We start from the raw sequence: 288,358 nt of genomic DNA, 5'->3' as shown, positions 1-288,358 counted from the left end.
GTTAGTGCACCACGGCTAGCCTGGAGGGAGTCCGGAGAAAAGTCTGGACCTGCCAAAGAGGCAAGAGACATTTTCTTCCCTCTTTGTTTCCTGGTGCGCGAGAAGAGGGGATTAAGAGCGCTGCTTGAAGGAGCTCCAGAGATGGGCACGAGCCGTGGCTGAAATCACGGACCCCAGAGACAGGCATAAGACTCTAAGGCTGTTGCTGCCACCACCAAGAAGCCTCTGCGCGAGCACAGGTCACTATCCACACCCCCTTCCGGGGAACCTGTGAAGCCCGCCACTGCCAGGGTCCCGGGATCCAAGGACTACTCCCCTGGGAGAATGCACGGCACGCCTTAGGCTGCTGCAATGTCACGCTGGCCTCTGCCGCCACAGGCTCACCCCGCCCTCCGTGCCCCTCCCTCCCCGGGCCTGAGTGAGCCAGAGCCCCCGAATCAGTGGCTCCTTTAACCCCATCCTGTCTGAGCAAAGAACAGATGCCCTCCTGCGACCTACAAGCAGAGGCAGGGCCAAATCCAAAGGTGAGCCCCTGGGAGCTGTGCGAACAAAGAAGAAAAAGGGAAATCTCTCCCAGCAGCCACAGAAGCAGCGGATTAAAGCTCCACAGTCAACTTGATGTACCCTGCATCTGTGGAATACATGAATAGACAACAAATCATCCCAAATTGAGGAGGTGGACTTTGAGAGCAAGATTTATGATTTTTCCCCCTTTTCCTCTTTTAGTGAGTGTGTATGTGTATGCTTCTGTGTGAGATTTTGTCTGTATATCTTTGCTTCCACCATTTGTCCTACAGTTCTATCCTTCCTTTTTTGTTGTTGTTGTTGTGTTTTTAAACTTTTTTCTTAATAATTATTTTTTGTTTTAATAATCGTATTTTATTTTACTTTATCTTCTTTCTTTCTTTTTTTCTTCCTTCCCTCCTTCCTTCCTTTCTCACTCCCTCACTCCTTTCTTTCTTTCTTTCTTTCTTTCTACTACTATTAATTCTTTCTTTCTACTTTTTCTGCCTTTTATTCTGAGCCGTGTGGATGAAAGGCTCTTAGTGCTGCAGTCAGGAGTCAGTCCTATGCCTCTGAGGTGGGACAGCCAATGTCAGAACACTGGTCCACAAGAGACCTCTCAGCTCCACATAATATCAAATGGTGAAAATCTCCCAGAGATCTCCATCTCAACACCAGCACCCAGCTTCACTCAACGACCAGCAAGCTACAGTGCTGGACATCCTATACCAAACAACTAGCAAGATAGGAACACAACCACACCCATTAACAGAGAGGTTGCCAAATCATAATAAGGCCACAGACACCCCAAAACACACCACCAGACGTAGACCTGCCCACCAGAAAGACAAGATCCAGCCTCATCCACCAGAACACAGGCACTAGTCCCCTCCACCAGGAAGCATACACAAACCACTGAACCAACCTTAGCCACTTGGGACAGACACCAAAAACAACGGGAAGTACGAACCTGCAGCCTGCCAAAAGGAGACCCCAAACACAGTAAGATAACATATGAGAAGACAGAAAAACACACAGTAGATGAAGCAGCAAGATAAAAACCCACCAGACCTAACAAATGAAGAGGAAATAGGCAGTCTACCTGAAAAAGAATTCAGAATAATGATAGTAAATATGATCCAAAATCTTGGAAATAGAATGGACAAAATGCAAGAAACATTTAACAAGGACCTAGAAGAACTAAAGATGAAGAAATCAACAATGAACAACAAAATAAATGAAATTAAAAATACTCTAGAAGGGATCAATAGCAGAATAACTGAGGCAGAAGAACGGATAAGTGACCTGGAAGATAAAATAGTGGAAATAACTACTGCAGAGCAGAATAAAGAAAAAAGAATGAAAAGAACTGAAGACAGTCTCAGAGACCTCTGGGACAACATTAAATGCACTAACATTTGAATTATAGGGGTCTCAGAAGAAGAAGAGAAAAAGAAAGGGACTGAGAAAATATTTGAAGAGATTATACTTGAAAACTTCCCTAATATGGGAAAGGAAATAGTAAACCCAGTCCAGGAAACACAGAGAGTCCCATAGAGGATAAATCCAAGGAGAAATATGCCAAGACACATATTAATCAAACTATCAAAAATTAAATACAAAGAAAACATATTAAAAGCAGCAAGGGAAAAACAACAAATAACATACAAGGGAATCCCCATAAGGTTAACAGCTGACCTTTCAGCAGAAACTGCAAGCCAGACGGGACTGGCAGGACACACTTAAGTGATGAAGGAGTAAAACCTGCAACCAATATTACTCTACCCAGCAAAGACCTCATTCAGATTTGATGGAGAAATTAAACCTTTACAGACAAGCAAAAGCTGAGAGAGTTCAGCACCACCAAACCAGCTTTACAACAACTGATAAGGGAACTTCTCTAGGCAAGAAACACAAGAGAAGGAAAAGATCTACAACAGCGAACCCAAAACAACTAAGAAAATGGTAATAGGAACATACATATCAATAATTACCTTAAATGTAAATGGACTAAATGCTCCCACCAAAAGACACAGATTGGCTGAATGGATACAAAAACAAGACCTATATATTTGCTGGCTACAAGAAAGCCACTTCAGACCTAGAGACACATACAGACCGAAAGTAAGGGGATGGAAAAAGATATTTCATGCAAATGGAAACCAAAAGAAAGCTGGAATAACAATTCTCATATCAGACAAAATTGACTTTAAAATAAAGACTATAAGAAGACACAAAGAAAGACACCACATAATGATCAAGGGATCGACCCAAGAAGAAGATATAACAATTGTAAATATTTATGCACCCAACACAGGAGCACCTCAATACATAAGGTAATTGCTAACACCCATAAAAGGGGAAATCGACAGTAACACATTCATAGTAGGGGACTTTAACACCCCACTTTCACCAATGGACAGATCATCCAAAATGAAAATAAATAAGGAAACACAAGCTTTAAAGGATACATTAAACAAGATCGACTTAATTGATATTTATAGGACATTCCATCCAAAAACAACAGAATACACATTTTTCTCAAGTGCTCATGGAACATTCTCCAGGACAGATCATATCTTGGGTCACAAATCAAGCCTTCGTAAATTTAAGAAAATTGAAATCGTATCAAGTATCTTTTCCAACCACAATGCTATGAGACTACATATCAATTACAGGAAAAGATCTGTAAAAAATACAAACACATGGAGGCTAAATAATACAGTACTTAATAACCAAGTGATCACTGAAGAAATCAAAGAGGAAATCAAAAAATACCTAGAAATAAATGACAATGGAGACACAACAACCCAAAACCTATGGGATGCAGCAAAAACAGTTCTAAGAGGGAAGTTTATAGCAATACAGTCCTACCTTGAGAAACAGGAAATGTCTAGAATAAACAACCTAACCTTGCACCTAAAGAAATTAGAGAAAGAAGAACTAAAAAACCCCAAAGTTAGCAGAAGGAAAGAAATCATAAAGATCAGATCAGAAATAAAGGAAAAAGAAATGAAGGAAACGATAGCAAAGATCAAGAAAACTAAAAGCTGGTTCTTTGAGAAGATAAACAAAATTGATAAACCATTAGCCAGACTCATCAAGAAAAAAAGGGAGAAGACTCAAATCAATAGAATTAGAAATGAAAAAGGAGAAGTAACAACTGACACTTCAGAAATACAAAAGATCATGAGAGATTAATACAAGCAATGATATGCCAATAAAATGGACAATCTGGAAGAAATGGACAAATTCTTAGAAATGCACAACCCACCAAGAGTGAATCAGGAAGAAATAGAAAATATGAACAGATCAATCACAAGCACTGAAATTGAAACTGTGATTAAAAATATTTCAATAAACAAAAGCCCAGGACAGAAGGCTTCACAGGCAAATTCTATCAAACATTTAGAGAAGAGCTAACACCTATCCTTCTCAAACTCTTCCAATATATAGCAGAGGGAGGAACACTCCCAAACTCATTCTACAAGGCCACCATCACCTTGATACCAAAACCAGACAAAGATCTCACAAAAAAAGGAAAGTACAGGTAAATATCACTGATGAATATAGATGCAAAAATCCTCAACAAAATACTAGCAAACAGAATCCAACAGCACATTAAAAGCATCATACACCATGATCAAGTGGGGTTTATTCCAGTAATGCAAGGATTCTTCAATATATGCAAAACAATGTGATAAACCGTGTTAACAAATTGAAGGATAAAAACCATACGATCATCTCAATAGATGCAGAGAAAGCATTGGACAAAATTCAATACCCATTTATGATTAAAAAAAAACCCTGCAGAAAGTAGGCATAGATGGAACTTTCCTCAACATAATAAAGGCCATATATGACAAACCCACAGCCAACATCATCCTCAATGGTGAAAAACTGAAAGCATTTCCACTAAGATCAGGAACAAGACAAGGTTGCCCACTCTCACCACTCTTATTCAACATTGTTTTGGAAGTTTTAGCCACCGCAATTAGAGAAGAAAAGGAAATAAAAGGAATCCAAATTGGAAAAGAAGAAGTAAAACTGTCACTGTTTGAAGATGACATGATACTATACATAGAGAATTCTAAAGATGCTACCAGAAAACTACTAGATCTAATCAATGAATTTGGTAAAGTAGCAGGATACAAAATTAATGAACAGAAATCTCTGGCATTCCTATACACAAATGATGAAAAATCTGAAAGTGAAATCAAGAAAACATTCTCATTTACCACTGCAACAAAAAGAATAAAATATCTATGAATAAACCTACCTATGGAGACAAAAGACCTGTATGCAGAAAATTATAAGACACTGGTGAAAGAAATTAAAGATGATATAAATATATGGAGAGATATACCATGTTCTTGGATCGGAAGAATCAACATTGGGAAAATGACTCTACTACCCAAAGCAATCTACAGATTCAATGCAATCCCTATCAAACTACCACTGGCATTTTTCACAGAACTAGAACAAAAAACTTCACAATTTGTATGGAAACACAAAAGACCCTGAATAGCCAAAGCAATCTTGAGAATGAAAAACGGAGCTGGAAGAATCGGGCTCCCTGACTTCAGACTATACTACAAAGCTATAGTAATCAAGGCAGTATGGTACTGGCACAAAAACAGAAATATAGATCAATGGAACAGGATAGAAAGCCCAGAGATAAGCCCACGCACATATGGTCACCTTATCTTTGATAAAGGAGGCAGGAATATACAGTGGAAAAGCACAGCCTCTTCAATAAGTGGTGCTGGGAAAACTGGACTGCTACATGTAAAAGTATGAGATTAGATCACTCCCTAACACCATACACAAAATAAGCTCAAAATGTCTTAAAGACCTAAATGTAAAGCCAGACACTATCAAGCTCTTAGAGGAAAACATAGGCAGAACACTCTATGACATAAACCACAGCAAGATCCTTTTTGAGCCACTTCCTAGAGAAATGGAAATAAAAACAAAAATAAACAAATGGAAACTAATGAAACTTCAAAGCTTTTGCACAGCTAAGGAAACTATAAACAAGACCAAAAGGCAACCCTCAGAATAGGAGAAAATATTTGCAAATGAAGCAACTGACAAAGAATTAATCTCCAAAATTTACAAGCAGCTCATGCAGCTCAATATCAAAAAAACAAAAAACCCAATCCAAAAATGGGCAGAAGACGTAAATAGACATTTCTCCAAAGAAGATATACAGACTGCCAACAAACACATGAAAGAATGCTCAACTTCATTAATCATTAGAGAAATGCAAATCAAAACTACAATGAGATATCATCTCACACCAGTCAGAATGGCCATCATCAAAAAATCTAGAAACAGTAAATGCTGGAGAGGGTGTGGAGGAAAGGGAACCCTCTTGCACTGTTAGTGAGAATGTAAATTGATACAGCCACTGTGGAGAACAGTATGGAGTTTCCTTAAAAAACTACAAATAGAACTACCATATGATCCAGCAATCCCACTACTGGGCATATACCCTGAGAAAACCAAAATTCAAAAAGAGTCATGTACCAAAATATTCATTGCAGCTCTACTTACAATAGCCCAGAGATGGAAACAACCTAAGTGTCCATCATCAGATGAATGGATAAAGAAGATGTAGCACATATATACAATGGAATATTACTCAGCCATAAAGAGAAACTAAACTGAGCTATTTGTAATGAGGTGGATAGACCTAGAGTCTTTCATACAGAGTGAGGTAAGTCAGAAAGAGAAAGACAAATACCATATGCTAACACATATATATGGAATTTAAGAAAAAAAATGTCATATGAAGAACCTAGGAGTAAGACAGGAATAAAGACACAGACCTACTAGAGAATGGACTTGAGGATATGGGGAGGGGGAAGGGCAAGCTGTGACAAAGCGAGAGAGAGGCATGGACATATATACACTACCAAACGTAAGGCAGATTGCTAGTGGGAAGCATCCGCATAGCACAGGGAGATCAGCTCGGTGCTTTGTGACCTCCTGGAGGGGTGGGATAGGGAGGGTGGGAGGGAGGGAGACGCAAGAGGGACGAGATATGGGAACATATGTATATGTATAGCTGATTCACTTTGTTATAAAGCAGAAACTGACACACCATTGGAAAACAATTATACTCCAATATAGATGTAAAAAAAATAAATAAAATAACTGATTGAACAGAATAGAAGAATGCATAAATGAATCTGAAGACAAAATAAGGCACAGAGAGAAAAACAAATTAGGAAAAAATTGAATATTGAACTCTCATTCATTGCTGGTGGAAATGCAAAATGGTACAGTTACTTTGGAATACAGTTTGGCAATTACTTACAAAACTAAATGTACTCTTGCAATATAATTCAGCAGTTGTGCTCCTTAGTATTTAAAGACCTGAAAACGTATGTCTACACAAAAATGTGCACACAGATGTTTAAAGCAGCGTTAATTATAACAGCCGAAACTTAGAGGCAACCAAGATGTCCTTCAGTAACTGAATGCATAAATAAACTGTGATATATCCAGACAATTGAATATTTTTGAAGAAACACACACACACACACACACAAAGGGCTATCATATCATGAAAAGACACAAAGGAATCTTAAATGCATATTGCTAAATAAAAGAAGCCAGTCTGAAATGGCTATATACTGTATGAGTCCACCTATATGACATTTTGGAAAAGATAAAACTGTAGAGATAGTAAAAGATCATGGTTGCCAGGTAATGGAGAGGAGGGAGAGATGAATATGCAGAACACAGAGGATGTTTAGGGCAGTGAAAATACTGTGTCTGTTTTCATAATGATGGACACATGTCATAACTTGTCCAAGTCATAGAATGTATGGATTTTGTGTGAATATAATCTGTCAATGGAGGTCCATCAATTTAAATAACAGTACCACTTTGATAGGGGATGTTGATAATGGGGAAGTCTGTGCATCTGTGGGGGCAGGAGTTATTTGGAAAACCTCTGTACCTTCCCTCAATTTTGCTATGAATCTTAAACTACTCTAAAAGTCTTAATTCTTTTATTTATTTATTTATTTTCCGTACGCGGGTCTCTCACTGTCGTGGCCTCTCCCGTTGCGGAGCATAGGCTCCGGACGCGCAGGCTCAGTGGCCATGGCTCACGGGCCCAGCCGCTCCACGGCATGTGGGATCTTCCCAGACCGGGGCACAAAGCCGTGTCCCCTGCATCAGCAGGCGGACTCTCAACCACTGCACCACCAGGGAAACCCATAAAAGTCTTAATTCTTAAAAAAAATCTATAAAAGTTTTTATAGAAATTGACAAGCTGATTTTTAAAATTTATATGCAAATGACTAGAATAGTCAAAATAGCCTTGAAAAAGTAGAATAAAGTTGGAGGACTTATACTTAAAGCTACAATATCAAATAAGTATGGTGTTGAGATAAGAATCCATAATGAAACATACTTAAGGGACAAATATGTAAGAATACATAATGGAACAGAATACAAAGTCCAGAAATAGGCTCACCCTTATGTTGTAAATTTGTTTTTACAAATGTATCAAAACAACACACTGGGCAAACACAGGAAAGTCTTCTCTACAAATGGTGCTGAAACAACTGGATATCTGATGGAAAAAAAAATTGAACCTTGATTCCTACCTCAAACTATACATACAAATTAATTTGAGATAAATCATTGACCCAACATGAAAGATAAAACTGTAACACTTCTGAAAGGAAATTGTAATATATCTTCACAAATTTTGGTAGACATAAATTTTTACACAAGATTCAGAAACTATAAACCATAAAATTAAAAAACTGATAAATTAGACATCATCAGAACTCAAACTTGTTCACCAAGAAAACACTACTAGTAATATGAAGAGGTCACCCACAGACTGGGTAAAAGCATTCACAATATATATATCTGTAAAGGATCATATCCAGAATATTTAAAGAACTTCTATACCTCAATGATAAAATGGACAACCAAATAAAGAGTAGGAAAAAGACACTTCATGTAAAAAATATTAAAATGACCAATGTGCATCAAAAGTGCTCAAAATATTCACTCAGGAAAATGCAAATTAAAACTATAATAAGATGTTACCACCCACATGCTAAAATGGCTAAAAGTAAAAAAGAGTTCATCTACCAAGTGTTGGTGATGTTGTGGAACACCCGATACTCTCACATGTTGCAGGTGAGTATGAAATGATACAGCCACTTTGCAAAACTCTTTACTAGTTACTTGTAAAGTTAAACATGTACAACCGTATGACCCAGCAATATCACTTCTAGGTATTTACCCAAAAGAAATGAAAACTTATTTCTACAAAAGGTTGTAGAAGAATGTTCACAGCAACTTTATTTACAATAGCCCCAAACTAGAAACAACCCAAATGTCCATCAGCAAGTGAATGGTTAAACAAATTGATATACTCATGCAATGGAAAATCACCTGGCAAAAAAAAGAAACAAGTCACTAGTACATGCAATGCAGATGAATCTCAAAATCATGTTGAAAGAAAAAAGTCAAACACAAAGCATAATTCCATTTATCTAAAGTTTGAGAAGAGGTAAAACTAAAATCTGGTGATAGAATTCAGAATAATGTTTGTATGGGTTGGTTGGAAAGGAGGATGGAGAGTGATGGGAAAAGTCATGAGGGAACTTACTGGGGTGATGGAAAAGTTCTAAATCATAATAGGTTGGTTGCTTTATGGGTATGCATTTCTCAAACTCTTTAAACTCTATAATTAGTATCTGTACATTTTATTGTACATAAGTTGTACCTCACAGAAATAATAAAAACCTAACATCTCTTTAAGTGACTACAAACTGGATCGTTCTAGCCATGTTTACAATAAGATCTGGTAACTATGGCTAAATCTATCAAATTTACCAAAAATATCTAAAATTTACTGAACTTATACAGGGCTTTCCCAACAGTTTCAACAGAGAAAATTAATAGATGATAGAATATAGATTGCAACCAAATACAAGCAGCAAAACTCAAAAACAAGATCATCATGAGAAAGTACCTCCAAGAAATAACTTCAGTAGAACTAAATATACTCAGGATAAAAAGAAAATACTGAGACAATGATATCAATTAAACAATGACATTTCTAATCAGCCTATCAATTCTGTTATCATTTTTTATAATATCTCATGCTTTCTGTATTAATACTGTAAGAATTAAAACAAAATGATATAACTAGATGGTTTAAATTTCTAAAAGAGCAGTTTACTGATGAACTCTAGATGATTTGGCCAAGAGATCACTCTGCCTGTAGTTATATCTGGCCAATCCAAAGAACCAATTACACTGCATATTCTTTTTTATTAATTTTTGAATTTTATTTTATTTATTTTTTTATACAGCAGGTTCTTATTAGTCATCAATTTTATACACATCAGTGTATACATGTCAATCCCAATCACCCAATTCATCACACACCACCCCCACCCCCCACTGCTTTCCCCCCTTGGTGTCCATACGTTTGTTCTCTACATCTGTGTCTCAATTTCTGCCCTGTAAACCGGTTCATCTGTACCCTTTTTCTAGGTTCCACATATATGCGTTAATATACGATATTTGGTTTTCTCTTTCTGACTTACTTCGCTCTGTATGACAGTCTCTAGATCCATCCACGTCTCAACAAATGACCCAATTTCGTTCCTTTTTATGGCTGAGTAATATTCCATTGTATATACGTACCACATCTTTATCCATTCATCTGTCAATTGGCATTTAGGTTGCTTCCATTACCTGACATTTGTAAATAGTGCTGCAATGAACATTGGGGTGCATGTGTCTTTTTGAATTGTGGTTTTCTCTGGGTATATTCCCAGTAGTGGGATTGCTGGATCATATGGTAGTTCTATGTTTAGTTTTTTAAGGAACCTCCATACTGTTCTCCATAGTGGCTGTATCAGTTTACATTCCCACCAACAGTGCAAGAGGGTTCCCTTTTCTCCACACCCTCTGCAGCATTTGTTGTTTGTAGATTTTCTGATGAAGCCCATTCTTACTGGTGTGAGGTGATACCTCATTGTAGTTTTGATTTGCATTTCTCGAATAATTCGTGATGTTGAGCAGCTTTTCACCTGCTACTTGGCCATCTGTATGTCTTCTTTGGATAAATGTCTATTTAGGTCTTCTGCCCATTTTTGGATTGGGTTGTTTGTTTTTTTTATATTGAGCTGCATGAGCTGTTTATATATTTTGGAGATTAATCCTTTGTCTGTTGATTCATTTGCAAATATTTTCTCCCATTCTGAGGGTTGCCTTTTTGTCTTGTTTATGGTTTCCTTTGCTGTGCAAAAGCTTTTAAGTTTCATTAGGTCTCATTTGTTTATTTTTGTTTTTATTACCATTACTCTAGGAGGTGGATCAAAAAAGATCTTGCTGTGATTTATGTCAAAGAGAGTTCTTCCTATGTTTTCCTCTAAGAGTTTTGAAGTGTCCGGTCTTACATTTACATCTCAAATCCATTTTGAGTTTATTTTTGTGTATGGTGTTAGGGAGTGTTCTAATTTCATTCTTTTACATGTAGCTGTCCAGTTGTCCCAGAACTACTTGTTCAAGAGACTGTCTTTTCTCCATTGTTTATCCTTGCCTCCTTGGTCACAGATTAGTTGACCATAGGTGTGTGGGTTTACCTCTGGGCTTTCTATCTTGTTCCATTGATCTATGTTTCTATTTTTGTGTCAGTACCATATTTTCTTGATGACTGTAGCTTTGTAGTATAGTCTGAAGTCAGGGAGTCTGATTCCTCCAGCTACGTTTTCTTCCTTCAAGACTGCTTTGGCTATTCGGGGTCTGTTGTGTCTCCATACAAATTTTAAGATATATTGTTCTAGTTCCATAAAAAATGCCATTGGTAATTTGATAGGGATTGCACTGAATCTGCAGATTGCTTTGGGTAGTATAGTGATTTTAACAATATTGATTCTATCAATCCAAGAACATGGTATATCTCTCCATCTGTTGGTATCATCTTTAATTTTTTTCATCAGTGTCTTATAGTTTTCTGCATACAAGTCTTTTGTCTCCCTAGGAAGGTTTATTTCTAGGTATTTTATTCTTTTTGTTGCAATGGTAAATGGGGGTGTTTCCTTAATTTCTCTTTCAGCTCTTTCATCATTAGTGTATAGGAATACAAGAGATTTCTGTGCATTAATTTTGCATCTTGCAACTTTACCAAATTCATTGATTAGCTCTAGTAGTTTTCTGGTGGCATCTTTAGGATTCTTTACATATAGTATCATGTCATTTGCAAACAGTGACAGTTTTACTTCTTCTTTTCCAAGTTGTATTCCTTTTATTTCTTTTTCTTCTCTGATTGCTATGGCTAGGACTTCCAAACGATGTTGAATAATAGTGGTGAAGTGGACATCCTTGTCTTGTTCCTGATCTTAGAGGAAACAGTTTCAGCTTTTCACCATTGGGAATGATGTTTGCTGTGGGTTTGTCGTATATGGCCTTTATTATGTTGAAGTATGTTCCCTCTATGCCCAACTTTTTGGAGAGTTTTTATCATAAATAGGTGTTGAATTTTGTCAAAAGCTTTTTCTGCATCTATTGAAATGATCATATGGTTTTTATTCTTCAATTTTTTAATATGGAGTATCACATTGATTTTCGTATATTGAAGAATCTTTGCATCCCTGGGATAAATCCCACTTGATCATGGTGTATGATCCTTTTAATGTGTCATTGGATTCTGTTTGATAGTATTTTGTTGAGGATTTTTGCATCTATATTCATCAGTGATATTGGCCTGTAATTTTCTTTTTTGTAGTATCTTTGTCTGGTTTTGGTATCAGGGTGATGGTGGCGACATAGAATGAGTTTGGGAGTGTTCTTTCCTCTGCAATTTTTTGGAGGAGTTTGAGAAGGATGGGTGTTAGCTCTTCTCTAAATGTTTGATAGAATTCACCAGTGAAGCCATCTGGTCCTGGACTTTTGCTTGATGGAAGGCTTTTAATCACAGTTTCAATTTCATTACTTGTGATTGGTCAGTTCATATTTTCTATTTCTTCCTGGTTCAGTCTTGAAAGGTTATACCTTTCTAAGAATTTGTCCATTTCTTCCAGGTTGTCCATTTTATTGGCATATAGTTGCTTGTAGTAGTCTCTTAGGATCCCTTGTATTTCTGCGGTGTCTGTTGTAACTTCTCCTTTTTCATTTCTAATTCTATTGATTTGAGTCCTCTCCCTGTTTTTCGTGATGAGTCTGGCTAGTGGTTTATCAATTTTGCTTATCTTCTCAAAGAACCAGCTTTTACTTTTATTGATCTTTGCTATTGTTTTCTTTGTTTCTATTTCATTTATTTCTGCTCTGAACGTTATGATTTCTTTCCTTCTTCTAACTTTGGGTTTTGTTTGTTCTTTTTTAGTTCCTTTAGGTGTAAGGTTAGATTGTTTATTTGAGATTTTTCTTCTTTCTTGAGGTAGGCTTTTATAGCTGTAAACTTCCCTCTTAGAACTGCTTTTGCTGCATCCCATAGGTTTAGGATGACCGTGTTTTCACTCTCATTTGTCTCTAGGTATTTTTTGATTTCCTCTTTGATTTCTTCAGTGATCTCAGGTTATTTAGTAACGTTATGTTTAGCCTCCATGTGTTTGTGTTTTTTACGTTTCTTCCCCTGTAATTCATTTTTTTGTTTGTTTTTTTTCTTTGCAGTACACGGACCTCTCACTGTTGTGGCCTCTCCCATTGCAGAGCACAGGCTCTGGACGTGCAGGCTCAGCAGCCATGGCTCACAGGCCTAGCCACCCCGCGGCATGTGGGATCTTCCCAGACCGGGGCACGAACCCGTGTCCCCTGCATCGGCAGGCAGACTCCCAACAACTGTGCCACAAGGGAAGCCTTGTAATTTATTTTTAATCTCATAGCATTGTGGTCAGAAGAGATGCTTGGTATGCTTTCAATTTTCTTAAATTTACTGAGGCTTGATTTGTGACCAAAGATGTGATCTATCCTGGAGAATATTCCATGTGCACTTGAGAAGAAAGTGTAATCTGCTGTTTTAGGGTGGCATGTCCTATAAATATCAATTAAATCTATGTGGTCTACTGTGTCATTTAAAGCTTGTGTTTCCTTATTAATTATCTGTTTGGATGATCTGTCCATTGGTGTAAGTGAGGTGTTAAAGTCCCCCACTATTATGGTGTTACTGTCAATTTCCTCTTTTAGAGCTGTTAGTAGTTTCCTTATGTATTGGGGTGCTCCTATGTTGGGTGCATATATATTTATAATTGTTATATCTTCTTCTTGGATTGATCCCTTGATCATTATGTAGTGTCCTTTCTTGTCTCCTGTAAATTTTTTTTTTTTTTTTTTTTTTTTTTGTGGTACTCAGGCCTCTCACTGTTGTGGCCTCTCCCATTGCAGAGCACAGGCTCCAAACGTGCAGGCTCAGTGACCATGGCTCACGGGGCTAGCCGCTCTGCGGCATGTGGGATATTCCCAGACCAGGGCATGAACCCATGTCCCCTGCATCTGCAGGTGGACTCTCAACCACTGCACCACAAGGGAAGCCCTGTAACATTCTTTTTTTAAAGTCTATTTTATCTGATATGAGTATTGATACTCCAGCTTTCTTTTGATTTCCATTTGCATGGAACATCTTTTTCCATCCCCTCACTTTCAGTCTGTATGTGTCCATAGGTCTGAAGTGGGTCTTTTGTAGACAGCATATATATGGGTCTTGTTTTTGTATCCATTCAAGCCATGCTGTGTCTTTTGGTTGGAGCATTTAATCTATTCATGTTTAAGGTAATTGTCGATATATATATTCCTATGATCATTTTCTTAATTGTTTTCCATTTGTTTTTGTAGGTCCTTTTCTTCTCTTGTGTTTCCCACTTACAGAATTTCCTTTATCAGTTGTTGTAGAGCTGGTTTGGTGGTGATGAATTCTCTTAGCTTTTGCTTGTCTGTAAAGCTTTTGATTTCTCCATAGAATCTGAATGAGATCCTTGCCAGGTAGAGTAATCTTGGCTGTAGGTTCTTCCCTTTCATCACTTTAAGTATATCATGCCACTCCCTTCTGGCTTGTAGAGTTTCCGCTGAGAAATCAGGTGTTAACCTTATGGGAGTTAGCTTGTATGTTATTTGTCATTTTTCCCTTGCTGCTTTCAATAATTTTTCTTTGGCTTTAGTTTTTGCCAATTTGATTACTATGTATCTCGATGTGTTTCTCCTTGGGTTTATTCTGTCTGGGACTCTCTGCACTTCCTGGACTTGGGTGGCTATTTCCTTTCCCATGTTAGGGAAATTTTCGACTCTAATCTCTGCAAGTATTTTCTCTAGTCCTTTCTCTCTCTCTTCTTCTTCTTCTGGGACCCGTATAATACGAATGTTGTTGCATTTAATGTTGTCTCAGAGGTCTTTTAGGCTGTCTTCATTTCTTTTCATTCTTTTTTTCTTTATTCTGTTCTGCAGCAGTGAATTCCACCATTCTGTCTTTCAGGTCACTTATCCGTTCTTCTGCCTAAGTTATTCTGCTATTGATTCTTTCTGGTGTAGTTTCCATTTCAGTTATTGTATTGTTCATCTCTGTTTGTTCTTTCATTCTTCTAGGTCTTTGTTAAACATTTCTTGCATCTTCTCGATCTTTGCCTCCATTCTTTTTCTGAGGTACTGGATCATCTTCACTATCATTATTCTGAATTCTTTTTCTGTAAGTTTGCCTATCTCCATTTCATTTAGTTGTTTTTCTGGGGTTTTATCTTGTTCCTTCATCTGGTACATAGCCCTCTGCCTTTTCATCTTGTCTATCTTTCTGTGAATGTGGTTTTTGTTCCACAGGCCATGGGATTGTAGTTGTTCTTGCTTCTGTTGTCTGCCCTCTGGGGGATGAGGCTATTTAAGAGACTTATGCAAGTTTCCTGATGGGAGGGATGGGTGGTGGGTAGAGATGGCTGTTGCTCTGGTGGGCAGAGCTCAGTAAAACTTTAGTCTGCTTGACTGTTGATGGGTAGGCCTGGGTTCCCTCCCTGTTGGTTGTTTGGCTTGAGGCAACCCAACACTGGAGCCTTCCTGGGCTCTTTGGTGGGGCTAATCGTGGACTCTGGGAGGGCTCATGCCAAGGATTACTTCCCAGAACTTCTACTGCCAGTGTCCTTGTCCCCATGGTGAGCCACAGCCACCCCCTGCCTCTGCAGGAGACCCTCCAACACTAGCAGGTAGGTCTGGTCCAATCTCCCCTGGGGTCACTGCTCCTTCCCCTGGGTCCCACTGCACACACTACTTTGTGTGTGCCCTCCAAGAGTGGAGTCTCTGTTTGTCCCTGTCCTGTTGAAGTCCTGCAGTCAAATCCCAGTAGGCTTCAAAGTCTTATTCTCTAGGAATTCCTCCTCCCGTTGCCAGACCCCCGGTTGGGAAGCCTGACATGGGGCTCAGAACCTTCACTCCAGTGGGTGGACTTCTGTGGTATAAGTGTTCTCCAGTCTTTGAGTCACCCACCCAGAGTTATGGGATTAGATTTTGATGTGATTGCACCCCTCCTACCATCTCATTGTGGCTTCTCCTTTGTCTTTGGATGTGGGGTATATTTTTTGGTGATTTCCAGTGTCTTCCTGTCAATGACTGTCCAGCAGCTACTTGTGATTCTAGTGTTCTCACAAGAGGGAGTGAGAGCACGTCCTTCTACTCCGCCATCTTGGTTCAGGCCCTTCTGACCTACACCATATATTCTTGCGTTTGCATAAAGCTGGGTTTATTTGCAACTCTCCTCCCCTCCTTCTGGGAGATAAAGGCCAGGAAATGAAAGGTTATTTTCTGCTTGGAAGATCTTGTAAGAAGAACTTGATAGTTTCACACAGAGGTGCTCCATTCATAATCACAACACTTAGCAGTGAACTGGCTGTTCAGAGCTGCTTTAAATTCAAATGGGAAGACTAACAAACATCTCCAAAATATTCCTAACCCCAAATCTCTTTTAAAAATCAATTGTTTTCAAAACCCCTCTTTATGTTTCTATAGCAAACAGCTGCACAAATAAACAAAGTAAAATATCATGCTATGTAGATGCTCTGGGTAGAGCCTGAAGGAAGCTACAAAACTGAAGAATTCTTTCACAGTTTCTAACACATAATGTAGGACAAGAGGAGATTATACCGTGCGTTGTATCACATGGTCTCCTAGCTGCACGAATCATTAGAATTTGACCGATTTCAAGGTCTTCCAGATCTTGTGATACAGGCATTCTACCATATTACACAAACTATCCTTGTAGTATACATATTTTACACCATGTCCTCTTTGACAACTGATGTAAGGTATACCATAATAAATTGGAGGAATTTAATTGCCATTGAACATAACTGATACACAATTTCCTAATAAACTCAAATGAAGAGATAATTTCTTGATATATTCTTTCTTTTTAAATCAGCAGTAAGAGAAGTATATTCCTAATATATTGTAAATGGGGCATGTTATTACAGCTGAATTATTATGAAAGGCTTCTTTTCATGTACTCCTACTGGCTTGAAACAGCAAGGAATCTGTGGCTCACTAATAAACGCATGGTAATCACATGTTTTCTTATTTTCTAGATGACTTCATGGATTATTTAATTTTAAATGTCCTCTACACTTAAAGGTGATTAAAAGCCAAATACTGCAACAACCATGGAACAATGCATTCTATGGTTAATGTGCTGTGGTTATTTATAGTGGGATGTTTTGAAATATCTGAGAAATCTAGAAAACAGGAAACCTTATTGAAACTACAACTTCTTTAGTCTTGAAATAATCAAACCATAAAACCCAGTGTTATTTGAGGTAGGACTCATAGGCTTAAATTCCCTTTCCCATCTGTAGTCATATAAGGCCTACTTTTCTTTCTCTTGTTGCTACTTTTAATTTTTCATCTCCTACTTATTTTCTTTGGATTTTTAATTCATTTTTTTTCTTCTTTTACATGCCTGCCAGAGAATTCTTAAGTATTACCTTCTCCCTTGTGACTACATCTCAGCTAGGGAAGATAGTGAATTCCAAATATTTTGATGCTCTGCATCTTGAACCATTAATTAATTATTTGATTCAGCCTCTGTGGCAAAATCCCACCATGACCCAGCACTCACGTAAAATGTAACTATTATCAAGTAAATAAATGACCTCAGTAATTTTACACAACGGGCTGTCTAGAAGGTCCAAAGCTCTAGCTGCTTGTAGAAGGTCATCTTCTCCTCATGTCTTCACATGGTCTTCCCTCTGCGCATCTTTAAGACAGGTTACATGTGTGATTCAATTGTGCATTCCCCATATATTTAACATGGTGCCTAGTGGACAGTTGTAGCAAACAAATTCATGTTAAATAAAATAGATTTACATTTGTCCTGTTTGCTTTTATTATCACAAACTAGTGAAGCCTACTAATTATTTTATATTCCTCTTTAAACTGTTCTTTTAATAAAAAATCTTCAATTTGACCACATTATAATTAGTAGTTTGACCTCCTTCTTTTATATCCTATATTGACAAATTAGTATCCATATCTTGCAAAATCTGACAATATTTTTAAAACCTTTTCTCCTTTCTTTGTATACAAGTCAGATCTTTGGGTTTTTTGTTTTCTGTTTCTGCAGTACGCTGGCCTCTCACTGTTGTGGCCTCTCCCGTTGCAGAGCACAGGCTCCGGATGCGCAGGCTCAGCGGCCATGGCTCAAGGGCCCAGCCACTCCGCGGCATGTGGGATCTTCCCGGACCAGGGCACGAACCCGTGTCCCCTGCATTGGCAGGCGGACTCTCAACCACTGTGCCATCAGGAAAGCCCCTTTGGGGGTTTTTAATTGGTGCTTTTCTGTTGTTTTGATTTAATGGCGACTCTTGTTTTAATTTTCACCATATATGTGTATCTGAATATATATTTATGTATATACATGTATATTTGAAGATCAGAAGCATATGTAAATCCTTCTTTTCAGCATATATTGTAAATATTTGGCAGACAATATTCCAATCAAAATTCTTACATGAATTCAATAGCCATTGACCATTATAAATCCAGGAAAATCATATTGTTATGTGGCAGGTTGTTAGAAAAAACCTAAGAGAGCTTTAACTAAGGGGCCAGGGACATTACTATGCATTTGTCTATTTAACCTTGATTCAAGCAATAAGAACATTGTGAGCATTTCTATGGAAGCTCAACCACCCAACATAAAGCCTAGTAAGATAATAATAAAAATCCTCATCCACCTCTACAAGCCTCTTAACACCTGCCACCCAGCGAACATTCTTGTAGAACCCAACTCCCAACTCCCTCCTCACATGCTTATTGTTACTTGTGACAAGGTCCATGAACCATTCTAAAGATACTGTCCACCCTTTAATATCGTGCACTGCCCTAAATTATGCACAGCTGAGCCATCAGCAGCTAAGGAAAAGTTTCACAGAAGAGCTATTCATGATATAGCCCAAGATGCAACACGAAGACCAAAGGGCATATAAAGAATGAAGACTCAAAGAACAGAAAGTTGGAGCGAGACAGAGAGGCTCTTAAGAGAAAAGGAAACTTTGAGACGGCACTTATACATGGGATTGAGACAAGTGACCCCGTTTATCTACACAGAACATGGATTCCTTTCCTGTTTGTATTCACTCAGATGCAGGTGAAGTGTATGTAGTTCATATTTTACCACATCTAGTCTGTTTCTATATTGAATTCCATGTATTTCTGAGGGATACAAAGTAGTTTAATGATAATAGTACTTGAATTACACTCTTCCTTCAAAAAACGTATACGCCAAGACAAAAACCGAATGTAAGTCAAACACAGCCCTAAATTTTTATGACTTGACATGCAGCCCACAGAACAAATAACTAACAATTCCAGTGACAATAATAGGAATCCCTTTAATTTTTATCACATTATACAATTTAAAAAGCACTTTTACTAGAAGGTGAGTTTCATTTAAGCAATAATATTTAAAGCAGTTTCATAAAATTGTATAATGATTACCTCTATTGATAAAAAGACATTTATTGTAAAACAGAACAGGGAAAAATGTAAATAAGATAATGAAAAGCACTTTAATACCCCCTGCCCCCCCCCCACACACACAAACTGACAATAAAATGTTGATAAATTTCTTTTCAGGTGTATCTTTTTTTTCCCCTTTTATTTTATCTATTTATTTATTTATTTTAACATCTTTATTGGAGTATAATTGCTTTACAATGGTGTGTTATTTTCTGCTGTACAACAAAGTGAATAAACTATACCGATACATATATCCCCATATCACCTCCCTCTTGTGTCTCCCTCCCACCCTCCCTATCCCACCTCTCTAGGTGGACACAAAGCACTGAGCTGATCTCCCTGTGCTATGCGGCTACTTCCCACTAGCTGTCTATTTCACATTTAGTAGTATATATATGTCCCTGCCACTCTCTCACTTCATCCAAGTTTACCCTCCTGCATTGCCATATCCTCAAGTCCATTCACTACATCTGCATCTTTATTCCTGTCCTGCCCCTAGGTTCTTCAGAACTTTTTTTTTCTAGATTCCATATATATGTGTTAGCATACAGTATTTGTTTTTCTCTTTCTAATTTACTTCACTCTCTATGACAGTCTCTAGGTCTATCCACCTCACTACAAATAACTCAATTTTATTTCTTTTTATGGCTGAGTAATATTCCATGGTAAATATGTGCCATATCTTCTTTATCCATTCATCTGTCGATGGACACTTAGGTTGCTTCCATGTCCTGGCTATTGTAAATAGTGCTAAAATGAACATTGTGGTACATGACTCTTTATCAAAAATAAGGTGACCATAAGTGCATGGGCTTATCTCTGGGCTTTATATCCTGTTCCCTTGATCTATATGTCTGCTTTTGTGCCAGTACCATACTGGCTTGATTACTGTAGCTTTGTAGTATAGTCTGAAGTCAGGGAGCCAGATTCCCCCAGTTCTGTTTTTCTTTCTCAAGATTACTTTGGCTATTCAGGGTCTTCTGTGTTTCCATACAAATTCTGAAAATTTTGTTCTAGTTCTGTGAAAAATGCCATTGGTAGTTTGATAGGAATTGCATTGAATCTGTAGATTGCTTTGGGTAGAACAGTCCTTTCCACAATTTTGATTCTTCCAATGCAAGAACATGGTATACCTCTCCATATGTTTGTAACATCCTTAATTTCTTTCATCAGTGTCTTATAGTTTTCTGCATGCAAGTCTTTTGTCTCCTTAGGTAGGTTTATTCCTAGGTATTTTATTCTTTTTGTTTCAGTGGTAAATGGAAGTGTTCCCTTAATTTCTATTTCAATTTTTCATCATTAGTGTATAGGAATGCAAGAGATTTCTGTGTATTAATTTTGTATCCTGCTACTTTACCAAATTCATTAATTACCTCTAGTAGTTTTCTGGTAGCATCTTTAGGATTCTCTATGTATTGTATCATGTCATCTGTAAACAGTGACAGTTTTAGTTCTTCTTTCCAATTTGGATTCCGTTTATTTCTTTTTCTTCTCCAACTGCCATGGCCAAAATTTCCAAAACTATGTTGAATAGTAGTGGTGAGAGTGGGCAAACTTGTCTTGCTCCTGATCTTAGTGGAAATGGTTTCAGTTTCTCCCCATTGAGAAAGATGTTGCCTGTGGATTTGTCATATGTGGCCTTTATTATGTTAAGGTAAGTTCCCTCTATGCCTACTTTCTAGAGGGTTTTTATCATAAATAGGTGTTGAATTTTCTCAAAAGCTTTTTCTGCATCTATTAAGATGATCATATGGTTTTTATCCTTCACTTTGCTAATATGATTTATCACATTGATTGATTTGCATATATTGAAGAATCCTTGAATTCCTGGGATAAAACCCACTTGATCATGGTGTATAGTCCTTTTCATGTGCTGTGGAATTCTGTTTGCTGTTATTTTGTTGAGTATTTTTGCATGTATGTTCATCAGTGATTTTGGCCTGTAGTTTCCTTTTTGTGTGACATCTTTGTCTGGTTTTGGTATCAGGGTGAAGGCAGCCTTATAGAATGAGTTTGGGAGTGTTTCTCTCTCTGCTATATTTTGGAAGACTTTGAGAAGGATAGGTGTTAGCTCTTTGCTAAATGTTTGATAGAATTCACCTGTGAAGCCATCTGGTCCTGGGCTTTTGTTTGTTGGAAGATTTTTAATCCCAGTTTCAATTTCAGTGCTTGTGATTGGTCTGTTCATATTTTCTATTTCTTCCTGGTTCAGTCTCGGCAGTTTTGCATTTCTAAGAATTTGTCCATTTCTTCCAGGTTGTCCATTTTATTGGCATAGAGTTACTTGTAGTAATCTGTCATGATCCTTTGTATTTCTGCAGTGTCAGTTGTTACTTCTCCTTTTTCATTTCTAATTCTATTGATTTGAGTCTTCTCCCTTTTTTTCTTGATACGTCTGGCTTCTGGTTTATCAATTTTGTTTTTCTTCTCAAAGAACCAGCTTTTAGTTTTATTGATCTTTGCTATCATTTCCTTCATTTCTTTTTCATTTATTTCTGATCTGATCTTTATGATTTCTTTCCTTCTGCTAACTATGGGGTTTTTTTTGTTCTTCTTTCTCTAATTGCTTTAGGTGTAAGGTTAGGTTTTCAATTTCAGATGGTTGTTTCTTGAGGTAGGATTGTATTGCTATAAAGTTCCCTCTTAGAACTGCTTTTGCTGCATCCCATAGGTTTTGGGTCATTGTGTTTTCATTGTCATTTGCTTCTAGGTATTTTTTGATTTCCTCTGATTTCTTCAGTGATCACTTGGTTATTAAGTAGCATATTGTTTAGCCTCAATGTGTTTGTATTTATTCTCAGATTTTTTGCTGTAATTGATATCTAGTCTCACAGTGTGGTGGTCGGAAAAGATACTTGACATGATTCCAATTTTCTTAAATTTACCAAGCCTTGATTTGTGACCCAAGATATGATCTATCCTGGAGAATGTTCCATGAGCACTTGAGAAGAAAATGTATTCTGTTGTTTTTGGATGGAATGTCCTATAAATATCAATTAAGTCCATCTTGTTTAACGTGTCATTTAAAGCTTGTGTTTCCTTATTTATTTTCATTTTGGGTGATCTGTTCTTTGGTGAAAGTAGGGTGTTAAACTTCCCTACAATTATTGTGTTACTGTTGATTTCCCCTTTTATGGCTGTTAGCCTTTGTCCTATGAGGTGCTCCTATGTTGGGTGCATAAATATTTACAGTTGTTACATCTTCTTCTTGGATTGATCCCTTGATCATTATGTAGTGTCCTTCTTTGTCTCTTGTAATAGTCTTTATTTTAAAGTCTATTTTGTCTGATATGAGAATTGTTAATCCAGCTTTCTTTCGCTTTCCATGTGCATGTAATATTTTTTTCCATCCCTCACTGTCAGTCTATATGTGTCCCTAGGTCTGAAGTTGGTCCCTTGTAGACAGCATATATATGAGTCTTGTTTTTGTATCCATTCAGCCAGTCTATGCCTTTTTGTTGGAGCATTCTGCCCATTTACATTTAAGGTAGTTATTGATATGTATGTTTCTATTACCTTTTTCTTAATTGTTTTTGGTTTGTTATTGTAGGTCTTTTCCTTCTCTTGTGTTTCCTGCCTAGAGAAGTTCCTTTAGCATTTGTTGTAAAGCTGGTTTGGTGGTGCTGAATTCTCTTAGCTTTTGCTTGTCTGTAAAGGTTTTCATTTCTCCATCGAATCTGAATGAGACCCTTGCTGGCTAGAGTAATCTTTGTTGTAGATTTTTCCCTTTCATCACTTTAAATATGTCCTGCCACTCCCTTCTGGCTTGCAGAGTTTCTGCTGAAAGATCAGCTGTTAACCTTATGGGGATTCCCTTGTATGTTATTTTTTGCTTTTCCCTTGTTGCTTTTAATATTTTTTCTTTGTATTTAATTTTTGATAGCAGATTAATATTGCCTTGGTGTGTTTCTCCTTGGATTTATCCTGTATGGGACTCTCTGCAGTCCCTGGACTTGATTGACTTTTTTTTTCCCATGTTAGGGAAGTTTTCAACTATAATCTCTTCAAATACTTTCTCAGTCCCTTTCTTTTTCTCTTCTTCTTCTGGGACACCTATAATTCAAATGTTGGTGTGTTTAATGTTGTCCCAGAAGTCTCTGAGACTGTCCTCAATTCTCTTCAGTCTTTTTTCTTTATTCTGCTCTGCAGTAGTTATTTCCACTATTTTATCTTCCAGGTACTTATCAATTCTTCTGCCTCAGTTATTCTGCTCTTGATTCCTTCTAGAGAATTTTTAATTTCATTTACTGTGTTGTTCATCATTGTGTGTTTGCTCTTTATTTCTTCTATGTCCTTGTTAAATATTTATTTTCTCCATTCTATTTCCATGATTTTGGATCAGTTTACTATCATTACTCTGCATTATTTTTCAGGTAGACTACCTATTTCTTCTTCATTTATTAGGTCTGGTGGGTTTTTACCTTGCTCCTTCATCTGCTGTGTGTTTTTCTGTCTTCTCATTTTGCTTAACTTACTGTCTTTGGGGTCTCCTTTTCACAGGCTGTAGGTTCGTAGTTCCCATCGTTTTTGGTGTCTGCCCCCAGTGAGTAATGTTGGTTCAGTGCGTTGTGCAGGCTTCCTGGTGGAGGGGACTAGTGCCTGTGTTCTGGTGGATGAGGCTGGATCTTGTCTTTCTGGTGGTCAGGATCACGTTCTGGGGTGTGTTTTTGGGTGTCTGTGATCTTATTTTGGTTTTCGGCAGCGACTCTGCTAATGGGTGGGGTTGTGTTCCTGTCTTGCTGGTTTTTTGGCATGGGGTGTCCAGCACTGGAGCTTGCTGGTCACTGAGTGGAGGTGGGTCTTAGCATGAGATGGAGATCTCTGGGAGAGCTTTTGCTGTTTGATATTACATGGGGCTGGGAGTTCTCTTTTGGACCAATGTCCTGAACTCAGCTCTCCCACTTCAGAGGCTCATGCCTGACACCCAACCAGAGTACCAAGACGCTGTCAGCCACTCGTCAGACATCTCAACAACCACAAAGGGAGCAAACAAGCATTTTTTTGTTTTTGTTTTTGTTTTGCAGTACGTGGGCCTCTCACTGTTGCAGCTTCTCCCGTTGCAGATCACAGACTCCGGATGCGCAGGCTCAGCGGCCATTGCTCACAGGCCCAGCTGCTCCTCGGCATGTGGGATCTTCCCGGACCGGGGCACGAACCCTTGTCTCCTGCATCGGCAGGTGGACTCTCAACCACTGCGCCACCAGGGAAGTCCCCAAGCAAGCATTTTAATAGCATTTTGAAAGTGCAGGAGCCAGTTGTATCTTATATAATAAATATTTAATTTAAAATATATATATTATAAAATAAAACTTACAATATATACCTTGATTACTTAATAATCCATCAAACTGAGCATTTAGACTGTTTCTAATTATTTGTTATTTAAACAATACTGTGATAAACATATACTACATATATAACTATACCTATTTCTGATTATTTCTTTAGTAATAATTTCTAGAAGTGGAAATGGTGAACGTAAAGGTATGAATATGTTTAAGTCTCTCCCCACATATTGCTGAAATACTTGCCTAGAAATAATAGTACCAATGTATGCTTTCATCAATAGGCTATGAGACTATTCAACCTAATAGCTTCCTGAATCTTATCAGTTTTTAAAATTTCTGCCAAAACAAACAGCCAGAAAAAAAAAAGGCCACAGAAAACCACAACCTATCTGTTAAAAGTTTTACAGATGTAAAAATTAAATTATATTTATAATTAATTTATGATGAGATTTTTGATTTGTTTTGTCTCTTTTGTCTGTGTGCCCCTGTAGATTATCAGTTTTATGAGGGCAAGTCTCCATGCTTGTTTGAGCCTAGCACAGGGCCTGGTATATAATTTGTGGTCAAAATTTTTATTGGGTGCATAAATTATTGTTTCTTTATTTACATCCACTTTTGTATATCTGCATTTTTGCTTGACTTGAAATGACAAAGTTTCTCTCTTTGACCAGACCCTAGTCAGGCTCCCCTGAGCCCTCTTCCTGACTAGGCCTCAACCTTGAGAACTGACAGACTCTCAACACAAATTATTTCATACATCCCCCTCTCCTAACGTTAAATGACTTAAACACTAAAATAGTTTCTAACAGTTCAAGGCTACACCCCTAGAATGATCGCAACCCCCTCAAAGTACCTGCCTGAGAAAGCTCAAAGCTGCCAGTATGATTTACTGTTTTTTCTAGCCAATGCCTGATAGTAGGCCACTCACCAGTTTTTCTTAGAACATTTACTAACAAGGGGCTTACCATTGTTACTACTTCCTCTATCCCTTGGAGATGTATACATTTCTCCTATAACTTCAGGAGTGTCTTTCTCAAGGACCTGAAAGCCATTCCTTTAAAATGTAATCTTCAGGAAGGATAGAGCCTGTGTATCTCAGCCTCTGTGGGAGGATAGAATCCTATCTTCAACAATTGTCAGCTAACACACAGCTGGCCCAATTAGCGTCTACACTGACCAACCCTTTGTAATTTTTCACTTCCTCTACCCTGCAGAGCTCCCACTCAGGCCCCTCCCTACTCCCTCATTCTCTCTTTAAAACAGTCACCTCTGTACAAACTGAGTTCAGCTCACTCTGGACCCTCTTCCCTATTGCCATAGTATGTTACTGATTAAAATCTGTTCTTACCATTTTAACTAGTGTCTAGCTTCACTTATCTTTGACAGAAGCTTATCCTCGTCTTCTCTACCATTTTAGCTAATATTAGTGAACCAAATATTCTAACAAAATTAGTTGTAACGTGCTTCTGCAGGGAGTTTTATGACAATGGTGTCAATCAACTGGCATTTTCTGTGTGGTTTGATACTTTTTTGCTTACATCCCACCAGAAATATTGGGCTTATATATGGTTATAATTTGAATAACATTAGACAACTATTTCCAAGCATAAAATCCCATAGGCCATTAAAAGCTACAGAATCTTTTAGCATGTGCCTAAAACTTTACTATCAGTCTCTTGGTTTGTGCCAAAAAGTACATTATCTACTCCAATTGAAAAAGTACCAAATCTCATGACCACCTTTTTAAAGGTTTTCCATATTTTAACCCTTCATTGTTTTCTGCATCTGCCTCTGTATTTTAGCAGTTCACGAGTAAAGAGTAATAATGGGTACCATCAGTGGGTGCTGACAGTATCAGGCTCTGTTCATGACACTCCATGGGCTTCCCTTCAAAACCTACCAACAACACAATAAGATCGATATTCTTAAAGATGAGGAAACTGAGATTCAAAGAGGTTCAACAAATTGCCAAAGATCACAGAGCCTGTACATAATGGAGCCATGCTTTGAATCATAGACTGTTTGACTTCAAAGTCTGTGTTCTTTCTATTACACTTTACAACCTAAGCATATATAGTCATACATTGACGTGGGGCTTCTTCATATTTCTCGTTTTTAATAACTAACACGTAGTCAAAACAAAAGTGAATGTGAGGGAAAATTATACTCAGAATAAATTTTATAATTATAAAGAAAGGAAAAAGGAAATGAAGAAAACAGGCTGTGGCAAAGCAAACACCAAAGCAATCAAGAGGCTTCTAAAAGTCTACTTTTCTTCAAAGGAGCTATATTCATTTCTCTGAAAACTGTAGCTTTGGAATTGAAGGTGGCATACTGTGGGGAGACCAAGGAAATTAAACTTTTTTAATCTTATTGATTCCTATTTCTTTCATTCCATCTGTTTCCTTGGCATGGTGAAGGGGGTGACGATCAACGCAGAGTAAGTTGGCTCTGTCAGTCAGAAGATAGGAACTGACAAACCAGACACAGGCTTGGGAAGGCCTTCCATGAGGGAAAGAATCTGTGCCAGATGACAGGACTCACGGAGAGTCTGACAAAATGTTGCAGACAATCAGGAAGTGTCTGATCCAGATTTCTTAGATAATAAGCAGGCTCTTTTCCGTGTGCATGCGCATAGATTTGAATATTTCTGGTCAAGTGCCTCATTTTTGCATAGAACAGGAAGTACATCACAGTGAAAAATAAAAAGAAAGGAGGCAAGAAGGAGGGTCAAACATAAAGGAAAAGCAAACAACTAAGTTAGTAGTACAGAAACCCTAAGAATTTTGAGTCCATAGAGTATAATATAATGATGTGAGGAGGAAGATGCTTCAGAAGTTAATATTTCTAATATCATTCTTAGAGTACAAATACACTGGAATTTTAGGATTTTCTATAGGTTAGAACCTTCTTTAAAATTGTACAGCATTCAGTTTTTCTACCGTAAAGAGCCTATTCTGCAATTTCTATGAGGTTGTCTCCAACATAAACTCTCAAATAGCCATAAAAAAAGATAATTTTTTCACATGAAAGAATCTGAAGCAGATTACTAGACAGTCTTGTGATTAAATTCTATTAGGAGATATAAATTCTATATGTCCTTATTAAGAGCTTTGTGCAGAAGGGGTTTCTACTTTGGCAGAGAAAAGACTAAAATGGAAAAGCAGTTCATCAAAGTAAGCTCATTTTGTTGGGAGCCAAGAGACCCATATATGGCAAGGCTGGAAAAGGAACCAATTTTACCATCTCGTTGCTCTCCCCATCCCAGCCCCCACCACCATTAAGCTACTCTCATTCAGCAAAAGGCAAAAAGTTCTCCCTTTGCCTGCTTTCTCTTGGGTTTGAAGGTGCTCAACAAAACAGACGAGAAATGCCAAAAAATTGTAATCCTCTGAAAACACGAGATTGATTTAGAAAATCCACACGTGAAAAATTTGATTGTAAAACCCTCTTAATTCAACCCTTGTAATTCAACTTTTATGGGTGACTCAGCATGTATCCTTATTTGGAGATAGGGTTTTTATAGAGGTAATCAAGTTAAAATGAGGTCCTTAGGGTGGGTCCTAATCCAATATGACTGGTGTCCTTATAAAAAGGGGAAATTTGGACAGAAAGAGGTATCGTATAGAGAGATGCCATATGAAGAGACAGAGAGAATGAGGTTACGTATCAGCCAAGGAGAGAGGCTTGAAAGAGCTCTTTCCCTCACAGCCCTAAAAGAATCAACACTGCCAGCACCTCGACTTCAGATTTCTAAACTTCAGAGCCATGAGACAACAAATTTCTATTGTTTAAGCCACCCAGCTGTGGTACTTTGTTATGGCAGCCCTAACAAATTAATATAGATTTTGGTATTGGGAAGTGGAGTGCTGCTATAACAAATACCTTGACATGTGGAAGTGCTTTGGAATAGGGTATGCATGGAAGCAGAAAGAGTTCTGAGGTACATGATAGAAAAAGCCTAAAATGCCTTGAATAGAATGTTGCTAGAAATGTGAAAGTTAAAAGTGCTTTTGGTGAAGTCTCAGGCGGAAATGAGGAACACGTTATTGGAAACTGGAGACAAGATGGTCCTTGTTATAAAGCGGTAGAAGACTTGGCTGAATTGTATTCTGTGCAATGGAAAGTAGAACTTATAGCCAATGAACTTGAATATTTAGTTGAAGAGATTGCTAAGCAAAGTGCTGAAGGTCCACCCTGATTTCTCCTTGCTGCTTAAAGTAAAATGCAAGAGGAGAGAGATAAGTTGAAGAGGCAGAAGGAACCCCAACTTTTAGATTTGGAAAATACTCGGCCTATCCATGTCGTGAAAAAATGGAAGCACACTCTGGAGAGAGCTCCAAGGGTGTGGCTGGACAACCATTTGCTAAAGAGATTAGGCACGTGACTTGCGGATTCCAGGCAACCATCTCAGCAGAAACACTGCCAATCTGGACTGAAGGGGTCAGAGCCAGGACAAAATGAAGGAAGGCTATCAGACTTCCGGGATTCTACAGGCAGGAAATGAGCTTATACAACTATTTGGCTGCAAACATGTGATAGTGTTCGAGAAAAAGGATGACCTCGAATGTTGTTCAGAGGCTAGTGGTCCTGGTCCTGTTGATTCTTTCACTCTTCCCAATCATTACTGTGGCAAATGTACATTTTTCTATTTTTAGTACTAAAAACCCTTCTTAACTAGTTTTATGACAGTGTACTAAGAACTTTATGTGATTTTTGCTTTATAATACTTACAAAAGTGCAATGAGATGGCGTGCTATTTATATTCATCTTACAGGTCAGGAAATTAAGGCTCAGAGAGGTACCAAATGACTATAGTTGCCCAAGTTCACATAGTGATGAAGTGTCAAAGCATGGACTGGAACCAGATTTCCTGAGCCCTAAACCACAGTCTTCACTGACACACTCCCTCCTTTAAAACATCTCTCATTTTTGTCTCTTCCTTTCCATTCCCACTGTTACCAACCTAAGTTTCCTAATCCCTCACCCTTTTATTACTGCAAAAATCTTGCATTTCTCCCCAACTCCTGTCTCTCCTTTCAACCTGTAATTTTCATCTCATCTTAAAAAAAAAAAGTCTAAAAGTCACTCAGCTCAAAAACTTTGTGACTTCTCATTGCCTGTAGGATAAAGACAAAATATCATAAAATGGCATTTCACAATATCTTTACTCATCATGCCACCTGTTAAAACCTTGCCCATCCTACATGGCCCATCTCTTTGTGAAAACCTGTCTGTTAAACTTTGATCTGAGCGTTTCACTTAAAAAAATGTTCTCCCTGGCTTCCCTGGTGGCACAGTGGTTGAGAGTCTGCCTGCCGATGCAGGGGACACGGGTTCGTGCCCCAGTCTGGGAAGATCCCATATGCCACGGAGCGACTAGGCCCGTGAGCCATGGCCGCTGAGCCTGTGCGTCTGGAGCCTGTGCTCCGCAATGGGAGAGGCCACAACAGGGAGAGGCCCGTACCGCAAACAAAACAAAACAAAACAAACAAACAAAACTGTTCTCCCTCCTTAAAATTCTATCTGTGATATTCATCTAAACTGATCCCAGGATTGGTATGTCCGCTACTGAGATTGAAATCATCATCTTGCCTCAAAACCATCTCTCCCAGAGTTCTCCATCCACCTGCCAACCCCTCACCATTCACTTAAAATCGTGATGTTGCCTTTGACTCCCTTTCCTTTTCACATTATCTGCTGCTAAATCCTATTGTTCGTTCTGCCGCTGAAAGTCTCTCAATCTATCCCTTCCTCTCTATTGTCACTATTTCGGTTCTCATTTTCTCATTCATGCACCTTGGACTTGAGAACTATCACTAGATTAAGTTTCCAACCTCAAACGAGCAAAGATGGACAGGACGGAGGTGCCAGAGGAGGGAAGATTAGGACAGTCTACATGGAAAGACCTAGCCCTGTTTCTTTTCTAATCCTACTCGTCTCAAAGTGGAATATTCACCTGTCTTACCTTCTCACTAGAATGTACACAGCCATAAAGGACTAAGGTTTGCTTATCTTGATACATCTAACCAATTACCTTACACGAAGTAGATACTCCATACATATTTACCTAAGCGAGTGACATTCCCAATGGCCTTCCTTATTTTTGCGCTATTAAGCATTGAGGTGAGCTGTCCACAAGGTTTTGCATGGAAAAGCTTCTCATGGAAAATCTTAGCCTCTTTGTTATAGACGAAGCATCAGTTAAAAGGCACAAAGTGACGCAGTCTGAACCTAGAATATATCCTGGGGCCCAGACCAAAGAAAGAGACAAATTTAAAGTTGTACAAACCAACAGTGGGAGGACCGTCTATACTTAGTGACGAGTCTGTCAGAGTGAAAAACCTCAAGTGGGTTGTAAATATAGGGTTGATTCTTGGGAGATTTTTCTTCTATTTGCTGATTCAGCTCCTACAATCAAGAGATTTTGTTGTTGTTCAATTTTACTTAAGGCAGACTAAATCAACTGATTTTATGTTTATTCCTGATTTTTGTTTTTCTTACCTTGGCTAAACTCTGTGTTTTACAAGTCCCTTTCAGTTTCAGTGATCAGAAATATACTTTTACCCTTTTTATTTTTTTTGAGACATTTACTTCTTTGCTTATGTCTTCTATGGAAAGCCAACTAATTTGTTACAAAATGTGATTTTTTTTCATTTGTAGGAATCCATAGAACCCTTGACATCTAACGTTCTGGTTGATGATAATTGATGGATTTTCTGCCTAATTTTCATTAGGGCCCATTGTAGTTTCATGTCTGCACAACTTGTGGGTGGAGATGGCTCACTTGTTGGTACAAAATGGTTGTTTAATATTTTGTATTCCCAAATATACTCGTGTAACTCCTTGCATGACTCTCATTCGCTAGAAATAGAAGATAGTATTGAAGGCATATCTTTCAAGGGACTGCTCATTTCAGGAAATCTAGGCAACCCAGTGTTTACTTACGTATGATGACTTAAATGGGAAAATTAGCAAAACAACAATGATTAAAGTTTCCCAAGCATTGGTTGGGCAGAGGTTTTAAAAGGCTTTTCTCCTAGAGCTACATGATATGGTCATTAGGCATTTAGGGGAAAACTAGAAGATTAGACAAAGCAGACCAGCACTCCTCCATCAGCCCCCCTACTTCTCACCAAAGTTCTAGGCCAAAAAAGAAAGGAAGAGACCTTTTGGGCCCACCGTGTACTAATTTCCAGCAACCTATGTTCTTCTTGAACAATTGCCGACTTCCTCACCTTTCACGCATCTCTCCAAACAGTGACCTTCCAAAAGTAAGGCTCTGGTTTTTGACAATTCATCCCCATTGCAGGCACTCACATATGTGCACACATTCACACACACACATACACACACACACACACAGAGTTTTTCTTTCATATTTGGATTTGCAGAAGGGTCAGAGGGAAAAGGGAGGAAAGACTTAAAAAAAAAAAAAGAAAAAGAAAACCTCCAGTAAGTTTGATCTAAACAAAATGGTTATTCAAATGGGTCCCCTACTAATTTCACAAAGATGCGTGATAATATCCAACATATGGCTTTAACTACGTTTTTTAATATTAGAAATTGAATGCACATTTTAAGACACAAGTTTTTCTGATAAGCTGTTGATAATACAGGAGAACTATTTTCCATTTGTTTCTAATTATCTTAAAGACAGCCTGGGGATCATTTACCCATGGTTTAAGAGCACTCAGATAAGTCCACAGATGCGACAGGCGGGCATGTGTGTCAGCTACTGCAGTGGGGCTACGTGAGGGTAGCCCAGCCAAGACTATCCTCTTATGTCTGAAACCACTAGATACGGTTCCTAAGGTCAACCAGTGCTGAAAAATAAAAGCCTTCCTTTGTCAACATTCTTAGGGTGTGGGCTCTGGAGCCAGACTGCCTGGCTCCACCGTTTCACTAGCTGGGTGACGTTGGGCAAGTTAGTTATCCTCTCCTTTCCTCATCTGAAAAATGGGAATGTATGTTGTCATATGGCCATCATGGAGATGAAAACACTCAGAATTGTGCCCAAACCTTCGAAAGTGCTTTCTAATCGATCTGGCCCTAGCTTAGCTCTCTGCTTCCTCTCTCTCTACCTCCTCACCCCCAAATCTTCTCCCTGAATCTTACCAGAAAGATTTCTCCCAAGTCTTCCAAAATGAGTTCCCTTACCTCTCTGGGAACATTTTCTCCTCTTCTGGCTAACTCATGCACTCCCTCCAGTCTGAGTTCCGTAGTCATCACCTATGTGAGCTCCCTGGGTTGCCTATTATAGTGTATAACACACCATTTTAATACTTATGAACTACTCCCACTAGACTCTAACCTCTGAAGTAAGGATTGAATCTGTCTTGGTCATTGTTGCAACCCCACCTTGTAAAAAAGTACTTTGCAGTGGACTTAACTGTATATTTTTCTTTGCAAAGCAGAAAAAAAATCTTCCTCCTTCAATGTACCCATCTAAAATAGATAATAATGCAGAGGAGGTAGGGGAGAATTATGTGCTTACTAGAGAGCATTTTTAAATTTTAATCCATCTTGAGATTTGATGAGCCCTTTCAATCTGAAAATTCAAGTGTTCCTGCAGCTCAGGGATTTATTCATACACATACACACATGCATGGTACCGCACATGCATACATACCATTATTGCTTCATTTCTATTTCTTCCTTTTTCTCCTTCAGTAACTGTTATAAGTTGTTTATTAGATCTCCTGGATTTGTCTTCCTTGTCTCTTATGCTATTTTTTCACTCCTGATTTTCATTTCTTTGCTATGTGTTTAAAAGCGTCCCTCTATTTGAAGTTACAGATCACTAATTTTGTTTTTAGTGGTATGAATTCTCTTTATCCCTTCCACTAAGGAATTGTTCATTTGAAAATTATGGTTTTACTGTTCTCATCATTTCCTAAAGTACTGCTAAAGCATTCTCAATTTTTTTTTTAATAATTTTTTTATTTTTGGCTGCATTGGGTCTTTGTTGCTGCGCAGTCTTTCTCTAGTTGTGGTGAGCGGGGGCTACTCTTCATTGTGGTGCACAGGCTTCTCATTGCAGTGGCATCTCTTGTTGCGGAGCACGAGCTCCAGGCGTACGGGCTTTAGTAGTTGTGGCTCACGGGCTTTGTTGCTCTGCAGCATGTGGGATCTTCCTGGACCAGGGCTTGAACCCGTGTCCCCTGCGTTGGCAGGTGGAGTCTTAACCACTGCACCACCAGGGAAGCTCCCTCAATTCTTTTGTTTGTTTTTCTTTCTTTGTTTTGTTTTTCAAGTTCTCTTCCTCTTCTTTCTTTAACTCTTCCTCTATACATGGCAACTGCATCCTCTTCAAGTAACTGAGCTCCCCTTGCTTGCTCCTGTCAGCTCATGTCATGAAGCGGGTCCGTGAGTACCATGCAGCTCAAGCATCTGTAGTCTAGGGCAGTGCTGTCTGGCTGGCTGGCTGTGAGGGAGAAGGTGGAAGTTTCTTCCCTCAGAGACTGGTCATGAAGGGCCAGCAGCCAGCTAGGGCCTCTGCACCGAGAGCGCAGGCCTTGTCCAGCAGCTGCAGGATCTGCTCTCTCCTCCCCAGGCTCCAACAGCAAGGTTTCCCCTGACCACACACGCACGCACACACAGCAATGGTACTGGAAACATCGGTGCTCTGCACCTGCAACCCCTTGCCCCTCAGGTCCTGACCTTCTTAAGGATCCCAGATCTGGGGAGATTTTCTTTCAACCCAAGTATATCCTGCAGGGTTCCCAGAGGTAGATGGCAGTCATGGGCATGTTTCAGGGCTACCATTTCCCATTTTTTGTTTTAAAATTATCTGAGGGGATGAGGGTAGGAGAGGACTTTGACAAAGTCTTTTATATTAAAGAAAAAATTTTACACTCAAAAAAGTTGACATGCTCAAAGTTAAAACAACCAGCTAGCAGCAATTTCCAATTTTTAAGAGAAAACTACAAAATTAAAACTTCTCTGAAGTTTAGTAAGATATCCTGTAAGACACCCAAGTTCATATGGGAAAAATTAGCCTCAAAGCTTGATGTACTCTTTGAAATATAGCATGGCTGCCCTGAAACACTGAAGAGAATGGCAGCATGGTGATTAAGAACATAAACTCAGGGCTCATCACTTATCCTCATTGCCTCAGTTTCATCATCTGTAAGAGGGAGTTAATAATAGTAATTGCCTCATATAGTCATGTGAAGTCAATATTTGAAAAGTGCTTAAAATAGTACTGGCATATAATAAATGCTATAAAAGTGTTTGCTAAATAAAGTAACATAAAATATAATAAGTCCAAGATTAGTATTTAAACCTGTGAACATTATAGAAAATGTTTGATACCTGGGACATCATTAAATTTTTTTTAACTTTTAAAAATATCTTTGCCACCAAAATGGGTTCACCATTGCCTATTCAAAAATGATTCTCTGATAGATGCTACCAGGACTATAGCACAGACAGTCCTGGAACGCCAAGAGTATCCAGTGAGAGGAAAGAAGAGGAGATTTTTATTTCACAATGTTTCCTCAAGGCATATGTTTTTATGTAGCCCATTTTCAACCTTGTGGCAGAATACCAGTAACTATTGCTTAGATAATATTGGAAATGGCCTTAAGTTTCACATGTTTTAGAGATCTGTGTGCTCTGGAGACACAGCAGAGGTGCATCTCCCAGGACGCCCATTTGGAAGCACCCCTACACATTCATACAGTTGCTCCATTAGATCCTAACAGACGTGTACACACAAATGAACCACCTCCCTGTACCGTTCCTACCTCTCCAGCCACAAAGATGAGAGGAAAATAACAGTATCTGAACAGAAGTGCCAAACGTCCCAGTGATAAATCATTGTCTAATACTAAAGAATAAAAGCTAACATTCTTTGAGGCATCTTTTTAAAAAATATTTATTTATTTGGCTGCATCAGGTCTTAGTTGTGGCATGTGGGATCTCTCCTTGTGGTGTGCAGGTTTCTCTTTAGTTGTGTCGCGCGGGCCCTAGAGCACGCAGGCTCAGTAGCTGTGGCGCGTGGGCTTAGTTGCCCCACGGCATGTGGGATCCTAGTTCCTCCACCAGGGATCGAGCCCGTGTCCCCTGCCCTGGAAGGTGGATTCTTAACCACTGGACCACCAGGGAAGTCCATTGTCTAATAATAAAAACTAAAAGCTAACATTTATTGAGGCATCTTGATAAGCATGTTACATGCATTATTACATTAGATTTTCTAATAAGTAGTGTTTAATATTTTACTTCGCTGATTACCGCTTAGCTGTTTATGGCCTCTCAGGGTAGGAGAGGAAGGGCCTTTCCTAAAGGCCAGGAAACAAAACAACTAAGTCCATTTAATTGAGTCTTCATAATTTTGATGAGCTATATGACAAGGTTTGGGGTAAAAATGTGGTTTTGATCTGTGCAGAGGAGGGATGTTAAGTGGCTCAGCATAAATGATCGACTATGAACCACTGAACAAGCTTCCATCAGCTGTATAATTCACACAAAACATTCAACCTGATCCAGACAACCAGGGACAACGTGGGATCTATCCTACCTCATCCAGAGTGCAAGCGCTGACTCATTACATTCATTGTCAGCCTTCTACGTTACTTAATGTCATATTGAATCCAGTTCAAAGATAATCTTTTGGTAATATTTTAAGAGCAGCCGAGGCTCAGACATTCGAGAGAAAACAAATGTATGTGACGCGCAGAGCCAGGGAGGAGGGCGAGTCAACCGCAAATTTGAATTTTCAAATCTACACCATTGCCCAGGTCTTGACCCTAACCTTCTGTCTCCCACCGGCAAAGAGAAACAAAGTGTTCTGCCTCCCATAACATGAGAAGCCACTCTTCGGTGTGAAAGCCCACATCAATTTTGCAGAGGTTTTTCTGCCACTCTCATAGTCCAGGTAGGCAGTTGTCACGAAGAATTAGAGCTGAAAGAGGCTGACAGCATAACTGCGGGCGAGCTCGGGGCTCAGCCTGGTCCAGCACCTGCTGCCTGCTCAGGCAGGGGTGGCCTCTGTCAAGACACTGCCTGGGAAGAGACTCAGGAATCACTTTGTATCAGTGCCCTTCATTGACAGCACACTGGAGGGCAGCCTGTCTAGCAAAAGCAGGACAGAAACCTTTGCCAGCCACCTGCCTGCCCCCATATGGTGGCCATTTAAAAACCCGTCACTTTTATAAAGAAGCTCTTGAATTATTCGTTCATCAGGTACAGTTTTGACTGGCCCAACTGCCTCACTGTATGACCACTTAATTCTGTGACTTGAAGAACTTTGTTCTCATGGGTGTTACTAAGGAAGAGATTGTTTAAATACACCTGGATGAGCAAGTCTATTCTGCATTCCTGGCTCCCTGTGCTTCGAGAAGGGCATTCCTGGGGAGCGAGTGCACTTTCACACCCGTGGATTCTGCAGACAGCCCAGGAGCCGCCCTCATTGCTCATGCAGGGAGGGTCTGAGCAGTCATACAATGTGGTACCTGGTTTCCTCTCTCTCCAGGATCCAGAGGCAGACAATTAACAGGAGAGGAGATGGGGGGAGTCTATTCAGAAACCATAACAACAAAAAACAGAAAGTTACCTGAGTGTTCATCCTATAGATCAACAGATTTCAGAAAATTTAACAATGGAAATACACTATAAAGGCGCCCAGAAATCTGTTGGTACTTGCATGCATGTCAAAATTCTACCAATAATTTTTTCTTTTAAATTACATTCATGAGATAATGTAAGTATATGGCAATGTTTCAATGGACATGCTAAAGTTTTCTTCCTTATTTATTTCTATGTTTTCTGAGTATCACCCTTCACTATCATGTAAACTCCATGAGATTAGGGGGCCTTTGTGTCTTATACACCACTAGGACTCCAGGGCCTAAACAGCACTTGACACATAGGAGATGCTCAATAAATATTTAGTGGAAAATTGGGCAAATAAATGCAAAAAGAATGAATGAATGAATGAATGACATTTGGAGAAAGCACCAGATGTCTTATGACACAGCTTCTCAACTTTTGCAGGGGTTGTGATAGAAGAGATTGAGTGAAGTTGAGTGATGAGAGTAATTAAGATTTTTTAATTTTTTAATTAGTCTTGATACATTTTGTTTGAAGATTTTAATATATATATATATTTTTTTTGTGGTACACGGGCCTCTCACTGTTGTGGCCTCTCCCGTTGCGGAGCACAGGCTCCGGACATGCAGGCTCAGCGGCCATGGCTCACGGGCCCAGCCGCTCCGCGGCATGTGGGATCTTCCCAGACCGGGGCACGAACCCGCGTCCCCTGCATCGGCAGGCGGACTCTCAACCACTGCGCCACCAGGGAAACCCTGAAGATTTAAATTTTTAAAAAATGCAATAATAAAAATGAATGAACTAGGCACCTGAAGGTTAGATGAAATTCTCTGCTGTTTGAACATGAGGTTCATTATACATGCCCTACCCCAAAAAAAGAGTGGTTTAAAGAAGGCAGGTAGGTGAGAATTTACATCCTTTCTTCTAAAACCAGCTGCTAATCACCAGGTTCTTTTTCCTCACTCACTTTCTGCCAATCTCATCATCTACTCCTCTTTCTTCAACAGACACCTGTACTCAGAGGCTATCCACTCTGGGCCTCTCTTGTGAGACTGGGCTCTTCTATCTGACTGCTTCTTAGACCTCTAGCTCCACCTGGGGGTCCCACAGACCCTCAAATGCAACAGTCCCAGACTGAGCTCCTGACCACCCACCCACACAAGCTTTTTCTCCCGTCTTCCATCCCAGTGAACAAGGCACCAACATCCGCCAATCCAGAAATCTGGAGATATCCAGCATCCCTCTCAGACTTCCTCCCACACCACATCCAGTCAGTCACCAAGCCCAATGAATTCTAATTCCTTACCCTCTCTCTTCCATCCTCTTCTCTCCTTTACTATAACCACTTACTTAGTTCAGTCTTTCATTATCTTCACTGGGATTATTGCAACAATCTCTCACTGGTTTCCCTGCCTCCAGTTTTGCCTGAGTGATCTTTATAAAATGAAAATGTGCATGTTACCTCACCTCTCCACACAGCTTGACTTAAAACCTCCCCACTGTCTCATGGGATACGACTGAGCTTTCATGATCTAGACACCGTCCTACCTCTCAACAAGACTCTTCCTTTGTTTCCTCTCCTTCAACCATTTGAGCTACACAGAGCTTCTCAGTGGGTAAAATTGTTTCAGACACAAGGCCTTGGGGCTCACTGATGCATCTCGCCATAATCCAACATGCCACTTCTGCCCCCAGCGCCAAAGGAGTTAGGCCTTGAAAAGGGAAGGTGGCACTCAAGAACTAAATCATCTCCTCCTCCAAAGTGTTGGAATGGGAGAGGTACTAAAAGAGAGAAACTTGTCTAATACTGGGACTGCTTACTAAGAAATCCCACCTGGTACACTAACTCACTGAAGGTCTGAGTTATTCTAAAATTTTGCTGTGAGAAAGTATCGGTCAGACCCACATGATTTCTTGCTTGGACCAGCAAAATGCCTTCTTGTACTGTCTTGCCTTCAGCCCTTCTCCTAATCCATTCTCCATACTGCTGTCAACATCTTTCCAAACCTCAAATAGATTCACATCACACCCCTACTTAAAGTCTTTAGTAGCTCCCAATCTTCTACCTGGTTCCTGAGAATGTCTTCCACATATCCTCCAAGTGTAATGCATGGCACACTCCACAACTTCCTGTTGGATATAAGTGTATTAGTAAATTGCAGATTCGTCCAACTACATGTTTAATGTTTACGTGAGAATAGACAGGTTTAAAAAACAACAACAGCAAACATCAGCCTGGGACTTCCCTGGTGGCGCAGTGGTTAAGAATCCGACTGCCAATGCAGGGGACACGGGTTCAAGCCCTGGTCCGGGAAGATCCCACATGCTGTGGAGCAACTAAGCCTGTGCACCACAACTACTGAGCCTACGCTCTAGAGCGCACAAGCCACAACTACTGAAGCTCACGCACCTAGAGCCCATGATCCGCAACAAGAGAAGCCACCGCAGTGAGCAGCCAGCGCACCACAATGAAGAGTAGCCCCTGCTCGCCAGAACTAGAGAAAGCCTGCGCACAGCAACGAAGACCCAGCGCAGCCAAAAATAAAATAAATAAATACATTAAAAAGAACCAGTCTGTCAGAGGCCACCACTCTTGTGACAGGAATTTGGGGCCTGTGGTTCAGGTTGCAAGCCTTGCCTCTTTGCCTCTCCCAAATTTAAGCAGCAGGAAGTGGCTGGAAAACTACTGGCTTTGGACGGCACGGGCCGTGGTTCAAATCCTGGCCCCACCTATGTATGATCATGTACAAATGCCTTACTCTGTGAGCCTTGGTTCCTTACCTATAGGTAGAGATAATAATTCCTATATCATAGTAATTGTGAGGATAAGTGGTAGGTATGCCTTTTTCAGAAGAGACGTAACTCATCTTCTCTTAGTAATACAATATGCCTACCCATGCTATTGATAATTACTTACCTCAAATTTAAAAGGAATTATAAAAACTATTGTTAAAATGAAACAAATAAGCAACAAAAATGCTTAGCCCACAGCTGGAGGGAAGTTTTGGAGTCTCTGTAGGATAAGCTGGTTTTTTATTTGTTTGAGTTTCCTTCTCTTGCACAGATGTTGGGATGTGAGAGACTGGCTGAAATGGATGCTGTCAGGAGATCATGTGACAAAAGGAGTGGACTCTAAGGGAAGGAAACCCTGCTTTTAATTCTTTTAAATCCTTAAGGTCAGCTTCAAATAGGGAGTTGGGATAACCTAACCAAATTGGCAGTGACTAGGAAGTGACCCAAGCCAGGTAGCAAATTACTAGCTAATAGAACAAAGTCACCTTTATCGCGACCCCCAGCTGAGCTCCAGGTTTGTCTGCCTGCCACTGACACACGCACGGTGGAGAGTGTGTCCTCAGAGAGACCACCTCCCACAGAGGCCGGTTCCAGTTTAAAGTCTGGATGGAAGGTATTTAGATAAACTAACAATTGCACAGGGATGTGGGTTGCTCTGGAGAAGTCAAGACTGTGTTTAAATGTCTGAAATTACTGGTGTCGCTAATAATTGTAACCTCTGCTTCAATAAAACACAAAAGTAATGTTACTGAAACATTTCCAATCACGTGGTATTATTTTTGGTCTAAAACAGATGCAGCCCTCAGTACTTAAAAGGAGGGTGTGTGGTGGCTTTACCTCTGCTTGAAGGGAAACAAAACTCCTGGAACTTTGGCCAAGGCCCTAAATCTGAGAAACATCTATTAGAACAGTGGCAGGTTAGCAGCATGACGATGGTACCCTTCCCAGCACAACAGGTAAGGACCGTACTGGGAGACCCACTTAAGGTGCTGGATGGAATATAAGCCAGTAGCTCGAAGGGAAATCAGCTACCATTTTTGAACATTTAATAATTGTCAGGCTGGGCATTAATATAGATGATCTCATTCAATCATCACAGCAATCTCATTTTACAGATGAGGACATGGAATTCCAGAAAGGTTAAATAATGGACTCAAAGACACCCACCTATTAAGTGTAGAATTGGAATTTGAACCCAGGGCTGTCTATTCATAAGACCCAAGACTTTGCATTCTATCATATAGCCTACTTAGGGAATTATAAAGAGCTAACTGCAAACAAAGGGGTACACAGGGTCAAACTGTCAGGCTTCAGATATCTGCTCCATCATTTGCTATTCATGACCAAGAAGGAGAAGGCATTTAATCTTATTTTCTCAGAATAAAATGGGAGCAAATGCTAGTACCTACCTAGCAGTGCTGTTAGGCAAATGAAAGAGGGCATACTATACAAGGCTCAGGGCTATGCCTTTATCCTTGTACCCAGTCCAGACACTCAGACGTCAAGCCATCAGGCAAGCAAACTGTCTTCTCTATTCAGCCCAGCCTGTCAGGCAGGACTTCTGGATTAGCCCAGACACCACTTTCCCGAGCCTAACAGAGGACCCAACCCTCCACTAAATACCCTGCAGATGCTTCATCCTCCCCAGGGTAATAAAGTCACCTCCCACATTTTACACTGAGTTGTCCACCTAAGCATGCCCTGAAGAACGCTCCTCAGATGCTGCAAACTCTTAGCCCAGTCATAGTAACTCACATTTCTTTAGTATTTCACGTCACGCTGGAGTACACCCATAAATATTTGCTGGGCACATGTGGAAAACATTAGTTATTATGTGGATTCAGGCACAAGGTAGTTAGTATCCAAATCAGATTGATGCTTTATCTAACCACCATTAAAGCAAAGCCTGAATGCAACATTTTCTGACTGCAGACAAGACTTAATATAAAAAACCAACCACCCCAACTGGAAAGAACTAAAGTCTTTAGGTAGGGTAGTGCTTTCTCCTTTGCCAAAAATAAATGTACACTAGTGTTATAGAAGTTAATATCTTGCATGGGATATATTACACAAAGATAAGGTACACAGCAATTGTATGGAATCATGAAAAATTAGGCAGTGAGGTAAAAGAAATTCTTCTTTTTTTCAATTTAATCATTAACAGTTCTCCAGGAAACAAACAACTGAGACTATTGTCTTATTTTCAAAGGTTGCCCAGGGGTGAGCAAAAAAGCTAATGTTATTAGATACAATATATAATCCAAGGACGGTCATACAATCATTGCATGCATATGTGCCTGACCATAAAAATACCTCAAGGACTAGGAAGTTTCAAAGTAAATGTAAACATAGGATACAGGAGGATATTTTCACACAGTGCTTAAACATGTATATGTTTCAATAAAATGCACAAATAGTGTATTCATTTCTTAAATACAGCCAACTGGCCAATGTTCAATGCATGTCAGGTGTCAGGAGGGCAGAAACTGACTTCCTTTTCAATGCTGTGTTTGGATTCTTAAAACAAGAAGTAGAGAAACTTTGGAAACAATACATCATACAAAGTAATCGAGTAAAGCAGCACAAGGGGGGAAAATCAGAATAAGTAAACAAGAATTTAAAAAGATCTCTCCATGTTTATTCTCAAAGTTACACAGTCAATAACGCTATGAGTTAAATATTTTTCACTGCTAAATGTTATTAAATTTCATTAAATTTAACAACTATCAGTATGGGGCTTTGTAATATAAGGAGACCCCCTAGTATAGTGCCTGGCTTATATATGAACCTGTGATTATTGTTAACTATTATTCTCTTTTCCTGAAATTGATCTTAATAATGGAATATGTCACAGATTTTCCTGGTCTGAATGTTTCTTCGCTGGAAAGCAAATATTAAAGGAAGATAGTTGCCACCTTGGGATAAATCTTTGAAAAAGAGATTCAAGTCATGTTAAGTCATGAAGACACACTTGACTCGTGCTCAGAGACCTTAGCTATTTTTATTTGTTGAGGCTCCCAATGAAAGAGAAATGCCACAAGAAGATTACAAAACTTACAGTGAATTCTAAATGTTTACCCTTTGCAAATTTACATTTTTAACACAAAAAAATACAATGGAGTGTATTCACAACATAATGACAAGATTTACTTTTAAGAAATTGAAAATGTAAGGCCCTGTAGTTGGAGACATTTAAATTTGTCTGATGTCTTCTGTCCTCCCTCAACTGCCATAACTATATGTAGAGCCTCAGAGATCCACCCAGTCTAAGTATGAGGATTCCTGGTGTTATGGGGTAAACTATGTCCCATAACATTTAAAAATCATTTTTAAAAAGATATGTTGAGGACCTACCCCTCAATACCTCAGAACGTGAACTTATTTAGAAATAGGATCTTTACAGAAGTAAGCAGGTTAAAATGAAGTCTAATTTGTGGACCCTAATCCATTATGACTGGTGTCCTTATAACCGGGGGAAATTTGGACATATAGACACACACAGAGGGAAGTCTATGAAAAGACACAGGGAGAACATTAATGTGAAGACAGAGGATTGGATGACGCATCTACTAGTCAAGGAACACCAAAGATCGCTGGCAAACCACCAGAAGCTAGGAAGAGGCAAGGGAGGCTTCCCTATCAGTTTCAGAGGGAGTATGGCCCTGCTGACCCCTTGGTTTCAGAGTTCTGTTGTCTTAAGCCACTCAGTTTGTGATATTTGTTAGGTAGCTCTTAAAAACTAATACAACTTGGAATGGGAGGTGTTCCTGGAAGCTGTCGTGGCCTCTTGCCCCAGCTTCGTTACTGACCTCAGGGCCCCTCCCCTTAGACCGGTGAGCTAGCATGTAAGAATTCCAGCCAATAGCCAACCCGACTTCAGCAACTAGACTGGAATTTGTCTGCAGTGTTATCATGGTTTCTTTAGATGTGCTATGCACATGAGGAGAAATAGACATCTCATGAAAATATTTTTATACATTACAAAATAACTTTCCAAAAGGAAAGCAAGGAAAGGGGGCAACAATCTCCTATTACATGTTCATTTTAGTTGCATTAGTAATTAGCTATTACAGAGTTATCAGAGATCACTTAGGTAGGTCTTTGATCTTTCTGTGATGGTAAAACTTAACATAATTTTCTACGCTGATGGTAGTTCTTGGTTTAAAAAAAAATGACAAAACGGTGAGTGTGGTCAAATACAAAGACACACGTCCACATCACAACCTATGTCAAATTACTATGCCAAGCTGGTTGGAGTATATTTTAGTATATGTTCAGCTCAGTTTTCTTCTTTTTGAGTAATTTTTACATTTCCTTTTCCCTAAACCTCCTCTGCTCCGGAAAGAGTCCCTGGATCTAATAATAATAATGATTATGATTGTAACAACAATGATAAGAGCTAACATATACCATATGCCACCCACCGTACCAAAACTTTTATGTGCTTTATTTCATTTAAGCCTCACATTGGTCTGTTGAAGTCGGTACTATTCTTTTTGGAGATGAATAGACAAAATCAGAAGATATAAGTCAGTTGCTCAAGATAAGACGTTGAGTAAGAGGAACAGAGCTTGCGCCCTGGTTTGTAGAATCCAAAGCCCCATATTCTTCAACACTGCCCAATTCCCCCTCTGCTAGATGTTTCCACCTCTTGTGTAATAGGGGATAAGCCTAAATGCTGTGACAAAGATGCTTGGATACTTTCTGATTAGATTGGCAGCTCTCATTCTCAACCAGGCAGACTTGGGCTCTGTGGCGTGACTGGTCAGCACACACATGTATAAATACTGACAAAACTCCTGATTGTCATTTGGTGGTGTTTATACTCTCTCCATTGATTTGAAGTACTTCATTTTTAAACTCTTAGCGAGCCAGTCAGAGGTTATTTTCAACATCACTTGATAATTTATACTTAAAAGCACCCAGAGAGTTGATTTTGACTTCAGGTCAACTATGGTTATTAGTCAAACTACCATTCTCTTTATGATAAAGGGCGCAAAAAGAAACTTACAACAAATGCACAGTTGCACAACAAATATCTTACAGTTCCAGGTCTCTGGTGATTCAATACATCAGGTCAAATCTGGGTCTATTTAACTCTGTCACACAGAAATTCTACATCTATTGGCAGTACAACTTGATGAAAGATTATTTAAATAGGAACAAATAATCCAACAAAACAACAGGAACATCTGGCATTGGTTGAGTGTCTACTTAATCAACGTGCCAGACCCAATACTGAGCACGCTTATGTCCAAAACTATCATAAGTTCCTCATTTAACAGATGAAGAAACTGATGTTCAGGTGATGTCAGAACTTGCTGGTGGCCTCACAGCCAGTAAAAGGAAGCACTAGGATTCCAACAGAAAACAGTCTAAGTCTTAACAATTTCACTGCCCTAACTCTCTAGGTACATTATCAGGGTGTTGACCTGGAAGACAGATAAGAAGGTAGACAGTGACTTGGGCAGAGTCTGGAGTCCTGCCTCTGACTCCATTTATATCACTTTTGCTATCTGGAGACACTTTTTTTTCTGGAGACAAAATGAAGGGTTACCATCGGTTATGACTATTCTGATTAAATAATCCTGCCTCTGGAGAATCTGTGAGTTTTAAATCCAGATTATCCAAAAAGATCAGGAAATCACTTCTCATTCATCGTCTGCTCTAAGCATAAAATAGAAATTCACTGAGGGAGCCAGTGGTACTCATCTCTTAGATGGGGTATCAGAAGTAATGCTTTGATGAGTCAAAAACACACTTACTCCAAAGTGGTCCTTGGTGCTATAACCACGTAATGAGTGCTCATATTATTTTGTGGACGCCACTGAGCTCAAAGTCAGGCTCAGTTATTCTTCTATCAGCTGTTGCCCTGAAAAAGGCCCCAAGTATCTCTTTACCCAGTTTACCAATTGGGGATATGGTGAAAACCATATCTGCATGTCAGGAATATCAAGTACTACACAATTTGATACACTAATGCTACCAGCATTTCAGTTTCCTTTTATTAGCATTAATAAGAACATGCTCTGGACTTCCCTGGTGGCACAGTGGTTAAGAATCCGCCTGCCAATGCAGGGGACACGGGTTCGATTCCTGGTCCGGAAGATCCCACATGCTGTGGAGCAACGAAGCCCGTGCACCACAACTACTGAGCCTGCGCTCTAGAGCCCGCGAGCCACAACTACTGAGCCCACGTGCCACAACTACTGAAGCCCGCACGCCTAGAGCCTCTGCTCCGCAACAAGAGAAGGCAGCGCAATGAGAAGCCCGCGCACCACAACAAAAATTAGCCCCCGCTCGCTGCAACTAGAGAAAGCCCACGCACAGCAACGAAGACCTAGCGCAGCCAAAAATAAATAAAAATTTTTTTAAAAAATAATAAATAAATAAATAATATGCCCCCTCATAGTCCACCACCAAATACTAGGAAAGTTATATTTATGCAAATTCTGTCACTTACTTCCATGAATACCTCAATTAGAAAATCTCAGGAATAGTTGTTTTTTTTTTTTTCCTGGATCTTCACCCTCAACTTGTCAGCAGCAGGCCCAGGGCCACCCATTAGCAACGTACTACTCCTCCCTCGTTCCCCACTCCACCTTGTCCACCTGGTAAAAATTTGTACCTGCAGTGGATAAAAGATACGTTCAAACACTGTCATTCTTGGCTTGATAAATAATACTATCGGCCTAAATTTTAATTCGTCTTCACAGCCTCCTAATTTCTTCCATTTAGTCTGACTGACATACATTCTTACTGAGAAGAAAAACCAATTGGCTCACTTTCGGCTCAATATTTATTAAGTACATTAAAATTTGTTTCTTTTTCCTCGATAGTATCAAATCTCTCTTGAGCCTTCTTTTACTTTTTTTTTTTTCCTCTCTCTCAGAGGGGAAAGTAAGAAAAGCTAGATCAATTACATTCTTTCGCTCGTCCTTCTCTGACACAGAACAATTATTTTGGTATTGGCAAATAGCTGCCTAGCACAAGGCTTATTAACCAGTTACTTAGAGCACCAGCTCTCAGACTTGGCTGCCCATCGGCATCATTTGGAGAGCTTTAAAAATGCTAATGCCCAGATCCCATCCTCAGAAATCCTGATATAATTCATCTGGAGTGTGGCCTGAACACTGGGAATTTTTAAAGCTCCCTATGGGGTTCTAAATGCAGTCAAGTTTGAAAGCTACTGATTTAGAGCTTAAAGACTAGTTTGAGTAGATTTAGCAAGTCAGGGGGAGAAAATTATAATAATAGGGATAAAGATATCTTGATTTCTCTTTGGTAAAGCAGCCTTACGACTGGCAATTCCTGATATACTCCAGTACATACTGGTACAAAGTTCTAGGGTTTGACTACCTCTACAATTTCCCTGGGAGCCTCCTTTCTTATGGAGTTTACTCCTTAGTTTTCTTTGATTTTTATTTACAGGGGAGGTATTTTTAAGACGGTATTGAAATCAGTTATGATCTTTCTTTTGCAATGCCTCAATTTTTAATAAAGAGGGTCAACTTTCAGGCAAAATTGAAACAAACAAACCCTTCTGTTTGAAGTTGCTTAGTCAAAATTCTAAATACCAATCCCAGCAAAGAAAACAGGATAACCTGAGGGAGTGGAGATCATTTCTCCGTGAGCAGTGACTACGTTGCTGAGTGTCAAAATGAAAAGCCAAGAAAACACCAAGTGAAGAAAGAATCCTGGTAACACTCACATCAGTGTGGCTGAAAAGGCAGTGTGGTCCTGAATATCTGGCCTTAATTTGGAATTTCCTTGTTTTGGTGAATTTAAATCCTTCGCCTAATGTCATGCAGTTATTTTTGTATGGTTTATTTTCTTTTCCTTTTTTGTCATTTAATATTCAAAACGATGTGAAATGTACATTCTTCATCACATGGAGAATGAATTCAGCAACAACTCAAGCACGTAATTCTTCTCTGCATGGAAGATGCTGGACATCTGCTCACCCCAGATCTACAGAACAATGTGGTACATTTACACAGAGTAACTGAGGGAGGAACTCTCCTGTGAGGCTCTCTCACATACACTTCAGGAGAGATGCAAAAATACAAGCTTTATGAGAGGCAAGGAACCTAGAAATACCATCATTAAGAAAAGAAAATCCGTTTTATTATTTGCCTGCCTGTCCCCTTGAGAATGAAGGTTCTGTGAGACCAGTACAGCCTGTTCAAGCTGTATCCCTGAGCCTAAATAATGCCTGGCATAGAGTAGATACTCAATAAATACATGTTAAGTGAATGAAAGATTCCTCCTTCAAATACCAAGTCATGAAGATGAAGAAAAGTACAATGTATTTCCTTAGTCTCAATGCAAAGAAATGGGATTAAACTGAGTGTTTTTCTCCTAAACTCCATAGACAAGTTTTCGCGCCTGGAAGGGGACACCTTCTATCCTAACACCTTCTGCAGGCATCCTCTGCAGCCCGAGCAAGCTCAGCCACTCCAGGTGACATGCAGGAAGGGTCTCCTGGAGCAGACAGGCATCTACATGGAGCTCCATCTTGTTCCTCATGCCGTCAAGCCAAGCTTGGTTCTGTGCCTGCCTGATTCCTGACTCCCCATCAGTAGCCCAGGACAGTCGTTCAAGTCTTAGTGCATATCAGGATCACATGGAGCGCTTGTTAAAATAGCTTCTGGGACCCCACATTCACGTCACAACAGAATATACCTGTTTAATAAAAGAGCTTCTGCTTAGGGCTTAAAGAAACTGAGTTTCTTTAGCTGAGCACTTAGATTAGGAAAACTGGCTCCTAGTTTTGAGCTTCTGCTCCTGAGTTATTCTCTGGATTACCTACTTCCATGGTAATTGCTTGAGTGGCTTTATCAAGCTACTTAATTTCTCTGTGTCCTGAGCCTCAGATTTCTCATCTATGAAATGGACACATTTCTTGAAAAAATAATAATACTTTTTTCAAGCAGTTTTATATTTACAGAAAAATTGAGCAGATATGTTCCTATATAGTGTCTCTCCATACAGTTTCCCCACACTTTGCATTAGGGTGGTACATTTGTTAAAATTAAGGAATAAATATTGATACATTATTAGGAACTAAAGTTCATAATTTACATTAAGTTTCACTCTTTGCATTGTACACTTTTGTGGGGTTTGACAAATGTCTAATGTCCTAACCCACCATTACAGTGTCATACAGAATGATGACACATTTTTAGTTTTACTGTGCTAAAAATGTCCACCTATTCCTTCTTCCTACCTTCCTTCTTTTGAACCCTTGGCAACCACTGACCTTTTCGCTATCTTCATAGTTTTGTCTTTTGCGAATGTCATATAGTTGGAACCTTACAGGAGCTAGCCCATTAAAGCTGATTTCTTTCACTTAGCAGTATGCATTTAGATTTCCTACATGTCTTTTCATGATTTGTGCTCATTTCTCTATCACTGAATAAGATTTCATTGTATGGATGTACCAGTTTGTTTATCCATTCACCTATTATTAGAGGACATTTGGTTGCTTCCAAGTTTGGGCAATTATGTATAAAGCTGGTATAAACTCTTTTGTGCAGGTTTTTGTGTGGACATGTTTTCAGCTCAATTGGGTAAATACCCAGGATTAGGCATACGGTAAGATTATGTTTACCTTTATGAGAAGTTGTCAAACTCTCTTCCAAAGTTGTTGTACCGTTTTGTAGTTCCATCAGCAATGAATGAGAACTCTTGTTGCTACACACCCTTGCCAACATTTGGTCAGTGTTTTGAATTTTTACTATTCTAATATATGTGTAGTGGTATCTTATTGTTGTATTAATTAGCATTTCCCTAATGACATATGATATGAAGCATATTTTCACGTGCTTGTCATCTGTATATCTTCCTTGATGAGATGTTTGTTCAACCCTTTTGCCTATTTTCTATTTGGGTTGTTTGTTTTCCTATTATTGACCCTTAAGAAATTTTTATATTTTGGATACAAGTCTTTATCAATATTTGTTCAGCAAATATCTTCCCCCAGCCTGTGGTTTGTCTTTTCATTCTCTTAATAGTGTCTTTCACAGAGCAGGAGCTTTTCACTTTAATAAAGTTCAACTTAGCAATTTTTCTTTCATGGATCATGATTTGGGTGTTGTATCTAAAAACTGATCACCAAACCCAAAGTCCCCTAGATTTTCTCCTATGTCATCTTCTGGAAGTTTTGTAGTTTTATGTTTATATTTAGGTTTATCATCTGTTTTGAGTTAAGTTTTGTGAAAGGTGTAAGGTCTGTGTCTCAGGTTTTTTTTTTTTTTTTTTTTTTTTGCACAAGGATGTCCAGTTTGTTGAAAACACTGTCCTTTCTCCATCAACTTGACTCTGCTCCTTTGTCAAAGATCAGTTGACTGTATTTGTGTGAATCTATTTCTGGGATCTGTATTCTGTTCCATTGATCTATTCATCTATTCTTTCATGACTATCACACTGTCTTAATTACTGTAGGTTTATAGTAAATCTTGAATTCAAGTAGTGTCAGTCCTCCAACTTTGTTCTCCTCCTTCGATGTTGTGTTGGCTATTCTGGGTCTTTTGTCTTTCCTTATAAACGTTAGAATCAGTTTGTCAATATCTACAAAATAACTTTCTAGAATTTTGACTGGGATTGTGTTGAATCTATAGATCAATTTAGGAAGAACTGACGTCTTGACAATATTGAATCTTCCTAGTCATGAACATGGAATATCTTTCCATTTTTTGAGATCTTTTGTCTTTTTAAAAACACTTTATGTACAGCAAAGGAAACCACAAATGAGATGAAAAGACAACCCTCAGAATGGGAGAAAATATTTGCAAATGAAACAACAGACAAAGGATTAATCTCCAAAATATACAAACAGCTCATGGATCTCAATATCAAAAAAACAAACAACCCAATTAAAAAATGGGAAGAAGACCTAAATAGACACTTCACCAAAGAAGACATACAGATGGCCAAGAAGCACATGAAAAGATGCTCAACGTCACTAATTATTAGAGAAATGCAAATCAAAACTACAATGAGGTTATCACCTCACACTGGTCAGAATGGCCATCATCAAAACATCTACAAACAATAAATGCTGGAGAGGGTGTGGAGAAAAGGGAACCCTCTTGCACTGTTGGTGGGAATGTAAATTGATACAGCCACTGTGGAGAACAGTATGGAGGTTCCTTAAAAAGCTAAAAATAGAACTACCATTTGACGCAGCAATCCCAGTACTGGGCATATATCCAGAGAAAACCATAATTCAAAAAGAGACATGCACCCCAATGTTCACTGCAGCACTATTTACAATAGCCAGGACATGGAAGCAATTTAAATGTCCATCGACGGATGAATGGATAAAGAAGATGTGGCACATATATACAATGGAATATTACTCAGCCATAAAAAGAAACGAAATTGAGTTATTTGTAGTGAGGTGGATGGACCTAGAGTCTGTCATACAGAGTGAAGTAAGTTAGAAAAAGGAAAATAAATACTGTATGCTAACGCATATATATGGAATCTAAAAAAATGGTACTGATGAATCTAGTAGTAGGGCAGGAATAAAGATGCAGACATAGAGAATGGACTTGTGGACACAGCAGGGAGGGGAAGCTGGGACGAAGTGAGAGTAGCATTGACATATATACACTACCAAATGTAAACTAGCTAGTGGGAAGCAGCCACATAGCACAGGGAGATCAGCTCGGTGCTTTGTGACCACCTAGAGGGGTGGGATAGGGAGGGTGGGAGGGAGGCTCAAGAGGGAAGGGATATGGGGATATATGTATACATATAACTGATTCACTTTGTTGTACAATAGAAACTAACAACATTGTAAAGCAATTATATTCCAATAAATATGTAAAAAAGAAAAAACTTTAGGCATGACTGACATCCAGAAAACTGTACATATTTAACGTGTACAACTTGGTGAGTTTAGAGATACATCCGTGAAACCAAGTATACACCCATGAAGCTGTCGTCACAATCGATGCCAAAAATCTAACCACCTTCAAAAGTGTTCTCCCTCTAATTATTTGTAATAAGAACACTTAACATGGGCTTCCCTGGTGGCGCAGTGGTTGAGAGTCCGCCTGCCGATGCAGGGGACATGGGTTCGTGCCCCGGTCCGGGAAGATCCCACATGCCGCGGAGCGGCTGGGCCCGTGAGCCATGGCCGCTGAGCCTGCGCGTCCGGAGCCTGTGCTCCGCAACGGGAGAGGCCACAACAGTGAGAGGCCCGTGTACCACAAAAAAAAAAAAAAAAGAACACTTAACATAAGATCAACCCTCTTAGCATATGTTAGATATACAATACAGTACTGTTAACTATAGGCACTATGCTGTACTGTAGGTGACCAGGACTTTTTCATCTTGTATAATTGAAATTTTGTACCCTTTGGCTAATACCTCCTTGTTCCCCTCCCCCCCACCCCTGGCAACAACCATTCCACTCTCTGCTTATATGCATTTAACTACTTTTGAGTCATCATATAAATTTTTATAGCATTTGTCCTTCTATGTCTGGTTTATTTCACTTAGTATAAGGTCCTCCAGTCATTCGTGTTGCTGCAATGGCAGGATTTCCTTCAATTTTAAGGCTCACTAATACTCTATTGTATGTATATACCATATTCTTTATCCATTCATTCATTTATGGACATTTAGGTTGTTTCCATGTCTTGGTAACTAAATAATGCTGCAATGAACATAGAAGTACAGATATCTTTGAGAATTATTTCAATTCTTTCATATATATATTCCCAGAAGCGGGATTGCCAGATCATATGGTAGTTCTATTTTTTAAGAAAACTTCATACTGTTCTCCATAGTGGCTGCACCAATTTACTTTCCCACCAACAGTGTACATGGACTCCCTTTTCTCCACATCCTTGCTAATATCCGTTATCTTTTTTTTTTTATAATAGCCATCCCAACAAGTGTGATGTGATATCTCATTGTGGTTTTAATTTGCATTTCCCTGATGATCAGTAATGTCAGGACCATTTTTTTCCCCTGTTGGCCATGTATGTCAGCCTTGGAGGAATGTCTATTTAATTCCTTTGCCCATTTTTTAAAAAATATTTATTTATTTGGCTGCGCTGGTCTTAGTTGCCACGTGTGGGATATTTTTAGTTGAGTCATGCAGGATCCAGTTCCCTGATCAAGGATTGAACCCGGGCCCCCTACATTGGCAGCACAGAGTCTTAACCACTGGACCACCGGGGAAGTCCCTCCTTTGCCCATTTTAAAAACTGAGTTATTTGTCTTTTTGCTATTGAATAGGAGTTTTATATTTTTTGAATATTAACCCTTTATCAGGTATGATTTACAAAAATTTCCTCCCATCCTGTAGGTTGCCTTTTCATTTTGTTGATATGTTCCCTTGCTGTGCAAATGCTGTTTAGTTTGATGTTATCCCACTTGTACATTTTTTGCTTTTGCTGCCTGTGCTTTTGGTGCCATACCCAAGAAATCATTGCCAAGGCCAATGTCGAGAAGTTTTCCTATTTTTCTTCTAGGAGTTTTATGGTTTCAGGTTTTATGTTTAAGTCTTTAATCCATTTTAAGTTGATTTTGTGTACAGTGTAAGAAAAGGGTCCTGATTTTGTGTACAGTGTAAGAAAAGGGTCCAATTTCTTTCTTTTGCTTGTAGATATTCTTTCCCAATACTACTTATTGAAGAGACTATCTTTTCCCCATTGTGTACTGTTGGCAGCCTTGTTGAAAATCGATCACTTTCAGAAGTACTTTACATATATTAATTAATTCTCACAACAATGCTATAACGTAGGCAAAATTATTATTCCCATTTTATACTGGTGGAAACTGAGGTGCATAGAGCTTTTAAACTTCATTGAGGACTCAAACCTGCATAGACTGGCATAATCAACGTCCCCACCCAATCCAGCCCCACCTTCACCAGACCCTGCTTTTTTCTGACCTCTTATCCCAGGGGCTGGACTCGGGCCTCTGTACCCATCTCACGGCTGAAGTCCTGCTACTGCAGCCAGATATCCTTGACTCTGTGCAGCTGGATGGCTTTGGAGCCGCTCGATTATTTTAATTCACTAGACTTTCTAGAACTGCCTGCCAGGTACATCTGTCCCCTAGTCTGTCTCACACCCCTGACTGATGCTTTAGAGTTCCCATCCTGACCTCACTCAAGTTACAGACAGAAAATTTGAAGAAAAACATTTAAAAGATGAGTTGTGAACTAACAACAACAAAAATGTTTGTTTGTGGATTAACAACAACACACACTCACTTAACAAAGTCTGTGAATGGGTCTGAGATCCTGTCCTAACAAGGAGGATGATCAGAGATTTGAATACACTGTTCAATCAGTTTCCTGGGGCCAGCAATGATAAAATCTGAATAAAAACAAACAAGACAATTAATTTGACATAGCGTTAAATTAAGGGTCTCGGTGTTCCTGGCTAGTTAAAGCCGGATCTCCTTTCCACAGTGAAAGGGAAGACACTCTTGTCCCAGGAGAGGCCCCAGGTGAGGGTGAGAAACAAGTCCTCCCCCAAGACCAGCTGCTCAGGCCCACAGACCTAGTGGCTTCAGCCATTTTCTTGATTCTCTCCTAGTGGATGGTACATGATTTCTGAGAATTATTCTTCCATGGGAACTACAGGGAGTGAATGGTGTCAAGGGACTCGGTGGTCACTCCAAACCTTCCTTGTCACCTCTCTGGTGCGTGCTGTCTTTAGGAAGAGCCCTGGAAAAACCGCACCCGCCCCCAAAACAAGAAAACCAAAAAAACCTTGACTTCCCAATTAGTACCTCACCCATTGATCTAAACAGCCCTCTATAAGGGATCAATTTACATCAGGAGATCCGTAGAATACTGATTGCTATTGCTACCATTGCTATTCATTAGAATTCACTAACAGCTAAAATCAATTTCCCATTCTGTGCATTTTACTGCCCTGAAATCAACTATTCAGCCTAGGTTTTTTAACAAGTTTGGTTCAATTTAATACCTACTATCCCACTTTTGCACTAAAAAAAAAGGATCAGTGTCTAACCAATGGTGTACTGGTAGGTGTTTAACAAGCACCTCTCCCAAAAAAAGAGAGGGTGCTGATTTGTAGCATTTGCCAATTCATAGGCTACAAATACTGCCACCACAGCCAGTTTTGAACTACCAACACGACATCACCAAGCGTTGAGCTGGGAAGAGATTCAGAGTAGCACATCATTCTACAGAGTTTCCATCATATACAGGTGCAAATAACCTCAAGAGCACAAACGATAGCAACTGGTTGGAAAATAACTATGTTGTGATAAGTTTTGAGTATTTATAATCTTCACTTTAATATAATTCATTTATTCTAAGTTTATATCATTTAATTTTTAAGAATTAGCTCACAACATTCCCAAATCTGTAACGATCACCAAGCCGGTTTGAGGGCACTCCAGCACGCTCTGGAAAGGCAGCATGGTGGAGGAATGGAGCAATCATTGCAGTAAGAAAACGGGCCCTGGATTTTGGTTTAGAGACTGTAGACAACCTGCTGAACTCTTCTGGCTTTAGTGGTCAGAGCAGGTGATCTCTTAAGACACATCCTACTCACGTTGTAGGGCTCTGATGTATTGTTATTTCCGTTGCCACCTCAAAGAACTCTATTCTGTTGCCCTTTGCATTTGACACTCAGATTCCTTTCTACCCAAACACAAGTGAAATAAATGAATAATTTTTCAATAGTTAACATTTGAGCATATACCACATGCCAGGGATATATTAATTTATTAAATTCCCACATGCCAGGAATATGTTAACTTATTAAATTCCCATCACCTCAATGAGACTGATACTGTAACTATAACCATTTCAAAGATGGGTAAAATGAATGCACTGAGAGGTTAAATAAGTTACTGAAGGTCTCATACCTGGCCCCCTTGCATTTAATCATTCCACTCTAAATAAGTGAACCATAGCATTTCTATTATGGAGGGGATTGAGGACTCTTTGGAATTATGATTTTTAAAGGAAAACCTGATAAAACGAGAAGCGTGTCTCTGGAAGCAAACATGCGAAAGGAATGTCCTATTTTTCCAGGGTAAATTTTTTTTCAGGGTAAATTCCTTTTAATAGGGCTTAAATTTTGAAAAGTTTATTACCATGACGCATGGCCCCTTCCTTTTTTAATCTAATATCTATAATAGTTCCTGACAAAGGAAACAGTTCTTCATTAATTTTTAAAAATATTCCCTTACTATACAATGAGAAAGATAGCAGCATTCAGTAACATAAACTTCCATAAGCAAATTAGATATTCCCTCACCCCTCCCAATAAAATCTTATAAGAAACCACCAATTACTATGAGAATTATCTTCATTTTAACCATCTGGTTCTTCTGAATAGAGAGAGTGTGTGCACATGAGCCTGAGATCAAGATAGAGGACTGTTATCTTGATATATTGCAACACGTGAAAATAATTGCTTTTAGTGTGGTTAATACTCATATCACACACAATACAACTTTAGGGCAAAATTCTTGTCTGTGTTCCATATAAATAATTTGACTCCCACATTCAACAAAGTTGACTAGACATTCTAAGACTGACTTAATTTTGCATAAAATTTCCCTAACTAACTCAGCGATGAAAACTCATACACAAGAAGAATAGTAGCCCTTTTCCAAAATGTTCATGAACATGTGATCTGAGTTTTAAAGAAAGATAGTGTGTACTCAGTGTGCTGGTTATTCTCTATTCGGCTGTCAAATCCACCCCACACCCTCCATTCTCCGCTCTGTGTCCCGGAGGCTGATCTCTGTTGCCTCACCACCCAGGACCATTTGCCCTCTGGATTCAGGTTGTTCTGGAAATGGAAGGAACTGACAGGAGATTGGAACGTGGAGAGAAGCGATGGTTTATGCCCTTACCTTGCTGTGGCTCTGAAGGACTTCAATATTCTGAGACCAGAGATCCTGTCATGCAGCCCCTCTTACCTTTCCACATCCTGCCTCCTTCAGACCGACTTGCGGTAACAGCTTCCGCGGTTGCTACTCCCAGGGTTGCCCAACATCCCTTCCTGGTTCCTTTAACAATAGCCACACCTTTATAGACGGGCCCTTCATTTAACCTCATTTTGGTTAAATACTTTGCATCTGCTATCTGTTCCCTGCACAGGCATTCATAGAAACACAACACTTCAAAGAAATTAAATATGGATATCAAAGATGTTTTAAATGACGGGGTTATTTGTTCTATATGATAACTTGTCATATCTATCTATCTATCATCTATCTATCTATCACCTGTCTACATATCTACTCCCTTAATATTCCTTTAAACAGAGAGTAAGTCCTGAATTATTTGATTCAGGTAAAACTGACTTAAAGCAACTTTTCAGGAGACACACCTGTTTGCATAAATTGAGGGATCCTGGAAATTGTAGTTTGATGAGGAAGAACTGTTTAAAGATGCACCTTGGTCTCTAGCCATGGTTTTAGCTACTAAACAGTGAAAGCCGACAGAGCCCAGAAGAAAATAAGTCCCATTCTATTCCAAGTTGTAGGGCTTTGATTTCAGTTTCTTTTTTTTTAATCACCTCAAAGAACTTGACTTTGCTGCCTTTTACACTTTATAGCTATGGATTCCTTTCTAGTCAAACACAAACAAATGAATCAATAATAATTTTCAATAACAATAATAATAGCTAACATTTATTGAGCCAAATGATGCATGGGGCGTATGTATATTAAAAATTGTCTTGTTTATCTGAAATTCAAATTAACTAGGTGCCCTGCTTCTTTAAATTTGGAGGCTTTGTTTTGCTTTGTTTTTGCTCAGTCTGGCAACTCTACACATGTGTGAGGGGCTATTAGTCAACAAAGATGTAGAACGTTTCCATCATTGCAGAAAATTCTATTGGAGAGCTTTGTTCTAGATTGTTATGAGCTCAGTTTACATTACGTGTTTATTAGTAATAAAAACCAACAGTAATGCTACTCATCACAATCTTGCTGTCTAAAGGGCAACACACGTGGATGAAAACAGGCATTGGTGTAGTTGATAGTCTGAGCGATTACATTTATTTTATTTGTTTTTAAGGGGAAATAGAGACGGAGCTTCCTGACACCAGCTTTCAAGTTAACATTTTAGGGAGCTGGATAGTCATTTTTCCCAACAACATACCTTTTGAGATGGTCTTCCTTTCAATATCACACAAGGCATTCTTTTAAAAAAAACTTATTGCAAAATGCAATCTCCATAGAGAAATGTTTAATACATATTTGTATTAATATTAAGTCAACATTCTTTTGACATGTGTGTTAGAAGCTGGTTACTTTCAAGGGATCATTTTGATTTCTTCTCTTATAATTTTCTAAATTTAGCCAGAAATATTTTTTTATGTTGTACACTCCTCTTCAGTCAGCACCTGGTAAATCTGTAGTTATAATCCTCAATAAATTACTTAGAAAATAAAGGAATAGATTGTATTAAAGGAAGGTATTAAGAAAATCGACCTCTGTTTCTCTAATAAAAGTGGGAGAGAGGATCCTTACAGCTCAATCAATGCCATTAATTGGTTATTGGAGCAAACGAATGATTCTCTTTACCTGTTCTCCTCTAGGTTTAAGAGGAACTGATCTGGTCAATTAACCTTTGGCATCATGGATTCGAAGCAATTTGGAAGAAGGCTATTTTTCGTTTCTCTGGGCTATCCTTTTGTCTCATGCACTTTAAGAGAAAACCAAGACATTCCAACAAATCCAGAAGGAAAAAATCCTGATTCCCCTGATGCTTGAGAAGTGAGAATCACAAGCAGGCCGCGGGCCTTTATTTCTGGAGGGAGACAGCTGGAGCTCTCTCTCTGAGGGGCTAAGAGCATCTTGCTCTTTATTCGGCTTCTCTGATCAGGCCTTGCGTTGGGCATCAGTTTACCCACTGGTAAGTGGAGTTGAATAATATATACTTACCACTCCATAGTAAATGAATATTGAAGATCTTTGGCTAAAGAGGGCTATGAATATGCAAAAGCACTATGAATACAAATCAAGAATTCATGACTTAGTAAAAGCTCAATATGTTGATAAATCTTGAATTTTTGCAAATGCTGAGATGTTTCGCTTTTATTCAGAATATATAATAGTCAGGGATTGAGGTTTAGCCAGAGAGGTTTTATGCAAAGGACACATATGTAACTACATACAGTAAGAAGCTGTACATCTGGCATATGTTGCGGGAAACTGGAGGCACCAATCAGTCAAAAGTTCTGACTAACAATTTTTCACTGCTTTTGGTAGCTCTCTTGTTTCTTGTCTTGGCCTGTCTACTAAAGCCTAGATGGGAAAAAAGAAAAAAAGAAAAAAAAAAAAAAGAAGGTTGGCGATCTCACTCAGTCAAAGCTCTGTCGTTTGTCCAAAGGCCACTGAAGCAGAGATGTGGCTCCGCCCCACAGAGTGCAAAGCCCAAGACAGCCTAGGAGAGCTTCCCTGTTCACAGATCATGAGATCTTCACGTGAGGCATTCTGACCTCGGAGGAGCAAATGCTGGAATGCGCTACATATCCGCAAATGGATTGTGCACGAGTCCAGGCAGAGGCACTCCTGGCCCATTCTGTGCCTTGGTGTTAATTAGAGAGAAGGGCCCCTTTCTCTGGTCAGAAGCACACCCCACACCAGAGCACAGGATTTGGTGAGCCTCCACTTGACCCTTTTCCTGCACACCTGTGCTGTGAAGAACGGCACATTCATATGAGGTGGCCCCGAGTATGAACTTGGGGGAGCTCTCTGGTTTCTTTAGAAGAATGGATTTGCCTGTATGAAGAAATTTTGTTAGGTTAAATTTTTAATGACTTGCTACTAAAACCCCTGTACTCTCTGAACTCAGCTTTCTGGGTAATTCGAGGTGTCACCTCCTTCCCATTTAGAAGTCAGGGTAATTCAGCAGCTATGAGTACACATTCGAGTTAACACTGAGCTTCCTAGTGGCTAGGGCAAAACAAGGCAACTCAAGAAGTTCAGTTGTTCTCATTAACAGAAAAAGTAAAGAGCATATCCGTTCTACTGGAGAGACAAAGATCTTTTTTACTTTCAACTGGAAAAGAAATTTCTCACGTGGAATTTCACTTGGGAGCCACTGAGAGACATTACAGGCAAGAGTGGCATCAAAAATGTAACAGCAAGTGCAATAGCAAGGTCCGTATAAGTGGTTTCTTGTAACAAACCTTGATACCAGCAAAGCACAGCTGAGTCAATTCTGAGAAGGCTGAGCTCATTTTGGCTTCACTGTGGATCTCTTGGTGCCTGATTCAATCAAAAGATAAGAGTTTCTGGGGAAGTACACATCCAGCCTAATACTCAGAACAGTGGTTCTCAAATGTCCATCTGCAGTTAACTTCTGGGTGGTGACAAAGTTTTCACTGCTCCGCAGAAAAAGGAGAAAAAGAAGAGCAAGACAAACATTTCATTGCAAATTGGCTAACTTCCCTCACTTGTTTAGGACCTACTTCATTGTAAGAGTATGTGTCCCAAATTTGGGAGTGATTAAAGGTCCTTTCTCTGATGTAATGATGGTAGAGCAGACGGTAGTTTTATCAATTTTATTGTTCGTTGAATGTCTTTATTTGCCAATATGAATTTGACAAAACTATTGGCCACCACGTCTGAGGGGGTGGCTATTACTGCTCCCTAAAATCCCAGTGTTTGGCAGTGATAACCATGGACTATCTTCCCAACACAGGATTTCCCAAAATAGCAAATATTTGAGAGCCATACTTGCTGACAAGGGGCTGGGCATAAGCGCATCTTCTTACGCTGATGCTGGAGATTGCAAAGTGTCCCCACTATTCCCAGGGCTGGGCCTCCTCACGGCCACCAGACCTGGGCCTCAAGAAGAAAGCAATGTTGGACACGTGCAAACATCTTGACACACAATTTGTTGAAACCCCATTGTTCCACAATTTTTTTTTTTCCCCACACCTTGTGGCTTGTGGGACCTTAGTTCCCTGACCAGGGATTGAACCCGGACCCGGCAGTGAAAGCACCAAGTCCTAACCACTGGACCGCCAGGGAATTCCCTCCATGATTTGAGCCTGGAGGCTTTCAAAGCTGTGTCATCTGTGACCTGTCTTTGATATAGAAAAAATTCTCCTATGTTTTGACCATCCTTCTGCTATTAAGCACCCCAACCTGATGCTTGCCCACCGTGGAATTAGTTATAAAACATGTTCCCAGATAATCTAATGAGTTGGCCTGTCATCAGGAAATATTTAGTAGATTGAATTGAATACAGAAGAAAGAAGAAGGATGATTCATGGAGATAATTTTACCTTTGACCAAGTGCATACCGAGTCACACTTACAGGAGTGAGATAGCAGGACTGAGTATGGTGTGAGGCCACTCCTAGTTTCTGCTAATAGAGCAGTCATCAGTACCTTGGATGACACTAACCTTCCCATCCACAGTGGATCTAAGTTGTTCCATCTTGGGCTTTAGTATTTTGGGGTTTACATGTTACCTACCCACTGAAATATTTTTCTTGAAGACAAACACCATGACTTCTACAAACATTCCCACATTTAAAAAAAACTGAACACTGTGTACCAGGCTCCATCCTTGGTAATGGCGATACAAAGAGGTTAAGGGAAAACTTTCATTCATAGGCAGGCACTGTGCTTTCAAAGCTTTAACCATGCTTCTCAAACACAAAAACACTGCAAGGTAGCTATTATTTTCCTCTTTTAACAGATGTGGAAATTGAGATCCAGGTTAAACAGTAGCCCAAAGTCACAAAGAGCTAAGAGGCGGAGTAGTCAGGATTCATACCAGATCTTTCTGATTTCAGACCAAGCACCATGTTGTCTGAATAAGACACAGTATCTTTCCTCCAAGAGCTCACAGTCTAGGAATCTCATTGCTGTTGGCATTTGGCATGCTTTGGGTCCTGAGTACCTCTGACTATTTCTCCTATGTTTAGAGAATTTCCCACCTATGAATCTGTATTTCCCCAAGACGGAGGACAGAAATTCACTTTCCCAACCTTCCTTTCATATGACTTACACTATTTCATTCATTCGCATCTGCATGAGACATTAACTTGGAAGGGAGTGGAATGAAGAAAAATGTGCCACGTGGATTCCATTCTGTAAAGGGCAGTAGCAGAGCCCCTTCCTTCAGAGGCAGCAAGGGTAGAGGTTCTACAGGTGGCATCCATGCCCCGGATCAGGGGGCCAGGTTCTGATGCCTGCACCTCATGGGACGGCAGTGTAGTCTCCACTGGAGTAGTCTTAGACCTTGACCATCACCTCTGAACTTGATTTTCTGACCCTCCCAGAAATTCTCTGAGCGCTCTCATGTCTTTTAGTAAATTCCTTTTTCTGCTTAACTAGCTAGAGTTAGTTCTGTTGTTGTCAACTAAAGATCCTAACTTTGTTTCTCCCACAGTGATTTCAATCCAATAGACATTTCATAAATTTGGCTTGTTGGTCGATGAATAAGAAAATGATTGAATCGAATAAATTAATAGAAAATAAGCTCTCAAGGTCCTTTGCCATCCTGATCACCCTGTGTCTTCTGAATATACCTCAATGTACTGATACATTTCCAAAATGTCATCAGAATTGGAAATAATGCCGTAATGTGGCCTGATAGGTTTGAAGAGGATTAGGGTGATCACTCCCCTGACCTAAGCGGTGTATCTCTATTCATGCAGTCTGAATGACATAAGCTCTCTTTGTGGCTACATCACGTGGTTAATAAAAGAAACCTAAGAACTTAAAGGATTTAGTGGTCATAAATCCAATGTGAGTTCAAATATGTGAGGCGGTTACTGGAAGAGCCCGGGGGTCTTAGACGGCATCCGTAAGAGTTCAGGGACAGCAGAGCTGACCCAAGGTGGGCTGGGCTGAGTTCCAAAGTCATAAGCTCCTAGTTCTGGAGCGACAAAGACTGCCTGGCCTCCAGCCAAAGACGCCTCCAACCTGAAAAGGGATTTCTGCTTTGAATAGAGGATGCGCTAGACAACAGAATCCGTGGTTCAGTGATTCTATCTTCCAAGACAGCATAGAATCACAGGCCATAAATTATCCAAATGTGGGCTTGCAAATGTCAGTCTTGGAAGTTCCTGAGGTCTCAGGTACCTTGGTTATGCACTAAAGAAATATTCAGATGAAGTTCATCTCTAGAAAGTAATTTAAATCCTTAATCCAGGCTGAAGTTGGGAAAATTGAAAAATCCAACTAGGTGAAAACTGTTATGAAATGTAGTCCACTTAAATACTGACTGGTTTTAAAAAAAACACGCTTTGTGCCCTCCTGGTGTTTTCACTGGGGTTAAGGAACTGACAAGTAGACAAAAACATGAAAAATAAGTAAATTATACATTATGTTAGAAGCTATGAAAAAAAAATAAGGTAGGGTAGGATAAAAGGGATCCAGAAGGTGGGCGTGGGGTCTGTTGCAATTTTTTTAAAAAATAAATTTATTTATTTATTTGTTTATTTTTTGCTGCGTTGGGTCTTTGTTGCTGCGTGAGGGCTTTCTCTAGTTGTGGCGAGTGGGAGCTGCTCTTCGTTGCGGTGCGCGGGCTTCCCATTGTTGTGGCTTCTCTTGTTGCAGAGCACGGGGGCTCTAGGTGCGTGGGCTTCAGTAGCTGTGGCACGTGGGCTCAGTAGTTGTGGCTCACGGGCTCTAGAGCGCAGGCTCAGGAGTTGTGGCGCACAGGCTTAGTTGCTCCGCGGCATGTGGGATCATCCCGGACCAGGGCTCGAACCCGTGTCTCCTGCATTGGCAGGCGGATTCTCAACCACTGCGCCCCCAGGGAAGCTCTGTTGCAATTTTAAATAAGGTGGTCAGAGTAGTTGTCATTGAGGAGGTGACGTCTGAGCAGACTAAGGAGGACTGAGGCGTGAGCGTGCAGCTGTCCGGGGGAAAAGCTCTCCTGGCAGAGTGAAGAGGGAGAAGAGTAAAGGCTCTAAGGCCAGAGTGAGCCCTTTATTCCAGGGACAGCCAGGAGGCCGATGTGGCTGGAGCCCAGGAAGCGCGAGGAAAGCGGAAGGGAAGGAGGTTAGAGAGGGTCAGATCAGGTGAGAGAGCATGGTGCCTCTGACCGAGCTGGGAGCGGTATTGAAGGTGAGAGACTGTCAGACCGTGAATGTGTTTTGAAGGTAGAGCCAAAAGAACTTTGCTGACAGAAAAATAATAAAGGATAAAGCCAAGGTTTTAGGTCCAAGCAACTGGAAGTTTGGAGTTGCCATCAGCTGGGTGGACCACATTTGGGGAGGAAGATAAGGTCACCTGGGGACATGTTCAGTGGAAGTGTGAGCAGGCAGTACAACTGGACAGTTTGGAGACCCGGAAAAGGTCTAGGCTGCAGGTAGAAAGTGGAGGTCGTCGGCACACGGGGACACTTAGCGTCCCGACAGCGGATGAGGAAGGAGTGTGGATCTGGGAAGAGGAGGCTCAAAGAAGGCACCCGCAGCACCTGAGCATTCATGGAGGGAAAAGAAGGAATCCGCAAAACACAGCAGAAACGAGCAGGAGCGAAGCAGGAGGAAAACAAGAGAGTGGGTGCCATTCGTGTTGAAACATCTAATTTTGAAGACTTCGGAAGGCTACTAAACTGTCTCTTTCATTTTCTTACTCATTTGGAAAGAAAACCATATTATAGCTCTTGACAGGAAGAAGGAAAGAGGAAGAGAGGGAGGGAACGAAAGAGATTGTAATAAGAGACAGTGGAAGAAAGAGAGGGACAAAAGAGGGATGTAAACGGCGCACACAGTAGCCCTTCAGGCACAAATGCTTTCAATAGTGTGAAACAACTTCTAAAAACATTAGACTTAATCCTACTCTAAAAGTCATCTGAAGTATTTTAAGTCATTTATAGCATCTTCCTATATCCTGCTTCTCTTTCTCTCTTGGAAGGAAGAAAGAAAGGAAGGATTTGTTCTAAATGCTTCCACCTAGTTATTTTCTTTAATCATAACAACAGTTCTGAGATCGATGAATCATCAGCCCCATTTTATGGATGAAGAAACTGAGGATCTGAAAAACAGCAAGCTGCAAAGCTGGTAAGAAATAGAACCTCGGATAGCTCACTGCCTTCTCACAATCAACTTGAGAGTAAATCTAGAAAGAATTTTCTCCTTACCTTTTCCTTAAGGTGGGCAAGGGTTCCTAGGACTGCACAGTCCAAAGTTGTTACAGAGACTACCAGGACTCCCTTAGTCTGTGCTGTTTTGCGTTAAAACGGGATTATGGCTGTTAATGGATAGTGAATAAATTATAGTTCTCTCTTTAATTAATCATTGCTCTGCACTATTCATTACAGTGCTAATGGAACAGTTTTGTAATTATTTCTCCATATGTGAAGGTAACGCTTTAAATCTCTTAAAATGTCTCCTAAGAAGCTACTTCTAGATTTTCTCTGGGACAGTTGTACAAGCAGAGCATGGTGTTTTTTAAAATAGGTTTTTCCTTTAGAACAAAACTCCATCAGAAATGTCATACTCAGACAAGATGATGAAAAAGTGTGTGAAGAGAAGTCAAAAGGTCATTTCATACAAAACATGTTGGCCAATAAATTGATGTTCAGTTCATACAGCCTTTCTAGGACACACTAGGACATAAAGAGAGGTGGTGTGATACTGGGGGTGGAGATGTAAGCTTGGGAGACATGCAGGCTTGGTTTTAGGTCCTAGCTCTACCGTCTCCCTGAAATATTGTGCTGGCAGAGTTCTAAATCACCTGGCCCTCGCTGCACTTTTCATTCTTCATTTCTGTCTCCAACTCAATGTGCCAGTCCTAGACACGCTCATCCAGAGGAAACACTGTCACACCTATTTCCCCAGGGCTCATGTCACCTCCACCAGCCCACTCTCGTTCTCTGCATGGATGAATGCAAAGAAAAACTTCACACTTTCCCACTGAGCAAATACAGCAACCACAATATGCCACAAGAACTGGGACAGTCCTGTCAATGTGGAATACTCTGAATGTTATGTGAGCACAGGAGGATTTGTAACCACATTGGCAGGGCAGATCAGAAAGGCTTCCTGGAAGAAGTGGTGCTTGGACTGATTCTTAAAGTTAGCAAGGAAAAGAACTCAGGGTGGGAAGGAGGAAGAGGTACAAGGTACCAGAAGTAGCAGCAGGATAAATGTGCCTGTTCGCTATCTTCTTCTTATCTACTATTATCTTCAACATCCTTCTGGATACCTTCTCTGGCAGAGGCTGTGAGTTGCCTACCAAATATCCACTCTACCCTTCTCTCTGGAATTAACGGAACAGCTAGAAACATTTACCAGTCTCCCTTGCATTTAGGTGGGGGACTTGAAGAAGTCCCATAAAAGAAAGGGAGTATGCCATTCTTTACTCCTTCTTCCACCCTGGTGTCTGAAAGGTGGATGTGATGGCGAGGCTCTAGCAATCATCCTGGACTAAGAGGAAGATGGAACACAGGAACATAGGGAAAAATGGAGCTGGGAGCTGGAAGGAGTTTGAGTACCTGACAACTTTGTGAAGCCAGAATACCTCAGCAATTTCTTTTATGTAAGAAATAGGTAAACCCTTCTCTTATGATTACTTTGTATTTTTTAAAATTACATGCAGCCAATCCGAAGTAACGCACCTTTCAAGACCATTCTAGCTCACAAATAATGATAATTTCTTTCTCTACCTTATAGCACATATTTGTATCACTCACTAAACAAATAAACATCTGTCTGGAGACAACCGTTGAATGATAATATCACTTTTCCTGGATGTATATCATACATTTCCAATAAGATATAAGCTCCTTGAGGGGAGAGCGTTAAATCATACAGTTTCCCTTGTCACCTCAGTTCTTAGCAAATTATCTGGTATAGAGTACATGTTTAAGTAAGTGTTTACTGTCTAATTATGCCATGATTGCTCTTTAGAAAAAATGTGGGGACTTTTAAATCTTTGTTTAAAACTTTGCAGAAAGCGAAATAACAGAGTAAAGGAAAGTATCTCTTCTAAGGAAAAAAAAAAAAAAGAAAGAAAAGACAAAAACTCAACCCGTAAAGTGATGGCTCTGAGATGACATGACTTAACATATAGTCAAGAAGTCTCTGACTTTGTTTTCTTGGAAATAAAAGTTGTTAGCACAGAGACCACCTTCTAGGCCAAAGCCAATCCATCCATGGGCAGAGCCACCCGGTTTTGAGTTTGTCACCTCCAGTGAATTATGACACCCCCCCCCAAGAACACAACCTCAGGCAGGTGGAAAGCATTTGTGTTAAAAGGCAGACTATCTCACACATGCTTTACTTCTATGTCTTTATCCCAAATGCAGAATTCATGTGAATTTGCATAAGCAACTTGTTCCACCCTCTACTGAATCTCTAATTTTTCTTTAAAAACCTTTAGCACCGTGCTGTGGGGCTGTCCGCCTTTCTGCAAACACCCAGTTTTCACAAACTGTCCTTAAAACTTATCTACACAGTCCACGGGCTGTCAACTATCATGCGAAAAAAGGCAAGTGAAACTGGGGAAGAAAGGAAAGAAAAATTACATCTGTATGCCAACCAAATGAAAAAAAAAAGGAAAAAGAAAAAAAAAAACCCGGGAAAAACAATTTACCATATCAAAAGAAAAAGAAAACACTTTTTAATTGACGTTCTCTTTGTCAGTTCTGAAGCTAAGCACTTGCTCCTTCCTTATTAACTTTAGTCTTTAGAGCAATTTTTTCCGTTGTGAGCACTTTCTAAAAAATCATTTTCACACATTTCTCAGATCCATCAATCCTTCCGGCATTCCTCTATGCTCGCATTATGGCAGCCGGCTCTAAATATAAAAGACTTTTATTATGTCCATTAACCATGGACATATGTGCTCCAAAAGTTTCCTGACACGCAGTCATTTGTGGGTTTTTAATTATAAACAGAAAATATTCACTAGAAAAATAAAGAAGCAAGCCCATCAATCTATCTTCATAAATTGAGTTTTGTTTGTATACAACGAAACATCTGGGCAAATGACTCCCCCAGTTGCCAGTTCCAGGATGTGAGCATGCACACGTTTATAAACACACAGAGGTGCACATACATTCACATGTGCAATTAAATTCTTGCATTGGACAGGACTCAAACATCTGTAATTGCAGGTACAAGCTGTCTTGTAAATAAAGGAATGGATTTTCCTTACACTCACCAGGTCTCATTCCACACAAAAACCAAGTAGGAAAGAGGGCAATGCCCAGTAAAATACTTGACAAAGTCGTATTTTTTGAATGCATTTTATTTTAACAACCAAAAAATTCTAACAGCCTAACAATGCACATAAGTTAAAAATTAATTATCACTTAGTGATAACAAAGATAGTTGATTTACATGGAAAAAAGAACATTTACAATATGTTAATCCTTATTCACATTGTTGATATCGCAATAAAACACAATTTGTTTTTTCATTTCACAAAAAAAAAAAAAAAGGCGGGAAATTGTGCTTTGTCAAGAGGCACTACAAGAGAAAGTTTCTTCTTCCAAATAGATATTATATGACAGATATTGAATAAATAGACATATATGCATTGTAATTCGCAAAGATCTGGCAAGACCACAGGCTAAAATGCCCACAGATTCACTTAGAACCACTGCAAACTTGGCAGTGAAATTAAAAAATAAAAGGCAAGACTTAGCATTGAAAAATACCTAATAAATTTTTGGTTGAAGTGTAAAAGATACCAAATGCGGATGCCATCGATAGATGAACCACCTTGTAAGAGCTTGGCAAAATCAGTTTCCATTACGTGTACAGAGTGACCTTCAGCAACAGTGTAAGAAGACAATTTGGAAAAGAGTAACTCGGATATTATGAAGCAGCAACCACGGACTTTCTGATTAAAGCTGCAGCACTACAGAAATAGGAAGGATGGGCCCGGGGCTTGACTGCAAACAACCATCCTTTTGCAAAGGTATATGACGCTCATGTCAAGATAACTTTTTAAACATCATTATTTGAAAAAGTACAGGAAAATGTCCCTTTAAAAACTCCAGAGGTTACTGAGCAGCTAGAATTAGCTTGTATTGCAACATGTCTTCTCCCTGTATATTGTTAGGTTCTGAGTTAATATCTACACATAGAGGTTTGTTTTTTTTTTTAACTCCGACCTTTTATACCTTTCAAATATATAAATAGTATTAACAGTTATATTACAATGTTTGTGTAGTAAACAGAAAATAACTTTCAAAGTGATATTGCATGAGGTCTTTGAAAAGGCTGCATGAGAGCACAACTCTAAAAAAAATCCAACCGTGTGGGACTGTTTGACGGCCACCTTGAAGCATGAGATTAGTTTCACTTGGCCAGTCCTGAAGGTGAGGTCTCCTCTTGCAATGACTAGAAGTAGAAGTGGGAAGTAATGGTTTCTGATGGGAAGCTAGAGGCGGGGGAGGACTATAGTAGATTGCAGCTTTAATGCTCATTCCACTAAATAGCCAGTCGGCATTAGTTCTGCTTTATGTAAGGTAACTGCTATGTAGGTAACTGGGAAAATGTTTCCATTTATGAGGAGTAGGTGATTCCACTGAAATTGCTTTGCTTACTCTATTGCCTGGAGCTGCACAATGATTCAAAAACAGGTTCTTGCTAGGGCTGCCCCCATAGTAGGGAAGGGATGAGGTGCGTGAGAGCAAGGACTAAAAACATCTGGTTAGGTGCATGGAATACGTACAAAGAGGAAGCCCAAAGTGAAACAGAAATGAGAAACGTCTTTCGGGAGATGAAGGCATGGAGATTTATTTGAGAGGGAGCCCCTTTAACTGGGCAGCAACTTCTTTTCTAACTTAATATTACACTGAACTATTTTCTATTTTAAAAAAAAAGAAAAAGAAAACAGCAACAATAAACAAGTTTTAAATGAGCAGGCTTACTAATTTTAAGATCTGAAGCCACAAGCAGGTAAATAAATTTCACAATAAAATGTGGCTCATACTGTGAATTCCATTTGTCTGACATCAGTATGTCATTTTATCGAGACTGCACTAATGGACAAGTTTTCTCTGTACTGAATTTCAGCTTTACTCATTTGGAAGTCCACAGAAACGCATCTGTTCACTACAGTAACGACAAGTTGAATAACGGAATGCGAGTCATTTTAAGTGTGCATTGTGTCTTTAAGATTAATTTGACTGGTATCATTTTAAGGTGCCCTGATTTTTTTTTCACTTTACTTTCTTCTTCTTTCTTTCTTCCTTTCTTTTTTTTTTTTTTTTTTTTTTGGCAGTGTTGATTTGTTTTGTTAAATACATACCTCAAAAATTACCCATCAAGCTGCCAGATAGGAAGCCATAGAATTAAAAAAAAAAAAAAATCAGGGACAAACACAGAAAATAAATAGGAATTCAAAAATAGTCACCCCACCCTGAGAGCAGGCCGCAGTTTATCAAAAAGCCAAAGCGACTCACTGTGAAGTGGTTTTTTTTAATACATAAACAAGTCTCTTCTTTAAGAACTCATTTCACAGTCTATTCTTTCGGATTGTAAAGTTCTCTGTCCCATGCAATTTAATATATATATGTAAATATATAGATATATACATATACATATACACACACACTTGTAGCTTCCTTCATTTATTTCATAGGTCTTTTCATCCTGGAACTTGCCTGGTGTCTCTTCCATAAGTGCAAGGATAATGAAGGCAGAGTCTCCTGTGATTATAATGACTACGATCCAGTCCATTGTAAAGCGTAACACTTTAGTGTCTTTGCCAAGGCAATGTCTGATTCAGAAATACTGAACTTATTCAGTCTACAGGTGTATCCTGTGCAACAGAGAAATGTCAAAAAAAGGTAAGGAAAACAAAACAGACCAAAAAAAAGACAAAAATAAAATAAAGCAACAACAAAAAAAGTTTTTAAAGAAACTAAAACAGAAAATCCTTGGACCGACGTATTGCTTTGCCTGGTGGCAGTTCACATTATCTCTGGTCAATTTCAGCAGGCACCGCCTTGCTTTTCTCCGCACTCTCCTCCTCCGCCTCCACTTTGTACATCTCCTCCGAGCCTTCCTCGCTGTCATTCTCCTCCGACTCTGTCAGCAGCTCCTCGTCCTTATACTCGGCCACGTCCACCACCGAGCCCAGGTGTTCCTTGAGTTTCCCATGATGCTTCACGTGGTACCGCTGGTTCTGGAAGAACTTGATGATGGTGTGTTTGGGGAGATCCAGCTGAGCAGAAAGAGTGTGGATGGCTTCCTGGTCAGGGTACAGGCCCACGTCATGGATGAAGCTCTGGAGGATGCCTAGGGCTTCCAAAGAGATCTTTGTGCGAGACCGAGGCTTTTTGGTGCAACTGTCTTCAGTCGGAGGAGGCGGGGGAGGTGCTTCTTCTCTGGGAGGGGAGCTCTCCTTGGCTGGCTGAGACTGCTGTCTGTGCAGGACCTGAAAATTAAAATTTAAACAAAATTAACATGTGATTCACAATCTCACCTTTCAAAAGCCATCAGCCCAGTGAAATAGGTGTTGTCTAGCTAGCACTGTAGTGATGCTGTAGTCATGGTAAGTTCAGGTCTTCTGAAAACTTAAAAGAATTTCTGGAGATTCAGAATCTCCTCTACAAAGCAAGAGGTTAATAATAGTAATGTTTCCATTCTGAGGCACAAAGAAGTTAAGTCATTTGTTGCCAAAGGTCATTCGAATTCAAAGGATCTGGCTCCAGGGCCTTGCTGTTAACTAGCGTGGTGTGCTACCTCTCTGAAGCCCAATGACAAAGAAACCGGACCCAGACGAAAAGTGCAGGCTCTACAAATGAGATCACATGGGCTCACGTCCAGACTCTTCCCCTTAGCTGGGTGTCCTTGTGCAAGACACTAAACATCTTTAAGCCTCAATTTCATCATCTATGAAAGAAAGATAAGACACTGACTTCCTAGGGATGTCGGAAGGATTAAATGACATAATGCATGTAAAGAACAGTGCTTGCCTTAAACCAGAGGTTGACAAACTTTTTCAGCAAAGGGCCAAATAGGAAATATTTTAGCCTTAGCAGGGCCATACCGTCTCTGTTGTGATGCCTCATCTCTATAGTGTGAGCATAAACAAATGAGCATGGCTATGTTCCAATAAACTTTATTTATAAAAACAGGTAGCAGGGACTTCCCTGGTGGTCCAGTGGTAAAGAATCTGCCTTCCAATGCAGGGGACTCGGGTTCAATCCCTGGTCTGGGAACTAAGATCCCACATGCTGCAAGGCAACTAAGCCCAAGTGCCACAACTAGCGAGAGAAAAATCCACACGCCACAACTAGAGAGAAGCCCATGCGCCGCAATGAAAGATCCTGCGTGCCACAACTAAGACCCAATGTGCCAAATAAATAAATTAATTAATTTTAAAAAAACAAAACAGGTGGCAGACTGGATTTGGTCCATGGGCCAGAGTTTGTTCACCTCTGGCTTAGGGCAAACATCCTATAAATGATAGTCATTATTATATCAGCCTCATAATTACTCTTAGAGTATAACAGTGGAATAAGTATTTGAGTCAGAAAATCAATTCTCCATAAAATTAAGAACAACTTTTGTTTATTTTCTTTTAGCCCTGATCTTAATCCTTAAACAAGAATGTTTTTTAAAAATATAAAAACTTCCAAATTAATTAAAAGACATAATTTTTTATTAAATTATGCCCTTTAAATGACTAGATTACACTCATATAAATGGACCTCCTCAGTATTACTGATGTCAAGGAGACAGCAGTGAGTGGTGGCTTGAAGCAAGATTTTGGTTCCCTGCCCAGGAATTGAACCTGGGTAGCCTGGGTGAAAACCAGGAATCCCAGCCACCAGTCCAGCAGAGGCTAGAGAACAAACTATTCATCCTTTGTTCTGCAATCCACTTCCTTTTTTTTTTTGTTATCCTTCATGTCAAGGTTTTCTAGTTGTAATTAATTTAAATTTCTCTTTCATTTCTACCTATTCCCCACTCATTAGAAAACAAAACAAAACCGAAACAAAAACCTCTAGTATTTAAATACTAGATCCAAGTTGGAGCCACTCCTGCCTGGGGTGACACATCAGCAGATTGAACTTTCATGTTGCTATAAATGCTCTGCTTGACCAGAAACACAGTATCCTGTCAGCAAATCCCCAAATGCAACGCCAGCTCTGGGCTCCATACTCACTTCTTCGCTCTCTGATCTTTCTAAATAAGGTCAGATATGCAACCCCAGACAATCATGCCCTGTTTTCTGTGTCGCCACTTCTAATGCTCTATAAAACTGGCCCAAAATCCCTCTGGAAGAGTGTTCCACTGCTTGTGAGGAACTGTACCCCCTACAACCCATGGATTGTTCCCCTTGAATAAAGGACATCACACTGATTACTACATTGGTTTAGTTTTGTCATTTGACACTAGTTAGGCAAGCTTATTCTTGATCCTCATAACTGCTTCTTCAGCGTCATCTCTGCATGGAAAAGTTTCCCATTTTAATATTTATGAACTTTTTCAATCTGACTAAAGAAAGAGAAAGCAATACAGAGGAGATTGTCCAAACAACTCGCCCCTGTCCCCCTCAGAGGCCTATGTGAGAAGGACTTCCTGGAGAGGGCGCTTGGGACCCTGAAGAGGAATTCAGCTGCTGCGCACACCTTGCAACATCAGCGGCAGTGCTAAAACAGCGAAAGGCTACCCGGAAGGTTCCCATTAGAAAGTATTATGTCAACTCCAGAGGCAAAGACCGAATTTCCTCCGCTCAGATCAGTGTCTAACATCCTGGAAGTTCCCAAGACCTTTAAGAATAGTGAGTTCACTTTTTAAAAAAAACACATGTTTCTCTTATACCATTCTCTCCTATTTTAGGTGGTGTTTTCCATGTTAGAGTAACAAATTAAACATTTTCCAAAGTTCAGGGGGAACTCAGTCCAGTCAATGAAGAAGAAAACGTGTCTAGTTACACGAGAGAAACATTGGTACCACCACTACCAGCACCACCACACACTACCCAGATGACAAATTTTTTTTAAACTACAAAACATCAACATCAAAGCAAGCATTTAAGAAAACAATCTCTGCCATTTATCCTAGTCTCAGAGACTACCTGATGAAAAACTAATTTCTTACCGATGTGAAAATGTCAGTCTTTTCTGTAGAATTTAATAGATATTAGGGCAGATGACATTGTTACTTAGGTAACAGAAGAGGATTAAACTTTTAAAATAATAATTCATAACAAGTAACAATCAAAATAACAATAAAAGGATAATCAAATGCAAATAAGAATACCCATTATAATAAGCTGATGGCTGGTGGCAGAAAGAAATCTAAAACAGAAGACCATAAACAGTGGCACTGAAGGTCCATATAGTGTCGACCAATTAAAATGAATGTTCTTGACATTTCTTTACCCCTTTCAACTAAGAGTAAACGCATGTGGTCTGCTGTGGTAAGCAGGCATCAGCAAAAAAGTGAGAGCTCCATTACTTCAACATCCTAATTATAGCTGGCAGGGAGAGGAGATCTGCATGGTGGACCCACACTGCTCATGGCAGCTTTGATGGCAGGAAGGTATTTGCTCTGAGGTTGTAAGATTGTAATCTGGGCAGCTTGAGCACTGTAATAAATGAACCTCTATATCAACAGGTGAAGATTATTTTGGGGGGGGTCAGTAAGAAGGAGAGAGACTGAAATTACATAGGAATATGTACCCACACAACATGTATACGCAAGCACAAGGACCCCCTTTTAGAGCAATTGCGATAATTGGAAAACAAAAGAGAATTAAAATGCCCCATTTTTAAAATTATGCTTGCCTTCTGTAGTAAAAGTCAGCATAACGGTTCCACTTAATTAAATAATTAGATTGGTTCTTTAGGGGTTTTCCATTGTGCATTGGTTAGATTTAAAGAGATTTTCCAAAACTATACTTTGAAGTTACTATAATCTTTCTGCACGATAGGGTTCGTTCTTCTCCTGAGGTCCCACCAATTGGCCTATTTCACCCCCCTTTTAACTTTGAACCTAGCACTAGTAACACACAGATACAGAGAAGCCACACATGAAATGGAGAAACAATAATCAGAGTAGCCACCACTTACTAAATGCTTACTCTGTGCCAGACAGTTTTAAGAACTTTACATCGATTAACTCATTTAGTCCTCACAGTTCCTTGTGAAGGTGCTACTTGGATCCAGAACAACCTAGAAACATGGAGCATCTCAGGAACACCCTCAAAATTGGAAATTTTAAACACAGAGCGCTGTCAGTCTAAGATAGTAGGTTTCCACAGAACAATGACAATGTGGCTGCCATCAGAGGAGAGGAAGATGTTTCTCAGAGAGCTAGCAGCAATGGAAATGATCTACAAAGTGAGATATCCTGTGTCAGGTCAGATGATGCTCTATATTGGGAGCCATGACAATATTTGCATGAAGAAGGTTAAATAATATTTCTGGTATCTTCAAGCAGATAGGAAGGAGTGCAATATTCATAACATCTGAGGTGAAAAGAGTCCCCAAGTTACTCTGTCCCAACTATCTTCATTCCCCTGAAATGTTCTGATTACTCCAGGCAGAGAGTTATTTATTGTCTTCTATAATTTTTAGCAAAAAGAACTGCCTACAGGGCTTCCCTGGTGGTGCAGTGGTTGAAAGTCCGCCTGCCGATGCAGGGGACACGGGTTCGTGCCCCGGTCCGGGAAGATCCCACATGCCGCGGAGCGGCTGGGCCCGTGAGCCATGGCCGCTGAGCCTGCGCGTCCAGAGCCTGCGCTCCGCAATGGGAGGAGCCGCAACAGTGAGAGGCCTGCGTACCGCAAAAAAAAAAAAAAAAAGAACTGCATACATTTCCTCACTAGCCACCTGCAGTAGCTTATTATTATGACAAACAATCAGGAAATTCTTCTTACTGTCGTGTAGTGCTTCTTCCAGTGGTGTGAATACTCTGAACAAAAACAGAGCAGAGCCTACTGCTTACGATGTGGTATTCCCCAGGTGGGGAAATCAGTCCAAATGCTCTCCCCAAACCCTCCATCTAAACAGCGGGATCAAGTCACCTTTTCTGCACTTTCCCACATCTTGACTAACTAATGCCAACTCTTTTAGTCTCGTCTTCATAGGCCAGGTTTCTGAACACCCACTTAAGTGAATTTTAGTTTTTCTGTCTGAACTTCTCAGAGATGTTTGAAACTCGTTGTTTGTTAACTAGAATGACTCAAGTTTGGTCCCTGTCCCCAGCCAGTACCCTGAGTAACTCTGGCCTGAGATCATGTCATTGATTCCCACTGGATGGACTACACGCCATCCTGTTCCTCAGCTCATCTGACAGTTCACGCATACATTTCTGGCTGATTGACTCTTTGAAACCACAAAATTTACAATTACTGCAACCAAGACAGAGGATGCCCTGTCATCTGAACAGAGATAGGCTCTTTCCTAACAAGTTCTTCCCAAGCCCAGATTATTGTTTTCTGGTATTTTTTTAAAAAAAGGTAAGTATAACGGAGCAGCTACCCAGATATTTATGTAAATCTGCCCAAGTCTGCACACTTTCCAGACTCATCCTTTTTCCCCTTTTTCAAAAGGGGCCTAGCAGTTGACCTTTCTATTCCTAAAGTCTCTCATCTCTCTTCACATGACTTTCCCAAATAACAGAATATATCATTCTGTAAAGATAGCTATCCATCCCTTTCCTCTTGACCTTTGCAAACTGAAGCCTGACAATTCATCCTATCTCATTTTGGTTTGGATTTTTCTCCATCACAACTGAACTTAAATTAATCTGGTCGGCAATTCATTTCTGATATTGATAATTTCTACAAAGAGAGTTTTAAAAGGTTTATTTAAAAGCCTCTTTCTTTTTTTGTAGCTTCTATTGTTAGTTTCTTAGGGTTCGCAGCAGTGAAATATCAAGGTGGCTTCAATAATAATGATAATACTATTAATATTAATAATAGGTGCTGGCATTCATGTAAAGTTTATTATGAGCCTAACACTGGCCTAACTGCTAAAAATATATTTTCTTTTCACAGTAATACTGGAATAAGCATTTTTACTCCATTTATGATGAGAAAATTGTGGTTCAGAGAGTATAGGTAATTTGTGTGAGGCCTCATAGCTTCTAATTAGCAGGATTGGATATCTAAAACATATCTGATTTTAAATCCCGTGCCCTTAAACATTATGTTCTCCTGTCTTCTGTGCACAAGATCACATAAGAAAATTGAACAGAGGCTCTAGAGTAGAGGAAACAGACCATAAATAAGATATCAGGTAGTAATAAATACTATAAGCAAAAATAGAGCCAAGCATAAGGAGGAGAACTGGGGGCAGAGGAAGTTATTTTAGATTCGGTGGTTCAAGGAAGGCTCCCTAAGGAGGTAGGAGTTGAGCAGAGGCCTGAAGGAAGTGAGGACCAAACCATGAAAAAGAGCAAAGCAGACCAAGGGAAACAGCAAGTGAAAAGGCAGGGAGGCAGGAGTACACTTGGTATATTTGAAGAACTGCAAGGAAGGCAGCATGTTAGAGCCGTGCCACCCAGTACAACAGATACTAGCCACATACGGCTACTGACATCTAAATTCATTAAAACTAAAAAAAAGAAAAAACTGAGTTCCCTCAGTCACACGAGCCACATTTCCAGTGCTAGATAACCACCCTGTGCAATACCATACTAGACAGCACAGATACAGCACATTGCCACCAGCACTGCCATCACAGGAATAGCTCGGACAGCCCTCCGCTAGAGAGAAATGACAACTGAGGGGCTGCCAGGGCCGGAGCCAGAGCAGCAGGGCCTTGGCATTCTACTGTCAGTAAGGTCTACCCTTACTGTGACCTGCAGTCATGTCCTCTGATCTAGCCCCAAACACAGTAGGACTTGAAACAACCACTAACACTAGAGAGAAGAGAAATATTCATGTATCCACACACTAAGTAAGAAATACTCAGCTCATAATATCAATATATTACTGGACTTTCAACATAGTATCACAAATAGCAACACTATCATAAAAACAACCAGAAGGATGCATCGGCACTTCTATCCTCAAGAGAACGGGGACTTCCCCGGTGGCTCAGTGGTTAAGAATCCGCTTGCCAATGCAGGGGACATAGGTTCAAGCCCTGGTCCGGGAAGATCCCACATGCCACGGAGCAACTAAGCCCGTGCACCACAACTATTGAGCCTGCGCTCTAGAGCCGGTGAGCCACAACTACTGAGCCCGCGTGCCACAACTACTGAAGCCCTCTTGCCTAGAACCCGTGCCCCGCAACAAGAGAAGCCACCGCAATGAGAAGCCCACGCACTGCAACGAAGAGTAGCTCCCACTCGCCACAAGTAGAGAAAGCCTGCTCGCAGCAACAAAGACCCGGTGTAGCCAAAATAAATAAATAAATTGGGAAAAAAAAGAGAGAATGGTAAACTTACATTTAACTGATGGCTGCCTTCTTCATCAGAAGTGCTTATCATGTCTAAAAGAAATTATGTTTAAAACCATCGACCTCGGGTTGAGTAAAAAAAAAAATTCCATTTATCAAATATTTATGGAAAGTCTATAGTAACTGGACCTATTAATTTACAAAGCTTTCTAGTAAGGAGTCCTGTCTCCAACAGTTGGGTGTTGATGAACAAGTTATGGGTAAGACATAATCAAATAGAAACTTAAAAGTTTAATAAGTCTTGCCTTCCTATTTATTCACTAAAATCTCATCAGGCTGAAATATGACATACATGTGTATAAATGAACATGGAGATGGCGATGAAGAAAGAAAGGTTGTAAATATATTCAAAAGAGATATCAACTTCTAAATAAAACCCAACACCTTCTTGCCCAGTGACAAAACACAATCGTAATAAGGATATATGTTGTTTTTCTGCCTTTGAAACTGAAAAGTTTAAAAACACAAGGACAAAACGGTACTGTGACAAAAGCTGACTAAGAAAGATAAAGCAGCTCTTCTTAAACCACTCAGTGTTCAAATAGATTTTGAAGGCCTCAATGAAAACCAGCTGGAAGCCATGTGTAAAAAATAATGGCTTTTGCCTGCAGGGAAGGAAGTGAGATCCTAAATGATTAAGTTTAGGAAAGTATATAATTCACTGTATCATTATGGGGTGAACTGGATTACTTATAATATGCCGAGACTTTGTGGTCTTTTTTATATAGAGAAAATGAGAAATTATTAAGGAGGTGACTGTATAGGGTGGCTGATCCAGTGCGGTAATAGGTAATAGGTTAAAATTGGCTCCCAGGTGGCCACATCCCCCTCTCTCCGACAAGCCTCACCCACAGGAGTGAGCCTCACCAGAGCTTCAGGTCCTACGTGGTGATGTGCATCAACAGGAGATGACTTCTAACTGCATTTGAGTTAATATCAGAATTATTTTTACTTGTTTAATTTTACCTCATCTAAAATAACAGAATGTAATATAGTTGACCCGAAGAAGGAAAGCATTCTTCCACTAAAAATCCTGAGAAAATATATTTACCAGGCAATGAGAACAATTGGTTAGCACAACTGGAAAGCCCTCATGCATAACTCAATTAGAATTTGTTAAATGAATAAGTGCTGCTATTTTTAAAATATACTATATGTAAAATACCATATAACTGAGATATTTGTCTTAAGTTTCAGCAACCTAGCTCTACCCCCTAGTTTTCCCTTTTTTTCAAAATCAGCACTTAAGACTGTTAATTTTAGCTCAAAACCTCAGTGGGGAGAATTTAGCATTAGTAATTAATAATTAATAGAACTATTATACATCTATCTCATTATTGGACTATAAGCTACATATTGGCACACATAAGTGCTCAGTACATCTTTGTTCTGCTGCACTGGATTAATTCCATATTCTCTCTTTCTTTAATTGCAGACCAGTTACTATTTTTGTTCTGTACAACGTATTGTTTTTTCTTTCTATTATTCGTTTGTAGCAAAACTATGTTTTAAAAGTAAAGAAACTGTCACTCATTATAGGAACTTACATCTAGCAGGTATCTGAGAGCAAATATATATATATGTATATATATTTTTTAACCATTTTTTTGTGTGTTAAAAACAATTCCAGGGCATCACATAATCCTTAAGATTGCTTTTACATAAACCTTGTTAGCAGGAGTTGTGAGGTCACAAAGTTCTCGTTTTGAATCCAATCTTTATCCCCCAAAGCACATATGCTTACTAGCCTTGCAGCTGTGAGCAAGTTTCTTTCTCAGAGCCACAGCGTTTGTTAATCTGTAAAATCTTCCTTGTAGTTTTATGAGGATTAAGTGAGATAATGCATGCTAAGTACTTAGCAGAGTTCTTGTCATAAGTAAGGTTTCCGGAAGTAGTTTCTGTCATTAAAAAATGAGAGGACGTTTTAAGAATCAGCAGTATAATGCCTCACGTAGTTTTCTGTAACTACACTTGTTATGAAAATTAGCAACAAATTCAGAGATCTGTGTGTCTTTTCACTCCAAAAATCTACAGATCTACAAAGGAGAAAGTCCACCAATAAGCTGTCTTATTTCTTTCATTCACATGCTGCACACATCTTAGTTCTTCCACATGGCACCTAGCACGTGGAAGTTGCCGCTAAAGCATCTGTCACATGGAATTACACCTCATAATCATAATTCCTTTCAGGGTGACACCTTCTATATGCACAACCTGGGATCCTCTTAAGATGACCTCCTTTATCGGTTCTAGAAATGTGATCCACGGTCCCCTGGGGGAATCCCGATATCCCCACAGAGAGGTCCATGAATCAAAACTATTTTCATAGCAAAACTGAGACATTAGTTGCCTCTTTGACGGTGCTAAAACTTGTACTGATGGTACAAAAGCAATGGTGGGGAAACTGCTGGCCTGTTAGCATAAGTCAAGTCAGTGGCACCAAACTTCACCAGTAGTTGTGTTCTTCACTGCCACATACACACAGTAAACATGCAACTTTCATTTAAGAATATCCTGATGAAGCAGTAATGTGGTATTAATTATGTTAAATCTCAACTCTTGAGTATACTTCATTTTAATAGTCTGTGTGAGGAACTGGGAAATACACATCATGCACTTCTGTGCTTCTCATGAGAAAGAGCATTTGTGAGATGGTAGGAGCTGACAGCTGAACTAGCACCTTTGTCTTGGAATAAATATCATTTTTACTTGAAGGAACCAACAGGCAAACTATGATTATTCAGACTTGGGTATGTGGCAGATATTTTCTTAAAAATAAAGTAAACCTATCAATTAAAAAAAAAAAAAAACCAAAAACCTGGTAGTATTTGTTGCCAATGATTAAATTTTACCTTTCAAGCAAAAATCAGAATTTTGGAAAACTTGTAGCTTCCCTAAAAGCTTAGCAGTTCCCTAATACGTAAAGTCTTCCCTGATGATACTGGCGGTGATTTAAGAAATTTTAAAAAATATGTCATACAATGAAATGTGTCAACATTTAGAAGATCTGAATAACTCCATATATCAATATTTTCTAAATGAGCACTGCATGATACTATAAAATTATGAATAGGTAAAAGATCCATTCAAAGTGCAAGGCAGACCAATGAATTATAATGTGAAAAAGTATGAAAGTTCACTGATAGGATTTTAGATTCTACTCTGCAGCCAACCTTTAAGAAACTACCACTTGTAGAGTTTTGTATAGAAGAAGAATGATCATAATTTCCTGGGAAGGCTATTAAAATATCCCTTCCTTTTCTAATTGCATGTCTGTGTGACGGTTGATTTTCTTCATTTACTTCAACCAAAACTACACTTTGTATCAGAATGAATGAGAAGCAATTATGAGAATCCAGTTGTCTTCCATTAAGTCAGACATTAAAAGTATTTGCAAATATATATGTAAAACAATGGGACTCTACTTATTTTTTTTTTGTTTTGGAGATAGTTATCTTCATAAAAATATATCATTTACATGTAAATATTATTTATAATTATTTTCAGACAAACATTTAAAAGATTTCTCAGAACTAATTTCTAATATGGTAAATATTGATAGATATGCACATTTTTGGAGTCCTTAATAGTAAGAGTGAAAGGGGACCCTGACACCAAAAAGTTTGAAAACTCTGTACCACATGAATCACTTTGAATATATAGCCTTGTCTTTCCCCTAATGAAAACCAAGCACTTTACTATAAAATACAAAATGGACCTTACAGTTAATAACATCCTTACTTGATCTCAGTCGCCTAGGAAAGTCTGAAAGAATGAGTGTAGGAGAAAGTACACATGCATTACGATTTGCCTCTTGACTTTATCTCTGAGACATTTTCACAGGCAAAACATATCAGCCTAGGTACACAACTCAGCACTATTTCTAACTTCAAATGACGTTACTTGAGTTGGCTCTTATGGTTCTAATTTCACATCCTAACGTTATAAGACTTATTAAAAACCGTGGTTTAGTTTTGTTGCTTTTTTTTGGATTATACAGTATCCTAAGGTCAAAACTCAGGAAATCTGTTATTAAAAAAAAAAGTATCCATGAAGTGATGACAAATTGCGGACTACAGGTGTTAGATTACATTTTGACTCCAGGCAGGTTTAATATAAGTTGGTCTCCTTTTACAATTGCTCTTAGCACATACAGCTATGGGAAGGGGGTTGGGGGTTGGGGGTCGGGGGAGAGAATAAGAACCAAAAAAAAAAAAAAAAAAAAAAAGAGTAGAGTTCAATAAAAGAAGACCATGTCGAGAGAAATCAATACAAACAAGCAAAACGGTAGGAAGTCTAACATGGAAATATGTGTTCAATTTCATCCAGCCTTAGTCTGAGTTTCCTCTAATATTGTAACCAAGATGGTATTGGAACATCGTGTATGTTTTTAATGCAGTTTAATAATTGTTTCTCAAAATAAACACTTTGGCCAAAGATAAAAGCATAAAAACACTGTGACACAATAATCTGTTAAAATAAACTTGGGGGTTTAGAGGAAGCTTCTTAAAACAGCCTTTGGCTTATATCATTTCCTCTTTGGTAACAAATTGAGAACAACTATACCAACGACTTCGATATGGCTTGGGTTAAAAAATGTGTCATAGTCATCAATCTGACTTTGGGGAGTGGCCAGAATCTGTAAACCCTGAAGAGGTAGCTAGCTGGGTGAGCTGCTTTTCCAATATAAGGAGATGAGCTGATAGCAAATTAAGCAGGGTCAAGATGAGTAGCCATATTTCAATCAAATAGACTCCATGACACATAAAAAACAATTCTCTCTCCTATTAGAATGTAAGAGAGATAAAACATAGACATATATTGAACCTAATGGCAATTATAACTTTCCCTTCATCAGCGTCATAGGATATATAGGTTTATTTGCCCATTTAGGACCTAACGTGACCAAAATCATTCCACAAACATAACAGAATTCATGGGAGAATTCAGGAAGAGCAGACTCTTCAGGAAAGTCCAGGCCACAACCATGTGTCCTTCTTCCTGGGAGAAACCATCTCCCAGCCCACCTACCCCAATCCCATTTGCCTGACACCCATGAGCATCCATTTCCTCCTGTTTCCATACACCTCCACCACCTTTCACAATGTCGTCCCAAAACACAAAACTTTGCCTCAAAATGAATAGAGAAGGCCTATCTTTTGAAGATCAGATTCAAGGTACAGCTAATATTAAAGTGTCTTTAAAGACCTTATATTTGAGATAAAATGAGTAAAGAGTAACATGACCAGAGCTGACAGTTACCTCTGGGATTCAGATTTCTAAATGACTGCATGACTTGTTTCATTGGTATAGTTGAGAAAAGAGTGGCTTTTGCACCAGCATGGATGAAAGAAGAGCTCCTACATCAAGTTAAAGTTAAGTTAAAGATAATGAAGAGTGTAAAACGTTAGGATGATATACGTACCTGGAATTCATAATGGTATTAAAAGAACCAACGTGGAAATTCATGACACTTCATCAATGGCAAAAGGGCAAGAGAGAAAGATGTGCAAAGGTTCAGGATAAGAATGATCCATTAGAATTCTTAAACAGTTAATCTAGTTGGCTAAATAATTCTCAAGTGAAGTAAAAATGTAAACCAAATGAAAACAACTTCATCAAATGCCAGTGATACATGCATGACCCAGTAAGCTCTGAAATTTGACTTTTTAAAACAGATTCAAGGTAAGCTTAAAAGAATAGAATACATTATTGAGCTTTGCTTTATTGTACTTCTCAGATATTGCGTTTTTTACAGATTGAATGTTTGTGGCAACCCCACATTGTCAGATGATGGGTAGCATTTTTTTAGCAGTAAAGTATTTTTAAATTAAGGTATATACATTGTTTTTTTTCTTTTTAAGACAAAATGCTCCCACACAACTAATAGACTACAGTATAGTGTAAACATCATTTTCATATACACTGGCTTGCTTTATTGTGATATTCGCTTTATTGTGGTGGTCTGAAACTGAACTGGCAATATCTCTGAGTTATGCTTGTACAGAAACTGCTTCAGATAAATAAATTGCATCCAACAAGTTTAACTAGAGCAGAGTTTCAATTCCTTTTAAGTGAAAACATGTTAAGTTAAAGGAGGTAGAGAATATATATATTCTACAAGAACAGACATCATGTAGGCAGCCAAGAACTGCATCAACGAAGACTTAAAATAATGATTCCTGAGGTAAAGCACTAGAGTCAAAATTCAAACCACTTAGAAATCTCTTACTATTTAGAAATCCAATGACAAAAATAACTTGAAAACACCTATTTGGTAAAGAATGACTTAGAAACAAAGATGATATGGGGGAAAGAATGTGTACACTTTAAGTCATAGGATCTCAATAAATTATATAAGCTTCATTGAACTAAAACATCATTCTTCCTGATTTACATACAGATTATATGATGTGAGTTGGGGGTTGTATGTTAAATTTAATCATTCAAATCCTATAATTAGTATGTATTCCAAGTGGTTCGCCATCCTTTGGCCTTCTTGTTTCTTAAAAACAATAACAAACTAATCTCACAATGGCGATAGGTCCTGTTGTATTTATTCTTCGGATGAGAAAATGCATACACAAAATTGAACTCTGATCCACAAATCACAAACCCCTGAGTCTAACATATAACAAACATGCCCTTACTGCTGTTTAGGTGGAAAATTGGGAAAAATACAAAAATTATTCTGTTTAAAAGTTTTGAACAAAAATTCATTTTAGTGTGAATAAACATCTTCCAATTAAAATATAAAAATAACACTAAAAATGACAGAGGAAACTATTCAATGTTTCAAGTGTATGGTTAAAAGTGAAGACAAACAAGTTAAGAAAAATTATAATACATTATGGAGAAGTTCCTCTCCCAAATGTTAATTTTGAGTGGGTAATAAAGGAATTTTTACTTTTTCTATCTTTGGATACCATTTAAAAATATATATATACCCAATTTTGTCAAAATTTGCCAGAACAAAAAAGAGAGATTTTGCCTGACACAACTCAGCCAAGACTCAGTATAAGATGAAAAATCCCCATAATTGTAATGGCACTAGTGACACTGCAGTTATGTTGCGTTCCAGCTTCTTAAAGAAGAGTGTTTAAATTATTTAAGGAGAAAGGGTGTTTGGATTAGATTTTTTACCAGGGGGGTGGGGGGAAGAAAGAAGGTAATCCATGTGTTTGAGGTCTCACATGGGGCTGTTTAGAATCCCTTGATAGGCCACATTTTCTGTATAATTTTTACAGTTGGGGCACTCAGAAGTCAGAACAATCTGACAGTTATGGTTAGTGAAAATATTAGATGTTCGCCAACAAAATACTACCTCAGCATATTTTTTGCTTTCTGGATGTAACCACTTAATAACAGGACTTGAGAAAACTGCACTGTGTGAATCAAACACATAAAAGTACAAATATTCCTTTTATAGAAAGCAAATCTTAAGCAGTGCATTATAATCAACCACTCTGGTAAAAGATAAAGTATCTAGAAATACCACACCACGGACATATTACGGTTTATTATTCCCTAACGTCCAAACTGGGTAAACAAAGTCAAATGATCAAGGAAGGGTTTTCCCCTCAGACTGTGAGGTAAGGGCCACTGATCTCTAGGAAGTGTCAACAGAGATTCCTTGTGACTTAGCAGTGAAAAGGTGTCAAATGAGAGCTTATCAAACACACCCTTTAGTTTTCAATTTCATTTAATTTCATCAGAGACTGGCTTCCTTGGTTTTCTTTTCTTTCAAGGAAAAAAGAATATGGAAAAATTAAATCATGTGAGGTGAAACTTCCGAAAGGTTAATTCTAGAGTATTCTTTTAAATTTGAAACCACGTTTAATTCATTACGAGGATACTGGTTTTACATTGTCCACATCGATCATCTTACTAATCAGGTATAGAGAAACTTTTGCTTCTAAACTTTGTGGTAAATACACCAGGTGCGAGAGGAAAAGCAGACAGGGCCAGGCACTCTTACTCAGACCGTGGTTTACTCAGGAAAATAAGTCTTTTGCTCCCAGGGTACCAAGGATGGTCACTGGGAAGAGAAATCCCAGTTCCTAATTCCCCGGGGCAAAGTAACTGGATTGGCAATTCCTCTTCCCACAAGAAAGATTCTAGTCTCCAAGCTGCCGATGAACCATTATATTCCCATACGGCCGGTCATGCAGCATCCTTATCTACTCAGATTCACCAAGCAAGTCCAATTTTGTCTCTGTGCCACGTTGCCTTGGCTTTTCTAAGCATATTTGCTTATCCTGTGTAGGTCGTCCTCAGAAACTAGAACTGTCAAGTCATTACACTTCCAAATGTGAATCTGCTTAGGGGTGGATTTAATTTAATAGCTGAAAACTCAGTACAAAACAAACACACTTACAACTGACATTATCAGGGAATTAATCATTACTGCTCTCGACTGGTGTTCCAAGACCCCACATTGCCCCAGCTAGGATCTGAGAGTTCTCGCTGACTCCTTCCCCCTCCTCTGAGCCTCCACATCTAGCCAATCCCACGTGCTGCTGGTTAATTTTCCCCTTTCCATTCTTCTCTCACTGCTGTTATTTAGACTTTAAAATCTCTTGCCTGAATTAGTAACCATTACTTCGCAAAAGGCCTCCCGGCCACAGCCAACACAGCATCTTGCGAAAGGCCTTCAGTGGTCTCAGGATGGGTCAAGGCCTCTCGCACATCCAAGAAAGCTCCATGACCTGAGTGCAGCAGGTGACCCTGCTCCGTCCTTGCTCCTGAACTCTGCCTTTCAGGCTGTGCTCCAATGGTTCTAAAAGCTATAGTTCCCACCCTCGTGCTGTTTTGCCCCTCTAATCTCAGTGCCTTTGCCTCCTCTGTCCCCTCTACCTGGAAAGCTCCTCCAGTGAGGAATTCTGTAAGGAACCCTAGCATCACTATTTCCTAGAAGCCTTCTGGGTCCTCCGGCCCACTCGGTTTTGGGCATATGTGCCCATCTTTTGTGCTTTTCTTTCTCTGTACTTACTTACATGCTGTACTACAGTCATCTGTCCACACACCTGTCTCTCCATGAATCTGTGAGCTCCTTAGGGATAGATTCTGTGTTACATTCTCCTCCACACACTCAGCACTTAGCACAGGGTCAGGCACTGTGTTTTGAGATAATAGTGGAAACTTAAAATTTATCCTAAAACTTCCAGAATACTTCTGTATTGGTAATAGCCATATTATATAGACCAAAAGTCTTCTTAAAAATTAGAAAACGTCTAATAGCTGTAAGGGAGGAAAAAGTGGCCAGTTCACACCGACACTCATTTAAAAATACACTTAGTACTGAAAAGGGCTAAATCACACTAGTTCGTAATGACTTACTAGACTCACAGACACACACACTTGGCACAAGCCACCAGTACCATACAGCGGCTCAAGCAGTTCTTTAATTCTGCCCCTGTCCCCCCCCCCCCCGCCCCAATTATCTGCCTGAAAATTACTGACATTCAGAGACATGCGTTCTGGGTGTCACTGTTGTCAGGGATAAAAACTGACATATTCATCAGCTTGCTTCACTCTCCCCCTCCCCAATCTCCAGAAATATTTCTACTATCAAGAGAATTCAAAAGGTCTCCAGCAGACAGTTTCTATGACAAAAAAAAAAAAAAGCTGCTGGAGGCAAAACAACAAGTAACAATGAGAGAAAATTATAAAAACTAGACGTATTTGCTTAAAAATGGATCACAGGTAGCACAATAAAGCCTGAGACAGTAATGGCCCTCAATGGAATGAAATGCGAAGGAACGCTGACTATCTACATAATGCTATGGAAAGCACTGTAGGTCTTTTCCAAAACAAATATTAAATGCCTATCCTTAGAGGAGAAACAGTGACGTTAACTCGCGTGGGAAGAACCAAAAAGAAAGGAAAGTAACAAAATTATTTTCAAAGTATGTATTTCTGCCGCCACTTTGAGTCAACCACTGTGGTTCCAACACCACACAGTCCAAAGCGAGTAAGGCCAATGGTTTAAAGTTAGGGCCAGAAATGGCCTTTGCTGCTTCCTGGCCACCTTTGTAGTTTATTTAGATTTTATTAAAATTTGTTTTTAGAAACATTCAACTAAAACTAAATAAACCATGGGGGAAAAAATCCATGAAGAAAGAATCTAGAAACTAAATATAAGCCATCTCATTTATACTTACAGAGACCAGAAAAGCATTTTGGCATTAAAGAACATTTTTGTTTTCAGGTGCAGTGCCTTTAAGGGATTATATAATTACCCTTATTGAGAGCATACTTTTTAGCTTTGTCAGATTCTCCGTTGGAATTATAATTCCAGACTGAGCAAAGAATTCTATCAAAACTCTATTATCGGGCTTCCCTGGTGGCGCAGTGGTTGAGAGTCCGCCTGCCGATGCGGGGGACACGGGTTCGTGCCCCGGTCCGGGAATATCCCACGTGCCGCTGAGCGGCTGGGCCTGTGAGCCACGGCCGCCGAGCCTGCGCGTCCGGAGCCTGTGCTCCGCAACGGGTGAGGCCACAGCAGTGAGAGGCCCGCGTACCGCAGAAAAAGAAAAAAAAAAAAAACTCTATTATCATATTAAAACACTTGATCATGTGTTCCCTCAAGATTCCCAACTTTCTATTTCTGAGAAGAGAACAGATTTAATGAGATATTTTCAAAGTAGAACTGGTAAAGGGAATATTTGTGAAAAGCACTGCCAAAAAGACAATTCATGTGGTAGACACAGAAAAGGCAAATTTTACCACATATACTGGAGCAATGGATATTAAATAATCATCTCTGAATAAACTCTACAAATAAATACAGTCCTTTTGGTCTAAACTGAAGACAGCATTGCCTAAAGGAAATCTCTAAGGTCAACCAGCAATTAACTGAAAGGTTTTGATTGAATGCTATTGACTGCTTTCATATCAGACAGCTTCCTGGTTATTACACTTCATGGGCTAAGTAGGTGCCAAGACGTTAAACTGTCAATAATCTATTAATACTGGACTGTTCAGCTCACTCTCCCTGAATCTGCAGGAAAAGGCATTCAGGCCAAGACCTGCTGAGAACTAATGCAAATTCGCCAACTCTGATATGGAAATCGGATCTTTATTACCTCCCAGCTTAAGTGCCTAGGAGTGTTGACACAGTATAAGAAGACTATGCAGATAATAAATGCTTATTCAGATGAGTTAAACTAATTTTTTTTTTTAAGAAATTGCTGAAGGGATGAACATGTCCTGAAATCTGACTTTCTTTCTAAGTCATACTTAACAGTTTCTAAACTGTATGTAATAAACATTTTCAGAGAGAAATGAGAAGTTATTTAAAGTGAGCCTCACAGGTCCCTGCCACTCAGCATCTGGAAAGCAGTTATACACATTGTGGGGTTGGGGGAGAACTTTTAATGAATTTAATAGAGAAAAGCACTTTAATTAAATGCTGTCAAAGTGGATTGTATTAATGACTATACACAGAGGAATTTAAAGCAGCTAAGTTTATTTAGCAAATAGAAACTGGGCTTTCGAAGCCTGCAAGTATTTATGTTTCTGCAGTTGCAGTACATCTAGAAGACGATGATGGTGCCAAATGAAACCATTGAGTTATTAGATATGATTTTATTTATTGGGTATTATTAAAGTTTCAAAGGCCTCAGGGGAATTAATTTCATTTTCAAAATGAAATACCACATCTGATCAGAAAGGGTTAAGAAAGTGAATATTGTCCCCCAGTTTTTTCTGGGCCCTGGAATTTTGAAGCAGGTAAGTGGCTAATGGGGACAGCCTTCTTCAGGTTCACCTGGTCGGAATTCACATCATCTCATGGTAGTGCAAAGTCAATGACACTATTTCTTCTATGACTTCTTCTTCTGTTGTTTTTTTCCCCCAGTGATTGGTCACTAAACACAATTCATTCTGTTTCACATAGCAATAAGCTGAAAAATGACCAAAACTCCTAAAAATCTCCATGAAAATTCGGTTGCCATAACTTTTTAAATGAAAAACACGAGTAACACAAACTTCTACAAAGGAAAAGGTATCGAATGTTTGACTTAGGACAAATAGGGGAAAAAGGGTCTTCCTCAGTATCTTCTACTCAGAGGTTGACCGCAGAACAAACCTATTATTAATGATAATATTTTAAAAATAAACAAAGAAAATATGAGCCTTAATGCATGAAAGCTGTAAAAGATTGAAAAGCTGGTCTGGCTAGAAAATACTACGTGTGTGTCAAAATGATTTTCTCTACCGTTTGTAAAAATGTAATTATCCATGATATGCTATTATCCATGATAGGCTACAAGGGTGAAGGATTTCAAGTAAATCCACTGGAAGCTAAGGATTCGCCTTTGGTCTTCAGCCCCTGACACCACCATGTCTGTGAGATCACAAACTTCTGCCATGATTTACCACATCCTTTTTGCAGTTATATATACTCTTTCAGTCTGTCTTTAGGTTTTAATTCAAAACATGAGGAAGGGGGAGGAGGGAAACGTGAGGATTGGAGCAAAAAAACAAAACACAAAATCCAGCACCTATTTCCTTTCAAGAACAGAGTAATGATCACAAATGGAGAGTTTCAACTTTCTAAATAAATAACCTAATTTTTAATCCTTCCCCTCCCCCCATCCAAGCTATTTATTAATATCATATGTTTGATCTGTGTCTTTGTAGTTCTGGAACTTATAAGCAACTCTGCTTTCCCCATCTGTGCCAAGATGTTTCAGACTAGTCTTTGAAATGCTGCAAATGCAGATGAATGTGACATAAAATAGGAACTGATTACATACACATTCTATACGTGAGTAATGGTGACACAGAACACAGAGGACATTACATGTTCATAGAGTGCACTGGACAACTGTGCTTCACATATGCAAACATGAAGAGATCATCAAAGTACAGCATGCCATCTCTAGCAATATCTATTCTAGGAGCTCAAAATAAATTGGTTGATTTCTTGCAAATAAAGTGACAAGAAAACTTCTCCTCTGGTACCTCAGTAGTTCTAAAATGAAGATATATCAAAGACTCATCAACTGATAGAACATACTGATGCATTTGATCCAGATTATGTTTTACAAGCAAAAGAATCCGTCAATTTGCTTCTCTCCTTTCATTACTAAGGAAATGACTGTATTAACTTACTACACACACTGTTTGACTATTTTAGCTTTATCTCTTTGGGAGGCTTTCATTTCACATGAAGCACAAACTCAAATAAGGATTTCTCTCAAACGTATACTCCTAAATTATACCTACATGGAAATATTTGACATGTGTCAACCACAATTCCCTTTCTGCTCTTCTAGTACCACAGTTTTGAGTACACTGTTGACATGAATTGTCAAAAAACTGAAATGAGAAAAACTATATTTAAGAAACCATTTGCATGTATACATTGCACTTAAACAGTATATGCTCACTTTGGCACATTCTGTTCATTTAGATCATAATAGAAATAAAAAGACCTTTCCATATCCACATATGTTTAAGCATTCACATCATAGATTTTAGCTCCCTAAGTTTAGAGTACTTTGAAAAAATAATCGACTCCTCATTTTGAAGTGCACTGTCAGGGTTCACTTTATCATATCTAACAAAGTAACTCTGTTAAAATAACTGCCCCTGTGTTCTACCCAAATCTGTTGGGTGTTTGGCACTAGGGAATCCCAACGTAATGGACTCGTTACGTTACATGGCTCTGATTCTGCAAAATGAATCTAACCAGGTACTTCAGTTAGCCTTGTATACCACACACAGAAAGAAATGCAAAGACAAATGCCATGAACATGGAGCAGTAAATGTAAACTAAAGGAGAGCATGAAGAGGAAAGAGTAGAAACGACGGTTGTTTAAATATATAACTATTTCTGATACCTGAGTGATCAAGTTAGCTGTAATACCAATCAGCCATTCAGCTATGGAAACACCTAAACCTTTCTTTCATAAAGTGGCTTTTGGCATGTCTCACTTATGAAAAATAAATACATGGATATCCACAGAGCTTTTTAAAAAAAAAAGCTAATTGGAGTCTATTCAGTGCTGTGCTGGTAAATGTTTAACAACAGACTCTCTACAGAAAAAAAGCTCCAATTGAATCATTTGCCAGTTCTTACAGTGTGAATAATTCAACCACGGCCAGTTCCATTCTACTAATGGTGTAAAAACCAGCTTCCAAAATTCCTGAAAACTTAACCATCAGTTCCTGCTAACTGGTGTAAGCTTACTCCAGCACACCCTGATCTGCTACCGAAAGTGATACCCGTCCCTCCTGTGCTTTCCAGACTTGGTCACTGGAATTCCTTCACCTGGCCCAACTTGCTTGTCATTTTCCCAGCCCCAAAGGGATTAGGATGAACTTGATGTGATATACAATTCCCTAAAAGATTCCATATCAAAAGGTGAAGGGCTATATGATTTGCAGCGAATTAGATCTAGAAACAACTTGTGAAGAAACTGAACTTGTGACCTCGGAACTGTCAAATCTATCTAGTTTGCTTGATCTCCCATTTCTAGGGTTAAACCGAGTAATAATAAAATAAATGAATTTCAGGACTTTGGCAGTTTTCCTTTAATTGAAAGTATGCTTGTCTATCATTACAAGGGGAAGTTCTAGACTTCAACTTAATAAAAATCAGCAGTAGTTTTCAGCTACATTAGATTTCCACACTAAACAGAAACAGCTGAAAAGCCACAGTAGGTAGGTTTGGCTACGATAGTTTAAAACTCAGTGGCTGGCTTTCTCTTGTAATTGTCGTAACTATCAATCATAAGAAAATCAACTGGATCTCTCTGAGCCCCTATAAGGTGTTCATAATTTGTTATGTTGATGCTAATTTGTTTTTCCAAAATGCATTTAAACCTCCCAGGGGCCATGTGTTTTTGTGTTATTTTTTGTTTTTTACATTTGCATGAAAATACTCAAATGGGGATCAGAAATAGATGAACCAACTCACAGAATGAGTGTTTCAGATAGGAATAGTCTCTGAGATCACCTAATCCAGGTTATAACTGTTTACAAAACAGTAAAAGGAAATTCTAAGGGACAAAACCCCTTGTCCAAGGTCACAACCCTGTGACTGGAGTCAATGTCACTTACAGGCCCTTTTCTTTACCTTATCATCTTTTTTCCCGTTTGGTCAAAGGTTCATTGGAAATAGAAAGTAGTTTCTTTCTTTACAAGATGCTCTAGTTCCTGAAACACTGAATAGAAAGCCTTAGGGGTTAATGAACATATACAGAAAATTTTTTTGTATTTAAGAACTTTTCAACTACACTCAGATTTAAGCAAATCCCAGTCATCTACTTTATATGTGCTTTTAAAAATCATAATCAGAAGGTGCTGACTTCAAAAGAAGCATTTACGTTTGTTTCTACCATTATGTGAGCAAGGCATCATGATTTTTCAAAATTAAAATCAAATGGTTATACTTATCATCAGGTTCTTAACCCTGTGTCGTTCAATCATGGAGTACATGACACATTTGTCATGAACTACACTTTAAATAATTCATTACCATCAATAGTAAAATTTGCAAATGTTTTACTTTTTTACCTTTGTTTTGTTTTTGGTAAATTAGAACTGATTTCTATTCTTCTACAATGACACTATTCATACATACTTCCTCTTCTGTTTACTTGCTTATCTAGGAGGGAAAGAGGTAGAATTCCAGGTCGTGATGCCAGGAATTGAAGTAACACGAAAACCACCCATTATTATTTTCAGTATGTGGGACCCATTAAAGACTGTCTTAAGATCTTAGCAAATTCTGTATCTCTGCTCAGCCTACGAATACATAGCCTGTTCTGCAAAAGTCTGTATTCATTTCCCTGGTAGCCTCCAAGCGACTCAAGACCAGAGAAAATTTCATTCTCCTTAAGTCTGTCAGAGCCTGTACAGAGCTGCTGATAGTAAATGCTTATTTAATACTGGACCAAAGAGACTAAAACATCATTACCGCATCTTCACAACTTTGTGGATTCTAATGTGTTACAGAAGTGATTAACATAGTTTTACAAAGAACTGCATATGTAGATTAGTGACCCAAGTAGCATTTTTAAAGACAGTTTTGATGAAAAACAGATGGATAATAAGCATGTCTACTCCACCCCTAATTTCACCCCGACCACACAGACAGACACTTCTTATTTTGTCCTGGTCATGTTCTCTCTCTTCACTCAGGATGATTTCTCCAAGTGGCAACCTTATTATTTGGCACTGGGGTATGGGCTAATTCACTGTTTTGAACCAACCACCTGGCTCATTGGTGTTGATAAAGCTGGGGCCTCTGGAGGGTCAGGTGTGTGAACTAGTCTTTCTTAATAATGAGCTCGTTGTGGCAGAAAATGTGTTGTTCAAGGACTACGGGAGCTGCTTCTCACTACCTCCTTAAAATTTCTACTGGAATGCTTCTCGTTCATAGTTAATTGTTGATATGAAAGGTATTCGTTGTCTTTGCAGAAGCAACAGAAATGTACATCTGCAGAGAAGGGCTTCTCCACATGGATGAAGTTCTTTGGACTCTAGAGAATAGACTCAGAAGATCTGTTAGCTTTGGTATCTTCAAACATTTTTTTTAAGGTAATGTCATCTCTGAGAGGCTCTATGTGTTTTAAAGATATTACCCAGTACGTTCGGGAAACAGCTGGAAAAACTGAGGCACAGAGATGGCACCCAAGATCGGGATCGGAGAAAGGAATACAATCTATGGATTCCACTAAATCGTAGTCCGAATTCTAGGTTAAGGCAAGGCAGCCAGAGGGAAAATGAAGTCTGTTTAAAAATGCAATCTACGTGAGTAAAGGGGAGAGCTGCTCAATAGATGTGTGAAATGTGAAACTCTGTTTCATGTACTGTTATATACGTGGTGCCTAGAACGCCACCTGGCACACTGAAGGAACCCAACCAATATTTGCTGAACCAATGAATAAAAATGGCAACCTCTCAATTGTGTCTGCAGCTTGGGTCTGAAAACAGTTTTATCAGTCAATTTTAATCAGCCTTGCCAAAAGCCAGATTTTGCTAGATATCTATAAAAGTATAAAGGAGGTATTTTCCTTCTCACAGATGAAATGTGGCAAGGCCCTTCATGAGAACAATGACACATCAATGTCCACAAGTGCCTTAAGTTTATTGTTGGTTTTTTTTGTGGGTGGAGAAGGCAGGATGCATGTGAACGCACTGACTTGGTCTATTTTGCCTCTCTTTCTCAATTTGCTCCACATTGCTCGCATTGAATCAGTTTGCCCCATCACAAAATTTACTAGTCATTGCCCTAAGCTCTCTCAGCTTAAAAAAAAAAAGTGTTTCAGACGTTTCAGATTATGGAAAGAAAGGAGAGTGAAAGGAAGGAAGGAAGTAGGGAGGGAGGGAGAAAATAGCTACACTGAGTTGGCCAACAGAACAATAGCAAGAACATTCTCTAACTATTCCATAGCAATATATATTTTTCAAAAGACAACTAAGCTTTATGTTCAAAAGTATTATGTTTAGTCTCATTTTCTATCAGAACATCAAGAAAAGGCCAAGGTGCTAAAGGTTTTATAATATTCTTACTTTAATTTTACCAGAAGGAAAAGAATATGACAATATATATGAGGAGTACCTTGCTGTCCCAAAACCTTTAAAAACAGACATAAATAAATGTAATTTATATTAGTGATCTTAGTGGTTTCTGAGCACTGAGCAGTGCAGAAACTCGTATCAGTGAGGAGTATTTGTCCTGATGTAAGTGACACAGCTAATCCTGCTTCTTCCCTTCACCTATAGAGTGGCATTGGGCAAAGTGCCTTCTACTCAGTTTTAGGATCTGAGAAACAAGGAGTATATCAGTAACCCACAGCATGAGCTGAAGGGATTGCGCTGCCTCTCAAAAATGCAATTAGACTATTATTTAAAGAACACAGCAATTATGGAAGAGCAAGCTACTCAGGAAACCAAGGTTCTCTATGCTGCCACAGGACAGGAAAAGACTGGGAGAAGTGGAACCCAGCTGCTTGACATTTCACTTCCAACCAATAGCTAACCCTGGATGTTTAATTTGGAAGGTGGTGTGTTGTGAAGATTTAGTCACTAATAGGGCAAGCTCTGCTTGGCAAAAACACTGGAACAACCCCATGAAGAATGAGAAATAGAAAGCTAACTCCAATTACTAAAATGATAAGCCTGGTAAAACGTTGAACCTGCTTTAAAACAGTAAATAGGCAGAGCCAGAACAGAGTATGATAAAATTTTAAGTTTAATTCCTATCAGGATCTATAGCACAGTGCCTGAAAGCATGGATGTACATGATAAATGTTAGAAAAACTGCAATGAAATATAAAGGCATAATACTTTGGATACACACAAACTTAAAATCACTCTTAGGCATTAGTTCCTTACTGCTTACATGTCCAGAGCACTCTACATTTAAAAAGTCATATAAATCTCCCTTGATACGAGAATTTTTTTTTTTTTTGCGCTACGTGGGCCTCTCACTGTTGTGGCCTCTCCCATTGCGGAGCACAGGCTCCAGACGCGCAGGCTCAGTGGACACGGCTCACGGGCCCAGCCGCTCCGCGGCATGTGGGATCTTCCCGGACCGGGGCACGAACCCGTGTCCCCCGCATCGGCAGGCGGACTCTCAACCACTGTGCCACCAGGGAAGCCCCACGAGAATTTTATATTAGACTTGTTAATCATACCTGCTACCATCTATCCTGACAAATGCAGGGCTCCTAAAGGGCCTTAACTTCCCAGCACAAGGACATGGCATTCACAGGTTACCTGTAGGTGGTCTGCAGCCAGCTAGCTTTCCACTTCCCATGCTCCTTGAGGTCATTCTAACCTTGTGCCCAACAAAGCCCTTTCTCTAAAATGCAGTGACTTCCAAATTAAGCATCACATTACTGGTTGGAAATTAAGTGTCAAGAAAGTTTGCCTTCATGGGGATAAGGTGGACCAGCCAATTTCTCTCTTGTAAGTATTTAAAGTAATAAATAAGAGCGGGTAACAGAAGCTGGATTACATAAAGGCATACAAAAAAGTCATGAGGTAGAGCAGAGGTCGTGGGCAGGTCAAGGTTTTGAGAAGGTAGAATTATAATTCAGAGAAACTATGCATAGTAAGCAGAAGTCATATGGTAGACAACTATAGAGTAAATGGTAAATCAGATGAGAGCAGAAAGAAAGAGACTGATAGCAGGAAGAAGCTGATATGGGGAGGGGGTATGTTATATCCAGGATTGCAAAGGAGGGGGTGAATCCACGAACTCCAGCTGCTGAATTACAAGTCCCAGGTTCAGAGAATTCACATATTCACAGTCCTACACCTGGATTTTCATGAAGTTCTTTCACCCTCAATTTCTTTGAATATGTCTCCAATAATTAAGCTGGAATTTCTATGTCTTGCAAAAGAAAAAAAAATTACTTTAAGAAACTTTAAATTTAAAAAGTAGACAAGCAACTTGCTTAAATCTGTAGAGAAAACAAAGCCATAGCTAATGTCCAATCTATCAGCTAGCAACTCTAAGGAGGTTATTCAACTTTTTCACATCACCACCAAGAGAAACCTGTTCACTACACTTGGGAAGAAGCTGAACCCAAGATAGAAATGTCCATGTTCTAGAATAAAAAGAGTTAGTTGTAAATAACCTCCAAATCTTTCTATATTCCTGGTGACAAATTTAAAAGTTTGGATGTGCTGAAAGGCTAACTGGTCACAAAGAAATGAGGAACGCTCTCCAAGTTGAATAAATGCATGAAGGATAGCATAACGTTAATAAGAAAAAGGCTAGCGTGGCTCCTGACTGATGGTCAGGGACTCCCAAAGTTTTCCCGACTGAGGACCTACGTATACCCAACTGCTATAATACTTCATCTAAAATGGCAGGTGTCTATCTGCACATTTCCTCACAACTAGGGTAGAGTTTCAAACCTCTAGAGCCACATTCAGATAGCAGGCTTTGAATAGGAGCTTGGAATGAATCCAAAATGGGAGAATTTCTAGTAACCTGGTTAAAGAATTTGCAAACATCCTTAATTGATTAATTAATTAGCTTATTTATATTCTTAGACACTGTCCTTTTGAAAGCAAATTCACAAATCAAAATATACCTACAGCTGAAGCAGAAAGCCATGATCAAATTCTCAGGGCTTAATCATAGATTTCAAATACCCTTAAACACTAGCAATGAGAGTCACATTCCAAAGCTACCTCAAAAATGCCGAAAAAGCTGAAGAGAAAGTGAAAATTTCAGTCACATCAGTTCTTTGACATCACACCAATGAGCTACAGGTTTCACAGCACTGAATATCCTGTAAAAAAGAAGCTAACAAAACTAGATCTCTTCAGTAGAATGATTAAAAATTAAATGATGTACGTAAACAGCTTTGCCTAATACCAGACAGCTATAACAGCAAGTATTCAGGGAAGGCTGGCTGCTGCATGTTTAGCCGTTCTTTCTAGCACAGAGAAAAAAGTCAGACGCTGAATGTAGACTAATGTGGATTTAAGGTCCCACTTTGAGCAGGTTACTAAACTTCTCTAAGCTTCAGTTTCTCACATGTGCAAGTAGATGCTGCCCCCCACAACCTTGGTGGGGTTTCTACACAGGTTTCTCAGCCCCAGCACTACTGACACTGTGGAACAGATAAGTCTTTGGTGGGGAGGCTGTCATGTGCATTATGGGACATTTGACAGCATCCCTGGCCTCCACCCAGTAGATATCAGTAGAATCCCCAAGTTATAGTAATCAAAAATGTCTCCAGACACTGCCAAATAGCCCATGGGGGCAAAGTCACCGCTGGTTGAGAACCACGGGTTGACATCAGCACAGGGATTCGGTAGCTTAGAAAATGCTGAGAATACCCTGAGTGGGTGGCAATGCAGACAAGCTGAAGTATAAAGCTGGTGTCAGCTGTCACACACCAGGTCTCTCACATTCTTCCTCAGTGTACGGCATGGAATTTTAAAACAAGTACTTGTCAGGAAACCACACAGCAGCAAGCTCAGAATTCCTGGACTTACAAAATAACCCATGGAAACACTGTGGTGGAAATATAATAAAGCAATAAAGCACAAACTGCACAGACAGGAACAGTTTGGCAAATGCTTCCCAATCAACCCCACTCAGTGACCTAGTCATAGCATGAGCGATGTCCTTTCTTCTCTACTGCACTGAGAGTGAAATCAGAGGAAAGACTGAATGCCAAAAACGCCTGTGTTTTCATTCAGCTGGCGATCCTGGCTTCAGGCAAGGCTCTTCATCTCTGCTCCAGTTTTTCCAATTGTAAAATGGAGTTGGTAATAATGAATACCCTGACTTAACTAGTTTTTGATTCTAAGTTTGAGGCCCCTCACGATAGGGCCTCAGGTCATAATAACCACTAGGGGTAAAATCACTACAACCACAAGAAATCATTTTGTCTCCGACCGTTTGAGGTAAACAATGGAATGTATTTCACCTTTTTCGTGGAATGTTTTAGTTTGTCATACCATTTCATCTCACCTATGTTGGTCTTCTTTGCGCTATCCATACATGAACCAGAAATATTACGTATATTAGCATTTTGCAACATTTATTTTTCATTATTATTCCCCAAAGGAGCCTTTGTAGGCATTTTTTCCTAATCATTTTCCCTGCATCATGAAATTTTAATACCAGATATACAGAATATCTCTTTATGTACTATGTCCCTTTGGAGGGCAATAAACAACTGTAAACAAGATTTTTATGCCCCCAAGAATCAATGTTTACTCCCTGGGGCAATACTGCCCCCACTGAGGGTCCATAGTGTAGGTGAATCTAGTTTGCAAGGTGTGTTCAGAGCCTGGAAAATCATGTTTTAGACAGTAGGAACTTAAATGGGGGTTCAAAAGAGACTTAGAATATCAGAAAGAAAACTGGAGAAACGGGATAATTCCATATGACATCAAACCTGGAGAGAACTGAATTCCCAAGGAAAAAACATCTCATTCCTCCAGGACCCCCAAGTCCCTAGGGCCGACTATACCCCTTAGCGGACCCAAGCCCAACCATAACCTAGCTTCATCCCTGAAGGGAAATTCCATCAAATATGCATTTCAAGGATTGTTAGGTGTTAAAATTATAAAAATAAATGACACACAATGGTTACCATGGAAGAAATCAGAAGCACACGGCAAAGGTGTGTGTGGCTTTAGTGTGGCAGCTTCGGATGTAGGACTCGTGGGGCAAGCTGGTCTCAATGGGACAGAGTGACGGGACAGGAGCAGCCTAGGTGAACAAAGTGGATGGGACATATGTGCATGGAAATAGCATGTGGGCAGTGGGGATCCTGCAGCAGGATGGCAAGGATGTGTCCTGAATAGAGTATGTCAGCTCCAGCCATGTGGCCCAGTGGTTCAGATCTTCTGAATTTCTGGATTGCTATGTGAAATCCAGATTTTAAATGAAATATCCTAATTTCTAAACGTGGGCTTGAATTTTTCAAACCTTTCATGGGCTTAAAAAAAAAAGAAACACATCTGCATGCAATATAAGACTACCAATTAGTAAACTATTTGCAAACAAAGGGCAAGAAAATTTTCCTTCCTTCTGTGAGGAAAGAGGCTCTGACTCTTAACGGACTTCTCGACATCACAGAAAGCACTGAATGGGGAGGGGGTGATTCCAAGCTCTTTCTTTTATCCAGTACATCTGTGGATCTCTAATTTAACAGACTATATCTGGTGAGTAATTATGCACAAAGGTCACCATTTCATATCTTTATAATTAAAAAAAAATTGGGAAATAGTGTACCCTAACTGCTTAAAGAAACTTAAATGGCACCTTTCCGTGACAAGTGGAGTGGACTTCTGTGTGTATTTTAATATGCTGCATCATCAGAGCCTCTTAATAATCACTGATTTCACCCATATTTAACAATTTAAAAACCAAAGGAGACAAAAGACCTGTATGCAGAAAACTATAAGACACTGATGAAAGAAATTAAAGATGACACAAACAGATGGAGGGATATACCATGTTTTTGGACTGGAAGAATCAACATTATGAAAATGACTATACTACCCAAAGCAATCTACAGATTCAATTCAATCCCTATCAAACTACCAATGACATTTTTCACAGAACTAGAACAAAAAATTTCACAATTTGTATGGAAACACAAAAGCTCCAAATAGCCAAAGTAATCTTGAGAAAGAAAAACGGAGCTGGAGGAATCAGGCTCCCTGACTTCAGACTATACTACAAAGCTACAGTAATCAAGACAGTATGGTACTGGCACAAAAACAGAAATATAGATCAATGGAACAGGACAGAAAGCCCAGAGATAAACCCATGCACCTATGGCCACCTTATTTTTGATAAAGGAGGCAAGAATATACAATGGAGAAAAGACAGCCTCTTCAATAAGTGGTGCTGGGAAAACTGGACAGCTACATGTAAAAGAATGAAATTGTGTATGGTGTTAGAACACTCTCTAACACCATACACAAAAATAAACTCAAAATGGATTAAGGACCTAAATGTAAGGCCAGACACCATCAAACTCTTAGAGGAAAACATAGGCAGAACACCCTACGACATAAATCACAGCAAGATCCTTTTTGACCCACCTCCTAGAGAAATGGAAATAAAAACAAAAATAAACAAACGGGACCTAATGAAACTTCAAAGCTTTTGCACAGCAAAGGAAACCATAAACAAGACGAAAAGACAACCCTCAGAAGGGGAGAAAATATTTGCAAATGAAGCAACTAACAAAGGATTAATCTCCAAAATATACACGCAGCTCATGCAGTTCAATATCAGAAAAACAAACAACCCAATCCAAAAATGGGCAGAAGACCTAAATAGACATTTCTCCAAAGAAGATATACAAATTGCCAATAAACACATGAAAGGATGCTCAACATCACTAATCATTAGAGAAGTGCAAATCAAAACTACAATGAGGTATCATCTTACACCGGTCAGAATGGCCATCATTGAAAAATCTACAAACAATAAATACTGGAGAGGGTGTGGAGAAAAGGGAACCCTCTTGCACTGTTGGTGGGAATGTAAATTGATACAGCCACTATGGAGAACATACGGAGGTTCCTTAAAAAACTAAAAATAGAACTACCATACGACCCAGCCATCCCACTACTGGGCATATACCCTGAGAAAACCATAATTCAAAAAGAGTCATGTGCCACAATGTTCATTGCAGCTCTATTTACAATAGCCAGGACATGGAAGCAACCTAAGTGTCCATCGACAGATGAATGGATAAAGAAGATGTGGCACATATATACAACGGAATATTACTCAGCCATAAAAAGAAACGAAATTGAGTTATTTGTAGTGAGGTGGATGGACCTAGAGTCTGTCATACAGAGTGAAGTCAGAAAAAGAAAAATAAATACTGTATGCTAACACATGTATATGGAACCTAAAAAAGAAAAAAAATGGTTCTGAAAAACCTAGGGGCTGGACAGGAATAAAGACTCAGATGTAGAGAATGGACTTGAAGACACAGGGAGGGGGAAGGGTAAGCTGGGATGAAGTGAGAGAGTGGCATGGACATATATACACTACCAAATGTAAAATAGATACCTAGTGGGAAGCAGCCACATAGCACAGGGAGACTAGCTCAGTGCTTTGGGACCACCTAGAGGGGTGGGATAGGGAAGGTGGGAGGAAGGGAGACACAAGAGAGAGGAGATATGGGCATATATGTACATGTATAGCTGATTCAGTTTGTTATAAAACAGAAACTAACACACCGTTGTAAAGCAATTATACTCCAATAAAGAGGTTAAAAATTTTAAAATGGTGTGTTTTCTGCCTAATTAGACAAAATGTAACGTCACCAAACTAGTACTACCAACATATGAATTTTTAAATTCCTAAAACATGTAAGCAATTATATCTTCCTAAAATTTTAATTGATACAAAGGCACAAGTGAATCCCAACCCTGAGTCCAACAGCTTAACTTCTGGACAATTACAGACATTTTTAAGTAGTCTGGGACCTTTTTGAATACAGTCCTTCCCAAATCACAGAGGCTGTGCTAACTCTATTCTCCAGTCTCAAGAGTTTTGCTGGTTAGTTCAAGTTCTCTTCATTTTTCATATCACGGAAGAGAAATACAGTATTCAAAGCAGTGTCATCTGGACAGGCATGACGTAAAAAAAAAAATAAGTGATGTATTGGAGACTTTCACAGTTGTTCTGGGATCAAGGTCAATGGCTAAGACAAAGTCAGTGTAGAGAAAATTACCTTATTTGTAAACTCTTTAGCTAAGAGCTGAGTGATAGGAATAATCTTTTATAAAATAAGTGAATTCTCTTAGTGATATCAGAAGTTAATGTTAATAGCCACAGACTGCTTAAAACTGAAAAGGAAAATTACAGACTGACTCTTAGCCATTATTGTCAGCACACTTTAGTCCTGACACACTAACATAAAAGGTAATAAAACTCATAAATCAATTGGCTGCCTGCTTCTAAGATTTACTTTACTTAGAATGGTCAGTTAAAAGACAAAATACGATGTTGAATGTCATTTTAGCTACCTAAACACAGGGACCTCACAGAGATGAGAATTTCTGGACAAAGAATGGAGACAGGAATATACAAGAGCCATCATCCAAATGAAGGGAGGTCCTCATTTTAATGGAAAACAAGTATTAGTATCCTTATCTCAAACTTCTCTAAATTTTCAACTTTGTCATCATCCTATGATAAAAAAGAAATGCAACTAATGTCTACAATAAATCAATTTTTTTCACTCCTGTTCTGTTTCTATCTTGCTTGGATTGACTAAGATGGACCCTGAATGAAAAGTCCACACAAAGTCAGTAGTTTCCTGAAGCTAGTCATTGGCCCTGTGTTGGTTCAACACAGATGTTTGGATCAATTCACATCAAAATGAGAAAAACAAGGGTGATGGTGAGTTTTTCATATGACTGAATTTATACATTTGTAAGATCTTTTGCCTAAGGCTATCCTTTTCATTAATTTGTTTGTTATTTTATTGTATGAAATATATGAATAACAAACGTGAATGTCCATTGAATTTTTTTTACTTAGACAATTTTACTGATTTTTATTTGTAAATATATTTTATAACAACTAATTTTAATGGTCTTTCTAATTCAGCCAAAATAATATTTTTAAAGTACATTCCATTTCAGTATTTGCTCTTACTTCCACCACCTTGAATTTTTTGAATAAATTTATTTTCTAAAATAAAAGGTTGGTGAACCTACAATGTGCCCCTGTTTAATTTTAATTTCTACTAAAACTCAAAATCTAAAAACCACCGCTCCATGTGACTCAGCACATTGGTCTAATTATCTATAAGGAGGTGCCCTGGTGTTTGGATGAGGCCCCAGCTAGGAAAGGACAAGAGAGGGAAGGCTGGTCCTGAAGGGTAAGACTTGGGACTCATCTCCAGGGAATGAGTCACCCAAGCACTAATCCAGAGCCTGGACAGCGGGCTCTCCCACTTATTAACCAAGTACCCCTTTTTACCTCCCCTCTGAGTTCACTGTGGATATTATAAGAGGCTCCTGTATGTGTATAGCTCTATGAACTCATGAGTCTAACGATCTGGGCGATTCACTCCATGACTTTGGAAAGTGACCAATGAGAGCATGAGAGCACTGACTGAGATGTCAATATTTGGATGAAAAGTGATATAATGGCCCCACTGGCTTCTGGCTTCTCCCCAGGGGATGTGAGGGTGGAGTAAGGGGAAAGGTGACAGGAAACCTCAGGCAGAGCATTTCACTGTGTCCTTTACCGTCTCTCCTATGCTCTCTGATCAAGACCCCATGCCCCACACTTCTTTCATCCTCATCTTCCATTCTTCACACACATGTGCACACGTGCATGCACTCCTGCCTCAATGGCCCTCTTCTTGCTACACACAAGGAGATTCCGACAGGCCTTAGAGGATCCTCTTTGGTGGCAGTTGGAATTGGTGGTATTGGACAGGAGGATAAGTCTCACAGTCTGACAAAACAATTTGTGGCACAACTCAAAGAGGTGTAACTGTAGAAACCCTCATTAATATTTCTTCCCGAAAGTAATGACTTTAGACTACAGCAAGCGTCGGTAGTTAAGATCAATGACTCTCAGAAATAAATATTATTTCTCTCAGTGAGAGCAAAAATCTAAGCAAACAAAACATGCAACCCAAATGAAGGTAGATTTCTAAAAGACAGGAAACCAAACACAGCAGGAACTCAGCTAAAAAATACTAAGGTCTGTCACAATTTCTCTCAAAGGTTCAACTGAGTTCAGTGGTATTCCCTAGCTCATGCGGAAATTTCTTTTCCTCAGCCTAATGAAATATTCCTTGAGGAATTTTGGATCAATTCATTGGCTATTTCAGAGTTTTTTCTTTAGAAAATGAACTGATGGAAACAACGAACTATGGCTTCCAATTGGGAGATTTAATTCTCCATGAGTTCTCTGGCTTCACAATCCCACAAGTAAAATGCTCTCAGGAAAGCAGCTGCCTTTGGATTAGACTTCTCAGTCATTTGTGTGTGTGTGTGTGTGTGTGTGTGTGAGAGAGAGAGAGAGAGAGAGAGAGAGAGAGAGAGAGGTGTGCACATGCACACACACACACACACTGTGCCCACTGTGAAAACAGGGCCCTCTGTTTTTGGGGACATGGCATGAGACACCTTCCGAGGGGAGGTGATGTGGTGTGCCCCTATGATCCTTCACAGCTACTGGCACCAACAGCTTTGCTCTGGTTTGTGGGAGAAGGGGACGCCCACCTGCACTGGCTCAGGGGGAAGCTGGACCACGTGCTGCATGCGCTCGCTGTGATGGTGCCTTGATTCCTCTTCATAAATCACATCCCTCTCGTGTTGGGGAAGGTTCAGGAAGCGACGGATGGTACAGAGGTTCTCCCAGAGGGTGCGGTTTTCTGGGCTGGGGTTCTCCTTCCAGCGGAGCAGTTCACACAGCCAGCCCTAGAAACAGAGAAGGTCACTTGAATTAACCTGAAGAGTGCAGAGCAGCAGAGGCGGGTTTGAGTGCAGTCAAGTACCATACCGGTTTATCATATTTTTACATCAAACTTGTTCCCACCAAACTGGGAAAATAGTGATACAGCCTGACAACTCTGAAAACCAACCAATGACCACGCATATAGTTACACCAATACCTGAGAATCTTTGGTCTTTATTAATTATCTTATCACCCTTCCTATTGAATATATTCTCAATTAATTTACAGTTCCTTTGAAAAAGATACTCAAGGAAGACTGTAGCTATCCAATTCTCAGCAAGAGTAATTCATGTTCGTCAGCAACAATTTTTAAAAATTACCCAATTGGATAGTACTCCATTCCAAGAAAAAAGTGAAGATGAACAAACATGTATTGCAAAATGGCAAATTCTAAAGAAGAAAAAATACCTAAGTATAAATAGGGAGGAAATGGCCTCACAATTATCAATAACTCCTCCATAACAACCTTAGCTAGAATGAAAAACTGTACTCCTGCTCAATCTCTGAATGCCATGGGCTCCAGGCCCTTTTAACCATCACCTTCCTGCCTCAGCCACACCTGCAGGAAGGTAGGCAGTCGGACGGGTCACACCTGCAAATGTCTACCTCCCAACTCTGGCATCCGGATGTTCTCTTGCAACTGCACAAGAAAGAAAATGTAATGCAAATAATGATGGATTATATGAAAATAATACAGAGGATGCTGTCAACATCGCTCACTGACTCATGTCAAAATATTTTACGCAGTAGCTTTCTAACCCATCATTTCCAAGCTACATTGCTAATTTTAAAAACAAGAACTGTCCCACATCACGCCTCCTGCAAGAGTAAGAATTTTTCTAAAAAGGTGCATAAGTAAACACAAACGACTTTGTAAAAAATAAATCCCGAACCTCAACAAATTCTATATCATAACTTGTAAGCCAATGAAAGTTCCTGACACGTATTATAAAAACCCCTTATAATATCATAAGCTGTTGTTTGTCTAACTCTCCACTGTGTCTTCTGCCTTTACCCAAAAAAAGGCAAGATTTGATTATGTCCGCTGCATCAGCCAAGACAGCAACACCAGCTGTTCTCATTGTGCAGCCTCTTCCTCGCGGCCTCCATGTTAATAACCTGATCATTCCATTTTCTCCTTCAACTGCCGGCTGCAGCACCGCAAAGAGACAAAAACCCAGGCCCATCTGCAGCAGCTGTAGGCACTGAACTGTGAAGCCACTGGGGATTTATAAACTAATCTGTAACACAACACTGCCTTGTTTTTACAAGTGAGAGGCCACATTTGTGCAGACCTGATCTTTTCTTGCAATAAACTGGGAGCTGGGGAGAGTTAGAGGGTTAGGAAGAATGAAAACAAGATATCTAATCATTTGCTTGGAAATGTTTTCCCAAGTATTTTCATAGATTTCTTTTTTTCCAACTCAACTGAGAGACAGGTAATGGTTGATTTTCAAGGTGCAACATATATGAAAATTGAAGACGATTCAATTTTTATCCCTATCAGGAAATAAATTATATTTTAAAAAATCTCCTAGTCCCAAAGTGTTTCCTCAAGGGTTTCTTTGTACAAAGCAAAGAATTCTTGAAATGGAAAACAAACCATCTGTGGAAAAAGTAAGCTCCATTCCTCTGTCTTTTCACAGATCTGAATAAGTCTCCAACTGAACTCTTTCAAATGTTTCCAACAGGTATGTTTAACATCTCCCAGGGGAGGCTACAGCATGGAGACCAATTGTTTAACAGAAAATAAAAACAAAAACCTGCATCTGTTAAAAGATGAAGTTCTGAGATACCCAGACCTTAAGGAGGACAGCACCTGCTGTTCCGCATGAGGAGTGAATTGCATTGTGGGAAGCCACAGCTTGAAATGAGACAGGTGACAGCTGAGTGGTATCTCCACTTATGATACTCGGAATGTCTCGCACAACATTCATTGCTGCATTTGATTTATATGCGCTGTTATAATCTGCACTCATTACAACCACTTAGAACAAACTACAGACCTCGTTATGGACTGTGTGCTGTCTGCCATCAGTCTTTAAGAAGTGTAGTGCTCAATTTGCCCACTGACATGCAAGGTCCTGACCTTGAAGCTATTAGGGAGCGGATTAGACACAAGTGTGATCATGTGTGCAGACATAAGCAAACCAAATTAATTTCTGGCACAGGGAGGTAGGCGACAAGACCCTGTTCTTAGGGCACCAGAGAACTTCCTCAAATCCCTGATGGAGCTGAGCTAATAGCATGTTTAAGGGAACCCAGTTTTGAAGACGAAGCACATTCATGGTATTTAGAGGGTTATTAATCTAGTTTCCCCACAAAGTGTTTGCTTGGCTGATCAGATTAAGGGATGGAGCCTTCAACAGCGCACCCTCACCACAGCAGGCCCCAAGAAATCTGTGATACTTCACAGCCTTGGACATATTGCACCATGTGTACCCAGCTGCTTCAATAATTAGCTTATGAATGTATCAGCTGGTTCTGTGATTTTTATAAATAATAACTAACCTACGGAGCAGAAACATTGTCAAGAGCCTTACGGTGGCACAAAACTGCAAGGTGCTCCTAAGCCTAACTTGCTCTTCTACTAAATGCCGATATTCCCTGCTGGTGGAGCTCCTCTGATGCCGTCTATAAATATTTATTCTGCATCGGAAATGGCAGTGTATTTTTGTCAGTTTTCTTCATGGCAGCCATGATTCGCTTTCCCCTCACTCTGACTCACTTGCTCACTCCACGGATCTGTACGCTTATCTCCCGGAAATCTATTCTTCCACCTCACTTCCCATCTCACCCTCCATCTTTTTATTCACATGATCCTTCCACCGGCCCACTTGGGATGCTTATCTCTGTTTTCTCAATAGTGTCTCTTATTAGCTTGTTTGGTGGCTTAATGAATGTGCCAGAAAGTGCCACACTATTGCCTGAACACACACATATGTAACCGAGTGAACCCATTACAGAAGAGATAAAGAGTCCCCACACTGGGATTTTTTTCATTTATATAATTTTTGCATGCCATCCAAGAAAGTTTTGCAGTATCAGGCAAAAAAAAAAAAAAAAAAAGTGTAAATGTCAAATAAAACAGTGACAGATGACAGTATTCTCTATTGAATAGCACTGTTTCTGTCGTGCATGTTCAATGGGAACTCATGAATTATTAATAAACAAATCTCCTTTTTCTGTTAAAATCTCAAGTAGGTTTTTTGTTGTTGCTCCCTATGTGTTATGTGGAGCATTCCAGGAGAATTATTTTCATTTCGGAGATGCTGATACAGAAGTTCATCTGATTCCAGCCTTGGCCAGCCTTGTAAGCGGGCACCAGGAGCTGTTGGTGTATATACCTAGCTGTGATTTCTCTTTCAGTCTGGTTGTAAGCTTTGACCAAAGGTTGGCTGAATATTCAGAGTCAGTTTCGCATTTTTAGTATGGGAAAACTGAGGCTAAGTAAGTTACATGTGCCAGAGCACAGCTAAGAAGCACGGAATATTCAATTTGGAGACCAAACTGCTAAGTTCCTGCTCTGACATTAAATTATTGGGTGACCTTTGGAGAAGTGGTTACCCTCTTGGATCTTCTGGAAGCTTAACTATAAAAGAAGGGGTTTACAAAAGATGATCTCTAAGTTCCCTTCCAGGTCCACATTCCATGATCTATTACCTTGTTATCTGTCAGAAACAACAGATAATGATTAGCCATCAGGGTCAAAGTACAAAGAATAAAACCACCTTGGTCAAGTGATCAAGGTCAACATCACCAGTGATGACATATTCACAACCATGAACTCTGTGATATGACTCACTGCAAAGGACACAACACAGTACCTGAGGTCTTGCCCAAAATGCATAACCTCAGTCCAATCATGGCAAACCCTAACTGAGAGATTTTCAACAAAATAACCAATCAAGTACTCTTTAAAAGTGGCAAGATCATTTAAAAAAAAAAAAAAAAAGGAAAGACTGAAGAATGGTCACAGACTGCAGAAAACTAAGGATAAATAACTAAACACAATATGGTTCCTGACTGAGATCCTGGCACAAAAAATGGACATTAGTGTTAATACTATTAATATTTAGTATAATGTTAATTAAAAATATTAGTGAAATTAGAATAAAGTTTTCAGTTCAGTTAATGTATTAAAACAATGCTAACTTCCTGGTTTTGAGCACTGTACTATGGTGATGTAGCTGTTACAGTAGGGAAGCTAGGTGAGAAATATATGGAAACTGTACTATTTTCCAAAATCTGTGAGTCTAAAATGTGTTCAAAATAAAAAGTTAAAAAAAATACAGAGACTACCTGGAACTTACATAGGAAAAGGTACCTGGAACCTAAGTATAATAATGCTAAGGAATTTATGATTAAAACACCTTTACCTTCAAAATCTGAACCCAGAGAAAGAACGTAAATTCAAAGGCTACATCCCTGTGATCAATGGATAAAGCGTTCCCAGCATTCAGGGCATAAGCAAATAATACCTATTAACATCTCATTTTAGTCATCTCATCAGTCTCTTAAACAAATATATTTCCCTCAGTAGAAAAAACAACTCTGACCACCTCTGCCCAACTATGCAGGTGAGGTGACACTCACACCAGTCAAGATATATTTTGTTTACAATCCACATGTTCCTACAAAGTTGTACATCAATCTAAATTTACAAAGCAAATAATGTTGTAAATGTATTAGGAATCCTTACTACTTGAAGAAAGGTATCATTATTTCTTTTTGAAAGATGAATAATAACCCCATAGTTTATCTTTTAGTAAACTGATAGTTTTATTGAGGATTTACTTAAATGAGACACCTCTAGTTCACAATTCAAGAGCATTAGAAGAGGCAACAATAAGGACCACAATTTGCTCCTGTTTTTCCTTCATGGTCTCATCTCCCCTCAATTTCCCCATGGACCTTGTCCTCCGGCCACTGTGAATTACTCGCAGTCCCTGAATAGGCTTGGTATATTCCCATCTTCATGCTTTTGCTTATGTTACTCCCTTTCCTGGAAAATCTCACTCAACCCTCTACCCCCGCTATGAGAAGTTGTACTTCAAGGTTCAGCTGACATGGTCTCACCTGATCTCTTGTAAGAATTGCTTACTCACCCCTGCATAATTTGAAAGCATGTTGCTTATACCTTTTCACAATTTGATGATTATTTTGTTACTGCTGGGCATGACTGCACCCCTATCAGAACAGTCAGCTTCTTAATGGGGGTGGAGGGAAATTGTTTCTTACCCACGTTAGCATTTTCAGACCAGGGTATAGTTTCTTGCACATAATAGATGTTCAATAAATGCTCAATAGATTGAATTGAAATTATTAGAGTGCATAGAAATTAGCCCAGACGAATGTTTCATGGCCTCAAATTAAAAGAGTTAGTGTTGGGGGAGAGCACTAGTTTTCAAAAGCAACCCTCTCAACATTCTGAGGGCTCTTTTTCCCCCATCTCTAATGCAAGAATAAGATAAAGAAAAGAGGGTGATCCAATTTACCACGGTATATAAATGCAAACAGTGACAGAGGTCTCTCAGAACATTAGTTTATAAGCTTGTACTGATCACCCATCTACTGTGGGCCATGCTTTTTACTTAAAAGGTTAGCTGAGATCACCAAAGGGTAATTAGGTAATTCTGACCATGAAGTTCAGGGAATATGTGATCACAGAGAACAGGACTCATAAGGTGGGCCTTGAAAGATAAAGATGAATTTCACCAGGTGGGGAGAGGAAGCGATTGCAATCACATTCCAAGCAGAGATAACATTATCAGCAAATGCAGGGGCTTATAAAATTATCACATTCAAGGAATCAGAAACAACTTTGCGTGGCTAAAGCACAGTCTAGAAATGGAGGTGGGGGTCAGGTCATAAAGAATACCATGCAAAGAAATTTCATGTTAGTCCTAGGGGCCATGGGAGTCATTGAAGGCTTTTAAACTGACATGACAAAGAATTCTTTTCTTTCTTCTTTCCTTTCCCTTCCTACTTTCCTTCCTTCCTTCTTTTTTAACAAGAAGTTCTTGGAGAAGGGACTATGATAAAGTCAAGAACACCACTTACCCTAGCCTAGATATCTTTTTTTTTATAGTGAAATCATGTTGTTGGGTATCAATGAAGGCCCACAGCGGCCTGCTAGTGGTAAATTACATACTTGGTAAGCTTCATCTTCCAGAAGTTTTCATTCTTAAAAAAATGACATATTCATAAGTACCAAACTATATCAATCATTTAAAAAACTCTATTCTCATCATTTTAACCATTTTCGTGTATGTGTGTGTGCATGTGTATGCTGCTGTTGTTCAAATGAGAATTTGTAAAGCTCTCTCACATTGAAAATGAATGAGGAAGGACAATATCTACTACACTTATAAAAATATTGAAAGGTTTAAAAACTCAAGTAGATAATAAATGAGTGACATATTCTCCAAACTACATACCAAATGCTGAGACTATTCAAATGAACAAGGAGGTCTTTCAGAAAACAATAATACAGCCCAGGGTATGCATTTGGAGCCCATCAGATGTGGGTTTGAATCCTAGCTCCAAGCCTTAGGTTTAAGTGATGGGGGAGGGGAAGGAGATGGAAAGAGTGGGGTTCCTGTCCGTGGTACTGAAATTTCATTGTGTACTAAGTTGCTTGTTTTCCTACCCCAGGACACAGGTAATAACTCCAACATGTCCCTGTTCCCATATTTTTTCCTTTAAAAACAAAATTAAGTTCTGTGTTAGTGACAAATTTCCTAGTTGTTATAATATTTCAAAACGAATACAAACCAGGACTTGCTAAGAAACAAATGCAAGTTCACAGTCTGCTCTGATCTCCAAAAAGAGATGTAGTAAATATGTTTGTTCCTGTTAAGTAAGGTTGTACTGGCCTTGAAGGGAAGGCCTTGTCACAGTCGTTACTGTGCCCCCTGATGTACCTATCACAGAGCTGATGAGTGAACTCAATCTACAAATAGTAAGAATCCCCTTCCCCCTTTGCCCATCTAGGAACCCCAATGAATAAGCCGGCAAATGAACAGTTCTTCAGGAGAATGACACAAGGCTTCTTGCAACAGAAAGTAAAAGGCCATTTACTCACCCACATCTTCAATACAGAAAATGTCAGCATATGTAACCAAAAGGGAATGTTTTCTGAGCAACTCAAAAGAAAATTCATATTATTAACTACAGGCAGTTCACTTTCTAAACGGAAGCACACAAAGTCCCCAAACAAACTTTGGTAACTGTGAAAGAGTTTCTCTTCAGCTGGTTGAGACTCTTCTGAAGTGTGAAATGAGCCAGATAATATTCAGCTCTTGTTTCTTAGTCACCGAATTCTCCTTTCATGAATCCAATAAGTGTCTATTAAAATAAATAAACCCCCTAATGATTCAAGATAACCTAATCAAGAAAACTGAAATGGATAAAAGGCTAAACTGCAAGGGAGACTTGTCAAGGGCTTCAATGAATCCCTGACAAGGAGGTCATCTAAACCTGAAAAAAGATTTGTGCTGAGCATTTGGTTACAGTTCAAGGTTAATTATTTTATACCTTGAATGTAATAAGTAAAAATGATCTGCTTCTCTTTTTATTTCTCAAAATTGTACACTAAGTTCTAAACTGTATTTTCATGGGGACTAATTTTCAGCTGTCTCTGGGCATGTGTCTCACATTTCTATGGATGTGTTTGCAAAGAGTGAATCTGTAATTGAGAGTAATGAAAATTTTATTTCTGAACAACTCCTTAACCTCTGTTATAAAGGGCCCAAGTCAAGAGGGGATTTCATAAAATCTTGTTGCCTTCCTTACCGTAGAAATATGGGATATACATAGCTATAGAACAGGACAGAGATTTAGTATGACTTTATATAAGTATGTACACACATACATATACACATAGATGGGAACATGTACCTGAAAAAAAAATCCTTATCTGTCAAAAAGAATGAATCTGGAGTCTTCTCCACTTAAATACTAGAAAGATATTAACAGCAAAATGTACTAGACTAAAATATCAAGGAGAAAACAACCAACACATTTCTAGTCCCTGACTTCAGGTCCAAATTCTAGCATACCTATGATACAAAACTACATATTATGAGGGCTTCCCTGGTGGCGCAGTGGTTAGGAGTCTCCCTGCCGATGCAGGGGACACGGGTTCGTGCCCCGGTCTGGGAAGATCCCACATGCCGCAGAGCAGCTGGGCCCATGAGCCACGGCCAATGAGCCTGCACGTCCGGAGGCTGTGCTCTGCAACGGGAGAGGCCACAACAGTGAGAGGCCCGCGTACTGCAAAAAAAAAAAAAAAAAAAAAAAAAAAAAAAAAACCTACATATTATGCACACTGCCTCAAAAACTCATAAGTGCAGGGGGGAAAGAAAGCAGACACAGCAGAAAACCAGGCATAAGACTTGTTTGAAAGATCAGGGCTGGGACTAGAGTGAGGCAAGCAAGCGACTAATGTGCAAAATTTAAGGAACGTGACTCTGAAAGTGTGAGCCTCCTTGAATTTTGCACCCGAGACCTAGCAAGCCTACATGCCTAATCCTAGTCTTGGCCCTGTGAAAGCAAGATGATCTTTTTTTTTTTTTTTTTTTTTTCCGGTATGCGGGCCTCTCACTGTTGTGGCCTCTCCCGTTGCAGAGCACAGGCTCCGGACGCACAGGCTCAGTGGCCATGGCTCACGGGCCCAGCCGCTCCGCGGCATGTGGGATCTTCCCAGACCAGGGCACGAACCCGTGTCCCCTGCATCAGCAGGCGGACTCTCAACCACTGCGCCACCAGGGAAGCCCAAGATGATCTTTTTTTGTTTTGGCTGCATTGGGTCTTTGTTGCTGCACGCGGGCTTTCTCTAGTTGCAGCGAACCGGGGCTACTCTTGGTTGCGGTGCGCAGGCTTCTCATTGCAGTGGCTTCTCTTGTTGCGGGGCACGGGCCCTAGGCACGCAGGCTTCAGTAGTTTCAGCACACAGGCTCAGTAGTTGTGGCTCATGGGCTCTAGAGCACAAGCCCAGTAGTTGTGGCACACGGGCTTATTTGCTCTGCGGCATGTGGGATCTTCCGGGACCGGGATCAAACCCGCATCCCCTGAATTGGCAGGCAGATTCTTAACCACTGCGCCACCAGGGAAGTCCCAAGCAAGATGATTAAACAGTCTCTACAGCAAAACAGGAGGAACCACTCACAGGCACCAACATTCTCCAACTGTAAGAACCATGGTTTAACTCAATGTCATCTTTGAAAGAGGGCTGGAGAGTTCAGAAAGATGGCTTTTAATATGTCAACCTGATTTGCTTCAAAGTCAAATGCAAGTTCCTAAAGGTGCCATGTCATGAACAGGCAAAATAATGCAACTCAAGGGTTTCTGCAGTACACAAAAATGTGCTTAAAACCAGTACAGAAACTTTAGCAATGGATAAAGGTATATGACATTTTATGAGCTGCATACAAACTGTAATTAACCTTCATTGATATCTAATTATGGGTTCCCATAAAGGCTAGTTTTAGGGCATGAAACGTTAACATAATTAATTGCAGGAGTGGTAAAAAGAACCCAATTCCTCATTATAAGACTGATGTAAAAACTGAGATCTTGCAGGAATTTCTGCTGATCACTTCTCAAAAGAATCTAATCCTTTGAATTATGCTGAGGGATAAAGGAAGAAAGTGAAGGGTTCAACTTGACGCTTGGGCATCACTGTGTTGACTGCCCACTTAGTTTGGCATTTAAGAATATTGAGAAGCCTAATTTCTTCACTACTTGGTAAAACAGTTTTTTAAAAATGGTAACTGTAGGGTTTCCCTGGTGGCGTAGTGGTTGAGAGTCCACCTGCCGATGCAGGGGACATGGGTTCGTGCCCTGGTCCAGGAAGATCCCACATGCCGCGGAGCGGCTAGGCCTGTGAGCCACGGCTGCTGAGCCTGCGCGTCCGGAGCCTGTGCTCCGCGACGGGAGAGGCCACAACAGTGAGAGGCCTGCGTACCACAAAAAAAAAAAAAAAAAAAGATAAGTGTAGTGTAAATATATTAATTTTTTTTCATTTGAATTTGGTGGACAGACCTGACATTGTAGTATACATGCCCCAGTTGACAAGAGTAGAAACTGCTTTTTGATAGGTTGTCAAAATGTGTTCCAAAGAAACCTGCCCAGCAGCAGGGGGCAGCTACTCAGTCAAGGCCACATGCCTCATTTTAGTCTGCCTTACACACTGAAGACAAGACGACAAAAGCAAAAGCATTGCGAGCGAGACTTAGACCACCAGCTCATCACCAACGGGCATCATACGGCCAGTTTTTCCTGTCACTTTTTATACCAGAGATTGGGGTAATCAAACATTTACTTCCAATAGTCTGAGTAATCCCAGCCCCAATAAAGCCATCTCCATAAAGAGAGCTTAATAAATAAGGTAACTGTCAAACCATATTTTGTGCAAAGTGGCAAAACCGATCCTTGGGCAATAGTTTCTAAAGGCTAAGAAACAAAATAATGAAACAAGATATTTTATAATTCATAAATTTACTCTCCCACATGAAAAGTTGACCTTAAGAAAATTATAGTTTTAACTTGTCTTATTACGGTGTGATCCCAACTAGGATATAAACACACATGTGCAAACCCACACTTACACATTAGAAGACTCTAAGAGGTTAATGGCAACTATCTCTGGATGGTGGAATTATGGGTGATTCATGTTTTTGCCTTTACGCTTTTCTTCATTTTCTACATTTTTAAAAATGAAGCTGGGGCATGCAGGTGACAGTTCAGGGGTGCGCGGTCTCTTCCTGTCACCTGCCGCCCCACAAATGGCAGGCGGCACTCAGCGTGATGGGCCTCTGCAGCGCTTGCATGGGCCCACAGGCCCCAGAGGGGAGGTGGGCCCCGGGAGGAGCGCAGTAGGGCGGTGTGCGGCTCCATCCCCAGATGCCGCTGCACGTGCAGGGGAGCCAGACCAGACCACTAGCTCGGGACCTGCCTGCGGGAGCCCTAGCTTCACTTTCAGGGGCCCAACTCATGGGAGAAGGAGAGGCGGGAGGTTCCAGTTGTTCAGGGTTTTGTTTTGTTTCGTTTTTGTTTATTGTAAATGTTTTATATTTGCCAAAACTGTAGTCAGCTGAGTCATTTAAAATGTCTTAGGTGAGGGTATAGGGGCTGGGACCCTTGGGCATTGCTGGCAAGGAGGTCAATTGGAATGTAAACACCATCATTTTTAATATGGAAGGATTGGAAACAATTTACATATCCATCAAAGGAAGAGAGTCAAATAAATCATGGTGCATCCATTCCATTGAATACTATACAGCAGCTTAAAAGAAGAAGGGGCTCTGTGTGCTGATGTGGCAAGATCTTTGAGATTTATAAGAAAAAAATCAAGCAGAATCACATGTAAAGTATGCTAGTCATTTGTGCATAGGGACAAAAAAAGTATATACATTTGTGTTTCCAAAGATAGAGGAGAAATGTTAGCAGTGGCTGCCTCTAAGGATGGCTAAGGGGGTGAGGGATGGAGGAAAACTATTCACTGTATACGCTTCTGTTTCTTTTTGAAGCTTGTACAATGAACATATGCTACCTATTCAAAATAAATAACATTAAAGAAGAAAAGAAATGCCTTTGAGAATTAAAAATAAAAAATACAAAATAAAACGAGGATGTTTTACTTAAGTAATCATAAAATAGAAGCTATTTCTTTAAAAAGGAACTATGTACAACTAACTTGTGCTTGGGATATTTTTAAGAAGAGACACAAAAGCAAAGATTAATATAGTAACCCATGATTGAATGAAAAAAATATGTTAGCACATATACTGAATGTGATATAAACTCCAATAGCAAAGAGCGATAAAAGGAAGGAAAGAAACCAAATAATATACCAATTATTTTTCTTTATGTACAGCTGTCTGTCTTTATTTTTGCTTATAAAAGGATCTGCCATGAAGACCTGTATATATTTTTTTCTAGTTTATTTATTTATTTATTTAACATCTTCACTGGAGTGTCATTGCTTTACAATGGTGTGTTAGTTTCTGCTTTATAACAAAATGAATCAGCTATACACATACATATATCCCCAAATCTCCTCCCTCTTGCGTCTCCCTCCCACCCTCCCTATCCCACCCCTCTAGGTGGTCACAAAGCACCGAGCTGATCTCCCTGTGCTATGCGGCTGCTTCCCACTAGCTATCTATTTTACATTTGGTAGTGTATATATGTCCATGCCACTCTCTCACTTCATCCCAGCTTCCCCTTCCCGCTCCCCATGTCCTGAAGTCCATTCTCTATGTCTGAAAGACCTGTATATTTTAAATCATTTAGCCTGTTAAGCAAAGTAGATCATCTGTAAGGAGATATTTTACAATAAAGAAGAATGTCCATAAAATCTGAGTTTGTAATCTACATCTAAAGCTTAAGAAACCTTCTACTTAGGATTATAACTTGTTAAGTCAGTAGGTGAGAACACAGAATTTTTTTTTTTTTTTTTTTTTTTGGTGAGACAGTGATAAGGAATAAAGGCCAGTCAGTACACAAAATCTATTTAATCCTAACGTACATAAAGCCTAGAACACATTGAAATCCAGTCACCATGAAGAACACAGCTTCTATGGAGGAAATGATTTCAGAATTGTATACTGAAGGCCAGAAACTCCTTCTGCCCAGATGCAGTGGGATCACAATTGTGCCTCCCTCCCTCTTCTGTAGTAGGAGTGAGGACCGCCCCCCATTCCTGGTCCCAGTGGTAGCTCCTGCAACCTGTGGGCCTGGGAAGGTGTGCGTGGCAGGGAGCAGAATTAGAGGATTGGCAGGGGTCTTTAAATCTTGGTGGAGATGAGGGCATCTCCAATGTCATCTCATCAGAGACCCCTTTGGGTCCATTTATTCCCAGATCACTCCCTTTCTTCTATCCCAGAAGACTCTGGGGTTGGCCCTTTCATTACCACCAACTGAGCTTTACACCAGGTTGTCTATTTCTCCTTTTTGCAATGTCTCAGATTCTCTCTACCTTCCTAATATAGAAAGCAAGACTCCACACCCGCCAAAAAAAAAAAAAAAAAAGGAAGAAAGAAAAGAAAAAAGAAAGCAAACCCAGTGCCCTTCTAACATTTTTGTTCGTTTTATTTATTTTTTTAATGGGGGCAGGGTAGAATAGGGATTAAAATAAGCCCCTTCCCATTCCTCTACCTACTCTGTTTTCACCCAAACCTAGTAGGAAAAGACAGTCATATATGTAGAGTTGGGTCTTTGGGTATACAAATAACAAAGGAAGTTTCACTCTCTTTCCAAAAGAAAACCAGCCTCTGGGTGATCCTCAGCATTCCATGAGCTGAATACTGTGAACTATATAAAAAAGAGAAGAGGGCAGGAGAGAAACCGTGAATTAATGTCTGGGGAAGGGGGGCAACTGATGGCCGGCCCTGGAGGGCTGCAGTGAGGGTGCCCACGGTCACTGTGTTTGCTCCCTACTGGATTTCCACTGCCCAGATCACATTTGATAAGCTGCAGTTGGGGAGGAAAGGGGAAAGTAACCCTACAGAATTTGAGTAAGAGGGACAGGGAGATGACAAGAAGCTATCAAGGGACAAGGAGTCCCCACAGCCACTTCAATTGCATGCTGGGGCACTCATTCCCTGGAGGCCCTCTGTATGTAAGGGCCATACTGAAGGTGTGTAGAAAATGCCATATGCCTTTGCACCATGGCTCCTACTGAGGACTCCCACTCCTAGTTCACAGAGATCAGCCATGGACCAGAGTACATCCTATCCCATGAAGACCAATAATCTGAACATTCTGCAGAAAGAAAAGGAAAACAGTCTTCAGAACACACACACACACACACACACACACACCCCACCTAAAATTGATCCTAAATTGAAAATGAAGCAAAAGTAAAAGGTGAAACGTGCATAAGCATACTTTTCCCTCTTATTTTTACCCCTGCTTTACGTTTTTGACTTCTCTCCCACGAAGAAAGGGGCAAGGGTCAGATAGGAGGCACTCAGTGGAATCAGATGATGGACTGGCCTGGCCATGACAAAGGAGCTGAAGCCCAATTAAAGGAACAGGTGGTCTACGACCCTACAAATGCGCCCTGATGTAACCCACCCACTAAGAAAACACACACTTTCCAGTAATACTATTTTCCCCAACAGGACCACAGGCAAAACTGCAAACGTTTGTCCCTCTTTCAGTTCCTTTTCTGAACCCCTCCTCCAACTGTGCCTGTTCCCTAAACACTTACAGCCCTCAAGGACCATCTTGGCCCACCACCCTTAATCTCTAAAAATGTCCTCCCTTTTTCCTACTCTTCATTCAAAGCGTGCCTAACACACAGGCAGTGTTAGGTATTATTCTTAATATGGTGACAGTAATTCACACCATGCAGTGAATGAGATTTTATGAGGGTTTCCTTTCTATTTTAAAAGACATTTAAAATGGAAGGGGAGGGGTTACTATATATGTTTGAACTGGGCCTCCCAGGCTCCAAACCCACTACAGTTCACAAGAGTTCCTGTTAAAGGTTCTCCTAATTTCACCTCCAAGAGAATGGAGCGCCCTTACTCTTCGTCTGCCTTCTCAGCCACTCCATACACACACACACACACACACACACACACACACACACACACACACACACACACACACACACATCTTATGGATACACACCAAATACATGTGCAAAGTACCACATCAATTGATTTCACTAAGTATGCTTTTTATCAAGCAAATGCTGGTAGTGCTTACAAAGTAGAGTGAATAACTTATGTTAAATTGCCTTTGAAACTGTCAGTTAAGTTCATTTTGCTTGGCAATGCCATTTTTAAAAAACTTAATGCCTGATTTGCAAATCTAGTCAGCTACTTACAAATAAAGTTCCCTATTCATAAATGAGAATGAAATCATTGTCCCAAAGGAAAAAAGAAAAACAAAGCATCTTATCCCCATTTAGGCTCAATCTCATCCTTTAGCATATTAATTCCTAGTACTATGTTTTCCTCCAGATTCGGCAAAAACAGGGCTACTGAGTTCTTCAGGAGGCAACAAAAATTTGGAGAGCTAAGTTTGTCCAACTGGCAAGCACACTTTTCAATCAGCCACCTGAATTACTTGGGGAGGCCGGAGGCATCACTATTTCCAGAAGCAATAGTGCCAAGTCAACAGGAAGATTACAAGCATTCTGAGTCAAGTTCTCAGACTGTGGCCTTCAGATTTTCTTGAAAGCTGCTTATAAAAGGAGGACTGAGTGAAGCTTTGATATTTATGTCAAGTCACAACTAAGGGGCAGGTTTGCAGAATCAATTGTGTAGCTTTATACTTACTGCACATTTACCACATATGTCCTTTATTACACAGTGGAAAACCATTAAATGCACAGTAGTTTTGCCAAGTGGCATTATGCATTTAACAGCTTTATTCGTTTAACAGCTCCAACTCTCATTATATTTTGCCATGTGGTACACGGGATTTTATGCATTTAACAGTTTAAGAAAGCTCTATGGTATTTTCTTTTCATGTATTTCATACTATGGTTGGACATTATATCTTAGCAAACTGTATTTCAATGACTTCATTGTGAGAGAAAGAATAATCTGGAAAGATTACTACATCGAAATTGAAATGGGAAACCAAGATTTCAATCCTCTTCGAAAGTGCTGGATATTCTACTGCTCTCCCTTCATTAACATCTGAAAAATAACTTAAGTCAGGTTACTGCAAAACCACAGGAAAAAAAGGCTATTCCCAAAACCATATAATTAGTATAAATATAGCATCTGACTATCATCTTAAAAACTTAATTTTCATTAAAAACCACCTTGCTTAATACAATATTCAGTAACTTCCTTCCTTTATAGCACACAACAGAAGATTTGTTAGGGAGACGGTGGACCATTTTACCATTTACATATGTAGGGACGAAAACATTTGTCATGCAAGGCCACAGAGGAAATCAAGCTCAGAATCAAAGGACTCTCAAAATTAAGCTTTAACTAACTTTTGTTTCCTCTACCCTGCATTTGGGTAATTGTTCAACCCAGGGATAAATAAGTAGGCGCCTCAACCTAACCCATTCTAGGATAGGGCGGTAGTTGTCCCTTTAAATGAATTGAAACAGAGTAGATCCCATCAACTGTTTCTGCTTTCAGAAATAAAAAACCTAAGCATCTGTCTACCCTTTTCCCTGGAGCATTCCATTCCCCACAATCCCAGCACTCTGAAAAATTGTACTGGATAAGCGTCTATGTTTTTCTGTTAAAGATTTTAGCACTCACTCTGCACTCCCCGATGTGTGTTTTCTCCTGGAAAAACAACTGTATTCTATACAGAAAAGAAACACCTGACATTGCAAAGTGTCTCTGGGGCTGAGGAAAAGCGGTTATTATAACAAAGTCATCCATTTCCCTGGTGGGAATAAGAGAGGTGATGAGACCTGGCTAAAACTTGGTCTCAGGAAGATGCTGTTTTGAACACACTAAGTTTTGCTCAAATACCAGAAAGAAAGAAAGAAAGAAAGGATGCATAGCAATATTCAGAATTAGGAGGGAAATCATTCAAGGCTGATTCCTTTTGGAAAAGCAATTCTTTAAAAGAAAAAAAAACTGGGTTTTGACTTAGTCTCTATTTTGAACCCTGAGGAACAAAAACAAACCACAGAGCAAAATGCAGAACACGACAGGCTCTCTAGGGATTATTATTATTGTTGTTATTATTATTATAGGAACAGATGTATTTTTATTGGTGGGAGGAGGAGAACAGCCCTCACTTTTGCTCTTTTAAAAACCACTCACCTGACTTTTATTTGCAGCCACTTTGGCAAACAGGGCTTGAGACACCTTGGCCCTTTTCATCTCCTGTTGGATCTCGTCATAAATGGCAGCTGTGATGTTGACGTTGGCGCCGTCCACCTTAATGGGGAGGTCTGTTGTCGGTGTCGAGGTTTTGGCCTACCAAGAGACCATGAAAATAATAATTTAAAAAGTGCTGCATTCAGCCCAGCCATCTGTGCAGAAATTATCAAAGGATTTCAGTCAGCTGATGCCAAACTGCATTAGCTACAGAGGGACACTTCCTGTCCATTATTCTAATCAGGTTAATTGTGATTGGAAATAATTGCAGTGCATTCCTATAGGACATGCAGAGTCCTGTCAACCTTGTTCTTTCCCTCACAGTAGCTGAGACAGTTCACAGGTACGATGGCTACTCTGGGCACCAAACTCAAGAGATCAGCTTCCTGCAACACAAGCATGCAGAACACACACACAGTTACCTTTTTCTTTCTGAAAATAGTACACCTTGGAGGAAGAGCCAATTCTTCCAGAAAAAATGAGTAAATGGGTAGAGGTCTCTAAATAATAAATTATTACTCAATTTAATGCACTCCCCTGAGTCTCTCTCATTCTTTATTAAAGCTTTACGTATGTCATTCGAGTATGTATGGCTTCCCACCATTATCATCATTATGCTACCCAGACAGTCACCTAATTTCACCTAGGAAATCAGTGGAAATGAAACAAAATTTCATTTCATAAAACGAGGCTTCAGAATGCCTCTGAAGTGCCGTCTTCATTTTCTTAAACTCATATTGTGGTTTTATGTAGTCTGCCGTGCTCGTTTTAATTGAATGATTTCCCATCCGTTTCAGAGACAAATGAAGGACAATATAGAAGGTGTCTGTACTTCTTGGGGTTAGGATAACCCTAAAACGCTTGAATCTACTTGATCCAAAAGACTGCAGAGCATTTGCTCTGGTGTTCTCAGAACCCAGGGCAACAGGACAAAGGGAAAAGTCTGCCCCAACCGTTGCATTCCTGAGCATGGCCAGCTGATTTGGTCTAAAGTGGATTGTTTTCTCTTTTCATCCCCACCCGCCCTAGAATCCTAAACCACTATGTTCCCTTTGTGGATGTCCTGAGCTGTTGTTCCCCTGCTGGATTGACAGTATGCAGGTTTGGAGAAAGACATGGCATGCAGGGTGGACACCATGGGGTCATTCTCAACAGTGTCTTGAAGCCGGAGTTATGTCCTAAGTTTCCAGGAAGGCTCTGATTCCTAAGAGCGCTCAGTGACCTTTGCCATTCTCCTTTGAATTCCCTGTCTCATACTATTTTCTAATTACTGCAAAGTAATAATAAGAATAATTGATGTAGTACTTTTTACGTGCCAGGCACTCCAAAAAGTGCTTTTTGGTTGTTGTTATCACATCTTATTCTTTTAAGAACACAGTGAGTTAGACATTATTATTTTCACTTTACAGATGAAGATAACTGAAAATAAAAGAGGATACTTCACTTGCTGGCAGCAAGTGAAACAGCAGCAAGTGAAATAACCATGATCTGAACTCAAGTCTCTCAGGCTCCACAGCACAGGCTCAGCACAGGCTCAGGAATCACTGTGCTACTCTGCCTCCAAAACCTCCAATTCGTACTAGTGCTGTTTTTACATGTTTCTTCTTGCCCTCAAGTTTGAGCTATTCCCTCAATAGTCCAATCCTCTCTCATCTTTTTCAAGAAAACTCCCTTTTCTTCTTAAAACTTCTAATTAACGTTCAGTGCTTTTCCTGTTAAGTGCATATTTTAGCATACCATTTCTGCCTTTCTCAAGGCAGGTTTCTTATTAGACTCACTGACTAATCTCACCTGACTGGTCAAATCTTCTCTAGAACACTGAGGGCTAAAGTCAAAGCACTGAAATAGATGGTTAGGCGCCCAGCCTTGGAATCAGAATAACCAGAGTTCAAATTCTAGCTCTATCACTCAGCCGTGTGACCTTACACAAGGTATTTAACCCATCTAAACCTCAGTTTCCTCATCTAAAATGTAAACCTCATGTAAAATGAGAACAACGGTGCAAAATGGTGAGGATCCGATTCATGCAAAATGTTTGCAATATCTGATACAATAAGTGCTCAATAAATGATTATTCTTATACTTGTACTGTTGTTTTGTTATTTTTAAGTACATTGAGGAATACTGGCCAATTGAAGGTTATGAGAAGAGGCTCTTGAGGTTGAATTTGAAACTTGCAAAGTCTTCAATTTGTTTTAAACTGATAACAAAGTACTGACGGGATCTGGAAACTAATCTCCATGGACCTATGCAAGGTTGTGTGTGTGTGTGCCCGGCATTGCTGGCTCCAACTCAAAGGCTGAATCAGTGGGTACCCCTCTGACATTTATTTGCACAATGAAAGACTTACAGTACTATGGATCTTTGCTACTGAGATAGTTCTGTAAAGAATTTTGGATAAGTAGGTAATCATGAAATATTTTAAAAGTCTTCAGTAACTTTCTCAATGTTTAACCAACAGAAAAAGAAGAATGTTCCAGACAATGTAAAAATGTCAGTGCCATGACTGTATTCTCAAAACTATTTCGAGAGAAACATTTTACATTTATTTTCAGAAATCTCAAAACTGTGAAATTAAACGTTCAATTTCCCTGGTATACTTGTCCCTAAAGGGCACTTTGATCTAGGAATTTTCTAGACAGGATTTTTTGCTGTTTAAAAAAGCTAAGTCAGGGTCCTGAGTCAGGGTCCTGACCTTAACTGTGTGGTGTTGTAAGTTGGTCTGGCTCTGAAAGCTACCAGGTCTTTGAAAAGATGCCTAAGATATAATCTTGTTGGAAAAATATTACGAAGGAGTGGAAAACAAAACACACAGACCTGTGTGATTTTCTAACAAGGAGGAGTGATTTTCTGAGAAAACTTGCCCAATTAAATGGCCATGAAGCATGGCTGGATTCTCCTGTAATGATTCAATGGGCTTCAAAAGTGGCAAAAATGTTGGTGAATTTAATAGAAGTAAATATTAGTGCAAATTAACAACTTGTCCAACTCAATAGCTCAACATGTATGCCCCAAAATTTTTAAAAAATAAAAATAAAGATAAAAAAGCTTGGTTACAGTGGTCCAAAGTAAGCAATCAAGAGACTTATTTTTGGTTTAACAGTAACTAAAATTCATAATTCACTAAACACTAAAGTCTAAGTATCACAGTTTGGCAGTGCATGATAGAAAATTATCTTCAGTTAAAAAATCTATTGCAGAGTGCAAAATATAAAAAGAGTTAAGATGTGTGAAAAAATGGATATACTTGAAAAAGCTCAAATATTTCTATTAGAAGATTCTGCTTAATCAGTTCCTTAGAACTTAACAGAAAACAAACTCCTAAACCCAAAACTATAGTATCTAAGCAAAAAAAAAAAACCCTTTATTTTCAAAGTACCCATTTTTCTGATTTGTACAAATGTGTACCTGTTAAATATTTTTTTGAAAACTATCACTCAAGAAGGAACCTGCAACCATGCTAGCAACAGTAAATGGGGTGGCTTTACCATAAATCCGTTGATTAGTAAAAGTTGAGGGGAAGTAGGGAGTAGGCTAAAAATAAGTGGGCTCAGATCTGAATTGGAAATGACGCTTGGCTGACTTGAGACCTTGACCCTTCAGTTAAAATCTTTAAATCACACATTACTAGACGTATGCATCTGCAGGAGGACCTGAGAACAGAATGCTTTTAAAGTACGAAGAAAGGAGGGATGGAAAGCTGAGTCAGGGTCCTGTGGACATCACTGTAGGAAGGAAAATAATTAAGGCCTACATTTCCACTACCATTTTCTAAGGGATCACTGAATGAGCTCCCAGTCATTCGGATCTAGCCGCTGCATTGGCATGCTTCCATCACACACAGGTTCCTCCCTGACTTTGTCTCTTTCAGATTGCATCAAGCAGAACTTGGACTACGCTAGCTGTCCCCTGCCCCCATCCAAATAAATACACAATTGAAGGAAAAGCAATGCTTCGCAAACTCAGCTTCAATACAAATTCGCTAGCCCCTTCTTTGATAACCAAACAGCTGTATGTAGACATCTAGTGCTTACCCTTCCACCCACTGCTGCCCTCCTGCCACATGTGGAAGAATGGGACTTTCTTAAAGGGACAGAAATGGCATGGATGATATAGAAAAAGATAACCACTAGCATATGGTCAGAGGTTCATGTCTTCTGACCCACATGTTCAGTGGATTAAAAAGTCTTGGAATTATGTCTCTTAGTTTTTGAGGGAAAACACAGTAGCAGTGAAGGCAAGATATCTCCAAGGCTAAGAGTGAAAAGTCAGTGGAGCGAATATCTCACCTGAGGGGTTCGGGAGGAGCTGGGACTGCTGGAGGCCGATGAGACCATGCTCACATTGGGGTTCATGCTCCGCTCTCTCTCATCCTGGTATATGCGGTCCCGCTCCACTTCCGGCAGATTGAGGAAATTCTGCATAGCCCTCAGGTTTACTAAAAGAGACTGAGATGCTGTCCGAGGGTCTTCTTCCTTACGCAGAATCTCAGACAACAGTCCCTGATTAAATGGAAAAAAAAAAGTAGGCCAAGTTATATCTGCAGGTATGCATGTGTGGTTTCCATATTGCGCCCCTCTTCCCCTTTATCTGTTTGGTGTAACCAGCTGGCTGTGATGTCAAGAACCTCAGTCTAATTCCAGCGGGTTCTCCAGCAGGAAGATTTGGTGGGAACGTGCTTGCTCTCTGGGGGCTGTGCCTTATTTTGGAACATTCTATTCTGACACTTTATCATCACTGTAATAATCATCAGTGTACAGAGATGCCAGCTAGCAAGGTAGGCGCTCAGAAGAATTGTGAAACTGCAATTACCACCAGGTGCCTCCTACAAGTATTTCAGGAACTGTTAGAACTCTCTCTGCTTGAAACTGGGAACACTTGGCAGTCCTGCTCAGCTTTACAAATCTGCCAAGTTTGGTAAATTTAGTTCCGACATTTAAACAGCATGGGAGATTTACATCGACTTAAAAAAAAAAGTTTGGCTGAATTTCTGTGTGACCGGACACTGTTTTCAATATAGATGTTTCTTATGGCAAGAAGAAAAAAAAAAGACACAAAGCAAATGGCTATAACTTGGCCTCTATTAACTTCCCAATCCACACACATAATAGGTTTCCTTGCATATGTCCCAGAGGGCACCCAAACCTTTTTATGAGACGCCCTCATGGGGACGCTCCAAGCCCACCATTAAAGCAACGGAAGTAGAGTCACATCCGGTAACAGGCCACAGCGCACCTCAGAGAATGCCATGATAGGCTCAGATACTTTCTGACTGTGTGACCCATCCAAATAGAATGATTTACATTAAAAAACTGGTGTTTTCATGTGCTGCTCTGCTGACAGAGAATTCACAAAGAAAAGAAAAATGTTGACAAGTCTAAAGAAAAGTAGTACAGATGCAAAAAAAAGGCTAGAGACCTGAGTTAGAACACGGCAGTACTTGGGGCAGAAGCAGATCCATTTCCATTCTGCGCACTTGTTGGATTATCACACAGAGGCATCACTTTACATTCCCAGCTAACATCCCTTCTCAGGGCAGTATGAGATCAGGGCCTAGGATTATCTCCCAGAAAAAGCTAAGATGTTAACCTCTGTATCTTACAACAGATGGGGATAACCCCAAATCGTAAAAGTAGATGCCACAGGCATTTCCACTTAGGGGATATTAATGCAAAGAAACACTATCAGATTTGTAATAGATGGCTAAATAGGCCGTCTTTGGCCAACAGGCCAATAGGCATTGGAGACCAAAGAAATATACCATCTCTAGTTGGCCAAAAATCCTCAGGGTAAGGTAGGCAGTTTTAAAAAATAATGCATTATAATATAGTGAAGCAAATGTCACTTACAGGAATGTGTATCACACTGTTATCAGCTTCCGGGAGTAATCACCACTCAAAACATCATGTAAGACAATTTTACTATAAGGAACCTACAAGAGGCATGCCATCTGATACCTCTTGCCCGTTTGGTTGTCATTACTTTGATTAGAGAAGTCTTTCCAAATGAGACTATAATATGCCATACAGTGAGGCTAGAAAAAAATGTTAACAAGTGTGTGTCTGTGTGCGTGAGTGCCCAAGGAAAGGTCAAGGTAGGGCATGTATATAAAACTACCCTACTGCTGAAATGATTCTAAGAAAATCTTGATTTCTTGTCATGCTTTCAGAAAGAAGCAACTAGTGAGACACTTGTCTTCCAGAAAATGTTATACAATCTAAGTATTAATTTTCTTTCTGAAATTAAAAGTCAGCTCTGCCTTAAGTTATCCTACTTTCCACTTGGACTAAGCAACCTGAAATATTAATAACAAATTTGTTTCTAAGACAAAATTCTCCAAATTAATGTGTGCAGAAGCAAGAGGGATGTGAATTTAAAATCAATACCAATTTCCTATATATACGATGGAATACTACACAGCCATAAAAAAGAATGAAATAATGCCATTTGCAGCAACATGGATAGACCGAGAGATTGTCATACTAAGTGAAGTAAGTCTGACAGAGAAAGACAAATACCATATGATATCACTTATATGTAGAATCTAAAATATGATACAAATGAACTTATTCACAAAACAGAAACAGACTCACAGACATAGAAAACAAACTTACGGTTATCAAAGGGGAAAGGGCAGGGGAGGAAGTTTGGGGTTAGCAGATACAAACTACTATATATAAAACAGATAAACAACAAGGTCCTACTGTGCAGCACAGGGAACTATATTCAATAGCTTGTAATAAACCATAATGGAAAAGAATATGAAAAAGAATATATATATATATATATATATATATATCTCTGAATCATTTTGCTGTATACCAGAAACTAACATGACATTGTAAATCAACTATACTTCAATAAAATTTAAAAATTAAAATTAAATAAAAAATTAAAGCATAAAAGATGATCAATACCAATTTCCATTACTAATAAGATACTAAGATTGATATTTTCTGAGCTTTCTTTAACAATGAACTTTGCACATGAAGGACAAGTTGGTACCCACTCTCCTTCTCTCTGTCTTTTTCTCTCTCTCATAAGTAACTTTAGCATTTTACTAAATGTCAGACTACCAAATTTGGAAAAGTTTTAGGATCTACATGGATATATTCTTTATGCTGGTTATATGATTATACTTAAGATCTCTCAAAGGCAAAGTTTGTAAACTCTTTCTTCCGTGAAATTATTTACACAAATTGTGGAGGACACTATGGCAAAAATCTTCCATACAAAATACTGAAAAAACAAAAAATATTGTTCTAATGGACAAACTTCAAAATTGTAAGTCTGTTTATTCCTAATCAATAGAAAACAAAATCACTCCTAAGGATAGAGTTCTTTTATTTATTTTTTGTTCAGCTTGGTTTACCTTTTTTTCCCCACATTGAAATTGTGGAGTTCCTTCCCCTGCATTTTTTACATGTTGGACAAACTTACAGGGAAATGAATCCATCTCTAAGAAAAATCAAGACAAAGCATCCTTGTAAATGACTGCTCATCAGCATCACTTCTGAAGTGAATGAGACACAATATTTGTATTTTAAGGGGTTGGTGGACTATACTGTTGCCTCTGTTTTATTCGCCTAATTGAAGATAAAGTCTCAAACCAACAAGGTGGCCACTGCTGCCCTGGAGAATGAGAACACTGTTCTAAAGTATTTACTTAAAGTCTCATCTGTGTAACCCTGGTCCCAAAGCAGATTCTTTTTACCTCAGACATTTTCAATAACAAGTGGCTAACTGGTGGGCACAAGAAGAGTTTTAGTTGTTTTGTTGAGCCTTCTTCATTTTGGTTATGTGCTTTTAACGACTTAAGCAGGGATTTTTAAAAACATAGTCAAAATTCTGTGGGCACATAAATGTAAAGCACATTTTATTTAGTTAGTTTAAAATCATCATAGGGGAAACAGATCGGAAGAAAATGTACGGCATAACTTAAGTATACCACAAATCACCCCATCTAATTACCAAGATAAGTAAATGTTTATCATATTGAAACTGTCTTGAATAGAACATAAATTAATAATTTATCTTGCATAAATATTTCTAAAGCCCTTGCTACTATGTTGTCTGGCATTTAATTATCAACCAGCCAGGCAGGAGGTGTCACTTGGACATTCCCATTATGCAGCCTGAGATATAGAGAACCTGGCATGGCACCCGGGCACTGAAAAAAAGATGTACTTTTATGAAGAGAAAGGTCATGAATATTGAGAATGTGAAATTTGAGGGAAATTAATAAATTAACCAGGATATCGCTTATTAAAATTTCGTATCAGTAATCTTATTAAAACACATTGCAAGTATTCAGTAAAGTGGTCATTAAGTGTTTTCCTCATCATAGGCAACAGAGCCTTCTCAAGGGAGAGATTATAAACAATTCTCTCCATGGTGTTAGCTGAGGTTGTGTAAGACCAGGAAACATGTTGACTGAAAAGGAGTAGAACAAACCTCTGCGCAGGGTAGAAAGGCACCTTCTACCAGAGCTCTTGGGTTACAGGTCACTGAAAAAAGAAGGGAGTTGGGCAAAAAGAGCCTCAAATTGGCCTTCTCCCTCGTCTTTTAATGGAGGATTTTGTAAGCTCCATATTATTTCCAGCACCAGCAAAGAATACATGAGGTTGGCAGAAAACTTCAATAAAAGCAAAATAATTCAAAGCACAAAACAAGAGATAATATAATGCCATCTAGCTTCATTGCTAATACAGGCTCTCTCTACAGACAAAACAAAGAACTGGGGCTGGGAATTCCCTGGTGGTCCAGGGGCAAGGACTTGACTCTTTCACTGCTGAGGGTGCAGGTTCAAGCCCTGATGGGGGAACTAAGATCCCACAAGCCACGTGATGTGGCCAAAAAAAGAAGAAGTAGGGCTAATTTTTTAAATAAAAAATTGCTATGCTTATTATTACTAGTATTTTAATAATATTTGTGACGTCTTAAATGACCTTAGAGTTTCTGAATCTGCAATTTCTGTTGAAGAGCTTTCTTATTTGAAGAGCTTTTCTTTTTATTATGATTTTCATATTCCTTCAACAATTTATATAGTTTGCTCCAAATCGTTAGTGTGCAAAATACATGCTGATACTCAGAAATATTTGGGAAACATTACCATGACTGGCTCTATAAAATTTACTTCCAAGTTTCTGTACTAGCCCTTGAGGCTTCATCCGGGACGGGTGAGAAACTGCCTTTGATGGGCCCTTAAATCCTCTTAAATCCTTTAAGAGAACAAGAAGAGAACCCAAGCCTGGGCCAGGTTTTAGGAATCTGAGCCTGAGCCCATCAGACCTCCCAGGTCACTCCAGGAGAGGTCACTGAAGATCATTACTGACTAGATTTTAACAGATATCTCTTCTTCATACTTCCTAGACATTTGTAATTCTCTACGATTAGGTTATATCTCCCATTGATTATCCAGAGAACCCCCAAATTCAATATGCCTATTGCCAAAAAATGACAGATCAGTCTAGTGATTCACTCCCTGTTTACAACTTGGTTCAAAGCTCATAAAAGAATGGAAAGATTAATAAGACATAGATTCTGCTGCCAAGGAGTTTACTATACAATGGTTTACAGAAGCACAATGTGAAAGATAAGTGTCATAAATTTCAGACAGAACTAGTACCATCTCAGTTCAAAAGAGGGTGAAAGTATTGCCTTCGCAAGACTCAGGGAAAACGTTTTGCAAGAGGTGGTATTTAACTTGGCGGGGATTCAAAATGTACATTATGCATAGACATAGAGATGGTGATGAGACCAGGCAAAGGGAGAGGGCAAATGAGGGATTGCATAGTATTAGAACACTTGAAGAAAAAGAAAGAGCATGACTAATCCAGAATACCAAGAGAAGTTTCTGTTTCCTTAAAAGCTTAAAAAAAAAAAAAAAAAGTGCAAAAACTGATAAAGTGGTAGAAGACTTTTTGAAGTGAAAATAATATAGTCCACATTAATATAATTCAGAACTACTGGAGTATACACAAACTAACCAGCAAACACTACCCCCAAAATGAAGTGATATTAATCTGTTCAGCCTTTTTGTCACCTGCAACAAATTAGGCTTTCAATATGCAAAACATCTTCCTTCCAGGAAAACAAATGATCATGATTCCATTTAATTGTAATTTAATGAGGCATAATTTACTTTTTAAAGTGATATACACCAGGTGTGTATTGAAAAAACTGGCCCAGCCAAACCCCAGTGCTATGCTTTGGAAAAAGCTTCAAACTAGCCGGAGACTATTTTCATTTCTGTAAATTATATTTCTGTTCACATATTTATTCTAACATAAACTTTTGAAGTTAACCTCCGAAATACTCATATATCATATAACATACATAGCATATCATAGTTTGAAAGTGTTAGGTTACAACCCAAACAAAGATAGATATTAGAATGTCATATAAATCCCAAAGAAAGCTTATATGTACTACTGATTGCAATGCCAAAGGGAAAAATATATGCTTGCCACTTCTACAGAATCATTTGGACTGGTTATTTTAGAGAAAATTAGCTCTATTCCTTTATAATGTATTTTAATTATTAATTGTTGGATGTATCAATAATAAAGTATATAAGCTTTTAAAATGAAAGTCCTTTTCAGAAATCAAGTTACATCTCTTTAAGGGTGTATGGGTTGAAACATATTTACTTTGTAGTAGTGAGTCTGAAAATATATTTTAGTTCATTATTTGCTTAAAACAAATGATGTCCTAACCAATCAAGTTTCAAAGGCACATATACCTCCATTTTACAGATTAAAATTACAGAGGGTCAGAGGTGGAAGAGGCCCTGGCACCCATATGGGCTAACCCCACATCCTGCGACTGAGCATGACCTGTCTATCACATAGTTCCCTCTGAAGGTACTCTTCACGTTTCACCACCCCTTTTCCATGCTTATTGGTTAGCCTTAACTTCATACAATTCTGAAATGTCTGGTTCCAGCTGACGTGAGAGCCAAAAAGTGGTATCCTCTGATGAAAACCAGGTGATACCAAATTCTTAGCCTAATTGTACAAAGTGAACTCTTCAGTTTCGGTGGTTAATGCACAGTTAGTTGAAGCTGTGAACTGAGCTCTTGGCTGGACAGAGTATTGACATCCTACCACCTGAAAGCTGACCTAACGAAATCAGTTCTCTCCTAACCTCCAGTCTCATTTCCTTCTAGACGTTCCTGAGAGGCATGTTCTCCTCTGCTCACAAATATAAACAGGTTTCCCTGGGTCCCATATTCATAATCTACAACCCCACTACAAAGCCGACTACTGAAATTCATTTGTGTTATGCTAAAAAATGCTCACCTCCCCCATCACCCCCTGGAGTACTGCTCAGCCATGAAGCCAGAGTACTTAGTCTGATTTGAATAAAAGGTATACAGGGCACAACAATGACAATTTGATTTTTATTATTAAAAATGATGTGTTAAATCCTCAAAGAAAATGTTGTTATTGCATTAGTTTAATAAAAAACCTCTCTTTTACTATAATATTTCTTTATCAGAAAAGACAGCCTATGCATATAGCACTTTTGTACCATGGGGGTAGATAGAATTGAGCATCTAAAGGGAATTAATGTACTCTGCAAATATAAATGCATATACAAAAGTAACATTTGCAGACAAATGTTGCTGTAGAGATGTATTCTATAATGCACTAAAAGACTATGTATATATCTGTATACGTATATACACTGCAGTTGGCAATACTTTCTCCCTCCTTTGAAGGGAGATGGCACTAGTTCTATTTCACATTTATGACACTTACCATCTTTACATTGTGTAACTATAAAACCTCTTTCTCCCATCATACAGTAAACACCTTGGGAGAAGAATCTGTACATTTTGTGCTTCGTGGTTAGTTGGGGATATACAGGAATATAGAGCCCTAAGAAAGCATCAAATGCATATTTCTCATTTTTCTGGAAGTGGGAGTCCCATCTTTGCTAAACAGTCAGCAGCAGGCCCTGATGGACCACATGTTAAAAGCCTAACTCACAATAACTCAAGATCTTCTCATACAACCTATTGAAAACGATAAGATAATAAATACCGAAATTTTGTGCCATGCAAACTCCACTTTAGAACAAATATTCCATGCACCCCAAACCTACAGTTTATTAAATGAAACACTTCCCTCACAGACAGGTTTCTTTCTAGTATATATAATAAAACTTCGCTTGTGCCATCTGACACATCAGAATACTGTAAGCATGCAAAACAAAGTTAGTAGGTGCAACAGAGCATTCTTGAAAACAAAGCAGTCTGTGCTTTCTTAACTGCAATCCCCTTGTCCAAGCCACACTTGAGCATGTACCGTGGGGAAACTTAGCCAAAACCAGATTCCTGGCAACTTTACTACTTTTTACCTACCTAATCTATACAACGATAGATGCAATTAAATAAAGAGTCCTGTCTCATTTTCTTCCTTCCCTCCTTATCTCTAGGAAGTCTTAGGTACTGGAATGGGGGATGGTGCACAATCTAAGTCAAAATTTTCTAAACACATTAGCACCAAAAGGCAAAAGCAAATACAGAACTGAACAGGTTCCTTTTGGAAACATTTACCAGTGGTGTTCTCAGCTCTGGGCACATACATGGTTTCTACTAACACCTCAAGTACCTGGCACCATGACTATTGAATTCACGAAGTGCTGGGCCCTGGTTATTCCTAGTTTCCATGAGTATTCTGCGAAACAACTGTTGGCAAACTTCCAAAAAATTTACTAGCTTTGGCTACTTTGTCAAAACATTGGCAAAAATAGTACTTTCAAAAACAAAACAAAACAAAAACATACATTTAGTGCATATTTATATCTCAAATGTTTCAAATGCATTCAGATATAAGAAGAAAAGCAGTCTATTAACATATGAGTTGACTCTGTCCTGAAATAATTATAAAACATTATTTTTTCTTGCTGAACATTTTCTGCCTTAGCTTCAATCACCTCCAGGGTCAAAAGCATCTGTTCTTACACAGTACATGCAACATATTACATATTATCATACCACAGTGGGATTAGTGGTTTAAAAGTCTGTTTATTCCTCATACCTCCTTGAAGGAGGAACTGTGTCTTTCTGCTCTATGATAACAGAAATGATTGAGAAAAAAGGAGATATGAGTATGAGTTCTGAAGTTAGAATTGCTGGGTTCAAAACTGGGCTTCAACTGGACAAGGATTAATTAATCTCCTTATGGCACAGTTTCCTCACCTGTAAAAATGAGATAATAATTGCACTTCCCTCATAGGATTCCCTAGAGAGCTTACAACTGTACCCTATATGTGTTAAATGTTCAATAACCTTAGCCCTCATTATAACCCCAGCATAGTCTCTGAATGCTTAATAATTATTTGTCAAATGAATGGATAAAGACAGAACTAACATCAAAGTACATTTCTTATTTTAAATTTGCAACTTCAAATATTCAAGGCCCTCCACTTATATTTTGCTAGATGTCTTCCCATACAGAACACAGAAAATATTTAAAAGAAAATTTTTTAGGAAGTAGAATAATTAAAATTATTTGGGATAGAGGAGAATGTAAAAAAAAATTTAATAAATTATCTAAAGTGAAATGAGCATACGGACATTCAGGACAGCACTAAACTAAGATATTCATTTATACTTCAAGGAAGTAAAACCACTTTCCTTCCTTAAGTAACTTTTAAAATCAGCCTTAATCTGCATCATTGTTGAAGCATGGGTCACAATTATCAGTGGATGATAAAATTAATTTAGCATACCATAACTAGTTTTTATAACAAAATGCAATTAAATAGATTAAACATTACCACAGTGCTTCATACATGCATTGTTTCATGAAGGCTTTTTTTTTCTTTCATGAATAAATATACAGATAGATAAAGATATAGTTGGAAATGAGATAGAACTCAAAACAGACAGACATACATATGTGCACAAATGTGTGAGTGTGTCTTTGTGTACTAGTTCATGATGTAAAAATTATTTCTTACTGGGTGTTGTAGTCAGAGAAATTTGAAAGTAAATACTGTTGTCTACAGGAATAATTTTAGGCACAAAACTGGCAGATAGAATTTAAACAACCTTGTAATTTCCAATTGACTTCAAAGTGATTCAGTTATATTTTTCTCACAGAATTTTTGGCCTTTAAACTTAATTCACTTTATTTGAACAAACATGCACTTAACCCCAGGCCAAATGGTCATCATTTCAATCAATGGCAAAAAAAGGAACCATTTATGTATTTTTTAAAGTTACTTTGAATAAGCAAAGGTGAAAAGCATATAAATAATGGAATCTAAAGCTAGTGTTTCCTTATATTTCTTCTATAAAAATTCTACTTTAATTATAAACATCACCCAGGACTTGGAGAAACTAGATAAATAATAAAACTAGGCTTTCCACTAAAAGTGCAGGCGTCTACTGAGACACACTCACTAGAAGTGAAATACCTTATTTAGGACAGAGACCCCCTCATCTGTGTGAAACGAGTCAATCACTCCTTGTTAGAGAATAGTGACAAAAACTTATAAAACCATCATCAAAAGGCAGTCTTTTTGAGTAAAGTAGAAAAACCTGAATTTTCTATAATAGTTCAGCAACTAATTTTTTTTTTTTTTTTTTGGCTGGTATGCGGGCCTCTCGCTGTTGTGGCCTCTGCCGTTGCGGAGCACAGGCTCCAGACGCACAGGCTCAGCGGCCGTGGCTCACGGGCCCAGCCGCTCCGCGGCATGTGGGATCTTCCCGGTTCGGGGCACGAACCCATGTCCCCTGCATCGGCAGGCGGACTCTCAACCACTGCACCACCAGGGAAGCCCAGCAGCAACTAATTTTTAAGGACTTTGCACACTGATCAGGGATGAAAGGAATAGGTAGAAGAGAGTGCTGTCATATTTCTTTCCTCTGATTCTTTGGTACAAGTTTTGTGAAGGACGGGGAAAAAGGAGTCTTCATATTTTCTTTTACATAAAATGCTCTATTTCAATTAGATTTAGGAATGGGAATAGGGGTGGTATACGTTTGACAGCTACTGAATCAACATTCTCTTTACCCAGAGCACAAACAGAGACAGCATCTCCCCCACGCTTTTGGGCTGAAATTGCCTAAAAAGTGCTAATTAATGATAGTCTTTATATGTAAGGAGGACTAAATTGAGACCACTATCTAGAGGGCCATCCTTAAGTCACTGAATAACTTTGAGACACTGCTATCCTAGGAGATATTAATATTACTACAATCTTTAAATCTATGAATTCAAGCCAGTGATTCTGAAATGAAGGAGTACCTATTTTATGAAGCTTGCAGGGCCATCTTTTCCTACTTTATTAATTTAACGCTGAAATCAAAAGAGAGTATGTTATTTGCTTCAAAACCCAATAACATGTTCATGCCTGATCTGCAGCATTTCATATTTACAGCTCATCTTTCAGTTGGAGGACTTCCTTTTTCTCACAGGTTTCCTTGTCATTTTATAACCAGCTTACTGGACCATGGAGTCAAGACCCCTGGATTTACATTGTATTCTATTCCTGTATGACTTGCTGAGTGCCTATATCTCTACTGGATATTGAGAAGTAATGACTTGAGACCAGAGGTCAGCTGAGAAAGAATTCTAAATATCCTGGAGGTCAAGTTTTCTACAAATATAAACTGTACATGTAATTAAATCATGCCTACCTTTGGCTAACAATGTATAAATCAAACACAAAGTTAAAAGAGAAGATCCCCCCAACCCCGAAAAAACTAACTGGTGACACACTAAAAGCTCAGACTTCCAAATATTTTGGTTGCTAAAATTTTCATTTTGTTGCTACACATCTCTTCCTAACTGTGCCACTTCGAAATATGTTTAGTAAGCCCTTAGACATTTTTAACCTTAATGATACGGGTGGGCAAATACTATAAAAACAGTGCCAATAAAGCATAAAAGCAAAGTCCATGTCACTTCACACAAAGACATTTTACATTTCTAGCTGTTGACCTTACTGCCAATTTTTCTGATACATAATTCAATTTAATTTTCCAATCTGTTGAAAACATTCTCTGGTTGCTGAGTGACTTCATGAGCTGTATTTATGACCCTGGCCTTAAGTTTTTTCAAATGATGTGGCTTTGATATGTAAACAGCAGATTCTTTGCAAAGTCTCATAAAAAATAAAAAGTAGGCAAATAAGGACAGGTCAACCAAATGAGTTCCCAAAGGATTTAAAAAATCCTCTTCTCTATCAGATAAAACCAAGATGAACAGCTTTCTCAAAAAAGGCCTTTGACAAAAGGTTGTAAACTGTGTAACTTTGTGACTTTTTCATCAAACTAAAGAAGGAGCAAGACACCAAATTAGAGGCCTTTCTGTTGCAGAAGAATAACACATTTTGCAAAACACACAGGGGCTTCTACTGAAAACATGTTTCTAAGAATTGGCTCAGGAGAGCTACCTGAGACACAGAATGAACCCGAACTTTCTGAGTTATGGCATAATCTGCTAGAGGAAAAAGAAAAATAACTACACTGTGTAAATAACGAATGTGACAAGTCTCGTTTTCAAACAATACAAACCTCTTAATGCCAATTCTTTGTGTATGGATATTTCCTGACTCCCACCTTCAAGGCAAGGGGCTAGTGGTGCAGACAGGGGCAGAGAATCACACCTCATTTCCCTTTGCTGGCACTCTAATGCTCCCATTCACACGTGGCAGGGCATTCGTTCCGATGGATTTAGCCTAGTTTCGATCAAAGCTTCCTCTACTTCATTTAACAGATTTGCTCAGATGGAAGGTCTCAAAGGAGAAATAATGTTAGTAAATGGGGGATTTCTGAACATATGAATATGTAGGTCATTGGATTTTTAAATAAATTAGAGAATAGTTTATCTATTAAGGAAGATTTATTGTACATATTTCATGAAACCATTCTTATTATAGGTCAGTGGACATCCCCTAACCATTCCTGGGCAATATTAAGCCTTGTAAAATAGTCACAAACCTTTTCATATAGTCATAAGCCTCTGATTGATTTTTTTTTAAGTCCATAAAGTGACAGGGGCAAAAGAATGCTTTAGGTTAGGATTCATAATTAAACTGTCAAAATGCCAAGATGTAAACACAGTAAATAGCCAAGCAACTTATTTCATGTCCATAGGACTGATAAGTGAAAGTGTGCCAACACTAAAATAAATCTGGGATAGAAGCAAGGAAAAATGAATGTGCAAAAAAATAAAACCTGACAGAGCACTGGTCCTATTACTTCTTGAAATTATCAGCCTAACAGACCCATTTGCATCAGTGACAGAGCACTGGCGATTCGGCAGGGCTGAGAAGCAAAGCTACTCTGAAACTCACATAAATCACATAATTCATCTTTGAGACTCAGTAAGGATGGCTTTAAGTCAAGTTTGAAAGATCTCATAGGGCCTCATAGCCAATGTCTGTTTCTGTCTTATTCCTTCTCTCTCTCTCCCCCATTCTTCTAACCAAACCCCCCCCACATTCAATATCCACAAGTAAATCTGGCTAATATCAATATCATCCCACTGAATTCAGGGGACTCAGTTTAAAATAACAATAGTGATAATATTTTCAAGAGAAAGTAGTACAGTAAAAAATTCTATACAATTCTATATTATTTTCTTAACATCTTGCTCATGACTTATGAATACTGATAATATTTTCAAAACAAAGTAGTACAATAAAAACCTCTATACTATTCCCATAACATCATCTTGCCTTAGATTTGTGAAGGTAGTAGGTATAAAATTGAAGATAACTTTTATTCAAACTACTATCCCATGGCATATCCAAAGGCCAATTAGACTAGCAATGACCCTGATCTATAATCTGGGATAAAAAGCACATCCTAAGATAAAGATTTCTGTGCAAGTGATTTATTCAGGAAGTGCTTCTGAGGGAAACTGGTGAAGGAGTGGGAGAAACAGGTCAGAGAAGGGAGGAGATCCAAACAAAGTCCCAGCCTCAGCCTGATCCTGCAGAGAGCTCTGGAGGGGAAGTCACACTTCAGTGCTGTCCCTACGATGGAGGCAAGGAGCTGGGTTTTCACCCTCCTGCACCTATCAGACATTGGTTAAGCATTTCCAGCTCTCTGAAGAACCTAGGGGGCAGGACAGGAATAAAGACACAGACGTAGAGAATGGTCTTGAGGACACGGGAAGGGGGAAGGGTAAGCTGGGACGAAGTGAGAGAGTGGCATGGACTTATATATACTACCAAATGTAAACTAGATAGCTAGTGGGAAGCAGCCGCATAGCACAGGGAGATCAGCTCGGTGCTCTGCGACCACCTAGAGGGGTGGGAGAGGGAGGGTGGGAGGGAGACGCAAGAGGGAGGAGATATGGCAACATATGTATATGTATAGCTGATTCACTCTGTTATACTGCTGAAACTAACACACCATTGTAAAGAAACCATACTCTAATAAAGATATTAAATATATATATATATATGGAAATTGAAAAAAAAATAATAATACAGGATACAAGAATATCTGAGATTCATGAAAGAACCTGATAAAATTGATTAAATCCAGTTTATTCTGAAAAAAAAAAAAGACAAATGCACCCCAATGTTCATTGCAGCACTATTTACAATAGCCAGGTCATGGAAGCAACCTAAATGCCCATGGACAGACAAATGGATAAAGAAGATGTGGTACAGCAATCAGAGAAGAAAAAGAAATAAAAGGAATCCAAATCGGAAACGAAGAAGTAAAGCTGTCACTGTTTGCAGATGACATGATACTATACATAGAGAATCCAAAAGATGCTACCAGAAAACTACTAGAGCTAATCAATGAATTTCGTAAAGTAGCAGGATACAAAATTAATGCACAGAAATCTCTTGCATTCCTATACACTAATGATGAAAAATCTGAAAGTGAAATTAAGAAAACACTCCCATTTACCATTGCAACAAAAAGAATAAAATCTCTAGGAATAAACCTACCTAAGGATACAAAAGACCTGTATGCAGAAAATTATAAGACACTGATGAAAAGAATTAAAGATGATACAAATAGATGGAGAGACACACCATGTCCTTGGATTGGACGAATCAACATTGTGAAAATAACTCTACTACACAAAGCAATCTACAGATTCAATGCAATCCCTATCAAACTACCACTGGAATTTTTCACAGAACTAGAACAAAAAAATTCACAATTTGTATGGAAACACAGAAGACTCCGAATAACCAAAGCAATCTTGAGAAAGAAAAACGGAGCTGGAGGAATCAGGCTCCCTCACTTCAGACTATACTACAAAGCTAAAGTAATCAAGACAGTATGGTACTGGCACAAAAACAGAAATATAGATCAATAGAACAGGATAGAAAGCCCAGAGATAAACCCACACACATATGGTCACCTTATCTTTGATAAAGGAGGCAAGAATATACAATGGAGAAAAGACACCCTCTTCAATAAGTGGTGCTGGGAAAACTGGACAGCTACGTGTAAAAGAATGAAATTAGAACACTCCCTAACACCATACACAAAAAGAAACTCACAGTGGATTAAAGATCTAAACGTAAGGCCAGACATCATCAAACTCTTAGAGGAAAACATAGGCAGAACACTCTATGATGTAAATCACAGCAAGATCCTTTTTGACCCACCTCCTAGAGAAATGGAAATAAAAACAAAAATAAACAAATGGGACCTAATGAAACTTCAAAGCTTTTGCACAGCAAAGGAAACCATAAACAAGACGAAAAGACAACCCTCAGAATGGGAGAAAATATTTGCAAATGAAGCAACTGACAAAGGATTAATCTCCAAAACATACAAGCAACTCATGCAGCTCAGTATCAGAAAAACAAACAACCCAATCCATAAATGGGCAGAAGACCTAAATAGACATTCCTCCAAAGAAGATATGCAGATTGCCAACAAACACATGAAAGAATGCTCAACATCATTAATCATTAGAGAAATGCAAATCAAAACTACAATGAGATATCATCTCACATCGGTCAGAATGGCCATCATCAAAAAATCTACAAACAATAAATGCTGGAGAGGATGTGGAGAAAAGGGGACCCTCTTGCAATGTTGGTGGGAATGTAAATTGATACAGCCATTATGGAGGTTCCTTAAAAAACTACAAATAGAACTACCATACGACCCAGCAATCCCACTACTGGGCATATACCCTGAGAAAACCATAATTCAAAGAGTCATGTACCAAAATGTTCATTGCAGCTCTATTTACAATAGCCAGGACATGGAAGCAACCTAAGTGTCCATCAACAGATGAATGGATAAAGAAGATGTGGCACATATATACAATGGAATATTACTCAGCCATAAAAAGGAACAAAATGGGGTCATTTGTAGAGTCTCTAGGATGGACCTAGAGACTGTCATACAGAGTGAAGTAGAAAGAGAAAAACAAGTATCGTATATTAACGTATATATGTGGTATCTAGAAAAATGGTACAAATGATCTGGTTTGCAAGGCAGAAATAGAGACGCAGATGTAGAGAACAAACGTATGGACACCGAGGGGGGAAAGCAGTTCGGTGGGGGGGGTTGAATTGGGAGATTGGGATTGACATGTATACACTAATATGTATAAAATAGATAACTAATAAGAACCTGCTGTATAAAAAATTAAATTAAATTAAATTTGTAAAAAAGAAGTAAATCATGGGGTGGGACAGTGGGGGGGTGCTGGGGGAGGCGTGAAGCATGGAAAAAAGGGCTGGCTTGTTATCTGCCTCAGCCTCCTCTGGTGTATCACATTACTTTGTGACCACAGGTAACAGAAATGCTTAGAAATGTGTCATAGGATTGCCTGAATATTAATGATCAGGTCAGAAAACATCACGTTTATCTTACTCTTCTCATAGGGTCCCATTTGTCATAAAAGTCTTTAGAGCCATGAAAAGTAGGGCTAACATTTTCTTTCAAAAGTCTAGCAAAGAAGTAAGCGATGGTGCTCCGAGTATATTTTATATAAGGTCAAAAGGAAAAAATAGGCTTCTACCATGCTGATGGCTCAGATAGGATGTGATGCTCTGCTACTCCCTGCATCTAGAATTACATTAGTCTCATGCCCAAGCTGAAGAATCAACATCTTGGCATTACATGATCTCAAACGTGCTGTTTCCCTTGCCTAGAACATGTGACTTAATTTACGTTCTTAGTTTCGACAGTATTAAGAAACCAATATAGAAATGTAAAAAATAATAATAAATAATAAAATCAGATTGGCAAAAGGTTGTCTATCTCTGACTCTGGCAGAAGTCATGACCTTGCCATGAAGTATGGGTAGGGGATCATTTAATCAAACAAATATATTTTATGTTTTTAAAAGACACACGGATTAAGATTAAAATGTATTAAAAAGCAAGTTCTTGGAAATATAGCTCCATTCCCTTAATTATGTTACTTTACAACACCAAATGATATAGTGGCAATAGATCAGACACACAAAGTAATTAATAGTTTTTCTTTGAAGAACTGTTATTCTCAAATGCTATTTATTATGAATTTGAGCTTTTCATCTGGAAGTCTTAAACATGAAAAACTAGACTATTTTTTTTTACAATTCTAGATTCATTTATGAATATCGTGCATGTGATTTTTGTTCTACACACACGCGCGCGCACACACACACACACACACACACACACACACAGAGGAACTAATTGCTAGATTTGTTCTTGGTCTAATCATCAAAAACAAATCCAGGAGCACAAACTATAGGGTGACAAATCAAATTGCTTTTTATTGAATTTGATAATAAATGAATAATAGTTATCACGAACTATTTCTGAAAAATATTCAGTAAACTGAGGATATGCTACATATCAGTAAAACAACTGAGTACAAGACTAATATTGGCCTTAGGTGTCCATCTAAAATCTGATTTTGTTTGCTTTAAGAAAAAAATGTTGAGATTCTTTTCTATCCAAAGATTAACAAGTTATGTTATTATCTATAAAGTTAATTCTTATTTGTTTATTACAGCTGACAAATCATTTTACCACTCATGTGATAAAAAAAAAAAGCCTACCATTTGGAAAATCCACAGTTGGTTTCATGGGGCATCGTACACCACATTTTCCATTTAACAATGCTGCTGGTGAAACCCAGCTGTCCAACCTTGCTGTTAGTGACTACAGTATATACAGCAGAAACAATCTGTCTGTTGACCTCCAGCTTAAGTTCAAACTATGTCATTCTGTCAATACCATCTACCTTGATTAGGTTGGGCTTTATACACAACAGGTTATGATCCCAGAGGGATGAAAAGCTTTCCCAAATTAAAAGCAGAAATTTAAAAGGAAACACTCATACATTCCTATGCAGTTTCCATTTGATATCCTCAAGACTTGCCCATGAACTCAAGCTCACGTTGATTGAATGTGAATGTTTCTTTCTGGGTGTAGCCATCTTACAAATTTAATGGCAGGAGGAAAATAATAAAATGCGTTCCATGCTTCAATTAGACCTTTTATAACTTGGCACTTGAAAGATGGCAATGCCGAAGAAAAATCATTAATCCCCAAAAATAGGCAAGAAGAGTTGGGCAGGAGAAGACAGAGCTCCAGGAGTCTAGGGCCTTGGCACAGCATTTCCTCACACCAACACAGCCCGCCTTTTGTCTAGCCTCATCGTGAGCCTTCTTCTCTCATGCTTCATGCTATTTGGATGAAATGTATACTGTATTTGATTCTAAAATCCAAAGCAATACGACCATGCTCTCAATTTTATCCTTATCCAAAGGAGCGGTATAAATAACCAGCAATAAAATGTTGGCTAGCCTTGAAATGCCTATTTATGCACATGAATGATAGATGAAAGAACACACACATACACACACACTCACAGAACTGCAAGATACAGACTAAAAGACGCATCCTTCTACTTTGTGTTTTATAATAGTATGCAACAGACTTGCCCCAAAGGATCAGAGTTCTTCATAACCCCAGTTCAGATAACTGTGGACACACAAATGCAGCCCTAGTACTTTGAGTCACAAGAGAATAGTGGTAGAGTGATGTTTGGAACATGTGCAGCCCTCTGTGAACCTCCGAACTCATTTTCAAATGATGTATTGACTCTGTGAATAACAGAATGTATAAGTTAGCTAGGAGTCAAGGGAGCTAGAGATTTCACCCCTCTTGGTCTCCTGCCATACCTAAGCTGTCAGCACCAAACCTCAAACAATCCCACTGCGTTTCTCCCCTGCTCCGACTCCTGCAGTTCCAGCATGGCTGAAGACTGTTACCAAACCACAGTGGTTGGTTCCATCACTAGTTCATGCTGTTTGACTTCAGCTGAGGCCCCAAACTACCTCACAAATTCTTCTATCTCAAATTGACTCCCTCTCACATCCAAACTGTCAACCCATTTCTGGTCTCCCTTTCAACACCAAATTTTGGAAAGAGTAATTTGCAGCCACTGCTTCTGTATCCTCAAGAGTTAATCCATCCTGAACTCCTAAATTCTCTCTCCTGCCTTCACCACTCAAATGAAATTATATTCTAAAGTTTGCCAAAGATCTCTCCCAACCAATCGCCAAATCTCATGGCACCGTTTCAAGCTTCCCCTTCCCAGACTTAGTTTTCCAGACACAGACAAGTCTCCTTCTGGAAACTCTTTACCCAGGTCCTCTATACTTTTATCAGCATCTCCCTTTTCTTCCACCTCCACCTGCCCCCACCTCTCTGGGCATTTCTCTGTCTCTTTTTCTAGTGTTAGTAGTGCCGGTGGCCTCTCCCCTCCTTCCCCTGTCTCTTTAAATCCCAGGCTCTGTGAATAAACTTCTGTGAATAAACTTTCTCTAACCCTGACAACTCTTCTTAGCACTAAACTGTTATTTTCAATGACTGCTGCACATCTTCACTTAAGAAGTCTGCTAGCACTTCAAAGTCAAAATAGCCCAATCCAAAATAATCACTTTAACCTTACTCCAACCATCTCTTTCAATGCCCTCCTTGATTCTCTACATAATTTCACTATATTCTTAGTCACCAGGCTCAAACCTTGGTGTTACCTTCACTCCAGGCAGTTGCACTGTCAACTTTACTCTCACAATGCTTTTTGACTGTACCGTCTACTCCATCGCCGTCAGTCTTGTTCAAAACTTCTACACATTTCAGCTGGACGCTTAAGGCGGCTTCCTAAATGATATTCCTAACCCTCTTGCGATCACTAAGGGGAAGAAAGTCTTCCTAAGATCCAATTCTGATCACTGGATTATAGCATATTCCTACATAAAACCTTCAGTGTTTCCAGTGCTTATTAAATAGAGTTCAAAGTTCTTAGCATGGCCCCAAGACCTTTTCAGATCTGTTCCCTCCACCTTTAGTTTTATTATCTAGCTTTGCTATCAACTACCAACTAATCCCGCCTTTTGCTGAATCAACACTTTTCTTGTGCATTTTTTTTTTTAGCCTAAAATACCCTTCTTCTCCGTGTTTTCCTGTTAAATTTTATTTACCCTTCAAGGTCTAACTGCCCAGCAACCTCATACTCAAATCAGTTGTTCACATGTGTGCTCACCCGTGGTCTTTTTCACCTTTGCGTCTGCACAGAGCCTGGCTTCCTGCCTTGCATTTAGTAGGGTGGCTAACTTAAACCGACCATCCTCCTGAAGACTTACCACACTCGCTCTACTGACAGTTAATGACTCCTCATGAACAGCCCCTGTAATCGCTGCGCACATTATCCTGCATTATTCACCTCACTTCACATATTACTCGAATTATCTGGGTACATTTTTTTTTTTTCACTACCAGGTTGGTTAGCTCCTTAAGATTAGGCACTTTTCCTTTTCTGTTACTCATACAGTTGGTCCTCTGTATCTGCGGATGTGAAACCCACAGATACGAAGGACCAGCTGTACTGCACCATTTTATATAAGGGACTTGAGCACCTGTGGAGTTTGGTATTCGTGGGGGGTTCCTGGAACCAATCCCGTGCAGATACCAGAGGGACAACAGTATAAGAGCTAGATTACTAGTTCTCAAAGTGGGACCCAGACCAGCAGTATCAGCATCACCTGGGACCTTGTTAGACATGCAAACTTCTGGGTCCCACCCTAGACCTGGTGAATCAGAAACTCTGGGAAGAGGCCCAGCAATCTGTGTTTTAACTGCCTTAAAACAGTGTGATTCTGATGCACACTCACGTTTAGCACTGGTGGGAACGAACTTAATTATAAGCAGCCCTCTATAAAATAAGATATAAATAAATAAACTGTTTACTGTCTTATCATTTAATATTATTTTGGCATATAATTCCCTCAAAACATTAAAAATATGAGTAATCTATCCATTTTTACTTCATCAATATCTTAAATCTAACTTGTACATTTTGAAGGGTTTATTAAAAAATTATAGAAATGATGACATATAGTGATATTCTTTCTATAAAGTTCAAAGACAAGGTAAATAATAGATTGTTTGGGCATGAACAGTTCTAGAACTAGTTTTTTTAAAAAACAAGGAATGATAAGCACAAAATTCAAGATCGGGTTACGTCTGGGGAAAAGCAAATGAAAAAAAGGGAGGAGAGGAGGAACACACAAAGAGACCCAGGTCATTGGTAACATTTCAGGTCCTGAGTTGGGTGGTGGGTTCACAGACATTCGTTACATTACTGAAATTGATTAATTAATATGGCCAAGTATGGATCAATGGTGATAGTATTTCATGAACTAAGGATTATTAATTAATCTAATTCTACATGCTCTGAGATCCATAAAAAAAATTTTAAAGAGATAAGAAAGAACTAATACTTGCCACAATCTGTCCTTAGTATTATTCTGAATCACCAATTATGACGTTCATTGCTAACGGTACCTGTGTGCGATTGAATGCCACTCTTGCAAAGACAGCTTGGGACACACTGGCCCTCTTCAGCTCATCTCTGACTTGCTGGTAGATATCTGGAGATACTTCCACAGAAGAGTTGGTTGGCTCCGGCTTAACTGCTCTGGGAATGGGTGGATGGTTCAGAAACTGCTGGTTGATGGCTTGAGGATGCTGGTGAGCCAGGAGCCGGCTAACGGCAATCTGTTGGTTTATCAGATGGGCCATGGCGATTTGTTGCCTGACAAGTTGTGGACTGAGCTGGGGAGAAAGAAGACCAGGGCTCATGATGGGCTGTAACGCGGGCACTTGGTTTCGGATTGGAGTACTGTGGTGGATTTGGCTATGTGGAGACTGTTCGCTGGTTTTCCCCAGGGATGCCAGCTGGTTCATATTTGGTAAATGCATTGGACGCTGGCCCAGAACACAATAGTCTGAAAGGTTTTCTCGTTCCACTCTTTCCACTGTTAAAAGATAAAAATGATAATTCATCATTATCGACATTGGCATAATTTGTTTCTGATACACGTAGTATTAAATTATATTTCTGGTATATTAATGACGTAGACGTTTTTCATACAAAGCTGGAAGCCCCAGAGTAAAAGTGAGTTATCCTTTCCTGGAAAATGTTACAATAATAGATTTTTCCATAGGTTATGGTATGAAAGTAAAAATATTTGCCACTTCAATTTTCTTTAATTCCTAAAACTAGGCATTTTATTAAATAGCCAAGACAGAAACCACTAACCATTACAAATTCTAAATCCTCTCATATTCCCAAGTTGTATCATCTCCCTCTGTGACAAAAGCACCAGCTGTTTTCATCTTCTGTAGTTTGTGGTTAATGGTGTAGTTCATGGTTATCAGGAAATGACAAGGACAACGTCTCCTGTCAAAGTAACTGCTACCTCCCAATAAAAATCTCACATAAATACTATTTTACAGCTATGGAAATATTTATACAAAATGTCTGTCACATAGTATATCCTTTCATCTCCTCACCTGCTATCTTTTTTATAGGAATATTTCTTTAAGAAATGGATATTTTAATGACTGTGATCTGCACTAGGATAAGAAAAAAGTCTCACAAAATTAATAACATCGCCTTGATTTGCCATTAAATAAAATTCTCCCTTTCTCCAGGTTATCTATCTTTTATGTTTTGTTGAACTTTAGTAAAGATTTAAGGAATAACCTTGAAAGGGAGAAAAAAAGAAAGTATCATATATGTTCATACATGAGGCAGATTCTTTTCTTCCCTCAAGAATATGCCTCAGGAAAGAGTCACATCAGAGTCAAATCCTTACCTAAAACTTTGTATTACATTATTATGTAAAGCAAAGGTTTGTTTGGGGAAAACACATTAGGCTGAAACAACCTCTATCCTTACTAGCTTTAAATGCTTATGGATGTAATCTAACAAAATCTGTGTTTTAAAGTAAAAATTCCTCATAGATTTAGTAATTTTTTCCTACAGCTGAAAGTGTTTGATATGATAATGCAAAAGCGTATTAATATAATGTTAAAGAACACTACTTGGAGTGGTTACATGCTGGAGAGCAGAAAAGTATTCACCTATAAGACACATTTTTAAAATAACTGCCCCCCTTATATGCAAATAGCGCTTGTAAATTGGTATATGGTTTACAGCGACAGAATCATATTTGATCAAAAAAGTGCTGAGTCTCAAAAAATTTAGGAAATTATGTGTGCTGGAAAACTAGTTGAGATGACTCAAAGTGATGACAAAGTCACTAGAACCAAACCACATGCAAAAAATTTGAATAAAATCAACCAATGAACTATAAAGCCAAGGAAAGTGATATTTCTAAATTAATATTTTATGTAATATGTGATTTTCAAGTACATATGTGGAAGTAAATTAATACATTAACCATATGTAAATAGATATCTGATCATTTTATCTATATTTCTAAAGGTTTTATATATTTAAAACTTCTCATTGGTAATATAGATAAACATCCACATCTTGGGAGCACCTTATATTCAGACATATACAGTATTTCTTCCTGCTTTTTAAAAAAACTGAGTGATTGCTTAACTTTCCTATGAACCCCTAAATAAGTCAAAAGTTTACCTCAAACTTCTTTAGGAGTTCAATTTCCAACCTAATCCTTTCAATGTAATTCATATAGTTTGTATTCAACTTTCCTTCATAAGGTTTAAGGTGAACAAATTATTTTAATCTTATTCTCTAAAGGCAAACGTTTTTCATTCATTGTATTAATTAAACCTTAAGGTATACAATCTGGAAAACCAAACCAAGCAAATGGTTAAGAGCCTTCAAACAAGGTAATCGAACACAGTTTTCATAGAACAGAAGTTACTATTGTAAGTTCCTTATTGAAAGAAGTAAAGAGACCACGGACTGCTTCCAGAGTAAAGTCATACTTTATAGGCAGAAATATTTGCCCTCAGGTAGACATTTGATTTGCTTTTGTTTGTTTGTTTGCTTTTTAATTCAGCCAAAATAAAGGCAAATTCAAGTAGCAAAAATTATGTTTTCGGGTACTTAAGAAGCAGACGGTTTATCCATTTCTTTTTCTACTTAAAAAGCATAGAAACACCCTCTTAATGCATACATTCTTTGATCAAAAGCCAATTTTCCAAAATGTCAGTATTTTCATCTTTCAATGACTTAATTACATTTGAGTTACTTTCTTAAGATACATCTAAATCCCATCATTAATAAAAAAACAAATGTCAGAGCTCCATGAAACCTCTATGAAATTGGTGCCGTAAGAATCAGAATAACGTCAGTCCACAGTCCTTTAAGATTATACATAATAATTCTCCTTTTCCTTATGAGTTCCCAGAGCATTAGAGTCTCATATAGTTAAGAACAGTAACTATGGAAGCATCCTTAGAGACATGTGGTAACACCATGAAGTATTAACTGATTAGTAAGCCATAATGAAGGCATTGCAAATGCAAATGTCTACACATGCAGGTAGAGCACAACAGCCAGAGAAGCCGGCAGCAGAGATGCTAGGAGGAGAGAGAGAAACCCTGCCCACTCCAAACAAAGCAGTCACTAACTTGATTCAGCCAGTTGTCTTTCTCATATTGTCATTTCTTTTTTTTTTTTTACATCTTTATTGGAGTATAATTGCTTTACCATGGTGTGTTAGTTTCTGCTTTATAACAAAGTGAATCAGCTATACATATACATATGTTCCCATATCTCTTCCCTCTTGCGTCTCCCTCCCTCCCACCCTCCCTATCCCACCCCTCCAGGCTGTCACAAAGCACTGAGGTGATATTCCTGTGCTATGCGGCTGCTTCCCACTAGCTATCTACCTTACGTTTGGTAGTGTATATATGTCCATGCCACGCTCTCACTTTGTCACAGCTTACCCTTCCCGCTCCCCATATCCTCAAGTCCATTCTCTAGTAGGTCTGTGTTTTTATTCCTGTCTTACCCCTTGGCTCTTCATGACATTTTTTTTTCTTAAATTCTGTATATATGTGTTAGCATACGGTATTTGTCTTTCTCTTTCTGACTTACTTCACTCTGTATGACAGACTCTAGGTCTATCCACCTCATTACAAATAGCTCAATTTCCTTTCTTTTTATGGCTGAGTAATATTCCATTGCATATATGTACCACATCTTCTTCAGGTTTTTTTTCAAAAAAATGAAAAATCTGGATTTTTACATGATAGCTCCTAAATTTAGGTATTGGCAAATAATTCTATTTTCAAAACACAATAAAAGCCAAACAAAACATTTCTGAAAACTAGATCCTGCCCATCCATGGGCTACCAGTGTCAAAATTTTGTCTACGAGACTAAAGACACCCGCTATGTTGTTAAAGAAAAAAATATTCAACAACACTTGTTAAAGATGTTAAGGCAGACCTTATCCAGGACCATCGCAATAGGTACAGGGACCACAGCAATGGGATTTTACAGTGGGGAGAGAGATTGGGCGCAACTCCAAATACAGTATGGGCAAGTGGGAATTTATAGCCAAGGAGCAGGGTGGAGGTCAGGGGATGGAAAATTACTAAAAGGAAACATCAGGAGTAAGTGGGATTCTGGCTAAACCAACCTAACAGGATTCTTTGCGAAAGACAGGCTAGGGTGATCAGACATCACCTGGGGGATGGTGGAGGATGAGGAACCTGATGAGAATGAGATATCCAGGGTGATCAGATACAAGGCTGGGGGTTTCTGGTTAAACTGACTTAGCAGGGTTCTTGTAAAACTGGATTTTACAAGGAAGTGCACAGATGGGCCTAGGAGAAGGTTCAGGAGCCTGTCTAAAGTTTGGTCAAGCAAAGAATCTTTGTCAATGTTCTCCAGTCCCTGACAGCTCTATCAATAAAAGTCAAGTTCTTTACTTCCAAGAATAAAGAAAAAACAAACAAACAAACCAATCATCCCAACTTTAAGAATGCCTAAACATCAAATGGTCACCAACAGGCTGCATCTCTTCTGACCAAGGTTCATGGTTTCAGGAACAGTTTGCACAGATTTTGCCAAATCTGAAAAACTTTTTTCTTTTTTTTCTGCTGCCACTCTTATACAGATAATATCAGAATAATATTTTAACCTCTTATGTCACAGCAGATGAAATACAAATGCTTACAAAAAAGTCAGAGGAGCATCAACAATGCACCAGACTCAGTCTGAAAGCTGAGCCTGGGCCTTCAGTATTTCTTTTCCCTTTTCTTTCTGGCCTTCCTTCCTCCCTTCCTTCCTTCCTTCCTTCCTTCCCTCCCTCCCTCCTTCCCTCTCTTCCTCCCTTTTTCTTTCTTTCTTGTTAAATTTGTTGAAAGTAACCACAATGACTAAAATGTAGACCTAACAGCAGTGCCTGATTTTGTGTTTTGCTTTTTCATTCTGATAGAAAACATCATGTTAAGTCTACTTTAAACTAAACCAAGACCAAAGGTAACTCCCTGGCTCTGCGGGCCCATCTTATCTCTGCAATACTCAGCCATGGATCAGAAATCCTTAAAAACCTGAAGGATAAAAGGCAGCACTGCCTCTCATGACGAGCACAATGTTCACATTCACAACAGAAAATATTCTCAATAAAGCCAAAATGCTTACTTATTAAAGAGACATTAAAAACACAACTGCTTCCAGGACTTTACATCAGAGCTGCAATTTAATTCACAGTGAATTTGATTCTACGGTTGGCAAAGTCCTAAAGGGCAATCTGTGAGGTGGGAAGTGCCTGGGAAGGAATGATTACCCCAGCTTCAAGTACAAGTCCCCAAACAGAGTGTGGCTTGAGGCTGTTGAGGCAAGTGGGGCTGAAATATTTCTACACTGGGTAGCTGAGCAGCTCTCTGCAGCTATTTTAACCTCTGGAGGAGGGTCCCAGTCCCGGGGCCTTGCCGGTGCATAACTAGGATCTGGAGTCTGCTCAGGTTTCTGAGAAACTCACAGTTCCAGTAGGACCTTGCCAATTCCTTTGAGCTTTCTGGGATTGAGTGAAAATTGCACAGACTAGGAAACAATTATGTAACCACCCTCTGAGCTTCTGGAGTTCTATATAACTCCAAAGTAGGAGAGGCCTTTGTAGCCCTGTATCAGAATCCCATGGGCTCCTGAAGCCTTCCCAAGCTCAGAGAGTTGATGTTCTAACCAAGAGCACCCTATGAACATTAGCTATTCAATGTCCAAGACCGCTGGCTATGGCAGGTTGCTCATAGACAAGAAAGTAACACTCCTCCCCAGGGATTTATCCACATTACAAGGAAAAGATATTTGGTTTAAAAATCTCATTTTATTTCATGCAATTTTAAGTACATTTTGAAGTCAAGTACTTATTTTAATAATCACAAATCCCTGATATATACATATGTATCTTAGGTGGTTGCAAGAACATTCTAAATACTCAAGAAAATATATGTCTATATATAAATCTTGTCTTATATTCCTCTCTGGCTCTTAATTTTTTATTATAATTTCTTTATGGCAATTTTGGGTAAATATGTTTTCAGCTGTTGGGAAAGATGTATGTTATAATAGTTAAAAGCAGAGATTTCTAAGCCAGACTGCCAGGGTTTAAATCTCAGCTCTACCATTTGGTAGATGTGTGACCTCAGGTAGGTTACTTAACTTCCCTGTGCCTTAGTTTCCTTGTATATTTAATGTGGGTTAAAACTTATGCCTACCATGAAGGATTACTGTGTGATTAAATGAGAATATATATCAACACTTAGAACAGTATCTGGCACTATGCAGTTTACCATTACTATTACATTCACCTTGCCTGTGTGTGTCTGTGTCTGTGTCTGTGTGTGTACTGGCATAGACGGATGGACATAAATTGTACATTTCAGTTTTGCGCTAGGTCAGAGATATTCAAAATATAGTCCCTTGAACCATCAACATCCATATTACCTGGAAGACTCTTAGAAATACAAATTCAGGATCTCTTAGAGTTCTTATGTATACCAAATTTCCAATGATTCTTATGTACATTAAAGTTTGAGAATCAATGTCTATATCATTTTTGCTTTTACTTATTGTCTTTTGAGATTATATAAAATACAGCTGCCAGGCGATTTTTATGTATGCTAAAGTTTGAGAATCGCTGTTCTATACTGTCTTTGCTTTTATGTTGTTGTTGTCTTTTGAGATTATACCAGACATTTATAACTGTCATATTCCATTTTTTTCTCTAAAACCTAATGACATTAAGGATTCAATCTGACTGAACGTTCACTATCCTATAAATGTATCTAAACATTTTAAATTTTCTTCTCTATGATGTATTTTTAGTTTTCGTTGATGATTAGTTTAGTTTTTGTTATACTGAAGAAGCATTGACTGGACCTGATACTAGAAAACTGCATTCAAATCTACATTCTAACTCTTACTAGCTGTGGGGTCTCTTTGAGCAAATTGGAGATTCTCTGGATCTCAGTTTTGCCATAGGGAAAATATTATTATCTTAGAATTGTAAGAGTAAATTTTAGATGATCAGTGTCTATGTGAAAGATCTTTATTAAAGGGCTACTGTAAATTTCACAAAATATCTATATAATTATGATTAACAGATTAGGCTTGACATTTCAAAATTTCCTGATTAGGACATTCTGACCAATGTCTGCTGTTTCCCAAAGGTCATCTAAAGAATTGCAACCTTTCCTTTGGTTTAAGTAACTATGCCATGTTACATCATGTTACTTTTTAAAACAAATCCCTACAGTTTAGAAGAATTCGTTGTCAATTTAGAATCACATGCTTCATGGCATATGCAGGAATATGTTGGATTCAGCTTCTCCAAATGAGGCTTAATAGTTCACATCCTGACCTTCAAATTAGGAGACAGCAGAATAGATGGGAAATAAAATGACAATCTCACAACTCTTGAAATTAAATTTACAGGAATGCTACATAAATATGGCTTTAAGTTTCAAAATTTATTATAAATAAAAAATGGAAAGAAAACTTAAGGAATAAAACATGCTTCAAATGTATACGTGTTACATTTACATTAACCAAAAGAAAGAAGGAGAGTGTCCTACAGTTTTTTTAATTGAAGCATAGTTGATTTACAATATTGTGTCGGTTTCATGTGTATAGCAAAGTGATTCAGTTATACATATATATGTATATATCTATATTTTTTTGGACTCTTTTCCATTATAGTTTATTACAACAGTATTTTAAAAAAGCAAATGTTTAATGGATTGCTTTTATTTTCCAGGTAATGAGTAGGTATCAAAAAGGTCCTAACTAAAAGAAATACACACACACACACACACACACACACACACACACACACACACACTAGTTTTTCTTCTTCAGTTTAGTGTTTCTCTGTTAGATTTCATTATTTTTATTACATCTATATTTGCTATACATGCTATATAAAGTAAACCCAGTAAAATTTCAATACTCCAAATATACTCCAATGACTTTATGCCCCGAAGTATACTTTCTGAAGAGGATTTATGAGCAAAAGGTAAAGCATCTGATATGTAGAGATGTCTGTCAATCAAAGCAAGACAGCATAGGATAGGTGGAAAGAAGAGCAAACTGGGATTTTTAAACCTGAGTTCTAACTAGCTGGGTGGTCTTGGGATTACCTGTAAAATGAGAAAGATTACCTGTAAACTGGTTTTAAAGCAACCTTCCAGCATCTTGATAGCATCTTAACGAGTACTGCTGCTAGGATTTTCAAAACAATTCCCTTTCTCAGAATAATTGCTTCTGTTTTTTGACTTTTCGGCAAAAATTCAAGACTTTCCCAAGATATCTCTCTTTGTGAAACTCCCCAATGCAACAGGAATAATAGTGGATTACAGTGGCAATAGCAGCAGTTGTAGTACTGCTCTTGCAAGGTTATCTATCAATACTGCTTAAAAGACTGATAATTTTTTCCAGAACTATGAACCTAGTGCTTCAATGCAAACCTTAACACAATTGCCTTTGAGAAATAAGCCCTGGGGTTTTGTCCATAGTTAGAATGAGTGGAAAGAAATGAATTGGGTAAAAGGCTTTGCACTGAGAAATTTCTGGAATTTCTGGCCTATGGATTTTTCCTTAAACCATTAAGATGCTTATACAAATGTAAACAGATTAGCAAGAATGAGTGCTAATGGATTCCTTAATAAGCTAACACTGCAGTATTCCCCAGAACAAATCCTGGAAACCCTGGATAGAAGAATATAAGCCAAATAAAAAAGGATAGTGCATTTCTCTGTGACTCCTTCAGCCTCAAAAAGTACTCTGGAAGTGATTCTACAAGGTAAGACACAGGCTGGCCATTTGGCACTCTTGGTGGGGAAGCTGCCAATCAAATCGACAATTCTGAATGGGCACCCAAACCTTGAGCACAGGGAAAAGATATTCTTGAGCATATCATTGCCTTGGACTTCCAAACCTCCACCCCAAGTTCCCTGCTCCCGTGACACTACACCCCAACATTGGGCCCCAATTTTAAGGATAATGATCCTGTCTAATACCAGAGAAGTCAGGTAACTTGTTCAGGGACAAATAGCAGTCCAAATGTAGACAAATAGTTAGGAAAAATTAAAATGATTAGGACTACTGGCTCTAGCCTCATAAGCATAATAAATCACAAGACCAGTGAAAACTAGTGGGTTTTTTTTCTCTTTTTCTGCATAACTCAAAGTGAAGTTCTCGGGGCCTAAATGTTTCACAAGTACTTTTGTTGTATTCCCTTTAGAGAAAAATGTTTTTATTATAAGTGACTGCAGGTAACATCTAGCCTTCTACCACTTACATAGTAGCTAAGGCACTGAGCTAAACCCTTTACACATCACTGTCATTTAATTCTCACATAACAATTGTATGACATAGATATTATTATGCCCACATTATTGAAGAAGAGGTTGAAGCTCAGGAAAAAACAATGTCACTAACCTATTAAAGCAAGTAGCAGAAATCAAACCAATGTCTTTAGGACCTTTAAAGTCTTTGCTTACGCTAACCTGCCCAACTTGGAACATGTGGTTGTTATTAATTTTAGGGTTCAAGTCAGGACTCATCAACTTTCCGACAGACAAGCCCTGCTTTCTGTTTGTATGTGTGTGTGCATGTGCACATGCGGCATGAAAATGCATAGGTGACATGATGAGTGGGTGAGTTATCTGAATGGTGAGGGCTCATCCTGAAGCCTCCACTCTATGCCCTGTAAACCTTCCTGATGTGACAGACTGCAGAAACCAGTCAGTTCTAAACAGTGAGGAAATTACGGATTGTTCCCAACTGAATGAGCTAATCACTAAAATAGGATTATTCGCGTTTGCTTGTTTATTGTTTTAATTCATATGATAGACATTTATTAATCAACTACTATGTACCAGAATGATGACAGCCCCTACAGATACAGTACTGAATAATACTAGCATGAAAGAACTCCATCTATAGATTTGCTTCAGACAATTTAACTGAGTATAGATGGGCCTGTAACAACTGCCTATGATATAAAATGCATTTCTATTTGATGATAAAACATAGCTCCTTTTAATCCCTATTTTGTTGTTTATTTAGCAGCTCATGCTAGTCATCTGTAATACAATTTCACACTCACTATGTTTATTTTCATGAATCCTTCCATTCTTTTATTTTTCTTGCAGCCAAAAGGCTTTGTCCCCAAATGAGTGTCATCAGCACGGAGTCCCACCTGACTGATGAAAGACATGAATCACACAACTGAGAGCTTTTGCAAGTACTCTTTATAAACTCTGTAAATATGAAGTGTTTGTTTGAAACAAGTAACCAACAAAAAATAAAATGGGGTAGGCACACTCATGTAACATGGTAATAACCTGAGAATCTCAGGCAATCACAATAAATTCATATATGATTGAACTACTATATGAACTTGGTGACATATAATTTTGACCTACGAAAATGGCATTTACATATGATTCAACCTGATATTTATTTAGACTCCTCTCTCCGAACTAGGCTACACATTAACGTTAAAAAGCCCTACTGTCCACCCAAAGTCTTTCACTGAGTTAAAACTCTTTTTAGAATGTAAACATAACACTAATTTTCCTGACAAACCAGAACAGCATCCTGTCTGCCAACACTGAACATGCCCAATCACTGAAAATACTCCTGACTTATTCTCTCCTAGTCAATAACTGTAGGTACAAAGTCAATTTGTTATATAAAAACTGCTTTTCTGTTAACACAAACATAGACAGACATGATCTCAAGAGCTAAAGCCAATATTCCATATATACCAGATACAAATCCCACGCTATTGGAAATTAAAAACAAAACTATAACCAGAAGAGTTCACTATATATAATTAAAGAAAATATTAGGAGTCTGAAAGGGCTGAAGGGCAAAGAAAAAAAATAAGTCTTTTAGGACTATGAAACCGAAAGGTTTTTTTTTCCTCTAAATTTGTTAAAGAGAATCTGTCTCCGGGTTGAGAACTTGCTTGCAAAGTCTCTGCCTAGAGCAAGATATTCAGAGCCAACTTTTTAACTCCTAATAAAACAAGACTTGGAAGGAAAATGCTTCCAGCCCCAAAAGCGAAGTGTACCAGCCGGCATTGTGATAATACCATATGACTGGTTTTCTTAGGTATATTTTCCCCTTATTATCAACTTCCTTTTCCCATCATATTAAGATCCACAAAAACATATATTATCTACCATAGAGCAACTTGTAGCTGAACACCTTTGTTTTTTGACAATAAAAGTTCATAGGACCGATTATGTTCCATGGAAAAAGTAAGCATTGTCCACCTTTACTGTGTCTGAATGCTATCGTCCCTTTTGGTTTCAAACAATGCTTCATGGGCTTCCCTGGTGGCGCAGTGGTTGAGAGTCCGCCTGCCGATGCAGGGGACACGGGTTTGTGCCCCGGTCCGGGAAGATCCCACGTGCCGTGGAGCAGCTGGGCCCCGTGAGCCATGGCCGCCGAGCCTGCGCGTCCGGAGCCTGTGCTCCGCAACGGAAAAGGCCACAGCAGTGAGAGTCCCGCGTACCGCAAAAAAAACCCCACAAAAAACAATGCTTCATAATACTTTGATAACACTGATCATTTCAAATATTCCTACAGCTTTCTGTACAGGTTAAAGCTACTTATCTAATAATATCTTGATTTTTACTCTTTGCTTTAATTTAAAACTATAATTTCAGAGGTGAATTCACACATGACAGGAAAAAAATGACATTTCAGAAACTTAACATTATCATTCAGGAGCATTCTATGTGGATTAATTCTTTAATTCAACCTAATAAGGAAAAGTGAATCAAAGAAATAATCAACCCATAATTCATTATTTTCCATTGGCCATTCTCTCTGATTTCACAGGACTTAAATGTTTGGGGCCATTATTTTAAGTAAAATACTCAATAAACTAGCTGGAAACACCTCAAAGGGATGTTTTTCTTAGGCTACATAAATGGTCCCGAATTTTTACTTAACAAAGGTGTTACTGTCTCTTTCAGTGGAATTGATTAACAATTGCTAAATCTTTAGCTCAATAACTAATTAACAGAAAAAAAAATGATTTTAACCGATAACTAATTTGCTAAGGACATTTGTAATATGAATTAAACAAGCAAAGGTTTTCTCTTTTTTTAATATATATTTTTTCCAGACCTTCTGAGTTTATTATGAACATGTATATGTGATTATAACATGTTACAACTTTCATCAGACTTGATGTATTTATGACATCTTTCACTTCTGCCCCAACCTCCAAACCTGACACAAGTCCCCACAGAATATTCCTTTTTACCCACTGACTTCCTACTGCAAGTCCTTATCACTCCTAACATAAGTCTCTTCTAACCTTTGGGAGATGAGGGCTCCACCAGAAAGTAGGCATAGAGGGAACTTACCTCAACATAATAAAGGCCATATATGACAAACCCACAGCCAACATCGTTCTCAATGGTGAAAAACTGAAAGCATTTCCACTAAGATCAGGAATAAGACAAAGGTTTTCTTTCTTCTCTCAATTGAGACGTCCGATAGCAAATAAGATTTAGTAACAATATAATATGTCCAAAAATAAAACTGTTCTAGTGCATATGTTCAAATAAATTCATCTATATTAAATTCAATTCTATTAATATTTACTAAGCATCTACAATATACAAAGTCCTATGTTCACAGGGCTTGGAGGATGGCACAAAATGGATGAGTCCCCCAGATGTTCTTTCAAGGGATTTTTGGTCTAGCAGGGAGATTATTCAAGAATCAAAATTACTACAGAACATGGAACTTGGAAGGTGACAGCTTGAAAGGTCAAATGTTAGAACTCATAGCCTGGCTTGTACCCCAGATGATTCTAGATTTATGTCCATCCCCTTGAGAGTTCAGAAGTCCAAGGTCAGATAATCTCAAATTCTTACATAGGGTAAGAATCGTATCACCAGTCAGACAAAGAGCACATTAAACAACTATCTACCGTAGACAATTGTCATGGTAGTCCTAGCATCTTACATAGCACTTATATTTAAGAGCTTCAAGCACCTTGCAAACATAAGTGCTTTTCAGCTTTTAACTCTGTAAATCATCTGAGGAAACACAAGTAATAATTTTTATTTAGTCGATCAAGAGACCAAGAGAATTGGTCTCAAAATCCTCAAAATAAGAGGATGTCACCACAATCATACCAGATTTTAAATAAGCTGGATATTTCCTGGTCTACACACAAAAGCTCTCATTTCACAACTCTGTAGATTCTTCATCAAGCACCACCAGATCTTTGTTTTTGAGTTTTTAATTTTGTTTCTCAGCGAGACAAAAGGAAATCTGAAACTATGAGAAATCTAAAGCTCACTATAAGAAAATGCTAAGAACTAAAGAGCCCTGGACCACAACCCTTAACTAGGTCATCTCAGTTCAACTCCCTGCTTCTCTCTCATTGTTTCCCAAACATAGTTGGTCCAGAACCTGTTTCAGGGCTCGCCACCAAGCCCCCATACCAACCATTCTCTCCTTCACTGCTAGATAATCATAACAGCCCACCCCCACCCCTACCACATGGCATGAGCTGCCTCATTCTCTACCACTCACTCCATCTCCAAAAACTTGTCTCCTTATCCATCTTCCTTCCTTTCCTCCAGGTTCTGAAGCAAAGCTATTTCTCTTTCTTTCAAAGGCAAAGCATCCTCTGTGCCCCATCCCTTCCTAGTTTGTGAACTGTTGCTTACCACCCCTCTTCCCCTTCAGAGCCCTTGGCCTCCTGTGGCTCCATCGTCTTTCTCCTGAGTATTGGGGTGGGGTGGAAGTATGGGTACACTTAACCCTAATGCTGCAGTTAGCTGCTCTTATATCCTTTCCTCATTCACGCAGTATCTGCTATCCTCATTTCCTTGCCACCTTCCATCTCAGATGCATATAGTTTCTCTTTGTTCTCACACGACAGGGAAATAGCTCCCTTCAATGTCATTATGGCCCCTTTTTTGCCAAAGTTAAGAGCCTCCAATCACCTCTTCTCCTTCTCCTCCTCCTGTCACCCTTGATAACATTTCTCCACTGGTAACCCATCTTCCCTTGGCTTCCATGAAGTCTCACTTTCTTCCTAATCATGTCTTCTTAACCCATGGCCCTTTTACCTCTCAAAGCTTCCAACCCCTCCTGTCCTCACTCTCCCCTTCAGAGAATCCTCTTTTGGTATCATTTTAACTATTACATCTAAAAAATTAGCTCCAGAATCTATTCTCTAGGCCTGTCTTTTGGTCAGGTGGCTCCACACCTTGAACAGCCCAGGGGATATTTCTACCTAGTTCACCAACTCTCACTGAAGCATCAGCAACCTCCTCGCAGTTTATATCATCCCATTTCTGTCAAAACCATCAAGAGTCACTTAAGCTCAAAACCTTGGACTCTACTTTGATTTCCCTTTCTCTTCCCACACACATATTGCATTGGTCACTTCTCTCTTTCTCATTCCTGCCACCAGAGCCAAAGCTCTACCTCCCTCACCATCTTACTGCAATAGATTCTATTTTGTCTGCATCCTCCAGGGTGTGCACACCACCCTTCTCCCTCCCATTTGCCTCCCCTCCTGCCATAAACATATTCATATCCATACATGGTTTTAGATGGCTTCTAGAGGATGTGTTTGGTTTTTTTTTTTTAAACCACCATTTTCATTATTGCTTCATTGCTGAAAAACCTTCAATGATTCTCAGTCTATCTCAACTGGGCTTTCAGAGTTCCCTAAGATGTGTTTACTACCTTCCCAACTTTATTTTTCATCACTATAACACGAACACTCCCCACAGCCAGGTCCCAAACATTTCTGCTCTTTCACCAATGTTTGGTGTCACCATCAGTCCCACACCCTGCCATGCTGTTATCTTTTCCTTTTCACCAATCAAAAATCTTAGCCATTCTGGGCATGTTATATTACAGCATCATGATAAATGCACTGCCATTCTAGACGCACTGGACAACCACCCATAATTTCCAAAATATATCATGCTCTTCTGCATCCCTGCATCTATACTCAAGAACTTGCATTTGCCTGAAATGTTCTTCCTTCTCCTTGTCCTCTCTGCAAAACTCTATCTGTACTTAAGGTATAACTCACGTGCTACTTCTTCTCGAATTATCCCCTGACACCCAGCAGGTATAATTTATGGACCCTTCTCTGTGTTACCACTATACTAGTTTATACCGCTGTTATATATTTGCCAGATATACTTATACGGCCACCCCCTGCTAGGTTGAGGGTGACACAGCTAGAGGTAGGAACCATATCTTAAGTGTTTCTGAATGTCTCTCACTGCTTCTAGCACTGAATATGGGCTATAGTAGAGATACTCACTAAACATTTTATTAAAATTAATTATCTAATTGTGACTGTAACTTTCTTGCAAGGAAGGACTAGGTAATGATCCCCACTTAAAATCCTGCCAGGTATATATAGTAGATGCTCAAATTTCTTTTTGAATGATAGTAAAATATGTTATATTGTTAATTATTTCATAGAGAATGTAGGCTTTTTGAAACCAGGAATTGTGTCTTATAATTCTTTCAGATAGTAAGTATAGATGATGGATGGATGGATGGATGCAGAAAGGAAGGGGTTAGAAAAGCAGATCCTTTTTCCCTTTCCATTCTTTTTTAAATGGCTTATAAATATGAGAAGATAGCAAGTTTGTTTCTTTCCATCTACGAACCACACTGTGGACAAATGATTGTTTTTACTTCTTTAAACATTTATGAATAAACACATTCAGGCTAAAGAAGCAGCTACCAGTACAGCTACAATAAGCTTCTTAAGATTCAAGCAAGAAATGAGTCCACATCTGAGCTTAGGGTCCAAGGCATTCCCCACGTACCATTCTTCCACTTGGTGACACTACCAATGAGCTCCTAATTGGAAGGTTAGGAAGGGTAAGGTGATCAATGAAGGCACATCAGTGTTTACCAGTGTAAAGGCACAAGGCTCTTTCAATTTCTGGAAAACCAGTAAGAAGGAAAGTGATTGTTTGCGGAAGTGATGTTTCTGTTTCAATTAATCTAATACATATATAAAATTCAAGGATTTGATATTGTCATTACTTTACACAAGGTGCAATATAGGCAGAGGGCAGACAAACTTCCTTGCCAAGCACCTTAATTTAGATCCAAAACGGAAAGCAAATTTCTTTCATGACCCAGAAGAATTAGGTAGACAAAAGTTAAGTTACTGGTAGGAGGGAGATGCAAGAGGGAGGCGATATGGGGATATACATATGTATAGCTGATTCACTTTGTTATAAAGCAGAAACTGACACACCATTGTAAAGCAATTATAGTCCAATAAAGATGTTAAAAAACAAAAGAAGTTAAGTTACTTTTACCTCATCAGAGCTAAACAACAGCAGAGGCAGAAGTACCAGCAGCTGATTAAAGGCATTGTCCTGACCACCATGGCTAAGCAAGGGCTGCCTTATGGAACCAGGTCAGGGGACACTGATTTCTCTATCCAACTTCGAGGCACCACTTTGTAAATGACACAATCATTTTTGGGTACAAGAGGTGCTTTAAATGTGGTAACATTATATCATTTCAGCTATAATGATCATAATTACTTATTTCTTTTAATCACAACCCACTTAACCACTTTAGTACAGAGAACTAGTTCAAGGAGTTTAATTTTCATTCAACATCTAATCTTTGTGTTTACTGAAACCCTTCACAGGCTTTGTTTACTGTCTGCTTGCTGGCCTGGACGTTTGATCTTGCAAGACTAGATCAGACAGGGTCAGATAAAATACTGATTACTAGGATAAACCAGGCTTGAGGAAGTAACACTGGTTTTTAAAAATCCTCATTTCTCCCAGCTTTTTAATATTTTGCAAAATAAGCTCAAATAAACAAACAAAATTAAGACAACTAGCAATCAGGGGCTTCTTGAGCAATGACTGAGAAAAGGAAAGTGATGGGGATCATTTTGCTTTCTGGCCACAGTATAGGGTTTGGTTAGGTCCATTCATTCTAGTGGTATTATTTTATGACACAAATAATTTGGAGATATCCACTAGAATTGTGTGAACTTTCAATGACCCCTTAATTCTTGTGACATATTAAAGACTTGAAACTGACCTGACTGAAGACGGCAGTTCATTTTGCTTTTGGTGCCAGATGAAAAACACTTTAAATATAAAATTATTCTCTTTTAAATTATTAATTTTTAATTAGGAAACATTTAAAACATATGAGTGCTTCTTTGTTAAGGTACTTTCTTATTCTTATAAGATCCCTTGCAGAATTAGATTGCCATAATAGTATAATTAATAATAGTACTGCACATAATTGCCACTTAGTTTCATAAAACTGATGGGGCAAGTGTATGTCTAAATAGACTTAATCCAAAAGAAGAGTGAGGTTAAAAATATTGTTTTAATAAAATGCATAGAACCTATGAAAGAAAAATTGATAGGTAAATCCCACATAACCCTCAAAATTCTTGAAAATAATTAATAGCATGAATGTTTCTAGGTCCCGGGGGATTATCCTTGGGTCCAACACTAAGACTCCTACACATTAAACAACCGTTAATATCGGTCTTTTTGTTTTGTTTTGTTTTTCCACAAAATGTATGTATTTTTCTGAATCCTGGGAGCTTATGAGCGCTACATTGTAAAATCTAGGCCAGAAGCAATTACAGTATGAGATGAACAGCAATTAAAAGAATGCCATCTGAACCAACCAACTACCACATTCAACCACTTCATTTTCTTCAGTATCAAAAACTCCTGGGAAGCAGGTTCATGGTTCTGAACTTTAAAACCAGAGTACACAAACTGTCTCCCCATCTATCCTGAATTAACACTAATGTTAACTCAAATATGTCTGTGTCAACTATGATTGCCTTTGAAATTAAAGGAAAAAGGTAAACAGAATGTGCTTTGCTGTGATCACTGGGGAAAATAACGTTAACATGCTAAGCCAAACCAACTTAGGACTTTTTAAAGAATAAGTGTAAATAGTTTAGCTATAATAACAACAAATTCAAAAAATGCACATTAAAATGTTTACTTCAAAATTTAGACAATTCCATTTGTATATAGTCTTTACATCTGTTTTTAATGATATCAAATTATTGATTATTCATTTTTCTCATATTTATTTAAGCATTAACTATAGAATTTGCAATCTGATCTTTTTTTCCTAAAACCTTTCAGTAGACTTTTATTTTTGCCAGGTTTTAGTCATGTTTACTTTGATCTTTCAGAGTATATAATTATTTTACTGTTTATTTCTATGAGAAAAGAAAAAAAATTTGACCTAGGAGATCTATATGTGGCAATTTGTAACAGAATCACATAGCTTATGTTTGGGAAATCATGGTTTTGATTAAGAAGCAACCATTTAGTTCCCACTGTTTTATTAAAACAGACATTAGCAGATAATAGGAAACATATTTAACAATGTAGCCTGCATTTAGTTTGAGACATCAGTAAGCTAGCTTGAGATTTTCTTCTATACTGAACATCAGCAATGATTCATGTAAACTGGTAACTATGGAATGGAAACAAGGTGGGGGAGGGGAGACAAGGAAAGACAGAGAACTCTGACTTCTGCGCTCTCGGGAAGAGCCCTAAGGTAGAATTCTGGTTTTGCTACTTTATTTCCAGATTTGAAATTCACTACTTTTTTTGAAAATGGATAGACACAAATAGAAATCTTACAAACAAAATCATTGCTTTCTCATGAGAAATGGATTCTACTAGATAGGAACTCCCACAGTGACATCTATTCACAGCATAAAGCTTGTAAGGACTGAAATGTTCCTGAATAGGTCCAACACTTCCTTTTCTCTGAAGGTGGAAAGTTAATAAAATGCACTTCTCTGGGGTGTTTATTTTCTCTACACCATTATACCTGTCATGAATTCTTTGTTTTTCCTCCCACTCCCTTGGTTGATGAATCAACACCACTTGAACTGTTTTATGGCAGCTTGTGTTTACTTCACACATACCTTAACCTTCCCTTTTCTCCTCCTAGTGACACACACACATGCACACACACACTTTTTAACAGCAATGACTAGCTCCATCTCTTTGAATAGCATGTGTACACAGCAGCTGGCCGCCTCTTCAGGTGTGGATCCTTGACCTCCTGATTGAAATCAAGGTCTCAGTCTGCTTTTATGGCACTTAAAGATTTAACTGTGCATTTACTATCTTGAAGAAAAAAATAGAGCTTGAAGAATTGACTTGCTAAGAAAGAAAGGAGAAAAGTAGAAGACATAAGTGTTAATGTGTGTGTGAACAGATATATACACACACAGACCACACACACACACACACACACACACACACAGAGATTCTGTAGTGGCGATTCTGAAAACACTAGAGTGAAGAGTTTCCAGTCTTTTTGAATCTGGAATTATACTCCAGACTATTAAAAGAGAACGCTCTCTTCCTTTCTCTTATAATAGCAAGTAAATTGGATCTAACAAATGACCTTGAAGCTGCGTGATTCTTTTGATTTTTAGGCAAAGAGGATATTGTTCAAGCACTTTAACAATCTGATTTTAAAGGGAAAACTTGGAGACAACACTTACAGAAAAGGAACACTTCCGAACCACACAATCGTGTCTTATAATGAGAAGGAGTTATTCATCTTATCCTGTACAGGAGTTAATATTAATAACGTTGTAAAGCAAGTACCCAAGCCAGAAACTAGAGGGTCCTAAGAATTTTAGAATATATTGAAAAGGAATGGATCTTAATTCAATTTTTAGTGAACTTAATTTCTCCTGGGTAGTTCAACAACTTGACTTTCCTTATAAATTGTATATTTAGCATAAAATGCTCTCATTCCTTTGTAATCAGAAATGTGCCACCAATACAAATAAAGCTCATTTTCTCAAAAGGTAACCTTGTAAGCAAACTCCCAAATACTCAACAGCCAAGAGGCATTAGTTCCATACTGTCTCCCTAGAGGAAAACTACAGGTAGTAAAAACAAATAAATTAATCCTTTACTTTTACCTGCCTACCATAAATTGTCATTTAACCCTCTCAACAGGGGCAGTGAACCATCAGCAAGTCTCTGAATACCTATAATAAAGCATGATGAATGATGTCATAATCATGCAAAATATGAACTAGAAGAACCCTCAAACATCAACCTGTTCTGTTACCAAGCTATCCCCCAATCCCCTCAGGGGTTGGTAGCATTTGAATTGAATAGCATTTGAAGTGGGGTGAGAACAACAGAATTTTTCCAGCATCGAAAAATTTGCAAAGGCAAAATATCACATATATTTAAAGGGCTGGATGGCCTAAATAGCATGCCATTTATTATATGAGAATGGTGTATTCAGGACCAGATATAATTCTATATATAATATATTGCTGCTAGTAGAATTACTACCATTAATTATTGTTACAATATTATAGCTATTGTTTATTAAGAGATTACTTTGCGCCAGTATTAACATATTTAGTCCTCACAGCTAGCCAGTGACTTACTTTTATTACTTCCAATTTTCAGATAAGGAGATTGAGTCTTGGTGAAGTTAAATAATTTGTTCAGGCTCACACAGCTAGTAAACAGAAGACAAAGATTTGAATACAAGTCCTCCTGACTGCAGAGTCCCTTTGCTTAAACCACTGTTCTGGAATTGTCTCCAAATAAACACAACATCAAAACTCCATTTCTGACCAAAGATTTCCTGATACCACACAGTCATTTCAATTTGATAATTGGTACTTAAACTATAAGTGCTGATTTAACCTAGAATGACTGCTTTTTTCATTAATAAATTAATGAAAATGATTTATTGATTGAGCTTTTTAAATAGACATGCCTCTCTGAAGTATACAACTTCAAAATGTTTTTAAAGATCTCAGCCTTCACAAGCATCTCTTGTGAAAACTACACACTTCATATATTATGCTAAGAATTTTACTTTAGTTCTAACACCATCTTAATTTTAAGGGAGCCAATCTGGATCTCTTGATGAAAATATTAAGAATCTTATCTTGCACCCCAATGTTCATAGCAGCACTATTTACAACAGTCAAGACATGGAAGCAACTTAAGTGTCCATCAACGGATGAATAGATAAAGATGTGGTATATACATACAACAGAATATTACTCAGCCACAGAAAAACAATGAAATATTGCCATTTGCAGCAACATGGATGGACCTAGAGATCATCATACTGACTGAAGTCAGACAGAGAAAGACAAATATTATATGATATCACTTATATGTGGAATCTTGAAAAAATAATGCAAGTGAACTTATTTACAAAACAGAAACAGAATCACAGACATAGAAAACAAACCTGTGGTTGCCAAAGGAGAAGGGGGCAGATAAATTAGGAGTATGGAATTAACAGATAAATACCACTATATATAAAATAGATAAATAACAAGGCTTTCCTGTACAGCACAGGGAACTATATTCAATATCTTATAATAACCTAAAATGGAAAAGAATCTGAATAAAATATACATATATATATATATATACACATATATATACATGTATAACTGAATCACTTTGCTATATACCTGAAACTAACACAATATTGTAAACCAACTATACTTCAATTAAAAAAAAGAATCCTACCTTTATAAAAAAGTATATAAAATTTTATTAAAAATTGTATCTAAATTAGCATAAATTCCCAAGAATCAACAACTCCTTGACCTAAGAAACTGAAAATAGGCTTCAAAAATAAAAGTCAGTTTACCTTTAATCTTCTTGTACTTCTTATACCATCTCCCAAACTCCTGGCACTTGGTTGCTGACACGTTGGCATAATATGTGCTATTTACAATGGATGAAATCATACTCTGTAAAGAAAAAAAAAATAGTTATTTTTCCATAAATATGAGTATTCCTTTTCAGGGACAAGAAAGGGCACATTATAGTCCATACCAATCTCCTCTGTCTTTTAAATTTGAAGCAGTCACCCTCCTGCAAACTAAACTATTAAATATGATTAACGAAACTTACTATCCCTTTAACTTGTACAATGACAGTGCATTCTCCATAAAACCAACCCTGGAGCAATGTCAAAGATGGAGGGGGCAGGACACACAGATTGAATGCAAAGGGAAAGAACACGTGTGATTTAGGAACCCGAGCAAAAGGTGAGATCAGATGCTCCTGCATCTGTAATCCAAATAATGCCTCTCAGATGTTTCTGTTCCGCTTCCAACTGCAACAAGCTTACACAGCCAAGAGTCTGAGAACATCCGTGCTACACGCTACAGAACAACATTTAGGGAGATAAGTTAAATTAATATAATTTATAGAAACGTGTCATTAGCACTTGTGTGAAAATCACCAAATGAAAAAATTAACAGTGCTATTTTAGAGCAGGGGAAACTAAACATAACACTTGTTCTGTGTTTCAAGCAAAAATGCATCAAAGCTAAAACTTTGAGTGTTTTAAGTACCTGATTCCTTCTTGCTCTTCATATTCCTCTCTCTCCTCAGCTCAACCCTTTAGCTGATTTGTTTGAAATTGCAGTTAACAGGAAAGAGAAAGGGAGCATAACCTAACTTACCACTGAAAAATTAAAAATTATAACTGCACACCTTGAATTCAATTTCATACAGAGATATGTTTTCAGTCAATATGGCATGTTTGGACCAACATTCGTGGCAGATGTTAACTTATACCTGAATGACTGTGACAGTACATGTGTATGTTTTATACATAGATTTTATTTCTGCAAATTCTGTCTAAAAACAAATGGACATAAACGAGTCAAGAGATCCAAATGACCTACGTAAGGCTTTATATCCTGCCTTGAAATCTCATCTTTCTTAAAAGTTTTCCCCAGATACGGAACAGTTGAGGGAAATCTTGGAACTTCTAATGTCATTTCGACAAACTAGTCAAGATAAAAAGGAAAACAATAAATCAAGGCATTGACAAGTTATTTAGGTTCAAATGCCAGTAGACAGTCCTGCACAGACTCCCATTTAAGACAGTTTCCTCTGTAAGCCCACAGACTCCCTCTTTTTTAATCACTATGCAGTACTGATGGGGGAGGGAGGTCCTAATTCAATTCACAGAAACCTCTGGTTCTTTCTATATAGCAGATGGCTATCCTCCCTGCAGTTGCTGATCTCTAAATGACAACTCGGTTCTCTAAGGGGAGATAGTAAAGAGAACTCTTTTAATCTGAGGATCTGAACACAGCCCTAGAACACAAAGAGCCAGTATCACCTGAGTGTATCACAGAACTTGGAGCCTTGCCTGCTGCCTTAGAGGCTCAATGGAATCCTAATCTTCCTGAGGCAGGGTTCTGCTTTTGTATGTTATTAACAGAGGAGTAAAGAAGACTCTTGGCTAGCTGGGCTAGTTCCTTCCCTCTCTGGGCTGAGCTTTTCTCTCTGTCCCAGTTTGTGAGATCCTCGAGGACCGTGTCTGTTTCTTTTTTTTTCTCTCCCTTGTGTCTAACACAGTTCTGATGTGGGATATCTGAGTCACTGAAATATAACAGATGAAAAGGGACAAAGATGAAATTTAAAAATGCCAAACTGAAATGTCAAAATAATGAAAAATTTAACATGAAAGCAGCCTAATAACAGATGCACCAGCTACTCTGGTTTATGTGAATAACTGCAAATGTACTTGTCATCTTTCTACGTTGTTTGTATGAATGTTACCCTCTGGAAAGGCATAAGATACATAGCCATGGCAGAAGCCAGAGCTAAACCTTCTATCACAAAGTGATCTAGAAAGCAGATTAAAATGGGAAGTGTTTTTAGTACTGCCTGGAGCTGCCCCTCAACTCTTCCTGGCCCATAAGACCAGGACACAAATCCATATTACTCTGGTCTCAGATAATCCACATTTCCCCCAGTCCCTGGACTTCCTACTTTGTCTTTGCTCCAGATGCATCTTCATTAACACTCTTGTGTTAGTGGCGAGTGTCAATCTATGTGGCAAGAAAATGAGTATCTGGGCTTCTGCTGGTTTCATCACCAGATGGTCTTACACTAGAGTCGGTTCACACTCATTTAAAAAGGAGTTGGTAACCACTCTTATTCAACATAGTTTTGGAAGTTTTAGCCACAGCAATCAGAAAAGAAAAAGAAATAAAAGGAATCCAAATCGGAAAAGAAGAAGTAAAGCTGTCACTGTTTGCAGATGACATGATACTATACACAGATATACCTAAAGATGCTACCAGAAAACTACTAGAGCTAATCAATGAATTTGGTAAAGTAGCAGGATACAAAATTAATGCACAGAAATCTCTGGCATTCTTATACACGAGTGATGAAAAATCTGAAAGTGAAATTAAGAAAACACTCCCATTTACCATTGCAACAAAAAGAATAAAACCTCTAGGAATAAACCTACCTAAGGATACAAAAGACCAGTATGCAGAAAACTATAAGACACTGATGAAAGAAATTAAAGATGATACAAATAGATGGAGAGATATACCATGTTCTTGGATTGGAAGAATCAACATTGTGAAAATGACTCTACTACCCAAAGCAATCTACAGATTCAATGCAATCTCTATCAAACTACCACTGGCATTTTTCACAGAACTAGAACAAAAAAATTCACAATTTGTATGGAAACACAGAAGACCCCAAATTACCAAAGCAATCTTGAGAAAGAAAAACGGAGCTGGAGGAATCAGGCTCCCTGGCTTCAGACTACACTACAAAGCTACAGTAATCAAGACAATATGGTACTGGCACAAAAACAGAAATATAGATCAACAGAACAGGATAGAAAGCCCAGAGATAAACCCACACACATATGGTCACCTTATCTTTGATAAAGGAGGCAAGAATATACAGTGGAGAAAAGACACCCTCTTCAATAAGAGGTGCTGGGAAAAGTGGACAGCTACGTGTAAAAGAATGAAATTAGAACACTCCCTAACACCATACACAAACATAAACTCAAAATGGATTAAGGACCTAAATGTAAGGCCAGACACTATCAAACTCTTAGAGGAAAACATAGGCAGAACACTCTATGACATAAATCACAGCAAGATCCTTTTTGACCCACCTCCTAGAGAAATGGAAATAAAAACAAAAATAAACAAATGGGACCTAATGAAACTTCAAAGCTTTTGCACAGCAAAGGAAACCATAAATAAGACCAAAAGACAACCCTCAGAATGGGAGAAAATATTTGCAAATGAAGCAACTGACAAAGAATTAATCTCCAAAATTTACAAGCAGCTCATGCAGCTCAATAACAAAAAAACAAACAACCCAATCCAAAAATGGGCAGAAGACCTAAATAGACATTTCTCCAAAGAAGATATACAGATTGCCAACAGACACATGAAAGAATTCTCAACATAATTAATCATTAGAGAAATGCAAATCAAAAGTACAATGAGATATCATCTCACACCGGTCAGAATGGCCATCATCAAAAAATCTACAAACAATAAATGCTGGAGAGGGTGTGGAGAAAAGGGGACCCTCTTGCAATGTTGGTGGGAATGTAAATTGATACAGCCATTATGGAGAACAGTATGGAGGTTCCTTAAAAAAGTAAACACAGAACTACCATATGACCCAGCCATCCCACTACTGGGCATATACCCTGAGAAAACCATAATTCAAAAAGAGTCATGTACCAAAATGTTCATTGCAGCTCTATTTACAATAGCCAGGACATGGAAGCAACCTAAGTGTCCATCAACAGATGAATGGATAAAGAAGATGTGGCACATATATACAATGGAATATTACTCAGCCATAAAAAGAAACGAAATTGAGTTATTTGTAGTGAGGTGGATGGACCTAGAGTCTGACATACGGAGTGAAGTAAGTCAGAAAGAGAAAAACAAATACTGTCTGCTAACACATATATATGGAATCTAAGAAAAAAAAAAGAAAAGGTCATGAAGAACCTAGGGGTAAGACAGGAATAAAGACACAGACCTACTAGAGCATGGACTTGAGGATATGGGGAGGGGGAAGGGTAAGCTGTGACAAAGTGAGAGAGTGGCATGGACACATATACACTACCAAACGTAAAATAGATAGCTAGTGGGAAGTAGCCGCATAGCACAGGGAGATCAGCTAGGTGGTTGTGACCACCTAGAGGGGTTGGATAGGGAGGGTGGGAGGGAGGGAGATGCAAGAGGGAAGAGATATGGGGACATATGTATATGTATAACTGATTCACTTTGTTATAAAGCAGAAACTAACACACCATTGTAAAGCAATTATACTCCAATAAAGATGTTAAAAAAATAAAAATAAAAAAATAATGATAAATAAAATGGAGTTGGCATATGTGGTATATATACACCGAGGAATACTACTCAGCCATAAAAAAGAATGAAATCCTGACATTTGCAACAACATGGATGGACCTTGAAGGCATTATGCTAAGTGAAATAAATCAGAGAAACACAAATGCTGTATGATTTCACTCATGTGGTATCTTAAAAAAAATAAAATGAAAACAAACTAATAGATACAGAGACCATATTAGTGGTTACCAGAGGGGAGGAGGGTTTTGGGGTAGCTGAAATTGGTGAAGGGGCTCAACTGTATGGTGTTGGATGGTAACTATACCTGTGGTGGTGATCACTTTGTAGTATACACAGATGTCAAACAGTAAATGCTGTACATCTGAAACTTATATAATAAAATAATAATAATAATTTAAAGGTAATTGGAAAATAAAGGAGTTGGCTACCCAAAGACTCAGTCAGGTTTGCTCTCTTCCCCATATTTTCTCAGTGAGTTTCTAACTCTGCTGACAACAGAACAAAAAATAAATAGGTTTAAGCTATGAACTGAGCAAAGGATCTGGGTAGCAAATAAAGACAGTTTCCTATAACATGAGAAACTTTAGTCACCAGAAATGCCTCTTCAAATTTGTGGCACCTTTTATTCATATTAACTCCCTGCAGGTCTTTACAGTTAGTTGACACTTAAAGTAGCTCTACGGATACAAATTTTTATAATTCAACCTGAGAGAGCTTTAAAAACAGAAGAGGTACATCTTGGGGATATTTAAGATGAAAGGTCATGTTATGTCTTACCATTACAGTTTCAATTATGAACATTTTCTAACCCTAAATTAGACTGCTGTATTCTCAAAGCCTGAGTCTGAACCACTAGGCCTCGCTAGAATACTCTGGACGCACACTGCAAGGTCATCTTAATGTTATGTCAATTTACTTTCAAAACATCAAAACTTAATTCATTATAAACAAAATTGAAAGGGACTAACACAGACCCCGCACATGCTGACTTTTACTCTACAAGTAATAGTGTTCTCCAGAGGTCCTGGAGCACAGAGAATCTGTATCTACCACATTGCATCCATTCTACAGCCACGTTTTAAAAATACAGTCATCCCTCCGTATCCGTATCCCTGGATGGTTCCTCATCCAGGGATTCAAACAACTGTGGATTGAAAATATTTGGGAAAAAAAATTCCAGAAAGTTCCAAAAAGCAAAACTTGAATTTTCTACACACACCCCAGCAACTATTATCATAGCATTTAATCTAGAGATGACTTAGAGTATATGGGAGGATGTGCGTAGGTTATATGCAGGTGCTATGCCATTTTATACAAGGGACTTGGGAATCTGAGGATTTTGGTATCCGCATGGAGGTCCTGAAACCAATCTCCTGGGATACCAAGGGATGACTGTACTTTAATATCACTGAAATTGGGATGCATCTTACAATCAGTAGCATCTTAGACCTGATGAGATACAGTTGCTGCAAAATGGGATGAGTAATAATTAAAATCTCTCCCACCCACCATCCTGCCAAAAAATATCTAATTTCCATTCACTGCTTTTTAAAATATGTGTATAATTTTGTAGTCTACATTGCTCTTTTATGTTTTCCAATCATTCAAGAGCAACCATACAATTGGCCTTTTAGAATACCTCCATCTTTTTGATAAATGAACATGATATGAGTCACTTTTTCAATCCAGAATACAGCCACCTCCTCAGTATCCATGTTAATATAAAGTAATATGGATTCAAATAACCCAGAAGATATGTGTGCTGTTATTTTTAACACTTAAACAAAGGGACTATGTTTTATTAAATATTAATATTTATATTATAATTAAATAGGCTAATATTAAATGACTAATAATATTAAAATGACTTTGCATTTGGGAAGCACGCTTCACTTCTCATGGTGGTGGGATGTGAGAAAGAAAGGAGGATGATGTGTGCGATGGGCAATCGAGGCAGCCCCTCTCATACTTAGTCACAGCCATAAACAGCACACAGACAGTGACTGTAGACAAAGCTATTTTATGAAAAATAGTACGTATTAAAATAAATAGGAAGGTTTAACATGTCTTCTTAACTACAGAAAAATTTTTGAAAGTTTCAGGCTTCTTTGTAATCAATCATGAAATTCTAAATATGAAGAATGTAGATGGGGGATAAAAATCTAAGTTTCCTCATTTGCAGTCACTCTGACACATCTGCCACTTATATTTAAAAGTTATTTTTTAATAAAATAAGGTTTTGAGGAATCAAAATATATCAGAATTAGTTACTGCAAAGCTTATTAGCTCATTTGAATTTGCTCTAAGCCAACTGCAAGAGAATATTATAGTATTGTTACTAATACTTATTACAGCTAAGTAGAAATTATAGCTAAGAAAAATAAATTTTCTGTTAGCTTCCTGAGACAAATTTTAAACTCACTTGTTTGTTTCTGACTAGCCCAGAGAAGAGATGTCACCTGTGATTATAAGTATGGTTGCATTTTTCAAACCAAGGGCTCAGAAACTCAGAATGAAGAAGCGTCTTGCCCAAAGTCAAATAGCATCAGGAAGCACCACAAAGAGACGCTACCACCAGGCCACACTGTTTCATGGGAAATGTTCATCACCATCTCCATCAGCTAGCACAAGCTCCAAGTGGATTCTGCAACCAATGCTTTAGACAAAGCAAGAAACAAGGTGACAAAAAATAAAACAAAAAGTTTCAGCCCCTTATATGAGTTAAGAAGTATAGAATCAGAGAAAGCTAAGGAACCTAAAGGCAATTTAAAACTTAATAGAAAAAGCAAAACAATAAACACAGGTTAAGATGATTTGTACAATATACTTGGAAAGACAGAGATCTGAGCATCCCCTTTTCCTCCCCCCAAAAAAAGAAAGATAAAATAATTGTGTATCTCTCACCACTTTTCCTTTGGCTTAGTGAGATTTGTTTGAACAGCAAAATTATACTAAGAGTAGCTAAACTTCAGATGCATAATACACTCACTGTAAAAAAGAACATTTTAAAACCAAAGTGAATAGTTACATGGTCCATAGGTGAGAATGCCCTGTCTGAGCAAGAAGAAGGGGGAGAAGCTGGCATCTCACGGCCCCCCTTCCCACCTGAACACAGAGGACAGAGCATGATGCAGGCAATGAATGATATATGCATTCTTTGCTTGTTTTCAGCCTTGTCATTCTGCTTGGTAATACGTTAAATAACATATTAAACATGAGATCATAATGATACTCCAATTAAGGTTATAGGAAAGGGAAAAAAATAATTTGGAGGAATTACTTTATCATGAGAAATTAATGGTACTTGGCCACTTTCTACTGTCCCTTTCCATCCCCATTTCTGAGTTATACTATCAGAATGGAAAGCTTTTGCCATTCTGGTTGAAAGAAACACTTCCTCTGGGCTGATTCGAGAGCTCCTCCCCTAGGGGACTGACGAATGGTTTGCTTGTCTGACAGGGGCACCCTCGTCTGTGAAAGGGGAATACTGATACCTGCCTCAGAGGCTGTAAGGATTCAGAGTTGGTGTGCATAGAAGGCCTAGCACAGAAGAGGTGGAGCCAGTGGACACCAGCTCTCTCCTCTCCAGGCAATCATTTCAGATGGTCGTCTCAATCACCCACTGGAAATTATTTAGAAGTTGTCACCTGTGAGCCCTCTTTGACGAGAGTTCATGAGGTTGGGCCATGATCTAAAACAACCTTGCATGAAAATAACTGAAATGGACAGCTGGCACCTCGTTCACACGGGACAGGATGCATCCCCACTACATCCGTGAATTTAAGATTAAACGAAATGAACAGTTGGCAACTGGTTAAGACAATACTGGTCCAGGCAGTCGATCAGCCACTTGTCTGTAGATGAGCGCATGATCAATTTGTTCTTTTCTATTGACCCAAGTGGCTGCTTGATTTCACTGCCTCATTATTTTGGCATATTGTACATTTAAGTTGTTCCTTTAATGATCCCCAAATGGGCAAGACTTGCCTAGGATGACAGAAATCATTATCTTACAATCTCTGTCTTTAAAAGACTATATAAACACTACATCACCATCATACTGGAAATCTAGTAACCTTTTCACAGTTCAAAAACTCCCATCAGTCATCTTGCTCCTCAAATATATGGCAATAAAACCTCAACTAGGGGCATGGGACAGAGCTGTTTTAGAAACGTATCTGTATGCTAAGTGAAATGAGCCAGCACAAAAGGACAAATATTCTATGATTCTACTTCTATGAGACATCTAGAATAAGCAAATTCATAGAGACGCAACACAGAATAGAGGTTACCAGGGGCTGTTGGGGGAGAGAAGAATGGGTAATTATTGCTGAATGGTTACAGACCTTTTGTCTGGGGCGATGAAAAGTTTTGGAAATAGATCGGGGTGGGGGCAGGGGGGGTGATGGTCGTACAACATGTAAATGTAATTAATACCACTGAATTGTAAACTTAAAAACTGTAAACTTAAAACTTGTTAAAATGATAAATTTCATGTTATGTATTTTTACCACAAAAAAAATTTTTAAAAGCATGTCTAGTGTCGCAGAGATAAAGTTAGGAGGGGAGGCAGGGGGACGCTGGAAGGTGCGCCTACATTTGCAAATTGCCATTCTATTGGATCATCCTAATAACCTATGAGGTGATCAAGGCTGGCACTGTTAGCTCTTCTTAGTTTAATGGATTGAAACCCTGAGGACCTGGGGTTTTGTCTTTTAACTCTTCCTTCAGTAAAAAAAATTAGTGAGCCACAGAAAGATGTGTTCATAATGTTTTCAAATTGGAACAGTTAGAGACCATTTTAATAAGGGAGACCTGGGTCTAAAGTATAGGAAATTAGGATGCTTGGGACAGACTATAGGCTGGAAGTGGTGACTCAGGGGGACATCAGAGGAAAAGGAAGAGGCTGTCAGCACTTAAACACATTTTGAAAGGTGAAATCAAAAATAAATACACAGACACACAAACACAACCTATACTTTCCAAGCACCTGGCCAGACAGAATACAGCTAAATCATGACTTCCCTCCCTTTAAATATATATGCCTCAGCCTACAATTGTTGCCCTTTTATGGACTTTTCCACTCTTTCCTTCTGTCTTCAAGGCTGCTCTTTTGAAATGTAGACCACTGGGATGTTCAAGAAAATATATACTAGCCACTGAATCATTCTTTTATGCAATTGCCCAACTTAAGTGAGGAAATACCTAATATGGTTTGGCTTGGGGGTAGTAAGGGAGAATTATGTTAAAAGCAGGCATCTTTTACTCATGAACTGAGAATATTTTAGATAGCCCAATAATCTACCATTCTGCTTTAAAGTAAGTAGTATTTGGTGCTCCACTTTCTTCTTCCTATACTGAAAGCTTCATCTCTCTCATCCTCACCACTGTACCCCCAGCCCATTGTAAAGTACCTGACTCCTAACTGGGACCCCACTAAAGCTGGTAAAATACATTTTTAAATTACTGTTTCACTGTCTCAGAACAAAAATTCATTCTTTTTCACACTGCACAGATTGAACAAAAATGTACGCACCTATTCTATGACAACCACCAACAAAATGAGTGAGCTTATCTCCACACCAAAATGCAATCCAGCTATGCAATTTAAGTGAATAATCCGGAACGTTTCAGGGTAACAGCCATAGGATTAATTCAGGTGCCCACATTACATGCCCACGCTGGCTGAGAAGGACTCCCCCAGTGAGATGTTCCGTAATCACACAGCATACCGGAAGCCTCAATCAAATCTCCTCCATATCTAAGCAACAGAACTGAGCCCCCGTTTGATTGAAAATGTACTGGGCATCAACCACCAAAGTACTGTATTCACTGTTTCTCGTTCAAAACATTTTAGAGCTGCCAAGAACACTGGAAATAATAAAACTTTACATTTTATAAAACTTTCTAAAACATTTTAATATTGAATTTATTAAATTAATACATTAGAGAGCAGTGGCTCTCAACCAAGAGTGATTTTCCTCCCATCCAAGGACCCTTGGCAATGTCTGGAGACATTTTGGTTGTCACAGGGCGGGGGGTTTGGGTAGGGGGGATGCTACTGGCGTCTAGTGGATAGAGATCAGGGATGCTGCTAAACATCCCACAATACACAGGACCACAGGACATTCCCCCACCACTAAGAATATCCAGCCCCAAAGCTCAACTGGGCCAAAGTTAGAGTAACAACAACATGGAAGATATACATTGTGCTGAATGCTGAGAACACAGAGATAAGAGATGGCTTCTGCTATCTGGGCAGTTCAGTAAGGGACAAGAACTGGCAGATAACACTGACAACAGGCTGTGATAAGTGCTGTGACAGGGGTGTGTCCAAAAGGCTACTAAAAGCAGAAGAAGCAACTACTTTAATCAGAAGGTCAGGGTTCTTCACCAGCAGTGACTTTCCAGCTGGAATTTGAAAGATTTCCTAAAGCAGAAGAGAGTAGCGCAGGCTAGCCGAGAGAAATCGCATAGCAAAAGCAAGGTAGTGTCACACTGCAGGACTCTGAGGTCACCATCATTGTGTGCAGGGGCCAGCAAAGCCCCAGATTAACATGGCACACCTCCCTTGAGGACTACTCTCATGTGCACAGGGGAGGTTAATAATTTCACAGGTAAAGCGATTTTTATGGCATTTTTAAAAAGAGCAGAAACACAGGTATATGGAGTAAACTGTGTATTACTTTTCATGAATTGTAAAAGTAACATAAGAAGTTGCTTTGTCAGACTTGAAGTGCTGATGGTACTAATTAGGTTGCTCCCACCCTTGGGAATATTTTGGTGAAGTTTGAGCAATGTTTAATGTTTCAGAACAATTAGTTGCATGGTTTGGAGCACAGAGTGGATGTAGGTAGAGGGAGGAAGGCGACTGGTGGGAAATCAGGTTAGTGGCATCTTGACGGTATACATGAGCTATGCTATGCAGTCTGTTCTTCCTACAGGCTGAGCAGGGGGAGTCTCTGGAGGCTTGTAGATGAGGAAATGGCACAATGTTAGCTTTGGAGAAGCAGGTGGCAGGAGAAAGATTATGATGCGGGATGACTGAAAATATTTCACATGAGAGGTGACAAAAGTCTAAACAAGGCAATGGCACAAAGGAGGAAGATTTTAGATACAGCGGTGATAGAATCCATTATATCTAATATGACAGTAACAGCAACTAGCTGCTTGGGCAACTAGGTGGGCAAGCAATGAGAACAGAAAATGGGGGAGAAAAGAGGATTTTTACAGCAGGGGTAAAGATGTTCTCATTTGAATCTCAAGACAACCCTGCAAATTATGTGACATATGTGGATACAATCATGCCCAGTTTACAGACGAGTTTAATGAGGCTCTGAGAGTGGAGGGGCTTGCCCAAGATCACATATTCAACATAAAAGAACTGAGATTCGGGAATTCCCTGGAGGTACACTGGTTAGGACAGCGCTTTCATTGCCGGGGCCCGGGTTCAATCCCACAAGCCACGTGGTATGGCCAAAAAAACAAACAAAAAAATTACTGAGATGAGAGCTCAGGGTGCTCAGCCCCTAATGTGGGTTCTTTCCACTCAGGCTGTCCCTCTAGCCACATTTTATAGTTATAACCAAACCTAATAATCACAATAGATCAATTCTGACCAAATTCCCATAGGCCTCAAAAGCCCTGGATAAAATTCTGAATTGGTGATATTGTTAGGAGCTTGTCCACTTCTAGGCAAAGCCCAATTTGACTTTCAAGTAAATCCAAGAGAAAATTAATTGTGACTAATCGTAAAATTTAGGAGAAATGATTGAAATTTTTTTTCCCTAAATTGTTCTTTATCCAGTCCCTGTATATGATCAGAATAATTCAAAATATTTATTTTTAGAACTTCATAAGCAATCACATTGGAATAAATCAAAATTCTAGCAACAAGCTTTAGCACCTATGGACATACCTACAGGTAGGTATTGAAATGGCCTATGTGAAAGCTGTAAGCACAAAAGTAGGGATGTAACTGATGGTGTCCCCTTCAATCTACCACTCAGGTACATGCCGTCCTGAATTTCTGGAAGCAAAAATATTAATAGCAGGCTTTGTCTCCGAGGATCTAAATTCTAAAACACCCTCCAAGACGCATATAAAAATTATTCCGTTCACACCAATAATATCATGTCTCAGGAATAACAGCTGGTACTATTTATGGAGTATCACTGTATGCGATGTACCAGGCCAAGAATTTATGTGATTTATCTCATTACTCCTCATTATATGACTTAGAACTATTACTCTCCTGGTTTTACATACAAAGAAACAGGCTTATAAAGATGAGGTCACAAAAGCTTGTAAGCCAGGACACGAATCCAGATCTGACTGATTCCACAATGCAAGCTCTTAACCACTAGGCTTCTTGCTTCCCCCAAAGACTATTATCCTGGAACATAGCTCAGGACACATCAAGTTTCTATGGTTCTTGTCATCTTCCCTTGAATTTGACAGACATGTAGTCAGTCTACTGTCTTAAATCAAGTGTAGCAACTCACACCAGAAAATGGATTTCCATTCATGGCTTTAGATAATGTTAACCTGAGTTCATTTCACAGCAGTTCTAAGCCACTCCCCATAGCCACCAAAATATTATCTTATTAGAAAAAGTGGGGCCTTCACCCATGAACACAAATGGAACCGTGAGCCCTTTCTTCTGCTGTTCCTCCCTTTGATCCTCTCAATCTCTTATTTTTGTGGCTTGTTTTAGTTTATGATCAGTTCAGTAAAAACAGAGTATCACTTTTTCTCGTGGTGCATTTTCATGTGGTGAACTCACTCCCAAATCTCTACAAGCGTGTATGATGCAAAGATCATCTCTCTCTGCTAGACCTAGAAAAGGCTCAATAAACAAATAAAAACAAATTAAGACGGGTCTGGCATGGCTGACCCATTTCATTGACCAAGTAACACAGTGATTTGAAGCCTGAGCTTTGGCAAGGGAGGTCTCAGCTGGGGTTGCAACCTGCCACTTAACCAGCTCAGTAAGCTTAGGCAGGTAAAGTGCTTCTCTGAGCCTTGTTTTCTTGATCTATAAAATGGAGACACTGATATCTACCTCCTACGACATGTGTAAGAAGACTGTGAGTGTAAAATGTTTTAATGTGACTCCCACTATATCAGAGCTCTCAATAAGTGATAAGTTCTCCTCTACAAAAAAAAGCACCACAACCTCCATATTTTTTTCCACCTAAGATGTAGTGTGAATATAAAATAAAAGACAGCTGTCTGAGCAGGTGTGCCCCTCCTGCCAGACAGCCCACCCTTGGCTTCTTCATTTCTCCTGAAGACACTGACCTGGGAGAGAGGGCATTCTTTGGCTAATGTGCTCTGGTTCATCTCTTTGAGCAGTTCCTTTAAGGCATTGCGGACCGTGGCGTGGTTCCACTGCTCCGCAGGCAAGTCTTCCAACTTCGAACAACTGGAAAACACAGCAAGAATGAGTGACATGCAAACCCTTAAATGCAGAGTACAGCAGTCACCCCTGGGTCCTGTGAAGCATTAGGAGAACCACCAAAGAACAGGGTTGAATGTGGGCCCAAAATGAGGGAAAGGGAGCAAAACTGCTTCTCTAGGACCTTGACAGAGCCCATCACGGTCTCTTTCAGTTGGTTCTCACACTAGCCTGAGAAAACTGGTCACTTCGGATATGAAGAGATGCCAATTTTTTAAAATAGGATTTCTCCAGTCTACTGATAGAAATGGCATGACAGTGTGATTATAAACTTCCACAATTTAAACTTAATTATTGGACATTCCTAAGGTTAAATGTAAACAAACGCTTCATCAAATTTGAAGGTCTACCCTTCACCCTCATAGAACAATCCAGAGATGTCACTTCGCTAACAAAAAACTGAAGAAAAGACATTAAAGCATTCCTAGACAAGGACAGGAATGGTGGGTCCCTATTAAAGTGTAAATTCTCCAAAAGGGGTAGATTCAAAACCTTTACAGTAAAGGACAATATTCCTTAAATCACATGAGCTGCTGGCACTTTACAATACAAGACTCTGCAGAGAAACTCTAGATTCTTTAGAGCATAATTTGTTCTGCATGCTGTATCTGAAAAAAAGAAATCATCCCCAGAACTTCTGCAGGCCACCAGAGAGGAAAGCAAGAGGCGTCCAGTACCAGCAGCTTCTTGGTAAGCAGGCTACAAGGGCACCAAACTCACCCCTCAAACACAAGCCTGAAACAGCAGAGGTGTTTATTCTTCAAATATTATGTGCTAAGCATTTAACCAGAGGACTCATTAAATTAGGGGCTGTGGAAAGTTCCCCTTTAAAGGCTGCAGATTTTTAATGATTTATCAAGCTTCCCCTAGGTTACCACTTCACTGCTTCTGAAAACAAAACATAAAACAGTTGGAATGTGGACTATAAAGATGCCTGGTGACGCCCCCCCCCTTCTTTTTTTTTTTCATTTCATCCCATGTCTAGAAATTAACAAAGACAGGATGAGCTGATCTCTGTAGCGACTCTATGATCAACGGAGCAGCTCTGAGAGTTAGGAAGGGCAGATGTTCAGAGACACCCACCTTTGTAATTGGATTTTCAACGTCACAACGTGATAGACATCTTGCAGCATGTCGGCCACTGTCGCATCGGGTGCATCTGTCACATAACTGAGGGGGAGAGGGTTCCACCTCCCAAGCTTGATTATTCCTGCACAGGGAAGAAAAACATAATAAACACATATCTGCTATTTATTAAACCCTCCCATTGTTTGTTCAATGTTAGGAAGGTCATCCAATAGTCAACATTCAAGGCCCACTCAGAGATATTTTACAACCCAGTGCAATAGACTCTTTCTGGCTGACAATTGAGTTAACTATACAGGAAGATGAGAATGAAAGGATGAGGTTTAATCATGGACAATCAGTTTTTTTATGTTTTCCTCTTTCTTAAATTACTTAGAAAACCATACGGTTACTTCCTTCCCCCAAAGTCTTGTTTCACAGTCTAACTTAAGACTGATGCTAAATATACCGAACTGCTGATTTCATAGACAAAAAAAAAAAAGCAAGGCTTAAGTAAATATAAGATTCGGTTTTGAATTGTACAAGAAAATTCCTGTGTGTGGGCTTAGCACACACACAGTCACATCCTGGTTGTGGTGTGAACCCCAGTGCGAATAGCATCTGGAGCTGAAGAAGCAGTGAGAGTTCACTTCCAGATTCACATTTCACGAGGCACAGGGCTTGTTTTCCATAGCACAATGATTGACCACAGATCAGAAATAGCAGAGATGCTTTCAACTTCCTTTTTTTTTCTTTTTTAATTCCTCAGTTCTTTTTACAGTGACAGTGGTACCCTGTCCCTGCGGGTTTCCTGCTACATATGGTAAACACTCGTGACAATGGAGAGAGAATAAAAATCCTGGTCAAACTTGGGCAGACTCATGGGACAGCTTCAGCAACACGTGGTGAAAATGCTAAGTTATTCACAAGATGGACCCATCTAATCTGGTGCACAGGGCGCATATAACATAGATGAAGAAAAATAAAGAGAAGCCCATTTCACAAACAACACAGTAACAAACATTTTATTTGTATGCTGTGAAAAATTCAATGGTCCCCAGGGTATCAAAAATTGTCCCATATCCAAAACAGCTATGTTTTAGTGATAGGAGAGAAACAGCATTTTTATTTTTATTTTTGACAACGCAGGTGAGTCCAACTACACTGTTCTTTCAAAAAATATATTTTATCACCAAAGAGACAGAACACCTGTATACGCAAGTGAACTTTTAAAAGCTTCACAAAATGCTGCTTTACAGCTATGGGCCAAAATTTCAATAATAGGAAATGAACTTTCTGGTCAGGGCACACGTCCTGTCCAAGATGAAATCAATGAATGCGCAATGCTTGACATAATGCTTGAAAACAGGGAATAAACAGAACAAAAATATTAAAATGATGCACTGTTTCAGTATTAAGATTTAACAATCTGGTGCTGAATATGCTGCAGTATAAATAGTGCCTGGACTCAGATCCAGTAAAGTAACACAGCTCTCATTCATAGTACCGTATGTCTCCAGTTCTGGCTCCTTAAGTCATATTTCACTTGCCAAGAAAAGCTGTTTTCTTGTGGGGATAGTTTTCCTAACATTCTCTCTCATGACAATGAAAAGTGCACAGCACACAGCATGTAGTAGTCATGAAAATGAACATCCAGGGCCCACTGGACAGCCATCCAGGAGAGGCTGGGTCTGCTTCATTGCTTCCTTTACTCCTTCTGACATGTGAAAGTACTAAAAAGATACCATGTAACATGTCTAACATAGTTCCTTCTTTTAAAAAATCACTCCACAATTTTAATCCCCTTAAAACATCATTATCGTGATAGCCCATAAGTTGAGTATAAACTGACCATCTTCTAAAGATGATATTTTATTATAAGAGATTAGATGGAGAAAAAAATGAAGTCAGCAATTGCACACTATCATAGGCAAGTAGAAGAAGCCAATTTTGTGGGTCATTTTGGTTACTAAGAATATGAAGGTAGCATGAAGCAAATGAATCCTGTAAACTTTGACGCATAACTCTAGAGGCGATTCATCCATGCTGTTGTGTGTGTCATTGTTCAATCCTTTTTACTGTTGAGGAGTGTTTCGCTGTAAGTTTATACCACAATGCAGCCAGAGACAACAGAATATCTCTGAATGATTTCACTTATATAAAATTCAAGAACAGGCAAGACTCATCTATGAGAAGTCAGAATGCGGCTACCTCCAGACAGCAGGGGCATGACTGGAAAGGGACATAAAGGGGATTTTCTAGTTTTGGCTGGTGGTTGCACGGGTATGAAAATTGTCAAAATCCATGTAACCGAACACTTAATATGCATATGTTTTATTGTATGTAAATTATACCTCAATTTAAAAAAAAGGTGGAGGGGGAAGAATCTCTACAGGAAATGACAGACAAGTCACTCTATTGAAAATAGTAATCTCCATTTAGATAAATTCTCTCCCCACCTTGATGAGCTGGAAGGAGACTTGTTTGGGCTGGAATTAGACACATACAGGTGTCTTCACAACACTTAATGCCTCCACAGGGAGCAGCTGCTACAGGGTGGTTTCTACATGTTGGAAGAGAGCTGCTGACACGTGCTATTTTCAGGCAATGGGAAGTGCGTGTGCTTTTTCTTTTTCGCACCATATTGACTAACCTGCACCTAGAAGTCATGCTCTTTGCTCAACTACCTACCAGAGTCTGCAGGAACCAGATCTGGTAGGACAGTGATGTCCAGAGGCTGCTCTCCTCCAGCCTGGCAGGGACTTGGAGTAACTCTTTTTAATAAACCTTTCCTCCAAATAAGGTCTCTGTCTAAAGTATTAATAACCCTCTTTGGAAATACAGTCCTCCTTCCCTGATATAAAATAGACAAAAATATTTCTTGGGCTGGTGTCAAGTGTTAATTGAGGAAATCAAAACGGGAAGCAGTAGACCATAGTGACAAAGAATTCCGGCTTCCAAGTCAAATTGCCTCTGTTCATATTCTGCCTCCTCCACCTACTAACCATGTAACTGTAGCAAGTTACTGAATTTCTCTATGCCTCAGTCCTCTCATGTGTAAAATGGAACAATAAAAGTACTGACCTCATAGGAATATTGTGCAGATTGAATGCAGAGCCCTTAGTACAGAGCCTGGATATCATTAATCCCAACAATTAATCATTTACAGTAATTATTTAGACATCTTTTAATGCTCCCTAAAAGAAAGATACAGTCAATTTATTTCAAAAATATTTACTCAGGGATGACTTCAATATCATTTAATCTTTAATTTAGTCAAGTGCCTATAAAAGGCCCTCATTATTTTAAATCACAAAGGAAGACTGTACATCAATCACTCGCTCTTCTTAGTAGCCTGTAAAGTCATACTGGTTCAAGTGTGAGGCACTTCAGAAGCAAAGACTGGAAAAGATCTTGGTTCCAAGTCTGGAAGGCCTCAGATGCCCAACTCAGTAACGCACCGTATGGGTCAGAGGTCAGGAGCAAGGCCTGGAGTCAGAGGTGAGTCCATGCCCAGCCTCCTCTGCTTGTCAGCTGCAAGATTTGGGGCAAGTTATTTAGTTGGTCTCTCTAAGGCTTGGTTTCCATTACCTGTAAGATGGGAATAATAACAGTGCCTACTCTTTAGGGTTGCCATGAGGCTTAAAATGAGAATCAGAATGTAGCAGTGGGATGGCACACAATAAGTGCTCAGTAAAAGTTAGGGGAAAATAGATCTTTGAAAGTTATTGGGTGTAGATGTAACACCATCAAAGCTTTAGGATGATTAACCTATACTGGAATTCAGGTGGATTAAAAAAGGGAAGCATTCTCAGGGGAGAAAAAAAAGAGCTGAAATAATCCAAACAGGTATATCTAACAACTATGACAGCCTCTTCCTGGCTCCCTCTAAGGAGGGATACAGACCCCAAGAAATGCTTTAGTACAGTGAAGGCGAACAAAGAAGGAAGAGAGGTTATGTTCCCACTGGGGATATCTGACTTGCAGTGCTGGAGAAATCTCAATAAAAGCAGCATAACTATAGGTATACAGAATTATTTCTAATGCTTACACTCCATGAGTAGGTTTTATAGCCCCAATCAAAATATGAGGAAAACTAATGATGATTACACAGTACTTTACACACACCCACACACACACACACACACACACACCCACACACACACTCAAGCCCAGCCAGGCACACAGTACATGCTCAATAAATGGCAATTCCCAATTCTTCTCTGAATATATATCACACTCTCACTCTGTCTGGAGTACTGATCCCATGCATTCACTTCTAGAAATCGTACACATTCTTCAAATTCTGCACCACGAATAATTCCAACTCTCATCAACCCAGCCTGAAGTAATTCCTTTCTCTATACAGCTGCACAGTAAATACTCTTGGTTAGTTTGTGTATCTTAGAAGGAGCTTACTTTATCACAATATCCCTTTATGTTACTTTACAGTTTACAAAGCGTTTTTTTCCAAACTATTAGTTCATCTTCACAAGGAGAGAAGGCGGTCAGTATTACACCTGAAAGTGAGGTGAAGATCAGAGAAGAGTGAGTTTTCAAGGACATCTGTGGGTGACAGCCAGAACCAGGCCCCAGGGCTTCAGCTGACAAGTTTTCTAACTACTGGGCCAATATCCTTTCTACTCAGCTCTGCCCATGTGCCAGTGCCCAATCACACAGTCACACATGGGGCAGGGACTTGACATTTAATGTTAAACAAAGGAACATATGAGACCAATAAGCAAACGGTGGCAGGGCCTGAAGAGACAGCTTCTCTGGAAAAAAAATCTTCTCCCTCAACAGTGCCATTTCAGACATAAACATTGTTTCCCACGTCATCCTTCCTATTTCCAAAGAATTTATCATCTGTGAACATTTACAAAATGCCTGGCGCTGAGGATTATTAAAGATGCAATGTCAAGGTCTTGAGTCCCAAATTATGGGCCTTTATTTGGGGGTTGAAATTCATACAAATGTTAACATGATTGAATTGAGCATAATATAAATAAAATTGCTTATATCTAGACAAATCTGTTCACTAAAATACAGAGGACCAATCCACTCTTCATGTTATGCTTTTAGACCAAATAAAAAAATGCAATTGTAGGTAAATTTCCCATTAGTGACATAAAATTAGGTTGGGAATGGAGGCAAGTTTTGTCTAAAATTAAAAAGATGCAATAATGGAAACCAGTTTTTCACTCTTTCAATGCAGTATTCTGCCAGACTGGATGTATCACAAAGAGAAATATCAATAGTTGTTTGTGTTATATGTATTTGTTATTTTTGTCAGTTTATAGCCTCTCTCAAAGAAACCAAATACTCTTCTCAGTAGATGCCTAATTCACATGCATCATTCATATCATTTGTACCTCTAACTATGTGAAAACAAGAGTGGTGATAATACACGTTACAGTTCATCAATATTTGATTCAAGTTTTTTAGAAAGTCGATCACTTCTGAGTGATAAATAAAATGTGCCGATAATACAATATAAGCAATAAAACATCACAAGGTTTGTATTAAGCATTAATCATCATTCATTTAACAAATTTTTCTTTTGTGTCTCCAGCATAAGTCACTAAGATGCAAAGATAACCCAGTACACACTATCCCTGTAATTATGGAGCTCACAACTGAGTAGAGAAGCTTATTATTGCTAAACACATAGCTAAGTGAAACCATTCTTAAAATAAACCAAAATGATAGTTTTATCCCCTGTACCTCAAATACAAGAAATACTTATTTCATGAAGGCCTGCAACAGATCACCTATAAAGTACAAGAGAACAGCTCTCACGGTTTGTGGTAGCATACAGATAGATGCTGATAAAATAGGTATATGTTGGGTATATTGTAGGATAAAGCCCACAAATTATCTGTGAGACAGATATAGGAAACCAGCAAGATATCAGCAGTATTCCTGTAGAACAGCTCAATGAATAATTTTCTTTTATTCCAGGTGCATTTTAACATTAACTTTCAAAGCAAAATGAAAACTCAGCCTGGGAAAAAAATGAGACATTAGCTTTAATATCTAAAGGCTTGGGTTTATACATTTCATTAACTCCCTGAAAAGATCTCAGCAAAAGAGTATCAATAAAAAAAAATCCCAGTCTCAGAGTAACTAAGCCTTGGGGCTTCTGGTTAGCGGTATTATTTCCACAATACGCCAACTGCTGATGAGGCCCCTTTTAAAAATAGGAGAACTCATGACATTGATCGCATCTGTTTATCCTCCTCAGAGTGGTCGTGTCCCTATGCTATAGCGTGTAATTTTCTGTTGTTCAGCTATGCTTTGTTAAAGAAATTAAAAACTGTCCTATATAATAAGAACATAGAATTATTTATCCATAAATCAGTTCACAGGAAATCACTACCCAGCAGTATATAATAACTCAGCCTGTGTTTCTAACCTGTGGCCTGACTGTGGTATATCGTCAAACTGTAGCAGCATAAGGACGTAAATTGTAGTTATTATTGTGAAACCTGTGGTAGGAATGACTTTTCAATGAGGAAAGAGAAAAAAGGCAAAACAAAAATGGTTTTTGAAGTGTACATATTTTCCTTTTTTAATCCACAGCTTAGCAGTACCCCAGTACAATTTACTGAAACTCCTACATATTCAGCTTTTATTTTAAAGACTATCTATATTTCAAATGTCTTGTATTGAGGGAAAAGTAAATGGTAAATGAAATAGCATTCTTCCAGCATTTTACATTATTCAAGTACCATTATAACTTACACAAATTAATGAAACTTCAAAACATACTTGTCTGGGAACCTACAATACACTTAATCCTGTATTTATAATAATACAAAAGAAAACACCGGACCAAAACAGAAGATTTGACAATTCAGAATAAATACTGAGGCTGTACTGGTTAAATGAATTTATCTAAAAATACGCACACACACACACACACACACACACACACAAACACACAGAGAAAGCTCTACCTGCAGCAATTTGGGTATTAGTGACAAACACAAATAAGGTAGGTTTCTACTCTTTAGGACATTAACTTTAATCTTAGATCATATCTGTATCAGGAGAATTGATCATAAGGAATATTATTGGCCTTGAAAAACTGAAATATGAATTTTAGAGCACTTTCAGAATAAACTATAGTGATACACAGCTGTCTGCCAATCTTTTCTTGAGCTGACTACCCCCTTATGCTACAAAAATGTTCTACTTAAAAAAATACATACAGTACCATTTGATGCCTTGTAACTCTATACGTGGTTTTTACATTTTGCAGCATAAAGATTTTTGTCTCATGTAATAGATGCTGCTTCACATTTGGGAAACGTTATGTTATAACCCTTACTTTTATTAGATTATTTAATATAAGCACTAAGTAACTAGACTAAATTAATAAAGACCCTATTGAAAAAAAAAGAGAACAAAATTATTCCACAAATTAAATAAAACTTTCTGAAGTTGGTATTTTAGAAACCTTTATTTAATTTTCAGAATTCCGATTCTTCTGAAAAACAGCCAAAATATTGTTCAGGATATGAAAAAAATATGGTTGGTGTTTAGTTATTTATTTCATAAGAGCACCATTTAAAACTATTACATGGGGGAATAGGACAAATGAGAAAGAAAAGCGTTATGAGAAATTATTTGTGATCAGTTCTAAGCTTCTGCCACTGCTTAAAAACTATTTCATCTGGTATATATTTTCTTATTATTGTTCTCAGTTTAATCATTATCTGAAAGAGTTTAGAATTAAATGATTAATTTTGGCAGGTAACACAAACAAACTTCTCCTCCTTTCAACTCAGAAATACATTTGCATAAAGAGATTTTCCTCTAGCATTTGTCCCCCTAAAGTATCTTCAATAATCAAAGACACAGGGGAAAATGTATACTCTTTTAAACATGCTTTGCTATATTCTAGCAGATGCTATTCATAACTTAGGTTTAGCCACTGTTTCTGCATCCTCTGGGGTAAGAAGTATGCACTGAAGATCTAAAAATACAGTTATGCATGAATATTTCCCATCTTAATTAATTACATGTATTTTTTTCAGATGGAAGCTCAAATGTGGCAACAAATTTTCCGTAAGGACCCAGCTTTCCAGGTACCTTGTCACTGGGCTCAACACCCTTGGAAATTCTATCAACTGCATGCTCCCAATTATATATTGCAGAATTGTCCTTCAGGCATATTCTGTTTCCTATAATTTAAGGTTATATAATATCTGATCTTAAGGGCAATATTATGAGGGCATGTCGATTATCAAAGAAAATGCTGCCATATAATATGAAGGCAGAAGTATACTCATTTATGTTGTACATTTATTCATGTTCCAACTAACCTAATTTCACAGTAATTTGTTAAGAAACTACAAAACATGGGAGCAAATACAGCTATAATGATTACAAAATGGCAACTGCTATTAATTTGGAGGGGTTTTGTTTTGTTTAAATTCTTGGGAGTTTCCTTTAAGAACATTTTAATAATTTTTACTTTCAGTACATCTTCACATATACTCTACTATTAAATCTAAAAATGTACATGGTTTGCAGGTTTCAGATATTTTACATTCAAAGAAGTTTTGATAGTTCCTTGATTTCCATTTTCTTGGAAATGTATTTAGAAGCAGCAAACCAAACTTTTAACTATAGCACCACCATTTTAATGGCTACACTAAAGAAGCGAAAGGCCCAATACATATGAGGTATGCTCTCATTAGATAAATGTTTCTTGAAGTGAATAAAAGGTAGATCTATAGTCACAACATACATAGTGATGAATGATGACAGTGGTCTATTTGAGCCCCCTAAAATATTCAGCCATGTCAGAAAAATGCCATATAAATCAATGGGTAACCGAACTGTAGTACAAACTTAACAATTATCCCTGACAGGATGTCTAGTTATCGCATGGTAGATGGGCTGAACAGTTTCAGATGATCTGGAGGGTAGGGGAAGGTCAGAAATGGATTTTTTTTTCCTCCCCATTCCCAGGAATTTGCAGTTTAGTAAAGACTAAACTGTCCTGTTGAGGGTGGTCATATTAAGTGAATGGCTAAAGCATTCAAGATCGAGTTTATCCCTAGAGCAGTTGTGGGCCCCACCCGGACTTGTGGAACAGCAGCTCCAGAGTAGATCTTTGGAGATGCTGAGGATGAGCCAGGTTTGGGAAGCACTGCCCAAGCGTCTAGTAAAAATGAGAACCTGAGCAAGGAGCAGATCAATCCACTGATTCGAAGGGCAGGAAACCAAGAGATTCCCAGATTCCGTTTTTCCAACTCACCAGCAAATACCCTCACTACTGTCAAGGAGGATAAGCAAAGAGAAAGGAGAAAGTTCTGGCACGTGAGAAGGCAAATAGAGTTAGGAGTGCACTGTAACACAGTTACAGACCTCCTTAAGTTTGTGGGATATGGCATGGGGAGAATAGGTGATAGCAGAAGAAAAGGGTTTCCTGTATAGGCATAAACTCCAGGAACTCTTTACCTTATTTAGATTATATGCTGCCAGAAGGCAAGGGCCGTGTCAGTTTAACTGTTCATACAACCCTAGCTACAGGCCCATAAGCATGAGGATGCCTAAAATACTGTGTGTGCATGACCGTCATGAAACAAGAAAGCCACTCTGTCTGAAAGAGCAGCAGACTGGGAATCAGGATACCCAGGTCTGGTGCTGGATCTGAACCTCGTTGGCTGTAGCTCTGCACCTATGGGGAACTCACTTAACCTCTCTGGGCACCTATTTTCTCTTCTATAAAATGGGGATTTAAAAGCAAAACCAGAATAAAACCACCACCAACAAAAATTCCCCTTCCTGACTCACAAAATGGTAATTATAATAAAATAACATGAGCTAAATGGCACTGAAAATTATAAAGTGCTGCATAAACATACGCTGGCATTCATGAATTGTAAGTTAACATAAAAGAGGTAAGCATTACATTTTTTACAATGTTTTTACTTAAGCAAAAACGTGAATCTTCTAAAATGTCACTGGCCAACATGGCAAGTCACCTGACGTAGTCAAAAGAGCCTGGGCTTGGAAATTGTTCTCTCAGTGACTGGGGCAAGTCACTTAATTTCTTTGAGCAGGAAATCTTACCATCTTTAGGAGTGGCTGCAATCTGAGAGGGATGTCAGGAACTGCATCTCACCCCTGCCCTCTGATGCAAAGCATCCCAGAGATCCTCTGTACTTGTAAATACTTATTGTCTCGATTCCTCACTAGACTGTAAGCACAGTTCCTGGCAGACGGTGGAGGCACAAAGATATGAGAGGGACGCAGGAAGGAAGGGAGGGAGAAAGGGAGGAAAGAGGGAAGAAAGAGGGAGGAAGGGAGGAAGGAGGGAAGGAAGGGAGGGAGGGAAGGAGAGAGGGGAAGGGAGGGAGGAAGGGAGGAGGAGGGAGGGAGGAGGGAGGGGGGCCGGCCACTCTGCCAATGGCCAATGGGCAGCACTAGTTCACCTGGCAGGTTCAACTGATGTTTCCTACCCGGACTCCATCCCTAGCATCCTGTTAACCCTCAACAGGTAGAAAATTGAGTCCTCACACTCTTGGCACCCTGGACATCCAGGAAGACCAGATATTCTAGACAGCTGTTGAAGCCACGGAGAAAGGCCTGAGGGATTGAAACCCTCAAACCAAATCTTCTCAAGGAATCCACCCCACCCACAGAGACTTACTGATGATCTCCCCCTCACAGCTCTGACACTCTAAGTCAAAACACTGCCCGAATACTTTGGGGACCAATAATGGTGGCTTTGATTACTAGCATTTAAAAAACACATTAAGCCTTCAAAACTGTGAAAATAAACTCAACATTGAACTGGTAGATTGATTTTTCTTTCATTAAAATTTTACTTTTCTATAAAAAAATTTAAAAATGGCAAGCACCCAGCTCTTTGTTTCTCAAGGAGGGCTCATTTTTAAACTTTCAAAGTATAGTAAACAACTTCTAAATTCAGGATAATTGAAGGTCTGCCAGTTGGTGAGCAAAACAACAATGGCTTTCATATCAACCAAAAAAGGGAACGTGGCTCAATCAGGATTGTTTTTAACTGAATATCATTCTGCCAACTGCACTTCTAACTAAAATAACAAAGCTGCTGCTTACAGACTACTAATGGACTGCTACCTGAATAAATATAATTGTGCTCATCACTTCTTTACATTAAAATTATTAGCTAAGAGTGGCTTTCCCCAGGGATTATTTTATGTGAATGAAAGACAATAACACAATTATTAGAAAAGTAAGTTACACTCAGATCAATTTTGCATTTCCATAGCACAAAATAGAAGAAATATAGTGTTTTATACCTCTACAAATAAGTAATTTCCTCTCCTTAAAGATATATTTGTATATGAACTAAGCCCCTAGCATAACCCACATAAGTAAATAAATCTAATTCATTCAGGAAGTATTCTGAAAATTAAGAGCAAGGTACTGAAATTTCAAAATTATCTAATTATAAATACTAAGAAATTCCCTAGGAATCATTGATACACAAGATCCTCAAAATGTAAACAGACTTATTTTTATTCAGGGCATTAAAAAATAAAAACTGGTAAGGAAGACAAGGAGAAGACAGGGATTATATGAGACCTAATACTGTAAATTTCTGTTGTGTTCCATTAGAAAAAAGGCTGGAAAGAAGCCCACAGGGGCTGTGATATCAAGCGGACTTTTAATTCAATTATTCTTGAAACATCTTGAGTGGTGTTTTGTTTTGATTCTGTCAAGCCACCATCACCTTCCCACCTCTAACAGGAAGGAAAAATCACAAATCTTAAAAACATAGTCAGGTCACTAAGTCAAATGTAAAAAAAAAAAAATCAGTTTATTTCATTTTTTGTTATTTTATTTTGTTGTTTTAACATATATATTCTACAATATATGGGAGGAGTACAGAAAATATTCACTACAAGAAGACTGATTTTCTTCACGTCTACTCTTTCATATACTGATGAGCAGCATGTACCTTCAGGGGCCCAAATTTTCCTTTTATGCTCACTTTAGCTGTTCAACAGTATATTATATTCACTTTATAATGATCCAGCAATAAACCGGGTGTTTATTTTATGCTTATCGTGGTATTGCTATGTTGCTATACTAGAAGAAAGCAGTTAACCAAGTTATCCAATATCACAGTAAAATTATTTCACACCAGAAACAAAGAATAAGTTACTAAAATTTAACTTCTGATAAAATACTTTTCCATATCATTCACAGTTCATTAAATGTACTTAAGTTAAATGGCCATGGACATTTATTTATCAATTTGTGGTTTTTACACACTTGGAAACATCTCAAAACTAGTTTTAATCAATCAGAGACTATCTCATTCATCTGAGTGCCCTCACCTGATGACTGGCACTTAGTAGAGGCTCAAAAAAACGCTGGCATGGTAATACTGAAACGTGATTATGTTCTAAGAACTATGAGTTCAAAACTGATTGCAAATTTCTTCCCCAATCACATCTATATGACTATTAATTTTAGCATTCAATTTGCATTTTACCAAGTAAAATAAAGAAATTAGAAACAAGAGCTTTGTAATTCTTGTCCCTGCTACTGAATTACCTGATGGTAATTAATTAATTATGCAAAATGTTGGGGTGGGGTGGTGCATGTAATAATGCTTATAATAAACCAGAATAAGAGCCCTAAAAACCAAATTTTTTTATTCATCCATTAACCATTCCATGTGAAGCAAATCCACATAAAGAACTTACTACAGTATTTGGGGCACAGTTACTTCTCTCTCTGGTCTAGTCATGATGATGTAGACTAAGTCAACTATTTAATATGTTGCTTGCTCCTCCACTGGCAAAAAAATAATTTGAGTTACAAAATGACTCCATAGGAGATACTGCTCACATTAAATATGCAGCAATTTTCAAAATGGGCTTGATTTAGATGACTGACAAAGTTGACTCTATTTTCTATAACTCTTTTGCACCCAAATCTGGAGATAGGGCCCCAGTTTTTTTCTTCCTGAACTTCCAGCCCCTGCTTGGTCATGCAAACCTTTTATTCTTCTTTTCCTACAAAATGCAATCATTGCTATCAAAATATTTTCTTAAAATCTGCCCTAATAGAGTCATAAGAGATGCTTGAGATTTCCATATTTGCTGTCTCAATTATCTTTTTGGAAAATAATTAATGCTTCACCCTGAGGCACTGAAAATAACTGTTGCAATAATCCAAAAATTCAATTGCCCAGAGTGGGTATCCTTAAACAAACATTCATTCTGGCCAAGTTAAGGTATTTGCTTTTGCAAATGTAAAGCCTACCGACGTGTTTTACCAAAAAAAAAAAAAAAAAAACCGACAATAACACTTTGCATTTGGAATGCAGAGGAAAATGACCTTTCAAAGTCATCATAGCACAAAGGGAAGTCACAGTCCCACTGGACTCTGGAAACCCCAAAGTCCTCAGGGAGTAGAAGCCAAATGAGAGTGAAGGAAATCATAAATGCCCAGGTTAGTCTGCTTCATCGACACTGAGAAACTGTCCAAGTAAAACACGGTTATACCCACGGTTATTAGTGAAAATATCACCTCTGTTGTTAACTTATTCCCAGCAAATGTATTTCTATTTCAATGGAAAAGGAGATCTGGGTTGACACTAATCAGACCCAACTGGAAGGCCATATTAGCAATTTGGCAGGTGCCGGAGGGCCATACCTAATCTGCATAAAATGGAGCAGATTGCAACCGCCCTCATCTTTTTTATTTTTAAACTGGTTTTTGAAGCCGAGCATACATAAAATCTCAGAGGGAGAGACAAGGAGATGGTAGTGCATACATTTTCTTTCATGCCTTTATTTTCATTCTTTTTGTGCAAAACCATCTTCCTGAATGGCTATTTACTAAAACAAAGATAACAAAATAAAAGGTGCTAGGCAAAGGAGTGGGCAGGGATCACAAATGCTTAAAAAAAAAAAAAAAGTCATATCTTGTAATAGATCTTCACATCCTCTACAGTATAATTTTTAATCAATCTGAATTTGAATTTAGTGTTTTTATATTTTGTAAAGACGTGCTAAATGGAAATATACCCTGAATGTGGGAAACAAGCTGCAGCTAGCAGAGATTCCAAGACTAATCATTATTTATAAACCTATGATCTGTCTAACAGAGAAAAACATTATATTAAGTATCACCATTATCATCTCAACACTGGCTTCTTCTGCTCGTAGAATAATTTAAAATGACAGTGCTCGTTATAGCCCAAGAACTTATAATCTAAGTCATTCAGTTCAAGCCTGGGTGACTCTGAAAAATAACTCAGCAATAATGAATGATGAGTAATGTAAGCCACACAAGATCTAGAAAAGAAGAATAAACTCACAAAGGTAAGTATATCAAATAATTTTTTTTAAATGGAGTTAATATAGACATGGGTGTCCCAAGAGAGAGCCATCATGGAAGAATTTGGTTTCTGCTGTTTTAGAAAGACATGTAGAAGGTGCTTAGCAGGGTGCTGAGGAGCCCAAGGATGTTACAAGAAAAATGGCTCCACTTCAAAGAAGCCACATCTTAAGTACACTCCATACCTCAACAAGATGGTGGAATTAAGGTCAAGAAATGAAGAATCAGGGGCTTCCCTGGTGGCACAGTGGTTAAGAATCCGCCTGCCAATGCAAGGGACACGGCTTTGAGCCTTCGTCCAAGAAGATACCACATGCCACATAACAACTAAGCCCATGAGCCCCAACTACTGAGCCTGCACTCTAGAGCCCACGAGCCACAACTACTGAAGCCCGCACACCTAGAGCCCGTGCTCCGCAACAAGAGAAGCCTGCACACCGCAACGAAGAGCAGCCCCTGCTCACTGCAACTAGAGAAAGCCCATGCACAGCAACGAAGACCCAAAGCAGCCAAAAATAAATAAATAAAAATTTAATTAAAAAAGGAATGAAGAATCACTGGTGGTTTTGAGGGGGAATGTAAAAGGATCCTGAAGTTGCTTCACGGGGCAGTGAGAAGCCACTGGAGAGCACCAAGAAATGATGGAGAAATACCAATCTATCAAAATCAACAAAAGGCAGGTACAAGCTTTCCTAGAGCTACAGAATCTAGGTCATAGGAGACTGCTGCATAACCCGGGCCATACAGAACTAAACAAGACGGCTGCAGTCTAAAAGAAAAAGGAGGATGAATGCTGGCAACCTTGGAAGGAATGATGGGATCTGAAGACAGGCAAAAGAGACAGGCAGGTGTGCTATCAAGTTAGAAGTACTGGATTAGAATCAGAAGACCAAGTCATTTACCCCTCTGTACCTCTCCATCTCCTCCCCTGTAAACAAGATCATAATGGCCTCCATCTCAAGAGTTGTTGAGAGCATTCAATGAAGCAATATGAATTCAGGTTCTCTGTAAATTCTAAACTGCTAACCAAATGTAAGCTGCCATTGTTGTTGACATTATCAAGAGTAAGCAGGATGACAAAGAGTTTAAAATGACTGATTTCTGGGCTTCCCTGGGGGTGCAGTGGTTGAGAGTACGCCTGCCGATGCAGGGGACGTGGGTTCGTGCCCCGGTCCAGGAAGATCCCACATGCCGCGGAGCGGCTGGGCCCGTGAGCCAGCGCGTCCAGAGCCTGTGCTCTGCAACGGGAGAGGCCACAACAGTGAGAGGCCCGCGTACCGCAAAAAAAAAAAAAAAAAAAAAAGACGGATTTCTTGTTTAGAATCCCAGAGGAAGGAGGGCAGTATTTTCTCTGACCATGAGTGACAGTGAAACTCCTAAAGAGCCAAGTAAAGTTCTAACAAATTGAATTTGAAGTGGTGAATAGTCAATCTTTGAACTTTTAAAAACAAAGATCTAAAAAAGATTTAACCAAGTGAAAAAAATTCATGTTTGACCAGATCAAGACAGTATAACTATGGACCCATGGGAGTGGAGGTCATTTTGTAATTTCCTGTGATAGAGGACAAAATTCCAGGTGGTTGCAAAGAACCCACATATATAAATCCTTACTATGAGCTGAACACTTTCTCACTGTATTAACTTTCACAAAAATCCTATGACATAGATATGAGAGGCTCCATTTTAGATGAAGCTAAATAACTTGCCTAACATCACAAAGATGTTAAGTGGCAGAGACTGGAAGCCAGGTGTGCCTGATGCCATGGCCGATATTTTTTCCCCATATCATGGCACCTCTTACGCTTTGAAGAACTCCTGCTTAGCCTTTGAAATCCAACTCCAACACTACCTCCAGATGGAACAGCCCTTTTCCTATTCCCCCCCAAGATAATCTCACTATGCTGGTATTTATTCATGAGGTAAATTACTAAACAGTTCATGTAAAATCCCCTTTCCCCATTAAACTGTAGGCCACTCCATGGAGTTTCATCCTGGCCATCCTTGCAGCTGTAGCACTGAGCCAAGCACCTGGCATAAAACAGACACCCCATAAATATGTACTGAATGAATCAATGGAATTTAAAGACTCCAAATTCCCACTAAGTAACTTGATCTCAAGTCCTTTTTTATCAATCACCCTTATTCGTTGATTGAGGGTCAACTATGAGTCAGGGAGAATTGCTCTAGATGCCCTACATCAATACACTCATACATTGTATCATTTAATCCTCAAATTATTCCCATAAAGTAAGAATTATCCCCATTTTACAGATTAAGAAATAGTAGCAGGAAAAGATTAAGCAGCTTGCTATAGGCACATAGCTTCTAATAATAATATCATGAATTAAGTGCCTATTTTGTGGGAAGCACAGTGCTAGGATTTATTACCTCCTTTGATCTTCTCAACAAACCGATAAGGTAGATGTTATCATCACATTTTGCAGATGAGAACACCAGAGGACAAAAAGGTTACGTAGTTTCCAAAGATTATACAGCTAACAAACAGCATAACTACTATTTAAACTCAAGTTTTTATGACTCCAAAGCCCACATTCTTTCCATTATATCAAGATCCTTTCTACTATATTATGTTACCTAAATCTTTCTATTTTAAATACTTATGATAAGCACTTGAGAGAAAATAAATCCCTAATGGAGTATTGAAACCTAAATTGCTCACATTTAATAAATGGGTCGGTTAGACTTAAAAATAATATATTTATGCAGCAAAAGGTGGTACAGGGATGTAGGCCTAATTCAATGAACTGAATCAGCTGTATTTTGTTGGACCAAAATAACATATATCATTTTTGAACATAAAAAGCTTTGTAATATTAATATTCTCTTCCAAATTCAGCATTAAATTTTTTCATTCAATTGTTTTAACATTTCTGGAGTGTTTACCCAGGTATTAGAGGTACACGGTAGTGAACAAGATAGGCATGGTGCCTACACTCATGAAACTTAAGAGTCTACTAGGTCTAACCAATAAACAAAGGCAAAATGAAAAATTCACCAAGTGCTAAGCACAAAATAATAGGATGCTATGAGAAAGAATAATCAGATAGGGAAAACGGCTCAAGGAATGAAAAGGAAAGTTTTCACTAAAATGTGGTGAAAACAGGGTAGTGAGCAAAAGTGGGCGAAAGAATGTATACACGGTCATGAAGCAGGAAAGATGTGGCCTAGGCTTACTTAAAGAAGGCCCGTGTGGCTGAGAGCAGAAATGGGGAGAGTAAGTGCTTAAGGATGGAGGCCAAGACAGCCAGAGCTTTGCAGGTCACAGCCAAGTATTTGAATTTTAGTCTAAATCAAACAGAAAACCAGGAAGGGTTTTGGGCAGATGAATGGCATTATTCAGTTTTTGTATTCAAGCTATGACTCTGGCAGGCTGGGGTGGAGGGAGTGTTGTGTTGAGGTCCTAAACTAAAGTGGCTCAGGAGTGAAAGGCAGAGAAGCCAGTTTGGAGGCTGTTGCAACATGCTAGGTGAGAAGGGATGGTCAACTGGATGAGGTGGAAGCAGTGGAACTGAAGATGATTAAACATTTACAAAACTTCTTACCCAGTATCACTGAGCTCCTTGACATTGAAAACAAACACAAACGCAGATGACAAAAAACATCAATCATACTGAGAACATGAAGAAGTTTCATAGGTACTGGTAATATTCTATTTCCTAAGCAGAGTGGTGAATACAAGGGTACTTGTCTTACTATTTACTCTTTAGTGTTAAGCATGTACATGACATATTCTTGTGTGAGTGTGCCGTATTTCATAATAAAACATTTAAATATTATGAATGCCATGCATTTTAAATGACTGCTATACCTTAGAATACTCAGATATAGCTGTCTTGTAATTGCAGGCATGCTTTATAAATTCTTCAGTTTGACCCTTAAATCAGGACAATAAAGCCCTTCACCAGCCCGAATTCTACTTATTTTCTAACTCCAGGTTAACTATAATGACGAGAAACTCATTAAGTTTTAAGTTAAATTTAAAGCCTGAAGTCTGACAATTTAACATCTTAAATATCACTGAAAATTAATCATGAATTTGTCACCTGGGAATATAGTCGAGAATTTTTAAAAGTATTGAACATTACTCCAATTAGTCATAAACATAGAAGGACATCAAATACAAAGATATTTATTAAAGAGTTATCTGCAAAAACGAAAAACTCTAAACAACCTAAATGCCTAAAACAAACGGGATGGTTAAGTAAATTATGGTATAACCCACACCATCAACCATTAGGAAATCATTAAAAATTAATGCCACGGAAAATGTTTGCTATATTAAGTATATACAGATATAGTCCTGTGCCTATGAGGAGGGAAAGGAAAAACTAAAAGGGATGTAGAAATCTTTACCTTTATCAGCAAAATTTTTAAGATAAGAAATATCTTGGACCACAGGTGATATCAAAGGGCAATTTTACTTTATCTTTCCCACTGTTTTGTATTTTTCAAACTTCCTACAATGGATGAATTTATTACTGTTAAAATTCTGTGCTTTCCTTGCAAATCATTAAGCAAAACAACCTACACACGAAAGGAAGCTATCTGCATTCAGAAATCTCTGTTCTTTTATAAATTCTAGACTATTTTCAGATGAGAAATCGTCCAATTTAGAAACCTTTAGATAGAAACATGAACAGTTCCGATGTTGCCTAAAAGGATATTAAGGAAGAAAGCCTGATATTCAAAGTGGCTGCATAGGAACACCAACAAATTAAATGAATCTGGTCAGTTAGCAGAAATTAACTCCTCTCCTATTCTTCATCCTCTATGCAGCAACATCTACACGGTGCCTCCTGGGATGGCAGGACACCAAACCACAGGGGACACAGAAGTCAGAAAACAATGTCTGTCAACAAGGGGCTTCTTATCACCTGGCTGGAGAAACAATAGGTAAGGCAAGGACACCAGGGACAAATCAGCAAGTAAATGATCCCTGGACAGATGCCCAGTGAGGGAAAGAAGGGCCCCTAAGCGCTGGATGAGTAAGACTTCCCCGTTGGAAATACTAAAGAGGATTACCAAACAGGACAAGCAGCCAATGCCTATTCAGTGAAAGCAATGGTAACACCATGACAAGGAAGGAGATAAGAACTTCTCAAAGGCTAGCACTCCCAACTCCTGACATGGACCTGCTCGCTCTGACTTAGCTCACTTCCCTTTGTGGGCGGCTTAAAGAATGATTATTATGTTAACAGATAGAAGATAAAATATAAGTGGCAGCTCTAATTGACATAACCCATAACTCTCAGTTAATGGTTACTTACCTTAATTAAAATAGTGCACATTATTTAGAAGAAAGTTTTAAAATACCATGGTAAAGAGCAATACAGGGTATAAAATGGCTCAGTATAATTTTGGGTAAAACCACAAAAGAAATCTATGCCAGTTAAGCCAGAGATTATTCATTTACCATGTATACTTAGCATAAAGAAAGTATACTCATTTAAGAAAATACAAACACTGTGAATAGTGCTTTAATGATATGTGGGTCTTTTTAGGCCCCCAGAATTTTAAATAACATTTATAAAAACATTGCGTTAAATTAAAAGACATTTCAAATAAAATCATGCAAATCCCAAACAAGTAATTTTTTTTTTTTGCGGTACGCGGGCCTCTCACTGCTGTGGCCTCTCCCGTTGCGGAGCACAGGCTCCGGACGCGCAGGCTCAGCAGCCATGGCTCACGGGCCTAGACGCTCTGCAGCATGTGGGATCTTCCCGGACCGGGGCACGAACCCGTGTCCCCTGCATCGGCAGGCGGACTCTCAACCACTGCGCCACCAGGGAAGCCCCCAAACAAGTAATTTTTTAAAAGGCAATTTGGCATTCTTTCAATTTTTGCCTTCAAAGTATTTACATTACTTTGATTAGAATACCGGACTACCCATTTTTTCCCCTTTTTGGTATGCCCTTAAAATAACTGTGATGCTCCCATAGCTAAGAGTTTTAAACTTGTAAATAACCCCTCCCAGAAGCCTAAATCTCCATATCTTAATATCATGAAAGCTGGAACTGTAAAATAAAATCTGTTAGCAGCTGAAATCTTAATGAGGTTCTACAAAGAAGCGGCTTTTCTGCAATGACTCAATGCATGGAAACAGTTGAGTAATTATAAATGCATGGGCTGAATATGAGTTGGCAAATATAATACCACAGAATGTACCCAGAACTAGGGTTGTCCCAGTTCAAATGAGACTATATTCCTTTACCAGTGCAGGCACACGACTAACCTGAAATGTCTTTGGCTGAGAGATAGGTGTGAGCCCATAAAATTATGTCCCTTGACACCCCATTTACATGGTGACAATCTGTTCTGGCCCACCAGCAGCCTGTTCTTCAACAACAAAGCACTTCGGAAGGAACACTGCATAATGTTGGTTTCATCTGACATTATTGAAGCCAGCGACAATTGGACTGGAGAGGTGGTTCTCAAAACCTGGGGACATGAGACCCGCCCACCAAAAAAAGAATTTACGAAAATGAAGATTCTGGGGTCTGCCACCACGGGACTGGATGCACTAGGTCAGGATAAGCCCAAGAATCTGCACTTACAGAAGTACCCCACAGCAAAGCAGGCCTCTCAGGGAGATACGAGAATAGAGAGTATCTCCCCAGGGGAAGTATAGGAAGGCCAGAGGGAACAGGAAAGTGATGGGTGAGAGACGGAAGCTACATTTTTTTTAAGTACTCCACCACCATCATTTTTTCAGGGAAAACGAAAGGAGTTTCCTCAAAAGTATTCTCTGAACCTTCGCACATAGAGCTGCAAACTTAGAACATGTCCTAGAAATATTTTAGTACAATTATTCATGGTAAAGAAATCAAACTCCACATGCTTATTTCTATATATAAATATATATTCTTAAAAAGGAAAAAAGAAGAAAAAAGCTCTCAGGGCCAGACACTTTCAAATTCATTCTTACTTAGGAATTCCAAAAATTTAGGAATGCTTAATTATATGAATATTGCATGGTCCGTGGTAAGTACTATTATTTATTCTCTGTATACTACAGATAAAAAGCAGGCAGTCTTTACAATTAACACACCTAACAAGGTAAGAAGTTAAAATGTAAACACGGTGAAACCCTATATTTTCATAATTATGTTTCCACAATTCTTACTTATTTTCCCCTAAGCCCATTAAATTCCCAGCCCTATTTCCTAATAATACGTTTAGCTTTCACCATGTATAGTCTTTTGTGAGAAAATCCAGGGAAATACCAACATTTTCAGCTGACAGTCTATCCCCTTGAAGAGCAGAGGTTTCCACAGAGCCTTCTGAGAGCTTAGTTATCTTAAGAGCCATAAACCACCCCCAGAAGTCATCTGGCTCATGGTACTCACTATGGAAAGCATATGGAACACCTTTATGAAGCTAAACTATGCTGGGCTTAAATCAAAAGAATAAACTTGAAATACATGGAGCCATAGGAGTCTCAGAGGTACAAAAGCCCGCTTCTCCTGAAACTTACAGTAAATTAAGCAATGACATTGTTAGAAAGAGGCATGTAGTCTATGGCTTAGGAAAGCAGACATCAAAAAGCTGAAAGTATGGGTGTGATTCTGTGGATAGTGCTGTTTTGAGGGAGATGGTTTAAAAGAGATGTGAGGCTGTAAAAATGCCTGTACAGTCACAAAAATGGGAAAGAATATGAACGAGCATCGTCATGAAAAATAATAGTAATAAGAATAACATTCATTGAATATGATGCCACTCTTTGGTCATTAAAATAATCTCACTTAATCTTTAAAACTGTCCTAAAGTAAGGTGGGCTCTGAACCCATTCTAGAGATGAAGTGTAGAGAATTTCAGGTACTCTCCTAAGGTCAGCTCCCCTAGTAAGAAATGAGGTCAGGATCTGAACACTGCACTAGAAAGCCTTCTGTGTGGCTGCCTAGGAAGTTCTCCTATGAGCTTAAAACTTGAAAATTACATAAAAAGTGTAGAAAGTAGAGTGGAGAAATAAGCAGGAATCTCTAAAAGAATCTTAACGAAGAGGTCACAGCCCCAAAACACCTGAGACAAGCGAAACCTGCTAACATTCACAAAGGTGTTTGGTAAAATCAGGGACCAAATGATGATCTACGAAAAGACAGGACAACTGCTTAAGGGAGATGATATCATGTAAAAAGATGAAAAGACTGGAGGCAAAACTACCCAATTACCCATCTATCCCCATTTTTCTTCTGCTAAAGCAAAAGAAGCTTCAAACTAGAAATGCTAGAACAATAGCTTGAGAAGGCCCTGAAAGCTAATACAGGAAATAAAGCCATGAAAGAACATCGGACCGCTGTAAACGAGTGTAAGCCTCCTGGCCCAGAAAACTCACATCCCAGGGTATTGGAGGAAGCTGTAGATGTGATATCCGATAGTAAAAAATAAGTAAATGCATACATACATAAAATCATGAAGAAACAGATGAATTCTAGAACAAGTCAAACTGTTATCTCCAAGTTCAAAATGTAAGAAGTAAAAAAAGTTCAGTCCACAAAGAAAGTATAAAGCCAAATTAAAATCATGTCCTTTGACGAGGGGTATAAGAATGGCAGAAGTATTTGAGAAGAGCTTTCATGATACCTTAGTGGACCAGACAGACAGTACAGTTAGGTCGTTTGTGCCTTGCTCAATAATAACTAGTCTCCAAGTAAACAGTCAGCCTCCAAGGTGGTCTTCAGGGTTATGACCCAGCATTCTGTGTTTGGCCCTGCCCATTCAACATTTTGCTAATGATCTGGATGAAGATGCTTATAAAATGTGTAGAGTCCACAAAGCCAATATAGTTGATAATATAATTTAGATTAAAAATTATCTCAGGACTTCCCAGGTGCCGCAGTGGTTAAGAATATACCTGCCAATGCAGGGGACACACCTTCGAGCACTTGTCCAGGAAGATCCCACATGCCGCAGAGCAACTAAGCCTATGCACCACAACTACTGGGCCTGCGCTCTAGAGCCTGCAAGCCACAACTACTGAACCCACGTGCCTAGAGCCCGTGCTCCACAACAAGAGAAGCCACCACAATGAGAAGCCTGCGCACCGCAACAAAGAGTAGCCCCCGCTCGCCACAACTAGAGAAGGCCTGCGCACAGCAATGAAGACCCAACGCAGCCAAAAAATTAATTAATTAAAAAATTATCTCAGTGGGCCATTAACATTTGAATAGATAAGGCAAAATGAAATTTACCAAGAATTAATATATTAGTGTCATGTATACTGATATATATACAATATATATGACACACACACACACACACATATATATATATATATATATATATATATAAATTTTGACCTTCCCTAAATTCTTGCGAAAAAAACAAAAGAGCGAAAATCTTGATTACATTAAGGTTATTCAACATGAGCCACTACTGTGAACATCTGCCAAAAACAATTAATGCATTTCTAGAAAGTCAAGATCACATGTGAGGTAATGAGATGAGTTAGTTTCAAAGGGCCATGGACACCTGGAGAGCAACCAAAGACAAGGGTGATACAGAGCATGAAAGGATAGAAAAGGGACCAAATATACACGCAGACATCTGTGGTTGTTTAGCCTACAGAAAGGAAGTCTTAGAGAGGGCATGATCGTTACTTTCCAAATATCTGAACTGTCCTACAAAGGAAGCAGTATTGGTACACTCTGTCTGAAGACTATTTCCTTTTTTCTTTTACAATCCTCAGGAAATGATAAAACTAGAGCAACGTGACAGACATCTATAGCCTCGAAAAGGAGTGAGTTCCCCATCCCTAGAAGCACAGGCTAGTAACACTCCACCAGAGAAACTGGAGGAGATTCCGGAATATGGTGGGAGGTGGGAAGAGATGATCTCTAATTATGTTTTAGGGCTCAACCCCAATCCTAATAGTCCATTCCAGTTTTTCCCTTTTCACAGGCAGCCCTACACACTACTCAGCTGTGATCTACACTGCACTGGAGGGGGAGGGAATTTATAGTAGATTTATTGATGTACAAAAGGCATTGAATAAAATAATAGGTAGAAAGCTGAATTCAGATCATGTGTAAATCTCCAACATTTTACAGAGCAATATTCAGGTATAAGATATTGCATAGTTAATACCATTTCCCTGAGGAATAGCTTTTTCCATGGACAAGATGGTGAATTAACACATTTATCATGGCTAAATTAATCTGTGCCCTACAGCTCTGCTTACTTTATATCTTCAATACCTTACTTAAAAAATCAAAACTAGATTTTTCTATACCATGGTGTTATAACACCACCTGCAACAAATGTCAAGTTTTTATAAAGGAGGAATCTTTGCTTAAAATATGCATGCTGTCTAGCATTGGTTTGTTTTTAAAGATTGGTCACAGTGCAAATGCCCTTTCTACTGCAGGGGGTAATGTGAAGAAATTCAACTTCAAAAGAGTCTGTAGCTCATCTTCCCAATGTAATGATACCGCTGCTAAGTCTGGATTTAATCACAGGAGTGCAAAGTATGAAGCGGAGAGGAAGTGCGTCAGCACGGCTCCCTCTCTCTCCATCAATGCCATCCCCCACCCCACTGACTTTTCTTTTTGGTTTGTACACACTCTATAGGCCAGAGTCATTAATAACCTGTGTAAACAGACTAGTTTTGAGACTATGAACTGCCTTTCTCTGTGTTATTTTAGCAGTTAAGGGTATTTGAGGGATTGTTAAAACTCTATAGAACAAAATCTTTGTTGAAAATATATCAAGAGCAGGTTGTCTTCCCTGCTCCCTGAAACTTTTACCAGGACTCCTTGAACTCTGACCTGAAAAGGACACTTGGTCAGCCAAACTTAATCCCAGGCTCTGAGATTAGTTTAATGATATTTGAGGCAGTTAGGATCAACCATGCTGAATTTTGTGGCCACACTGTAAAACGAGCCACTGTTCCTCGGGCAGAATACTCTCATCTCAACTGGCATGTGAGTTAAACTGCTATTACAGATCACCCACTCATTCCTCAATGCAAATAACTTGACAGTCAGAATAGGACCTATTAATGCCTCATTTATCAGAACTCAGTATTTTCCAGTATCATCTTCCCAAAGAATTGGACAAAGAATGCTGGGGATTGTCATCTTTACCAATTTCCAATCTTGAAGGGAGATGACAACTCTGAAAAACTGACCTCCCAGCGCATGTTGTTATAACTTTAACTATGGGATATTTTAACTGACTTCTCAGGGTGGTCACTTTTTTTTAATGCAATGTACTACACAAGAATGACATCATAAGGCTATCATAAAAGCAAGTGTTAAAACCTATGATGAATTTTCCTACTATAAGCAGTTAATAAGTGCAAAGGTAGATCAAAACATACACTTAAGGCCTGGTAAAACATTTACAGTCACCTTTGTAAATACAAAAATAAAACGTTTTCTAAAAAGTCATAAAAGTCCTTTGTGCCTCTTACTTCTAAAGCTCTATTAGTGATCTTAGATGCCTAGCAGCTTTTTTCTAATTAAAGAAGCCCAAATAGTAACTGCTAATAAATGGCATTTACTGATCTTGTGTAGTTTCTTTCTTCTTATGATAAAGATCTCATCTTTATTGAGTAGAGTTTGCCACCCAGAAGCTCACCAAGCATATTTATGCACGACAACACCCTTAATTTTCATTGCTTATATTTACATTCAAACAAAAAGTGAAAGAGGCCGTAGACAGTGTTACCACCAAACGAGTATTGTTCTATTTATTAACAGATTTTTTAACAAATATTCTATTAACATGAATACCTACCATGTGCTAGTCACTATGCTAAGAACATTACTTGTATGTCATCTTATCCTCACAACACTATGAGGGTAGGTACTATTCTTCTTTACAGATAAACCGAGGTTCATGGAAGTTTGCACACTTTTTCAATGTCACAAAGCAAGCAAGTGGTAGTCAACATATGCACTCCGGCAGTGTGACTCTAAAGCCAGTATTTTAGCAATGAGAGTGGTTATAATGTATCAATAGTACGGACTATATGGCAAGCAGTGGGTGTGGATAGTACATGGTCTCTAGACTAGAATAACTCACAGACCAGGGGAGAAAAGATAGGTAAACAGATAAACTATAATCTATTGTGCTAACTGCTGTTACAAAGATAAGTGCTCTAGGAGCATAGAGAAGAAAGCACTAATTAATGCTCTTTGGTGAATGGACAGTGGATGATCCTCCTAGGATAACTACAATTGTAATTGGTTCTTAAGTGTTCCACGCAACCTGGAGAGAGAGCAAACATTTCAGAAAATGCATAAAGACGAAGATTCATGAAAGAATATGGTGCATCTGAGGAACAAGGAGAAATTCAACTCTGAATGAGGGCAGAAAACGCAAGCCGTTCCATGATTGGAAGGAGATGAAAAGAAGACAAGCTGGATCATGGGGCCCCTGAATTTGGTGACTAGAAAAGCACTGTGAAAAGTGATTTGAGATGGATGGAAGCTAGATTAGAAGAATGGAGTGATGCAAACTCTGAATACATTTAACAAGGAAAAGATAGACTATGGTGGTGGCCTGAGTCAGGGAATAAATACCGAGAATCTCTGTTTCAGTTCGGGGCGGTCTTGATGGAGCGTTTCTGTAGACCAAACAGAAAGAGGCGACAGAAAGGGAGAAATCAAAGCTACAAGAACTCTCAGGACAAATGATGAAGAAAAGCCCCCCAACAAGGTGAGAGAGTAAGCAAGTGAGTGAGCCAGGAAAGGACCCCTCATATGGCTGCTCGCCCCACTAACACACACCCACCCCCCAACACACAGAGACGACAACGCCTACTCCGGCCTCCAGCACTTCGTTAGTTGTTAGTTCGTCTTTTGTACTGTTCTGAATTCTATGTGTCTTTGTCTTCTCTTCCCAAGTAAGTAATAAGTCCCTCAGGGGCAGTGGCCAGGTTTCCTATTTCTTTGAATCTCCCTCCTTACGTAAAACAATGTGGACACATCTGAGCTAGGCATGTGTACCTTGTCATGGTGGGTCTGGGAGGAAATCAGGGATGGATCAAAAGAGACAACACCTCCCCTAACGGGAACAAGTCACAGATGAAAAATAGAAACTGTGCAAGTTTGCTTTGCGTGGTACGAGCTGTCCCAGATGGAACTGTAAAATACATGGAGAATGTAATTGAGCTATTTATCAGGAAAAGACCGTGTAATAAATTGTCACATTATAAATAATCCTGTTAGAGCAGGGGCTCAGGAGTGAATCTGTTATCTCCTACTTCCCTTAACAGTAACTAAATGCAAGTATAGTTGATAACAGAAAACACCAGTGCCAAGGAATATTACAATGTTGTTTTAAAAAATTTATTTAAAATTAATACATGAAATGCTTTTGCTAGCTCTTTGGTTCCTCAAATTAGAAGAAAACATTTCTAAATAAAATGTATATCTTCTCATAATCCGTATGTTTATTTTTATAACTTACTCAGTGTTTAATCTGAGAATAGTATTCAAAAGCACATATGCAATCATTTCTTAGCATCACAGATTCTGGCTCACAGGTTTTGAAGTCCTCAATTTTATAGATAAGAACACTGAAGTTCAGAGAAGTGACTTCTTCAAAAACATGCATTTTTAATAATAGTGCCAGATTTAAAGCCTCGTTTCCCTAACTCATTGTCCCGTAGTCTTTCACTAAACAAACCTAAAACTGAAACCAAACTCTGAAGTTTTTCTCTCTGAATCGAATCAGAAATCCTTGCTGGCATGATTAGCTTTCTGCCCCTCTGCTGTCAGTCTTCCCTGATTTCCCACGACAGATTCACAAACAAGCTGCGGCCAACACTGCTACTTATCTACCCAATATCCACTCTCCATTTCTTTCTTCCCAAAGAATCCCAATTTTTTTCTTAGAAGCACTGTGTCGAATAAAAAGTTTGATTTCCCAGGCTCTCTAGACCTGAAACTGAGATAAATGACAAAGTCCTAGGGGATGAAATCCCTTCCAGAATAATAAAGACAGGGCTTCAAGAGGAGAGGTATTTGGCCTTTTGTCCTTCTTTCCCCACCCTCTTCCTGCCTGGAATCTGCACTGGATGTCTAGAGGTACAGCAGTCATTTTGCAAACATAAGAAGAGAAGACAGGAAGAGAGCTGGAGGCTGTGTCCCTGGCAGTACTGGGAAATACTGTATTATCCTGGATTGGTCACTACGTAAGACAAATAAAGCCCCTGTTTGTAGAGTTTCTGCTACATGTAGTCACTTGCAATCTTAACTGATTAATACGTAAACTAACATCTTACTATGCACTGACATATTCCTAACATATCATTGCCCAGACTCAAAAACCTTTCAGCGGAGGTCTCAAGCAGGAGACCACTAAATCAACATTAACTCTTCAACCTGGCATGCAAAGCTCTTTATGATAGATTCTTGAGTCTTGCTATCTCCCCTAAGCACATCCTGCCTACCAGCTAAACAGAACTCCCTGCCAACTGCCTCTCTCACCTCATCTCTGCCCATCAACATCCTATAGTCTTGTCAAGACTCCTCTCACATATCACTGCCCTCATCAGTCTAAATGGATCCCTCCAACCTGGTAATATTTCTCCCCATTTTGAACTCTCAAAGTAATTTTGTTTGCCCCCTCCAAGATTACTCTTTACCACAGCCCCTGCACTCGTGTGCTCTCCTAGGCAAGAGGCACCTTGAAGGCAGGACCTTGTCATTCTGGCATGGAAGCCCCACCTCCAACCCCGGCACAGCGCCTGACACAGAGCAGATAATTAATAGCACTTCTTAAATTGAATTAATAAACACTTCCCCCTCTCCTAATGCATCTCTGACTGCTCCCGGAAAGAGTCCACGCCAACACTCTAATGACTTACGAGGGAGCATGTGTGACAGCAGGAGTAAACTGCGGTATTGTTTTGACACCAGCACAAGTGATAATGGGCTGTTACTCGGTGTGTCAAAGCGCTCACTCAAGACTCCTGCGCCAGCCTCTCCTGCCTGTAACAAACCGCAGTCTGCAAAAACCTTCCATTCGGAGCACCATGTGGCTTCTGCTTAAGAAAAGCCTCTAGCTGGTCACTGCTCTCCCTGTGGATCACAAATGAAACAGAATGATTCCAGCAGGAGCAGGGTCTCAATGGGATCCGTCAGCACACACCTGTCCTTCCAGAAATGATCACCGGCAGCTAGACAGGGGTAAAGAGCAGGACGTGTTGGCCAAGGGCAACAGCGTGTTCTGATTAAGTAAAGGCTACACCTTAGCAATACTGAGGAAGCATTCAGCTCAGACGGCAAAAAGTTGGGAATCATAAAAGGAGGAAAAGTCTACAGGATGAGAGCCTGTACAATTTGAATACAATCTAAAAAACAAAATAACTCAAATAAGAATGAGAGCCATAAAATTTACATATTAAAATATAGGACCTGAAGTGAGAAACATGCTGTCCTTCTTCACAGTACAGGGTTACTATCACTCGTACTAGCTCCACGACTGCAAGTCCCTAAAGAAAATGTTATCTGCCGTAACAGAATAGTTAACTCTGGGAATTCCCTAGTGGTCCAGTGGTTAAGACTCAGCACTTTCACTGCCGTGGGCCTGAGTTCAATCCCTGATCAGGGAAGTAAGATCTCACAAGCCATGTGACACAGCCAAAAAGAAAAAAACACCAGAAAAGTTAAGTTTGTCATCTGCCCAATGGCCAAGTAAGTGTTCAAAGTAAGCTAAAACAAAGCAACTGTTACATACACTATTAATTGGAATGGAGACTAAGTCATCAATATTACTGTAAATCTCTGAGAAAAGCTGCTAATCATTAGCCATATGTAACACTGACAGTGCTATACAGTATTGTTTTAACTTATTAGATACTATAACTAAAAATGATATTGCTTTAACAAGCATTTAATACTAAATGCATGCTGGCTAAAAAATAACTGAATGAACATTAATAACATACAATACAATAATAACAATATCAAAATTGCATTAAAATCTGTAGATATTTGATTTGATGGGAAGGTGGCTCCTTCATTCATGAGAAATTGCATTAAATACATTCATCCCTCACTCCCCAAATGAGATCGTGCTTGCTAGGTGTCCAGTGACCCATCACCTCTCTAATGCCTCCCCCACAGGCCTGCGGTGGCCATGTAAACCTTTATGATTAGAAGCTAGTCCCCGTGACACCTGCACTGTGCCCCTCCTGGTCTAGCCTGTCTCCTTCCTGACGTGATACTCCATCCTACTCTCCAAGCCCTCTGAGGGCAGCCTCCAGGCCCAGCACCACTCCCTGTGAGCTGTCCTTCTCTGCAGGCTGCTCCCAGCCCCATCAAGCCTGTCAGCCGACTTGTAGCATCACTGCTGCTCCCACTACCACTGCAAATGGCCACAGGGTAAAGAGGTAGCTGTCATATGCACAGGCCTCGGCAGGGGTGAGTACTCGGGAAAGTTAAAAATAGGACAACTGGATCCAGAAGGGAGTGGGCACCAGGACTTGGCAGGAGTCATCATAATATTTGGCAGAAGAAACATTATATTTCTATTTTAGTGTGTTTTAGTTATTTCGATATAGGTGTGGTTCTATTATACCAAAGTGGGTTATTTTGCTTAAAATCTAGTGGATTATACTTTGTGGGAAATTGAATGAATTTTAAAAATACACAATTTTTAAAACACTACTTTATGTACAAATCTATGAATGGATAATTATCAAATAGGAGACTATCCCCTAATAATTATATTTGACTTTGAGGTACACCATGCAATTTTTGATACAGATTTACCTTCATAATTATACTTTTCTTAGCGTATTAATAGCTTTCAGTTGGTAATTCTAATATTAAAATAAACACACACCAAAACACAGTGGGACCACACATCTACTAGCTGGCAGGAAAAAGGTCTTCAAATGCTGTATTTTCCCACAAGTAATAAATGCATGCTTAATTTTTTTTTTTTTTAATAATAGAATATTGCTCAAAAAAGGGCAGGGAAGGGAGACAGGAATTTTTTTTTTTTTTCTGATTTAAACTTTGAATTTTATTCACATTGACACTGGCTCTGGCATACCCGAAAGAACAATATTAAGGGAATAAAAAGAAATATTGACTTATGTAATCAGAAAAGTAACGTTGAGACAGGAATATTTTAAATACTAAGAAAAGGGAGAGAAACAGTGAGAATTGAAGAAGACTACAGAAATCAGGGGAAAAAAATTAATAAATCACAATAAATGAAAACTGCTACTTTGGAGTTCACTGCCGGTTCGTTTCTTACTGCCCTAATTTACAAGCTAACTGCATCATGCTGCAACGTAACTGAATATAGCATAACGTGACCTAATATCTTTATCTAGCTGGGCTCTTGAGTCACACAAATATCACTATTTACTTTTTCTCTTTAAGCTGTGATCATTTCGTCCAGGTAAAAGTGTACCAAAGTGAAGCTATCTCCTGTGAGATGCTCCAGGAAGGAGAATGAAAAGAAGGAGCCGTGATTCAAAGGTAACATGACATTCAAATTTTCTAGGACACAAATACCTATTGACAATGTGTCCCCAGGGAAAACATTTACATTCCTTCCGCTCCACACAGCCCCAGATTTGCTTTGAGGCAGTTCCACAAGTGGAACCACATCAGAAGAAAAGATATGAACAACTATTTTGGAAGAGGAATGAGAGGGGAAATAGCCTGGTTTTCAATCCAACTGTGGAAAAGCTGTGTTAAACTAGATGGTTTCACTGTAGTCAAGCTGCATTTGTACTGAGGTAACTTGATATTTAGAACGCTATAGAAGGACAAGATTGAACAGACACAAAGTGTTTGTCACTTGACTTAAAAACTAGCTCATTTTATTACAAAGCCATTAGTGAAATGTAAAACTCTTTAAATTTGTTATTAATAAGGCTATTTCATTTTTTAAAACATACAATTTCAACCAGATGACTTGGGGGGAGAAATTTTATAAAATTTCTATCAGCATATATAAAAAAGATTAAATTCTTTGAAAAAAGTGGAGTCAATGTAGTACAGAACACTTTGTCTACAAAAAAAGAAATCAATTCTTTTCCAAGTTGATGCAGAGCCATGGAATAGGATTTTGTTGATCAAAACACAATGAATATCAGAAGATCTATTCTTCCTATACTGTAAGAAAATCAAAATGATTATGGAAATAATATTGGTAATTCACATCCAGAATCTCAGAATAAGGGGCTATATGAATGGAGACCACAGAAAACAAAGGAAATTAACACATTATGTCTAGCTTCTGCTTTGTAAAGTAATAATAATAATAGTACTTATACTAGCAACTAACAGGTACCCAGCTCTTACCCTGTGTAAAGCTCCTTATCTGGATTGTTTCATTTAATCTTCCAAACAACCCTAGGAAGGAGGTGATTATTGGCAGCGCTACCGTTTTTTTTTTTTTTGGCCACGGGGCATGTGGGATCTTACTTCCCCGACCAGGACCAGGGTTCTAATCCGCACCCCCTGCAGTGGAAGCATGGAGTCTTAACCACTAGATCGCCAGGAAAGTCCCTGTTACCCCTACTTTATAGATGAGGATGAGGGGCAGAAAGCTGGGCGGTGGTAAAAGCAAGGTAAAAAGCCCAGCAGTCACTCTCCCGAATTCACAACACCTAACAACACACTATACTATCCTGTCCTCAACAAGAGCAGCACCACAGAAGACACAGAACTGGAGACCCAAGGCCCTGTCCCACCACATTAGACACTCTCAGCTGGTCCGACAGAAGACACTTGATCAACTGTTCACCATGAGCAATTCCTAACAATGTCTTAAAGAAAAGAAACTGGGAAATCCATATGCTTTTAACCATTTATGTTCGTTAAGTTGGAAGTTAAATATTTTTTTTAAAACTAATGTACAACTGTGCAATGTTATCAGTGACTTTTACTTTCAAAACTTAGCCTGGTTTCCTTCTACATCCTCACAGTGTTGTACAATACTATCTGTTGTTTGATTTGGTCTGTTTAATAAACTCTCACATTTAAATTGGACAACCATTTTCAACCACCTTTTTGTTACACATAATAAAAAACGTACCCAAAAAGAAAACATTAAATAAAGCATCTAATACAAGTATTAGTGACACACAATAACATCTCCTGTTATGTCTGAATTCATCCATCGGGCTGGAATCTCATACAAAATAAACCAAGATCTGCCTTATGGAGTTCTGTTTTTGTCTTTGACCCAAAGATCTGATTTCCCCTCCTGTTCCTACCCACCCACCATAAATCACCTGTCATGGATCACAAAAGGGACCAGGTGAGTGATTTTGGCAGACTCAGTGAAAAATCCATCACCGCCCAACAAAACCAACGCAGTGATTAGGTGCTGCCAGCAATCAACCCATATCAGTCTCTCCCACACAGAAGACAGCACTTATTTTCCCAGATTCCCTAGTACTACAAACAGAACTATTTTGGTTCCACACATTTCAAAGACTTTTAAAAATTCAGGGCAAACAAATGACTGTGGCAGCTTGCGGACACAGGTCCTTTGAGAAGTGCTTGAACTCACAACATCCAAATTTTGAGTTTTTAGCCTTTCACCACACAGAGACCTACAACACACTCTGTTTTTAGTCCAGTGGGAAGAAAAAGGAATTATTACTCAGTCTTACTATGAATAAATTACCCTCCAGAAGAACAACACATACCTTCCAGGAAACTATTAAATGCACTTAAGACAGAATTTTCTAAATGTCACTCCCCCAGGGCCCTGAAAATAGTCCATTCTCTCCACAGGATAAAACAACCTTATTTCTGAAGAGTAAGTTAATGCTAACGAAGGTCAGTTAGAAAAATATATCTGCATTCCATGACTTTAGAAGTTCAACCTGGGCTTTGCCCGACACTGTTTTAAAAAAATTTTTAGTACGTGTTGTAAATCACCTCGGGATGCCCGTGTGAAAGCAGTGCTGCCTGGGAACGTTTGTGTCACATTGTAGCACACTCAGCTACTCCATCCCCACGAACGGCACTTGCAATGAAAACACTGCCATATATCTTGATTTGTCAGAGAACAAATCAGTTTTATCTGTTCATTTTGTGGTTTAGTGTCATAGGTATTTTAGAAAACATAATTTATAATTCCTCATGCAATTATATATGAAATTAACTCATCTCACTTTTCCAGAAGCATCAAAGTATTTCAGATTAAGTAGAATGCACTCATAATGTTTTTGAAGTTCTTGTCTCCCAATCTACTACAAGAAGAAAAGATAAATAAATAAAGGAAAAAGAGGGGAAAGTAAGTAGCATTTTAATGAGTTAGTCTAGTTATATTAGGCCTTGTAGAGGCTTTTATTTATATTCACTATCACAACAATGTCTAATGATGCCATAGAGAGGCAGAGGATAGTGACTAAGCCACTGTCTCAAGAAGCAGAATGCCTGGGTTTGAACATCTGAACCGTGGCTCCATCACTTACTTGCTGGACGCCCTGGGGTAATTCACTTAACCTCTCTGTGCCTTAGCTTCCTCAGCTGTAAAATGTAGATAATCGTACTTATGCCACACATGGTTTGTGAGCATTAAATGTGCCACATGCCTGGCATACAGTAAGCTCTGTGTTCACTAGCACTATAATTAGCAACAATATGCACACCACTCCTTTTTTTCTTTTAAGGACTAAACATACATGAAAACATAACAAAACTATGTCTTACTGATTAATACCGAGGTATTCCAATGATAGACAAGAGAAAAATATCCTACTGGTGTGTCCTCTTTGGGGTGATAAATTGGTTAATTTTGTAAACTTCAAGACAATGCAGCCAAGGTTCCTTACCAAGTACGAAATGACACCTCAGTCTCCTGGGGGAACACACCACACCCATAAGTGTTTTAATCCCCCCGATTTACAACAGAGTTGGGCCTATTCTTTTTCATTTACCTGGCTGAATTAGTATCTGCTGAGAGACTCAGACAAATTCATAATCTTATTGGTCACAACAGGAAATTTCCCTTTAATAAGTAAGACAGAAAAGCAGTTATTGATCTTAATTGCATTTGTTTAAACTGCAAATGGGTGCATTTTAATATCCACTAGGGGTTACAAGTGAAAAAAGGAAAATAGTAGCAGATTATAACTTAATGTGTTATGTAAGATATCTCACGATAAAACACTGGTTTCATAATTAAAACTCTTTGTTCATATGAATTGATATTTTTGGTCACATGAGTACATTTTAACATCGATTATCTGATTTGGGTGACATAAATCCTGACCAATCCTTGCTATGCCCATTATGAAAACCCACCTAAATATTTATTGCAGTCAAATACTTCTCTCTATCCAAGAGCCACCAACATTATCACATAGGAAGAGAGTGATCCCCACCTCTGAGGACAGACCTCAGTGTGAGCTGAATGATTCCAGAAAAGCACACAAAAGGGAGATGATCGGAATGGTACCAGTGACACTGTTAGGAAAGGGTGCAGGGTAGGTGGCCAAATACATCTGACTTCTAACTAGGACCATCTCACACCTTCTAAGCTACAGAGAAGACTATGCAAAGAAGTTGGGTCAGTCTTAGGACGATAAAATACAGAAGGGAGACGGAGAGATGATCATCTCTTTCCCATGCCCAGCAGGATCTGAGGTCCTCTAGAAACAAACCACCAAAAAGGGATTACAGCTCATTGCTCCTGCAAGCCTGGGAGTTTTCATGATTTGTTTGACAAATTCCCTACCTCCCATAGTGAGCTGTGCTCAGTCAATTCAAACACAAGGAGAAACCTTCCCTAAGAGTTTTCCCCAATGACTCTTTCAGAAAATCTCCATCTTACTGCACAGAGCAAAAACCAGAGGCTAAAAAATAGACAAACTGTCATCAGTTATTAATTCCTGGGCCAAGGGACATCGTTAACACAGGACTGTCATTGTGAAACTAGTAAGCGTTCAGTAACTAACCCACACAATGCTGTGCATGTGTTTTTTAAAGAGGAGAATGATCAAAATGCGGTAAGAACGAGACTGTTATAAAAACAAAACAAGCAATCAATTAACTAAGGTTTCCTGAATGACACAATGTCTTTTAACTCTTCTCCCACATTAAAAAACTTAACTCTTTACCACAAGGCAGAGGTAAGGAAGAAAGCAGGTCAATGCCAAAATTATTTTTTAAATAATCAGCCTTTCACCTGCAATGAACTAACTTAGCCATTTTTTTTTTTTTTTTTTTTTTTTGGCCGCGCATTATGTGGGATCTTAGTTCCCCAACCAGGGATCGAACCCACGGCCCCTGCATTGGAAGCTTGGAGTCTTAACCACTGGACTGCCAGGGAAGTCCCTGCAATGAAATAACTTACAAGAAACTTATTTTCAAAGGATAACTATGTTCTCACATAAACAGTGGAGTTGGTCACTCTGATTGTCCAGCATGGCCTAGGCACAGCAACTGTACTTAACACCTAATTTACTGACCACTCCTAAATCCTTCTAGATCATCAAAAGAAAATGAATCTTTCACATTTGCTTTGAAACCCAAAAACTTTGCTATTATAAAATATTAGAAATAATAACAAAGAATATGCAAATTATACATTATAATATTCAGTGAAAAACACAGATGAAAATATTGCATATATGACCTCAACTATGTAAAAAAATGCCTAGCACTGTAACTAAAGAGGAGTGTCCTAAAATGGTACCTACATTTATTTCTAGGTGGTAGGTCCAATGGGGGGGTGTGGGGGGTTTGTCTTCTTTTTCCTTTTTCTGTATTTTTTAGTTTTCTATAATTAATAAGCACTAGCTTGTTATTAGAAAACGTTGTTTTTTAATTTATAAGTTTATAAGGAGCTTAGGTATACAAAAATGGGGGTCTCACAAAATAAATTCTCATAAAATGCCATCCCAAGACAGCAAGTTCCATTTTGTTATTTAAACTCAGAACAAGCTCCCCACTCAATTTAAACATATATATGTTCAGTTACCAATTCCAAAATGTCAATCTTTGGTTTAATGCCTGTAAAATATAGTTACTATTAGTTTGAATTCTAGACTAAATTGGCAGACTACAAATATAACGCCACAGAATGGGATATTAGTTAAGTACACATTCTCTGAAGCTGGTTTTTAGTGTCAGCTAAGCTGTTTACCTCTTTGAATGTCAATTTCCTCACTGGTAAAATGTGGACAATTATATCATGCACTTCACGGGGGTTATGAGGACTGAATGAGCAAATATATGTGAAGCACCTAGAACAGTACCTGGTGTATGAGAAGCAGTAAATAAAGTGGAGCTTAATATTACTAATTAGTTAATAATATTAACTCTATCAAATATATTCATAGCATGTCTGTTATGTAAAAGTTTCCATTTCCCTCGCAAAAATTAAACTATGGCTTAATCTAAGCTAATTCTGACATATTACATTTATCCTATTCCAAACATGAGATAGTCCAAATAGGTAAATTTCTCAGAAAACTGAGGCTTACCCTTTTCAGTACCTACATCATTTTATTTTTAATCCTCAAACCCCATTCAAAACCTTCAAGTTTGTTCTGGCTAAACGGCTACTTTCCAGAAGCCTAAATTTGCCAAAACCTCCTTCTAGACAAGATTGAGAGAACAGAGTCAACATAAGCATAACTTATTGCCAGGTCCTATCACACATTTTATTATATATTTATAGTTTATTTTCTATCTTTCCTACTGGAATGTATCTTGAGGGCGGAGGCACTGTATGTTTGGTTCTTCACTGTGTCCCCAACACATAATAGGCACTCAAGAAATATTTGTTAAGTGAATGAATGATATCACAGTGTGTGAAAGAACCAGAAAATTAAGGTATAATAATCTTTAAAAGTTTCTGTATTGTGTTCCTCTCCATGAAAAGGGAACAGTAAAACTCAGCTACATTTCTTCCAATGATGCTCTAAAAGACTAACGATCTTAAACTGCTTCCTTCCCAAATAATTCTGATCTCTCTCTTCCCTTGCAGAGTATCTAAAGCAGACGCCCTTTCAAAGAAGTCTCCCCCTTCCCTTAAGGAATCATCGTATTCATAATAATAAAACACGACACTTAAATTTTTATTTATTACTCTGGCTCTGGAGTATCACCTTAAGCTGGTAAAACTGGTCAAAGCTTTTGATTAAGAACAGACCACCCTCTTAACTTGGCTCCCAGGATGGTGGGCCCAGTTTTCACACCTGGGAGATGATTAGGCCTTGTAGAGCCAAATCACTGAGGACAGAGGTTTGACTGTGCTATGAGCCTTCCAGCATCTCATTCTTTGATTTACAAAAACGACAGAAAGAATGCGTTGGATGCATTTCTCTGCCGAGCTGGAGCTGGAAACTGAGAGAAACCTCGGCACTATTTGCATATAGCCTGCAGCGATCTTTTCCAACCCGAGTAACCAGCTTGTAAAACAAGAGCGCAGATTCGCCGTTCTGTCCTGGGTGGTATTTCTTCAAACCAAAAAGGGGCCGACAGGGAAAAACCTTTGTGTTTTCCCTCATTGACACACAAATAATTTTGCCAATTACTGCTTTTGAGCAAGTAGAACCTTGATATAAGACTCTTTAAAACTCTCAAAGCTACTGTCAAAAAAAAAAAATTGCTTTTCAAAGCACTGGATTTTAAATGCTCATCACAATCATGTGAAATCTACGTGGCACTTCGGAAACCAAACCAAGGAGCCTCTGAGTGACCAACGGCCAGCTGCACGCTTGCTCTATACCCTTGCCTCCGCACAGCCCTCCTCTGAGCTCTGTCACACTGCAGACAGAAGGGGCCCCTGACACTGCAGGGCTCCTCTTCGTGTGCCAAGGTGCCTACATAAGTCACAAACAAGCTGCCCACCAACTGACACTATGCAATGAATGAATTACTGTGGAGTCGTTATCCCATAAAAATGCTTAAATACAATTATAATTGTATCTGAGAAAATTTGGACATTCAAAGTATAAAGTAAAATGTACACTAAAATAAGAAGTAAAAGGACCTACAATTCTGAAATTTCACAATTACGCAAAGAATTAACTGAAATTATAAGACAGAGCTCTTATCCATATAAAAAAGGGAAAAAAAAAGAAAGCAGGGAGTTTTTAAAAAGCGTTGGAATATTACAAAATGCTCTATGGCCAAGAATTTTTCACTGTTTATCATGAATGTCAAAACAGACTTTATTAAGAGTTGGAATACGATTGGTATAGCACCAAGACTGAGAGTTGTACCAATGGAGAGCTTTAAATATAAAGGATCTACCCAAAAGGTAACAGCACTGTCTATTGTATCATTATTGAATGTGCTTTTTACCGCATGAGTTCCTTTAACGGAATCGCTACTGCATCTTCTTAAAGCACAAAAAAGAGTGGGTCTTCAGCAAACGACTCTACCCTGCATTTTAAATCCACACATTTGTAAAAGACAGTTATACTCTTGAAGGGAATAGAATAAAAAATTAATCACAATATAAATTGTATCAGAGTTATCACCAGTTTTAGATTTTAGGTTTCCTACTCATAACTCCTCAAGAGCTGTATATTTTTAATGGGACATACTTTAATTATTAAATAAAAGTTATATATCACTGTGGGTCAATCTGTTTAACCTGGATCATTTTACATGAATGTCAAAACGCAGAACTAAGAATGATCAGTCCCCTCCCCGTCTTAGGCATTAATGACCAAATTCCAAATAGAAGGATTTTAAGCAGTTTTAAAAATACACCAAAGCTAATGGCCACCATGGCCAATTGCCCCAAACAAAACAGATAACTGTAAACATTGCTAAACCCTTCCATCATAATAGAGAAAATAATGAGCCTGTTTTTTTAAATGAATTATTTCCACTGATAATGGTTTTTTCAACTGTACATTCTGGCAGAAATTGCAAGGTCAGATGTAAAGTGAGATAAGATTTGTTTTTTAATTCACTGCCCTTAACACTTCTTATCAAGTACTTCCTACCCAACAGCTAGGCATTCCACAAATCAAATTGGATGGGGTGTTCACCCTCTACAGATTTACCTGTAGACAATAATTCCATCAGCTGACCTTTAAACGAGCCATAATTACATATTTATATATTTTAAATAACATATTTATGACAATATAAACAAACATAAGGAATACAGAACTATAAACACTTGTATTAGATATTCATTTCTAAGTATGTATTAGACAAAGAAGTAAGATGAGCATTATTTTTCCCCTGGCATTTAGTTAAAAAGTAGTGTTTCAGGTTTTGCTATGTGCCGGTGAACAAACATGTATGCACACACACATACATGGATATTTAATTTTATATAGTAGAGGAGGGAAGAGCATGGGGGCTTGTTAGAGATTTGTGTCAGCCCAGCCAGTGTTTTATATTTTGGCCCATCCAGCTCTAATGAGGGTTGAAACATGGTTAACAGCAATTTGGGGGAACTTTCTTAGCTGTCTTTTGAGAGCCACAGAATTTTGTAAAAAGCAGCTTGTTTGTTAAAAGGTTACTCCAAGGCCTAAAACTTCTAAATATGTACCTTTTTTTCAACATTGCCCTTATGAAGAAAAAACTTCTGAGAGTCTCCCAAACATAAGAGTTTAATTAAAGAAGAAAACATAGAAAAAAAGAGAGAGAGAACCAAAGAAAGAAACTAAGACAGACAAGGCAAGAGATCATTTAAAACATTTTCAGTAGGGAGAATGTCAAACTTTTAGAACATGAAAAACCTTTCAGCTCTAGACACCATATGTCTTTTAACCATCCTCTCTCAAAAAGAAAAACAAAAAGTGATTTTTCTGAATTCCTTTCCAAGGTTATGATTAAGCTTATTAATTTTTTATTTGAAATCGTAGTATTTGCAGGCATTTATAGGATTAGGGTTTTCATTAAGTTTAGCAAAATAAAAATAATTCTGAATTAAAGCAGCAAACATAAGTTTTAGAGTTTTTTAGAATTTAAGAGAATGGGAAACCCACAGATTCAAAGACTTAAGAGACACATCAACCAAGTGCAATATATAGATTTGTATGGCTCTTGATGTGAATAAACACTAAAAATATATACATATATATAAAATAATTAGGAAAATTTGAGGCTTGACTGGATATTTTATGATATTAAGGAATCATTATCTTTCTTTTTAGGCGTCATGCTGGTATTGTGGTTATGTTTTGAAAATAGTCTTTAAGAGACACTTAGTAAAATATTTATGGACAAAATACAAGGTCTAGGATTATTTTAAATAATCCAGTGGGAGAGAGGTGCGAAACAGGTAAGGCATAGATGAAACAAAATCAACCATAAATTGCTAATTGGTGATCCTAGCTGATGAGTTCGTGAGTATTTAATACACTAGTCTCTCAACTTTGTATATGTTATATATTCCCATAATAAAACATTTTAGAGAATTCATTTAAGAACAGAGCATTTCAAGCACTGAATAACTTAAAATGAAAGTGTATTCATTTCTAATGATGAAATTTACCTTAACAGTAGCTTCTATGTAAAGTTCTTCCCAATATGTGGTATGTTGTAGAGCTAGTCCACTGGAAAGTATATGATAATTAATAAATGAATAATATATAAAATAATAAATAAATAATACATAAATTAAGCCATTCCATTCCTTTTTTAATATAAAATATTTTTTATTTAAAAAGGTTTTTTTAATTTGTTATACAATTTTTAAAGGTTACTTTACATTTAGTTAGTACAAAATATTGGCCATATTCCTTGTGTTGTACAATACATCCTTGAGCCTATCTTACACCAAATAGTTTGTACCTCCTACTCTCCCATCCCTGTATTGCCCCTCCCCGTCCCAACTGGTATCCACTAGTTTGTTCTCCATATCTGTGAGCCTGCTTCTTTTTTTTTTGTTATATTCACTAGTTTGTTCTATTTTTTAGATTCCACATATTAGTGATATTATACAGTATTTGTCTTTCTCTGTCTGACTTATTTCACTTAGCATAATGCCCTCCAAGTCCATCCCTGTTGCTGCAAATGGCAAAATTTCATTCTCTTTTTATGGCGGAGTAGTATTCCATTGTATATATGTACCACCTCTTCTGTATCCATTCACTGCTGATGTACACTTAGATTGCTTCCATATCTTGGCAATTGTAAATAATGCTACTATAAACATTGGGTGCATGTATCTTTTAGAATTACTGTTTTGGGGGTGTTTTTAGGATATATACCCAAGAGTGGAATTGCTGTGTTATATGGTAGTTCTTTTTTTTTTTTTTAATTGGGGTATAGTTGTTTTACAATGTTGTGTTAGTTTCTACTGTATAGAGAAGATGGATGGACCTAGACACTGTCATACAGAGTGAAGTAAGTCAGAAAGAGAAAAACAAATATCATATATTAACGCGTATATGTGGAATCTAGAAAAATGGTACAGATGAACTGGTTTGCAAGGCAGAAATAGAGACACATGTAGAAAACAAACATACCGACATCAAGGGGGTAAAGCAGGGGTGGGGGGGATGAATTGGGAGATTGGGATTGACATATATACTCTAATATGTATAAAATAGATAACTAATAAGAACCTGCTGTATAGCACAGGGAACTCTACTTCCATTCCTTTTTATATAAATATTCTCACTGCTTTGGCTTTAACTCTTATTCTATTTATTCTTATCATAGTTACTAGTTCATAGGCTGAAATTATTCACCCTACATACAATGCCTTCAAACAGATGAGGTCCAGATAAATACTGACAAAACATCTCTAACTTTTGATCAGAAGAATCTGGATCTCAGCAATCCCCTAAGTACCCTTTGAATAACTACTTCTTTGAGTCTAACAGTTATTATTGGAGTGTTTTGCCACTCCAAGCATAGCCAAAACATCACTGACTGTGGAATGATGACATAGAATAACCTGGAAATGGTGATAGCTGATCAATAAGGAGTTAAATTATATTTCAGTTCTGATAAAAATAGCTAATGAATGGGAGCCAACTGCACAGTGACACACACACACAAAAATTCTTCGTGGATAAAATTTAGCAAAAATGAACCTTAAGAACTGTTTTCATTCAGTCAGAAAACAATGCCTGCATTCCTACAGACTGCACATTGCGCTCTGCGTCACTGTTATAAGGGAACAAAATAGTTTCCAGCTCACGAGTCCAAATCTAATAATTAAAGACAGTAAACTGGCACTTTTTAGGAACCCATATTTCTCCAGGGTAATAAATATCTTCAAGTTTATTTGTTCATTCTTCTAACATCGACTAAATGCCTAGCACAAGTACCACCCTTGTGTTCTGAAGAAATGGGCCTGTGAGAGCGGAAGAGTTTCACCAATAAAAATCAAAGCCAACATTAGGCCTATCTTTAAAATGAAGACAACAATGGACAGAAGAGGCAAATAAACAGCTTTCCTTTAATAATGCAAAGTACGATTTCCTAGAAGTTTTAACCCATTATTTCCCATCTCATCATCTATTTCCAAAAGCTAACAAGAGGAAGAGAAATTCTTGAGCGTTTTTTCAGGAGTAAAATGAACATTTAGTTAAAAATTAGCACCAGACCTGTAAACAAATTTTATATGCATTTCTATTCTCTGAGCCTCAATATTCAATATTTCTGAGCTCAGAGGGTGAAAATCAACTAGTCATCCACATACTAAACTTTTCTCTGTAAGCTCCATGAAAACAAGACTTTTTTTTTCAGTTCTTTATCCCCAGAACCTAGAACAATGACTGACACACAGCAGGCATTTCATACTACTGAATTAATTAATTTGAAGATGAGAATTGCTAAGGAATATGCTTTATTTGCATATCTGGAATCATTTTGGCTTCATAAGCAAAAAATGCATATTTGAATTCCTCAACCTACTGTAGGCCCACTTTTTAGTTTTAGGAGTTGGCTTCAATAAACAATTCTGGGGCTTCCCTGGTGGCGCAGTGGTTGAGAGTCCGCCTGCCGATGCAGGGGACACGGGTTCGTGCCCCGGTGCGGGAGGATCCCACATGCCGCGGAGCAGCTGGGCCCGTGAGCCATGGCCGCTGAGCCTGCACGTCCGGAGCCTGTGCTCCGCAACGGGAGAGGCCACAACAGTGAGAGGCCTGCGTACCGCAAAAAAAAAAAAAAAAAAAAAACAATTCTGTGAGGTTTTTGTTTTTAACGAAATCTATCTCAGTTACCTTGAAGAAATATCTCTATATATTTCATCATGGAAATGAAATATGTATAATTTATCATTATTGAATATATGTAATCATTATCAAATAAATATAATTACTATATATTTAGTAAGCACCCAATCCAAAAAGTCCTTCCTTTTAGGCCTTATGTCAAAGATCAAAAGAACAAGCATTAAATAAGAATGAAAAAAAAAAAAAAGAATGGACTCCTACCCCAAGTCTACATTCCCCGTGATCAGGTCTGTCACTGGACAGTCCTGTGGTTAAGGACTCTGACTCAGGAGGTGGTTAACTAGCCTTCAGATCTCAACTCCTCCATCTACTAGCCCTGTGCACCAGGGAAAGTTAACTTCTCTCTATTTGCCTCAGTTTCCTCATCTATGAAATGGGAAACATATAACTTACTTCAAAGAGCTGTTATGAGAATTAAATGAGTCAGTACATGTAAATCTCTTAGATGAGTGTCTGACAAATAGCAATTGCTCAATTTATGTTACCTAGCACTATTAAAGCTCTAAGAAATCCTTGTACATCAACTATACTTCAATAAATAAATTTTTTAAAAAAACTAAGAAATCCCTTGTTTTATACATCACAGGGGCTCATTAATGACTTCCTGATTCTTTTTTTAATATTAAACTGAAAAAACAACAGAAATGCATCTGTATCATGTACAAGTTTTCACACTTATGGATAAATTAGGGACAAAGTGAACTGTTCATCAAAATTGGATAATATGGTGGAAATAACAACTTCCCACTTATTCAGAGAGGAATTCATAGAGGAAGTGGAATTTCGTACTTTTTTTTTCTGATTAGAAAAAGAAGAAAATCCCACATAATCCCACTACCCACCCAGTTGATATTTTAATATATCTCCTTTGTTTTTTCCCATGCATATAAGTGAAATTTTATATAACTGAGACTGTATTTGGCACTCTGCTTGATTCACATAACATTGTATTAAATGCTTTTTTGTGTCACTTGTTAAAAACATCACTTTAAATGACTATATACACTTAATTATTCTAACACAAGTAAGAAAAACTGGTGACTAATAACACTTCCTCTTGAACTCATAATTTTTACATACTCATGACCCCAAAAATAACCAGCCAGAAAGGATTTTTGCTTATTTATTGTTCAGCATGTTTGTTCTTAAATAAAATTTTCTTGTCAAAAATAAATTTTAATATAAATTTTAAAATAAATTTTAAATAGGAAGCAGGAAAAAGATATCCATTTACAAATTAAGTCAAATGTACACAGTGAGGAATCACGTTGCCATCACTGCCACCTCCCAGAGTCCACCAACCACCTTGGTAAGTACAAATAGCTACTTAATCAGTGAGATAAAGAACTCTCTCGACAATGCAGAGAGGCCCATGACTATTACCAAAAGCATTATGGAGCAAAAGTGAAAGGATGAAAAGGAAACAAGAAAGACGAATAAAGGGAATGAAGAGTTTAGTGGGGGAGGGTTACTGCAGAGCAGTTCCCTAGGTTAATACTCCTCTTCCAAAAGACTGGAAGACTACTTTTGATCCACATATATTGACTCATAGTTCAACATATAACATAAAACGTGCTTGTTGTTCATTAGACTTTAGGCTACCTATTCCGGAAAAAGCCAAGAGCTTGCCATCTTTAGGCTTTTTGCATATGCAAAACAGCAGGTCAGATGAATCCTGCATCTCATATCCTTGAGAATCACAGAGAGTAAATGGTATGTGTTCTGGGATAGGGAGGGTTTAGGTCAGTTAAAAACATAATGCCCATGATTTATGACATTATCTTGTGCCCTTATCCTCTCTTGGGTCCAAATATCTGCCTTCAAATAAAGAAGGTACAGTAAAATGGGTGGGGGGGGGCAGGATTGGCAACCCCTAAATTCCATTTTAGTGGAATTTCTATCATTCTTTATAAGCAAATATTCTTTCTTAATAAAATCTCTTCAGTTCACCTGGAGGAAATGCCATCTCAGAAAAAGAAACTGACTATCCTATGCTCACGAGAACATGGGTATGCTGTCTCTCATTGGAACGTGAGTATCACTCCAAAATAATGACATTGCTAATCTGAATACTATTCCAATTCAATTATTGAAGCCCTTTTCTGGTCATGTCAAAATGAAAAATCACATTTCAAGAGTCTCAATTTGTAAAATAGGCTCACGAAACCAGCTCTCCCTGAAGTTTACTTTGGCCCAACTTTTCCAACACAGGAAGAAGAGGTTCGGAAACACTCAGTTTCTCTGCCACAAATGCATTTGCTAGCAGGTCACCCAATGACTTTCCCATCTTGGGGGAATTACCTAAACTAACAAACAAATAAAACCAAAACAAAACAAAAAACTAGACACATAAAACCTCAGGCCTCAGATATGCAGTCACATTTTGTTCTGCCTCCTTTTCTAGATTCCTCCCACTCTGCTGTTTCTCCAGCACGTGAACGACCTGTCTTATCATGCACTCTGTTTCGTCTGTAATAAATATGCAGCAAAATGCACAAGTGTGATGATCTGAATGACAACAGAGATCTAATACATTCATTTCCAAATAAACAATTCCAAGTTTTTCCATTTACCCAAAACAGAGATCAGCAATCTAATTTAAAACAAAATAAACAAACTGTGATTTTCTTCCCCATCTGTAAAATTATAGTACAGGACCTAGCGATAAAACCCTTGTTTACCTACAAAATAAACTATATCATGATCTAGAGCACCTTCAGGATGTTGATTCAACTCTTAAAAAGTGTAATATTTAGTCATTTTTAACCGTGGTTTTCAAAAACTTTGGGGAAGCAAATATTCACTTTTGACTTTTTTCTTCTTTAGTCCTCCACTGCAGACCATATTTCTTGCTAGTGGATCTCACCTTGGTGAGCAGAACCCTCAGTCCACACTACTGAATGGAACAGTGTGGCTCCCTCGTGCAAATTTCCTGAGAGCCCCTTCCCTGAGCATGTGCCAAGAATCAAATCTTGGCCACTTAGTGCTCTGTGCTCCACATGTGAGCTCACGGCGTGTTGAGCAGCCATGCTAACTGAGATGGATAGCCCTGTCAAACAGGAAGCTGGCACACCAGGATGCAAGCAGTGGGATACAATGACCTTTACATTCAGAGAAAAATATCCCTAAAATGGCATGAAAAGTTTACGGTGGGGGAAGGAGGGGGGATTCTTTTATTTCATTTAGGTACATAGCATGAAATAAAAGCAATGGTGCCCACTATGCAATTTGCTCGGGATCAAATCTTGAATCCCTCACCCAAGAAGGAAAGTTGTCAGGGAAAGGAAATGAATCATCCTTTATCACACTGCTTTGAAAGCAGTGGACTCTACGATTCAGCTGTATGGACTACTGCACCCAGACAGGCCAAGTGCTGGGATTCAGACTGCACTTCAACTCACAACAATCCATGGCCCTGGAAAAACATTCTTGACCTCCTGGTTTCAGATGAGTTGCTTTCTTGGTAGAACTAAGATATAATTTGAATATTTAATTAAAACTTTTTTTAAACAGTAATAATCTGATTACAAAATCAGAGTCAAGAGCTGGGGAATTTAAATTCCATGTCCTTGGTCACCATATTTTGTAACTTTTTATAAACTGTTTAATCTCTCATAGCTTCCTTCTCTCAATAAATAGAGGCTTGGACTAATAGTTCTTAGTAAGTATATGAAGAGGAATTCATTTGAAAAAGTAGCAAAAATCCATGGCACATACACAAATGTTAAGTAAGGACAGTAATAAAGGAAATTAATATATGGAACAAGATCTGGAAGTCACTTGTTTCTATCCTTTAGTTCTAACCATTATCATAATCTATACAGTTCAATAATTTCAGCTAAAAAACAAAGATCATCATTCCATTGGGTCAAAAATTTATTTTCCCATTCTCCAAGGTTTGGGGATTTTTTGCTATTTGTTTTGTCAATTATCTGGCATAAAAGAACAATGGGCAACACAAGCTCACAATGGATTCCCCAGTGCTATACAATTCACACTGAAATAATGATGCAATTTTAATATTTAATTATATTTAATTAAATAGGTAAAATGAATTGATCACAAAGACACTGAGCATTTTTTTTTTTTAATGAATGGACCACATCAGAACTACAGAGAGGTTTTCAAAGATACAAAAGTACAGTATATAAGAGGCATACATTTTTTTCTATTTAACTAAAAGCTGATCATAATGTGTAAAAGCGGCAGGCCCAAAGCAATAAATAAATTTAGAAAACTGGAAGCTTATAATTCACATATTAAAGTTTGGATAAGTTAGGAGTCAAATGTCTCAGCACTCTGAGAATACCGATTTGGGGACTTAGAGAAAATAAGAGAGTTATTAATGCAAAAAAACCCATGATGATCACTCTGAAATGCAAGTGATGGCTTGAAATGGGATTTTGGTAGCTCTAGAGGTACTGGTCAAATGCTTCCCAATGCAACCAGAAAACCAGACTCTCCATGAAACATCCTGCTGTTCACTGTTTGGGAAAGATGTTAGATGTAACCACTCTCCTCCGATCCCTGTTTGGAGAATTATTTCGGGGAACACACTCTTCCTCAAATCATGACACACCCGAGGCACGGGGAGGAGAGGGGAGACGCGAGAATACCTTGTGCCTGCGCCGCGGAGCTGTGGGAGTAGCCCAGGGCCAGGAGCGCGGTCTCCACCAGCTGGCTGAAAAGCACGTCCTTGCGAACCAGGACAAACTCTGCGTGTTCTTCCCTGTTGTCATATTCAAGAGAGCCGTCCAACTGCTCTACCACACAAAAGACCGGAATCATCAAACCTGCAGGGACAAAACCCAAGAACAAAACACAAACATTACAAAGCACACCCCAGTCATCATGAGAAGGGAAGAGACAGTTATCATCTGTGGACAGTGGTTTGGATTAAACAAGCCTCTTAGTCAGATGCGCCTAATGGGAAAACTGTGGGGGTTTTCTCCCGTCCATTATTACTATCAGACTGCAGCAGAATTGCCCCGAGCAGTGGCAGAATCCCTCAGATTCTAGTCATTAAAAAGTGGACCACACCAATCAGAGGTGTCCTGACTGAGAGACCTCAAGTTCACAGCCGGAGCATAGGTGAGATAAAAGTGACCTTCCAGATCCTAGCATCCTCGTATCTATGGTCCTATCATTAACTATTAATCAGGACTAGTATTTTCAGATAAGATCTGCTTTTGTCTAGAAATGTTGTAAGATACCTAGTAATGGTCCTAAGCTATTATGTGAATATGTACAAGAAAATCAATAGGAATTTAAAAGAAGCCCCTCTTGTATCTTTTATTTTTCTAAATCCTGGTAAACAGGCCATCAACTAACCTGAAAATACCCTGCTCATGTAAGTCTTAACTGACATTTATGTCAAAATATACATACAAATATGAAACTTTGTCTTTTTAAAAAAATATTATTTTATATAATAACACCAGTTATCACTGGAAAGGAATACCTCTGCTTGGTTTTCAAAGAAAAGAAGTAAACTACCCTAAAGAATAAAGCAAATTAGTGTAGTTGAAAATCTGTTGAAATCTGTTGTCACTGAAATATTTCTCTCCTTTGTATCAATATGTGAAAAGCTAAAAAATGTTTAATTCGCCAAAGGTGTTTTATAAAATGTTTTTTATTTTTTTTAAAAAGTCATACAGGTATTTAAATCTAAACGTAGCCATGGCAAAAGAAGATCAAAGTTTTACCAACATACGAGTAATAAACATGGACTCTGCCCTACATAATTCACACAAATTAGTATGTTACGGAGTAAGGATCTGCTCCAGGTCTTCTCTTCGTGCAAGAAAAATCAAAGGTTATGAAGGATGAGCGGGCAGGCAGAGAGATGGGGGAGGTGGAAGACGGGCTGTTCATGATGATGTCACTTCACAATAAAAATAAGACCTCTGTGTAAAATGACACGTGCAAGTATGGCCTCTCACACACAGAACGCAGAGGAGTTTCTCTAGAAGCCCCTCCCTGTTGTCCAGACCCTAGAAGCCTCCTGACTCACTCTGATCTGGAAAGCAGAGGGTGGGAACAGATACTCTGCAAACTACCAGGTCACAGATTTAGATTTTTCTGCTAAAGATAATACAGTGGTGCAACTGGTTCCCATGTGCTAATTATTATTATTAAAGATAGTAAGTGTTGGATGTAATTATTAAATATAATCATTATTAATAATACTCATTAAGAATTGTTATCATTAAAGATCACGGTAATTATTACTAAGCCTGAACGACAGACTAGCAAGCCACACAATACCAGACCTGGGGCAACTACTAACTTAGTGTTCACGCCAAGGAACAACAAAGCAGCATTATCGTCCATTGCTCATATACTATCTATGGTATAGACTCACGGACATAGGAAATAAGGATGGAGCAGACTGATTGTTTTACATAAAGAGGAGAATTGAGCCTAGCCACGTGGTGCCTTACAAAATATTTTTTTTAATTGTGACCAGCACTGGCATAGCAAATGCTTATTTACTTATATGTCTGCTTTATTCCCCATTGCATGTAAGACATGTAGTGAATAATATAAAATAGATTTCCTCCAAATTGTCTCTGTGGTCATTCATTTATCCAACTCTTACTCCCTGAACACCTACTGTGTGCCAGGTATCCCTTGTGGCTCCAGTGATAAAAATGAAAACAAGCCTTGCCTTGCTCCTGCCCTCAATGCAGTTGAAAAGTGTTGTAAAATCTTCCTAAGCAAGCATAATGGCATTTTATAGGACCCATTCGTGAGAGTCCTTACCAGCAGGGAATAGCCCCCATTTAGACCTTTTAACTCTTACATACTGGTATATGATCTTTGTCCAAGGAAGTAGGTTGATTTCTCTTTTTAATGATTTAAACGTAAGCACACATAAGGCCGTGCAGTCAGTGGTGCCATAAGCTACTTCACCACTAATACCTGTGTGTACATAAGTTTCAATGCCGAAAATCCACGTGCAGTTCCTAATGTCAACATCTAAGCGTCACTCATCTGGGAATCACAGATAAGACCTTTAAATGAATCCAGTTGCTCCACAAGCTATCATGTATCCATTACTTAGGAACCATAAATCTTCCTCAAGTCTATGGTCAAGTGAAAAAATTTAAGACCCCATTAATTTTTTTTAGTAATATTAACAGTTCATGAGTTAGAGATGAAATACAATACTAAAGCACAAGGATCTATACCATGTAGAGATTTATGTTTTGAAAATGGCAATGACCAAAATATTTCCTAAATATTTTAGTTCAGTGAGTAAAGGAAGCAATTGTTAGTACGTGACAGCAGTAACTCCTCACAGCCAAAACGCAAGCGCCAGTCCCTCACAGGCAATCGCCTACTTTCAAAAAAAGAAGGAAAAAAAAGGACTTTGAAGTCATTTATAAAACAAAACAGTATTAATCAGAAGTGTATGATAACAGAATCTGTTCGGAAAGCACATATACATGTGATACCAAAAACGATCATAAACAGGTTATATTTAATGACTAAAAAATGTACCTTTTTAGTAGAATTGGAGCAACCTAAACAATGAAATCTTTACAATGAAACGCAATTTTTACAAAAGAAGAAGAAGGCAGGAACAATAGATGCAGTTACTAGTGACAATGACAAGAGAAATGAAAACGGGTAAAACAGTACAATTGAAGTCAAATGTAAGGAAGAAGAAAATTAAGGCATAGGTTTTAAATGCCTTTAAAAACAGCAAATCCCTAGGAAAGAAAACTATAAGAGGATGAGTAGAAATATATATCAAAAAATATATTTATCCATTTTGTCCCCCCATTCGCTCCAGGAAAAAAGAGGGGAAAAAAAGGAAGAAAAAGAAAAAAGTGACAATAGAGGAAAGGATAGGGAGAGTATGTGGAAAGCACTTCAAAAACTAAAGAATGGGAAGAATTAATAGATAAGTTCCAACAAAAGAATAACAGCAATAAAATTAAACTGCATCTATAAAAATTCAGAAATGATCAAGAAGAAAAAGAAAGACACTCTTGTTCTAGCCCTATACCTACAGCTTATGGCATTATTTTTCTTTTATTGTAGCACAGACCCATCTTCAGATGATCAAGTAGAGAACTTTGAACCTTTTGATTATAAGCCTCGCTAAGCCTTTTACAATTGCAGGAGGTAAGCAAATGGTTTAATCTAGAGGACAGGCACACAGCCCTAGCCATTTGCTAAAAATTAAGAGCTGTCCTGACAATTGGGATAAACGGTTAATTCTGTTATCACAGAGGAAAAATAAGCAACGGGACTTTCTCTACTGGAAAAATGCATTTTCCCTACTGTCATTAGTTATGATGCTCAATTGTCACTTTCATTATGACATGATCTCTGAAGAAGCGCGCATAATGATGAAGCGTTAACCTGGTCTTCACCAGCACAGCGCTGGGAACAGAGGGAACAGAGGCGTGAGGGGAGAGGATGGCTCTGCACCCGGGGGCAGGCACTCTTAGGTGGAGTCCTGGCACTACCATACTAACCTGTGGGAGTGATCCTGGGAAATTTACCTGACCTCTCTGAGGCTCAAACTCCTCCCAGCTGAAATGCGGAACAATAGCATTTTGTTCCTGTGATCCTGGGAAATTTACCTGACCTCTCTGAGGCTCAAACTCCTCCCAGCTGAAATGCGGAACAATAGCATCTACATCCTAGACTGGTTGTGACAATTAAACAGTGGAAGGTAGTTAAACTGTCTGACAGGTAGCCCTCAAATAATGAAACCTATCTGGTTTTCTTTTTTATAAATTTATTTATTTATTTTTGGCCGTTGTAGGTCTTCGTTGCTGCGCGCGGGCTTTCTCTAGTTGCAACAAGCGGGGGCTACTCTTGGTTGCAGTGCACAGGTTTCTCATTGCGATGGCTTCTCTTGTTGCGGAGCACGGGCTCTAGTAACGCAGGCTTCAGTAGTTGTGGCACGCGGGCTCAGTAGTTGTGGCTCACGGGCTCTAAAGCGCAGGCTCAGTAGTTGTGGCGCACGGGCTTAGTTGCTCCGCGCCATGTGGGATCTTCCCGGACCAGGGCTCGAACCCGTGTCCCCTGCATTGGCAGGCAGATTCTTAACCACTGCGCCACCAGGGAAGTCCCTATTTGGTTTTCTTTCTACAAAAACAGTATTAATACCACTTCACAGAGGAAAAAAAGAGACCAATCATTTTCTTCAGGGTCCATAATCAATGCTCATGATACTTCCTAAAAAGCATTTCTTCAGAATAAAAATTATACTAATAATCACTGAATGGCCTAATTACTGAAGATGCAAATAATTAAGGCCAAAAATGTTCAACAGGCCCCAGAGCAAAAGGGTGAAAGTGTTAAAAGCACCATACTTTATATTCTAAAATATATTCTAAAATTGCCTATCCAATACAGGAGCCACAAGTGGTGACGGAGCACTTGAATGTTGACTAGTCCTGCGTTGAGATGTGGCGTGTGACATACACACTCAATTTCAACAATTTAATACCAAAAAATAATTATATTTAACACAAAAAAAATTTTATGAACTGCATGTAGAGATAATATTTTAGATACATTGAGTTAAACAAAATGTATTATTAAAATTAATTTCACCTGTTTCTTTACCATTTCTTTAAAAGAAGCTACAAGAAAATTTAAAATTATACACGTGGCTCTTATTACATTTCGATCAGACAAAGCTGCTCTAAGCAATCTGCCAAATACCAACATATACAGTGGTTTTTCTGACCCAGGATAAATACACCACAAACTGATAAGCAGGACAATTGTGCGATTGTCTTGATGCCCCTCACTTATCTTTCCTCTGTGCTCCAGATCTTAGGAGACTTGAGTACAGATGGATTCTTGGTTAAACTCCAATATCTAACGTGATATCTTCTCCGCATCACTGAGCAAATTGTAGGCTATTGTTTTATTCCTAATTATATTAATCCAACTTCTTTATTAAAGAAAGGCTTTTTTTCCCCTTCCCTTCATTTTAGAGAACAGTTACAGTGTTCAGGAAATGACAAGACACTGGCATGAATGTGACCCGAGGAACAAGTACTCTTTAATGGGCTAGATCTAACCTAACAGAGAAAGATGAAAGAAGGTCCAGAGGCAGGGGGTCTAGATGACAGGGTTCTACCGCCTTCGGCGAAAGCTGAACACAAAACAACACGCTCATTTGCACAGCGCCTCCTAAGTCATCGTGTACTCTGACATACATACTTACCTTTGTTTCCTCCCCACGTTTACCCTGTGGGAGGGTTATTATTACCCTCATCTGATAAATAAGGAAGCTGAAACTCTAGGAAAATAAGTAAGATGTCCAAAGAAACCAAGAGAGGAAAGAGTAGAGCAGCTCCGATTAACCAACTTTAAATCCCAAGCACACAGCTTTCTTGGGGGTCGAAAACAACACTCCAAAGCCCATGTCCACAGAAATCTAAAGGTGTGGGCTTTTAGTAAAGGGCCCTTCACCACACTTGCTGTGTCCAGTGGGTGACCTGCGTCGCTTGTAAGTGAATTTACCTTTCAATGGCCTATCACCTGTCAGGCACTGTGCTGGGCGCAGAGGAGGAACCAAACACAGATCCTGCCCTTCAGTCACTCACAGACAAAGAAAGGCTCAAATATTGGGTCCTTCTCTTGTGTGGTGCCCACGGTCTCTGGTCTCCTCCCCAGCCCCTTTGCCTCCTGGGTCCACCTTCATTCCTGGACCTGCTCCCTGAATGACAGGAATCAGTCTGAGATGACAGGAAGCCAGCCTTTCTCCTCCCCTCTTTCAAAGGGCTCCTAAAACCATCTGTTTCCAAAAGAAAGGCGGCCACAGGGCCCACTCCCTTCCCTCCGGCTGGCAGTAGATATGGTTCTATTACCTGAGAAGGTCCCTGGGCTAAATGAAGATTACAAAGGCTTTAGGGCAGAGTCTCTCATATATATCTGTTCTTTGTATAAAACTGAACCTGGGGTAAAACATCACGCTCAGCAACCACCACAATCGATAAATCATAGAACCCCAGAAACAATGAAACAAATTCTACCCTGGAGACCAAGTGAATAATACAGGGTTTTCCAAAGGACTGGCAGAGAAGGGAGTGAGGGGTGGCAGCTATCTTTTCTTATTGCAAATTTACTAGAAAAACAAAACACCCACTTCCTTGCTCTTTAACCTCCTATCCTCTCCCTCTCTGTCTCTGTTTCTCTCACACACGCACAAGCACACACTCACGTTCACACACACACCCTGCGTCACAGACAAGAACAGAAAGAACTCGCCAATAGTAACCTGTAGATGCTTCCTCCCACCCTAAAACAATAAAGGCAAGTTTGAGCACCAAGAACTGCTACCAGAAATAGAAAGAAAGGATAGGGTGTTCCTCACCTCCTTCTTGGGGTCCCAGGCAAAATCTCAAAATGGATCAAGTGTGTCTTCCCTACTCTCTTCTTTTCTGCCCCTGCTCTTCACTCCCAGGGCCTAACCTCCTGCGCTCTGGTGGCCTGAGGCTCCACATTCCACTCCAGCCTCCCATTCCCCCAGGGGCTGAAATTCCAAAGAGATTAATAGATAAAAAGATGCTACACTTCACTGTTTCAATGGCTTGGTAGTCCCTTAATTTCCTCAGATATATTTTCATTGTAAAAGAAGTACATTGTATCCCACATTAACTTCTAATGGAAAGAATTTGAGGTACTGTCATAAAGAAAAACATGCTTTCACCAGTCTTGGGGGGGAAGAGCAAAAACATCTGGGGGCAAAAGAGCCACCCACAGGTGGTCCAGAGGACCTCCAAGCTCCCCTAAACTGCTCCACTTTCCAAAGTTCCTTTCTGTCTTTTGCTTCTGAACTACAGATTCTCAGAAGGATTCATTCGTTTTTGTTGTTGGTTTTGTTTTTAACTCTTCCCGAAGAGGAAGCAGGAGCAGAGACAGAGGTGGGACAGCTGAAAGTCCTGGGTCGTTCACAGGTGGAGGACCAATCAATCCTACAATTATGGGGAAGGCAAAATGCACTTAATAATTACTCTAAGTGCAAACGAAGCCACATATGCAGAAATTCGATCTCCTGTTCATCCATGACCCAGTTGCTTAGACCTGAGAATTAGGCCTCCAAGTAAAGCTTTAACAATATAGCTCCTTGACGCCACTTACTCTGTGGGGAGGTGGGGAGAGGTAAGACTACCAAGAAATATTTTATTTTCAGAAATCTCTCTAGTAAAACCAGACACTACTGTGCAGCCCTTGGGGCAGGTCTTAACTTTGGAAGATAAGAACGAAAAATAGGCCAGGGGTAGGGATGGCCTCGTAAACTCTGGTCCTCTCACTTATCACCTCAAAGGCTCAAATTGGGTTTAAAGTGGTAGGGAAGGGAGATGGGTTCTGGTCTTCCAGACCTCTGATTCCAGGCCTGTCCCCAAACTGAGAGGCCACAATTCAACCTGAAGTCAGATCTGAAGGCTGAAGGATAAACTCCAGGTCTCTCAGTACTCTTCAGTTATAGAAACGCAGTGGCAGGATCAAGTTGGCCTGGCAATCTGCAAAATGGGATTTCACAGGCACACAGGAGGCACAGTGTGGCTACTTATCTAAACAAAAATGCCTGAGCTACACCTGGGAACACAGCCACAGCAAGCCTGACCCAAGGAACTAAATTCCCAGCTGTCAGGAATGTCCAGTTAGAGTGAAGGACAGGCCGGTCTTTTCCTTCTCCAACATGAACTGGACTTAGATTAAGTCTTCACCCTCCCACTCTCCCTTCCACTCCCAGGCTGACCTGCAGCAGGCCCAAAAGAAATGTTTGTTTATTTTAACAAAATGCTAATTCCACCTAGACATTAGTAACCACCATTAATAGGCAGTGTCGGTTCTAAAGTCTCATGACTCCCTGGCTACCTAACTTGTCCACATCACTTTGGCCCTACTACACAGCATTCAGCATTGGTAGACAAGGAAAGCTTTCTAGGAAAGGATCCGCACAAGTGGATTCAGGAGCTCACTCCATGTTCTCTGGGGGAAGCGCACCAGACCACAGGGCCCTGCATGACCACTGTCCACAGAAATTGTTGGTTTATCACCACGAAGGCATCACAGTCAACTGGCGTAGGACTCTGTTGGGTAGCAGCACTGTGCTCTGTGACTGTGCACATCCTGGAGCCCTGGGCATCTTATCTGCAGTCCTACCCATGTCCTGCACTGAAGGACTGCGGCATCTCTTCTAAATGTAGTAACTACAGAGAGACAAAATGTTTACTGATCCCAGAATCAAAAAAAAAAATTAAGAAAAGGAAAAAAAGTAGAATATGCAAGTCTGTGTATCACAGAAGAGTTCAAACATATGGCATACTGTGTAAGTATCCCCAACTAAATTCTTGAGGTTCTTTTCTCACTGGGTTAGAAATGCATGTATTAGTAAGCCTTGGACTCAATGGCATGCTGAAATGACCGTACCATAATTCATCAACATTAGGATTTCCTTCCTCCGTTAAGTAAAATTTTATTCTGGAGGTTTCTGGGAGGATAATTTTTTAAATAGTATTGAACTAGAGATGTACTTGCCGCTCCCTTCATTCTTATTATCCTCTCTGGAAAAGCTATTTGCAACTCAGAGCCCCAGGAGTCAAAAAAGGGGTTAATAAAAATTATCTTTATACTAACATTTGCTTCGTCATCTCAGGTTTTGAGCTCTGCCTTAAATGTTATTTTATCTAATTTAATAATTAAAATAAAAACCCTTGATTGATTTCTCCAGTGTAGTGGTAAGGAAAGCTTAACTGTACTGAGGTTCTCTAGCAAGGAATTAATAAAGGAATCAAGCACTCGGCTCTCAATAAGACAAGACTACCCAGATTTCTAGTGGGAATATTTCAGAGCACAAGCATGTTTTCTTTGGGGAGTTTAACTCACCAAAATTATTAAAAGTTGAGATCAAACACTGGTGCAAAGCCCCAAAGGAAATCATACTAGAGTGGAGAGATTTTTAGCAAATAAAAATCTGAAAAGGTAAAGTTTGTATAGTGAAAAATAAAGACTTTCTCCCTTACAAGAGGAAATCCTACTGTCTATGTTTAGGGTTCAAACAGCAAAACATATATGGATGTTTAATAGATGTATAAAGATCGTCACTGTGAAATGAATGCAGATTTCACAAGGCCGAGCTTAAACAGACAGGCAGCCATTACCATCCTTTCCCAACCACTAAAAGCCACTCTCATTCTTATACCCAACAAATGCCTCCACTGAGATGTAACAGCAACCAGGTCCTTGAAATGGCTAACACTGGGAGAAGAAAAAGAAAGGAACAGGAGGAGAAAGCAAGAAAGTCAAAATCATGCTGTGTATTCTGCAGTTCCCTAAGGGTACACTGGGCTCTCTGGATGGCAATACATAGGATATTATTATTGTGACTGAGATGAAGTTAATAAAACCCAGCATACAGACTGGGGAAACTCAGGTCCCCACTGATGGAATACTTCCCACACAAGATATTTTAAGCTTATATGTACCTGTACAATTTATAGCAATTACTTAAATAAGAAAAACAGAACAGAGAAAACTATTACACTGCTTTTTTTCACGTTATGTTTCTGACATCCCCTTTATAATTTATATCATTTCCAAAAGACACTATTAAGTTTGATATTAAAAAACCAAAGAGACCATTTCAGCCACTGCATGTAAATCCACTGAAACTCTTATTCTCATTCTTAATGTTATCTAAAGGATACCACCCAACCAAAGGAGGAATGTTATTCCGTTTTTAACTATCTTTGAAAAGTGTCACAAAAACCCTTTTTCTTTCTCCTGGAAAAAAAAGTCATAAATCTTTATCCTAAAGAAAATGTAAGTTTCTACCTTCCTTAAAGCACAGAAACCCTGGAAGAGCACTGTACTATTTTAAATTGGGGGTAATCCCAGATATGGAGTACCTCAACCTCAGAAAGATTTCATTCTCCCTAGATTCCCTGGATTCACAAGTTCTTTAACTCTAGAATAATTTCTGAGCCATAAAATGAAGCGTATTAGTATAGTTTCTCCCCATCCCGGGAGGCCACAATTTCAAAAATAGTTCTCATCTCACAAGCTCAACACAAGATAACAGAAAGACAAGGCAAAGGCTCTTTTTCAAAATTTGCATGAAAGGAGAAAGGGGTTCTTTTGGAGGTTAACTCGGAGATGTAGGTTTAGGCTTGTGTGTGAACTCACCTGCCTGCCATACTGACAGCAACTATGTTATCTTAGCACCATCACTGCCCAGGTCCAGGTAAAGATGACAAAAGAAACTATACCTAACAGCTTCAGTGAATATAGGTTCATTTCTTTATTTTGTTAATAGAAGTAGGATGACAAACAGATATGTTTTCAGAGAGCAAGCCTGTGTTTATTATATACATGAGAGGCTGGCTGTGAGAAAGACGACTTCACTGACTCACATCAAAGGAAGAAAAGAGCTGCGTCTCAGAAGCCTTCCTTGGTTAAAAAGAACTGTCTCCCTCAAACCTGCTTTCAAGCTATACATCAATCTTCAATATAATTATGTTGGACAGAATATAACCTCTCGGCAGTTAACTTGTTTACAATAAATGCTTAGTTTGGGCACATGGACTGTATTTCAGTCTTATAAATATCAAACGCAAACCTACAACACTCCCATTATGGGGCCGAGAATTATCTTGCTATAAATCTTTTTATTGGGGGACTAAGGGAATTACTTTGCAGCTTGTCTTCCACTAACCACTTGGAACAGTGTGAAAAGAGGTACATTTATACTCTGACCCTGTGCTAATTGGAATTCTATACATTTCCATGGGAGAGTGTGTGGTATCAGTTCTGAATATGAAGGTCAGCCCCCAGACAGTTTTGCCATGGCAGCAAAAATATACACATGCAGCAAAATGGTTCTTACTGAAGTCATGGCATTCTCCTCCAGTTCTTTTTTCCTCCAAGTCTCTTGGGAACTAATGACCGTTTGTGACGGCACTGGCAGGCTTTCAATAGTAAGCTCTAGTTTGGGGGGCGGTGGGGTTTGGTTATAAGTTACCTGTAAAAACGTGCTGAAGGCTCGAGCTTACTATATGAATGGACCTGTAAACAGAGTGAGTCGTGCTGCATATTACCTGGAGATCCATTTGAGAAGGAAAAAAAAAATCAGAATCACCTGGTTTACCCTTGTAAAATGTCTTTCCTTGGGTCTTAAATGTGTAATAACTTCCCTTTCAGTGAACAATTTGCTCCTCTTATAATACCGCTCCTCAATAATGAAGGGTATTTGGTCACCTAATACCACATCTGCCAAACCTACATACAGGACAAAATCTTGTCTAAATGGAGCCTGGTAAGCTGAAAGCCGGCAAAGCTTCAGGAGAACCCTGACTTAGCCTCACTCTCCTCCATGAGCGATTTCCAGGCATGCATTCTTCCTAGGGTTCTGAACACTTTCTGGTTTGCAGATCATGGCAACTGATCATCACAGGGTTTCCTCAATTGTTTCTTAATTTCACAATTACCTTGTAACCAGATTCCTATAATAACTCAACTTTAACATAGTATTAATATCATATATTTAAAAGATCATTTTAAGAATCCTAGTTTAAGTATGTTTTCCAAAATAACTAATACTGGGGAATTTAGTCCCTTTATTACTTAATACTGAGATCCCAACTTCTTTCCTCCTAGTCAATGCTATAATTTCAGGTGACATAAAGAATTTTTTACGTCTCTCAGCTTCTAATAAATAAGACAGGTAACTGATTTGTAAGTTTCAAGGGTTCTCAAATATAATTTTATTAAAAAAAATTTGCCACGTGACTTTAGTATGAGAGAGAGGAAAAATACTTTCATTGCATTAGCAGCCTCACAGATCTTTTTTGTTAATATCAAAAGCACTAGTTTGCAATATGAACTAATGGAAAATTGTTAAATTCACCTAAATTAATCACTTCTTTTTTTGATTTAAATAAGCCCTTTTAAAACCTTGACTATTTAACTGCTATTTACTTAGGGGAGGGGAGACATGGAGAAGGTGACTGTATGAAAAAAAATATATAGGTTTTTTTTTTGATTGTACAACAAAAATTCTCTCCAAGGCAAAAAGACATTATGCCAAGTTCCTCCCAGAATTAATGTTTAGGTTTAAATTATAAAGCCCAGAAAAAAAACGGAACCACTAATAGACCCTTAAAGCTCGTGGCATTAGTCGATGATGTTAGGTTATGTAAATGTTAAAACTGAAAAACCTTTTGCTGACAACAGTATTTTAATGAAGGCACTATTAACTAGACTCTCTAAACTGAATTTAAAAAAAAAAAAAAAAAAAGCCTTTTGAGCTGTATGACATAAATTCCAGTCTGAAAGGGATTATGCTTGGGACAATTCCGGGATCATGAGAACTCCACCAGGAAGGGTTTACTGCCTGTCTTATTCCTTTCATTTTGCTTTCAGGAAGGTTTTTAAATATTGAACCCAAGAAAACTCTTAGCTACAGACCAAAGACACAGTCTCCTCTATCTCTGTCCACTAAGTCCAACCTCGGGCTCCAGCTGCTTTGATGGCCAACACCATTTGCGGTTTCAGTATCCCCACAACGAGCAGGGGTTAACTCCACTGTCTGGGCTAACTCCACTGTCATCACCCAAGTTTCCAGGCACACGCAATTCTATGAATAGAGTAAGAAATACAGCCTAGGGTGAAAGAACGCTAGCCACTGATTTCAGCGGCTGCCAGCCAGCTCGCTCCAAGTTGCTGAAAGCTCTACTCTGGGTAATGAGGGCTGGAGGCTTCAGCATTGTGAAGGATTATCGATTCAATGGCTCCAATGATTGCAGATGGAGGCCAGATCCTGTGCATCTCAGGTGACAGTCTATGTCACCTACATGAATGTCAGGTGATGGGTCCATGTAGAAACTCGGGGTCCCCAACACCCCACATGAACCCAGAAAAAATAAGGGTGCTCATTATTCACCTTCAACTTTCTCCCTCCCCTTCAGCCAGGGGAGGAAGAACAGCAGATCCAGGGACCACACCTAACCCTTACTTTGCAGGACTTTGTAACAAGAGGAACATTCATTACTTTTTACTTCCATTTACATAGATGAAAAAGAGAAAGAAAGAGAGAGAGAGAGAGAGAGAGAGACGGAGGGAGAGAGGGAGGGAGGGAGGGAGGGAGGGAGGGAGAGAGAGAGAGAGAAGGTAGTTACACCTCAGGTGGGATATAAGAAACTGATTTCCCATCGTAAACTGTGTATGAAGACAAATCAGTGAGCACTTCTCATGGCTCCTGAGCAACTACCTCCCGGGGGCTCCTCTCTGAACTTCCCAGGGAGGAGCAAGAACCAAATGGTCTCTCCCCAAAACAGATTTTAGCTAATAAATACAGCAAAGTAAGTGAAAAGTACTTGAGTTATTCTGCATCTTCTTCAAGACTAAAAATTTGTACGTTGTGTGACAGGTCCCCCTCATTTTTCTTAATGATGTTTTTATTATTCTTTCACTCAATTAAAGCAGAAATGGATATTGCATCTTCTGACTGTATAATTGTTATTGTAATCTGTCTTCGATCACTGCTTGGGAAATGGGTCCGAAACAACATAAACTCTCCACTGCCTCAGAAGGCATGTCATTTTCTTTTACTACGACACTTAAAGAGACATTTATCATGCCGCTCTGTTAGCATCTTCGGGTTATGACTAAAGAAAGCTCTTGTTCTGTTAACCAAAAAGAAATAATAATAATGTTTTGAAAACATTGCTATTTGAAGAGTTTTGATATGAATGCGTTTTCCTTACAAGCGATCAATTTTTGCTTTTCTTATATGTATATATAAATAATTGGAACCAACGCAAGAAAAACATGCAATTTTAATGTGGGGAATAATCAGGAAATTTGAAAATCAATCTTAGTCAGTTATAAAAGAATGGATACACTTGCTTTCTAGCCAAATTTTTTTTAAAGTAAAAAATATTTTTAAAAGAAATAAAAGACATCTTTCCTTAACATTATGAAATTAAAATTGTTTCTACGAAAAGTGAAAATCACCTCTGTCAGATCTTAGTGCTTTGGAAAACATTTTCTCTAACTAGAGTCTCTATTAATTTGTTCATATCTGTGCAAGTCTTCAACAAAACAAAGAAAGTCACTGAGCTGCTGTGCACATTTCAATAACTGTGCAACCATCAGTAGACACCAAACATTTACTCTGGTGTGAAATGCACCCCTTTTCATATACGGTAGCTTGAAGGGTTTCCCCTTAACTTTTTAATCTTTTTTGTTACGTTATGCTATAGTTTAACAGCCCACTGTGCTAAGGTAGAACTCCATTCCAATGATAAGGCAACTAGTTAAGGGCAGAACCTAATCCGCCTCACCCACTAACCAACAGTAATAATACTGGGAGCAATTAAAATTGAAATATACATCCCCCAGAGAGTTTTACTACCCTAATGTGTCATAAGCACAAATAATATTCTTAGTACAATATAAGACTGCCATAATTTGCTCATAACTTTCTTGCAAGGTTCAAATTCTTGAAATTTCTATTAAGGATTTTTCTTCATTTTAAGCATTTGTCAAACTAATAACTATAATATTCACTAGTTTATTTAAAAATTTTTTAAAGGTATACACATCAATTAAAAATGGAAAAAATACACACGATAAGCCCAACTGCCATAACTGTATATCTATGGCACATTCACTCCATTTTAGGTCATTTTTACCTGGTTAATAAAAAATCTGGAATAAGTAAAACTTTGCAAATGAGAAGCCAAAGACAAGTTGTAGAAGACAATTTTTGATGCACCCTTTCACTGCCTCGTAATTATACTGATTTTACCACAATTTTTAAATCACTTGCTATTAAACAGCAAAACAATTCTGTTAATTGAAAGCAAAAAAAATTATATGTATAGATGGAGTGCCATGATTTTGAAAACTCCACCATAGAGCATTTTTACATAAACACTGTATAGCATGAAGTCCTTGTGGGGCTTGTTTCATGTAAAAGAAGAAAATAAATGTTTGGTTGCTCACTGACTTCAGAAAATAAAGAAAATCGCACCCTATAGAGGCCACATCTGTACTTTTTTGGAAATCTGTAAGTTCTCAACTGGCTTTTGTTTTAACTCATACCCCAATTCCACACAGGGCAGTCTACTTTGACTTTGAAATATCTATCACATTATCCGTAAGTAGTAGGATGATGAATGCTTTGTATATAAAAATCAATTTTTAACGCATAGACATTTCCAAACCTCTGTTGCACCTTAAAATAAAAGGAATTCACGGCTCTCCACATTGACACCCTAAATTAAGGATGGAGAGCAGTGGTAATTGGAAGTGAGAAAGGCCCAATACAAAGTCAGCAGAAGGAAATCACTCATTTTTAAATCCCGATAAAGAAAACAAAAGGCAAACTCTCTTCTTCATTTTTTGAGCTAAGCATAAATGTCTCCTACTTGAAACCATTTTCAGTTCTTTTCTTTCTTTCTTTTCTCTCTCTCCCTCTCCCTGTCCCTTCCTTCCTTCCTTCCCTGCTTCCTTCCTTCCTTTCTTCCTTTCTTTCTTTTTTTCCAAAAAGTAATGAGTTAAAATGTGTGAGTTAGATCCAACATTTCACTGCTGTTCTTATTCTTGGGGAGTTGGGGGGGAGGGGGAACTTGCTGCCAAAGCTTCAGAAAAGAGAGTTTAGGCTGCTAATTTTCCGTTCACAAAATCTAAATTCCCCTTATGCATCTCACACAACTCATGAAATAAAATGAAACAGTATTATATCACTGCAAATTGAGACATTTTTATCAAAATAAAGAGTGATGATGCCAACATTTCATTTGTCATTTCCCACTTGTCACTTTCTACTGACAAACTGTTACACATACAACTTTTGTCAAATGCTCCATCCTTAAATATGTTCCAAAATGCCATTGTATCTCAGCATTCATGTAAGGGAGATAGTAAAACTATGTTACCACACATTAGTTACATAGGTTAAAAAAAAAAAGCCTACTTATTAGGTAAGAGAGTATAAATAACTTTACTTACATGCTATGTAAGATAAAGTTTGGCTTCTTGAAATGAAATAAACTATGTACATGTTTTTGGTACCTAATGTGAGATTACTAGTTATAAAAAACTTTTTTAATGATGAGAAATTGTCATTTTGCTCTATACTGGAAACATAAAGTTTTCTACCTTATTTTCAGTCAAAAAAAAAAGAAACCTAAAAACTCTAAAAAGACAAAAGAAAATAATGCAATTTGAAATTCATCTAACTCTGTCAATTTGTCTTTTTTATATATCATATAAACTGTCTCCACGTTGAATCTTAAAAAAGAGTTTTAAATTATCAAAGTAGCACCACCAAATTTGACTGCTTACCAGATACGCCTTGTCAGATACACCAAATAATTACCATGTCTTGCCTGGAATAAAACTGATTTCCATATTCTTAAAATAACTCAAAATTAACATTCTTAGATATCTAATAAATTATGATTAGTCTGTTTCCCTCCCTACAGAGATAGATAGGCAAAATATATACACACATTCACACAAGGAGAAAAGAATTAACACAGGATACCTAATATGTACAGACTGATACTCTTAGTCACAACCCCCTGAAAAAAGAGGATACTGCTTATTGTCTGCAGTGGTTAGAAAACAGACGCCTTAAGGGACATCTATGTAGTTCTAACACACACACACACTCACACACACACACACACATTTCACTGCAGATGATCTTGAATATATAATGGTCAGTGGGGTTTCTACTGATGGAATATAAGGCTTCCAAAATTACTCAAAACATCAAATTATGCTCAAGACTTTGAGGGGCGGATACCCTATGTTCTGTTTAATGTGTATGTTCCATTGCATATATTTTTTTAACCAAGTATATCTTTATTTTAATAACAGGCCAAGGACTGAAAACACTTTAGAGAGGGCTATTTTTCTACCTCAGCAAAACTACAGAGGACATGCTAGATTGTTGGATGACCCCAAAGCCTAAGTTCATTCTATTTAAAAGATCTTAAACCCTTAAAAAAAAAAAAAAAAAGTGGAGTACAAGACCGAAATACAACCTTTTCACTTTTAAAGTAATAACGAGTCTTCCCTACAAGCATAATGGTATAACATCCTAGGTTAAAATGAATTTAATGAGTTTTCTCCATTTTGCCTATGTTGACAATACGTTTCAAATTTTTAAATATTTTATACATTTCAATAGGTCAATATCTATACTCTTTCATATCTGCCCTCCTTTCAAAAAGTAAAATATCTCTCTACAACTGCTCATATGGTGACTACACCTGACCTGAACTGCATTTCTTTTACTCTTATCTAAAAGGAAATGTTCCACATGCAGACAATTACTAACTGTTGTTGTAGACAGTGTTCAGCTCTAAATGAGGCCCTGCGCAACAATCATGATCACATTTGCTTCCCTATTTGAGTACATCAGTGTGTATTGCATAATGATTTTTTTTCCCCTTGCAACAAGACAGTTATGTTCTTGAAAGGGCTGCCTGGTAGCAAGAAGAATAGGTTTACTTCGGGTCAAAGAGTTACAAGATAACTTCAACAGACAATTCTTCAACAAAATTAAAGTTATTTTAAAAACTAATTTTTCCCCAAAAAGCTATTTTTTTTCAAAAAAATCAAGATATTCTCAGTGTTTAAACATCTTTCCTTGAACTCTAGAAGATTTAACACAAAAAAAAGTCATCAAAATTCATAAGAAAATGAAAAATATCAAAAAGATTTCTGATGTTTAATGCCTCCTATCAGCAAATACACCATCTGGTATACTCAAGCGCTGTTCATTCAGTTTAAATAAAGCTGTCTGAAAAGTTCTTCTTTAAGCCAAACATTAAAAAATGAAAATGCTTGTGTTAACAATGAATGAAGCACAGTAATTTATTGCTATTAAAGCACAACTGGCCAGCGCCTTTCAGCAGTCCAGGAGGAAAGCAGAATGCCTTGCTTCCTCTGGAAACTTGATTGGCATCACTTTCATTTTATGCTGTAGGTTGTGTGGCTGAAGCATTACATACAGCAGAACATTTTAGGTACTTATGCTAATGGTGGTAAAAGGATCATCTGATTCTTATATTCATCATCCTTAATAATCTTTTCTTTTTCTAAATCTTCAAATAGATCTGTAAGTTTTAATCAACAATTTCACAAATATAAATTTCCCCACCATTAATCATCCTTTTTCAAAATCCTTATGGAGTGAATTACTAGCTGAGAGAGGACGCCAATTCTAGTAAGTGAATGTTACCCAGCAGGGATATAAAGCTGTCAACACCATGGTGCTCTTGCTTGCTCTAAACTCTCTCCCAGCCTTCATATGTTTTTTAAAGAGATATTAGCCTTTTTTTTTTTCCAGGACCTTCTATAAAAGCTGACTGTCATACACATATGAGCACTTATATTTTATTACATACATGCTTTAAAACGCACTGCTTAGATAAGAGCAAATATAGCCTACAAAGTGTTAGAAATACAAAACAAAATTGATCTACTTTCTAATAGTCTTCTAAAGCTAACCACATTGTAAACAACACACTCTTAAGTCCCCTATTAAAACAGAACCCTGAAGACTGTGACAGTGTTTCTACCACCTCATCTAGTCAAATCCAGACACTAAAATTATGTCTCTCTCTTTTTTTTTTAGTTCTCATCAGAAACATAGCAAACTCTCGCTCTCCCTAAAAAAGGTAGAATAACAGCAACAGAATTTATTAGGGCAACCAATGCATTCAGAAGCATTTATTCACCTATTTATCAGAAGCAGTAAGATAAACTGACATTTTATTGAGCAACCAATTAACTTAATGATTTCCCCTATTTTTAGGGGGAAAGCATTTAAAAAGAGAATCACTGAAGATTGACAAATACATCCTCCCAAATTCTGAGCTCTATTTTTAAAATATATATGATTATAGCCATCTTTACAACATTGACAAGACCGCAATATATCTGAAAATGGTAATAAATGACGCAGAGCTACAAATATTTTTGTAGTTTTCTATACTTATTATATTGCTTCATAAAGAAAATTTAAACAAAAGGAGGTAGGGTGATAGAAATATAATCTATTTTATATTTACTCTATGTTCTAAAAAAAAACTTATTTCAATTATAAAAGAACCGCTAAATAGAAATATATTTTAAACATTTTTAAAATTTAGAATGTGCATTTTTAAAAAGGCTTTGCTTTTCTCCAGTCTATGTACATGATTAAAAGTCATAATGAAATAAAATTATTAACATCTCAATGTACATTTGGAAACTATATAAACTTAAACCCACAAAATAATCATTAACATTCATAAGAAAACTTTGTACTATTGAAATTTTACGTTCTAAGTTGTTATATTTGAAAGCTTTCTAAATTAAAATCTTTCCAAACAATCTATTAAGTTCTATCGAGTAAAATCTTTCTTATAAAAAAATCTTAAAAAATCCACCATAGGTAAACTATTGTAACCGCTTTACTGTTAGGTATCATAAATGGTACTTACTGAGACAAAATAATGTCATCTTTATTTTCAGTTTGGGAAGCAGCTAAGACCTTTGATATTACTAAATTAAGTTAAAGCTCAGAAAAAAGTGACTATACGAGCTTGTCGAAACAAATTTATTATTCCTCACCAAGACTTAATAATATTTGTCTATATCAAATTTATGGTAAGTGGCCAAATGTGAATTATAGTCTCAGAAAATATGAAAAGTAACCACTATTTTACACTGAGGGTATCCCTAGGTCAACAAAATCAGGCAGTTTCCTTCAGTAAGATATAGGGGGAAAAAAAACTTTTTGTAGGGAAGCACGATTGGTAACCATTACATTCTAAAATGTTTAGAGACTTCTTTCAACTTAGTGAGCTTAGAAAGAAACCAAAATTTCAGTCCAGGTTTTTTTCTTTAATGCATAAGGCCACTTTGAGAACACATCCTCTCCAAGGATTTCCAAAAGTTTTTCAATCCAACATTACCAGCACTTATCATAACCATCTCACATTGGGTCCCACCACATTCACCATATATTTTTCTTTCTTATATGCATATACTAAAAAATGATCCGAAAAGTCCGAAGTTATTGCTTCAATCTCAAGACAACACATTAATAAACACTATTTCTAAAAAGTGAGTCACAAAACTATCAAGTTTTCTTTTGCTTCATTAAAGTATATCTTCAAGTCCCTAAAATGAAAGATACATAAGTCACAATCTGTGGTCAAATAATTTAGTTAAAGCTTCTAAAACTGAGAGAATGAGTGCTTCTCCTTACATTAGTTCCTTAATGTAAGGAACTAAGGCAAACCTTCTTGAATGTCTACCATGAAGAAATAGTAATAGCAAAATAAGTAAAAATAAAAACGTGTTCTTTTATAAATTGTTGTCTGTTTATAAAATGTCTTTAAAAGGGAGTGGATATTTTGAATTAAGGCTTTACTTGGAAATACCAACTATGGCTCTTTAGAACATGGGAATTTATCACTAACTTTTGCCAGGGTTTTGTTTCATTTCAGGCTGGCTAATATAAGAATTATATTAAACAGACTACTACTGAAAATATTAGGGGGGAAAAAACCTTTAGAAGCAAAATAAAAAAAAGATTAAACTAGTAATTGACGCCAAACACAAAAAAGCTGCCTGCCATGCAGAACCGTGCACTTACATTTAAAAACAACTAAGGAAATGTCATATAAACCTCAAAATAGTTCAATAATGTTTAAATTTCTTGCATATCTTTAGTTTATAAAATTACTTTCCCTAACCACTTTAAAAGAAAGTGGTTGTTTAAATAGCAAAAACTACGAAAGATTTTAAGTAATGTTAAATTCTTGGAAAGAAAAACATCAGGCAGTCAATAAGACTACTATGCTATTTTTACCTGTTGTGCTATAATTCATAACAAAGTTACAAATGCATGACTTTAAACTTTATTTTTAAAAAAACGGTAGCATTAAAGTCTCTAAGGGCCTGACAGATTCATAGTGATTCCTTATTTCCCACTTGAAATGTGGCTGGAAATATTCCCAGTTGTTAATCATTTGTCTCGAAGCACTGTCCTAACTACAAAGTAACACCAACACTTGCTCCTGTACTAACCTGAACATTAAACATTAGTCCATAAAAGCGAACGCACCTAAACTTCATCCCTACAACAGATACTCTGAGGCAAGGCAAAAGAGTTAAATCACTAAAAAGCTCTCTAGGAAAATCTAGAAACAGTTAGCTGGCTGTGACATAAACCTGCCAACACCTCAGCACACAGTGGCAAAGTGCCCAAAAAATGCCACCCTCCGGGTAAACCACTTTCTTGTTTTAACTCGAGATGAAGCTACCAGTTGCAGAGGAGAGGCGACGGGGGCATTATTTGGCAACCTGGAATTCACTTCCTGTAATCCTACACCGCGACATCGCCTAATCAACCTGAACCCTGACACCCGGGCCTTTATCACCCGGCCGGCCGCGGGCTGCGCGCGCCTCCCTGCTCCGGGCTGTTACCTCCCACGGCCTTGGCCACGGCGCCGTTGGGCCTCCCGCGGGCTCCCATGGGGCTGCCGTTCTGCTCCAGCCGGGCCACCTTCACCGGGGGAGGACCCTTGACGTCGGGGCTGCCGCTCCGCCGGTCGGGGCTGTCCCGCAGACACGGGCTCTCGCTCCGCCGCTCCATGCTGCTCCGACTCGGAGACAAAGTTCCCACCGGCAGGTCGCAATAAAATGCACAGGGACCTAGGGAGGGGGCGGGGGGGGGGAAAGGGGGAGGGAAAAAAAAGAGGGAAAACCGCTCACACACGTGATAGACGTTTAGGCCAGTGGCAGAGCGCTGCACCAAAGCCACACAAACTTCCTCCCACGCTGCCCGAGGGGCCCGAACAGGGAAGCCGGTCCCAACCTTACACTGGGCGGCCCAAAGGAAACCCAGAACTTGGGGTGCCGCGATTCTGCCCAGTCGCTGCTCCCAGAAGTTAGCTCTGGGTCACGAAGTCCGCCCAGGGCGCCCAGAAGTAATCCATTCATTGGGACAGGGTTGACATAACCCGTTCTCCAGTGCGCCGACCTTGCTGTCGGGGGCTCAGGGCTGCGGAAGGAGTGAACTTCCTAAGAAGACATCTCACTCACTCAAGGAGTGGGTGCGGGTGTACGTAAGTCCATATGAAAACAAATTAACCACAAGAAGAATGCGTTCTGAATCGCGGGGCAGTAGGCAAAGGCCTGCCCAAAAGACCCTTGAATCCCCGCTTTTTACCTTTACCGAGCACGTCCTGGGACACACACACACTCTGCACAAAATCAACCCTGATTCCACATTAATAAGCATCCCCAAACACTTGGCGGTATTCATCAAAATAACCTCAAGCGGGGTCTACAATCGTTATTATTTTGGAAAGTTCTAATCTTCATCCGATCCTGAGTGATTTTTTTAAAAAGCTCTTCCGCATAAATTACAAAAGCAAAAGAATTTAAATTATTAGGTGCGGGAGCAGCCTTCATCAACCCCGATTTTAAAATCTCTCCAAAAAGTTTTCTCCTGGGTCGCCTGGCTGGCAGCGCGCTCCTCACGGAACCCGCAGATCTCGGCACCCCCGGATTTTTTGGGGGCGGCGGCGGAGGAGGAAACACCTGATGAAACGGCACTCACATTGTCACTGACATCCCCAAGAAGCAGGAGGAACCCGGCACAACAAAGTGCGCTGGGAATCCTCGCGGGCGCTCTGGCCGTGGGAGAAGCCGCGTGGCCACGGCTCAAGGAGACAAGGTGGGGGTGGCAGAGGAGAGGTGAGAAGAGATGCGAGTGATGTAGAGACAGAGCGCCAGGGCTGAGGGCGAAGGTTCCGCCCGGATTCCCTCGGCTGCGCTGTCTAACGAACAGCGCGAGAGCTGCGGGGAGGGAACTCAGCAGGACCCCGGGGCTTCCCCGAACTCCGGAGCCTGGCGCGGGCGCCTTCGCGCTGAGTACTTACTGCTCACAGTCTGTCTGTAACTTGGCTGGCTGGGGCTCTGTCCATGGAGCAAAAGTAGAGAATCCAGGGTGGAAAGTTTCTGGTGATTTGCCTTGCAGTGTTCTCCTAGTCTTCCTTTCTCTTTCCTCCTTTCCCTTTCCTCTTTCCCAGGTCCAAACGTTTAGGGTCCTGGGTCAGGGTGTCTTCTTAGTGCGGCGATGGTTGTTATGATGATGATGATGGGGGGTGGGGGGAGTAGAGGGAGGAGGAGAAGAGGGAAAGGAGGGCTCCTCCAAAGGAACACCCGAGCGAGCGCGGGAGGAGGCGACAGAGGAGGGGAGAAGAGAGAAGGAGGCTGAAAAAGCCTTTTCACACCTTCGGGAAGGAGACCCGTTCTGGCGAGAAAGGGCTGAAAACTGGGAGGCGGCGGAGGCGGGCCGGGGCTGCCGCTTCGCAGGGCGGCTAGCTCGCGAGGAGGCGCGGCCGGAGCCGTAGGGCCGGTGCCACCGAGAAGCGAGAAGGCGCAGGGACCTGGGACCGCACGCGGGAGGAAAAGCGGCGGCCGCCCAAGCTGTCACCTCCAGCCTCTCCCCTTTCGGCCGCCGCCGCCAGCAGCCGAAGCCGGACTCACTGACAAGCCGCAGAGAGAGACACAGTGAGAGGGAGATGATTATTAGTTGCGTTGAGTCATCAGGCAAAGTGAGTCCTTTTGGGTTGTCCTCGGTTTCCGATTTCTCCCCCTCCCCCTGTCCGTCCCCAGATCTAGCGCCTTCAAAATAATAATTTGGGGTGGGGGTAGGGGAAGTCTCTGGGTTATTTCGGGATGGGGGTTGGGGGGAAAAGATCTAAACCCGAGCCAGACTGGTCCACCGCATTGAAGGAGGAGAGTGGGGGGGCGGGGAGGAGGGCCGGGGAGGTTGCGGGGGGAGGGGGCCCCGCCTGGCAGGAAATTAAACATCAATCAATCAATCGCTGTGAGGCCGGCGACCGAACAGCGGCGGAGCTGCAGAGGAGGCAGAGGGACTGGAGAGGGGCGGGTGGGAAGCAGGGAGGAGGGAGAAGAAGGAAGGAGAGAGTCGGCGGTGGGAGAGCGGTGTGGCGAGGACCGCGCGCGCGCGGCGCGGCGGGGGACCTATGGCAGGGAACCGAGGGCCTCGCGAGGCGGTGGCCGCGGCTGGTGGGTGGGTGCGCCCGGGTACAGGCGGGAGCTGGGGCCCGGGGTCTCGTCCTCCTCCTCCTCCTCGCGGCGGGTCCAGGGCGCGGCCGCCTCACCCAGCCCTGAGGCGCACTAGTCCCGGCTCGGAGGCGGCGGCAAGGTAGGCGGTGGTTGCCTCGTCTCCCGGCGGAGGCACAGACCCACGCGCAGGAGGCAACCACGGCTGCCTCGGCTCCGGGTTCTGCTAACTACGCGGAGTACTTTCGACTTTGGAGATAGGAGGGCTATCACCTCCCCCACCCACCGCCTCCGCCCACCACGCACCGCCTCCGCCCCTCCGAACAACTTTTCCCGGTGCCTTCGAGCTCCCCCTCCGTGCGGAGCCAGCCGTCCGGGCCCGCCGCGCCGCCGCACGCGCTAGGAAGGCCGCTTCTCCCTCACAGTTGGCGCTGCCGTGGGTCCAGAACAATAACCCGGGTGTCCCGAATGGCAGGAGCACCAGCACTGCCCGCCGGGCGGCGGGTGGCACAGGGAAGGGGGCTGCAGGAGGGTCGCAGGGCGGGGAGCATCCCTGGATGACGTCCCTGGAGCGCTGGCAGCGCCGGCGACATCTCGAGCGGCGCAGCCCGGGCAGCCTGCAGGCCGTGACGCGGTGGCAGCGAGGGCGGCGGGGCTCCCTGTCCGCTGGCTGCTGGGCTGGGACTCCTGGGATCCCAAGCCGCTCGGGCCCTAGGCTGAGAGCGCGGTCAGAGCTGTGCGGTGGGGACCCGGCCTCCCCATCCCGGGGGAGGCCGTGCGGGGGCGTCCCCAGCAGGTCCCGCGAAGGCGTAACTGAGCCACAAACTTTTGCCGACTCCCGCGGCCGCGGTCGCCCGTAGCCCGGCTCCGGCCGCGGTGCTCATTTAAGGTGGCCCGGGCGCTAGCCGAGCAGACCGGGCTCTGGCCGCGCTTTTGTCCCTAAGATCCCTCTTGGACGCGGAACCTCCTTAAAGAAAGCACGTGGGAAGGAGCCGCGGCCCCCGCGAGACCCCGGGGGCGCCTGCTGACACTCCCGGTCCCGACCTGAAGCGGGAAAATGTGGATGCGTCCCCGCCCGTCTTGAGGCCAATGAAGCCTCCTGAGCTGGCGGTATCTCTAGTCGCTCCCGCACACCTTGGTTCTCCCTCCTAACCCCTGGGACCCCGAGGACTCCCAACCATCTCGTCGCCTGAGCCGCCGGTCTCCCTTAAGAAGCGCTGACTCTACGGCGGCGCCAGAGGGCCAAACTAAATTCGATCTCGGGAAACGCGCTCGGGGGGCAATTATGGAAATCTCGGTCGGGTGCACCCGCCGCGGGAAGCCGCGTCAGCCCAGTGTACCCGGGGCCAGGCCGCCGTCCACTCGCCGCACGAACCGGCGCGCGGCGTGCACCTGGCCTCCCCTCAAAAGCAGGGGAGGAGGCGGGGGAGACTCTGGAAGAGAAAGGGTCCCAGAAGTGAAACCTGCCCCCGGCCTAAGTCTCAGAGCCCAGAATCCGAAGGACCCCGCACCCAGTCGCCGCCCACCAAGTTCCAAAGGAGCGCTAGGCGACCCGAGAGGCGGTGGGAGACAAGCGGAGAAAGGAAGCGAGATGGATAGCAAAGCTTCGGGGAGCCAGCCTGGGGGTTTTAGGCTGCGTTTGCTTTTCCCTGTGCCCTCCACAACCTCATCCCCCTCCCACCTCCCCAAAAGAACGAGTTAGAGAAAACGCACAATTCGGAGTCTGTGAGAACAAAGTGGCTCTAGCAAACCAACTTCGTGGTGCTAGCTAAAAGGTTTGGGGCTGCAAAGAAACAAACTGTAAGTTCGATTGACAAACTTTTTTTAAAAATCTGTAATATCAAGTCGGAATGGGAAGAGGGTGTTGCAAAAGCCAACTACTACCACTGTCAAAAGTTTAAGCCCGTTTTCAAAATGGGGAAAAGACGCATTTCTTATTAATACCTTAACAACGATAATAATGCTGTTTCTTTCCTTACCTTGGTGTTGAACTGCAGAATCCTCCGGATCAATGTCCAGGAACTTAGAAGAATTGGTGATATTAGGACTTCAGTACTTCTGGAAAAAAATGCAAATGGTTTAGCCAGGATCTTTCCTGTCTGATTCGTCACTATTATTATATCTGATGATGCGAATGGTTGGAGCGATTCAATCTTAAGTCATTAATGAGCTATTTTATAAACACCACTGTCTGAAGATCTTCATTTACATTTTGCGAAGGATCACTTCGCTAACCTCACAGGCTTATGTCAACAGCATGATTATGGGGACTTCAGTTACACTCTTATAAACAACACAGCCGTATTGTTAATCGGTTAATATTTTATAAAGTGTAAATATTTTATTATGTTTTGAAAGGAACTATTGATTCTAAATTATTAAACTCCTGAGACGGGCGATTTAAATAAAGTTTACAGTTAAGTACAATTAAATGTACATTGTGGCTAGTTTGTTTTCAGATTCTGCACTCTTTTTAATTCATTGATTTTTCTTTTAATTGGAGTTTACTCTTGATCATTTTTGGTAATGAACAAATCTATCATTTGGGGCAAAAGAACTCAAAAATTTTAAATTGCATTTAACGTAGAAGAAAATGTCAAATACTATGAATTATTACCAAAAACGTATTTTGAATGTTTGGAGATTTGTGTTCAGAAATTTTACAAATTTCTTTCGATTTAAAAAGGAAGAATTTTAGGGATTTTTGTGATATATGCCCGGTATGGTTTTTTTTTTTTTTCTTTCTCCTCTTGAGTTTTGTCTCTAATGAAGGCCTTTTCTGTTTCAAATTACATAAGCTTTTTACTACACAATTTTTGTATTGACCTTATTTCAACTGAAGTAAGTGATTATTTCCAGCATGTTTGATTTCGACAATAAGAAATTTTAAATAATATTTTTACCCTTTGCTAGGATATTCTACTTTTTAAAACAGTAAATAAATTATGATGATTCAAAAGTTTTGTTTGGTTTTGTTTTATATTCCTCAAGTGGCTTATTTCCAAACAGTTTTAAAACAAAATCACACTCAAGAAAAGAATTGGTTTTAATTACTTTTTAAAAAAATAATTTGATCCCGAACGCATTTTTACGCATTACATGATAGTTTGCTCCAGTGCTCAAAGCATAAAGTTCACTTTGGGGGACATTTTTATACCTCAGATTGCTTCTCACTGACGTTTTTGTCGGGAATCTACTCAGACTTTTCCCCCCATCCTCCCCCACTCCCAATTTTTTTCATATGTTATTTAGTCAAAGGTCGTCTGTCTTTCATAATCACACCGAGATTTGTTATTTTAAAAATCAACGGGTCTTTATACGCTGGGCTTAAGTATATATGCTTTTTCTTATTTCCATGTTCTCCCTTTTTCTCTCTATCTCTCGTCGGGCCTTTCTTCTCCCTTATTTTATGGCCTGCACTTTTAATGACATTTCTTGATTTCTGTCTCTCGACACCGAGGTTTGTGCCGTGCTAGCTGTCAACTCTGGCCAACCTTCCTTCCCTGATGCCCGCGCGGGACGGCCTAGGCCCGACTGCCCCGGCGCAGGGTGCCGGGTGCTGGGCGTGGGATCCTGGCTCTCTGCTGGGCCGCCGTGGCCTGTGCCCAGCATCTATCACCAGGCTCCCAGGATTTCAGGTCCGGTCACCCAAGAGGCCCTCCCAGCCGTGCGCTGCATCTTAGAGAACACGGGAAAGTTGTGCCGCCTTTCCCCTCCACTGCCGCAAGCACAGGAGAAAATTCTATGGGAATGGCCAGCGTCAAAAAACCTTTGACGGCTCCTAGGAACCCACGCGGGCCTGCCTCTCCCCCACCCCACCCCACCCCTCGCCCGGGGCTTGCTCTGCTGGGGGCGAGAGGAGGCGGGAGGGAATCGTTCCTTTCACTTGAAGCCCACACCAGCTCTGAAGCCAATTTCCGCCACTGACTGTCCGAGGAGAGCTGGGTGACCAACATTTTCGCAGGCCGCATAACTGCGCGGGGCTTGGATTGGAAATTGGATGCGCCGAGGGGACAAGGGCCCGGCGCCAGAATGCCCCGTGGGGAACGCGCCTAGAAGGACCGATCGACCAGGGTGGGCTCCTGCCCTTTCCCAGGCTGCCCCGGGGCGTCTGGGGACTGGCCGGAGCGCAGGGGCGGGGGACACTTACTTCGTTATCCGCACGTCTTCCTCGTTGGCATCAGAGCCGGACAAATCCCAGCCCGCGCCAGTCAAAGATAAATTCCTCCTGGCTCCCCCAGCGGCTCCAGGGGCCTGGGCGGGGGCGGAGCGGTGAGGAGACCGTCGGGCCGCCTAAGGCAGGGGCAGTGGAGGTCGTGCTCCCATCCTCAAATGAACGAGCCCCTGCAGCCCGGACAGCGAGATGCGTCCCAGGGAGACGGCTGATTGGGGAAAGATGGTGGGCGACTAGTCCGCGTTAGACGGTGAGCGGAACACCCAAGATGCCAGAGGGTCGGGGGTCAGGGGAACAGACAGTGCAGAGGCCCAGAGCTCGGGAGGGAACGCGCGAAGGTCGGCCCCCGGAGCTGCCTCGGGCGAAGACGGAGAGCTTTCGGCACCAGGGTCCCACATGTAGGGGATGGGAGAGGGCGTCGGGGGTGGGCACTGACTGCCCGGAGCAAGGAAAGTCAGCGGACAGGTTTCGAAGCCAAGGGAAGTCGCTGGGTGTGCTTTCGCCGTGGCGGCGGGCCGGGAGGCCCGGGAGGGCGGAGGGCCTGCGGGCACCGAGCACTACTCCAGCGACACAGGACAACGCCCCCAGGGCTCCCGGGTCCCTTCATTCTTTTTCAGACCCAAGAGCTTAAGAGCTGGATCTCCTGCTGCAGCCGCGCAGCGAGAGAACGACGGCCCTGCTAATCTATTTGGGGGTTTTGTTGTTGTTGTTGCTGTTGTTGTTCTTTTTTTTTTTTTAAGTAGAAATCGACTTTCAACCACGGGGTAACAAGGCAAAGAGGGAAAGAAAACGAAACGCCAAAGAAGCCGCCGCTACCTCCCCGCCCCCACCCCGGGGCGGCCGGGATGGGAGCCCAGAGTCGCGTTCCGGACCCGCTGCTTTTTCTGTCGGGAAACACTGAGCCAGGAAGAAGATGGTCGGTCCCATCTCCAAATCCCGGGCCCAAGGTGGTGGCGAAGAAACCCACGGCCTCGACTCGTCATCGCGGCCCCGTCACCCCCAAGCCCGGGTCAAGGCCCGTGTCCCAGACCTGAGCTGAGGCGTCCTCTCCCGACAGCGCCACCGCGTGGGCTGCGGCCCGAACCTGCGGCGCCGGTTCAGTCCGCTGCGTCCCGGAGCCGGCCTTACACGTCGCCCCAAGTCCTCGGGTTCAGAACGCGGCGGGGCAGGGGCAGGTCCCCGGCCCCGGGCACAACCGGACCACCCAACACAAAAACGCGGCCGGCAGACAGAACACCGGCGCCCTCAGTTTGCCCCAACTCCTTTTAATGAAAAGTACACCTGGAAAGCCCAGGCCGCGGCGCCCCACCCGAACCCCAAACTCCAGGCAGGCCGGCCCACGTCGTGAAATCCGCGCCCACCCCTAGCTGGGGCGAGCGAGCCCAGGAAGCCGAATCCGAGGCAGCCCAAGGCCAAGCGGCTCCAGGAGCGTTTCGCGGCTCTGGGCCCACGCCGGTCTCGAACCGCGCCAGAGAGAGCGAGAGCGCTTGCTGCGAGACCCAAGGTCCCAGGCACTTACTGGGACCGAGGACCAAGCGGGTGTCGGTCTATCCGGCGGCCCAAAGCCGTCCGGAGTGGCGTGGAACCTGGAGGGCTTTCTGGGCTGGCAACTCGCCAGTTCTCTCGGTCTCACGAACCCCAAAGCCCACTCTCTCAGTCCGGCAAGGCTTGACCCTCGGGCTAAGGCCCAGGCAGCGTTAGTGTCCTGGGGCTCTGTTCACAGTGCCCTGGGGCTCGGTTCTTCCCCACCCCGCGATGCCTTGCCTCCGAGCCCAGAGGCTAAGCCCCGCCGAACCGGGCATCACCTGGCGCTGCCCGGACGCTACGTCAGGACTCCAGAGCCACCACGTCGGGCTTAGAGGACTTTAGTGGGTAGGCTGGGGCTTATCTTAAATTCAGTTGTTCCCCGTGCGCGCGCTAGTGCGCACACACACGCACAGACGTTTTGAGACTGTCAGTTATGGAAAGGGACAACGACGCAAAGGTGGAAATTCACCTGGTCCCCACCCTGTTACAAAGCTCCCAGCCCCACACAAAAGAGGAGCGAGCCCTGGACGCCCAAGCGGCCGCTCGGGAGGCGTCCAGAAGCTGCACTCTCGCGGGGCGCCCGGCCAGCCGCGCCAGTTCGCGCGCTCCAGCCCCGGCCGGTGCCCAGCGGCGCCCTAGGGAAGCTGCGCCGGCCTGCTGAGTTCCGGGGCTGGGCGTCCGCCTGGCCTGCTCATCCACGCCTCATCACCTGTCTCTGAATTCTAATTTCTGAAATCTAATCCCCGTAGGCCACGCGGAGCTGTCTCCAAGCGGGCCCGGCCCGGCACCCCTGCCAAGTGGCTCACCTCTGCTTACGGCGCCTGCCTTTACCCCCGGTGCCAAGGACCGAGCGAGTGGCGGCAGGTCAGGGCGCAAACGCCGTCTGCTCTCCTCCAGGAGTAGACAGCGGGGAGCCTGCGGCGTCGCTCGTCCGGCCCTGGGGCTGATTTAAATAACTAATAAGCTCAGAGACATTTTACAAGGGGAACTTTTCCTTTTAGTATCAATAAAGCCTAGTAATTGGGTTTGTTGGTTACCTAAGCTCGAGTTGCCCAGTCTCTCTCTCTCTCTCTCTCCTTCTTACTCTCTCTTTCCCTCTCTCTCTCTCTCTCTCTCTCTTATTCAGAAGCAACGTTTTAAAAAACCGGCAACTGTGGGTGCGTTTGTGTCGGGTGTGCGAGTGTGTGAAAGAAGTTGTTTCAAAAGTCCTTTTCCTGGAGAACAATCATTGTCGTTCTATGGTGAAGAGTTTTGAAAGGTGAACTGTTGTTATTTCAGAGGAGGAAAATGTTAACAACAATTCAAGTCTCACAATACACGTATAATATAAGAAGGGCAGGGGTCCTTAAGATTTTTCCCTTTGAATGTGACAAAGACTTTTGCAGTGCTTCCGTAATAGTTTGCATTTTAATTAAGTCTCTCTACATTTTAACTTCAACTCCTAGATTGTAATGATATCTGTTGTTTTCAGTAAAGACTTCTATACTATAATGCCATCTAATTTTTTGTTTTGATTTTCTAATCTTTTTGAAAGCATATTCTTAGTCATAAGGAATTTTTCCACCTGGGAACAAGTCTCAATTTAAAAATATAAAAGACCTTTCATGAATAACTGCAAATAGCCCATTCGTTAGTGTCCACAGAGGTGTTGGCGCCTACACAAAATCTCGGAAATCTAAAGGCAATCTAAGCATGTTTCTCTACAATCACAGCAATATATATATTTCATCACTGTTGTATGGAAGTAAAAAAGTATTTTAAAATACTTTAAAGAAAAGTGTTATGCTAAAATTTACCTGAACTTAAATTCCCCACTAGATACAACATAGCTAGTGCCCACCAACGTCAGCCTAAACGAAATGAAGAGTACTGCTGAACCAGATTATTGTTGAGGTCAGAAGCTATTCAATGAAAAGCAAAGAGAATTCATGTTTGCAAACCAGGTTGGGGGGAGGGGAAAACCGGCTTCTGAAGTTCCAAGGAACACACCCCAACCTGTTCGCTCACACCTTCAGTGTTTACATACTGTGGAGAACTTTTGCTTTCCACTTTTAGTTTAAAACTTGATGAGCTTTTCCTTAGCTCGGCTTGTTTTAGTCTGTGAGACCCAAAGTCAGCGGAAGGTAGCCTTCTGCCTTGTAACTTCCGGAGGACCAGAGTTACCTGGCGATAGACTCAGCCCTTTGAGCATTCCCAGCGGAGAAGGGCGTCTTACCGACTCTTCTCTGAGCCACCACTTCCCCAACCTCTCCTCCGCACCCGCAGGCTGAGGGCATCAGAGCACCCGACCCGCTTCTCCCTTCTCCAGATAATGCCCCAGTGTTGGTGCTTGCTGCAGAGGGAGCGAACCTTGAGCTGTGGGTGTATACACGCCATCCCCTGCTTTCCCAGAAGGTTACAGACAACTTTCCTTACCATCTGCTGTGGGCCAGCCTCCAGTTCCCGCCCATCCTCCCCAGTGTTGCCAACTCCAGTCTCTAAGTGCTCAGGGCACTCACAGGGGTGCTCCCTTGTCCCCCAAGCTGACCATATTAAGGAAGAACGTGTCCTCTTGGTGCAGTCCTCCGAGTGACAGGAAGTTGAAAACAGTGGCAGAGAAAGATGGAAGGATTAGCAAGGAAAGAGCAGGGCTGAGTAGGGTAATTTAGAACCTCAGCAATGGGCACCTCAGCCTGCCCCAAAAGCCCGGGGCCTCCCCTTCCCTCCCTGCCCTTCCACTCAGGTCCACCTTGGGCTGCGGGTTCCTGTCAGAGCTGCTCTGTGAACTCAAGTGGTCCCTAGGATTTTAAGTACCCCCTTACCCCCGCCATTACCTCCCTGCCATCCTATGTTTTGGTTGCAGTTAACCTGTTTTCTGAAGCTGTGGAAACTCCACTCTTACTCTTTTTCTCTTTGACTCATTCACGCTCCTTTTAAAAAAAGAGCATCCCCCCAAGCCAGGCTTCTGCCAGACCCCGTGCGACCTCCCAGAGCTCTATGTGCAAGAGGAGAAGTGATTTGCCTGTTTATAACAGGTTTAATTAAGATAGTTATGTGCCATGAACTCTTTGGGCCCCAGTCAATGCATTTTGATTTGGAAAGTCAAATAGAATCACATCTTGCACTCGTGGGGCCCCAGCTTGCCACCCAGGCTGGGGACAGACAGTGTTGTCTGCCTACACCAGCCTCACTGGACTTGGATGAGTCCCCTGCAGAGCTTGCCACCCTGTTTGTCCCTGGTGACCTCCAGTCGGCTTTTCCGGCAAGATCGAGGCCTTCCTGGTAAGGATATGGAAAGCCGAGCTCCCGGAGCACTCCTGGTGGCCCTTGGCTAAGTAGCCAAGCGCCCAGCTTCTGCAGATCTGGCTTCCCAACTGCGGAAGAGCTTCTCCGGCCCCAGGCCTTAGTCCCCTGCCCTCCCTCACCCCAACCCTGCAGTTTTAGAGGCAGAGAAAGCTGGGGAGGCCAGTCTCTCCTTTTCCCCAGTTCTGCATCTAGTAACGTCCCCGCCCCCCAACTCTCAGACTGAGGTACTGGGTTGCAGCCGAAGCGTTTTTCTAATTTGTCGTCGTTGGAAACCTCAGACAACTGTAGTGTAAAACTTCAAGGGCTTCCAGGGATATGCTGACTTCAGGCATTCAATGGAAGGGGCGGGGGCGGGGTGAGGGTCGGGGACAGGGACGCCCAGGACAGACGTCCCAACGCGCTCTCTTGGACTTGCCGCCATCTGTAGCCCAGCTGCACACGCCCACGCACTCCTCCACCCTTCCCTCCCCTCTGCCCGGCCTTCGGAAGCATCCCCGCCACTTCTTCGGCCCTCGGAAAGGAAAGGGACCGATCGCGCCAAGGTCTCTCAGTCTCCTCCCAGAACACAAGAGCCAGCTCCGGGTTGCCTGAGGTGCTCCTTACGATGCCTTACGCACTGTGCGTACTTCTACTGCTCCTCTCCTCTCCTCTCCAGCCCCCGGGGCCAGCGCCCAAATCCCCATCACCCCACCACCCCTGCTGTTCTGACCGCCGGGAAGCTGCAGATCTGCCACTAACTGTATCATCCCATCTATAATGGCTCCTCTCGGTTTGCAGTAGATCTGGAATTTAACAAGGGTAACTTTATTATGTTAGGCTTTGGGGCGCTTGAAACATTCTGAGCATGCCCGCAGGAGGTCTCAGAGGAACTGTCCCGAAAGCTGCTGAGAGCAGCCACCTTCTCGACAGGCTCAGCTCTGGCAGGCTGCGCGCTGTGGCTCCAGGGACACCCCCCCTCCGACACCACGGCCTCCTGCAACCAGGATAGGAGGACTGGGTTGGAGAATTGAGTGCGTGTGTGTGTGTGGGGGGGGGGGTCTTTTATTTGAGTTTAGTTTAGTTTGTCTTTACTTCTGTAGAGGGCTGATGCTGGCGCTAAAATTGGGCAGCAGTTGGCCCCAAAGTAACCTGCGACTCGCCCCTCTCCCGTGCGTCACGCAGCAGAGGGTGGCAGTTTGGCAGTAGCTCTGGGAACGCAGCCTGGCAGGGCGTTGGGCCTCGGCGTCCAACTGAGGCCCAGTAGCCCCGCTCGTGTGCGCCTCTTGCCTGGGGTGTTTGTGCATTCTTGGGGCTGTGAGGGCTGCTGGGCTGGTGCGGTCCCCAGCCTCGCACTGCCCTTCCGCGCGGGGCTCGAGTAAGGACGCAGTGAATGAATTCATGAAGCAGCTCCACGGCGGAGAGGTCTAAGGAATAGCCGCCCCGGTTAAATGGGCTGCGGGCAGCTGCGGCCGACTGCCCCCTCCCCTCCTCTGAGCAGGCGTGTGGTGGCCCGGGAGCCCCGCCAGCAGCCCCCGCCCATCAGGCGGAGCTCGGGCCCTGGCAATCTCTGCACTTTGTCATCACGCCCGAGTATTTGACATTCGCAATTATCTGCAAATACCCTGATCGGTTTGTATATGAAACACTTTTTTTCCTGCCTAAAGGTTGGAATCTGGTAAGTTTCAGACAAGTGTTTGCGGGGTGGGGGGCGGGGAAGGTGACCCGGGGGAACGCGGGGGACCGGCCCGGTGAACCCTACTCGGCGAGGTGGGCGACAAGAAGGGACCGGGCTGCGTGCCGCCCCCTCCTCTCTCCGCCCTGCTCAGAGGAGAGGTCGCTCGGAGGTAAGGAAGGGCCCAGGCCGCGACCCTTGGGTCCTCCTCTGAAAGGAGCGCCCCCTAATCCCTGCGAGGGGGAGCAGAGATCCCACCAGAGGCAAGGCCCCGAGGTTAATCCTCTTGATAACCGGAAAGGGCGCTGCCCGGCCTGGTTGCCGTCACCGAAAATGTCAGTCACCTGCTCTCGACCCCGCCGCAGATTTACCTGCTCAGAGAGCCATCCCAGAGAGCCCTCCGCTCCGAGCTCTTCCCCGCGCGAGCAGTCTAGGGGAAGTAAACGGCGTCCTCGTTCAAAAGAAACGGATGTTCCTCTGACCCTCCTCCATCCCTAGACGGTTCCTAAATCCAAGAGGGCAGTGCCAGCCCCGGGATCGCTCACCACTCCTACATCGCAGCTTCTGGCTACCTGCCTATTGCACAGCCCGTCTACGAAAAGAAAAAAGGGAGAAGTGGTGGGGTGGGTGGGAGGCGGGGGAGGATAAAGGAGCGAGATTACTTGTCTGATTCATCTGCTACCTTAGGAACCTGATCCTGGCCCCTGGCTGAGCCTAGGGGCCTCCAGCCCAGAGACTGGGAGGTCAGACAGTGCTCTGGAGAGGCGCACACAGCCTCCCCTCCCCACCCACCCCGGGGCTCGAGTTTTACTCGCCAACTAGCCGAGCTCCTTTGCAAGGGGGTATATCAGCAACTTCAGAAACACCAAACCCTTCAGGGAAGCCCCCTCCCCAAGCACTTAGTTTTCGGCTCTGCTGTAGACACTGGACTGAGCTGCCTTTCACATATACTACATTTTCGGCGAAAGTGGGGGCAGGAGCAGGTTGGAGAAAGGTGTGTGCGTGCGCGCGCGCGTGTTTTGGGGGGGGTGGATATTGCAAGACCTTCAAGAAAAACTGGGAAGGGAGGGGAGTTTAGAAAGTCAGTCTCTGTAACAGCACAACCACCATATCGCTGGCTTATTCTGAAAAGGAAGAGGAAGCAGGCGGGAAACGAATCCTTTCCTCCTCCCCGCCAGCTCCCTCCCAGCGCCCTCAGCCTAGGCGCCCGGGCAGAGAACCGGGCGTGTGCTGGAGAGCATCAGCTCTCCCCGCTCCGGCTCAGCCCCAGGTGGGCAAGAAAGCGCGGGCGGCTGGAGAAGGTCGTCACAGTCTCCTGCGGCACCCTTGACCCACGAAACCTCCCTGCAGCTAAAGCCGTTGAGGCGACTTCTCCACTCACAGGTCGAAGCCCCTGCCTGAGACTTCCCAGGAAGCAGCCCGCAGTGCCCGGAGCTCGGGCCTCCTTTCCCTAGACTCCCTGGAGCTTGGTCTGCGGTATGAGTCCGGCTGCAGACACCCACCCGGGCTCTTAGATTAGGCCCCGCCTCGGCCGAGGATGCCCAGGAGGCCTCTGGCTGCTCCGAGACTGCCGGGTTCTTGCCTGGGGTGGGGGGGAGGGGGGTGCGACCTCAGGAACCCCGGGCGCGGTCTGGTGACATCCACTGCGCCTCGCGCTACCTCCAGGGCTGCCCTCGGCCTGAGGAGAAGGAGGCAAAGGCAAGATGCCCCGTGGTAGGTCGTCTTAGCCTACATAAAATGCCTCAAGGATTGGGCTAGGCTTTGCAAATTCGGCTTCCCTGGTGACCAATCTTCAAGATTCGGTTCTCGACCCACCCACCTCGCACGTGGATTCCCACGGCAGCTCTCAGACAGAACTGATGGCTGTTCTGGCCCAGCAGAGTGTGCATCGCTCAAATCTGCGCGCCCAAAATGCACCCTAGTCTGAGCTCCAGCACCGCGCGCTCCTAAACGAGCTGGGGGCCCCCGAGCACGTGCAAGCATTCTCCCACTTTGAAATCAATTCGCCCTCTTGTCTTTCACTCCAGACGGCTTTGCCTTCGGGGCACTGCTAGGACCCAAGACCCGGGAGAGAAGTCCCGAAGGAGAAGCCGAGGCCTGGAGCTTGGGAACTCCTCTGCTCACCTGAACTTGAGACATTCGAAGGCCCCAGTGAACTATCGGTTGTATCAGAGCCTAGGAGTGCAAGGTAGCTGCGCCCCGGCCGAGGCCCTCGATCCTGGAGGCCGGGTCTCCGAGGGCATCCGGAGCCGAGGTGGGATGTCCTGACTACCTGCAGCGCGCACGGATCGCAGGCCGGAGAAAAGGGCGCCGTGTAACGGGGATGGTCGGCTACCTCTCCAGGGATCGGCCCTGACTTGTTAGTAACTTAAGCGCCTCTGAACTCGGGGACCGCGTGTTGGGGCAGCTCCCTGCACACGCACACACACACTCACACGCACACACACACACACACACACACGCACGCATGCACCTCCTTCCTTTGCCTCGCATCTTTCCCTCCACTCTCCTGTCTTACCCCTACCCTCACCCCCGCCCAACCGCGGCCACACCACTTAGAGGCGCGCGGCAGCCACTCGGTTTAAGGAGCCGTCGTTTCAGATGTTTATTCATAGCTAAGTGCTTATGCAGGAAAATGCTCGTCACCCGGACCGAACGCTTCCGCCCTGCGCTGGCGGACCTCGCCGGCGGCAGCTCATGGATCCCACCCGCGAAGCCACGAAGGAACGGGCTTCGGGGAGGCGGCTTTGCCACCCTGCGCTCAGCCACCGGCGCTGCTCCGGATTCCCGGTAGGGGGAGCCGCCTCAGGCGCTAGGCCAGCTCGGGTCCAGGCCTCAAGCTGGCCCTGCCGCCGGCGGCAAACGGAACGCGGAGCGCGTGTGGCCGCCTCACCTGCTCTCCAGGTGCGAGCTGCCAGTAGAGAAGGGATCACAGGGCCAAGCCCACTAATTCCCGGTTGCTGCATAGCGAAGAACATAGGCGAGACCGAAGTATATTCTTTAGATCCAGATGTAGTTAAATAACTTTGTAGGTGACGAGATTACCACCTTTGCCCATATCCAATGGGACATATATTCGTTATATAGATTTCACCCCCATCTCCCACACCCCCCCCCGCCCCCAGTGGTTAAGGACTGTCCTTAGTTCCACAAATTTTGAGGTGATCTAATCCCTTCTCACTGTGTTTCCAAGTCCTTTATTTCCGGGAGCTTTAGATGGTCCCAGCACAAACTAGTAGCTCAGAGGAGACCTGCTGGCTTTGCTGTAGTAGTCTCACAACAGACTCTCTTTCTTTCTGACTCCATATGCTTAAGCAAGGGTTTGGAAGCTTTCATTTTAAGATATGACCAATGTTTAGAGAACAACCCTATTCCAGGGTCAAGAGGAAAGCAGTTAGCTGGACTGTTAGCCCACAGACCACCACACTGTGCCCAGTGTGGCTGCACAGGAGTGCTGAGGGACCAAAGACTTCCTGGTCAATACTCCCACAGATAAAAGCCTGCAAGCTCTCCAATACAAAATCCAGCCTTCCCCCAGGAACTCACAACTACCTTCTAAGAGCTCTCCTAATGCTAAGTCATCAAAGTCTCTTCGGGGAACCACAAACACAAAGAATTTCACACTTGGAAGCAAACTTAAAGACCATCTATTCTTACAGTTGTAGTTTGCTGGTGAGGAACTTGAGCTGAATACAGGCAAAGAATCACACGCCAGGTGGGAAAGCCCAAATGCCCCAAAGTCGCCTCTTCTGACCCTCAGTCCAGTACAGTTTGACTATGGGGCTTTAGATATGCACTTTACGGTGGTTATTATCCTTGTAATTATTATGTTCCCACATATTTTAGGGTTCTTAGTAAGGCATACTCCTTTAATAATATATTGATAATAAAATCTTCAAGGTCTGTGTGAAAAGAGTATTGGCTCAAAGGGAGGAAATTTTAGAAATGAAGTTACATATAGCATTGAAGCATTTGGGGGAAAGACTAAACAAAAATAGTATTGTTTTATCCCAATTTAAGAACATTGGATATGTGCAAATATGTGTCTGAATGAACAAAACAGAACAAAAAATGTGGGATTCCTGGTATTATAAACGCATTCTTTCAAGTTGTATAGTTTTTCTCCAAAAATCAGAGCTAATTTAGTGCATTTAAGTGTTTGTTTATAGATTTGTAAATGTTAAATTCTGGTGTCATTTTTAAGGACCAAGAGGAAAGAATACATACATTTCTAAAATCAGATTTGAAAAAAAATAAAAATCTAATTACTAAAAAGTTGATTTAGCCACAGTAGGGACATTTCTTGAATGAAATATTATCAGATAAGCCTAGAAAACATTCCCAACTATTTTTGTAATAAACCCTGAGATATAAATGATATTTTATCATTCTCTCCATAATTACCCTCTGATTAATTTTTGATAAGGTCAGCACAAAAATAATTATTTACAAGGACACTCCACTATTCCTATTTTGTATCTGATTCACAAAGGCAAAGAGATACATTATCAAATGGAAATGTCTCAGTCTCTTTCCATAACTAACATCTGATCTTTAGCAAATGGCATTGTTATGTCACTGAAATGGGTATTGGACAAGGTACCAATTGATTTATTGATTTCCCTTCTTCAAAGTCCTTTGGGAATTGGGGAGAAGAAGGAAAAGCATAGGTTGGCTGAGATGTGCGATACTTATTCTATCATACACATACAAAAATTATATTTGGCTGATAAAATTGATAATTCAGAAGCACTGCTTATAGAAATTCATAATGGAATGACACTAAGGCAACTCAACTCATCAACCTGCTTACCCCCCAACCCAGTCATTTGCCCTTCCCATTTCAGTCTTTTAGAAGTTAAAAAGCACCAAGTTTTCAGTTAGCCTACACACAACAATGGCAACAAGAGAAAAAGAGGAGGTTCTCTGGGAAGGGAACAGAATAGACACGTTTGCTTTCAAACACACAATCCCGTTAGCCCTGCTCTAGGGCCCTGTAAGCTCTGTTGTATCCCTGAAGACTGACACTTGCTGTGGATCTCACAAGGGGTCTTCATGGTCCGTCGGCTGGAGTGACTTCCCACCTGGGGGGTCTGAGAGATTCCTGTGGCCTAAACCTGTGATGGTTCACAGCAGACTCATGGCAAAAGAATATAAGGCTGCTCTGATTATCGTTGGTTCTGTAGGAGAGGATTTCAAAGCCTGGCTCCTTTCAGCCTCAATCACTGAACCGGTTTTTGAGGAGAAAGACTTTAATCCGAGTCTTCTTAAAAATACCAACTAAACCGCCTGGAGAAACTCTACATTGTAACCTCTGCCTAGGAATTACCACACACAACAGTATCTACAGCAAAGCTGAAACTATACGAATAAAAACAAACCTCAGACTTCCTCTCCCTTGGCACTCCGTGTGGGTGAGCTGCGTTGAATAACAGGGAAGATTTACTCGAATGCATTCTAAACACAACTGCATATTACCTACTTTGTTTTTCCTGTTCCCTCCCCTACTCCAAGAAGAATTGAACCTCTTTGCCTTCCATAGCTTTCTATTCATTTAGCTCAATCCTCTGGGTTTAGCACCATGATCTAGGAAATCCCTTCCCACTAAGGTGAGTCCACGTTTCTCCACCTGTGTCTGTGGGAGTGGGTGGAAGTCTATGGTGAAGAGTTTCTCTCTCTCATTCCCCCAGCAGAGGGGTGAGCTTCCAGAACAGGTAATTCACTTTACCCTGGTCGTGCCCCCTCACCCTTCCTGGAGGCTAGACTCCAGGCATTCTCTTCTCAAAGAGACAGTGGATGGAGAGGCCTGTGAAGAAGAATCTGGAATACTGCCTGCACCTCTTTCCTCACCCAGAAGACTGGTGGTGAATAAGATGTTGGGTAGGGAGTATGATGGAAAGGAAAGGAGAACTCTGACCACCCTTAAGGAGGTTATGCCAGTGTGTGCTGGGAGCTGGTGCAGGAAAGAAGTCTCTTTTTAAAAAGATTAAACGTATTTAAACAATAGTATCCATCTTCCTGTAATGGTAACTTTAATGACTATGAAAAATTCTTAAAAATAATGTAAATATTGGGGGCAATGAAGCATTATGCTTCGGAATTTTAAACCTATAGTGTACATCAATTCTGTCATTGCCACTTAACTAGCAGTGTAAACCTGGGGAGGTTAACTTACCTCTCGGATCCTCATTTTTCATATCTGTCCAATGGGCATGATACTAATAGCTATCTCATAAAGCTGAGAGGATTAAATGAAATACTCTATGTAAGTTGCTTAAAACAGCTTTTAGAACATAGTAAAAACCTTGAGAATGTTTACTCTATTATTATGATGTGGGAATTCCTAATCCAATTGGCCTTCTCTCTTTCTCTCTTAATTCATACTCTCTTAATTCATACTGAAAAATTATTGAGTGAGCAAGGAGTTGAAGGTTAGATCACATTGTTCTCTTAGATCCAGTTTTTTTTTAAGACAAAATAATGCAAAGGACCTTATAGCACTTCATCACCAGTGAGATTTTTCTGAATTGTATTAAGCATCTGTCTAGAGCCTTTTCCTCAGCTGTTTTGTACTCTTTCTTCCCCTACACTGGAGGCTCCTCCGCTGGGCAAGACGGGCAGAGGTTAGCAGGACTTTCTTCCAAGAGGTCATTTCAGAGGACTGTGCTCAGGCAGGTAGAACTTATCATATGGCCTCAGAGTTGTGATATTATATTGGTTCAGGGTAAAGAAAAAGAAATGCAAGATTCTTTGATTCTTGCTACAGGGACACAGGGTGTCTTATCAAATGGTGAGAAGACCTAGGCTTACTATGAGAAACATCTCTCTGCATTAAATTTGCCCAGGCACCGGTGTTGTTTGTTTGCTGTTGACAAAGAAATAAAATATTGCCATTTCCCTATTACAGTCATCTGATTTTAGGGAACAAAATGGTTATACCTTGTTGGGTTAGGCGGTATTCTCCATCCGGTTTATAAATTCCTCTGCTGTTCTCACTGTGGTCAGATTTTTCTCTGGGTTGTGTTCTTTTAGCTACACTGAGGCCACCAGCAGCCCCAGAAGGGCACAATGACAAAGTAGAGACTTCAGGGGCAGCAAAACCAAATCAGAATTCTCTTCACTTACCTGGAAGACCAAGCACAAACCCGTGGGGGCCATGCTTGAAGCGGCCTCTCCAGCCTTTGGCAAAAGCAGAGCAGACTGTACGGGCTACCACCAAAGACCCACTTCTTCTGTCCTGTGGCTTTGTGTCTCTTTTCCTGAGGATTTCTCAAAGTCTACACACTAGGCCAAATTAGCTTGCGGCAGGTTGGTTAGACACCTGGCCTACCATTGCCTTTGACTTCAGATGTAAGTGTTCAAATGCAGAGTCGTGAGGCCCAGGAAGAGGCTTTCGGAGGGGAAACACCCAAGACGCTGTTCTGTATGGTTCTCTCTTTGATTCAATGTTTTGTCCTTTGTGAGCTCTGCCTAGATATTTACATCAGTTTGAAACATTCATAAAATAAAATTTCAATGACCTTCCAGACGGTGTGTTCACTCCCACAAACCAAACACAAATTGATTGCTTTTTACCAATCAATTCTCTACAGCAGCTTAAGGGCAGATACCACTAACACACGGGGAACCCTTGTCCCTGGATGAAACCCCTCAGGCTCTTTGGGGTGGGTTGGGTTATTATAAACTAAAGCCCAGCTATGGAGCCTGAGGTAGCAACTCTCACCCTTTGCCTCCCCTTCTGCATAACAGCCATTTGTTTTTATTGTGCCTGTATTGTTTATATTTTCAGTCCTGGGGAAGGGAGAAGGAGAAGCAAAAGGGAATGGATCTGGAATGATGGCCACCAAACTGGATTGACCGAAAGGCTCAGGTCTCTGCTGACACTGGGGACTTCAAAACCCAGGACTCAGAGCCACATCAGTTCAACAAATATACTGAGAAGCTACTGGTTCGTACATTCCATTGTTCAGCTATCTTCTATCTCAAGGAATAATTGAAACAACTTCAAAAATAAGAGCTATGAATGTTACTAGATGCTTTACATGTATTATCTCATTTAATCCTTAAAACAATACTGTTAGATAGGTACTATTATCATCCACATTTCACTTTCAAAAGTGAGTTCAGAGAAGTTACATAACTGTCACAAGGTCACACTGCTAATTAGGAGTGGTTTTAATGAGTAGATCTGAGCTACTTAGACTTTCTATCTGGTTCCATCATCAGCCTAACAGTGAAGAGTCAGAGATGAGTTTTTATGCAGGTGACCTTTTTTAAAGGCACCATTTACCAATCTTTTGGAAGGGTGTTTTCAGGTCAGGAAATAGGCAGGCATTTTAAAAAATACAACGTGAATATCCTCTAAGAACTGATAATCTAAGACTAACTGTTAATAGAACCATATCCTGCTTGACCATGCAGATCATGGACAAAATATATGGGTAAGCAAACAGATTTTATATCCAAATGTACACTGACACAAAAACTCCTGTTTTTGAGTGACAATTGCAGAAGAGTAGCCTCTTTGGAAATTCAGGCTTAGAGGACGTGTGATCACTGAGGGCATTTAAAGCCTGCCTCTTGGAGAAAGGGGTACCTCAGATGCTGATGGAACTGAGACAAATGAACAGACAGAGCTGTCCACAATGGCAGAGGCAGGAACTTGGTGTACACAGTGAGTTCCCAATCTGCTAAGGAACTCATCGGGGCAGTGGTCAGAAGAACAAACAAGTTACGTAGAGAGCGACTGGCTGGCAAGTCAGGGCAAAGGTGATGTCTCCCAAGGCCACACCGTCAGGTTGTTACTGATACCCCAAACTCCCCCATTAGCTTTTTACTCCTTTGTATTCTTGATTACCACCCCTATGAAATCCTCCTTCAAATATTTTGTAGGAAGTGGTCTGACACATGTTAAATCATTTAGCTAAGATGTGAATAAAGTTCTCAAAATATAATAATGTAATTATAAATGGATTACTTATTATGTATTTAGAATTATTCCAGATGGTGAGAGGAAAGCAAGGAATTTATAAGAGCTCACCCTTGTCCTCAAAGAGAACTTGGAATTCACTTAGGGGACAAGATTCACGCACGTAAAATAGTTGGCAACAACGAAAACGGTATCATCAGTTTTCTAGGGGTGAGGTACAGACATAAATAAAATGTCAAAGAAGTGATACATAAGTTTTAGAATTAAAATAGCCCAGGAAGGTGAAATTTTAACTGGCTCTGGAAAGATGGCTAAAACTTAAGTGGGCTGAGAAGACAGGTTTTGACAGGAGCAGAAGCTGTGTGCCATGTAGAAAGTATAACAGCCTAGATTTGAAGAACTGAGAGAGAGTGTGTTTGGTAGCTAGGGTAGGACTATCTATGGAGGCCTCAAATAGTGCCCCAAAGGATACAGACTTGATGAAGAAGCAATGAGAGTCACAGTGGCTCCCAACTTCTCCTTCCCAATTTTTAAGGCATTTAAAACTGACTTTGTCTTCTCATTGTTACAGAAATCATACATGTTTATTGTAGAGGCTTTTAAAAGTACGTATAAGAAAAAGTCCAGCTCCGGAGAGAGAGACAGAGAGAGAGAGAGAGAGAGAGAGAGAGTGAGAGAGAGAGAGAGAGAGAGAAATATAAAAGAACCCTAATAATTCTGCTTGGTAAATTCTAAGGTAAAGAAGGCTCATCATGAAAAGGATTTTGGAGAATTATCATGGCAAGAATGTGCAGGATGGCTTTGAGGAACAAACGGCAAGTAGCAAGGAGACAAGTTAAACAGGATAACAAGCCTGTCACAGAATCCCGAGGGCCACCCCTAGAGCAGTGGCAGTGGGAATGGGGAGGAAAGGCTGAATTTGAGAGACCTTCCAGAGGAGGTCACCAGAAGGCATTCTTCTGATAACTGAAATGGCACAGCAAGTCCCCTGAGCCTACTGGAGTCCAGCCCCAGGGCATACCCTCCGGAATCCTTACCTGGATTTTCCCATCCCAATCATTTTCTTCCAGAGCCTGGATCACCCAGCATCTCACAAACTGGTCTGATCCTGGTTAGGTGGCCCCAAAGTAGGTCAAAAGGGTGCTAAAGTTCTAGAAATTATTATCTGCTTGAGAGAGATACTGGAAAATATTTTCCAGCATTTCAGAAAAATTTTTATGGACCCAGACTCTTGGAGTGGCCTCCAGAAGCCTTCTCCAGACTGAGCAGATGTAGAGGGTCTCTGGGTCAGCCATGTCTGGATGGGCATCTCCTTCCTGGAAGGGAATGTATCCCCCAAACGGTCAAAGCAGCATCTGTATTTCATAACACAGCACAGCACCTCCTTGTTTGTTCTCTGCCTCTCCAACAAAACATCACCTCTCTCAATTGCTTCATGACTTTCCCACTCCTTTTCCAGCTCAGTTTTACATTAGTAATCCCTGATCACTCTTTCTATAACCACCAGCAACCACCTTGCTTGTAAATTACTTTTGAATCACAAGCCAAAAATCAGAAGATTTTGAGAGAAGAGAATTTTCTAGGTTCTTCTGTGAAAAGTGGGGTGAATAGATCTTTAGAAATATCGGCACTTATATTAGCAGCAACTCCCAAGTCTATAACAGTAAGGACCTTGTGACAAATTTCAGGTTTTCGTGTAATATTCTTCTTTTTTCTGTCACACGGCTGCCCAGCTGAAGCCTATATTTCCCAGCTCCCTTTGCTGCTAGGTGTGACCATGTGACTAAGTTTTGGACATTTAAATGAGAGAAGTGAAATGTTGGTGAGGATGTGGAGAAAAGGGAACCCCTGTGCACTGTTGGTAGGAATGTAAATTGATGCAGCCACTATGGAAAACAGTAGGGAGGTTCCTTAAAAAACTAAAAATCGAACTACCATATGACCCAGCAATTCCACGCCTGGGCATATATCTGAAACAAACAAACAAACAAACCACTAATTCAAAAATACACATGCACCCCATTGTTCATATCAGCACCATTTATAGTAGTCAAGATATGGAAGCAACCCAAGCGTCTATCAACAGATGAATGGATAAAGAAGATGTGGTATATGTATACAACGGAATATTACTCAGCCATAAAAAAGAATGAAATACTGCCCTTTGCAGCAACATGGATGAAGTTGGAGAATATTATGCTTAGTGAAATAAGTCAGACAGAGAAAGAAAAATACTATATGATATCACTTATATGTGGAATCTAAAAAATAATACAAACAATACAAATGAATGTATATAGCAAAATAGAAATAGACCCACAGATATAGAGAACGAGTGGTTACCAGTGGGGAGAGGGAAGGGGGAAGAAGCAAGATAGAGGTAGGGGATTAGCATATACAAACTACTATGTATAAAATAGATAAGCAACAAGGATATATTGTACAAGTGCAGGGAATTATAGCCATTATCTTGTAATAATTTTTAATGGAGTACAAACTAAAATTACTGAATCACTATGCTGTGCACCTGAAACTAATGTAATATTGTAAATCAACTATACTTCAATAAAAAAAATAAATGAGAGAAATGATGGTGAAAGTGTCAGGCATGTGCCCTCTGGTCCCATTTGCCTGAGAAAATACAAGAACTGGAGAAGTCACTTTGAAGCTAAAGATGGACTCCAGTAGGCTCAGGGGACTTGCTGTGCCATTTCAGTTATCAGAAGAATGCCTGCTGGTGACCTCCTCTGGAAGGTCTCTCAAATTCAGCCTTTCCTCCCCATTCCCACTGCCACTGCTCTAGGGGTGGCCCTTGGGATTCCGTGACAGATACCAACGCTGTATTGCCACCTCTGAACTGTTACACGAAAGAGAAACAAGCTCCCATTCTGCTTAAGCCACTCTATTTAGGAGTCTTTTTGTTATATCAGCTGGCCTGAGCCCAGATAGTTTTCTCCCATTTTGTATGTAAGGAAACTGTGAAGTCAAATAACTTCCTTAATATCGTTCAAACAATCCTCCATGGAGATATCACAGCAGAACTTATAAATAGGGAACTGTATAAGCATGCCAAAGACTTGAGGAGGACTGGGGAAGGCTGCCTAATAAAGAATGAATTCTGACCTGGAAGTCAGAAAAATTGAATTCTAATAATAATATCAGTTACTATTTATTGAATGTTTGCAATTAACATATAATATGTAAATACTTCACATCTATTATCCCACTTAATACTTTTGAGGTAGATACTTTTTGGTTTTTGTTGTTTTTTTGTGGTACGCAGGCCTCTCACTGCTGTGGCCTCTCCCGCTGCGGAGCACAGGCTCCGGACGCACAGGCTGAGCGGCCATGGCTCACGGGTCCAGCCGCTCCGCGGCACGTGGGATCTTCCCGGACCGGGGCACGAACCCGTGTCCCCTGCATTGGCAGGCGGACCCTCAACCACTGCACCACCAGGGAAACCCTAGATACTTTTTAAAAATCCTTATTGTACAGATGAGGAAACTAAGATCAGAAAAGTTACATAACTTGCCCGAATTACAGAACAAATAATTGTCAGAGCCCAGATTTGAAGCCAGATCTCATTCCATAGCCTGTATTCCTGATTGTGATATTGATACTTTACTGTCTCTAGTTCTTATCCAAGGTCACTACTAGCTATGTGACTTTTGGCAAGTTGTTTCCCATGTCTGGATCTCATTTTCTTAATTATAAAATGAAGGCATTGGACGTCACTTGGGTCTCCTTTGATTCCATCATCCTGTTGAATAACTGTGGTTCTAATTTTGGTTGTGCAATGATTTGTGAGTATCTAGACAAATAACTGAAACTATTTTCCCAGCATGGAGTATGTCAGTGATCATGGTGATCTCTAAAAATATCACAAAGGTACAGTCAAGACCAATGAAATACTCTGTGGCATTGACCCAGAGATCATGTATACTATTCCCCCCAGCCCTCTGATTCTATAATTTCTCTGCCTCACATTTCCTGCTTGTTGTTGGCTGCCAACTCAGAACTAGGTGCCTTAACTCAAACATATGGTGGAAACTTAGTACTTGTTCCAGATCCTCTAACATTTCCAAATCACACCACATCCACCAGGTGAGTCCTGGCCACCACTTATATCATCATTGTCATCATCACCACCACCACCATCACCATCATCATCATCATCACATCTCACCATCATCGTCTTCATCGCTCTACCGGATAGGAAATCTCTTATAACCATTGTTTCCTTAAGTTTCCTCTTCTTCCAGCGTCCATCCCTGCAAGGCACACAGTTCTCCACCCCCGCCCCCCCCCCCCAAACCAATCTCACCCTGAAATAGTAGGCTCTCAGCACCCTCTGCTGGGCTCTGCCTGCAGCTCAGAGCTTTCCTCTGCAGAGGAACTGGCTGGGCCTTTCCCAGTGCTACCAGGGAGGCCACCTGAGGGAATTAAACAGAGGCACCGACTTCAAAGGCATTCCTGCTGAGTGGAAGGTGGTACTCCAATTAGGCTCTTTCTCTGGATCCCCAAATGGCATCTTTCCAAATCTGCATGTGCAGGCCCTGTAAATTACTTTCCTGATCTTTAAGGGGGCAGAATTGCTTGAATTCAGGAAGCTGTTAACTACTCATGCCCTGGCCCAACTCAGTGATCCTCTGTACACCAGAAGAAACCACCAAAGACCAGAGCCAAGGTTTCCAATGAGATCATCCATGATCCATTCCTAATTCTGTCACTTAACAGCTTTCAACTGCTGGTCAAGGCAACCTGTTTTTTGGTTTCTTAGCTATAACATATGGATAAAAATCTATACATGCCTCGCCTGCCTTGCAAGATGTTGTGACAATAAAAAGTGATAATTTGCTGAAAAGGACATTGAAAACTGTAAACCACTATGAAAAATCCAGTTATTCCTGCCTTGATACCAAAGTCTATGCACTAATCTGCAAAGTCAGTTTAGGAAAACAGTAAAACAAGGTCTTACAATTAAAATGTATTATCTGAAATTTTTAAATCAGTCAAATCCATAGAATTATTAGTCTTGCCAAGCCTGACTGGGATATCGAGCTCACAGCTAACATGTCAGTCACCTACAGTGTAAGTTCTACATATAGAACCGGGAATCAGAAGGTACAGAGATCACCCCAGAAGCTAACCCTGAGCCAAATCTTAGAGCCATAGGGATCTTCTCTTCCCTGCCCCATTCCCCTGCCATAGGAGTCAACACGAGGGAGATCAGCCAACCGATTTAAGACCTTGGGATGCAAGGGGACGGTGGGCGTCCCTGTGTGCTTAGCCAGGATGCCAACAAGACACACAAGGGAGTCTTTGTTACTCCCCCTGCCTTGAGGCCACCCTTTCCCCCTAGTGACATTTCTGCCTTTGCAGTCTCATCCCTCTGGCACCTCTGCCGGTGCACTGGACTTCAGTGCCCTCTCGGGTGGGATATTTCCTCCTACCACTAGAGCGGTGTTGTTCAGTAGTGATACAATGCTAGATACATAACTTAAAATTTTCTAGTAGCCATCATTAAAAAAATAAAAAGAAACAAATTAGCACCAATTTTAATAATAGATTTTATTTAGCCAATATATCCAAAATATTTTCATTTCACCATGTAATGAATATAAAAAAATTACTAATGAGATATTTTATGGGTTTTTTCCCACGCTACATCTTAGAAAACTGGTGTATTTTATATGTACAGCACATCTCAATTTGGAACAGAATTCCAAGAGCTCAAGAGCCACATGTGGCTGGTGGCTACTGGACTGGAGAGTGTAGCACTAAAGTGCATCACCCAGGGCCATTTCGTTTTCTATATCCTCAAAGCCAAGTTTCTAGGGCTTCCAAAGGTCTAATGAGATAACCTGACAGAAACGGTCTTTGGCTCAATGGTAAAAAGAGGGAACTACAGGCATCCAGCCGCTCTACTCTTCCTTTTCCCTTAATAACCACTACACACCACACACACGCATCTCTACACATACTTGAACCACGCAGGTTCCTCCCTCTCCTCCTGGTAATGTAGGTATTTAAATGGGAACAGTGGCTTAACCCCCCAAAGTGGTATTAAGGTGAGAATTTCAGGTCAAGTTGTGCGGAGACAGTGACCGATGTGCTGGGAGTATGGGAAGCCCTTGGAGGGCTCCTCAGAGCAAAAGGTATGGGCAGCTACCCACCTTCTTTTGAGTGCAGTGGCCAAGACAAAGAATAACTGAGGGTTCTGGAAATTTCAGGGTGGCAGAGCTGGTGAATGTAATCACCTCCAGTGTTTCTTGGCTCTCAGTTTAATTCAACAAGCATGTGTTTAGTACTTACCAAGTATCCTGCTAGACAGTGAAAACTCTGAAAATAGGTCCATCTCTTCCACATCTCCGTATGGTCAATGTCTCAACTGGTGAGTTTATGCAATTTCAGCCAAAAGCAAAAGACATTTGATGTTTTCATTTTCCTGTGCGGCTTTATTTCAGATAACTAAACATTTGGGAGGTTTTCTCAAACATGAAATTCGTTAGTGGACCCTTCGTGCCCACGTGGAGCTCTCCTGAGTGTGTGTGGGAGAGAATTCCAGGGTGAAGACCTAGACTCAACCTCCATTGTCTAACAAAGGAGGGAACTGAGGTCACTACATCTTGAATGTATCTATAAAGAGAGTTTTATAATCAGGTCATTTTCCTGGGGAGAAGGGCGGGGAGGGTATCGGGACGAGTAGTTGGGCAATTGCTAGAATTTCAACAGATCTTAGTTCACTACATCTTTAAAGACCCCAGAGCTCCAGGCTGGGCTGTAGGAACAAAGGAGTAATAGAGGGCTTCCCTGGTGGCACAGTGGTTGAGAGTCTGCCTGCCGATGCAGGGGACACGGGTTCGTGCCCCGGTCCGTGGAATATCCCACATGCCGTGGAGCGGCTGGGCCCGTGAGCCATGGCCGCTGAGCCTGCACGTCCGGAGCCTGTGCTCCGCAACGGGAGAGGCCACAACAGTGAGAGGCCCGTGTACCGCAAAAAAAAAAAAAAAAAAAAAAAAGGAGTAATAGAAAAGGAGGAAAGGAAGCCCACCAACAATCCCCAGCAGGGGAACCTGTTGGGTTTTATAGTCCAAGTGGCCAAAGGGAATGTTTATACTCTTAGAAATGCACCTTGAGCTTTCAAGGCTTGCATACTGCCAAACTCCATGGGTCATTTTGTAAACTACAAAGTCACCAGCTTAAAAAAACAACATAATTTAGCCAGGTCAATCCATAAGGCATCTCACATCCACAGTACTATGTAGCTTAGTACAGAGAAACTTGAATAAAAAACTCTCTGACCTGGGACATTTCCCAGGGAATCACAAACTGGAACTTCCTTGGAAAACAGAAACGTCTGATCATCTCATATGTGGGCCACGTGAACAGCGCTCAGTCAGGAATGGATGTACTCCGGAGGTTCCTCTGTTAAGTCCACTGTTGGAAACCCCAAAGCATTTTCCCACAGAAACATTATAATGGATCAGGTCCCCATCATGTCCTGCAAGGACTGTTTAGCCCACAGTGCTGCTGAAATATGATACTTTAGTGATGAAAAATAGTAAGGTGCAATGTCACTGCCACACCAGGAATTAAGCACTAGCGGAAAATAAATTCACTGAAAAAGAGGTTGATATTCAGAATAAAAGCTGAGGTCAGAGAGAGATCCCGACTATTACCTGCCTCTTCATCCCTATAGCAGAGAGTCTGTGACCCAGAGGCCCTGCCCCACCCACCCATTGAGTGCTTGGGACTGGTCCCTCCAGGCCCTCACTGCCTTTCGTCTTCTCCCGCAGATGAGAGAAGAATTCCCGCCGCCCTCCGCCCCCCCACCGTGTTTGACACCTGACAAATGCAGTTCCTTCCCTAATACTGCCCCCTCCTGGAGAAGGAGCTCCCTTCCTCAATCTGCTGTCCAAGTTAAACTTGCCTCCTTCCTGAAGAGGATCACAAAGGAATCCCCTTGGAAAGACCCCCAAAGCAGGGAAGGGGAAAAAAGGAAGCCCTGATAATATTTTCTGGGTGAATATCTTCCCTGAACATGAGAAGGACAAGGCAAGAGGGCTGGGCTGGTCCCTCAAACTAGGGAGTAGAGAAGGTCAGGGAAAGAATTCAGGAGAATACCAGGTTGCTCAATAAGGAAACGTTTGTAAATACTAAATCTAATAGCCATGAAGTTGACACATGCTACATTTTATAATTAGTTAATAAATCTGTATTAACCTCAATGTTCTCTTTTTCTTTTCATCTACTGAAGCAAACAGTTTTTTCAGATTCCAAACCTTTTGGCAGGCCCCTGAAAAGCTATAACGCCCTAAGAACTGTACCTGTAGCCCATCATTCCTAGCCTTCTGGGATACTGCACATCTATCAGCATGAGCGTTGGGCTTGTCCCTGGATTGATGTTAGCCTCAGTTAAGGATCCTGTCAAGATATAACTGAAAATTTCAGGAAATTTTCTTATTTTAGTACATCTGGAAGCACTTAATAAGATAGAATAGGAAAACTGCCAACCTCTAGCAAAATTAAAATGGAACACCTTTAGGATGGCCCACCAGTTCTGCTTCCAGGGATCCACATTAGAGAAACATTTGCAAACGTGTACAAAACAGAGTGTATAAAGATACTCACTGTACCACTGTTTAAAATCTTGCAAACTTGGAAGCAACCCAAGTATCCATGAGAAGGGGAATGATTCAGTGACAAATATATACATCTCTGCCATGGAATGCTATTCAGTAGTTTGCAAAGAAAGAAGTAGATTTACATTTACTGCTGTGAAAATCTTAGAAGACATATATTTAAGTGAAAAAGTTTTCAAAATAATCTGAGCCCAAAGATAACATATAAAACCATATATTGTTTCTATATGTATATATGTATGTATGTATGTATGCGTGTGTGTATATAAATGTGTGTGTGTGTGTGCGTGTAATAAAGGACTGAAGAAGAGAAACATCTTACTCTTAGGAGGGGGAGTGTACTTTTTTTCTTTTTCAAGGGGTGGCCATGAAAGGAGTTCTCAAGTCTTTGTGTACTTCCGTATTGCCTGTATTTTTTTATAATGGGAAAGTATTCATGTATTAGTTGTATAATTTAAAAATTACATAAAATAATAACAAAAGTTCAGTAATATTAGACTTGAGTTTGGGTGGATCTAGGCTTGAGCTTAAGTCTTGGCCCTGCTGGGACTTGCTGTGTCTGAGCAGAATTGCTAGGAATCTATGTTCGAGACAAAGAGCCACCTGAGAGAGGTTTTTGTCGCAAGGAAAGAGAGAGGCAGGCACACATGTGTGACCTAATCCCCGAGGCTCAGTGGGTGGAAGGGATGAGCAGGTGTGAGCCCAGCCCTGTGCAGTTTGCTGTGGAACCCGGCAGGTGGGCTCCCCCACTAATGGACGGCTGGAAAGTAGAAGATGGCTATCCAGGGGCTTGGAGAGGAAGAACACTGGGCAAAT

The 288,358-nt window shown here is 39.8% G+C and overlaps 1 protein-coding gene across 1 annotated transcript; it reads right to left on the bottom strand.

Annotated features, from left to right (window-relative positions):
- Positions 1-68,226: 68,226 nt before the first annotated feature.
- Positions 68,227-261,360, bottom strand: SATB2 (SATB homeobox 2). The gene is made up of 11 exons (XM_060016358.1): positions 261,311-261,360; positions 256,719-256,946; positions 234,848-235,024; positions 185,768-185,894; positions 184,528-184,651; positions 170,691-170,793; positions 149,031-149,503; positions 127,511-127,723; positions 123,165-123,320; positions 106,164-106,361; positions 68,227-71,458 (listed from the first exon to the last, which is right to left on the bottom strand). The coding sequence occupies exons 2-11, from the start codon at positions 256,885-256,887 to the stop codon at positions 70,997-70,999; spliced, it is 2,202 nt and encodes a 733-aa protein (XP_059872341.1). The 5' UTR covers positions 256,888-256,946; positions 261,311-261,360; the 3' UTR covers positions 68,227-70,996.
- Positions 261,361-288,358: the final 26,998 nt, after the last annotated feature.

The sequence above is a fragment of the Delphinus delphis genome, chromosome 7, assembly GCF_949987515.2.
Source record: "Delphinus delphis chromosome 7, mDelDel1.2, whole genome shotgun sequence".
In the NCBI taxonomy this organism is placed as follows: Eukaryota; Metazoa; Chordata; class Mammalia; order Artiodactyla; family Delphinidae; genus Delphinus; species Delphinus delphis.
Note: the sequence above shows the minus strand (reverse complement) of the source record. Positions and strands in the feature narration are given on the sequence as shown.

What these genes read in the sequence shown, in the direction of transcription:
- SATB2 (XM_060016358.1), bottom strand. Translation starts at nt 256,887, where the DNA reads ATGGAGCGGCGGAGCGAGAGCCCGTGTCTGCGGGACAGCCCCGACCGG. An exon ending in CGTGGCCAAGGCCGTGGGAG is followed by an intron (nt 235,025 to 256,718) that starts GTAACAGCCCGG and finishes TTGTCCCTGCAG; the next exon opens with GTTTGATGATTCCGGTCTTT. An exon ending in TGGCTGCAAATAAAAGTCAG is followed by an intron (nt 106,362 to 123,164) that starts GTGAGTGGTTTT and finishes CTCTGTTTCTAG; the next exon opens with GGCTGGCTGTGTGAACTGCT.